At 42.9% G+C, this 243,793-nt stretch overlaps 5 protein-coding genes and 1 long non-coding RNA gene across 16 annotated transcripts; 4 read left to right on the top strand and 2 right to left on the bottom strand.

Moving 5' to 3' along the window:
* Positions 1 to 307: 307 nt before the first annotated feature.
* NAA15 (N-alpha-acetyltransferase 15, NatA auxiliary subunit) lies at positions 308 to 46,908 on the bottom strand. Its single transcript, XM_055794923.1, has 20 exons — positions 46,693 to 46,908; positions 33,181 to 33,265; positions 32,191 to 32,295; positions 31,321 to 31,478; positions 28,763 to 28,897; positions 28,439 to 28,592; positions 26,001 to 26,120; positions 25,277 to 25,372; positions 25,035 to 25,141; positions 24,564 to 24,636; positions 22,386 to 22,555; positions 19,853 to 20,005; positions 17,623 to 17,751; positions 15,039 to 15,252; positions 13,672 to 13,865; positions 11,410 to 11,518; positions 10,716 to 10,814; positions 9,815 to 9,958; positions 8,634 to 8,731; positions 308 to 5,728 (listed from the first exon to the last, which is right to left on the bottom strand). Exons 1-20 carry the CDS (start codon positions 46,744 to 46,746, stop codon positions 5,528 to 5,530), a joined length of 2,598 nt encoding a protein of 865 aa, XP_055650898.1. The 5' UTR covers positions 46,747 to 46,908; the 3' UTR covers positions 308 to 5,527.
* Positions 46,909 to 47,499: 591 nt separating this feature from the next.
* NDUFC1 (NADH:ubiquinone oxidoreductase subunit C1) lies at positions 47,500 to 50,272 on the top strand. Of its 2 annotated transcripts, XM_055794924.1 has the most exons (4): positions 47,500 to 47,657; positions 48,405 to 48,508; positions 49,297 to 49,379; positions 50,123 to 50,272. In XM_055794924.1, coding segments are annotated over exons 1-4 (249 nt in total). In that variant the 5' UTR covers positions 47,500 to 47,596; the 3' UTR covers positions 50,124 to 50,272. The 2 variants fall into 2 exon arrangements, with proteins under 2 accessions (XP_055650899.1, XP_055650900.1); XM_055794925.1 differs by lacking the exon at positions 50,123 to 50,272 and having other exon boundaries at positions 49,297 to 49,380.
* Positions 50,273 to 52,118: 1,846 nt separating this feature from the next.
* Positions 52,119 to 79,093, top strand: MGARP (mitochondria localized glutamic acid rich protein). Of its 3 annotated transcripts, none has more exons than XR_008745850.1 (7): positions 52,119 to 52,335; positions 54,021 to 54,124; positions 55,127 to 55,229; positions 59,806 to 60,066; positions 74,077 to 74,235; positions 74,946 to 75,069; positions 77,500 to 79,093. XR_008745850.1 is itself a non-coding variant. In XM_055796244.1 (7 exons), exons 1-6 carry the CDS (start codon positions 52,251 to 52,253, stop codon positions 74,990 to 74,992), a joined length of 744 nt encoding a protein of 247 aa, XP_055652219.1. In that variant the 5' UTR covers positions 52,120 to 52,250; the 3' UTR covers positions 74,993 to 74,994; positions 77,500 to 79,093. The 3 variants fall into 3 exon arrangements, 2 of the variants coding, with proteins under 2 accessions (XP_055652219.1, XP_055652218.1); XM_055796244.1 differs by having other exon boundaries at positions 52,120 to 52,335; positions 59,806 to 60,051; positions 74,946 to 74,994; XM_055796243.1 differs by having other exon boundaries at positions 52,120 to 52,335; positions 74,946 to 74,994.
* A 10,320-nt stretch (positions 79,094 to 89,413) lies between these two features.
* Positions 89,414 to 128,847, top strand: ELF2 (E74 like ETS transcription factor 2). Of its 8 annotated transcripts, none has more exons than XM_055795047.1 (9): positions 89,414 to 89,587; positions 97,317 to 97,512; positions 98,512 to 98,677; positions 118,218 to 118,331; positions 119,389 to 119,511; positions 121,505 to 121,591; positions 125,726 to 125,918; positions 126,296 to 126,649; positions 127,131 to 128,847. In XM_055795047.1, the coding sequence occupies exons 2-9, from the start codon at positions 97,441 to 97,443 to the stop codon at positions 127,756 to 127,758; spliced, it is 1,737 nt and encodes a 578-aa protein (XP_055651022.1). In that variant the 5' UTR covers positions 89,414 to 89,587; positions 97,317 to 97,440; the 3' UTR covers positions 127,759 to 128,847. The 8 variants fall into 8 exon arrangements, with proteins under 8 accessions (XP_055651022.1, XP_055651021.1, XP_055651025.1 ...); XM_055795046.1 differs by having other exon boundaries at positions 89,415 to 89,587; positions 119,338 to 119,511; XM_055795050.1 differs by lacking the exons at positions 97,317 to 97,512; positions 98,512 to 98,677 and having other exon boundaries at positions 89,416 to 89,587; positions 119,338 to 119,511.
* A 6,732-nt stretch (positions 128,848 to 135,579) lies between these two features.
* On the bottom strand, positions 135,580 to 143,938 carry NOCT (nocturnin). Its single transcript, XM_055795053.1, has 3 exons — positions 143,636 to 143,938; positions 137,934 to 138,203; positions 135,580 to 136,846 (listed from the first exon to the last, which is right to left on the bottom strand). The coding sequence occupies exons 1-3, from the start codon at positions 143,817 to 143,819 to the stop codon at positions 136,011 to 136,013; spliced, it is 1,290 nt and encodes a 429-aa protein (XP_055651028.1). The 5' UTR covers positions 143,820 to 143,938; the 3' UTR covers positions 135,580 to 136,010.
* Positions 143,939 to 144,240: 302 nt separating this feature from the next.
* Positions 144,241 to 150,982, top strand: LOC129783926 (uncharacterized). The gene is made up of 2 exons (XR_008746041.1): positions 144,241 to 144,425; positions 145,080 to 150,982. It is a non-coding gene; the product is annotated as an uncharacterized LOC129783926 (long non-coding RNA).
* The last annotated feature ends 92,811 nt before the right edge of the window (positions 150,983 to 243,793 follow it).

Below are 243,793 nucleotides of genomic sequence, written 5' to 3'. Positions count from 1 at the left end.
CCACGTTGGCTCTTTGGAGCCTGAAAAATCAAAGGTTCTTTTTACACGTACATACAATTCGCTTGAAGGGTAGGAAAGGCGGCTCTCTGCTGAGGTCCTTCTTTTCTAGCCCGACTCCAAAGAGAGCCACAGTCTTTCCCTACTGATCTTGCTCCCTTGGGCGAGACCCGCACCCCAATTTACAACCCGTCAGCATGCAAGGAGGTGATGGGGAAATTAAGGGAACTAGTCAAGGGGTGGTTTGTTACAAAGCTAGCGGGCATCTAAGGAGGACGCTGAACCCTACAAGGAAACACTAGTACTCATGTACAAACAGAACTCAGCATTTTTATTCTTTGATTGACTTCCTGCCAGTTTTGATATTTGCTACCACCAGAGAAGAGCGTAAAAACACAGTACAACATTGTTAACCAGTTAGGAAGGCTGGAAGGGAAAGCAAATCCCAGTACAATTGCAAGTAACTTTGTGGAGTTTATAATTAAGATTTTTTTGAACGGATCAGCAATGAAGCAATAAATATGCTGCTGCACTGAACCAACAACAGGACTTTCACTAAGTTCGTGGTTTATTGCATTACAGTTCAAAACTAAACATTATCCATCATCATACATTTGTTCACCAACCAGGTAAATGACACTTTTTCCTACGTTAGATGCTAAATGGCTAAAATTATGCTGTAGCTGAATTAGACTAGGACTAGTAGAGGTAGATATTGAATGGGCAGTGCCAGGCAGAAATATTTCGTAAAAGTACTTCTTGACTTCTGTTATAAACAGTTAGCAGATGTAACATTTTCAATTAAAACAACTAACATCTTAGGAAAGCTATTCTAAGATGCTTTGGATTTCATAGTAATATTTCTCTTGCAATATTCTTACAAACCCTTTGATATGGTCCCTTGTAAACTGGACAATCTTTGTCCTCTTGAGTTTTCTGCCACGATTTACTTGAAGACCAACATACAAAGCTAGAATCTTTGTGAACATACTACTATTTGCTTGTACCGTTGTAGAAGTAATACATATTTTACAGCTTCCTCAGCATGGGAAGACTGCATTTACAGTATTTACAGCTTCAGTAATCTTTCTAGTAATAAAACCCTGCTATTTTATACTTAATCTAAAAATGGAATTTCTACTATGCCACCTCCTTATAACTCACTTCAGCCTCCTTTTGCTGAGCTGGCTCTATCAGTTGCTCCTTGCCATTCTCACTGCTGGCCGTATGCTCCTGGGAAGAAGAGTCTCTGCCTGAAAGAGGCATTAAAACTGGTGTTTGTAGACTGCAGCTTTAATTTCCAGGAAATAACAATCATTACAACATGACCACCCTTTGCTCCTTACCACATCCAGGAACAGTTCACAACCTGAATACTCCTGGAAGCAAGAGCCTTTCCCCAAGCTCAGCAACTATCTTCCTCTGTCTGGAACGTTAACTTTCATTAATGAGCTTATAGACTGCTCAATGCCTTACTGATATTACTGTCTAATTGTAACTGTACTACATTTGCATGGTTTTCCTCCACAGGATCTCAAAGCAGTATGTTATCAGACAAGCGTAACTCTTATATCCACATAGTTCGAGCTATTTTACATTACCACTTAGATACCAACTGCATTTTTAGAGCAAACTTTTTTAGGGGGAAAGACAGGGGAAAGATTCAAAGCTAGCTAGCTACCCAGTACAGAACACTCAAACATTTAAAGCAATTTAAACACAAAAAACATTTAAAGCAATCATTAAAAGGGAAAAATAAAATCATTTTAATTCAGGTATAGAGCTGGATTATTGTATCAAGTGGTTTTTGTTAGAATTAGTGGCACACATTCAAAGCACAACTGCGGCGTATGGGACGCTAGCACTGCAGGAATGATGGCACCATCGCTCAAACTCTCAAAGGCATCATGTTAGACAAAGATCTTAAGTTTTCTTACTTTAACTTGCTCACGTGATACCGAAATTGTATTTGCACCTCTGGTTTCTCAGGCCTGATCTCACCCTACTCTCATTGGCGTTTCCTGTCTATGAGCTTTGACAATTCAATCTGGCTGAAGAGTAAGGTGCTACACCAACTTCCAGGGTCTACTGTAGAGCCGGAGCACCTCCAGACCTGGAAAAACAAACCAAAGCAAACACTACAGGAAGATTTAATAGGCTAACTGTATGTACCTCATCTAGCCCTAGATAGCTCCCTGGAAAACTGGAATTTTCTTCTTCCTCACTAGGAGGAAAATTGAGCGACAAATTTTCTTCTGTATTATGGCTGACACACCACACATCAGGATATGATTCCTCCCCTATGAACATGGAAGCATTAAGACCTCTACTGAAAAAAACCGTAACTGTAGAAGAATATAGGAGCTTTTAAGGCATTTAAGATGCAAAGAAAAAATGCGAGTTACTGACTAGATAGTTTTGAGACTATTTTACCTGTTTGTTCACACATACCACATATCTGAATGCTCTGGTCTCCAAATGGAAAAAGTGAGAACATCGCCTATCTCGGGGCAAACAACCACTTTCAGTTACTTACAATTTCAGTCCAGTTCTGACTCTGGCATTGCTTCATGCAACGTGCATTTGCACCATCTACAGTCTCCATCAGGGAAAAAAATCGGGTTTGACTTTTGTCCCCAGGAAAGATATCCATGGCGTATCTCATGACCAGTGGCTCCACTGATGGTGAAAACATTTCTCCAGCGAAAAACATGACGAATCAAAACACATCATGTCATTAGCAAGCCAACGTTCCGGGTCACTCTGGCCATGACCGCAATCCCTGCTCACCTGCTTCTGCAGCCAAGTACCCGTGATTACGATTTTGGATCTCAGCATGCAAAGCCAAGTTTTCACTGTAGCATGACACTCTGTAATACTACTACTACTACTGCTTCGCAAGACTCATTGCATTGGATTGACTTCATTTCCACCTCTTAAAAACTCTTCCTTGGAAGTTAGCATTGCATTTAACATGAGAGATTGAAAGATGAAGGAATAGCAATTCCTTTGCCAGTTAAAGAACCTTCTTCTGCAAGTAAACTCTTGACTTGAGTTTCATTTCCTGGGACTTGGTCTTCTGGAATGGGATGAGGAACCTCTTTAATCCAAAAGCATAATCTCTGAAGCACTACGGGCGCCCTTCAGCAAGGTTATGAAGAAATGCCTTTGGGGAAATCACAATGGATGCGTAGATGGAGGCTTCTGGAAGGCCCACAGAAATATCCTTTCCCACTTGCATAATGAAAGATAACAAGTAACCTCTTGCTCTTAGTTCATCTATTTCAACACAAACACAAACAGGCAGTGAAAAAGTAAAGGAAATAATCCTATTTATAGGCAGCACCCAAAAAACAAAATTTGGGAAAAAAAATTGCTTGATGCAATTCACAATCTGTTAAAAAGAGTGAGCACTCATCTGCCTCCAGCTAAGCATCAGAAGCCAAGAAAACGGCAGCAATACTCAGAGGCAAGGCCAAAAGCTCATAGCTTGTGTAGGCAAGATTGGACCATCTTCAGTAGTTGCAGCAGACATGCAGTCCAGGTATCTCAGGCTGCAGAAAAGACTGAGATCTAGACATAAATACCAGAGTCAATTAAAGGCTCTATAGGTATTCTAGTAGTCCCTAAAAGCCCAGCAGATTAAATATACAAATATTGCCATACAACCTACATTTCTGACATGAACTACACTGCAAACATACACAAGGATAGTCTAACCATGAAAAAAGTGGGGCTGAATATACAAGAAACAAAAATCCTGTCCTTCTGACAGTTAGAAAACTACAAACCCCAATAAGTCTTCCTGGATTTCTTAACTGTATGTGTCAATCACTGAATTCCATGACGTGGAAGAGGAAGGCTGGGTATCCACACGATGGATACTCTGTAACTGAACTTCTGCAGCAAAGAAGGCACTCACTTTAGAAGCTGTAGTTTATTTTCTCCTCTGTTTTATATGATGAGCCTATTAAAAAAAAATTTGAGCGCTTATCGATATTATTAACACAGTAGACTCGTAGACTGAAGCTTGACTTTGAAAATAAAATTCAACGTAACATTGGTGGAACTTAAAAGCCAAGTAGTAAAGCATTCTGTGTTATAGGACTTCCCAGACATTCAGTATTTACATATAATGCATTTGCACTTTATACTCAGCTACCACCCATCAGCAGTGACATTATTAGCGTAACTGGACAGCACAGTAAGCCAACCCTGAGCTGCACTGTAGTGAACCCATTCATTTTCAAAGTACAACAGAGATTGGTTTAAATATTCACACAATTGTTTTTCAAAACATTTTATTGCATTATATTTGGTACCTTATGTTTGACAAAGGAAATTACATCTGTAACTGCAGGAATAAGAAGCTGGTCTGTTATTGAAAAAAAATCTTGGGCCCCTTAAAAGTTACAAAGTCTTGGGCTTGCCTGAAACAACTGAGCAAGAAATATATTCTTAGAAATGTAGGGCTTCAAGTATTACAAACCTGTGACACTGTGGAAAAGTTCCAGAGGTATCTAAACTGCAGCACTTTTTTTTTTTTTCTGCATAACGTGAACAAGGCCTGCTGAGGTTTTAAACTATTAGTCTCTTGATCAGTCAAAATGGTAGTCAGGAGTTCTCCTCTTTGCAACTTCAAGCCATAGTATGTCCTCATTTTGTTTCATTCTATGTGAAAAATGCATGCTATCTTTCCTATTAGTTGGTGCCACATCACAGTGCATAATTTTATTTGGTTCTTGCATTACAGTTTTAAAAAGTTTGGCCAACCTACGCCGATAGGTTCATCTCAAGAACAGCAATGTTGATTCTCCCCCCCCACCCCCCGAGTTCAATTCAAAGAGAGAGAGTTTTAACTGGTTCCTTCAGTTAAAAACTGTGGTGCAAGAACACCAAACTGATCGTGTACAGTGAGTTTCAGAGACACAACAAGCTTATTGAACACACTATGTTTCTTAATTCTGCTTGATATCCGTATGTCCCAGCATCCACAACATAGCGCGTATGTTGCGGGCTTCTCTGTATATTCTGATTCACATTGCATACTTCCTATGGACAGAATCATCCCCGTATCAAAATCAGTCAGATGCTAAAGCCCCATCAACTCTTTGTGCTCAGTGAAAGAATCCAGTGCTAAAACAGCATTTTTGCTGTCTGAGATAACAGTAATCTCACAAGACAAATTTAAAGTAATATTTCTGCCACACACCTGCTCCGAGGGCTATACGCCTCCAGATTTTATATAAATTAGTTTAAAAACATGGGTAGGTAGGTAAGGAGAAGGGGGTTTTTTCTTCAATTTTAGCAGCTTTTAATTTTTAAGAAACCGAACAACCTATATCCAGTAATATGTTAGATATTTTATATATATACTTTGTCAGCAGGATAAAAAAAAAAGTAAAACTATTTGAAGGCAACATTTTTTTTCCTTCTGTTCTCTGTGTAAGTTAGAGCAATTCAGCAGGTGCGTGACAAAAATATTATACACCAGATATGGTCCAATGTCATTTTTTTCCAATAAAGTTGTTCATATTTCATTGGCCAGTTCTTCAGGCTCTGCAGAACTATCTCCATTAACTGTGATCTTCATATCCTCTTCATATCCAGGGGGCATGAAAGCCAAAGCATAAGGGAAAAGCTTATGACAATTTGCTCTGTAAGTTTCAGATGCTTCTTTACAGTCTCCAAGGCTACCGTCACATAAAGCTTCTAATACCTCCATACAAGTCTAATTAAAGAGAAAAATAAAGAAGTGTTATGCCTTCTTAAAAGTTGGTCTGAACACTCACAAACCAGAAATATAACACTACAAAGAAAACAAACTCCAAGTATTGTTTTCTATCAATACCAAATGATTTTTTTTTCCCTTTAAACTAGACACAGCATGAAATACCAGTGGAGTCTGAGTCAAAATAATGCAGTTTAAAAAGGGATTCCAAAACCAGCTAGAAATCTTGACTGAATATGAAAACACTAATTTGTCAGCTGTTCCTTATTTTCCTAAAAAAGAACTGAATCTTACTAGCTGGCAACCAAAAACTGGGCTTACTTGCATCTAAATGTGTTTTTCGGGTTTGTGGTTCCCCCTCCTCTCCCAGGACACACTGAACATTTCAGCAATACATACCATACATTTGTATTTTAGTGTTCGCAAATAAAACAACGGATCCAGAATATATACTATAATTTCCTAATCATCACTTTTGTGAACGTGCTTTCAGATAGAGTTGAAAGAACTATGAAATATTTAATCATTAATAATACATAACTAAAATGTAAAAATATCATCAGCTGAATAACCATAATTAGATGTGAAAACATTTCTGGTAGGGGAAAAAATTTTTCTTTACACTGAAGGATACGTGACTTACTGAAGTGTGTCTAACTAGTGAATTAAACAAAATTACCCGGATATTATCACATCCTTCAATGTATCTGCAGTTTCATATCCATTTTTGTTCATGAATTAGGAGAGAAAAATGAGATTGCCTGTGTTTTTTTCCAACTTGCATTCCAAACATGAGAAACTGACCTACTGAGCTTCACTAAAGCCCAGCAGCATTTAACATCCACCCATGTTGTGTATGCTAGCCTTAGCACAGCAAGCTAGTCTTTTTCCACTCCTCTGACATTTACTACAGCTTTTATTTGTTCTGTGTATTAACTGCTCTGTCCTCCTGCTATGGGGTTATGACGTTCTCTTCAACAACCCCTTTTTTCCTTACATTTGCTGTTCGTGACACTGGCATCCACAGAAGGCCAAATATATCTAGATTTATGCCTGCAACGTGCCCTGAGACAACTGGTCTTCACCAAAATTAAATGTAATATATTTGATCTCTTTGCGCATAAGAACGCCTTTCAACGAATGCCTAGACTCCTTCAGATACTCATTTTTTTAAGGGCACTTTCAACTTCCATATAGAAGTTCAGCAGAACTCCCGAGTCTTTCTTCATGCTGACACCAAGAATACCTAAAATTGAACCTTCTGAGTTTTATCACAACGCTGCGTCTATCATCTTTACATGCTGCTGAGTCAGCAGGACTACAAGAAGCATTTATCAAGTTAACACCTCTAAAACAACCAAGCATTTTTCGTTACATTTTAATCTTTCCCCAGCCCAAGTCCCAGAATCCCGCTCTCAGGCAAAAAGCAGCTATGAGGCAAAAAGAATGCTGTTCAAAGCAATTTAATTTTTTTGTTCTCTAAATCTATTGATAAATTATTTTAAGCCCTTTGAGAATGCTTAAACAATAACAAACAAAAAAGAACCCAAAGAAGAAAACAGTTTACGAAAACTGCTAAATATGTATTTAGGATATAAAAGACATGAGTGTCTCCCGTAACCAGATCAGCTAGAGAAAGGAGCTGAATCTTTTAACATCCTAAGCAAGGTCATAAATCAAGGCAAATTGTCTTCATTTGTCTCTCTTTTTCACCCCCTCTGTTTTGTCCAAAAATTCTATTTTGAACTTAAAATCCTTCACAATTATAAGTTCTGTTGGACCCACTGTATTTCCAAAGGGATGTGTTTCGTAAAATGCTGATTTTGGCCCATGAAAGAATAATTCTACTAGAAAGTTCACCTACTTTACTTGCAATAGGTCTAAAAAAAGTATCTCTTAAGCCCCCAGACATAAAGAGCACAATAAAGAAATAAAGTGCCAGGGGAACAGAGAGAAACTAACATCCTAAGGTTTGCACGGCCTGCCAAGGAATCTCTCTTAATACTTAATTAAATGCGCTGGACACTCACAGTAATGGCAAAGGAACTGCTTTGACTGGGATACAGAAACAGTTTAGAAAAAGACTAGAAAAAAGAAAGGCCATTGTATTCCTTCTCTGCTTTGTCCGGTAAGGCTCTGCCAGTGGATAGTCATAGCAGGGAAAAAAAGTGTTTATTATTCTTTGTAAGAAACATAGATACTAACAAAAATTACTTTTTAAACAAAATTTATTTTTTTAATTATAAATTTTTAAACAAAATTTATCAAAAATTGAATACTTTGAATCGCAAGTCAGAGCTAACAGCCTTCCCAAATGAAGGCGGGGGAGTGGGGAAGGGGGCACAGTGCCAGTGGCCCAGTGAGATCATTCCACGACCACCAGAATAGAGGAGAGTTTCAAAATTCGATAAGCTTTTTGCTAAACTATGTACCAAGGCCAAAATGTACACACGCACTTTTTGTTAAAGCAAAGATAACGCACACAGCCTGCAGAACAATGAATATAGGAAGTCTTCACAGAGTTCGAGCCACTCCTAACTCAATCGTTTTCTTGTGAACAGTGGCCTGTGTAGCAGCTAGAGCTTGGCCAGACTGCAATCCTTTTTTTGGGGAGGACTGTAGCATCTTTTGCCGTGTGAACCCTCCTGCGTTTATTAAGCTTTCCTGTTCCCTGTGGCGATAACATGGTTTCTGCTGCTAGCTAGCTCTCTTCATATTACAACAAAATTACAATAAATGTGTGAAAAGGACATTAAACGTTGCAGTCCAGATGAACCCAGTACCGCTTTCTCTCATGAGAACCCAACCTTATCACGAGGCACAGCAATCGTTTCGGCTTCCTCTTACCTCCATAGAGCTTCCATAGATATACCAGAAGTTGTTTACAATTTATAAAATGTGTTACCTGAAGATTTCTGTTCATGAGGGATTCATCCAGGGTCATCGCCAGCTCCACTGCCCTTTTCTGACTGGAAGGATCTAAATAGTACATCATTTTGGCAGCTACAGGAGGAAAAATATGTTTCATCACCCAGTGGATGACCAAAAACATCTTGTATACAAACATAAAATGGAGACAATATGACTAAGAAGGGACACTGGACTCTACAGTAGTAGCTCAACAGGGAACCACCTGGAGCACTGAAGCTTGACACCACAGCAAGCAGAAGGGTAGCTTTAAGTCTACTGTTCAGTGCTAGACAAAGCATTAAAACAGATCGGCGCTGTCTTTACTGCAGAGTCGGAGCATTTTGCAGCATGCTATGGAATCCCAGGCAGCGCCGGTAACAAATCAGACCTGCTGCAACACACCACAACTCCCTCCAGCACCACTGCTCCCGTGTTCCTCACACGGAAATTGGGGCACAGAAGAGGCGTGCACACAGAGCTCTTGTTGTAACACGGTGCTCAGGACACAACCGGGACACAGTTTAGTTGAAGGGACTTGATGCCAGAAAAGATGCAAGAGTAAACTCACTGCTTTTTGTGACCAGGCCTGAGCCCAGACTGAGCCACAACGGTAACGCTGCTCCCTGGGTGATTTAAATCCCCTTTCCTAAGTGGTGTACACACCGTAGTATGTGACCACTGTGGGCAGGCAGCCCTTCGTAACAGGTGACCAGCACCACCCAAGCTCCCCTTCCTGGTCAGGCACACCACTAGCGCTGGGTGCCACCTGGGCCTGCTGAGCTCTCAGCGCGTTTCTCTGGACAGTCAGCCTCTTCCAACACACTTCTCAAAATCCAAACCCCAACAACTTTGCAACTCAGAAATACTATTTCACATACCAACTATTTCACAAATGCATTAAATAGCTGCAGCCTTATGATACATTCCGCATGCATCAGAAATGAGGACAGGACAGAGAAGTCCAAAAATTGGTATTTTAGCAGCATATAGAAAAAATTAAGAGAAAACCACAGACAACCTGGTGGTCATGCTATTGCAAAAATGCAAGCTGAAAAAGAAAGCATTCCTCATGGAAAGAGTGATTTTTAACATCACTGGTGCTGATAATGAGATACCGCTGCTAAAGCAGCACAGAAAATGCAGAAGCAGGGCAGAAAAAGGATCAAGGCAGAATACCTGATAACCTATGTGGTAATGAGTCATAGTTCTTTTTAAGGAAAGCTTCATTGAAGTTCTTTGGATTAGTTGCTCCAAAAAGCCGATTCATTTCTTGGTTTAACACTGTTCTAACCGCATCAGGCAGATCCTTACTTTCAGATACTGTTGAATCGGGGGGGGGGGGGGGGGGGGGGGTTGGAAGTTAACAGAGGTAAGCACAGGTAATCACAATAAAATCTACTTAATGCATTTATTTTACTACCTGTCACACTTACATTATTATTATAAACGAAAAAAAAAAAATCTCAAAGATGCATGAAATTCAAAAGGGTAAATAAATGGATCTGGTTGGAAAAAGCTTAACTGTGACAGTTTTCTGATACTTAAAAAAGCCAAAGCCTTTGTTACTCCAGTCCTTTCTCCCTTACAGACTAAAATCCATTAGGAGTTTAGATAGAGGTCATACAAGCCTGTTCTTAAATGTATCTAGTCTGCAGCCACCAACAGGAAGGGTGACCTTTGGGGCAAAGGAAGGGAGAGAACCCTTCCAGACTTCTAACACAAAGGACAAAATCCAAAGCCTTTTTCTCGCACACTGACACAGGCTGCCAGCAGAAAAGTCAGATTTGTCACTGCAGTTTCCATTTCCTCACTCACTCTTTCACAACTTCACCGTACTACTCACAGGCTTTTCAAGACTTAACTGCACAAGTTGGAGTAACCACTACATCCAACTGCAGTCATAATCAACATAATTTAATTTTAGCTTTTAAAACAACTGATTCATGCTATCTAGTATGTGTCTCAAATATCTTGAATTAACTGTGCTAACAGTCCATAAACTAAAAATCAGTGACTATGAGGGTTAGGCATCATATGGAAGCGTGTACAGACGAAGTTGTACTGAACAGATACATACCACTGCTGAAGAGGTGAATCATACACTCATGAAGCCAAGGATGACTAGAATCAATAGCAAAGGCTCTCTTCACAGACTGAAGCATCAGAAGGAACTTCTCTGGAAAAGAAAGCGTTGCCAAATGTTCAAAAACCTGTGGCTGGAACTCGCTGCATTATCTTCCAGTATTCAGTGCTTGAAATTAGACTGATTCGAAGAAATTAAAGCTGAGCGTACCGCTACAGCCATTTTTTCTAACATGCGTTTATTTAACCATTGAATTAAGCCTGTTAAACTAGTATGTAAATTTGAACATAATAAGTTCTTAAAGCATAATATTTACCCGATAGAAGAATTCAAAAGTCAAGTGTTTCAAAAGACCAGTTCTCATTAGCAACTGTACACCACTTCTTTACAGTGTGTAGTTCTGCAAACTATAGATACAAACAAATAACTAGGGCAAATGCAAGTTGGGAAAATTAACTACAGTCTCATTGCTTATAGATTTAAACACAGCAAAAAAAAGTGGATAATCACCAAATGTTCAAACTTTGGTTTTTCACAGACTGCTCATGGCTGGGGTATCAGTCCAATGCAAAGTTGTGTGTCTCAACAGGGACCGACTCCTCATATCTCATTAATAATTTTTGCTTAAATTCAAATTTACGTCTTTATGTAATGCAAATTGCTTTCTTTCATTAGTTTTCTCACCTACCTTTTCGAAAATAAATCTCAAAGGCAAAAAGATGCGTCTCTATTTTATTTTTCACTAAATTCTTCAGGGGTGTTAAAAATTTAATGGCTTCTTCCAAAGGTGCTTCTACCTAAAGATTCAAGGAAGTGACACAGAACTAAGTCAAAGTTTAAACATAGTAATTCACAACAGAATTAGCTATTTCTGAGTCACAGCAGTAACTCTCATAAGGCAAATGCGTAAGATTACCTCTTCTGTTACAAATTTTGCATTTTTCGCTCAACATTAGTGTCTAAACGCAGACTGTTAGGTCTAAAAAAATTGCTTTGTGGTTACAAATCACATGTTCCTATAGTGATACAAGTCTTCACTGCTGACGTATGATAGAAGGCAAACAAAGCTGCAGCTGAACCTGCACTGTAATGGGCAGTGCAGCCCCCCACGCCAATCTACACACACGGGCCCGAGACGCTGGTGAACGACTGCTTTATGGCCACAACAGTCTGTTCATGTGAGCTTCAGACAGGTTCCTGAAAGCTGCCCGGTCACGGTGACATTCCCAGCCAAGATACTAACAGCAAGCTTGAAGGAACCAGATATTGATCATGGTCTTCTGGTCTTGGCTAGCGTAATCCAGTAAATGGCCAGCTTTAACACAAATTAAGTTTGTGCAAGGATTCTTTACAGACAGATCACTGGCATCTAGAGGTTAGGGATAATTTGAGCAAGAACTCTCTGTTGTCCCTCATATTTACATTTTATGAATATAAGCCACTCTCCAAGAATCGGACACAATTTAATTGTTGTCTGTCAATAACAATTTAGCAATGTTGAAGCAATACACTTCACTGCAAATAACGGAGTTGAAGACAATGATGGACAGCTTATGAGGTTCCTGCTAAGCATATACTACAGCAGTTTTCATTATAAAATCACGTAATTTATACGTGCTCTTATGAGTTTGCATACATCAGTCATAGCTGTACACTTAAACTATTCGGGACGTAAAATAAAAGAGATTTCAAGGCTATGCCTTTAATGCTGAAGCTACATACCCGAAGTAGTCTAGGGGCAACCGTTTCAGGAAAACTGTTTGCAAGTGACCACGTCAGAAATGTCTTCTGGCACTTGCAACCAACCGAATTTGGAAGTGTCTGTATCACGATTCTGGTATTACATGTAATATAACCAGGGGAGATTTACCAAAGGAATGCATTATACAGCTGCGACTATTCCCTATAATCTTGGGGGCTGCCTAGATTTTCCTGGGATATCCCATGACATCTCTCTCTCCTCTAGAACTCCATTTCAATACATGCCATAGTGACCATTTCAATCTTAACTAGCCCTGCAATTAGAATGCTCCTTCTTGCAACCAGTGAGCTAAACAATGGGAACACCAACAATATTCTTAAATGACTAGTCAAGTTTGTTGTTTTGTTTTTTTTTTTTTTTAAGTCGCTTGCTTCCTGGCTAGAGAGTGAAGTTTACCATTTCAATTTTCAATTATCACCCCAAGAGCCAATAACAGCCTTTATGCTTTGTAATGTGAAAATACCAAATACTGTATCTAGGATACTATACTGCTATTACCATAAACTAATTTTTCCAGTCTGTATCTATTTTGTAAACTACCTTTCCTCACATTTTCCAAGAGTTTTCCTGCTCCTTACAGGTAACAACTTTTAGTCCAAGAACAGTCCTCTGGGTCATGTCCCCTTTATATAACTCTACAGTTCTTAACCCAGATCTCAAAGTCCACCTCGGTCTAGTCTACCACTATTTCCAAACAGCTTCTTTATCCTTTTATCCCCGCCCCCATTCAAAACAAATGCAAACAAATGCTGTCAAAGCATTCAGTATTTCTGTGTCTCCTCTTTCACAGGTTGTCTATGCTTAATAAATTAAAAAATAGTATGGGACAAAGAGTGAATGATAATCACCTTACATACAGAATAGAAAGACTTCCATCCGATCAACTAGAAATAGGGTATAATCAACAAGTTAGTGCAACACACACATGAAGATAATTCCACCTGTAGCAAATGTCTACGACTTCAGTCGCTGCCTTTGAGAACTAGGCACAAAAACTGTGATTTCATCACATTACTGACAGTACATCCAACAAACTACTCCTAGAAAAGAATTCTTTTTAAAATGCCACCTGTGAAGAGAAGCCATACAAGAGATAAACAAGTTATCTGAATGGCTTTCAAATTGTACGTGTGCTCACTGTAACTTTTCTAGAAATTTCTATGAATTTCTTATTACATTAGTAAGCACCTTTGCCAACTTCTCAGGGATAAGTTCTTCTTTCGGTCCTCCGATTTCTTCATCATCATCATCTTTCTTCTTTTTCTGATTCCTCTGTTGCTTCTCTTTCTCAGCATTCTTCTTCTCCTCCTCCAGCTGTGCTTTCTTTTGCGCTCTTCTCTGCTTATTTCGTAGCTTCTTTAGCTCCTTGTCAGACATATTTGCTGTACACATGCAAAGGGCAAAACCAGACAATGTTGACATCTAATACAAACATTCTCAATCAGTTGTCAGACTGCATCATCATCTTTACACCATAAATACTAACTAGTGATGCTGCTATTACATTTGTAAAAGCTTATGTACTACCGACAGAGGATTTTACAGTCTATGCCGCTGCTTCACAATTCACAAATCCCTTTGTGAAATCACGGCAATAGGAATTCAACAGAAGCGTAACATGCTGAAAGGCAGAACAAAGTAACTACTGCATGACTCCATAAATCCAGTGCCAGGAGTAAGAGTGCACACCAATACACACTGATTTATTCCTCAGGCATTACACAACGTGAATTATATTTAACGTAGTAATTAAATGGTCTAACAAAAATAAGGTGGAACAGTTGCACCTTGGCACAGGCAGTTCCAGCTTTGTTTTTATTGCCCTACAGACATCTTACTTTTGACTCATATTCAGATCCTCTCCTCCCTCCAAATAAAAGCACGGAGAAATAATTTCAAACACATTGGAAAGCAGCTACCAGGAATTCTTTTTCACTTCTGCTTGTCTTAATTTGAACCTGTAGCCACACAAATGAACCGAGATGAGAAATACTAAAACTTGACAAATTCCTCTTGAAGGATTCAACAGCCCTTATCTCATAACATCTGAGGTGCTCCAAGCCATAATCACGTAAGTTGTTCTCAAATCAGAGATGAGAAAGAAAAAAAAGAAATTGATGGATTTGAACATCATTTTTTACATCAGAAGCAAGAGATTATAAAATTCAAGTTGCCATCTAGACAACTTTTTTGCATACTAATAAAATGTTTACGAAGAGCTACCAAACACACCTGCTTCAATCTGTTATTTCATGGACCAGCAACCATGAGAATTCCGTGTTTTCCCATCCATTTTATAACACAAACATGTTTTACAATTGTGACTACAAAAAACGTAATTGTTTTATCATAACCAAAATTAAAATGGGCATTATTTTAACTTTCAGTAAAACATCTACTTTTATATGGAGGCCAAGTTACAGTTCATCTACTTCAACTTGTGACAAAACTTATTTTTGGCTACTACAACTGACAACTATAAGAAAGGTGGATTTCCATAAAATATCCAGTAATTAGTGAAACTACATATTTAATGAATCCCGAGGATTGAATACCTGTATCAGCCTCGTGTTCCTTATTTTCATCTGTTAAGGGATTATCGTGAAGTTTCAAATATATCTCTATGGCAATTCGTGCTGCTTTGAAGTAGAACGGATGCTGTCGAAGTACATCTTCTAGTTTTAACAAGTCCACATAAGACCTAAGGGTAATCTTCCTCATACAGTAAGTGTGAAAGTCAAACTGGTCATCCGTGATTTCTACAAAATGCTAACACAATAGAACATAACATTATTTAGCAAGTATTAACAAATCAGATACTGACCTTGGCTTTTCTAATACACACACTCCCCAGAGGAATAATTTAGTAAAAGCCCGCTGTTTGACAAATATACGAGTTAACAAAACTCTCCAAAAATAAAGTCATGGTGAAAAGAACAGAAGGCAACATAGGTCAGAACCAAAATTCACCCGTTTCACAATCTCTTAACAGTAACTACCCTCTGACAATTTGCAGTTTAAGGGGCAAAGGTTCTACATTCATATTTAAAAAGTACTAGAAGAATTTTTCTTCTATGAACTGCTCTGGTTTTTTTCAGTCAAGAGTAGAATTTTTACTTCCATTAAATACTGTGGCAGGGAATTCCACACAAGGTGTAAGAAAGTACTTTCTTTTGTTCAAGATCTGCTTTCCCCACTGCAACCTCATTGTCCCCTTGTTTTTGTCTGAGAAGCAGTGAGGGTCATCCCCCTCTTCAACTTACTTCTCCATGTGCTTATGATCTCATATACCTTCATCCTAAACTCAGCTGTTGCTTGTCAAAGCTGAGGATAAAACAGTAAGCGTGACAAGCCAGCTGCAATCTCTCCATGTCAGAAGGTACTCCACAGCACATATTTTACTAGTATTTTTAAGGAGGTGTGATATTCAGATGTAAACAGTACAACGGATTTATGTAACGGAAGAAAAGTTTCCCTTAATTCCCAACACTGTCCTTTTGACTGCTGCTCCACACCAACACAGAAGTTTTTGCAGCGCTGTCTGTAACAGTTCCAGGATTTCTGAGCAGCAATAATTCATGTAAGACCTTTTACTACTTAAGCATAGGCATTCTTCTTGTCCCTCCTCCACCAAGTACACTGCTGAACGTGATGTCTCATGTGCCATTTTATTATTTAGTACTGAGACTGTAGGTGTTGTCCTTACACTGCTCCCTTTCTGTGATCATTTGCCGATACATCAAACAATGGAGACCCCAGAGACACGTCTTGGTAAGCTCCATGATAAATTATTTTTCTTGTATACGTTGATTATTTGCTCCTACTCTTGTTTTCCCAGCCGTGAACCAGCTATTAAATCCACGAGATCAACTTCCCTTCTTTTTCTGAGACAGTTCAGATACTTTATGGTGTGAAGGACGACTTCAAAAGTGTTTCTGCAATCCAGAATACATTTTATCAACTAGACTGCCTTAAGCATAACCGGTACCCCTAAGAGATTGAAGAGGCACTGCTTTTTCTTTCAAAAGCTTTGTTGATGGCTTCCAAATGCAACGTATTTGTCTATCTTACTTCTGATCTCTACCACACCTTCAATCAATTCATCTAATAAATAAATTATAAACACAGCGACTTAATTCCTTTGGAATGTTTTTTCAGGGTGACCTAAAATCAGCTCTTCATTTGCTGACCTCTTCTGGTACACGAGACAATTTACAAGACTAACAGTTTCTTACACAAATTCTTTCAAAAGGATTTACACAAATATATTTAAAGGATTTGTGTGAACAGAATATGGTCTTGGTGAATCACTTTGTTGGTATGTTCTAATCTAAGAATATTCCACAGGCTAGTCCCTTCTGCAGAAAAGCATGTGTTGAAATCTCCTTAAGCCTCTCTGTTGCAAAGAGGCGTAGCTTCCTACTATGTTCTCCTCTCTGAACATGTGATTTACACCCTCAGCTGTCTGGTCTTTTTTTCTAGATGCTAATGTGCTTAAAAAAACGAGACCAAGACTGATTTTTTTTTCAGAAGTTGTGCATCCCAATTTTTTTGCTAGCCTTACTACAGATCTGCAGTTAATGTGCAAGTATCCTCCCCTTTTTGGATACAATTTCTATTTTAAGAAGGCTTTATATTTCTAATAGCTTCTTTAAAAAAAAATAATATTAAGCTACAGTTTAAAGGAGAAGATATCTAATATTTTTGATAAGATTTTTACATTTATTCTCTCCCTCTAAAATACAGTGGCTTAACAATAACGAAGGCAGTATCTTCCCTTTACTTTAAGGCTGGGTCTGTCAGCTCAGCCATGTTCATTCTGGACTTACAGTACACATACTCTTGGTTTGTACCCAAACACCTATTTTTACACACCCTGCCAAAAATAAGATTATTTCTGAGTTTTCTGTTCTTTCCTGGATCTTCAAATGACTTTACAGAATCTCATTATAATAGATAGTTTACATTGCCATTTTGAGGAGGAAATGTAATTTAATCAACTCGCCAGTAGCCAACATGAAACAAAATCTCTCCTGAAGCTAAATGACACATACCTCGTACCGCTCAGAAAGGAAACATACCAGCACAGTAAACTTAAGCTAGTGTTTTCCAACCTAGGAAGTTTAACTAGATACATACTCTTTCAATTTCATGGCATTTCTTAAGTGCTTCTCCAAATTTGTTCATTGCTTTGTAAGCTTGCGCACATTCTGTCTGAAACCACATGCACTGCATTTCATTCAAGTTCTCTACTGCCGAGGTTCCTTCCTGAAAGGAAAAACACCATTATTTAAAAAAATAAGTCTTATTCAATTTAACTGCCATTTCTGTTACCTTGTTCTAATTAAAAGCACAAATAAAGAGGCTATCAAAAGAATGCTAAATTTCAAAATTGGAGCCCTGAAAGTCAGAAATGCCACAGTTAAGATGGACTTGCTTTCTTCATTAACTAAAAAAAAAAAAAAAAAAAAAATAAATTCCTCTATATTCCACTTATTGGAAGAGTCAGAAATACACAATGAATAGCCAGGTAGTGAGCATTTAACTGTAACAGTTCCTCATCTTTAGAATAAGCGAGATATTCAGTGTTTTTAATATAGGGTGCACAAATAACACATTGCAGCATGAAGAGAAATGGCTGAAAAGTTCTAGCATGTGGCATGACACGAACACCTTGAGAATTATTGTTTTTTGTACACTAAAACTGCCACCTGTATCTTCCAGATACCTGCTGATTGAGCTAAGCATAGTAACTGACAGTAGTAATAGGCTATTTCTTATATGATCAGTCCTAGAGAGCGGTGGCAAAGCAAAAGGAATATTGGTAGCTTTGACACCTCCCGATTTAAAGAAGGAGATGACAGTTGTCTTCCAAATCTGGTATTTATATATACTTGCATAGATCTGTAGAACTCATCATATGCCTTTCAAGCTTAATGCCAAAACCGGGCAAGAGCCAAAGCTTGGAAAATGACAGATAATAATCAAATGGAAGGGTAAGGAGAATGCCCCAAATGAGACAGAACGGCAGTCTTCAAACCAGTCCAATTTAGGCAGCTAAAAATCAGAAAAACTGTTCGCTCCATTTTCATTATGCTTACTTTAAGTCTTCTTCAATTATTGTTTTTTAATTAATAAGCTAGACATAGGGGCAAAAAAAGATTAGAAAAAAATTACACAGAACACCACCAGCAAATTCTATTTTTAAAGTTCAGTTTTGGGCAACTGGTATGCTTGCTTGTTTGACATCATCTGAAAGCTGCTTAAGGCATTGAAAGAGGTCAATTAAGACTCATAGCAGTTTTGCATCAAAAACTCTACATACAGCTAAGCTTATATAAAACAAACTGCCCTTTCTCCCATGTTTGCCTGCATACTGCCTCCATTTCCCCAAAATCCTGCAGCTTTCCCCTTATGAATATCCACATCCCACTCCCCCCTTCCTGTTCAACCTACCTTCCTCCAGGTTTCTCCTGCTCTTCAAGAGAGAAGGGAAAAATGGGACAACAAGCAAAAAATGCTTTACTTCTGCAGGTAGGTCCCAAGAGCTTGTTGCTCGCTTCCCACTGACAAAGCATAAAATGATATCACCCATATTCTAAAACTATCACTTGCCAAATATTCTGGAAAGACTACATTGAGCTGTTTTGACTTCCAGTTATGAAAGAACAACAGCAAGAAAAATCAATTTTTTTAAAAAAAAGTAACTAACCTGTGAGACCAGCAAACCTATTAGCATGGGTTACGGCAGGGACAAAAGCTGATGCATGAAATTAAGCAATCTGCATAACGCAAACTTCTTCTGCCAGCTAACTCATCATGGGTAGGCAATCAGGGCAAGGGGAAGACACAATAGCCCACTTCCCTTTATCACTGTTAGATATGGCCTTAGGGATGAGAGCTGGTTCACACAAGGAAGGCACCTTGGAAAGCCTCTCACCTAGCAGACACAGAAATTTTGTTCCAAGAGATGCCCGATTTCTAGCTTACTACCATTACAAAAGAAGTGACACATAGGCAGCTTTATCAGACCTTTCAAGGATCCTACAGAATCAACACCAAGCCCAAAAACTACTTTAAAAAATAATTTGAGAAGTTCTCTCTCAAACAGGCATGCTGTGTTTTCCCTACCTGGCAAAAATAATGAAATCCAAGCTTTAAGTTTTGACTTAATACTACGTAATTATGCTTAACTAAGTTAATTCAAACCCTAATACTGACTGCCATTAGTGAAGCAAGCAACCACAGTTGCTCTGAAACAGAACTTGAAAGATTATAGTAAAGGTAAGCAGAAAGTCAACGCAAAAAGTTATTCCACAAGGGATTACATCCACGATATTCAAAAGATCTACAGTTAAATGCAACAAACCCTCGTAAACTTAGAGCACATTTCTTCTGCTTCTTTAATGGAATTTGCTTTCAACATATATTTTGCACATTTGGAGTTGATAAATCTGTCTGCTGTGTCCAAAGCCTGAGCCTCATCCATCCACCTTGCAGCTTCTTTAATATTTCCAGCATGCTTAAAGAGATAGAAATTAAAATGAGATTCAATGATTAGAAAACATGCATGTTTTATCTACTTACTGTTTAATACAATTAGTTAATTTTTTTAGACATTAGCTTTCTTCAGGAAAGCTTTAAAGAAAAAAGAAAAATTACTTTCCCTTATTACGGAACTACCAGCCTTTTGGCATCAGACATTCCTCCTGAAAAATACATGAAGGTCACTTTGCATAACCCCATTCCGATATAACACTTCAGCACAATTGAGAAATTGCTTTTAAGTCGTTAAAAAAAGGGGGGTAAGAACAAATGAAAGACTAAAACATCAGTTAAATTTATTGGTATGATTTTTAATATTGAAAATATAATTGTAAACTGAGAATTCACATTTTGCAGTGTTTTTCCTTTATTTACTTAAAAACATTCATAGCTTTTCATGCACAGTAAAAACCCCAAGTAGCCAAATAATACCCTTATGTAGAAACTCACTAGAATTCAGTACGTAATTTTCCATGGATTCTCCATGTATTTTGCTTAATATGACCTTAACATTTTGATGTTCACATCAAAAACATTACAGGAAAGTATAAGCATACGTAACAGTCTTCCATCATAACAAACTGTGCTGGTTACAGCTGGGATAGAGTTAATTTTCTTCTTAGTGGCTGGTGTAAGTGCCCTGTTTTGTATTTGATGTAAAAGTAATACTGAAAACACACTGATGGTTTCAGCGGTTGCTAAGTAATGCTTATATTAAGTCAAGGACTTTTCAGTTTCTCAGAGGGCTGGAGGGGCACAAGGAATTGGGAGGGGGCACAGCCAGGACAGCTGACCCAAACTAGCCAAAGGGATGTTCCATACCATACGGCATCGTGCCGAGTATATAAATCTGGGGGAAGAAGGAAGGAGGGGACATTCGGAATGATGGCATTTGTCTTCCCGAATAACCGTGACGTGTGATGGAGCCCTGCTGGCCTGGGGACAGCTGAGCACCTGCCTGCCCACGGGCAGTGGTGAATGAATTCTCTCCTTTGCTTTGGTTGTGTGCGCAGCTTTGGCTTTACCTACTAAACTGTTTTTAGCTCAACCCATGAGCTTTCTCACTTTTACCTCTCTGATCCTCTCCCCCCTCCTACCAAGCAGGAGAGCGAGCAAGCGGCTGTGTGGGCCTTAGCTGCTGGCCAGGGTTAAGCCACAGCAGCGCTTTTTGGCACCCAACGAAGGGCTCCAAGGGTTCGAGATAACAACAGATATGAATGGAATGTGCTAGTTTGAATTTATTGTTGTTTAGCTATTAAAAGACAGGTTTCTGTACTTGCCATGGGGCTTGTTTGCCTTCCGGTGTATTAGTCTGGTGCTCGTTAGCGGCTGCTTTTTTGCTTTTGCTGCTCGCTGTGCTCCTGCACTGCTTATCACCTTGTTGTGCGGTGCCCGGGAGCATTTTGATAACAGCAGTGGAGATGTGCCTGGGCTGGCAGATGGCCAGGGCATGGCTGCTGTTTCTGTGCTGCTGTACTGGACAGGCTGGAACTCCAGCATGAATTGGAGTCAAAGGGACTGTGACCTGTGGATGAGTCTACCTGGGAACAGGACATCCTGAAGCATGTGTGGTCATGAATAAGCCCATGCCAGAGCAGGTGTATCCTGAAGCACCTATGGCCGTGGTTATGTCTGTGCCACAGCAGGTATACCCCTGAAGGGATTGTGGCCCAATGACAAGTCCATGTCGGAGAAGGTACACCTCGAAGCATCTGTGGCTATAGACAAGTCCATACTGCAGGAGGTACACCTTGAAGCATCAGTAGTTGTGCATGAGGTCTGGCTTGGAGCACCTCAAAGCATGTTGTCATGGATAAGCCCACAACAGAGCAGGTACACCCCTGGAGGGACCGCAGCCAGGGGTGCGGCCATGCTGGAGCAGGTTTGCTTCCGAAGGGACTGGGGCTGTGAGCGAGGCCATGCTGGAGCAGGTCTGTGGTCAAGGCCCACGGATAAGGCCACACCGGAACAGGTGTGCCTCGAAGTGACTGTGGCTGCAGCTAAGTCTATGCCACAGCAGATATACCCCTGGTTCAGAGTGGTTCAGCGATGAGGCTCCACTTGGAGCAGGTATAACCCTAAGGGACTGCAGTCTGTGGATAAATCCAAGCTGGAGCAGGGGCAAGGGGAGGAGTTCATTGCCATGTTAAGCCCTATGGGCTGATCCAAAGAGACCAGGTGTGGAGACTGTAATGCATGTACCCTTAAACTGCTGGAACCTGGGATGTGAGCTGCACCTTGTAAGGAATTACTATAGCAGGAATCACCTGAACCAATGGAGGACAAACCTTACAAGCAGTGCAAGTGCAGCAGTGACCTGACTTGAGTTAGCTTTAGTACTCAATAAGCAAACTTACCTTATAGATTTTTGCCTTCACAAGGAACAGTTCTATCAAAGTGGGAGTACTTTCTATAGCAGCATTTATATATTCTAGAGCCAGGGATGGCTGTCCAATTTTATCATAATGTTGAGCCAAGTAATACTGGACCCAGAGTAAAGTGGTTGGAGGTTCTTCTTTACCATCATCTGGAGGGGGAAAAATGAGGGTTCGTTTTGTCATTCAGTTTATTAAAACAACATGCCAGAAGCAGACTGCTATAAATACAGCCACTGAAGTTAATTCTGCCTCTGTCACACCAGACCTGGGCAGACCTGGGAGTGCTTCCAATCACCTGGGTCCCGGTAAGTCCATTAACTTCTATGTCTATGGCTTGACAAGACCTGAGCATATACCATTCCCTTCTTGTACTGTGGTTTTAAGGGAAAGGAAAAGTGAGTTGAGTCAGAAGGAAGTTGCATTTTGTTCCAACTGTTCACTTAATCAGGATAGTCAGATATGCAAGACTGCAGTGCATGATGCAGAGTTCTTACTTAAAACTGTTTTAGATGAAGGGTATAGCAGAGTCCTGCTGAAAACAAGCACTGCACAGCAACAATGTAAAGGATTTCAGTATATTCAGTATTTACAGGTTTTCAACCCATAGACTTGAGTATTTTTAAACAAAAGAGGTTGCCTGTTCCAAACCCTAGCTTTAAAAAGATTTCTCTACTTTTGACAAATTTACCATCACTGTTTGTCTAAACGTATCCTAGAAAACATTCCTATACACAAATCAGTTTTGAAAGTTAGGGAGCTCTGATCAAAATTCAAACTATTACTGAAGTCTTAAAAGTTACGTTCACTATGCAGTTTTGACTATGAAGCATAGCACCTTGCTGGGTTAAAAAAAGTGTGGGGGCTCTAGTCTTGTCAGAAGGTGCTGGTTCTTCAGTTTATGATATAACTTAACCATGCTGTTATATGCATTCGTATATTTTAAGGTAGCAAAAAATTGTTAATTTGAATGAAATTTAGTATCGAAGCAAACACTGAACTGAAACGACAGTAAGCCATTTCCTGAAACCGGAAAAGCACAATGTGTTTGAAAGGCCAGCACAAATTTAAACTGGTATTAAGTGGCTATATTGTAGCCTATAATATTAAATTCCAGGGAAAAGTACAAAAGGCAACTTAGGTGAGAACTTCGTAACAAAGTATTACATTAATGTTTCTGCAAAGCAAGGACATAACTAATAGCTTCAACAGAAATGTCTTTCATATTTAAGATTATCCTGTGAAGTTTTAACGCAGGGGCCCTCAAACTTTTTAGGCAGGGGGCCGGCGCGCAGATTAAGTGGCAGGCAGTCATCTGCGGCTGCTTGGTTTCCCTGCCCCCAACCCCCGGGGTGGGGGGGGTGTCTGTAAATACCGGGGGCCAGATTGAGGACCCTGGGGGGCTGTATCCAGCCCACGGGCTGTAGTTTGAGGACCCCTGTTTTAACGTATATGGTCATTCATGCTGTCTGGATTATTACACCATTAAAATCCATCTCCCAACATTTCAAGACTATCCTTTGTCGATATTCTATGCAGAGGTTTTTTTCCTGGAGATTTTCCGTTATAAAGTGGTTAGGCAAATGACTTTAAAAAAAAAATAGAAATCATAAAGCTACCAGAAAGGAAGCTATGACACTTGGATTCAGTATATGTATAACCATACCTCACAACAGAACAGTTGTCAGTGAAAACCTGGAAAACATTTTTACATCTCAAACAAGCCCCCCCGAGAACACAAAACCCAGCCTCCACCAAAAACTCCAAAACTCCCTCCTCCTGAAGACTGTGCTATCAGTACCTATACCTTTTTATTTCACATTTCTGTAACTAAAGTCTTAACATAGCTTTCAAATTTCAGCTTCTTGGACAATGATAAATTTGAGTCTTGAAAACTGAATACTTTAACTCAAAACTGCAAAGAGATGAATGAATTTGCAGGTCCAGGACGTATTTTTGAACAAGTGACTAGATTCTGAATACAGACTTTGCATCTGACAGCTTAAATCCATTCTAAGGATAGTTAGTTCAGTTCTGTGTTAGGGCAAAAACCCCATCATCTCAATTTCTTCACTCCTCACTGATTCCCTGCCTCTGAATGGTCACGTAATGCTTTCACCAGGCACTACTTCCATGAAGTACGACAGTCTCAGCACTCACCATTTGGGTTAAATAACCTGCAGCTTCTTAGAGAGGTTTCATAACCTATCACGAGCTCTTCTATGATTGCCACCTACAGATGCAAGACAAGACAAAAAAAAATAATCTGTGGGCAAGGCAGAATTTTATTTCTACTTGAGCTACTTGGTGTTACCCAAAATAGTTACTTTTGCTAAGAGAGTTCTGCTACATCCTGAATTACTATACATATGGGAACGCACCAGATCTTGCCTCTCTTTTTAACAAATTAAGAACAACCCTCCCTCAGTTAATACTCATGCAGCTTATAATTAGTAAATCTTAGCTTCCTACATTTACCAGCTTGCACTTTACTTTTTCTAGATATACTAGGCCATTATATACAACAGAGCTGATTGAGTGAGCACTGGGAAAAAGTTTCCTTCGTCTCTTTAATGCATCACAGCTACAAGATAGAACATGTAAAATGTTGGGGGGGGAGAGGAAACCTACCTTCTCCTTGTCTTTATATAAGGACCTCAAAGTATTGAAGACTGGTGGGCAACCTTTGCTGAAATTCATCCTTAGAAACTTGTCCAGACATTCCTTAAACTTTTCACCTTGAGAGGAAAAAGACCTGTTGATTTTGTTTTACCACACATTACTCATCAATTGCAGACTGTTTATGCTGTTAAAACATTACTATCTAACACACACAAGTGTTGGTCACTACCTGCTCAGAAAAATGCACTTACCCGACAAAAAGTTTAATGGTAATCTTCTTGGAACTAGTCCCCTTGGGTATTTAGTCCAGGCCTCTTCATAGATCTTTAGCCTTTCCATCATATTAGCTGCAACAGAATTTTACACTTTACTTTTTCCTTCCTTTTTGGCAAGGGAAAGGGAGATGGGGGGTTTCTATATGGTTAAAAAAAAGAATCAGAATATATAGCAACTATTGGCTATATACTTCCTAAAAAACATTAATTCCAGTATCTGTAAATTCCTCTTTGAGCTGTGGAAGGCTTAACTGCTTATCTCTCATCTTAAAAAGAATTCCTGCCCTATCACTGTGCAAAAAAACTTCAACAAAGAAAACTATTCAGGAGAATCATGCTGGCTTTTCCAAAACCTGTATTACCTACTATACAAGATTAAGGTAACGGAGACAGTAAAAGAAAAACTCTGAACTAAAACTGTCTTCTAAGAAGTAATCCTATTCTTTCAACCACATACAAACATTTTTTTGTTGTTTTGGTTTTAAATAAGACAGTGTAACAATACAAGAAATACTTCCAGCCTTTCTTAAAGAAGAATAAATTACGACAATATCTACACACTATGACTAAAAAGCAAAACTTAAATGGGGACATTTTTGAATAATAGTTTTATTATTTAGAGCAATACAAGATTTTGATACAGATAAAAATTCCGAATGTGCAGAAACAGCTTATCTACTACAACATATTGCATCGTTACCTGGTTTAAGTGCCTTTTCTAAGCCCTTGTAGTAGGCCCAGTTTTCAGGATTCCTTTCTTGCAGTCCTTTGTAGACTTCAACTGCTTCTTCAAGTCTGCCAAGCTGAAGCAGGAGTTCTCCTGTGTGAAATCCAGGAAGTTTTAAATTCAGGTAACGATATTGAAGCAGCATAACATTAATCACTCTACAGTAAAAGATTAGATAATCCTTAACCCAACGTAGATTCTAATTTCTTACAAAAAATGATCATAGTGGCATCACAGACTAGCTGACGTATATGCTTTTACAATTACGGTACAATTCTGCAACTCAGCCAGTAATTCTTGAAACTTACTTGAAAGTTTAATGTTAAAAGCCAGATGCACGTGGGTTTTTTTCTCACTTCCTGAAGTGATGGGTTACTTTTAAGTGCAGTTTTTACTACAGAAGGCAACTAAAAGCAGTACGTGGTATTTCATGTATATAGCATCTTGAAAACCAAACTGAAAATTGCAGAGAGGCCCATAAAAGAATGGCTCTTCGGTCTAGTATTTCATAAAACTTAACTTCAGTGTTTGAAATCAAGACATTGATCTGATTACTGAATTCTCAAGATTCTGCAAGCAAGTTTCCTTTTAATGATACCTCATTACAAGACACACGTTAAAATAAAGTCTAGATCTAACAACTGTATAGAGCATCTTTGCTGGTGCTGGAGTTGAAACAAAAGTCAATTTCCAATTTCACAACGGGAAACCGTATTTTACAAAGCTTTGCTATCAGCAAATACAAATAGGCACCTACAAGATTACACACCAGAGGTCACACAATGTCATTCCAGATTAAGGTAAGATTTTCTCATCCAATTTCAAGAGGAAAACGCTTGTCAGCATTACCTCTCTTCTTCCCTATGTCACATAATTCTGTCAAGCGATGCTGCTCCCCATAGATAGGGGGAACTTGAGGACTACATGCGGTATCTAGTGCTACGGAAAACATCAGTAGTTCACTCACTGAGAACAAGACCGAATTTGGAAAATAAACCTAAATTCTTTCTCCGAGGTGAAAGTTACAATTTTTATATAATGGTGGCAAATGCCAACACTATTATCAGTGTTTCGCAGTTGTACTTCATCCACAAAGGCTTCTGCACATGCACTTAAAATCTGTAGACAACACTCATTTATTAGCATGCTTTGCTGTAGTATGCACAGCAACAAAGCTAGACCAAACAACACAGAAGTAGCTGTGTCCCAAAAAATGAATCCATTACACCCCGTTGAAAGTGCAGACACTGCAAGGAGTATTTCCATCCCTTTTTTCTGGTAACTTGCTAGAAGGTTTTGTGTTGGTTTGGGGTTTTGTGGTGTGGCTTGTTTTGTTTTTTGTTTTTTTTTTTTTTATTTTTTTAAGTCCTGTTTCAAAATCCTATTTCAGTATGAGCCTCAGACTTTTATCAAGAACTTAAGAACAAATAGTATGTTCTTAACCAAAACTCCTGCTACTATTTCTAAAAAATGGTCTGTGATACTGTAATCTCTACATTCATTTCCATTTATATGCAAACCAAATAACATATTCAGCAACTGTAGAGAGGTGTCTGCAACAATCTTGAGGAAGTACCACACACCTTCCATAATACTGTCACTATTCAATTCCTAGGTTCTTTTTGCAAGACAGTGAGATTATCGTTAGCAGAAATAGGGAGCTAGCTACAACACCTACATGAATAATATTATAGAGTAAAAATGAACTTCTCTTTGCTTCAAGCAATCATCCAAATAGGTTCCAGTGTGGGCCGTGAACAAACAGTACCTTCAATAGATTGGAAGTTTCACAGAAGGACTGTACAAGCATGAAGCAGAGGAGGAAGAAAGCATACTTTTAAAAAAAGTGCACCTGTTAACAGAACCGTAAGAATGAACTTCCATCACCGTTCAATTCCAGCTATGGAATATAGAGTATTATATTGCTCTGCTACGATATCATACACCAGGATTACAATACAAAAGCCTGTGTTGGGTTACCCAGCTAAAAAGCCTATTTCCGTACACGGCAAGAGTGACCGAGTGCAATTACAAGCCTTATACTTTGCCAAAGATTATTCTGCCCCTTCAGGCAAGCGGTCTCCCTGTCAGGACCACTATTAAGGCTGTAATAGCACGGGTCCAGGTACATTACCCAAACAGAATTTCAGGACATCAATTCAGGATCATCTGTCTGAAATGCTCATCAGCTCAAAAGTTTCAGAACAGTACGTCTGTACTCTGCTGACGTCTTATCAGCCTGGAAGAAGAGTATGATGGGGACCAAAGAGCTGCAAGGCAAGCAGCCCTTTACCTCAGCAGAATTAAACAAAACCAAATCAAAGACAAAGTTCCAAAAGATGGGAAAAGCTGACAGTACAGGCATTCCATTGTATACTATACATTTAAATATATCTTCAAAAAGAAATGACCTTTAGTTTCTTCGACAGCCAGTTTATCACAGATCTGCTTTTCATAAGTACAAAGATGCTCCAAGGCTTCTTTATATAGTCCTGCCTCCCGGAGGACTTGATTTTGATACAGCAGCAGTTCACTGTACTCATAGTCCACTTTATCAGGTGATGTCTAGATAGGAAAACAAGACACATGGGAAAGTTCAGCCTTCTAGGACGCATTTGGGATTTAATTCATTTAGCTAAAGGAACAGCATAAAGTTTTCACAATATGAAAGGAAGCAAAGTTTTATTTTTAGCTTACGCAGCCATCCGCAGAGGAATTTCATGTTACCCTCTTACCTGCTGTGTCTTCCTAAATTCCTCTAAAATTTTTGCTGCCATTTCATAGTCTTCCAGCAGATGGTAAGCAATAGCATAACCAATCCATGATGCTCGCTGTGCAGGTCGAAGCTGAAGCAACTGGTATCTTGTTTCCTGCAAAAAAAGTAGCTACTAGTTTTCTTGACTTTATTCTAATGCTTTGTAGAATCCATTAGGCAACATTCTGTCTTCAGTACTCTTTAATATTTCAGGAATGTCACCAAAAGTAAGTTTTTTATGTGCAAATTGTTTTTTTGTGAACCACAAAAAAAAGAATAACCTTTAAAACACTATGATGGTCTCGACTGAATAAAAAACCATCACACAAAACACATCAGGTCCAATCGAATACTTGTAAGTCAGACTAACTTTGTTGATGTATGGCACGTGCTTTTCCTGTATTACTGCTTATGAACAGGATGCAATTAAGGATACTTTGGTTTGAGTTGCAGGAACATTAACTATACCCTGGTGTTTCAAATCCACCTTGAAAGTACATATGTATTAAATCATTACAAGAGTTGTTAGGTGAAGTAGGTCACGCAAGTGCATCCCTGTTCTTTGGCAAGATGATAATTACAGCTGGAAGATGAAACAGATTTGCTTGGTATCATGCTGGTTTAATCTGATGGAAAAGTTATTGCTTGTTTTGTTACAGGCTTCTGAAAGGCATCTTCAAGTAATTAAAAAAAAAAGGAAAAAAATCGTTACTGCCTACTAAAAAAGCCCAGTCAGAAGTAGGGGTTAACAAAAAACTAAAACTAGTTGCAGCAGTTTGACTAGAATGAAGATGACTAAAAATATTATAAATTAGGAGAGGGTGGAAGTTAAAGCAAAGGAAAACCACCCACTCACAACCTTATTCCCAGTTTTGAGAGTAAATTCACATTCTTCAGAAACTGCCATGTTAACATTCAATCCTTAATGCATTCTGTAACTACGTGTTCCTTGTGTGTTTAACAATTATGCATCTGTACTCACATTTATTCAGAGGCCAAAAGAAAGTACATTTGTAAATTAATTTTGGCACCTATGCTAAGTTTTGGTTGTCTTGTCTCAGCAAGAAGAGTCAAATTTCTAAATTACTAATATGAAAAAAACCTGTGATTAAGAAATGTCCTAACTCAGGAATAAGTTCACTGAGGACCTATGTTAGCAGATGGTTCCACACGGCTCTTGAGAACAAAACGTGTTCTTGGCACACTAATATTACCCTTATTTGAAAAGGAAATAATCAATGAAGACATCAACTAATGTGCTTTAATGACCACAACTTTAAAGGTGCAAGGAAAACCTGAAAAGATGAAAACCTGACTTAAATCATCATCCAAGGTCTCTGAAGTAAAAAAAATCAAACATTTATTTTTGCAGGGAAAAGGAGTATCTTACTACAGCAGACTACATCAGCTGAAAAACAAACAAGTTTGCAGGCACAAAAAATGTAATTTAGGATGATCTAAGGGGTTTTTTCCCCCCCGATTAATGTTTGAATTATAAATATTTAGGGTGAGCATTGTCATCTTTCTCTGGATGGCAAAGTAGGTAACAAACACGTCTTCTATAGTCATTGTTCTGTCTAATCCTGAGCCATACACGGATCACAGGCAGCAACTATGACTTAAGCCTGAACCACACGAGCATTTCTGCAACATGCAAACTAAACAGAAGCTGCTAGTTTAAGAAATAAAGGTATTGTCTAACTAGACATCAGCTCACAATTCAAGACAACAGAAAAAAAATAAAACTACATTAGGAGCAGCATTTGTAGAGAAGACAACAGAAAGTCTGTATTGTTCTTTACAATTGAGGCAAGGCAGCAAGTAACTGGGTGCTGCATTAACAGGCAGAAAGAGGGTTCCAATCTGAGTCACCAAACTGTGTTCAGCTTTACTAAAAAAATAAATAGAAAAAAACAATACAGTAACCTAAACATTCTGAGTATTAAATCAAGAAAAGAGGAATATTCAAGACTTCCGATCCACAATCTTACACTGGAAATGGCGGGAAATGCAGGGAAAGATTTGGATCCAAAGGAGCTGTCACTAATGCCCAGGTTGGCTGGGAAGCAAAATATGATGTTCCATGCAGCATACCATTTGTTTTGCATTGTTACCCACTGCCAAGAGAACACCGGTGGTCACCGATTTAAGGGAGGAAGGATATATTGTAAAAAGTTATTAAAAAAATAGAAACTCCTTTGCCTGAGTAACAGTCATCATCTGAACACATTGCCTTTTACCTGCAGGAATGCTTCCAAAAAAATAAAGACTGGGGAACATCTACAGCTGGATTATACAGCATAAAAAAAAAGCAAACAATTCTGCACTGAGCAGAAAAAGAATCATTTAATGTGCCATTAAATCAGTGTAATGTACAGAAATTGCTCAGTGGCACATCTGCTTTTACTGCCATAAAGTACTGGGTAGCAGTTTTAACACTGGATCTAACTGTATTGTTTTTGGAAGCATCACTGAACAATGTGTCACCTTTGCTGCAGTTCCCTAGAAGTTTATAATAAATGCAATATGTGTACTTACCCTGTAACCTTCAAGATCCCTCATTTGAATCTGCAGCAGAGAAAGATCTCTCAAGATTTGAAGATTGTCTTTGTCCCATTTCAGTGCATTCCTATAGCATTTGATAGCTTCGTCATACTTCTTGTCTGACCTCTGAAGAAGGCCATAGACATGCCAACCTGGAAAACTCTGTTAAAGATTCTATTGAATTTGAGCAGGGAGAAATTAAGACCCAACACAGCACAGAGAGCAATTGTTGAAAAGCTCTTAAGCCATTTTAGAAATGGACAGTAACATTATAACCATTACAATTTTCTTTAGCTGTGTAAAAACCAGCTGCAAACTGAAGACAGAGAACTGCTTGCCCATTGTATGTACAGGTTACATATAAGATGCTCTAAACTGTAGTTTCATGTACTAGGGGAAGAAATAAAGTAATAGGTTCTCTGAAAAGACTATCAGGCTTACTCAAACACATTTTTGAATAAGAGTTTATATTAGACAACTGAAGTGCTTGCACTTTCTGCATTCTAAGTATATGACAAGTCCTTATCAATGTAGTGGCAACTACTGATGTTTTTAAAGCAAATCACACACTTAAAATGCCTAGTTCAGCCCACCACCAGTTTAGAGTTGCAGCTTAATGATAAAAAAGTACTTGGAACATGACAGAGTAGTATTTGAACCAACTGTGACTGCAAGGGTAACTGCAAACCATCTGCCCTTTGGATAGGGTAGACAAAGTGCGATGTATTGGAAACAAAATTTGAAATTCTGAACTTACAGTTTGAAGCCTAATGGTACTAGCTTCTGTTGCTATTCTATAAATCAAGTAGTTGTAGAAATAAACCGTTTTCCATTCACAAAAGAAAGCTGTTTCAAAAAGGATACAGACATGGCTCTTCAAGTCATTCCTTAGGCCTCTACGCACAAGTTCATAAGCTTCCTCTTTCTTCCCTAGACAGTTCAATGTTAGTCCTTTCATTGCCAAGGTCTCTAACAAATAATAATAATAATAATAAGATTAAATAAGTATCAGTCATTTCCATAGGGTTTTAAGCTTAATATAGCAACTCTAAATACAGTAGAAATGCAAATTTAGACTCAGTTATCAGCACCAAGATTTTGCATTCTTTTTTCACATGGAAAACTATACTGGCAGATCATTCACTTAAGTACATCACCTACAACAATAAAATTTATGCATCACTTCCACCAAAATGTGAAGCAGCGTTTTACTTTAAAGGCACTTAAAAACTGTCTGGTCTACAAATATCTTGAAGAGTGTTTTCATTTTTCCTCCTCTGCAAAGAAGCATTATAACTAAAGTATTTACTCACAACACAGACTTCCACACATCCACCCATGCCAAATTAGTTGGCAAAGGAAAAAGAAAATTTCTGGACAGCAGAAAGAAACTCTCAACTCAGTATTAAGAACCAAACATCTTTTTCTTCTTTTATAGTAAGGCTATTCCTTCAGAAAAAGTAGCAGGCCACAGACCTGACTGGCATACAGTGCTGAACAATAACCAATCTCTTCCTTTTGTCTTTCACGTCTACATGAGTGAATAACAATTTCCCCTGAAAAGTCATTTAAGCAATACATACTTGTATTAAGAAACATGCACTGTGCTATGATGAATACTAGACTTGCAGCACAAAGATAAAGAATGGTAAGCTATGACTACTGGTAAGACCAGTCTTTAAAATTACAAATCTTAGCAACGATAACTGCTTAACATGGCGCATGCTCCTGGATGCCCTTACTGCTTTAAACGCAAAAGGTTAACTATAAAATGCTATAAATATAAGACTTCAAAATTATTACCCCACCCTAAAGCATAGGGGGAAAGAGCACATGCCATTTTTAAAAACTTACCTCCATGTTCCGCAAACTTTGGGTTAGAAAGGATCTGTTTACAGAACTTCAGACCATTTCTATACTGCTTATGTTCGTAACACCTCTGTTGAAGAAAAGCAGAATACATTTATTAAAACAATTTAAAGTGAAATTATTTCTGCACCCCCAAAATTAGGCATCAGTGCACCTAGGCCTTTCAGAAAATGTACTAATATTTTAGTTAACCCTGTTTAATGTGCTTCCTGACATTAAAAATACTTCACATGCCCTGAAAAAAAGAAGCATATGTTAGTAAGAACATGAACTTAAATGTATAACTGAAGATCATTATCATACAGCAATTCCTTGGCTAAGATGCCACAGGAAGTGTTAAGTGCCTACAAAGATTCAAGTTTCCAATAACATAAAAGCAAACCTCATGTCATAACATATTTTGGTGAGCATTCAACTCACTTTGGCTCAACTATCTCTCAGAGAAATACCACGAGATAACCTCCAACAACCATACAAGCGAGAAAAAAATTTGAAATCGGAACTTGGCTTAAACTATCTCTGAAAGCAACTTCTTACTATCAATTTGAATACCACATCTCTCATACACATCCAAACTTTCAAAACTGGGATATACTAACATTATCTTGCCATTCTGGAAATTAAAAACACTCCTCTACAGTTTTATTATATCCAGCTGTAATGATTGACCTGTGTTTGAGTCATTTCGTTACACAAGATGACAATGCAAAATGGCACACAGAACAAACTTTTAAAACCAGTTTTAGTATTTTACTTCTGTTAATCCACTCCCCGTGCTAATCTTTAAATTGAAGCCAAAGGAGGAAGAAGTAATGTTGTAAACACCAATTCATATGCTTTAAGTCACTTAAGCAAATCCTAGGAAATTCTTCGTTTTCATTTTACTGTGATACCAATGCCCCAACTTGAGTCTAAGAATCAAGAAACACACATTGCTTGAGCACAGACCCAAATCCTATGGTAACTGACTCCGTAACAGGTCCTCACTGGCTCCAGTTGAGCAGTTCTGGTGGCAGCACGGCTGACAGGAGTGTAAAACTAGGTACAGTGGACAAGTTTTCAAGTCCTCCTAAGTCAGTCATAGTTCAGGATTCCACCTTTCCTCACTGCTCCAAAGTAGCTACGCAAGAGCATTAATAAGCACGTATTGACACCATTTTTTCTCCAAGCATTTCCATCAAAAAAAAGTCCGGAGAGGCAGACCCAACAGGTCAGGTCATCAAGCAGAAAATCCTAAGAATAAAAATTTAAAAGGTTACATGGATATTATGGAAATGCTCAAAAAAGAAAATGGCTTATCTACCTCAACTTCTCTGCTTTACATTGCTTTTGCATCACAAAAGGTGCTGTTCAGCATCCGGTTTTCTCTTCCGAAGCACAGATGGAGACACCAACAATAAACTTCAAAGGTGTAAAAAACTGGTATACCACTATGTGGATGTATTATTTGCTAGGCACTGAAGTATCAACGCTAAAGACCAAGAGGCATCACAAACCAAGGATCTTGCTCCCCCTACCCTGCTGCCAACTTTTGGAGAAAGGAAATAATGGGAAAAGTAAAGAAGAGGAGAAAAAGGAAGATGCCCAGAGAGAGCATCCAAAGCAAGACTGACTCAAAGAGGAATGTATCAACAAAAGAGCGACAGAATGGTCTGGACTGGAAGGAAACTTCAAAGATCATCTAGTCCAATGTCCCCGCCACAGGCAGGGACATCTTTCACTACATCAGGTTGCTCAAAGCCCTATCCAACTCTGACTTTGAACACTTCCAAAAGACAACACCCTCTGTCAGCAAGGACAGGAAAAGTTGGCAGGGCAACCACCTAGCCAAAGGAAGATTAAGGGTTAGGTAAGAGGAAATCTGTGTAGGCTTTTTTTTTTTTTTGTATTTTTATTAAACTTCACTGGTTATTATTCACACCTTTTAGTCATTACCTGCTTTCAAGTAGCTGGCTGAGTCACTTTAATCAGCCACTGGCCACAGCTGACAGAGCTTACAGGTGACAACACAACAGGGTCAAGCTTTTTTTTAATTGAAATCATCAGTCATAAAAGTTACCACCCAGGCCTCCTCCCTGAAAGCAGAACCTCCATTTGCTCCCACCTAGGTAGTTGTGAAAGCAGCAAAACCTGTCACAAAAGTGGTGCAGCCGCAGGAACTTAAGAACACGTCTCGAGTCGAACCAAGGCACTGCCACAAGGAGAAGGGGTACTTAGGGGTTTTGCAATTTGCCTTTAAGTACAGCTGCTCTGATGCTGGCTATCTACGATTCTATGAAATCTTATCTCTAAACAGTTCCATTTTACATACTCTAACAACCAGCCTTTCACCTTGAAGTTTAAGGAAACTCAGCCAGGATGGTACATATATGCTAAGCACAGGAAAATTTGCACATAGATTTTTCACAGAGTAAAAGTACCTTGCATTATTAAACTCACCCAGAATTGTAACAAGTTCTCCCTTTAGGCTGCAGGGAGGAAAAGTTTATAAGTTTATACCCACTTATGTCTACAGAAAGGTTCTCATCAACCCAGACGACACTGGGTAGGACCAATAAATTATCAGGAACTGATCGTGTACGTGTATCGCCTGAAGTACCAAATAAAGAACCAGCCATAGCTGCACATAATCCCCAGCAAAGTATCAGCTCTCCATTTTCAGGCGTTTTCCCATCAAGACAAGTTGAAGAATTTCTCCAGCCTTTCAGATTAATACTTCAAGCCTACTTCATTCTATTAATGGAACCATTTCAAATTGTGTCATTTTATAAGTTTCTCTATTCTATGTATGTATTCTATGTACACTGTATTATTTTGACAGTGAAAGGAAGGGAACAAATGAAAATGAGGTCATGCTTCATCCTCTTTCAGAAAAGAGATTGTTTCATCAAAGCAGGTCCAACCACCTCGCTAAGATTTTACTACTTGAAGCCATGCATATATACTTATCCCCTTCTCCAAAGAGGTTACGGACTAACAACCTTAAATAAATGTGTGTACGACAGAGAAGGAAGTCAGGAATGCAGCATATGCCACCATGGGTGGTACAAACCTTGGTGAAACTGTGGCTTCAAGGAGCAGAAACACAAAAGAAAAAATTTTAAGAAAAAGGAGACAGTAGATACCAAAAAGGGGAAAGGAGGAACAGAAAGAATAACACAAGTAAAGATGAGCATGAATAATACACAGCCTGGGAGAAAAATTCCCTAAGGGAATCAGTAGTTTCTGAGTAAGAGGAGAAAAAAGAACCAGTAATTAAAAAAAATATTAACAAGTAGGAATGGTGACATCTCAAGTATTCTTGGGACGCTGCTGGAAGCAGAAATGGTCTTCATCTGGGTAGTTTGTTTCCTCCCAGATGAACAGCTTGTAGTAGTCATTCCCAGGCCTCCAACCCTTACTTTGGGACAGCTGTTCTGCAGAAGTAACATACTTCTCCGTTGCAGAGACCGCTACAAAAGTGTGGTTGCCTCCTCCAAGCTGAATTCTTGCATATATACACTTCCAAAGCCAGCAGTAAGAGCCTTCTTGTGACGCTTGACAGACAAGTGCTCCAGCTATGGTTTGTGACATCATGCAACGAAAAAACATAAAAGCTAAACTTCTAAAAAAGTAAGGTTAATGCTTTAAAACAAAAGAACGTAGCTCTCTATCAGCACTTAATATCTATTACACATTTGCTGCCCTTCAAAGCTTTTCCTTTAGTAAATTACCAGATTTTTAAAATATCTAACAAGCTTTTCTATACATGTCATGGCTAGACTTACAACCTACTCCAAACACACCAAAACTATTTTTATACTCTAACTCATTTTCCGTATTTATAGCAAGGAAATAGCACCTGCTCCAATGCAATTCTACAAAGAATTAATAAGATGAAGCAGACAGAGTCAGACTCCTTCAAAATCATGCAAGACTATAGCAGGTAGGAGAGAACTTGCATTTGCACAGCTCTCCTCGCCTCCAAAGTATTTATTCAATGGATTTGTATACATGGTGATTACTAGACTGCGATTGTAAGGAACACAGCTAGACCATATTCTCTAGAAACTGAAGTCTGAGGCGGAAAGAAGGCTCACGTGCTGGTGTTTGGATGCCTTCACTGTATTAGGGCATCTGCACAAAATCAGTCTTTGGCCAGCAGATGTCTTACACATGGCTCAGCATGCCAAGTGCGAGTGAATTCCGCTGCATTTCTTCCTTGATGGCTGCCATAAAGAAAGGTGAAAAGATTTCACTATTTATGGCTTACTTATGTCTAGACAGCTAACTGCTAGATGGAGTTTGTTCCCCCCTTGCCACAGATAATCCAGTTTTGAATCTTCCCCCTCTAGTGCACCTACTTTCTAAACCTCGTTACCAAACCTATGGCTAGCAAATAAGACTGACTTGATTCTTAAACAACTACTCTGGTTACCTGCAAGGTTATATGCAAGGGCCATGCTACTGATTATAGTTGCATTCCTAAGGGCTGCTGACAATAGCAGAGATGACTTTTCACCCAAACTTAATTCAGCATTGCTTTCTTTATATATTGCATAAGCAAATACATCTTCACAAATGCATTTTAGAAATTTGACGGTCGTAAGTTTGCAATGTAGAGAAGTAGGCTCTAATTCATTGCTACCTGTAAGCAAGCAGCACATTTTACCTCTGACATATTCCTCCTCTCTCAAAACACAGATTTTAATGGTCAAGTACATATGTTTTCAACTAAAAAGCAAGGATAATAGTCAAGTGCAGTATTTTGACATGCAGGTATGCATCTCAGCATCAAATACACAGCACACGGCAAACCAGATTCTGCCATTACACATGAAATATTTTGCACATATTCACTTCCAGAAGTGCAATTTCTTTTTATCACAAAGCAGTCTTCCTGTCCTGCAAGCATTTAGTAACTCAAGTAAATATTTAATAGCCATCCCAACTTAAATTTGCTATTTGTAAGACATTTTATCATCACTACAAGTACAGACTGAAGTGTTCTGGATGTTCAGTAACATCAACAGTTAACAACAGATCTAAGCACAATGCCAGGAGTTACCATCAGTCTTACCAGAAGCTTCATAGCCCAGTGAATCTACACTGCCACCAGGTATGACTTAACTTAACCTAAGCAAAGAATCACCTAGATCATGACACAGAAAGCAGAAAACTCCCTTTCTAGAAGGGCACTTGAGAAGATGCGTATATCCAATCTAACGTTCAAGAGCATTTCAAAACTGCTTTGCAGTAGTAAAAAAAAAAAAAAAGTCTCATGAAAGTCCATCCAGGATGGATTTTGCAGCTGATTAAACAGGTGAGAAGCAGACCCAAAAGCATCTCATGAGCAAGCTGAAGATAGTCATAGCAGAACATCATACAGGAGAACCTGCCTTTTGTCTTCTTAGCCGGACGCATGCAAAACTAGAAGTTTTTCCAAAGCAAAAAAGGTACCATTTGCTCCCCAAGCTCACAAATGGGAACACTGGGGTGTTAAGTGACTGCTTGCTTTTTATTCTTACTTGGAGGAGCACAGCTAGTTACAAGAATGGGGCGAGAGTAAAAAATCAGTCCCAGGCATGTGGGATGGGATCACATTCTCAATCATTATGCCCTTTGAACTGGAACAGTAACAGAACAATAGCATGCAAAGTTTATTAAAAGAGACAGAAATTTACAAAGCACAGTGTGAAAAACTTTTTAACTGTTTTCTCTTTGAAGATGACATATTTTCCCACGTCACACTTAACCCCCACAACACCAATTTTTTAGACTCCTGTATCTGCAAATTAATGGCATTAAAATGAATGCAAATTCAAGTTGTTTTAAAAAAACCCTCAAACAAAACCAACAAAAAACCCAAATGCCAAAACACCACCAAAAACCCCATCGGAAATCCATTCTCAGTGACTGTAACTCCTTTCATTAAAGCAAACATCCTAATTTAGTCAACGCTATGATGGCCTAGCCAAAGAATGCGATTTTCTTCACCAAACGAGTACCAAAATTGGATTCAGCCACAAGAGACAGTGAAGATGCAAACTTAAAACTTCTCATCACCAATCCAATGTGCTCAGCTCCTCTTCCTCAGCAGGAGACACGGCCCATGTTATCGTAAGAGGCAATACACTGCAGACTATTCCCCAGCATACACAAGAGTCACCAGACAGGACAACTGATAATATACATGGGCACAGGCAAATGTATTACTTGCACCTGGAAGTCCCCAGGAGAAAGGATGATGGGTTGCTCTACCAGAACAGTTCAGGGATTCCACGCTCTGCCATCCTCTCCCCTGAGAGTTTGTGAGGCTTGAGGAGAACCAAGGTGGACAAATCCTTTCAACTACAGTACAGGGATGTGCTCCTTAGCAGACTCCACAGTTTCTCCCAGTAGCAGCCATGAACACGTACGCTTGCAGCATCACATAGCAACGTTGGCAACTACAATGCCAAGACCTTTGGCAGCAGAAAGCATTAGTGTAGCTGGTCTTTGCATTAGCCAAGGTGTGCGCTTACAACGCACGATATGCATGTCCGCCACTCAGATGCTATCCATTTCTTCCAGCACAGTTCAGATGCAGCAACTCAAAAGATACTAAGTCCAAGCACTGCACAGCTCAAGGCTGCTTTCCAGCAGTTACTCTCTCTACAGCTAGACTAGATCAGGTCAAGTGTCTAAGGTGGCACTAATTCAAGCTAAATGTAGTAAAGAAGATTCTGAAAGCTGGAAGCATTAAGAGCAACTACTCATGAATTAGTGGGTCTTTTGAGCACTAGCCATATCAAACAACTACTCACCTTGAATTAGTGGGTCTTTTGAGCACTAACCATGTCAAACAGCTCAACAGCTCTAGGCAAAAGCTTCCACCACACTGATTCAGTTCCATGACAAATAGAAGATGTATAAACCCAAGGACTGAACACCACCACCACCTCCAGCCAAAACAAAACTTACAGATACATTAATGCTGAAAACTCGGGCAAACTTGCAGAAATTCTTTTGCTGTCAGATTGAAACCAATCCTCTTCCATTGCTCTGCAGTGTTAATGAACAGAACTGATCTTCATAAGAAACAGCTTTAGCAATTGCCTAATTTAAGGGACTAAGAAACCCTCCTCCTGGCACAGCCCATCTTACTTTTTCAGAAGTGACAGATACCTTCATAATTAGCATTGCTTGGTAGAATATAACCAGAGGAACAGAACAAGTTCAAACTGAAATTAGTTAGGAAGAAGGTAAGAAACATCTGTGTCTTTTCATTTAATACTGAGGCAGTAATAATAATTTTTTATTAATAATGTAATAATTCCTGTATTTGATGAAATCAGTATGGGAACGGCTGCTGACAAGTAAGTTACCGGTTTTACAGAAGTAAAACTAGAAATCTGCACTCACTGAAGCAAGGCTATTGCTGAAAAATTCATTATTCTACATCAGTTCTGTTGGCCACTAGTTGCTTACTTTAATCTCTCCTTCCTAGGGAGAATTACCATGAATCTGGCCACGTCAACTAAGATCAGCTGACTTCTGTGCCTTACCCTGGAACCCTATGTTCAGGCTTCACCTCTGAATTTAGCATGAAACTGACTGTACTTCACAAAAGATCAGTCTGACTGTACTTCACAAAAGATCAGTCTGTATAGGATGTATTTGGCTTTTCATGATCATCTGAAACAACTAAGTAAATCAATTCCAAGATATGGCATGAAAAGTGCTAAAGGAGCCTACACAATAGGTTCTTCTGGATTTACACGGACACTCCAACTCAGCTGTATCACACAACATAGCCCAAGACACGCAGTAAGGCTACTGACATTTTCTACCCATGTATTATATGACCAGAGTACTCTTCACCCTTAGCTCTGAGGTATGTGAGATGTTGTCTTGTAGCATTGAGCTGTTGCGAAATAGTTAAATGTTGCTAGTAAGATAAGAAAGGTTGTTCTTCAACATTACAAGGCTTGCTAACCTGATTGCGTAGTATCATAGAAGCAAACAAATCCTTGTAACAAGTCTCGCTGATCTCAGTTTTAACGGGTGGCAATGAATAATTGTTCATTTTCTCCAAATGCCTTATAAGAAAAATCAGAAAGGACGTAATTCCTTATCACCACTCTTGATGCATTGACCCAGTGCTGCTGTGGATGAAGAGATTTAAACCTGAGATGCCCAGCAATTGCAACCAGCAAACACTCATTAAAAAAAAAAAAAAAAAAAAACAAAAAAAAAAAAAACCTTTGAAAAACAGGAATAAACACAACTTGATCAAATTCTAACCAAAATAAAGGGTACTGGATGGATTAAGTCTATTTCCCCAAATAAGGTTAGTTTCAGATCATTACAAACCCCACTACCCCACTTCGGGTTTAGCTGAGAGTACCTATAGGTAAGACTGGCTATGATCTTCCAACTGAAGAAATTAGGATGCATTTCTGTTACGAAAATACTTTATTAACTGAAACAGCTAATGAACAAAATTATGTTGCTCCTCTGTAATTTACAACAGGGAATCCTCTTTCTACAATTTCTGACAGCCTCAACGACAACAAATGCCCTAATTTGGTGAAGAGGCTTTAGTAACAGCAAGTATTGCTCAAGCAATTCCTTCATAGTATCCTAGAGTCTCAAACAGTAATTTCTTTCTTTAACAAGTTTGAGAAGTATTTCTGAAAAACAAGAACGGTGACTCTGCTTAAAGCAGCAGGTCTGTTCTTTACTTCCATTCCAATGTTTAAACCAAGACATAATTTTTTTTCTACTACTTCTGGCAAAGCCAAGTGATGTATTCCTTTTGGCAAAGGAAGAAACAAATGACTGACATCTCAGCAGCAAAGATACTGGAAAAGCCTTCCTAGTAATTCCGTGTTTCAGATGAGATAGTATGTGGTGAAACTCCAGTGGTGAGCATACTTGATTACTGTACAGTCATGCAAATGCAACAATGATTGCATACAAAATGTGCTAATTTACTTGGTTACTGATAAAAGTGAAATTCTGGAAATCAGTCTTTAATCTTGAACCAAGATCAATTAAGAGATTTCAAAGTCTGTCACCTCAGCAAACTTAAAGTCAGCACCTGAACTTCTCCGAGACAGATCATTATTTTTAAAAGAACTGGTGCTGGCAAAAGTATTAGTGAAGGAGAAGCACAGGTCTGTCTAGTTTGGAAGTGGAGGGACAGGGAACAGATTCTGGAATGAAGAAACAGGAAGATGGCCCAGCAGGAGGGACTTGGCATATTTACAGCAAAGACATTGAAGAGACGCTGTTCAACAGGCTTTTTTATCATCAGGAAGTTCCTGTATCTTTTGGTAGAATGCTTGTCAAAGCCAGCATGGAAAGAAGACCGTTCAAAGACAAAAACCCTCAAGCACAGCAGCATTACTGTAGAAATGACCACCAAAAGGCTAAATTCAAAGCCCCCTCCTCCTGCAGCAGACACCTTGGTTACTGTAATGCCCCACTGGAGGACACTGGTTCTGGCCATACCCAATTAAGCCTGCCCAGCATATAAGGTAACTGATCCAGAGATATAAGATGTACGGCTCTCCAGACATCATGAAGACCACAGAATCACCAGTCCTGAGCAGAGAAACTCTGATGAGCATACAATGTAATATACACAAGCCCAGACCAGCATGGCACCTTGCTTCTCCAGGATGCTACTTCTACAGTATATACCAGTTATAAATCAGCAAAACTACCTCAACAAGGCCTGAACACACACAGTTCCTCACTTGAATTGTTTGTCTGCATCATAAAATATGCCTCGCTTCTTAAATACTTGGACTTCTTTCCTCCCTGCTTAAACCATATTCAGCTAGAGGCTAAGCCCACTAGCTATCGTGAGAACTATTTGCACCACTTACTCTGCCAGACCATCATGACGCCAAGAACTTTATTCTCTGCTGTTTAGAGGAACTGGAAAACTCTTCCACATGATGTACGGCACCTCTAGCAACTTTGTATTTTACATTTGTTCAATACATTTTCAATGTATTTAACTTGTACATCCAAACAAAAGTTAACTGAATATTGTCTTTTGGATTGGGGGGAGGAACCCAACCAAAAAAACACCCTGAACATATTTGACAAATTGTACCTGACTAGATAAGTGGCTGAATGATTTGGCAACGTGCCAGGAACATTCATCGGTTATATTTAATTTACAAACATAATCAGACAGTCCTACAACTACTAGTTTTATACTTGCTAGTAAGGGGGGTGGGGGGGATGGAGTAAACCGCTTTTTCCATTACTTCATACTGCATCCAGCCTCCTGGGTACCAAAGAGTCAACTTCTCAATCCCTTCAACTCCTGCGTTTGCTATTCTACCCTTTCCTCTGCCTCTGCCTGAATTCTTGAGTAATCTCAGGACTTCCTAGAGATGATGTGTGTCCAAAATAATGATACACACTCAATTAATTTTAAATGTTCAAATGGATCAAAAACCAAAAGAAAAAATGTAGAGATCTACTTTCCTCCTAAACTCCACAGAATGTTTGAGCAGAAGAACAGGAATATCTACCTGCAGACTTAACAGTAAATAGTTAAAACTTTAAGCAATATAAACTAGAAACTTTCTTTTTAACTGAAGTGCAAGTTTAAGCAGAACAACGATCAATAATCCTGTGGGTTGTTGTTGTTTTGTGGGGTTTCTTAATTCTAATTATGCAGATCCTGTTCCCTTTGTACTACAGGAACACTATACTGTCAAATGCCTTTCAACTGGAAAAACATTTCTATTGGAACCTCCACATACCTGCAAAGTGACTAGAGAGGTTAGTCAGTGTGTTGCAACATGCAAAGACAAAGTGCACACGCTTCTGAACTCAGAATTTGTCAGTTAAGTGGAAATGCTGGCTTGCACGCAAACCCATACACAAAAGAAATTTACTGATCATGTAAGATGCTTACTACACGACAAACAAACAAACTCTGTTAAGTTATTATTGCCTTTTGCTATGGAAAGCTAGGCAGCTTGGTGTAGACCTTAATGTTTGTGTTACAGGCATACTTCTTAAAAATGGCAAAGAATTGAGGCCTCAGGAACTTAAAACACACACAAAATCAACATTTTTTCTTTGTTTTCTGCTTCACCTACAAAAATACAAGGCTGCTGCCTACTTCACTCCTGTGTTTACTACCTCCACAAAAATCAGAATGATTTTCTATTTCTGTAAACAGCCTGTGTCACAGCAATTATCTATTTGAAGGGTAATGCATCCTTTTGATACCACTTGGGCTGGTTCTCAAAACATCTGCTGGGGGAAAAAAAAAAAAAAAAAAAAAATCTCATCCAGGCACACTCAACAGAACTCCTCCATGGTCCACCCCAGCCAGAAGACAGCATGTGCCAACCCAGGGCCAGACAATCAGACCACCTTGTTAGCTGGTCAGGGGCTCAGGGGTCCTGTCAGGGAGCCAGATGCCCAGGCAGACTCAAGCTCCTCTTGCTGCTGTTAAACCACTCATGGGCCAGAGGAAGACGCAGCAGGGGATATGGCATAACGAAGGGTTACACTCTCCTGAAAAGAAGGTGTAGACTGGCGAGGCTGCAGGAAGAGAGAGGTGGAGTAAAAGCATAGGAGTATGGAAGTAATGTACATCTCGCTAATTCAAGCCAAATACGTAATCAAAACTTCACAAAGTTGGGTCATTATCCATAACAAGGCTGAGAAGTGGTTCATTAGCCAAATTTCCAGTGTGATGAAAACCAGCTTTAAGGCTTTTCTAATCGCAGGGCAGTCTTAACACTAAACTACATATCACAGGCTCATCCCTGCAAGATAACAGGAAAACACCAAAATGCCACAGTAACTTTCAGCCTACCCAGTTTCTGAAACTCCTGTGTCTGTATTGAAGAATTTCAGTTTAAAAAACAAAAGGGACAAAATAAAAATTGCTTCAGTCTAAGAAATCTGCTTGGACTGGAGCACACCTTTCTCTTTTCTGACCTGAACCAAATCACAAAGCTTTACCCAACTTGCATGTGCTGAGCCAGCATTTTCTCCAAATAAACTCTTGTTCTTCCCTTTTTCCAGCCATCCATACAAGTACTCAGACAGCCATGCATCAAGCCCAGGAAAAAAAAAAAACCCAAATAAAAAACCACCCCAAAAAAACCCCACAACCCCCAAAAGTTTTAGACACAGACAGGCTCCTTGATTCAGTCTGTCTGGGAACTGCACAAGCCATCCTCAATGCAGGGGAAGGTGGGCGAGTGAGCAACAAGGCTACCGCTTTTGCAGCTCCCAACACATTAAAAATTACACACTTAGAACAAGGCCACACCAACTCCCAAGCAGGACCGAGTCTTTCCAAGGAAAATAAGCTTTACAGCTCCTCGTACCTACTTTTTAACCCTAAACGAGACTGCATGTGTCATGAGATGACTGGTCTGTGGATTTCTGGTTCTACAGATTTATTTCATTTTCACAAAATATTCTGAAAAAGCAAGTGACTGAAGATTGCACACACTCCCCCCGCCTTAAGTGGCGGCGGTTTACAGAGCAGTAAGCCTGCTCTTACTCCAAGAGGACTGCAGTACCCTTCTTGCTTCTGATCTTGGGAACAATCCAATATAGCAGCCTAAGCCTCTTTGGAAGAGGACATGGGATTTTTAGACAAAACTGACTTTTTTGAGAGAAAACAACATAGCGCTTGACCCAGATAACAGAATTTTCTAAATCAACCCGCTGAATTTATTCACTAATATAACTCTGTTGTTTTCCACTCGGCCCAGGACCTTGGTAAGACAAGGTTCCCACAACACCTGCACCAAAGCTGGAACAAGTTCCTTCAGACGTGCGCAGCTCTGTTACACTTCAGTGGTATTTGGACTGTACTCTTAACAATCGCATCCTAAAAACCAGGTTTAATGACCAAATCCCACCGCAGTTTCCCGCATCCACATGCCAGCTGCCGCCCAGAAAAATCGATTTGTCAAACTTTAACGGGAGTTAGCTACAAGTTAAAACTTCGGGAGGACTTCAAAACCTTCATCCTGCTCCGCTTCCTCCTTTGAAAGCCATCTTCCCCACCGACCAACAGATCTGGCCCCTATCTACACCAAAAAATCTGGATTACTAGAAAAAAATCAAATAAAAAATAAATAAAAAAAACAGAGGGCAGCTGCAGGCGGCATGCCCGTGAGTGGAGCACCGCGGGGGTATTCTCACGGAGCCGCTGGAGCGTCCCGCCGCCGCCAGCGCTGGGACACGGGTCACCTCCCGGGTCACCCCCCGGGTGGGCGAGCTCGGAGGGGCGGCCGCCCCCGCTGCTGCCCCGGCCCCGCGGGGCCGCGCCCGGGCGGGACAGGGCGCGGGTGACAGGCGCCCTTCGGCCCGGCAGGAAGGAGCCGGCGGCCGTCAGGGCCGGGGCGGTGGCGCCGGGGCTCCGCTCGCCGCCAGCCCAGGGGACGAGCCGGGCCACGGCCCGCCGCTCCCCCCCCCGCCCCGCCCGCGGCCCGCCGCGGCCGAGCCCGGGCCTGCCGCCCCGCCACTCACCAGGATGCGCTTGAAGAGCGCGTTCTCCTTGGGCGGCAGGCTCACCGACGGCATCCTCCCCGCCGCTCCCGCTCCCGCCGCTGGCTCCGGCGCCGCCGAGGGGCTCCGGGGAGGGGGGGGTGGGCGGGCGGACTGCGTCCCGTCCCCGCTGCTCGGGCGCCGCTGCCGGGAGGCTCCCCACCGGACTCTGGCCGCCGCTACCGCCGCCTCCCTCCCCACCCACCCCCCGCCCGCCCTCCCTCCTTCAAACCGCCGCGCTCTCGCCGGCTGCGGGCCCGGCCCCTCCCGGCCGCCGCCGTCTGCGCGCCGGGCTGCCCCGCGCCGAGCCCCGGGCGGCGGCTCACGTGGTAACTGAGCAGGCCGGAGCGAGGCGCCGCCAAAATGGCCACCGCCGCGGCTTCCCCAGCCGGGTCACGGCGGCCCGCGCGCATGCGCCGCGACCCCCGCGCCGGCACCGCCCGGGCCAGGTGCGCCGGGGCGGGGCCCGAGCCGGTCGGCGCGGGCCCGGGTCGGTGGGGCCCGAGTCAGCCCGTGGGGTCCCGGCTCAGCGCGGGCCGGGCGTGCCCCGGCGCGGGGCCAGCCGCTCGCGCCTCAGCCCGCCGCCCGCGCGGCGCGGGCATTGGTTCTCCCGGCGGGGCCCGCCGCCTCCCCCGCGCGCGGGCCCGAGGGAGCCCCCGACGAGCGGCGCGCGCCCCGCTCTGCCCGCGACGTTGCGGGCGCGGAAGGGACGGGCTGCGGGGGCCGGCGGGGCGGGGACCGGCTCTGGCTCTGTACCGACAGCGAGCGCCGTTAAGGGCGGGGGGGGCGGCAGCGCGGCAGGCGCCCGGCCTCGTGCGGGACAGCTCGTCCGCGGGGCGCCGGGGCGGCCCCGCCCGCGGGGGCGGGGCCAGGCCGGGCTGACAAGATGGCGGCGGCGCTGCGGGCGGCGGAGCGGTTGCGGTTGGCGGCGGGGCCGCCGAGGCTCGGTGAGCGGGGCCCAGCCCGCCGTGGCTCGGGGCGGCGGGGAGCCCGCTCTTGCTTTAGGCGAGGGGGTCTGCCCCGAGGGCTGGGCGCGTTACTGGGCCGTGTCGGTGCCCTGGGGCCTGCCCGTTGACCTGAGTGTCGGCCGGGGCCGGCCTCGTTCTCCTTGGGTCTAGCGCCCCTCTTCGTGGCTGTGCTTAAAGCAAGCCGCGGTGCAGTTTTCCTTTTTCTGTTTTTTTTCTTTTTAATTCCCAACCACTCTGTTTTAAATTAATCTATTTATTTCGGTTTGAAGTTAGTGCTGCTTCCAGGCTGAGAGCAGGCTCGCCCGTTCCCCGTCGCCCGTTCCCCGTCGCAGCTCTTTAGGGAGGCTGTGCCGGCGCCCTCCCGGTGGGGCAGGCCGCGGGAAGCGCCTGGGGATGAAGCTTTTGCCGGGGACACCCTAAAAAAGATGAAGCGCAAACAAAAGATGCAGTAGGGTATGACTCTTGTGGCCCAAGGGAAGGCGAAGGGCGCTGCTTTGAACTGCTCCCCATCCCCACTTGCCTCCTCTGATCAGGGAGTTCATGGTGCTCACAAATGGGTGAGCTATTAACAGTGTCGTAGGGACCACTTACACAAAATTAATTGGATGTGTTTGTATTTTTTTGTTGTGGTTTGCTTCTCTCCCCCCTTGATTGTATGAGTGTTAGTAATGGACTTGGTAGTCTAAACCTGAGAAACATTAACACATTTGTAATCTTCCTTTTTAGCTTTTACTCGTTCTGCGTTTGTTGCAAAAAGACGTAATTATGACCAACCAAACTGGTTTGGAGTTGGCTTGGCTTTTAGCACCAGTGCTGCCTTGTGGGCTCTTGTAAGTGTTTTCATTTGGGTTTGTTGACCTTAACTATTCCCAGACCATAGTGATCTGAAGGCAATGACTACAAGCTACTTAGCTGATTGGGATAACGGATTGTCACAGCAGGTATCAAGATTGAAGCACAATATATTGATTAATTATGTTTCCCCAAATCTCTGTTGCATTTTTCTTCATAAAAATGAACAACTTACCAAACTTCTCTGTGTTGCAAACTTAAAATGGCCACATCAGATGAATTAATTCCTCAAGCCTGTTGGTTTAAGGCTTTAATGTTATATTCCCCCATGGATCTTAAAAAAGACGTAGCAATATGCCTCAATAAAGTTGTGTTTGTCAGACTACTAATGCAATGTCTTCTCATCTTTCAGCTGTAGTCTATTAAGACCCCCTTTTCCAAAGCAAAATGCAGATGTAAGATGTTTCCTGTTTCAGAGAGCTAACAGGCTCAATGTTGATAAAGTAAGCAGGGTGTCGTAGCTCCCATGAAGATATGTGCAGGATAAGCAGCACTCCCATGATGACAGCACTTTTCAGGGTGGGGTGGATTGATTGACAGTAGGGACCTCCCCCCATTCAGTCACCCCGCAGAAAATGTTTGAGAAAGGTGTGGAAAAAATGCCTCACTGTGCAGTTAGTAATTTACAGATAATTTACTCTGTATTGTCCCCATTACAAACTGGTTTGCATTCTGGTAACAGGAATTTTATATGCTGTCGAGGTCTCTGTTCTCTGGTTCCAGTTGTGTGTTGTTTAGCTGTTTATCGTATACTGCTGTTTTATAGCTTTTCAAGCAGCATAATGAAGATGTAATGGAATATGAGAGAAGAAAAGCAGAGAGACAACACAAGTGTACAGGATGTTCGTAGTAAGTATGGTGCTTTTTACTTAGCTGAATACAAATTCTGCACATCTTTGATTTCTGTTAGCAATCAAGATACCGGACTGACTTACCTTCTTCCTGTATTATTTTCCTTTATACTTATTGGGTTTTGCTTTTCTTCTAACTTATTCCTAGTTTTAAAGTGATAAGGTGACTGATCTGTATTTTCATATATTCATTTGTGTGCATATTCACTGCCAGCTTTCTGTATTGGATATGCAAACTTTTGGAAAATAACCATATATCTTACAGTGCCTATAATAAATTTAGGTCGCAAAGAGAATACCTTACAAGTGCTTTAGTGGCAAGGATATCGAGCTCACTAAAAATAGCTTGTCTTTGCCTCTCTTTTATTTTAACAGGTCTACAGTGGGAAACGTTTTTTTCAGTTTCACTTGTACATTACACATAAGAATGATAGAAAGTCAAAGCCTGTAGACCTGCATTATGGTGCAGATTGTATGTGGTCATTGTCCTTTTCAATGTAAAAGACATAATTGTTTCTACCAGTTAAAAAGTCTATTGGGAATTAAAGTCTCGGAGCCGTTAATATGTCACATGGAAGAACTGCTTATACTAGGTATAGAAGAACTTGTAGTGCTGTGGTCATTTTTCCCATAAATACTCCTCTCCAGCTAAAAATACAGTATGTTGTGAGATGTTTCGAACGATATTCTTTGCTTCTATTTTTGTGTCGCTAAGATATTTCCCCTCCCCTTCTTTCTTAGGTTGACGGTATGCTCACTAAGAAGTAACGTGATCAGCAGTTGTCCTGCAAATAAATGAGCACAGCAGAAGTAAAAAGTATCTCAATACTTACGCTCATACATTTCATGTGCAGAATTAAGAAATAAATTATGGAGTATGGAAGAAACTTATGAAGACTTCCCTTGCCGTGTATATTTCATTCTGCTGGTCTTGAAATTGTTTTATGTGGCATTTCTGTTTCATAGTTTATCAATGTTATTTTCAAAACTCTCTTTGTTATTCTGGAAGGTATATTACAAAATTAGACATCAGTTCAGAGGAAGTTCAGCAAATGTTCCAGAAGTTAAGTGTACTTTTGCCCTGCCATAATTTTCATTGCTAAATTTATAACATAAGCAATAAGTGAATATATAAGAACGGGATTTATGGGAAACCTAATGAAACTAATCTGTACAAATGCCAAAATGTGTGTTTGCTACTTCACACATCAAAGCAGCGTCTTTCAGCTCAGTCTTGGCTGGGTAGATTTTCAAAGCTTGACCTAGTGACTTAGAGATGCCATAATGAAAGTTACACATCTGTTTGCAAGCTTGAGCTAGTTCCTTGAGTGCTGCTGTTCTTAAGTCCTCTGTAATCTGGATTGGCTTTTTCTTTCCCTAGAGCAGAAACGAAGCTTTTGTCAGAGACAACAAAAATCAGAGGTGGCTGACCTTTGAATACTGTGTGGGTTTTTATTATTTGTCCTTGCCAGGAAGTTTGCTTTGCTTTTGCTTCTGCATGCAAAGCGGAAACATACTCTGTATTGTCAAAAAGCAAGGATGAAAGCCCAGTCTTGGATCTGGGAGACTGTTTAACTCACCTGCAGCTTGTCAGTCTGTCCCTTCCTCAGTGGCTCTTAGCTAGGTCCTCTTGGGCACAGCTGCTTTTCTGTCTTGCAGCTCTCTGAGGCTTCTCATAGATCAGGGGTCCTCAAACTACAGCCCGCGGGCCCGATACAGCCCCCTTGGGTCCTTAGTCTGGCCCGCAGTATTTACAGACACCCCGCCAGGCCCTCCCCGCCAGGGGTTTGGGTGGGGGAACCACCTAATCCGCGCACCGGCCCCCTGTTTAAAAAGTTTGAGGACCCCTGTCATAGAGGAAGCCATGCACTGCTGTCCCCCAAGGATCTGTTCCATGGAGGTGCCGCAGCGGGCAGCTGAGGGGGCTGTGCTGGCTGTTTGGGGCGGTAGAGGAGGGTGTGCGGTGCTTTACCCGAGGCTCGGGGCTGTGTGGCAGAGGAAGGGCTGGCCTTACCCCGCCGGTGTTTCTGGAATCGCTCACTGCGATGCCTGAAAGGTACCTGCAGCCTCAGTGGTGGGACTGCACCGGCGGTGTCGCAGGTGTCAAGGTCAGTCAAGGACAAAGGGCGGAAGAATGGGATAAAGATAATCGGCAGAAAATGGCATTAAAGAATCATTGAGGGCACCAGGGCTATGCGTGGAGAAGGGATGAGTAACGGGGCAACAGTCCAAGGCCGCAGGGCAGCTGCCGAGCTCCGACCTCGAGGGGCCTGTGGCTTCAGCTAACGTGACCCCGCAGCGCTGAGTTACTTCCACAAGCGTGCTGCTGCCAGCGCCGAGCTCGCTTGCCCTACTGTTTAACCCCGCTGCCCTTTGCTGTGGACGTCAGTTATTTCTCCCGATTTTTTTTCCGCGGGCATTGTTAGCAAAGGAACTCTCTCAGAGGCTGTTTCAGTGAAACAGCAGTATGTTCCTCGCTACCTTCCCCCGCACCTTGGTGAATGCAACGACTTGTATCCTCCCTCTCACTCTGGCGCATGTGAGTGTTCAGCCGCTCCCGCTGGCGCGGGCTGTTCGAGTAGTTCATATCCCCGCCGGCGCGGCGCGGCAGCGCCCCGGGAAGGGGCTTCCCCGCCGCCGCCGCCGCCGCCTCGGCCGAGCCCGGCAGCGACGCCAGGTGCGGCGGGGCGGGGCTGGAGGCGGGGCGGAGCTGACGCTGGCCCCGCCCCGCCGCGCTGGCCCCGCCCCGCCGCGCAGCCCTCAGCGGGGACACGCCGGGTATCGGTGTCTTGTGCCGCGGCCGCAGCCCCGCGCGGTCAGGCAGCCCCCGGTGCCCGCTCCGGTGCCCGCTCCGCTCCCGGCCGCCGCCATGTATTTCTGCAGGGCCGCCTCGCAGGCGCTGGCCTCTCGCCTGAGCCGGGCTCCTTCTGCCGCGAGCCGCCTCAAGCAGCGGGGTACGCGGGGGCCGCCGGGGAGCGCGGCTCGGGTAGAGGTCAACGGGACGGCGGGGAGGACGCGCGAGGCGGGGCGGGAGGGGACGGGGGGGTGGCGCGAGGCGGCGGTGGGGGGGGGACGGGCGGACATACGCGTGAAGGTCGCGGGCCGGGGGGGCGCGCGCGCGGGGGCGGCCGTTGGCGCTGCCGGTTGCAGCGCGCGGCGGCGGGCGGGCGGGGGTCGGGCGCGGCTGCTCGGTCATCGCGGGGAGCCGGCTGCCTGGGGACCGGCGGGGAGCCCCTGCCCCCCCCCCCCGGGGCGGGATCGCCCTTGGGGGCAGCGGAGGGGCCGTCCCCGCCCGCCGCCCCGCTGCAGGGGTGCAGGCTCGGTGGCGGACGGGTGTCGCCCCCGCCCCCCGCAGCGAGGGGCCGCCGGCGAGTCGGCTCCAGCCCCCGCGGGAAACACTGCGGGTGCGGAGCGCCTTGGGGGGGCCGTCGGAGCGGCGGTGCCCGCGGGGGGCTGCTCGCCGCGGGGGGGCTGCTCGCCGCCGGGGGCTGCCCCCGGGGGGGCGGCGTGAGTCAGCCCGGTGTGGCAGCCATGGCTTCTGGCGCGTCCCGGGTTGTGTAACCGGGCTCAGCCCGCCTGGCCGCGCTGGGGGGCTGCGGGCGGCCTGGGCGCTCTCCCACCGGTGAGGTGCAGCCGCTGAGGGGAAGGTGTGCGTGGGAAACTACTGCCGAGCCTATACAGAAACGTACACGGATCCATCGGGGTGCCTGGCTGCTGAAGAGGATCCTGAAGTGCGTCATGAGACAGATGATGCTAAACGTAATCCAGCACACGATGGCAATGTTTTGAGGTTGAGCCTATTTTTGCAGCTACACACGGCGATGCTCGGAGCCATTTTATGTTATTAAACATAAGCACTCTTTCAGTAAGGCGCTTGTCATCTGTGCTGTTCGCCTGGGATGAAGTCATGAAATTCAGCTGAAAGCTTTGTTGGTGAACAGAATTACATCTGTTTTCCATGCGTCTCTTTCTGAGAGGTACAGAAGAATCCAAGGCTATAGCAAGCATCAAACTAGAGAAATGGTGAACAAAAAATAAATGGCTAACATTGCTATTATAGCGAATATGCATTCAATCAGGGATAAAATTGTGTCATCCTGCCTGCCTCTGTACCCTGTTGGCCAATACTTGAGGTTACGGGCATTATCTTAATGTCGGTCATCTCTTTTGGGATGAAGGAATGCAGATTTGAAGGAAAAGGCTTTTTCTTAACACGCTCTGTTATTAAACTGAAGAGGTTTTGTTACTTCTCCTGATCAAGACCGCAGCGAGATGGAATAAGGACAGATTAATTCTTCTACGTACCTTAGGCAGGAACTTTTTTACATTCCTTTTTCTTAACATTCCTTAGGTAGTTCCTTAGTCTATATAGACTGCACCCAGTACTTGGAAGCCAACAGGCAGACAGCATAGTTGAAGAAATTCATAGGCAGAAAATTTTACACTCTTAGGAAGAGCTCAACCAAGTACTTTGTTCAGTTAGGCACCACACCCTGTGTTACTCAGTTGTACTAAAGATTGCTAAGCTGTACCTCTGTTTTGTTACACCTTTTTAAATTACCCTTTCCCATACAGAGTTCAGATTTTGTGATCGTATTTTAGCAGCGCTTTACATCATTTTCAATGATGGTTTTTATAGCACCTCTTCGCCAGATGTCATCTGGGAGTGTTCCTGGCTCTTCCGGGGAGACCATGATTTACTATCTCCTTGCTGGTGTTGCTGCTTTTGGTGGTTTATACTATGTAAGTGTTTGGGAACAAACCTGTTTGTGCTTGCTCAGTTGGCATGGTGTACGGTGTGTTCTGGGTTACAGAATATGGTCAAGACGCAGTCAATAGAATGTGAATGTCGTAGCATATCATTAAATACAGTCTGAAAAATTAGTTGAAGAGAACTAGTGAAACTGCACGCCGATTGCTTGCCTGTTTTGCTGTCGCTGATATCAATGTGTCCAAAGATGGAGAAGGGCACTTACATCGAACCCCTCGTCTCTTCTTGTCAACCACAAACATTAGGAATATCTCAGCGGGCAAGGCAGATGTGAAGTAAGCTGTCTGGAGCTGCAAGGGGAAAATTATTGGGTTTACTTGGGGTACAAAGAAAGATAAGAATAGTAGTTAGTTAGAGAAAGCATGTTAAAAGTTTTGTAAACATCCGCTTTTGTCAAGCTTTTCAGTAATCATTTTCTTCCCTGCATCTAAGTGTACCAGACTTTATGCTTCATGTCCCTAAAGCCATTTCATAGCTTCCTTCCACCACCCCCCAAGATCTGAGATAGTGACTAGCACATCCCAGAGAGGTACATGTTTCCCTCTCCCACAAAATAATCCTCTTGAATGGTAAGTAGCTTCTGCTTGTTCAAAATATTAAAATTATGTGATTGCATATCTGGGGGAATAACAAAAGCTCTTGCTGTCAGCTTTTTACCAGAGTTTTTGTTTTTTGTTTTATATTCTGACTAATTGTCTTTTAAAATACTGTGTTCGGTTCCTGAAACACTTTGAAAGCTGCAGCGTATATTGTATTTGCTTTCTAACAATGGAGAAATACGAAATGTATAAATGTATTAGTGTAGCAAAACAGATTTAATTTATTATTTTTCTTAGCCTTGCTTAGCGTAATTTAGTATGCCTTTTAAGATGAGCGGTAGCACTTGCTTAAAAACTCTTCTCTCCCTCTCCCCTCTTTTTGTTTGCCAACTTTGTAGGGATATAGCACTAAGTTTAGGTATAATTTCTTTTCAGGCCTACAGAACAGTCAGTTCATCCCGCAGCAATTATATTGAACATATGAATATTCTTCATGAGAGAGCTGAGGGGCGGAAAACCAAAACTTGGTCAAGCAAGGGTGAGTTGAGCTGTTCTCGCTTGTTCCCTGGGTACATGAGGATCTGGAACGGATTCCTAGCTTGTCTAATCAGGCCATAACCCTGTCCAAGTCCTTTTCTGAGCTCGCTGAGTGGGACTAAGGCAGAGGTGGTTGTGCAGTGTTCTGTTACGAAGCTACTTCTGCACAAATTTTGGGAATGGTCTTAATGTTTAGGCCATGAATCTGGCCTGTGATCAACCTGCAGGAGTCTCTTTGGATGGAAAGAGTTGATGTGTGAACAATGGTTTAACAGTTGTATATTGGATATTTGCATTTGATTTACTGGTAGCTTGATGAAACTTGACTAAATACATAATGCTGTCAAAATCAGTTTTGTTCTTTTGTTTGTTGGGGGGAAAGAGATAACTACCTTTTCCTCAGTCAACAGTTTGGCTGCAGGCCACATGCCATCAGGGAACACAATAGGAAAAAAACAATGTTTTTAAAAAATATTGTAAATTGGACACATTTCTTGTCCCACAATTTTGATTTTTAATTCTTTTTAATTTAGGATTAAATCAAAATTGCCACCACCTAAATATATGGCAAATCCTTACTTAGCTCTTCATGCTTAAATAATTAGACCATGTTAGTTCAAATGCTTGTAATGGAATGTTGTCTCTGTCTACATCAATTAGTGTTACAGCAGCATTAATATAAAAGATAGAACTTTGGCAAGCATGGCCTTGCTAGGAAAAGCAATTAGAAAAAATGACTTCTTAAGGATGTTTTTATTTTTATTTAGTTGTTATTTAAAAAATAAATAATTTATGAAGCCATAGCACTTGAAGTTCTTTCTTATTTTTACTGATGCTGACATCTAGAGAATTGATTTAATATATTTGCATGCACACAAAACCCAGATTTGAATAAAGTATGCTGAGTTTAAATTTTCTTTTCAATGTGAGAACATGCTTTGAATTGTCTACCTCTAAAATTATTTCTTTTGAAGTTGTTAGTCTTGAAGTTCCACCACACGTGCTTTGGTTTTAGAACTTTAAGGTTACAGATTTTAAGATGTAAAATGGCAAAACACCTAATTTCCTTTCTCTTGAGCAGCTGGAAGCGATACAATTTTTAAACTTAATTCTTTAAATGCTGAGAATTTGGCCACAATTTTACTGCAGTCCTTCCTTGTCGCCAAAATAAAAAAAAAAAATCTAACCAGGACCAAGGCAGATATTTTCTCCCAGTGACCTAGTTGTCCGCTCTTCAGGGAAGAAATAAGGGTTACACTGGTTACATTCTGGCTGACAGTCAGAAGAACACGGTAGATGTGAAAGCATTAAGCAAACCTTCCAAGGCGCTCAAAATGATGTCAGTGTATTTTCTCTTTTCTCTTAAGGTTCACTTCTGCAAGGTACTGAGTTTTAACCCTAGTCTACCAAAATGTTTGAGTGGGATACCCGCAGAGTCAGTGGTGCTGTTGACCCACTGAAGGCTTTACCAGGGTAGCCTGAGACTGGGGTTAGAGCACTCAGTGCTCTGTAACTCAATTCTGAGTTAGGGTACTCTCCAGACATCCCATAATCTGATGCCTTGCATTGCTTAGTAATTTACATAAATGTCACAACCAATGGCAGATAATTGCTGCCTCCCTTGTTATTGATAGTAAGAAGTCCAAAACATTTCATTTCCTTTATTATTTTCGCTATTGGACTTCTGAATTAAGTGCTCAACCCAGAGTTTACAATTGGACTTCTGAGTAGCTAACTCCAATTCACAATACAATCTACTGTTGAATCAGCTCTTTTTTTAAATCCTTCTTTGCTCCCGACTGTATCCTCCAAAAAGAGGTTTCTGTTCTTACTTTTCCCATGGAATCCTCTGTGCTTTCTCCAAAGAATTAATATCTCTCTTCCTCCCCTTTTTTTCCTGTTCCCTGCACAGTCCCGTTTTTGTGTGTATCTTGTCACAGAGTGTTACCATAGTATTGCTTTTCCCAGAGGTGCCAGGGCAGCTTCTTTCCCCACACGTTCTTTAGATTCAGTTAGTCCTTATACTTTTTCACAGTAAGCCTTGCTGATAAGAGCAATCAAAAATTCTGTTCTCAAGGTAATCTCAATATTTTTTTAGGGTCACGTAAAATCAAGCTTCGAATAAGCTGTACGACAGTGCAGGTAACAATATGAAGTAGTAGATAGAAAAGCAGTGTGCCAAAGAGCACATTCATGGCATATTTGCTACATGCCCTATGGTAAGAGAAGAACTTTCTAGCTGGAAGAACTTAATAGCAGGGAGCAGCTGATCAGAGACAGACTGTCCGGATACAAATGATTTTTGTGATTTTTCAACCTGAGGAAAATTCTCCCCTTATGCCCAAACTCCAAGTGTCTGTTAGAAAGAACTGCATGTAGCAAACAAGGCTGTCAAAACATGAGAAATAATCACATGCTATTCTATGCTTATTTGTTTATTAGAGGGTTGAAATGATAGTTAATGGTATTTTAATTAATGATGTCACAAGTTTAAAAAGAGATCTAATAGCAAATTTTCTGTAGCTCTTCTGAAGTGAAAGCTACTCTCAAATTTAGGGAGGGGTTTAAAAAAGCCCCTGGCAGAAGCCTGAGTTGAAGTAGCAGTAGGAAATCTGGGACATCATTTGAACTGTAAAATGATGTTTGCCTTGCCGAACATTCTACTTGCTTATTTAGCAAATACTGAGTTTTGTCTTCCATTTGTGTGTCTCCTTTAAACTTGTTCCTGATTTCCTTCACTTTTATCAATGACTTTTCTTTTTAACTTGATGCAAGCTGATTCAATCTTTCTAATCTATACTCTGCTTTTACACTTTCCAGACTAAAATACAAGGGAAATCTCTTTCCAAACCCGAGGAAGTTAAATACAAACAAAGGACAGTCGTTCACCATTGCGTACCTTGCAGCCTACCTTGGGATGACTTTATACCTTCTATTGTAAAACTCTATTCTTGTGAGACTTTAAAAGAATTGCCTATGTTTGCAAGGCCAAACCATATTGAGCTTATTACTGAACCTGCTTTGTGGAAGGCAGTTCTGAGATTGAGGAGCTGGCTGTCCTGAATGAATGCACTCTATATTTGACTGTCCAATAAAGTGTACTGAATGCTGAGCTTGGCTGTTAGTCTGTTCTTTGTGTAATCAATTTTAGTTTCTTCTAAATATAGCATTCTCTTAAAGGGACATGATCAGGTTGCATAATACAAAGCTTTGATTTTTACTGAGCAATGAATAGATTTGCGTTTAAACCTGAACACAAAAAGATGGGCTTGCGCTAGCATAAGGCATCTAGGGATTAAAACTGATCTGTTTAGTTTTTAAACAGATACGAAAGAATAAAATTCTGACTATGTCTCTTTAAGCTCTTTCTTTTCTATTCTCACTTAGTTTACACTGTATTACAAACTTCGTTTACAGCTATGTTTTTTCACATGGTGATTTGGTTCTAGTGGTAAACTTGCAATGAACACTTGGAATATAACTTTCTTTTGTTAACTTGATCTTAGTGCATGTTTGCATGGTGATTGTGCATCTTTGTTGCTTTGTGCTGTTATTTTTTAATGACTTGTCTCAGCTGAGTTTGAAGTAATGCATGTTTGGGAAACACTGGATTTTCCAAATTCTAAATGAGTCCAACCCACAGCAGTGTAGGCAAGTCTTTGAAAAGCAACTGGGACTTGTAAAAAAGAAAATGGTCAGTCATAAGCGGTCGTATCTTTAGTAAAGTGAAGGCTGACCATCTGCAATGAGCAAGTTATTTTCTTACTTATATATGCCTAGTTTCAGTAAGGGTCCCCTGTTTTAATCTGCCCCACAGAACCTACCTGTCTTCCTTGAGCGCTATGGCTCTTGCAGGGGCCACGGTGCATTCAGTATAGCTTTCAAGAAAGTGGGGTGAATAGGGATGGTCGTGTACCTGTGGCAGCGTGGAGCTACGAGATGGCACAAAACCCTTCTGAAAATTAATCGCTTGTTGAGCTTGGCATTCCTGTAGCTGTTGCCGGCCAAGTTAGCCACCTCGAAAATAACTGCACAAACTGAAGGCGCATCTTGGCTTGCAGAGCTTCTAAGCTGTGAGCCTGATGGATAATAAACTCCAGAAGAGCTTCTAGGTATGGTAGCAAATGTCTTATTGCCAGTGTGGTAATTCCACTGCTGGGTGCGAACGGGGCAAGAATCCTCCTCCCTCTGACACCCGTGAGTGCATGATCACTGGCCCTTTCAGCAGAGGGGGTTTGCAGCAACACTTGGTGGGGTCCTCTTTTATCCTTCCCTGCACTCCCACCTCTTGCAGTCACTTGCTTTAAGCCACAGTTTCTCTTCTTTTTACACTGAACCAGTTATGAAACTCGGTAATTAAGAATATGGTTTCCTCATCTTGTAAACATCTTTCTGGTGCCACATTAGACAAAGGGGGGGTGGGGTGTGTTAATTATTGATTACTTTGTGCGTTCAGATCTCAAAGCTTAGTTTCCCATTTTAAATTTAGATGGTGATGATGGTAAAAGGTAGTTGGTGAATTTCTGTTGCATGCATGCACTTTACTCTCTTTATTGTATTAAATAAATCCTTAAAAGGTGATGAAGAAGAGACGGCTGAAGTCACTGAAGCAGAGATAGCCACAGAAGAGGCTGATGCAGTAGCTGCTGCTGGACCTGCAGCACAGGACGACAGTGCTGGACCTGCAGCACAGGATGAAAGTGCTGGGGTATCCCCAGAAACTGGAGGGGAGAATGACTTGCCGGCTCCAGATGCATCCCCTGCTGTAGAGGAAGCACAGCAGGAAGCTGCTGCTAATTTGGAAGTTGCTGCTGATTCAGAAGGTGCTACAGTGCAAGGTTAACTTATGAATGTGGTTTGTGCGCGTGTGTGTTGTGCGTTCTAAAACTCTGCCTCTTACTACAGAACATTAAGAACAAACATCAGTATTCCTAATGGAGTCTGTCCTGCAGTGAAAACTAATTCAGGTGTTGACATACCATGAGCATAACGTAATTAAGTTTATTAAATCAGTGTCTCTAAAAGCCTGTTGCCTGTGGCACCAGAGTTATTGTCTAGAACGAGTAGAATGAAAAGACTATTTTACTACTCCATTCTGGTTTTCTTCTTTAAGATCTTATATTAAGGAGAGCATGTAATATGATCAGTTAAACAGTTGCTTCAGTGACCTCGTTCTTAAGAGTTTGTTAAGGAATCTAAACACCGTATTTCACTGGCCATTCCTAAGATATTCACACTAAATAATTATAGCTGTTCTGTTAACGTAACTTCAACAGAATCTTGCATAGCAACCAAAGTGTTGTCATGATCTCAGTGTTAAGGATATGCTAGGCTAAAAATTTCAAAATTCAATAAGTCGTCCAATTGGTATTAAACACTTAAATCAATTAGTGGCTACACATTCAGTATTTTGAACTGTCAGGGCATTTGAAGTATTTTGGTTTACTGTGCTTTTTAAAAAATCAGAATAAAACAAGTGCAAACCTATCCATAAGTTGCACAAACTACAGGAGTATAATTTAACTTGATTATTTTTTAGCACTTTTTTTATTATTATTAACCTGTAAGGATAGAGCAATGGCTTATCCTCTTACCTCTTGATTTGTTCAGCTTAAGTTGGAAGTGACACACATAAAGCAATTGCAATTTCTCAGTCAATAGGAAAGCAGCAAACATTTGCATCTGGTGTCTTCCATTAAAAAACAAACAACGACAACAAAACTTGCCAACCTATTATGAAAGAGAAACTTCACTCTTGATTCCTGTTGTGAAAGGGGAGACTTCAGTGTGGCTGTAGCAAGTCTGAAAATCACTGAAGTGGTTTTCAGCTTGACTCAAACATGGAATCTATACTGCACACCTGTGTTTGATTTGCTTTGAGAAAACAAACATCTACTTGAGAGAATATATCTAAAACACAGGTCAAGCTGAGGTGAAAAGTATTTTTGCCTGCTAGTCCACAGGAGGTTATCGTAGGATCTTGAAAGGTTTGAGCAGATTTCAGAATTTTCACTTTTTTCCTTGGTGACTCCAGTGAAGAATGGGTGCATCTTAATTGCCTTGTTAAGAGATGAACTTCAGAAATGGTGCAGCGCTTCAAATGGCTGACTTTAGTGAAAGGTCTAGGTATGAATGGGATTTTAATTCATGTGTGAATAGCTCCTGTGCTTCTCTGCAAAACAATCCACTACAAATAAGATTTTAAAACAATACTTGGTCTAATGTGCTAAAAGTAATATACCTATTAAAAAGTACAAGTAAGTATATTTGTAGTCACTATTAGGGTTTATATATTTATATATATATATATATATATATATATAAATGCTTTAAGGTAGTAGTTTAAATACCTAAAGCCTTAAAAATTTCCATTTCTATGGAATGTTCAGACCATTTAATTTAGAAAGGAAGTATTCCGGTATACGTTACGGTTAGTGAATTATAGATGTTAAGAGATAAGTTTTACAATGTCTTACAGTAGTCACCTCTTGCTCTACAGAGCAATTGCAAACTTGCACATTAGGGAGTAAGCACTTGCTTGTATCTAGAAGTGGCTGAATATTCCATTCACAATGCTTATTTAAGAATATTTGATAACTGTCGGATAGGGTGTAGGATCTTCCATATCGTAAATATTCCTGCCACTCTATTGAAGAAGAAACAGCTATTCCTGAGAAATGTTGTGCATAAGTGGATAAAGTCCGAGGGTCTAATTAGACATGGTGACTTCATGTAGTTAGTGGTCATTATTTTATAAGAGGAAGCATGTATTTTAACTGTTAGTTGCTGCTGGTGTTGGCTGGAAGTGGATGTGCTATTTAAAAGTTACTGATTTCTTAGATCTGTTTTCTCTGGCAACATACTTGCTGAAAAAAAACAGCACTAGAACAACACTTCTGCTATACTGATATTTATAAGGGTATCTGAGGGTTGTTTCAGGTGTCCTGTGTCGAATCTTGCTGCGGTAGTTGTTCTTTGCTGTGTGGTAAAGCTGGCAGAAACAAAACTCTGGGATATAAAATTGTTGAGAAACTTCTGCATGTTGTTTCTTCCTTCCAGCCTCTTATCAGGATATCACATATTAGCTAAAGCATTTCATATCAAGCAAGAAAAGTTGTACTTCCTCTCAGTAATTACTGGTTTCTAAAGCAGGGGAGTGTTCTCCCCAGTATAGCTGTTGCCTGATCTCTTTGACGTTTCTGGGATGTTCAGACTTGCTTCTGAGAACAGTTCTCTCGTGCCACTGGTCACCGGTGAAGACTTGTAAATAACTGTTTGTAACAGGCGTGCCGAAGTCCAGGGCGAGCCCTGGGGATTTCATAAGCGGTTCCATGAGGTTCCCCACGGGGCCTGGGTCCCGTCCTGCCCTGGGAGGCTGCAGGGGCTCGGGCTGCCAGCTCACCTTTAACGCTGGCTGCTCCTCTCCTCCAGACCCCAGGAGAACAGCATGGCTGCTGCAGCGCTCCTTCCCTCGCGTCTCCAAGGAATTGACAGGGGCCTCTGGCTCTTGACCTCGTGAAGGGTTTAGGAAGCAGCACAGGGTCTTGCAGGCACAGGCTTAAACAGGTATCCCTTTAAGCTGTGTAAAAGTTAGTTTCCACTGGCATAATACTTAAAATACAAGATGATGGCATTTTGATTCAGAAGTTCTCTGCTCTCTATGTACCGCTTTGTTGAGTGTTTGCCTGCAGTCAACAGTTACTTGTGCTTTTAAAAAAAGTAATTTTATAATTGAAAACCTTCTGGAAATACCTTTCAGTTTTGTATTTAACCATCTTTATCCCTTGTATTCTCTCCATTTAGAGGAAGAAAAAAGTGTTATCTCCATTTTTACTGAGGTAGAGAAGGATTTTTTCTTTCACAACTGCCCAGGAAAATGTAGGCTTACTTAGAAAAAGTATACTTATTTGAATAATCTTTATTATTTTTTTGGTAGCTTGATGTTACTTCTACAGATGAAGGTGCAAGTATTTTTATTGTTACCAGTAAAACTCTGCTTTTTCAAATTGTTTCTTTTAATCTATAAGGCATTCTGTAATATGTTTGGAAGTGCAAGACCATGGATGTTTGTCTCTAGTTCCAGTATACACAGATGTGTATGTATACAGATAACATGAATGTGTGATTATACATGGATGTGCAAAAAAAATCCCCAAACCAAACAACAAAAAAACCCAAACCCTCAACCTTGGAGGTAGGTACTTAATACTTAATCAGGATAATTTCAATTTTAGGAAGTCTGACTTCTGTAGTGTGGGTTCTTTTCTAATTTTCGAAGTATTAAAGGGTGTGGTCTTCTCTGTTATTTCAAACACCGTTGGAACGAGTAATGAGGTTTGGGGAGGATTAGTGTGTGAATGTGCCAGTGTTTTCCATGTTAAGCATTGGATGGCATTACAATGCCAGTTGTCTGCAGCCTAGAGAAACAAATACAGGCTGCACTGGACAGGAGTTCCTGCTTTCTGGGCAGGACTTTTGCTGACCTGATCACGTAATGATGCCAAGCAGATAAAACCACCCGACATGACTGAGGTATATTGTTTTTGCCTGGTAAGTTACCAAAATCTGGGTGCTTGTTGAAATGCTCTGACACTGGGAGTATTTTGAAAATTGCTGAAAAGTCCTCAAAGTGATTTGCAATTGCTCATACTTCTTCAGAGGCTTTCAGAATGATGTTGCTCAGTAGGACAAATACATCCTTCCAGTCATCTGTTTGTATGAGATGGAAGGAGGAGGAAAAGCTGTGCAACCTGCAGCTCTTTACAGCTGTAGGTGCTGGGTAAGATGCAGTGTGGGTAGGGCTGGACAGACCTGATCCCTTATGGTTATACTACTTGCTCACAGTTGGACCTCGTGAAAACAACCACTTTTTTTTCTTCTTCTTCTCAGCCTTGCTTGTGTATGTCAGAAGCATCTCATAACAGGCCTATTAGTGGCCGTTTTCATACGTGTAATGTCATGGCATGAAATGTGTCTCTAGGTGTAGACTGGCGTAACAGAAGACAGAATCAGGGAAAGTATATCATCTGACAAGGTCTGTGCTTAATTACCAACTGTAATAAAGGTTTTCTATTCTGAATCTTTTAGAGGATTTTTTTTCTCTTCATTGATTGTGGTAGACTAAGATTAGGCTGTAGAAAATTGAATTACGTGAATATTATCCTACTGGGGAAGTATCCACATCTCTGGAACTTCTGTTGGATGTTTCTGCTTCACTTTTGCCACTTTCTTTATCTGTCCCTTGAGCTGCTGCGCTAATTTTTTTATCTCTCTGATTGCCACATACTGGACGCTGGTCTCTTCTCTCTTCCTCCTGTTTTTCCTTCCTGAAACTAAGCTTGTAGACGAGTCATCACAGCATAACAGGAAAATCTCTGTGGGAAGAATATGAACAATATTTAGAAAAGACTTCTGTAAAAGTTGTGAGCACCTGAAGGCACGAGTTGTAAATAGGGAGACTGGTTTTGGTGAGCTTAGTTGAACAGAGAATTTTACAGCGTGCACTGGGCTGGGGAGGAAGAGTCCAGTAAAATGGAAAAAAACGTAGAACTTCCCAGCTAAGAGTGCAAACAATTAAGTGAGGGACAGCTACGTTAATTAATTGTTGTCTTATTTGTCTATTGTAGAACGAGGGGACAAGTAGCTTCTCAAAAAAACATTAAAGCTGGTAAAAGGACATAAAGTGAATAATGCCTAAATGGCTGACACTATTAAGGAGAAAACAGATTTGCTGCTTTTTACTAATAAAACATTTATAACTCATTGAGACCTAAAAAAGATCCTAGAAAAACTTTTTATTTCTTTAAATTGGTAAGCAAGAACTCACTTTGGTGAACAAAAACTGTTGGCGTTTACCTTGAGTAGTATTACCTGTGTTATTTGAAAAAAATCTTTAAATACAGCATGCAGAGGAATACTATTGGTGTCCTGCTTCAGGGAAAATGGCAGCAGGGACTCTTTTCTGTTCTTGTGTGGTGGAAGTTCAAACCAGAATGGTAATGGTGGGGATTTTTATATTAATTTTTGGGCAGCGTTTGTCATTGTGGAGAGAAACATTCTTTTCAAAAAACAGCACGCCGAACTTAGGTTGCTTCTTTGAAAACAATGTAAGTGGGTAAAACTTGGTGCATTACTTTGTATGAAGAGTGTATAAAGTATTTTAATGAAAAGTGGTTTTTTTTTAGAACTTCTGGAGGATTTCATACATAAAATTATTAGTACATTTTCATATATGCTGTTTATGTCAACTTGCACTAGTTTTCCTTGTGATCCATTCCAATCAGTGGTTAGATGTTTAAACCAACCAACCAACCACAATGTGAATTGCTTCTCATTGCTACAAATTCTTGTTACAGAATATAAACTGATATACTTGAAAATATATGAGGTATTATAAACTATTCTGGATTAATGTGGTATGCACTGTTATGCTTTCATTCTTACGATTACCGGCATCTCCGAATCCTCTTTTAATCATCCATTGTGGAATAAGCTCTCTTGAAGTTAGTCTTCTGGTCATTAGTATGAACTGATGAGGCTTTTTTGAGGAACTAGTAACTTACATTAGGCACAACCAACCTGTAAAATGTTTAGTTGGTTGAATTCCTTTCTTTTCTTGCTGTATGCAGTGTAAAAAAATTTTTTTTTCTTAAAAACGTGCTTCATTACACCATGGTTTAGGCTCTCGGCTGGACCCCATGGATTTTTATCTGGATTACTTATGGATGGCTTGCAAAAAGAAAAAGCTGCCGTATTTTTACAGTGGCAGGATTATTAGAAATCCCAGCCTTCCTTTGTTCATCAGTTTCTCAAAGACCTTGGGCTCTGAGCCTCTGGTTCAGGTTTAATTTATGAAATAGCTGACATGCCAAAGGGAGAGAATTCCCGATGCCTGTGGGCGCAGGAGGCGAGGGTATTGCTAGGCAGGGAGGGCTGAGGCTGCTTTCAACAGAGTCGTTGGGCCAGGGCAGTTCTGCAAACAATTTCTTGAGGTCCGCCTGGGCTTTGGCAGTTGCCAGCCATGAGTTGCTGTCCTTTGCATTCAAGGAACTGATCAGACTGAAAAATAGTCGTTGTTTTTCTAAAGAATTGTTAGTTCCCTGATTTGGTTTAGCATGTAGAGCTGAGAGGTTTATTTTTTCGTATCTGAGCTCAAGTGCTGAATTCACAGTGTCAGGGAGAGGAGGTGGTCTGTGGTTAACCATCTGGTAGATTTTTTTCCTTTTTAAGCCCAATGTTTAAGTGTTAAGTGTTTTTCCTTTCTGAAGAGATGGATACCGTACTCTAGCTGGTTGTAATCTTAAATGGTAACTGAACTGCCAGTGAGCAGAGAGAGAGCATTTCAGGTAGTCCTGAGTGACATTCCTGGTGCTTGGGATGTCCCAGGTGGGTATGTCCAAGCCCTCCATGCCGAGATCGCTGCGTCTTCCTGGCCAAAGGAACCTGAAGCACTTGCTCACTTTACAGGGACTTATGCACAGACTTGCCTATTTTGTCCCCAAATGACTTGGTGGTTATTATTTCCCTCTCTTTGTATTGCTGATGTGGCTGAGGGTGGTTTGAACCCCTGTAAGTGGTGGGAGGAGGTGCTGAACCCAAGTCAGCCATATGTGGGGTGGCAGGTGGCTTCTGATGAAAGGAAGAAAGGGGACCTTGGCTGTCACCACCACCTCAGGAATGAAAACAGAAGCCATTGTTGAGTGAACTTCTTTTCCATTTTCTTTAAAGTTGATGATGGAACCAGAATATGTGAAGGTGGTCTTAAGGGGAGTCGCAGTTTCTTACTGCAGCTGCTGTGTTCTACCCTGGATTAGATCCGAGGGAGCCAGGTACCCCCGCCTCTTGTGCTCTGTTTTGCAGCCTCTCTCAAATACATTCTTGAGTTATTTTTCAAGGATGGCAGAATTTGACTTTTAAAAAGTGAATTCTATTCTACTATCAGTTTTCCATTAGCAGGTCTTTAAACTATGAAAAGGAATAGGGAATATTCTGTTCTGCCTATCCTCACGTTTAAGGGGACGTCCCGAGACCCTCAGGGGACCTTACTAAGGAGACGCTTTATGTAAACAAAAGCATCACATTCTGGGATGATTGTTCTCTAAAAGACTAAATGAAATATTGTTTCTGTTTTCACAATTAAATTGGACTTGGTTATGTTATAGGCAGCTTGAAATATCAAAGCTTTGTTTTGTACTCCAGCTTTGGTTTGTGTGCTCCAGGCAAATTCCATTTGTATTATGCTGGCTTACTTGTATTATTTTAGTTTTATAAAGCCAAATTCTTCTGCAAATAATATTTTTTAAAGTAATTGATCCTGAATTTCTGCATTACAAGATATCAGCCTCATCTTGACTGCATAAAAAGAAAATTCATGATATGAAGGATACTGCTTTACATGAAATACTTCACTCAGGAAAGTATATATTTAAATATCTTTTGAAAATTGCAGGTAACCAGTCAGTGCTTGTTCAGATTTTTTTCTTGTTGTTATTTCTAACTAGGAAATACCTATTTTAAAATGAATCAAAGAATTAGGATTAGAATAAAAATATGATAATTTTAAGTGTATTAGTAAGGAAATGCAAAACTGGAAAAAAAATATAGGCTGTACTCTTGAGAAGGCTGTGGTTATCGTGCATGATCTTGTTATGAAACTTCCATCCTGAGAGAGGGTGTAGAAATTCCCACCTCCCCCCAAGCAAGGGAAAAATTGAATATGGCTTTAATTTTAAAAATATCTGGAACAGCTGCCTTCTCATATGTATTGTAAATAAGGAAAACATACTTACAAAGCTACTTAAAAATACAAGGTAAAACCGTGAAGTCCAGTAAAATTTAAAAATATAACGTACAAGTTAGTTTAATTAGGCTATTTGTATTGATCATCTAGAAATTGGTATCAATAGATAATAAAAAGATTTCAACACAAAATCACCCTGAACAAGGAGAGCATTTGCAGCAGTGCTGAGTTGACTGGCCAAAGGTGGTAAAACTTGCTGTAGGAGTGAAATTCCGAATTCCAGGAGTGCCTCCACACTTTTTAAAAAAATTGGGACTTTTCCTTCTTTTAATGCTGTTCTATGAGAGACAGCTTCCTGTGTTTTAACATGTTAAGAGAAATATATATTTCTTTCACAAGGTAAAGTGCTTCACCTGCACGGGGAGAGAGGAAAGCAGTTCTTTCCTTCTTGGAATAATTTCTTTCTGTATGTAAAATGAGTTTTGTTTGTTTTCCTAACAATTAGTTGCTAACTCGCTGCTGCTTCAGTGGAAGTGTGGAGACCTAACCCTCACATTAACAAGACTGATTTTTCTGAAGGTCTGCTCTAAGCTTTAAAGCAGTAGTTTAAATTAGCACTAAAGAAACCTCAGTGTTCTAACAAAGGGAAAAGTTCCTTGCTCCCAGAGTAGCCCAAGCTTGCTTAGACAGGAGCAGAACTTACTCTTGACTTGTTGGCTTAACTCCTCTTAGCAATGCTGACGTGGCTGTAGACGTGTAAAGAAGTCAATTATTTGTTTCTTCTTCTTCTTCTTGATCTCATATATCCTGTTGCATTGTGGTCAATGAAAGCTGACATATGGAATAATACATATGCATTGGAGAATTGGCAGCTTACTTTGTTAGCTTTCACACATGGTAAGTGGTATGAAACACAGCTGGGGAAATCCAGCTTTGTGAACACTGAACACTGAAGCCTGACGAGATATGCCCTGTAGAAATGCTATCGGAAACAGTAGCTTCTACAAAAATTCTTGCAAGAACCAAGTTGTTGGCAGATTTCAGATTCCACTTAGCCATCATCCGCGCCAACTCAGTTCTCTCCATACCTCTTTTTCACCTGCCTGCTTCAAGATCATCCTATACTATCTTGTTTCCCCAGCGCTATGACATGACTGCCAATGTGAGCTGGTTTAATTTTGGACTAGATCTTTGCATTCCAAACAAAAATCCAAGCTGATTCTGCATTAAAAAATCCCCCAGGGAAGTTGGAAAGCTTGTTTTAAATGCTTGAAAGATTTGGGGGAAGCGGCTATGGAAGCAGTAGGGTCTGGGTTCTGAAGGTCAGTCTGTGCGCGTGGGGTTTTGTGTTGGGGGTTTTTTATTATCAGCAGGAGAAAGTCAATCTGTATGTGTGGGGTTATTTTTTATTATTGGCTGGAGCACAGATGAGTCAGTCAGGGCAAGCAAGTCCCTGCTTATTGTGATTCTCTGTTCTGCTGGGGGAATGCTGAGCTCACTAATATTCAGCCAATTCAATTGACCATCATGAGAATGCAGAAGTGCCCTGGATTTGGGCTGGTTTATGTTCTACTGTGAATGCACAGAAATGTAGAGTCCTGCACTCTCACAACTGTAGCACTTGTGAGAGTAGAAATTGGGTCTTTAAAGACTGCAGGAATAACTGCTTTGTACAGGAAGCAGCTTTTTTTTCCTCTGTATTTATTTTTTTCTTTTTTCTCTCCACTGACATGGTAAGGATAGTTTCCTAAAAGTTACGTTTCTAGGTGGAACTAGATGCTGGGTATTGTGCTAACAAGCTACTGGAGCTTCCTAATGCTGCTGCCTTATTTAAAAATAAAAGAAGTTTAAACCCACAAACCTAATTTCCTTTTGTCTGTAAAATAAATTTCCTTTTCTGTATTCACTCAACTCAAAACAGATGTGTTTTCATAACATAAATGGTTTGGTACTGCGTTTGGTGCGTATGTAATGTGCTGCAGGTGCTTGCCCCATCATGTTCTGTTCCTGCGTGTGCAGTTTGGAGGGATGTATTTCTCAGAATATCTTGTAAAGCAGGGGAGCTGAAGGCCACTGGAGAGTGCATATAGCTATTCTGGGCAGAAGCAGGCAATATTTTTGTTAGGGTTCAGTATTAAGAGATGGATATTACCCAGATGTTGAGTGATGTACTGGTGGTTGTGTAGTGGAAATTATGTCAGGGGTCTAACTAGCCTGAGGGTGTTTGTCCTCAAAATCCTTGGTGTGTTAAAATCCCTTTGAATGCTTTCAAAACAGCTGTTGATGCAGTATGCAAAGCCTAACCACTTTCCTAATGTTAGTACACATGATTAGTTTGATTTCTCTGAGGCCTGAAGTTCTATTGTATTACCTTTTGTTGAAATCACAAGGAAGTTAAGCTCCTAATTCGGATCTGTAGGTGTGACAGTATATACAAATGCCTAGCAAAATGAAAGAAAACTGTAGCCACTAATACTGGGATGCAGCTGCTTATCCCAGGGGAAAACTTAAAATTGACAAATGCCTGGTGAAGGAGCACAAGAAAAAAAAATACCAGTTTTTCAGGAAAAATAATATTATGCACAAAGGCTGAGATTTTGCTACCGTGTATGAAACTGTGAAGCATATAGCTTCTGTAGAGTAATATATCCTACTAAGATGGGGACAGGATGGGACCTGACACTTCACTCAATGAACAGTAAAATTATGAAACCATTTAATTCCAGTGCTATTGATGAATGATGTTGGGACTTGTGTCCCAGCTACAGAATTAAGAAAAAACCCCAACCAACCCACTTCTGTAAATCTAAGAAGAAACTAAATAATCAAGAACATTCCCATTTTTGGCAGATTTTAAATTGTATGGGTCAGGGTGAATCATTTGATTGAGACAAATTTGGCTGGAAAGCTGGGAGTGGGTGTTTTGTCAAAGATCTTAAGGAGCTGAAGTAACATTGTGTAATATCGATAATAAAGTAGCTGGGCATTCAGCAGAAAACATAATACCAACAGCACTTAAATACCATGTGTCTTCATTGCAGTTGAACAATGCAGGTTATTTTGTTCAGTCAAAGCCTGTAGAAATTGTAAGAAAGCTGGCATAAATAGACAAAGTGGGTTGTAGTCATTGCTGCAAAAGGAAATACGGGGACTTCACAATTCCAAACCAATCCTCATTCAGAAAACAACACAGAACCAATTAAGATGCTGTAACTCCTCTACAACTCTATTTTGAAAAAATAAGATTATTATTTTTTTTAGTATTTGAACTAACAAAAGTTGGAAGTCATTTCAGTTGCATCTATTAATTGCTGTAGAGTTTCACAACAGGCTTATCAACAACTTTGCAAGAATTGAACAGACAGGAAAGTCAAATCCTTCTTCCAAGGATTAAGGAAAATGAGTCATCATTGCACCACGCATAGATTAAAATCTCTTTTATGAAATAGGGTATTACTGCAGGATTTCACATGCAACAACTGCAAGAGATTAAGCTGGACTGAAAAAATATGAAATGCATGCAGATTAAAAAAAAGGGGTGAGGGGGAAGTAGCACTTAGATTAAATTTAACATCCAGGGAAACAAAAAGAAGTTCCTAAACTTTGTAATGCTTTGTGCTACCAGCTGATCAGTAGGAGAGGATGCAAGGTACTCGGGCAGTGTCTCTGGTATTCCCTGCAGAGAAGGGGCCATGTGGCAGTCCTGATTCTGAAAGAGGCAGGGGACTTCAGCTTGCCAGGTCATCATTCCTCTGGTGTTGCCCTGGGATCACAGCAGTTCCCTAGGGCAGAGAAAAACATGTTGACCTTGTGAATGGGATACAGAGCATTTGTTCCAAGACCAAGCTATATACGAACCACCAAAAAATACACGGAGATTTGTTTTGGTATCTCACATTAATGCTCAAAATGGCCTTAATGGTTATAGACTGGTTCTTATTTTCATGATGCTGCAAGCAGCAAAAGACACTTGGATAGCTTGTTGTAGTTGCAATAGGCCAAAAAACTGATGCCAAAATGATCTTCATGGACCAGTCTGAACCTTTGCTGGACCTTAAAGCATGGATAATGACTGGGTACAAGCTGCCGTGGCTGGTGCTGCCATGAGCAAGAGTGCTTGGGCTGCGTGCTACTGCCAGCTTTCTCTTCTTGAAAAGAGCACTTCGGCTGTGGCAGCAGGAGGATGGGTCCTACGAAACTCTAGCCACGTGTGCTCAAGGAATGAGGGTGAAAGCCACTTGCATGAAAGTACCAGCTGGAGTTTTCTGCAGTAACCAAGGACAGTCACTCGTATGTACAGACACAGGTTTTCAAAAACACGCCTGTTGCAACCAGGCCCTTTGTCTTTTAGGGAGTGACAGCTACTCTGCAGAGACCTGGATGGACATGTGGGAGGAATCCATGTTTTGTTGCAGTAGATTGCCTTTCTGATAGCTATAAAGAATAATTCAGACCAGAGAGAAATCATTTAGTACAAGTGGTATTAGTATTAGCATTTGTTTTCAAGGCAGATATTCCTGCAGGTGACAAATCAACACAATTCCCATTGAAAGGAAATGAGGTTTTATTAAAAAGCAGGGAAGTTGATGTCGGTCCCTCTAACTTGCTTACTGATCTACTCTTCTTAGTGCAAAAGAAATTAGAACACTGAAACATCACAAAAAAGAAACAAAAATTGGGAAGATGAAATACTATAAGCCAGGGAGAACCTTTTTGGTAATATAAATGGAATGTTTGATGTTGCAAACTCAAAACCAGCAGCTTGTTACTATAGCAAATATATTGCATGACATCAAGTGACGCTAGCTATAAAATGTCTAATGTTCGGAATTTCAAATGTACTGGTTTTATTGCATAGCTGTTCCCTATAAAGACAAAGGCAGCAATTCCCGATTTTTCTTTCCTGTTGCTTCTTCAAACTTCAGTTAATGTTCTGCAAAATAAAGTGGAATAGTTGATCTTCAGAATATGTTGTATTTAAGTAGCTGCAAGCTGATGCTTGGAGAAAGGCATTGGGATGTTAGCTCTATAAAACTCCTATTTTGAACTTCTGATGAAGCTGTTTAGTTAGCTGTATTTAGTATACATGTAGCTTAGTATAGGACACCATTTATAACAACAGTCCCTGCAAACCTTACTCTGCCGAGCAGTTAAGGTGTCTGATGATGGAGACCTCCAACAGGAAGGTTAGAAGAAGCTGGTAAGAGAGAATTTACTCAAGTACCATTTAATATGTAACCACTGGATGATGTGCTCAGTCTCCCTGCAGAGTGTTATCTGTATAGATACACATTACCTATCACAAAGTTTTTGTGAAGATAGATTGCTTTATCCTTAAGGAGTATTGAACAATGGCTAGTTGGCAATCCCGCTACACTGGAACCACAGCCTGAACCTTCCACCTGATGTTAGGATATTTCTATGTCAAAACTACCTGTGATGTCTTTGCAAGGTTACGTGGGGTCTACGTGTAGTGTCCTATGGTATGGATCAAACTAGGATTATTTCCATGGGAAGTTTACCATTACTATCTTGCACATTATTAATCATAGAATGGTTTGGGCTGGAAGGGACCTTAAAGACTATCTGGTTTCGCTCCCGCTGCCATGGGCAGGGACACCTTCCACCAGCCCAGGTTGTTCCCAGCCCTGTCCAGCCTGGCCTTGAGCACTGCCAGGGATGGGGCACCCACAGCTGCTCTGGGCAACCTGGGACAGTGCCTCACTGCCCTCACAGCAAAGAATTTCTCCCTAATATCTAATCCAAATTTACCATTTTAATAGTTGTACAGAAATAAGAAAATAAAATGAGGGTATCTGCGAGAGAATGTACATGTTAGAGAATACTTACCTTTGTCTAAAGACATAAAAATAGCTCATGTTTGTAGTTTTCTGCCCCAGGGATGGGAAAAGTCAGACCTTCCCCAGAATTCCACTCGCAAAATTTTGTTTGCATGATAAAATTAATAATCTGATAGATCCTGTTGTCTTCAGTTACTTCACACATGTATGTTAGGCAGGTACTTCGTGCTTTGTGAGCCTTCACTGCTTTCCCTAATTTCTGCTGGTGAATGGAAAGACAAGACGATTCTCTCCAATTTGATTCATAGAAACTGTGAGTGAAGTCTTGGATGTTGCAGCTTCTTCTACCCATGAGGAAAACTTAGACAGTGTCAAGGAAGGAGTAGCCTCAGCAGCTCAAGAAATTTCTGACACATCCTCAAGGAGTGAGGACATTGATGCTGAGGAGTCGGGGCAAACTTCAGAAGGTGCAGGAGTACAGCTGGGTCTGAAATGTTTTGTCTCTGAAAAGCACTAATGGCTGTTTGCGCTGAACTGGCTGCAAGAGCATGCAGAACTCAAGTGATGCAGTGTGGCTGCTCGTGATGACTGTGTTTGGCATCATAGTGTTAGCCGAAAAATTAATTTTGGAATGATAAGCCATGTAGTAGAAGTAGGTATCGCTAAATTGGATCGCAGCGGTGTCTTGAGCTCACTGCCCTGCTAAGTGGCTAGTTGCAAAGTTCATTAGAACAAGAAATTCTCCCTTGTACTGCGTGGGTTGTAACACACTTTTTTAATATCTGACCTAATTTGAAAGATAGAATTTTGTAAATTATATTGCTTTAAAGAGAAATATAGAGCATGTGATATTTATAAACCTTGCAGTGTTTCAATGCAGCTATGAACAATCTTATATTGCTATTGAAGTTGAACGATATAATTAAATGCAAATAAAAATGTGTGTTAAAATCGTCACTGGGGAGATTTTCAAAGGAGTTTAGAAGTTTGGCCTCTAAACTCTTTTACAATTAGAAAAGCTAAAAGGGAAAATGTCTGCATGCCTAATGTGACTTTGTAAATTGTATCCTTTTAGTCCAAAGGATCCTTTGGACTAAAGGAAAGAACTTATTGGATTGTTCGTCTTTGAGTAAGTTGTTTCCAATGTTTCTCATTGGTGTTTTATCTCCATTTTCAGTTTCTGTGGAGGAGAAGACACCTGAAGAAGTTGCTAAGGAGCACTAAAGGTACACAGACAATTGCAACATGCGGTTTCCCACTCTTCACCTTTCTTTTTTTCTCAGTGGCAGTTGCAGCATGTGGTAAGTCTGCACATGCATTCTGATGGTGTTCTGCTCCCAATAAGTACCATTGCTGGCATCTTTTAGAGGCTAGGGAGCAAAACGTTTCTATATCAGTTGTCACACTGGGTATTTATTTATGGCTTTATCTTAGTCTCATGCAAACTGGATAAAGACCCAACTGTTGTAGCTTTCTCCTAGGCAAAAAGCGTACTTTGGGCATTGGTTTAAATTACAGAGATGCTGGACTTCTGGATTATTGTCCTGTACAAGTGACCCTTCTCTTGTTATCCTCAGTGTAAACACGATGAGGTTGTAACCTTCTGGACTGTTTTTTTTAGACATGTTTTTTCATGACTAGTCTCTCTGCACTGAGTTAATGAAAAATATTAAATATAATATTCTTAATATTTTTCTAGTATCTTGCTTATTTATAGAATAAAATACTTTGTCCACAATGTTCTTACTATTTTGCTATTCCCTGTGACTCCCCTTTCCAAAATGGACTGTAAGATGGTGACAGAAACCTGAGGGAATAAAAAGTTTGGCTGAAATATGAACATGAATCTTGGTAGAAAAGATATTAACTGGAATAGAAACAACTGAAAGCTGAGCAAATCAACTTCCCTGGTCAGGAATTCTCAAAATTATTTTTGCTGCTGGTTAACAATTCATACGCTAAGTCCTGGCACACCAATGCAAGAGGAGAAGACAACGGAGCAAATAAAGTTATTTTTCATTGCATCCTCAAAACATATATTCTAAATGCAGTTATACAACCTCATCATTGTGTTCCAAGGCCTTCACAAATGTATGTTTGCTTATTCCATCATCCACTGCAAAATAAAATAAGGTAATGCCTCTTATCTTCTGGTGATAAGAGGTAAATATTGTTCTTAAACTGCATGGTCTTTTTCCAATGTTGTCTTAGCATTCAAAAGTAAAAAAAAAATGTATCAAAGCAAAGCTAACCCCACAATTATAAAATAATTTATAAATGCTGGAGTAAGATATGTTCCTCTACCAAACAGAAATAATGTGGTTTAGTGAGAATAATGGTGTAAAGGGGAACAGATATTTAATGAATGTGGGTGAGATGTACAGAAAAGTTGCAAGGGTTTGCCTCTCAAAACTTTTTGCTCAAAGTGAAAGCTAGGGGTACCTGAGAATAGCACATCAGAAAAAACATAAGTTACCAAGAAATTCTCCCCATTCTAGGGCACATAAATGCAGTGATATAGAGAAAGCAGTAGTTAGGAATCTCCTCCTGTAAACATCTGCAACCCTACAGATTGTTGCACTGTTATTGCAGAATTTGATTTGGGCAACAAACGCCCAATACAGCCAATCTAATTAATGAAGGCAGAGGCAGTAACTGAAAGCAGTGGGAGTGGGAGGGAGGGCAAGCTGGAGGAAGCCCTTTTGATGGAACAGTTTGAACGCAGGTGAAAAATAGATGAATCTGCTACCAGAATACAGGTCTACTGAATTCTGCTTAAACTGCTTGGCCTCTTTTTGACAAAAAAAATTACTTTTTATGACTGTAGCATTAAAAGCTTACAAAAAGGGTTTCTTACTGAGTTCCAATGTGATCTTGTTGGGAGGAAAACAGGTTTATAAAATATTTTACTACTTAGTGCTGGAAGATTGCTGGCTTACTTTCTCCAGTCAACAAGTTGAGCAACCATGCATTCCCAGTCAGGAGATATTTTTACTTTTTTTTAGTGTATGTTTTTATTGTAAACACTTCAGAGTACAGACCACAACTTTTAAGTTTGCATTAAAACACATACTTTTTAAGGAATTCAAAGCAAAAATCAAACAAACAAAACCAAAAGAATGTTGATGTGAGAATCAAATCAGTATCCAGTTAACCTTAAAACAAAATACTAATTATTTGGTGAAGGAATAGAAGTAGTAGTAATGGATGAATTCCTCAGATAAACCTTGAACTGATGCTGAAAGCAAGCCTGAGTAAGAAAATACAATTGTTCCCCTTTTTTTCAGAGTACAGCAGTTCTACTGTGTGTGACTGTTGGCCCCAAATTAACATTGCTATGAAGCTACTTATATCAGTAATCTCGGCAAACACAATTGGTTTACCTCATGCTTAAAGTTAAGCAAGTAACTATTTGTAGAAGTAAGGCTTAGTGGAATGTGTCCAGCGTGCAGGGGAACTCATTTATACCTGAACGACAGGGCTGAAGATGAGGGATTCCTTGAAATTGGGCTTTGTTGTTGGTAGCAGAGCAAGTTTTTACAAGCCATCAGATAAGTGTGATTTATGCGGCAGTTGTGTTTATATGCTGTAATTCACTGAAGTGATAACCTGCAGTCAAATTTACAGAGTGCTTTGAATGTTTGCAATGAAACAGACCTGATGAATCGTCTGATGCTAAACATCATTTATTGTTGCATCCTCTAAACCAGATTCTTTTTTCTTTTTCCCAGTAAGCAGTGCTGAAGCCTTTGAAAAGTTTAATGGAAATATTTGTGGCAATCAACCAGCTGATTCCCATGTGAAACCTTATACTCTTCCTTGGAGACATAAAAGAAATTGTGCAGTTTTTCATACCACACACTGCTCCTTAGGACCAGTATTCAATGCTGCAACAGACAACCTAATTCTGTTTAAGTTGGTTAAAGAGATGCTTCTATGATTAACATCCCTGCTTTAGAAAGTAGCATCCAGTAATAACTGTCAAAGCACCACCCAGCGTGTAATAAATCTATGTGCTAATAGAAACAGTAAACTTAACTGAAACCATGTCAGAACTCATTCTAGGTCTTAGTTGTCTTATTCTGTACATTGATTTCTTACTTTTTGTTCAGACTTTGCTGCATAATTATAACATTGTAACATTCCTGGCTAAAATTTAAGTAAAAGGTTTTAACTAAGTTAAAATCTTATGAAAATTACCTGCTAGTATTTTTACATCGGGTCACAGGGAAAATAACAACCTTGTTTGCTGCCAGGTTTGGATTTACAATTGTAAGCATAGGGCATTTGGCTGTACAAGATCTAATTTTCCCCCTGCATAAACATTTTAGATGCTACCCTTCCTTGCACGATAATATCCAAGAGTAAACATTTTTAAGGCTCCTGCTTTGAGAACAAAACCTATTTGCAAGTAGTAGCAATAGGTAATTTATAGCATGAAAATCAAAATAACACTGGTTGAAGTTACCATCATTGATCGAAGTGGTAGCTCCTGCTTTGGGGATGCTGGGCCCTGTTCCTACCAAACTTCATGCAGCTTGCTGTAGTCTTTCTGCGTTGTTCTGTCTGAGCAGGGGCATGTGGGAATGGCGTAACAACGCGCGTGGTGGTTTGAGAGAACACTCTTGTACAAGTCGTGAGCAATTCAGGCTATGGTAAAGCTGCTCTCTAAGCACTTGCAGGTGGCCGGCAAAGTCCCTGTGAAAGGCTATGCCACAGGTGTTCAAATGGACAAGGATTCTTAGGGACTAATAAAGAACAGAACAGCTAAATAATCTCATCTTGTTGGTATTATCTTAATGAAAAAACTTATAATGAATAATGGATTTGTATGACATTGTTCTCCTGACCCTCCACTGTGTTATATGCATGTGCATGAGTGTGCATCTACTAGAAAATTTTTCCTAAGAGCTGTTACAGCCATCACAGAATGGTGATAATTCTAAATTGGGGCCAAATAATGTATATTATACACAATTTGTACAGAAAGCGTGAATTATAAAGTGTATCTGACTGCCTTCTGTTCAAGCAGAACTTTGGAAAAATGTTGAAAGGGAAATCAACAGCATTACAACATTCCTACCCCATGGCACAAAGCAACATATGCTCCTTCCCCCAGTGTAAAGCAAATTATAATAGCGTTCCAACAAAAATGTAGCCTATTGCCCCTCTACTGGCTTAGGAATAACTGGAATAATGCAGAAGCAAAATGATGCTCCTGAGCTTCAAGAAGCCATACCACAGCCTTCTGCTTAAAGGATAAAGCCACTGTGATTAAATGCAATTTTTGTAGACAAAGCTACTGGAATAAAAGTCTTAGACTGATATTTTGTTGGATGAGAGTCTTTATTTATCTGGTAGATTAAACATCCTGTGATGGATGCATACTCTTACATGTTCTGTTTTTTAATTTTCTCTAATTCCTAGTGGAAGAAGTTGTTTCTAATTTCTGCAGCTGGCAGTAGGTTTTCTGAAATTGTAGGCTTTGCTGAATGTCCCTTTATCTCTGGAACTGCTCTGGTACATGGCAAAATACATTAGCTTTTGGGAATATGTGCCTGAAGAATTGTAGCATGATCTATGGTGTGCTTTCTAAAAATTTTAATCCTTTCCATTAAAAAAAATATGTAAATCCCGGGATAGCCTGTGCATATGCTTCATGTCAGAGATGTGGGGGGGGTTAAATTAAAGACAATACTCTTGAAAGCCAAAGGAACTAGGAATATATAATAAACTGTAGCTGTGATGGCATGTAGTACAGTGTGGTCTGCTTCAGTACTTGACTATTCTAGATAGACAACAAAGATATTTTGCACTTTGCGGAGGCCTGCACTTCAAAATAAATAGCCAATAACTGCATGCAGAATGCCATGTCACTTAATCAGAAAGTCTTTGTCTTACTGGTTTAGGTTGTCCCTAGCCATCATTGATTGCTTCTATCAGTCTATAGTATGGAATCTAACTACCACATAGATTAATATTTTTCTGTCCCTTACCTCCAGAAATGTGAATTTTTTAGTCGCTATACAAAGACTGTGATGAGCCATAGAGAATGGTGAAAGGGCATTGGCTTGTTAAGGAGAACAAGACCACAGCAGAGAGCAGGCGTAACGCAAGACTAAAGGAGATGGGGAAAAGGTTTGTTCTTGGCAATACACTTCTAAGTTCAGAGTAAAACTTGAGATTCTTGAATTTGTTCAAGCTGCAAACCACTCCTTTGCTGTCAGCAAGCATCTGTGAAATCCACTGGCAAAGCGTTTCACCTCCCTCTAGCGCTAGCTCACGTGAAGGATCACAGCCTGTTGCTGCTAGCAGCAATTCACCTAGCTGAAATGCTGGAGGCAAATGAAGTCCACCTAACAGCCTCAGTTTTACTCTTGCTCATGTTGGTGCCATTATAGAGTTTCAACTTTATTTCCATGCGCTTCTTAAAAACATAAGACAATTACTTTAACAGATCATTCAAACTGCAAGCTGGTACACAAAACCTGGAAAATCTGAAGGTGAAATACTTTAGCCAAGATTTCTTGTGCCTGTGTGGCAAGCTTTGATGATGTGATAAAATATTATTGTTTTTCTGGAAAAAAAACCACAAAGCCCCAACGAACCCAAACCAAGCCAAGAACTGAGGCTGTGCTTTTTTCCTACCTGTTGGTCTCTCTCCTTTCCTCTACCTCAAAAATTTTGAGCCAACTAGCCGACCCCAACTTCTGCTTTACCAGAGGGGTGGAGGGACACAGGGTTCCTATCAGCTGAGTGATGACAGAGGACATCAGTAGCTTATTTTGTCATGTTTGCCAGCAGATCAGCAAATGCACATATATGATGCAGCTGAGTAGTACTTCGGCAGGCATAATCAGCTACTGCAGATGCTGTTTCCTTTCTGCTGGGAGTTAGAGGGTAAAAGACTGAGCCAGCAGTGCCACAGGAGGAGAGCTCAGAGGGCACGGGCATGTACTGGGTGGGGGGAGATATGCAGGAACAGGAGGCATTTTGTGTGACAGGACATAGGAGCTAGTGCCGCTTGGTCTGCTGCCCATGGATTAACTCATTTCCACAGGGGGCTGTTCCTGTTGACACACAGACAGTTTTGCTCTCAGGAAAGGTATTTCGTGGTTGTACACTTTGCTCTTGCCCTGCTTGCCTGCTGCAGAAGATGGAAGGTGCACAGGATGATGGAAAGAAAGTCCACCCCAGAGCAATAGATACCAAACATCATTGTGGGTAACTGAATTCTCCTGCGTTCTGGTCTTTACTCCTTTGTGTGGGATGCTGCGGGAGATGTTGCTTCCTCCAGCTTTATTGGGATGGGAAGAAGGGTTAAAATGGGAGGTTTCTGTGCTGGAGTGCTTCCTGCCGTTTGCTTGAACTGCAGGTAGTTAAACAGGTTGTTGGAATGGCATGATTTGCTTCGTGGTTTAGCTATCTGCAAATATTCTCCAATTCCTCTTGAGGTTCTAGCAAACTCAAATGATGGCTTTAGCAAGCTCTGAAAGGCTGTTTGCAATTGATGTTCAACAGCTCCTGTACAACAAACAAATGGGAAGCTTCCATGGCACAGAAGACTCTTCTTCACGTGATCCGTTAGTTATTTGTATCAGCTTCATGTGTAGATTCAGCATCTCTTAATTACCTAAAAATCTTGCTCGTTTAGTGATAAATAGTTACCCTTATTTATACCTTCATGACTCAGTGATCTTTCAAAAGATGTATGTGCAAGCTCAGCTTATGCCCTAGGAAAAGTGTTATACATTGCTATAATTTCCTTGCTTCATCTCAGGAAGTATGGCTGCCTGTATTTTGTCTTCCCGGTTCAGCATTGACTGCAGTATGCAAACAAATTAAAGGGGAAAATACAGAGAATAAGTGGAAGAAGAGAGAGAGTAATATGAATCAAGATCGTATTTCTTTTTTTTTTCTTGCTGCAATTAAATTAAATTACTGAGGTCTGTGGATATTTGTTGATCACCTTCCCATAATGTGATGATTTTTTATTTTTTTTTCCTGGCTTCTTTCTTCCTGCATAAGGCTATCTTCTTTCTCAGTAGTTACTGGGAAATGCTATTTTCCAATGAGGGCTATTTGAGAATAATAGACTGGGCAACATGCACTCACATTACCAAGCAGAAGAGGGCACTAAATCAAAAGCTGTATGATTACTAAAACCCAGAACAGAGAAAGAATCCCCAATCTCCAAACCCTGGAGCTGTACAATACAGGAAGAAATGAATAATGTATGGTTTTTTTCACCAGAGAAAATCGCGTTGATTTTTTTATTATTATTTATTTAATTGTGATTTGGAGAAAATTAAAATCATACAGATTATTTTCATTCCACTGTTGTAGTAAGTGACTAGTTTCCAATGCAAAGTATTTGGTGCTGAGGCTGTTATAAATGAGAGGGGGCAAACCTGGAGGAACTGTTCAAGGCTTGACAGTTCTTGCCAATGGGAACATAATGAGGCTGGATGTGAATGTCTTTCTTTCCATTTAAATGATTAATGAAGTTCTATAAAATCGAAATCACTGCAGTCTTGTCCCTTTTCACTTACTACAAGTATCAGCAGTAGAAGGAGGTTACACGAAGTATTCGGTCCTGGTTATAAACAAAGAGAGAAGGGCTTTGAAGTGTTTCAAGTTGTTACTTTATGAGAAACACCTTAGCGGCTTAATTTCCACCTCCTGGCCAGTTTGCTTTCTGTGTGTCTCTTCTCAAACTCTTTGTCTTCTGTACCAGTACTGAGAGATCCTCACTCAGGCGCTGTCTGCCTGAAGGCATTTGATAATTGTGGAGCTTGGAAGTTCCTAAATGAAAAGTAGTTTCCAATGCTGAAATACTACACTATGAAAGATAAATTTGTCTTTAAGGACAATTATTTTAAAATTTTTCTTTAAAGCAAAACAGTTGAAAACAAACTAGATAGCCTCCAAAAGAAATTTCTTCTCACAAAACACCACAGTTTTCAAAGAGTTTTCCTGTATCAGAAGGGTCTTTCATAAGCATTCTGTTTTCTGCTACATCTAAATTAAGAAAATCAATGCCCCATGTACATCCCATGTATTTTTTGAGTAAAAATGAGGTGAAGTCCTCTTTCACGCTTATTCTAACTTACAATATTATAGAAAAGCGAATATGCTGTATTTTATGTTTCTATTTAAATATTTATTTTAAAAATATTTATTTAAAAATAACTGCTGTATTTTAAAGTACATCTAACATACAGCAACAGACTGATACAGACTTTCTTCCTTTATATCCGTGCAATTCCTTCTTTCTTAAAAGCAACACAAATTTATTAGAGGGTAAAATCCTGCTTGAAACAGGCTTGTTTCAGCATTGCATTGCTCTCCTGCTCTAATCACATAACTCCCACATAATTAGTGGCGTTGCAAACCCCGCAATGCTGAGGATCAGAAGCTTCCTGTGGTTACCTACTTTACAAGCAAAGTGGCATTGTAGTCTTAAGCAAAGGAGGGTGTGTATTTGTTTTTTGGTTTGAGGGGTTTTGTTTGTTTGTTTGTTTTCTTCTAACTTGTATGCCATTAAGGGGAAATTATCAAGGGGACAGAATGAATTCAGAAAAGATTAGGATTAGACATTCAATTTAAAGGACTTCACCCTAAAATATAAGCTGCTTAAGTAGCCTACAGCACGGATAAAATCAAGGGGTAGATAGGAAATTTGAGTTAAGCCAACACTAGCCATGTGTCTCCACAGCACAGAAACCTTGCATTCGGGGGCAACAAGAAGCCTGAAACTTTGCCTCAGCGCTGTCAGATCTGGAATTCTTCACAGCTGGAACATTTATTTGTCCTTGGCAATAGAAATATGTGAACTACCAGATCTATAGACCTCAAATTAGGTCCCATATCCCTGCAAAAATAACTCCAAAAGCTGGTGAGCATTTCTTGTGCATGCCAAGTTAACCTGACCACCAGTTTGGGGTCAGGAAGGTGTATTCCCCCCTGCCCTGTGTGCAGGAATGGCTGCGGGAGAAGGGATGCCTGCCCCTGTGAAGTGTGAATACCAGTTTGCTTTCTAGCATCGACTGGTTGTTTGACCAGGACCTTGCAGTGGCATGGATTTAAAGCACTGGTGCCACCTCCACTACTTCTCTGTCATATTTTTGTATCATCTGTACAAAGTATTATAGGACTTGGGGAAACACTGATCACTGTCACATATGAGACAGATATCCAGTGGCCCTTTCTGGACTCAGCATTTGTGATGTTGCTACCTGCACTTGCCTGGGACTGGTACTAAGATCTGTTTCAGTTATCAATAGTGTGTCAAAATAGCCTTCTCCATTCTGGATCCATCCAATTGGTCCACTGCAAAAAAAGCCCATTAGCAGGATAGAGGAAGAACTGGTCTCCTGACTTTCGTGTCTGCTCTGCACTGGGGGTGCAGCAACTGAAGGACAGGACACTGTCCAGACTGCTCCTGCTTCTTACGGTTCTGAGTGGTATTTTCCCACCAGTAATAATCTTTGAGCTCACAACTCACAATGCAATACTTTTTTTCCTGTGAGGGCTTGGTAGGGTCTCAGACATCATCTTACATAAAAGCAAGACCATTCAAATGTTTCAGAGTTGTGCTAGTAAAGTGATTGCTTTTGGGACAGATACATACAACAAAATATCCACCCCAAATAGCCCATCAGGAATTTCCTTCCTGCTGGCAGAGATGGCTTCAGCAATGTGTCAAGCAGCAGCCACTAACATCCTTTGTAACAGGCTGACAATGAATATCCTAGAATTGAACCGTTATGTTTAGCAAACATAGAGACTGGGGTTTGGATTTGATTTCTACATACTATCTTTATTTCGAATAATTTTATGCTTGGAAACTTCCTTGGAAACACTGAGTTCATAGGTTTACAATTAAATGGTAACGTGGTATGTATCTGAGGCCAAGCAGGGCTTCCATTAGGATGCCTTTTAAGCAATTTTAATGTGTGTCCTGCAGCATCATGTTTCCCGTTGCTATATACTAAGCAAGCTCTACTGTAATGCTTGGTTTACTATGGATTTGTGGTCTATATAGAAGTTCCTTTGTTGTCTTTATCTCTGTAATCCCAGCTGTATCCTCTGTGGTCCGTGTGATCCTTTTGCTGCTGCCCCATCAGGCCTTCCTCATGTCTTCTAATCCCATAGTGCCACTGGTTTGCCACTATATCTCAATATACTTCACATGCCTTCTTTTTTAGCAGGGGAGAAAGCAAATCCACTAAGAAAAGCATTGCTGTAGCATATCAATACATCAACTGGCTGCTGTGGGTCAGCATAAAAAATAGCTGCTTTCTGGTGGGAAAACGCACTGGTGTTGGTCTTGCCTCCTCTGATACTTTCATTCTTGAAACTTGTAGGAACTAGTCTTTAAGATCTCTACCTTTTTATAAAATTGAGCTGAAATTGGCAAATAATGTCAAAGGAAAAGGAATGACAGAGAGGTGGAGGGACACATAGGTAGCCAGGTCTCAGTAAAGCTTGTTTCCTTAGGCTAAAATGTAGGTTAATTTAGTGATGTTGAAACACTGCACAGCAAAAATGGGATGTTTGTCTATGACTCTATAAGCACAGTATGGAGTCTATTAAAAGTTCACATAAAAAAGAAAAAAACCCACCCACCCAATCAAAAGTAGTGACATTTTTATTCTAGAAATTATTGATAGCTTTTATTGTTTCTCTATCTCTAGAGGTTTCGCAAAAATAGTCCGTATGTTCTGCAAGTTTATCCTAGGAAGGAAAAAAACCTAATTACACCTGTAGAGTTAATGCTACTTCATTAATAATGATTTACAGAATGGACTGACTGACATAAGGGTCATGGGACCCTCACTCCCTTATTTCTTCTGGGTCATTTCTGCCAGGTCATACTTCTGAGTCTGAGCCAGTGTAACTTTCCCCTTTCATTTGAACAACCAAAGGCAGTAAGCTCAGCATATAGAATTAGATAGGCTACAGTATTTTGAGGACCAACATTTAAGAAGCAATGTGGACTGCAGCTTTCTATATGCAGAAGGGACATAGAAGCATCTGTTGAACTGCTGACCCCACGTTACCACACAGCAGTATCCCAGCAATAGCAGTTTTGAATTGACTGCAGGTCTACCTCATGAGTGGGTGAAAAGGGCCACCTTTTCCGTTTGCTACTTTTTTTCATATGTATAGCTGCATCACATAACTTCAAAAACCATCCAGCTGGACTGATCCAAATCCTGAAGTGGCTCTGCTTTTTTGATATTGAACTAATATTTTTCAGCAGAGCTTTCCAGCTAGCTTAAGGTAAACCAAAAAGAGCTGTTCCTAAGAGAAATAACAATTTTCCACATGAAATGTTAATCTAGTTTCATTAAAAAGACCCCAAACCAAACAAAAATAAGAAGCAGCAGAGAAAGAAATGAGGATGCCATTGTGATGCTCTCAAACCGGTGCTGTTTTTCTCTGCAGAGCAACACAGGTTTCTCAGAGCACACTCAGAGAGCACTTGCCATGACTCCCTCGCAGAGAGATGCTGCTGAACTTCCACAGAAATGTCAGCACAGAAGAAGTGAGAACTGGGAGCCGTGTAAATAAACTAGGTTAAGGGAGGCAGAAACTCTTGTCCTGTGGCATCAAAACAGACAGTGGAGAAAAACTGAATAAACTGAGGACTGCATAGGCCTGGTGGCAGGAAAACAAACATATGCATTATAGAAGGGGCTACTTAAAATCTATCTTCAGAACACCCCTAAGTGGTGGCCATGTCACCTCATGCCCAGTGACTCCATGAAGGAGTTACTGAGGTGTATAGAGTGGCTGTGGTTTATATGGCCTTTGTTCAGCTGACAGTGGGCCTATGTTTTGAAAGAAGCTGTCCGCTCTTCTCTGTAAAAAAGATTTTGGCAAGAGGTTTTCTTTTTCTGAATTTTCACTTGGACACATGGAAAGAAGAAGAAGAAAATAAACAAAACTAAAAGCCAAGTCAGGACTAGTGAAGCACTAAAGATCAAACTGACAGCACCTAGGTCTGCGGGGCTGCAAAATAGCTGGTACTGGGGGCTAAAACTCCCACCTAGCTAGACTTATTTCCAGTTTATAACAAGGTAATTTTTGCCAGGAACCCTGTAATCTTTTCCTCCCAGTATCTCACGCTGATCTTAGCTTAGTCTTTTTTTTCATTTATTTTATATTGTCAGCTGCTATTGCCAATCTAAGCTCAAGGCCTATAAAATATGAACTTCCATCATGCACTGCCCATGAGATTTTAACTTTACACCTTTGTTGATACAATTTTCATGCTAGAACATTAAAATAATTACATTTTCTACCCTGCAAACACTGAGCACTATAGTTCCTAGCAGCAACATGAATGTTAGCTATATTATTAATAAGTTGTATTTTATCCCCCATGTAGTTTGAAACTTCCTTTTAAAGACAAACAAAAGATCTAAAAGTGGTATCGCTCATCTTTTAAAGAGCAGACAGACAACTGAAATTTTATGTTGCTTAATGTAAACTAGTAGCAAATTCTGTCATTAACAACATCCAAGTGTATGCCCTATTAAATGTCTGGCAGGCTTAGTGCATAAACCTCGATTTTGCTATGATGTGTGCTTCATTACAAAGTGACAGCTAAGTTTAACTTAACACCTCAGTAGTGGCCACTTACGTAAGAGGCTGCTGGTAGCGCCATCTATTACTAATCTTGCCTGACACGTTTTTGAAAAGGAAAGAATCTCCAGTGTTTGCATGCTTCAGGGCACAGGCTTGATATTTTTAGGGCTACCTTTATTGTCGGGGAGATGTTTGTGCCATCCCTGGGGAAAATAATTGCCTGCGTTACATGCAATTTGTACATAACCTGTAAAAGCCACTCAGATTCTAAGGCCTAAAGACCCTTGGAAGATCTTATTTCCTTAAGAGAGGAAGGTGATGCCCTGAAGATGTAGGGAAAATAAATATCCAGTTCAAATGCTTAAGGAACAAGAACCAAACCTGTAGAGCATGGATGGTGATAAGCCTGAGGCAGAAACTGAGCGTTAGAAATCAGACTCTGTAGAGGAGATGGCATGCCAAGGGAACAGTCCATGCAGACGGTCAGATAGTAACCGAGATGTAGCAGAGAAATGCTTTCACACTGGTGAAGGTGAGGAGCATGTGTGTGCGATTGCGTACTGTCTGTGTACCATCTGCGCACCGCTGCTCAGTGCTGGGAGGGCTGCTGTTATAAAGGAGTATGTCAGACTTCTAGAGCGTACAGGCACAAGGGGGCCCAAATGGGTTTGAACAGAAAACCTTCAGTCTAGAGTTCATTTTGAGCAAATGGCTTTGCAATGTTGAAAGTCTCCTTGGCAATGTGGGGTTTTTAGTCTGTAAAGAAAATGGAATGCCTCCTATTCAGCTAAAGCTCTTCTGTTTATTTCTGTGAAAAGCAGAGAAGGGTATAATGGTTAAAGGCCAGTATTTGTAAAGGAGAAGACCAATTCTGTCCTCAACCTCTCAGACCAGGCCAGACCAAGACAGTCTTGACAGGTATTTAGTTTGCAAGTCGACTCTGACGACGATGTATCTCACGTCGACAAGGGAATAACAAATGCTGTATGATGAATTTGGCTATTTCCAAAAGCTATGCGCTGTAAAAGAGATAGCTGTGATTGAAGAAAACTTGAAACTGACATTTCAGCATTGCCCCTGCAAGTCACTGGCTGAAATCAGTTCTGTACGCCCGAGGCTCCACAGCTGCTCAAGCAGACGGGCAGCTCATTTTCTTACGTACCAAAATCAACTACAGGAAAAAAATGACGCCTCCTGGGGCTGTACGCAAACGCTGGAAGGGCTTTCCGAGAGAAAGCAGACAGCTGTTCACCCCTGCCTGACACAGGGCTGCGGCTGAGGGCCACCGACACCCCGTCTGCCAGAGCTCTCCCCTCAGCCTCACTCCCTGCCTCCCGCAGGCTGGCTCCCTTCAGCTCAGCGCACGACGACGCGAACCACCTTTCACCAGAAGGCGGGAGGGCAGATGGGCAGGGCGGGCAGGGCAGGGGGCAGGGGAGGCAGGGCGGGCAGGGCAGGAGGCAGGGCGGGCAGGGCAGGCAGGGCGGGCAGGGCGGGAGGCAGAGGAGGCAGAGGGGGCAGAGGGGGCAGAGGGGGCAGAGGGGGCAGGGCGGGCAGGGCGGGGGGCAGGGGAGGCAGAGGAGGCAGGGCGGGCAGGGCAGGAGGCAGAGGAGGCAGGGCAGGCAGGGCGGGCAGGGCAGGCAGGGCGGGCAGGGCAGGCAGAGGGGGCAGAGGGGGCAGGGCAGGCAGAGGGGCCAGAGGGGGCAGAGGGGGCAGAGGGGGCGGGGCAGGGCAGGCAGAGGGGGCAGGGCGGGCAGGGCAGGCAGGGCAGGCAGGGCGGGCAGGGCGGGAGGCAGAGGGGGCAGAGGGGGCAGGGCAGGCAGAGGGGCCAGAGGGGGCAGGGCGGGCAGAGGGGGCAGGGCAGGCAGAGGGGGCAGGGCGGGAGGGCACGCTGCCGCCACGGCGCTGCCGGCCGCTCCCCGAGGGGAGCCTCGCGCCCCAGGCAGAGCAGCGGCCGCGGCGCGTCCCTGCGCAGGCGCGAGGCGGGCGCGCATGCCCGCAGCGCCCCCGCGCGCCGGGCGGCGCGAGCATGTGCAGAGGCGGCGGCGCGGCGGGGGGGGCCGGGGCCGGGCAGGTTGCGCCCGCCCCTCCCGCCGCGGGGCGGCCCTGGCCCTGGCCCTGGCTCCGGCGCTGACGCTGCCCGGGCGGCGCCCACCGCCTCCCGCTCCTGCTGCCGGTCCGGGCGGGCGACGCTACGCGGCCTCCGGGCGTGCGGGCACGGTAAGGGCGCGGCGCCGGCGCCGGCTCCGGCTCCTGCCGCCGCGGCGGGCGGGACGGGCGCTGACAGGCGGCCCGCGGAGGGGGCGAGCGGGCGGCCGGCCCGCGAGGGGGCGGCGGGGCACGGGGCCGTCCCGTCCCGGGGGCGGCCGCCGGGGTGCACCGGGCGGCCTGGGGGTGGCGGGTCCGGGGGCTGCTCCGCCGCTCCCCTCCCACCCCCCGGCCGCACTTTCGGTTTCGCGCGGGGCCGGGTGCGGCGGAGCGGCCGTGGGGCCGGGGCCGCCCCGCTCCACCACCCCCACCCCCCCGCCGTGCTCCCCGCCCGGGCTGCCGCCCCGCCGGCGGAGGGGGCGTCGGGGGGCGCTGGGCGGCTCCCGGCGGCTGTCAGTGTAAACACAGCCCCGAGGCGGCCGCGGCCTGGCGGGCCGGGCCCCGCAGCCCCTCCCGGGCGGCGGCGGGAGCGGGGAGGCGGCCGGGGCAGCGCCGCGGGGGCAGCGCCTTGTTTACACAGGGCGGCGGGAGAACATGGCAGCCCGGCGCGCTGGCCACTCGCTGTCATGCGTGCTCGCCCCCCCGTGCGGGCGGGGGGATCGCCCCGCCGGGCCTGCCCAGCCCCCTGCGCTGCGCTCGGGCGTATTTTTAATTGTCCCTTACCCTGCCCGTAAAATGCCGTACTGGGCCAGCTTGGTGTGCTGTGCATCTGTCAGCTTTTTGGATGGGTTTCCTTCCCCCCCCCAGTTCAATTTCTCATTCTGCGTGCCCCTTCCCTGATGGCTAGTCTCTGTCGTGCTCCTAGTGACTTTTTTATTATTATTATTTTAACCATTTAACTTCTTCAGCAAAGGTGGCCAAACCTTACTGACTGTCAGCATAAAAGCAATCGGTTTGTGAGGCAGGTTCTCCGTCCGCTGAGCTCATCTCCTGTTGTGCTTTGAAGTTGTCCGTCTGCTGAGCGCTGATAATTATTCACCTGTGCTACAGTTTAATCATAAAGCTTTTCAGCGCTCATTAGTGTATATATATGCATCAGGCTTCGAGGGCTTCCTAGTTAGTCAAGACAAACAGGGTGAAACGAAGCTGAGCCAGGGATGGGGATACGAATGTTGGAGAATTCTTGAGATTCGTAAGACCAGTGCTTTAACAGTAAAATTTCAGAGCAGTTCAGGTATTTCTGTGGCCTCAAAAATGTAGAAATAGCAAGTTGGCATGTTTTGTGCTGTAACTTTGAAGTGAGGGAGAAGTGTGGGCACCGCTGATTTGGGGAAAGCTCGGAGAATATCAGAGTTTTGGTTCGCTTTACAGAAATGTCTGTTATCCGGGTATGTTGAAAACCCCGTATTGTTGAATGAGAAGGGGTGTCGTGGAGCCAGCTATGCTATTGAGTACTGCAGGGGAGATCTGAGTCAGTGCCTGTTAGCACAAAACTTTATTTCAAGGATCTGAAAGAAATTAAATGTAAGTGTACAAAACTGTGTGTAATGGGTCTGACCCGAGATCCTCTTCCCTTTCCCTTCACTCCGTCTCTGACAGTGGGAAAGGATCAGTTGCTTTAGGAAAAGTTCTGGGAACTGGATGGTTATGCTGTATGGTGCCTTCAGTGACATTACTCTTTCCATCCCTCAGGTTTCCGTAATACCTGGTTCGGAAGGTCCCTAAGCTTCAGGCTCTCTGTGCATCCTTGTGTTTAATAGTTGTATAAGCCATTCAGGGACTTTACCTCTATAAATTGTATAAGCTGTCTTAAATTGTATAACTTACTCTTTTGACCTTTAGAATATCCTATGAAAATGAATTGCATATTTTGTGTTGCACTACTTCCGTTTGTGTGTTGTGTTGGGTTTTTTTTTGTGTTGTTTTTTTTTTAAATCCGCATCCTCACCATTTAATTTCATGTGTCTGCTCTTTTATTATGTAAAATGATGAATAATTGCTTCCTACTCTGGCTTGTGGGGGTGTGGAAATGGATGTTAAGGACAAACAATTGACACACTGGAAAGAGAAGTACTGGTACAAAGTCAGGGTATGTGTATGAGGATTCGGGCAGAGGGAAGAGAAGGTTTCAGGAGATCTTTAAATAGAGAGCAGTGGGAAGAGAGCCTGCTAATAGGATGAAATACGGGAAGGTCCAGAAGAAGCCTGCTGAAGCCACACAGCTTTTTGCAGAACGTTAATAGTCTTTAAGTTATTATAAGCTTATATGTTTTGGGGCTCATCAGCTTTAGATATAGAGGTTTCAGAGCAAACTTTAGATGGTCAGATTATCAAATTAAACACGTATGGAAGGAATTCCTCTAGATTCTTTCTGAATTTGGCGCATCATTAATTTGATCCACGGTAATAATTTCTGTGTGTTCAACAATAAAATTATTACCTTGTTGTATGGAACCTTCTGAAGTATGATGATGGCCTGGACTACTTGCTTTGACAATTCTTCATTTTGATTTCCTTTTCTATAACTTTGTGATAGCTATAATGTATAAGGTATTGTAAATTGCAGGGACTGTGTGTGTTGTTCCCTCAACCTTGCGGATGTAAAGATTTATTTTATCATCTTTTTGAGTATACCCCACCCTCTTCAGCTGTTCACAAGTTTACTTTTTTTCATTCAGTCAGCTTTTTCAGTAACTTAATTTTTCAGTTTTTAGATTTGTTCTGAGGGTTTTTTAAAGAAACCAAAACCACGACCAGAGTTTGCAGTTTCTTCTGCACATGCCAGTGTGAATCAGTTAGGCAGAGCTGTTAAAATTATCTGGGAAAATATCTTTAAAAAGGCCTTTCAGTTGACATAAAATTGGTGTCCGGAGTGTGCTATGGTTTGTATGTATCAGAGCGATGGTGACATTTACTGGTATGTTTGAGGTGCTGCCTATGAAAGACCACCTTTGTACCCTTAGGGAGCCTTGTTACAGTTAATGGGATCCTGCAGTGATCTTGGCTGGTGTAATTCTGCACGTACAACTAATTTCATTTTCAAGCAGACTTCCTTAACTTTTTTTTTTTTTTTTTGATTAAACCAAAGGAGGGCCTTTTTGAAAAAAAAAAGTTGTGTGTGATGCTACTGCTGGCTGCAAGTCCTGCTCTTGTGGTTGCATCTGTGTAGGTATCTGCATAAATCTCTCCTCAGGATTTGGGATGCCAGCTGAATAAAAGGGGGACATTATTCCAAGTACTCTTACGTTTCTTCTGAATGCTGCGGGAGCAGCTGCCTCTGGTTGCTGCTGCCCAGTCTCCTGCATGTTTGTCTTGTTTTCATGTGTGGGTACCAGTGTGTGCATATTTTTTTTTTTTCCCAAGCATTGATTTTTTCATTTATTTGTTTTATAATTTAAATAAAAGGGTACTAAAACTATTTGCAGATTTATGTTTAGAGTTTTGGTTTGAAGCCAGTCCTAAATAAATTCACTTTGGGTCTGGCCTAGTAGAGGTGACACTGCCATCCTTTCCATGCTGTTTTTTCCATTGTTTTTTTTTAATTCTGTTGAGCTGCATGTTTGCTTCTCTATTAACTTGATAGGTGATTATGCACAGGGGGATTGATTAAAGATTTGGGTTTTGTGGGATGACTGCATGTTCATCACAGTTGTGATTTGCAGTGTTTTTAAGCTTCTCTGGTAGCTGCTGAAAACACAAGAGGGCTGTTTGGATTTCATGTAGGCAGGCACTTGGATACATAGTGTAGGCTGTATAAATGTACTGTTAAATATGTGAATAAATTTTGCAGCCTTTATGACAAGTGCCCTGTAGCCTCTGCAGACGCACGTGCTGTAACCGGTCTTCCTGACCAGTGAAAACTACCAAAAACTTGAGTCTTTGTTGTGTGTGTGGTGGGGTTTTTTTTAGTGTTTTTTTTTGTTTTTTTTTTTTTTTTTTTAGCGGTAAACGGTTAGAAACTTCTTGATGTTGAGGAAAAGAATATGGCTTCAAGATTCAGATTTTATATTTTTTTTTGTAGGATGAGAGCACTTAAACTTATTTTTGTTTTCCCATGAGATTTGTATAAAAATAACAGGTGATGCAGCAAAGTTGTTTTCCTTGTCATAAGGGATATTCCAAATGTTTCAGAACTAGTTTCTCCTGCATTTTCCACAACCAGGAAGAACAGGAGTGGATGTCAGATCTGTAACAAAATATTTGATCATCTCTTTTGGAAATGTTAGTTACATTATTTGCCTCCCCTCCCCTGATGTCATTCCATATTTTTCTTTGTTGTAAGCACTTGTCCAGAGAGGAATTAAATTTGTAGAGTGTGTGTGTGTGTTTTTTAAAATTCACTTTTTTTAAAAAAAAAAATAATCTTTCTGTAATTCGAAAATAATCATACTTTGAACCAGCTGTTATGCTGGTTAATTGTATCACTGGCGGTAACCTGGTCTTTTACAAATCTGAGTCATATCTTTCTTAAGAATGTGAGGCTAATTGTCTTTTGGCCTTTTTCTCTCAGACTTGGGAAATGTGAGTTTTGGAACTAATTTCTGAAAGTGGCTAGGCAATCTTTTACAGAAGTCAGATTTGTTGTGACTTGCTAGGGAGAGGATGTGGAATAGATCCAATATTCTGCCGAAGTTCAAGGGAGATGCGAAAAGGCTTCCACAAGGGCATACTACGTAGGGAGAGGGAAGAGGGCAGATGCTTAGCTGGTTCACTCAAAAAGGGGTGCGTCTGCAGGCTTCTAACATACACTTAGATGTGTGGGGGGTGTTTGTGCATTTAACTTTGAACATCTAAAGCAGACTGAACTGAAACTCTTTAACCTCCCGCTTGCTGGCCGGTGGGCTTGCTCTTTCCCCCACCCTGTCAGGTTTTGCAAAAGGTTGTTGGATAGCAAGTCTCATAGTATGAAGTTCAAATTCTATAATAGAAAGACTCCGTGGGTCTTTCAGTTATTCCTTGTCCGAACTGTGCTGTGCATTCAGTCTAGATAGCGTCCTTTTAGTGAATGCTAAAATTTAACATCTCGCTCATTTTTCTGTATATTTTCCCCTGCAAGGTTCTTACTCGCTATGAATTTCTGCTGGAACTGGAAAATGAGGATTATAATTTATGTTCCTGCATTGCCCTATCGTCACTTCTATAGGTAATTGGTAATTCATGTAGAGAGAAATCAGCGCAAAAGTAATCTAAACTTCTTGTAACCTAAAAGACAGAAATAGCAGGGTTTTGACATAACCTGATCTAGCACACAGTATTAAGTGTTTTCAGTTGCTGCAGTTTGGCAGCTGTTTGGCCACCTGTGTGGGATTATAGTACATAAAATATGAATATACACTACACGTCCAGTATATGATTGCTTATTTGCATTATATACTGCCTGAGAACCAAACTAGCTTTGTGACATGCTTAAGCTATGCAGAGGTACTACATGAAGTGCTGTATGTTCTTACATAAATACAAGTCTGAGTTGCAGGAATAATGCTGATGTTTGAAACTGGTTGGAGGCTGCACTTCCAAATTAAAATATAATTTCCATTCTTTGGACTTCTCTTTTGGGTTATGCTTGCTTGGCAGTATTTCTAGTGTGGATGTAGATGGAAAATGGTAGAGGAGGAAAAAGTCTTTTTGGAGTAAAAGTGATTTATATTTTTCATTTTTCCTCCTGATTGAGGAGGAATGCTATTAGTGTATTCATAAACAGCTGTTTTTCTACTTCACAAATTTCTGTATTTAAAGACTTTTGAAGTAATGTGGTAATTAATAGGCAGGTAGGGAGTGGGCTTTTTGTGCTAAAAACCTGGAAGGTGGCCGGTGTATATGGCTGCAAGGGTGCTTGGCCAAGACTTTCCAGCTTGAATCTTGTCTGAGGAGCAGAGGAGGTTTTGCTTTCTTTTTCATCAAGGAAAATATTGATAATCAAAAAGTGACGCTAGGTTTATAAATGAAGCAATGGAAAATAAAGTATTACTCTGTTTGGTTTTTTTTGTGCTATTACAAATAAAATATTTTTAGTTATGAATCATGCTTTCTCATGTCAAGTTGACTGCCTACGTAAGCAAAAAATGCCTTAGTTTTTCTTCTAATTTACATATATTTTTCCCTTTCTTTTGGAATATATCTTGTGCCTGTTCTGCTGCTGCTGTGACAGTGATTTAAGATGATCTCCTGTTCTTCAGTTTTATTTCATGAGGCTTAATTGCTGAGAAAGCTGTGATCAGAGCTTGTTCTCCTTTTTGTATGTAAGGGTGAAAACTCTGAATATGTTATTCTGTTGTGTCGGCATTTTTTTGTTTGGTGTGATGTCTTTCTTGAGGTTTTCTTTGGTCGATTGGTGTGGCTACTGTGGTTTTTTTTTGTGATAGGTTAGTATGGCAATGTAAAGGATGTCTTTCTGAGCACATTTTTCTGGCATGCTGGAGGATCCTTAATACCTTGATAAATGGAAGTTTTTAAACAGCTTTTGCATAAGATTTTTTTTGTTGACTTTCTTAGTTGGTTAACATACAGTTGGGGAGATCAGTAATTGTAGTTTTTAATAGTATATCTGAGATACTGTACCTGTAAAAGTTTCCACGCCCATAGGAAGACCGGTTACTCGGCATGAATCTGAGAGAGCTTTTCCCGATACCTGTGCAAAATCAATTTAATTTAAACTGGTGGCCTGCTATTGAAAAGCAACCTTATTGAGTTTATCCATTGGAGCATTAATTATAATTTTCTTTTCTTCAGTATATGTTGGGAGATCCTGTTTTCTTGCAGACCTTGGTGATTGTGCTAGCTTTCTAAATGGATGGAGTTTATTAAAAATGTTGGGCTAAATTCTGGCTTCTGTTATAAAGCATTGATCTCAGTGGAGTTACTCGCAAGGGTAATTGATAACAGATTTGGTTCTTACGTCTCACGTGGAATATGTGCTTTCTGTTGTACAAGAAGCCAAACTTCTTAGTTTGCATCTTGAAGTAGTAAACTGCTCCTCACGGCCAAAGGTTTATGAAGACAGATCATTTGTCTCTTCCAAAGACAGGATATGAGTAATAATATTTATTCAGAATAAATAAATAGCAGTTGTTTAGAAATGAAGCACTGCTGTTAATCTAGTTTTAAAGAAATTCAGAAAGATGGAGGTTATATATCTTTGTAAGTTCAAGGAGTCCATCGTATACCCAAATTGAAGCATTATGATGTGGAATTACTTTTTTTGGACTCCTAAGCATTTCTTCTATAGGAAACTGCTACAATCCTTTTTATTTCAAATAAAACTGTACATTAGAAAGAAGGTATGTATTTGTGAGATCTGTATTACATATGCATTGCTTTAGAAAAGCAGTATGTTTGAAAGTTTTATGAAAATACAGCTTTATGAAATGACTGAAACTAGTAGGACAAAGAAGAAAATGTAATTTTAATAGGAAAACGGTAACTTTAGTGAAGCCGCAGTAACTCAAATGTATGTATGTCTCAAAAACTTAGTTGGTATTTGACCTCAGTGAGAAAGTAATGGTTTGGGCTGATGGAAAACATGTAAGGATATTATTTATTTGTAAAGTTGTGTGAAATTTAACAAATTGCAAAGAACCAAACTGAAATTCTTTTATCTTAGTATTAAAAGTTAGCGTAAAACCTGTGTTGTATGGCAGTTTTCAGTGTCAATTTTACCAAGATCAGTACATTCTGTCGCATCTGTTGTGTTCACCGATGCCCTCTTTTAATGCAGAGATGTAGCATGCAATAGCTTTCATAAATGTTGGAAGACTTTTGAATATAAACTATGCAAATAACTTAAAATTATTTTGTGTTTCAGCCACCTCTGCCTAGCTGTTTAACAGAAGTGGATTGTGAATTTAAGCCTTTGATAACCTCAGGCTGTCAGCATTACTGTCTTCGAGATAGATAACAACTCTCAAAGCATCTTCTGGGGATGCACCATGACATCAGCAGTGATTGACACTGGAGGCCCTGGCCTGGAGTTTGACAGCAATGGAATAAAAAATCAAGAGGTTAGAAAAATAAATAGCATTTATTTACTAACAAACCTGACATCTTTTATCTTAATTTGAAAGAATTCACTGTAAACCTGCTGTGAAAGCAAGTGGAATGGATTGGAGACTGTTGTGTGGGGAGGAGGGAGTCAGCCTGTTTTTCAAATGTTTTTTTATTAGAAGATTTTTTTATCACAGAGAAATGGAAGCAGTAAGTTTTAAAGTCTGCAGTACAACTGTAGACTGGGTTTACAAAATTATATTTTATACTAAGCATCTCTTTCAAGTAAAGATCTCAGATGTGTCTTGAGGTGTAGAACAAGATGAGAACAGTAGAAGGACCTTTTTCAGAATTAGTCCATGTGATGTATTTGCTGGTATTTTGCATTCTTATCAACAAATAATAGGTATACTCTACTATCCTGTAGCTTGTAGTAAATTGAATCTGGCAGACTTCCACTTCTGCAACACTTTAACAGATTAAATATGCTGTTACAGACATTTTGATCGTTAAATAAGTTGGGATAGGCATATGGGCTTTGAAGTAGCCAGTTCTTTTGTGATAGCTTATGTACTTAATCCAAAACATGAGTGTTCATAAGATACAGGTCAGATGTAGGTATGTTGCAGTACACATGCAAAGCCTTGATTACATTTTTGAGAGCAGAGGGAGAAGAAACACTTCCCACAGCTGAATGTCTTAATTAGAAAGCTTTCTCTTTTCCATTATGTTAAAGCTGACTGATGCTTTAAATTTTGAGCGCTTAAAGCCAGGAAGATATCTTTGAGATTCAGGAAGGTCCCTTTGGTGGATGATAAGCTATTTTTAATTTTTTTAAAATCTCTTTTGCTTTAGAGGAAAATTTCCTTTAATAATCTTTAAAATTGTTATCATTATTTCTTAAAATATTTAAGAACATAAGAGGAAAATATTGATGTAGAGTTCAACAGTGCAGTATTTAGAGCGTGTTTTTTTGGTTTTTTTTGTTTTTGTTTATTTTTTTTTCTTTTCTGTAGGAAAATGAGCCAGTCTCTGAATTCCCAGCAGTGATTGTGGAGCCAGTTCCTAGTGCCAGACTAGAACAGGGTTACGCTGCTCAGGTCCTGGTTTATGATGACGAGACTTACCTGATGCAAGATGTAGCAGAGGAACAAGAAATTGAGACTGAAACTGTGGAAACAGGTAGACTGACTTTAATGTTGTTGTGTTGGGGTTTTTTTTCATGAGATTTTTGTCCTTTTAGAAGTCTCTGAGGAATGTGACTCTGTGTTTACCCACAGGGTGGAGATCCTGACTTGGGTTCATATCTCTTCCCTCTAAACTTAGTTTTACTTGGCTTCAGTGGTGACGGGATTGGGGCTTGACAGGTAAAAATGTCACCTTAGGTTCAGGACTCTGCATTGTAACACTATGTACCCTCGTGAGCGGGTGGATCTTCGTTTATCTATTTGTTACCTATTTATGCAGGGAGTTAACTGGATAACTAAACTTTTTTTAAAAAATCAGCTGAGCCACGAAGCTGGTTAGAATTTAGATTTACAATGTGTCTGAGCCATATAACTGCAGAGTAGCTGGCAATATGTGCTGTGCAGCTCTGTTTACACCTCATCTTGCAACACCTTCCCCCTTCCCATAAGCTCTATCCTTTGTCCCTTGCTATCCTGCCTTTTTGGTCCAAAAGCAGTTTTATTACTGCCTTAGTGGCAGGAGCGTGTGGCTGGAGGGGGGGGGGGGGGGATGGAGTTGGACTGTCTTTTTTATGGGCAAAAAGCCTAATAGATTGAAATTAACTCTATATGGTAAAATAACAAGTTACGAAGAGGTAGAACTTTGGTGTTAAGGCAGCTGACCTGTTCAGTGACAAGCGTGTATCTTTCCATACACCTCTCTCCGAAGAACGTGATCAGGAGCTTTGAACTTTCTGAGAGGGACCAAAGTTTAAGCTGTCTGAAGAGATGAAAGTTGTGCTCCTGTGGGAGCCTAATTACATCTGACTGCCAGGCTGCTGCTGGGCTGCAATTCCAGTTGTCCCTCCCGCTTGCTTATTTGCGCTACTTCTCGTCCTCATTAAACCTTTTTTAGCCATTTCAGTAAGCCAATTTTGCAAGAAAAAATAGCCAGGAAACACTCAACGCTTCTGTATTTTTGTTTAGCTAACTTTCTGCTGGATTAGCATGTTGACATAGCACTTAGGGACATGGTTTAGTGGTGGACTTGGCAGTGCTAGGTTAACGATTGGACTTGATCTTAAAGGTGTTTTCCAACCTAAACGATGCTGTGATATGGCTCAACCAAGGGCCTGATGAGTGCTGGAGTAGGGAGTACACAGATGTGTAACCAAAGGGAGGACAGGTCTTGGGCACTCCATACTGAACTGGTGAGACCACTGGACTAGACCATGGATGGCATACGTTCCTATCCTTGGGCTGCGTAATTTAGAGTTGTTTGTTTGAATTCATGATGTCAAGGAAGCAAAAGAAATCAGAAAGACTCTTCTTTTCTTGCAGCTGCTTAACTTTGCAGCCCAGTAAACACACTGCATTCCCATCAGATTAGGTGGCTTTCAGTTCAGATTTCTCTGTACAGTAGATGCTATTGCTCATACATCTTTCTGAAGCTGGATATTAATCTCCTGTAGCACTGCATCAAAAATGACGTGCATCAGCTTATAGGATGTGCATGAATGAGTGCATGGTTCGGGTTTTGGGACAATACTTAAAATTCCAGTTTTTTCAAATGTGTTTTGATTTAAATATGGTAATTATAAGTTCAACAAATTCAGGTAAAGAAAAGATATGAAATACATACTTTTTTATTTATTTTTGACGGTGGTAATACATTTTTTTAAGAGTAAGGTAAGTGAGAAGTGCAGGTGTTCTTCCCAAGAAGCTTGAGTTTTCTAAATTAAACTTGTATTTGAAAACCTTGAAGAGCTTATACTTTGAAGGCTTGTGCATCAGAAGTGTTGCTTTTAAACACTAAGTCTGCTGTTTCTTGTAAGATTTTGGTAGACTAATGACTAACAGAACAAACAATTATTTTAGAATAAAAAGCTACCGCAAATGAACTCTATGTTCTTAAGTATCATTTTCCGGCCACAATAAATCGGTGGAAATGACAGTTAAAAACTGGTAGATGTTCTGTATGAATTTTTAAATTATTATTATTATTAAGCTACTGTTCAAAGAAACAAATATGTGGCTGCTTCCAAGTTTTGATGTTTGAAAGTACAGTCTTAAAATATATAGGGCAGTTGATACAATGTTACGGTGAGTTTGTGGCTCGAAATGTTGAGGAATGTCTTGACTGCAGATAGTTTGGTTGTGTTATTTGCTGAGATTTTTTGTGGTTTTTTTTTAATTTCGCAATGACTTTGAAGTTAATTTGTCTTTCAAAATTTAGTTATAAAATATTAAAATAAGTTCAAATATTTAAAACTTTGTTTTAATAGTTTTTATATAGAAATTACAATGTGCACTAAAAAGCCAACTTACAGCAATGTAGAGGAGAAATGAATGAAGATTCTAAAAGCTGTTTGTGACTATTACCATTTGTGATTCTAAAAGGTCTTTGGAGAGAGAGGTAATCTCCCCTTGCACAGCCGTTCCAATGCTATTTTCGTTATTATTTGTATAGTATATATACCATTAGTCCAGTGCAGTTTTCATGGTGTAATTATACGTGACAGTGACTAATGGTTCTTGCACAGAGTTTTTATCTAGTGTTGATGAAAGAAGTGCTTAATTTAGAGTGTTCTGGGGGAGGCAGTATTGGGGGGCATGTGTTTTGACCAAGGTGTTTTGGTACCAAGAGTCTTTCTGAATTCATCGCAGATACAGAGAGGTAAATTGGGTGGAGAGAAAGTATAAAGGCCCCAAGAAACATTCATTTTGGTAGTGTGCCTTTAGTATTGAGTTGCAGGAGAGTGAATCTGGATGCGTTTTTTAATTTTTAATTTTTGTAGGGGAAGGGAAGAGGTACTGGGAGAGGTGGTAAAGGGTGCCATAGGAAATATTCATGAGAAAGCAGGCTAAGGCAGTAACAAGTAAACAAGGTATAATAGTGTTTATTGAAAGATGTTTTAAGATGCTAATTTTCTGAAGTGCATATCTTTATTATGCTAATGATCCTAATTTAGATAGGTGCAACAGTTTGATTTCTGTGCATCTTAGAAGAAAAATCAATTGTTGCTAAATAAGTCTCAACTGATTCTACTTCATAAATGTCAGAATTAATTGCTACAAAAAAATTCACATTATTTGATAATGTATAGTTGTTGCACCAAGAATGAGTAGACTTATCTTTTGTGGTTCTAGACTCTACAGACAGCATGGTAAATACTAAAAGCTCATCTTAAAGAAGTCTTGGCAGTATTTGAAATCATACATATCCACGTAACGTCATACACACCCAGCTGTCAGTATCTCTACTGTTGGCCATGGACCTGGTGTTTTTTTTTTTTTTTCTTCTTCCTGTGACAGTCCATTGGCAATTCCAATGACTACTGATTTACATGCTTTACAGTGTTACAGCATACATATTCCAAGAGCCTCCAGCTACTTTGCAGCTAATCAAAAGCTGCGTAATTTAGTAAAACATAGTATTATCCTAGCCTTCAGAGGTAGGGATCAGTACCCCTTGTGATAAATGTAATGGGCTAGCTGATGTGGTAAAAATTACTTGGGACACTGAAGAGATGATTTGTGCTGTGCAGTGAATGGTTCTGTTAGTGGTTTGCTGTTCTGTGGTTGGATTTGAGACACTGTGGACTGTAGGGACTGTCGGTGCTGATCTAAATGTAGAATCAGGACCTGTAATGTTGTTTTGTATTAAAAAACTTCCTGCACTTATGAAACCACAATTCAAATAATACAGGCTATATAATAATTACAAATAGCTGTGTCTGTAATTACTGATGAATTTTTAGTTAATTCTAGCAGAGTATGGGGGTTTTGCCTGTCAGACTCTTTCCAGCCTGTTTCCCAATAATCTATCTTGATTCATTAATCAGGGATCATTAATCCTTTAATTATAAAATTAATCCATTAACTATAAAAGTAAAACCGAAGAGTCTTTTAACCAGCAAGAAAGACTTAATGGTTCAAGTTAGATTTTTTTTTTTCTTTTTTTGTCCTGTTCCAGAAGAAAACTGCCTGTTTGCTTGGAATATAAAAAAATCTTGACAAAGGAGTTTTCTAGGGAAAACAAAATGTAGGAATTTTGATCTTCTCAGATGACCGAATGACATTCTGAGTGGAAGTAGTGAGTGCCTTTTATGATGTTTGAAAGGAAAAGTATAAGCTTTAGATTGACAGAGTGTTTAAATTTCTTTTCCTGTGTGTATGATATTCTTAGGAGTGGTACCTTTGGACTGTTGGTTCTGAGTGTTACAGTCTTAGAAGTTTGTTTCCTGCAACAGTGAAAGTGTTTGCATCATAAACAATACATCCTTCTTAACAATTCTTCAATAATATCCAGATTTTGTAGGCTTCCATTTCCCGAGTAGTTATTTGTCGTTAATTACCACTTCAATTCTAGGATTTATTCAGCAAAATCTTTGTAGTTTACCTAACAGCAGAAGCTGCTGACTTTAAAGAATCAGTCAGTCTGAAATCAACAGTTGCTATAGTTCTGTTTGTTGGTCATGACACAGAACCTGTGCGGTGGATGTGTAGGTGTGTTAATGGGGGTAATCTAATCTTTGGATTTACCATATGTGCAGTGTTGAAGGTACCACAGTCATGATCAGCAGATCTTGTACACGGGTGATGCCTAGCCTTCTAGTCAAGTAAGGCATTAGATGAGTATTTCAGTAGGATAATGCCGTTTTAAAAACGCCAAGTTATTGGGAACATTGTCATTAAAATTGGGTAGTACTTTCTGAACTCTCTTTGTGCTGATCTGATGTCTGCACAGGTCCTATTTTTCTTCTCTGTTACCCCACTTACGATGAATTTGCAAAACTAGCATTATTTGTTGTTTACAAATCTTGTTGAACAGTAGGCAGCTATGAAGCAGATGTTGCTGTAGGTACAGTAAAGCTTGATCACTATGAGAGGTATACCAAAGTCATATTGCTACTATACACTCTGATTTAATTGATTCAGTGAATCTAACTTCTTGTATCAATAGTATTTTTCCCCTTATTTTTTTTATTAATCATCAAAGTTACAAGTACAGTATTGGGTTTTTTTTCCCTCACAATTTGTAAGATTAAAGAGGAAACAAAACCACTGCATTCAAGAAGTTGAGAATACCGTTTGACCTGTGAACTGTCACCACATTTTTTCATTTGATGTTCCATCAGAAATCCTCCCTGTGGTGCAAGTTGAAAGTCTGTTTTAATTCTGAAAATGTTATTGCCACAGGGGGGTAGAAGATCTGCATGAAAAAATGGGGATCTGAAAATGAGCCCCTCCAGGATTACAATCTGATGGAAAAATACTGACCTACAAAGACAACAATGATGGTATGTTTGTCTATAATCTTCTAATACTTTTTCCCCCTTACCAGGAAGTTCAGTTAAAACTAACATGTAAATGATAACCATTCTTAAGGATGGAGGAGGTTGAATAAACAGTGAGATTTAGGCTTAACTCCTCCTCCAATTTAAACAAATGCATAAATAAAAAATATACTTCAAGGCAAATCTTTTTACAGAGGAAATTTCAGATTGCTACTTAGACTGTTGTCACCGTTGAAACCAGCTTTATATCTCTATATAAAGTCTTTAGTTACTAGTTCTTCCTTCTGCTTTTATATGTATTCTCTCATTATAATTAAAACTGCTTCCCTTGACTTCTTTTGTATGAGTTGAGCCTGTGAACTCTTTGGTTATCTCAGCTAAGTTTTCATCAGTTGTTTAATACCATATACTAAGAGCTCAGTATTAGGTCTGGTTAGCATCTTACCTTTGATTACGGCATGTGTGTGTAAGGGATCAACAAAACATTGTGATCATCCATTTTGTCCAGACATTATTTGATTAAACTGACTTAAAAAAAAATGAGTTAACACTAACATCTGGTATATGTTCAGGTAGTGTTGACATATCCTATTGGTTGAACTTAATTTCCTTACGCTGACAGCTTGATGAGATTTTTGAAAGTGGAGAGCAGTTTGCTTTAGAAGGCTCAACTGACTACAAACAAGAGTTTGGACGTTCTAACAACTTGATTAAGCTCTCAGTTTAAGTTGGTACTGCCTTCATCAAAGAGCTAAGATGAAGCCCGTTAGCTAGACAAAAGCAAGGTAAAACTTTGCGTGCAGTATTTGCTTTACTGCAGGAATTAGATGCCTCTAACACATTCATGGGTTAAGAATTTGTCCTTTGAATGTGAACTAATTTTATTTTTGACACCATGCTGCTGCTACATCCGTGTGATTTCCCACTCTGCCAAGAAATCAGTTGCGTTTTTCCTAGTTAAATGTTGATGACGGCGAAACAAAACGATCCCCCTCCCATTGCATGTGCTGTAGTATAGCACTTGGAGCAGTTACGCCCAGGGCATATACTGTTCTCAGTAACATTCTTAACTCAGAAATAAAATTCAGCTGCAACCTAAAATTTATGTCATCCTTGCTGGTGTTTCCTTTTCTGAGAAGTTAATGAAAAGAGCTATGCAGCTGCTCTATGGATGATACTATTTTAACATGACAGTAACAGTCAGGTTGCGGTGTCCAGTTCCTTCTAGATTTCAGGTTTCTGCCTTGGTGTGTTCAGTGCTCCATTCATACTGAAAGAACACTGCAAGGCTTGTGATAAAGCCTAATTTAACTACTCATTTCAGGCATAATTTTTATTTTATGAGGCTGGTGTGAGGCTAATTGAATGGCTTGCTAGTGTGGGGCATTATGGGTTGGACTTGAGATGTACAGATGCACGCTCCTCTCAACTCCCAATTCCAGTTGCAGCTGGGAGTGAGAAATTGCCGGATGTTACTGTGAAGACTCAGCCACAGCATTATACTAATGTGAGCTGAAAAATTTTGTGGTTTGTATCTTGAAATTAGAATGCAGTATGGCATGCCAAAACCATCGTGGTCCTTACTGATCAAAAATACAGTGACAAAGTTGAAAGTAACAATTTTAAAAGGTCATCTGTCTATTAAAAGGGAGGTTGTATTTGACAAATTCTAGGATCACAGTGAAGCCGTATGTGTTTGAGCAGGACATTTAGTCCTTATAAAGGTTCAGTGGGCTTATAGAACAGACATTTGTTGTTAATGGAGAAGTCTTAAGGAATTGTAAATGCTAGGGCTTGAACAGAGAAGTTGCTTAATGGTGGCATAATTCATATGCCAGCCTATTACCAGTCTCAAATACTGTCCATTTTGTAAAATCATGTAATGTGTGATGTAAATACCTGATTTAGCTAGACTGCCCTGAAGTTAAGGAATTTCATTATGAGGCAGGGAAGTGCATATATCAATTTTGGTTGGGGTTTTTTTTTTGTGACAGCCGATTTTTTTCTGGTTCCACATTCACAGGTAGTAATGCTGTAATGTAGACACTTGCTATTTTGAGTAACTCCTTTTCTGTTTGTCAAAGGTAGTACCAAATCCTGAGAACACACCTGTTTTTCTGTGTGGAATCACTAATTGCCATATGAATAGTGACACCAGGATCCTGATCAGAGGTGCAGATTGTGACAGACTCATGGCTTTGGTATAACTAGACTCCACGTGGTGTAGTCAGGAAGATAAATTTGGTGTGGTCACTGACCCTGTTGCTCAGTATTTCCCTGGTTCCTCCAGGGACACTTTTGAGTTTATTTTGCTATTACTGTTGAGTTTTTCTACCACGAATCCACAGTGGATAGTAATGGTTATGTTGATGTGCTGATAAAGGAGACTGCTGCGTCTTCTTGCATGTTTCTGGAATCTAACTTAAACATGTTTCCTTGTATTGTTATCCTTGTGATGCACTAATAATTATCAACAATTTGATAGCCTGCTGTTGAGGACAGCAACTACTTCTCTAAGTATTAGATGTGAATTTCTTCAGGGTGCTGGGAAAAACTGACCTTTCTGTAACTATTTAAAATTTGTAGGCAGTTTTGATGCTCAGGACAGGACATACTTGGACTTCTGAAGTTACTTGAAATGTCAACCAAGCTAAAAACCTTCAGTTTTGTTTTTCTTTTGTTGCTTGCAATTTCTCATGTAGACTGCAGATACTACCCTTGGACAGATTGCCATCTGCCCTTGACTACTTGCTTAAATGAAGTCAGACATATCACCTCTGTAACAATAAGTGACTGCTTTATGATAATTGCTTTTTCCCAGGGTAGCTTTGTCATACTAGAATACAACTGGAAACCTCTCTGGCTAAAAGTAGTTAAATGTGTGGAGTTTTTTCTTTCTTGGCTCATCATTTGCTGTTAGTGAAGTGCTGCTGGCAGGCTGTACTTGAAGCTTTTCAAGTCACAAAGCTTGTGAAATAGTTTTCTGAGAGGAACTACAGTCTGTTACCATGGAATGTTTTCAACCTATTTGTCAGAACTGTGGGTAGGGCAACTTTGCATGGGAGACAACAGGAGAGGAGACTGACAATTCCTCTGTAGCCACTGAATGCTGTATTAGTTTTGAGGGCTGTTCAAGGAAGTGCTTGAGATAATTGATCCCACACCCATTCACTTATGCTGAAACCTTTTAGTTTTTCGTATTTTGAATTTTTACATCCGTGGCCTTTCATACATTTAATCGCATCCAGCTTCTTCTCCTGAGTTGTCTTTCACTTTTTCAAAATAATCAGGATGAAGTTTAACTGGTGTATATTGCAAAGAAGTAGTGAAGCTTATTTCCTTTGATGTGAACAAAGTTGTCCGTATCCCTTGACAAGAAAGTGTGAGTTGATACGTGTTTTACTTGTGTGTTTGTACAAGTAGCGGGATACAATTCACTTGGGTGTTCCTGTTGTCCAAGTTCCTTATCTACCAAAGACTCTGAAGTGCACAGGCACGGAGGTGCTGTCAGCTAAAAATGTGCTAACTTGTTATTGTCTTGAAATTACTTACGACTGACTACATTCCTGTGTGTCATAAGCACAGTTTTGAATGGTAGCTTTCCTGCATATTAGAACATGTTGACTTTTTTTGTTGTTGTTGTTTCTGGCAGCTGGTAGATGTAGCATGGGATGAGCATGTAGGTCTACCTGGCTGTCTTGACAGCTGAGCTTGTGGTTTACAAAATTACGGTAAAGCTTAGTCTCTGTACATTTAACAGTTAAGAAAAGATAGTAGGCTAAGAAATATATTTCTGGCTGACAAAGAATGATGATGTTTGCTTCTGTTATTTTTTTCTACATTTTTCATGCCAGAGAAACATAAGTTAATCTGTAATGTTATGTTGTCTTGTTACATTACAGTAAATACTTCTTGCCTCGTTGGGCCACCAGCACTCTTTGAGTAGATTTTGTAGCGCTCTTTGTTAGCCTTCTGCCTAGAAAGGAGGCTTTAAAAGAAGTGAAAAAATTAAGAGCATGTTTACTTTTTTCTCTATTGACTGTCTCTCTTCCCCTGAAATGGTAAGATTTTATTAGTGTGACAAATCAATTAGTGTCCAGCATAAAATTATGGAAATCGTATAGTTTAAACAGAACTGCAGAACTTCTGGGAAAAATCACATTCCTCCTTAAAGACAGTGTTATGCTTTAATACTATACTTGTATAAATAGGTTGGGCACAGGTCAAAGTGATCATTTCATAGATTTGTGGTAGTTGTGTAGATTATAATCTTGGAAGTGCATGGGCTTGGACTTTTTTGAACTGACTGGAATCCCTTGGGCATCCAAAGATACTCTCTCCATGTACGATCAGGGAGAGCGAAGAATCAGAATAATGTGTGCAGCTGTTCGAGTCCATTTCATGTGAATTGGCAAACACTGTGCTAAGTCTGTGCTCGCAGTAGTAAATAAATGTTGCTTAGAAAACCGTTATTAGATCAAGAACTTGATGTTTTATACTGGGTTTTTTATTTGTTTTGGACACATGGTGTTTGTCAAAAATTACACGTGCCAGTTACTTGAATGCACTTATTCAAGGAGTCCACATATCTTACTCAGAACTTTGTTCCACCCATAGCGGGTTGAGGGAACAACTTGGACAGGAGTCAAATGCTTCCCGTTTGTGACTGTAAGTTGCAATCAGTAAACAATCCCCACTGAATTGCAGAGCGAACAGTAAAGCAGACAAGCTGTGAATGCATCTTTTCCAAAGTAAGTGTGAACACCTATTGACACAGGTCTGAATCTTCAAAGGTATTTAGTGTCTTAGTGCACCTTTTGATTTGGATCTAAACTGGAAAACTATTTTTAACTGTGTTTTGTTGTTGCGGACCTAACAGCTTGAAGAGAAGTGGAGGTAAATTATGGTTTTTAATAACAGTAGGTACACAAGACAAAGTGACATGAGTGCGCAGGTATTTCCATACTCTGTATGCAAGTTGAATCTACGGTGCTGCTAAACTATGCTGCAGGAGGTTTCCACGTCAATTTGAGGATGTTTTAATGAAGGGTTATGAAGTTTTATTGCACATTAAAGTGCACGCCTACTTAAAATGCCTTTACTTGTCCTTGGGCTTGTCTCCATGAGAAAAATTTCTGCTGGAGAATACAGCAGAGTCCCCTAGTGGAAATGCTGACAGAAGGAATTCTTGTTAACACTGCTGTTCCACCTCTCTGAATAACACAAGCTGACAGGAGCACTCTGCTGCTGGCAGAGCTGTATCTGCATGAGAGCTTGTTGCCGTCACAGCTGGCAGAGCATGCCTTTTTTGTCCATGCTTCTGGCTGGAAAGAGCTCGGCTGGCAAAACTTCCGCACAGACCTACCTTTAGATATCACGGCTCGAATGTGAGACTGAGTGATGTCGCTTGCAGGTCTCATTCGTTATCTGTTGAGGTGATGAAAAGATTTAATTCCTTACAGCCAGGAATAGATGAGTGAAGTCTACAAAATGCTTGAATTTTTATTTGTGTGTATAAACGTGATTGTCAAATTGTATTCCTAAGAAGCTGTGAGAGTTGCAGCAGGTGTATGACCTGTCAAAAGTTTGAGGTCCTGAATGTGCCAGTTGGAGGTGGTTTATGCTGAATGCTACTCTGCGATTTCTGTGCTGGGGAAAAATGCTTCGAAATGTTTGCATGTGGTCTAGGTCCTAGGACTACTAAAACTTGAGAGGACTAAAAAATTACTAAAACTACTAAAAAAGGGAGAGACACCTTCTTGTCAGATTGACGCAGCCGGTGCCCTTCACCTTTTTGTAGCGGAGCTGTGAAGCTGTTGTGTACAGGGGAGCCTCTTTGGGCAGTAAGCGGTTGCTCGATACTTTTGCTAATGGCTTAATAACACGGGCCTCGTCAGGTGTGCGTGGCGTGAAGGCAGGAGCTCCTATGCGTGAGCTCCATGCGTGTGCTCTGTGCAGGCTCCTGTGTGTGAGCTCCAAGTGTAGCTTCTTCATGCGTGCTCCTATGCATGATCTCCATGCGTAGCTCTGTGCAGGCTCCTATGTGTGATCTCTGTGCGGGACATACTTTGGTCTTCTTGGCACAGCTGCTGCTCTTGGCATGCAGCTCTGAAGTTTTACCCCGAGAGTAAGCAGCGAGCAGCACAGGGACTCAGCCGGGGAGCCTGCAGAGCATCTTCTCCCGCCGTGCCGCTGTGCAGCTGCAGCGCGGGCCGGGCAGGCTGCGGTGTTGCTGAAGCGGGTTGTTCTTCAGAGGGGAGAGGAGACATCCCTGCGCAGCGGTGGTGCTGGTTGTATTTTCAATTAAGCGAGCGATGCAGCTTTTGTCCCTGCGGATGTGCCCGGGGGGTGGGTTTGATGAGGATGGGGCCCCAGGCGGGCTGGAAAAGGCGCCTGAAGTTCCCCTGGGCTCGGCCCTGCTCCCGTCAGGGGGACGAGGGGGATAATCGCGTTCCATAAGCCCGGAGCCTTCTGGCAAAGCACGGCTGGAGTAGGTGGCCCGGCAATTAGCCTAGGGCCGGACTGATTAAGGTTGCCCGGGTGAGGACTAACGCGCTTATCCCGAGGGGAGCGCTGCCCCCGTGGAAAGGGGCTGTGTCGGTAGGCGGGGGCCGGGGCCAGCGCTCCGGGCGCGTCAGCGGGGCACGGAGCGGCGAGCCGCGGGGCGACGGCGGGGCCGGCGCTCGGGCCGCCGCCGGCCCCGGTCGCCTCTCGGGCCGCGCTCCCGCGGGGCGGCGGGGGAGGCACTCTCCGCGCCCCGGGCGGCCGGCGGGGCCCCGGCGGCTTCCCCCGCCCGCGGGCGGTCCCGCGCTGCGGCGGCGGCGAGTGCCGGCGCGGCACTTCCTGTCTGAGGCCGGCGGCGGAAGGATCGCGTGCGCCGCGCCGCCCCGCAGGAAGCGCTCCCGCCGCCGCCGCCGCCGCGCCGTGGCGGTGCCCGCGCCGCGCGCCCTATCCGCCGCCCGCGCCGCGCCGCCCCGCGGGAGCGCGCCCCGCCGCCGGGCCCCGCGCGCGTTCCCGGCGCGCGTCCGCCCGCCGGTCAATGTGAAGCCGCTCCGGCAGCGTAAACATGGCGACGTCCCTGCATGAGGGGCCCACGAACCAGCTCGACCTCCTCATCCGGGCCGGTAAGCTGCCCCGCGCGGCTGCACCGCGCCGCCGGCAGCGCCGGGGCGGGAAGGGATGGCGGCGGGGAGCGGGGAGGGGGGGGAAAGCTGCGGCGGCGGGAGGGGAAGCACCGGGGGGCAATCAGGAAGTGATCCCGTCCGTGCGGCCGGCCCGGCGTGCGGCCGCCGGCGCTCCGCGGCACCTGCCCCCGGCGCGGGCGTCCCCGCTGCCGCCGTCGCGGCGGAAGTTGTGGCGGGGCGGGCGGCGGAGTTTTGCGGGGTTTGCGCGGCCGGGGTCAGAACCAGGAAGTGTGCGAGGTTGTTGTCCTCCCGCCTCCCCCGGCCGGGCCGGGCCGGCCCTCCTCCCGCCGCCGCCACGCTGTCTGAGCGGGAAGGCCGAGCGCTCGCTGCCTCGCTCCGCTCCGTACGCAGGGCCGCGGCCCGGCCTCCCCGGGCGCTGCGCGTCCATGTGTCCACCCTCCCGTGTCCCCCCCCGACACCGTCCGCCATCTCCCCCCCCCTCCCCCCCGTGCCCTTTTAAACTCTGCGGCGGCGGAGCGGGAGGAGGCGCCCGCGGGCGGGGGCCGTGGCCCACGTGTGCGGAGAGGGGAGGGGGGGGAAGCGGGAGGGGGGGGAAGCGGGGGGGGGGGGGGGGGGGGGGCGCGCGTCCCCTCCCCCACGCGCGCTGCGTAGCGGAAGCAGCGCGCTCCCCCGGGGCCCCCCGAGCGGGAGGGGAGGGGCGGCCGCCGTTGGCGGGCGGCGGGGCGGGGCCGGCGGCCGCCAATGGGAGCGCGGCGAGCGGCGGAGTGGCGGCGCCCCGCGGGGCTGTTGGGGCGCGCACGGAATTGGAGGGAAGCGGAGTGTAAACACGGAAGCGGGGGCGCCGCCGCCGCCGGGCCGCACGTGGCCGCCCCTCCCGGCGGGCGGGCGCGCGCGCGTCCCGGCCCGGGGCCGGCAGCCGGGGAAGGCGCGGCGCAGCGGGGCTCTATGGGCGGCTCCGTGCTGGGAGTGGAAGAGAGGCCGCGGTAGTGCCGTTCCTTGCCGGCGGCCCAGGCAGGTGCTGCGCACCTCGGGGCCAGTCCCGCCGCACCGTCGCGTCTTCAAGCCCCCGCCTGAGCCGCTCTGCCGGGACGAGGCCGTTTACCCGAGCTCCGGCGTCTTGTCGGGGCCGCGTTCAGAACCGGGCATGGTTTGGCTTGGTTTGGTTCCGTTAAACCCCGCCGCTCCTGACGGTGGGACGCGGGGCGGCCCCCCGTGCGTCCCTGTGTGCGGTGCAGCCCTGGGGCCAGCACGGGCCGGGTCTCGCCGCTCCGAAAGGAATAACCGTTTCAGACCTGCCGTTCTCCACCGGGGCGGTGCCGGCTGCGGTTTTATTTTTGTCTTTCCAACGCGGAGCTGAACTTTTTTTAAAGCAGTCGGTGGGAATGGCGCGCAGCGTGCGGCGTTGTAGGTCTGTGCTAGCACGGAGGCGTGCGAAGGGTAAATGCTCCGTCACTTAACCAGTGTGTTAAGCTGTTCTTTTAAAAAAAGGGGAGCCAGTCGCATTTTTTGTAATGGTTTATTTTATTGAATGTGGAAAGACACTCAGGATTTTTCAGAGTGGGGGAGCAAATGCCAGCCACATGCAAAACAGCCCCCCCCCCCCCCCAGACAACAAAGCAACGAAGAACTGTTCTGCTGCAGAACAGAAAAAGTGGAGTGTTTAGACACCTTCCCGTATATGAAGAAGATTGCTTTGCTTCACCAGTAGAACACACACCTCTCGGATTTCTGCAGGGCTCACTGCTGCAGGAGATTTCAGTTAGTTGACTTTTGCTTTTTATTGTTGATAAAATAGAGAACGTTAAAGTAGTTGATTATTGTGTCAACGGTGTAACTAGACTGCTTGTGCGTCAACCCTTGGATAGATAACAAATGACCTTTGTGCTGCTCTTTCTGATGTCCTTAGCCCAGCCGACTTAATTTTTTATATGTATATATATTTGCATTGCAGTGAGGGATACAGATACCTATGCACGTCTAGTATTCCCATCTGTATATACTGTCAGGATGACATATCTGTTTACTTATTTACGTATGTAGATGCTATCACGTGGATTTAAGAGAGGAATGCTTTATCCTACGGGATTATATTAATTCTGCCTTGCCTTTTCCCGTGGCTGCTGGCCTCAGTGTTGGCAAAACTTCACAGTGCTTGGTAACTGGGAGAAGAACCTGAAGCAGTAACAATTTTAGTCCAGCCTTACCTCAATTGCTGGTTCTAAAAGCAACTCCTAAATGACTTTACAAAGATAGGTTTTGGCTTCGTAGCTGATGTTTCTCTCAGTATTGGGCTGATAACAGATAGGGCTCACAGGGAAACAAGCATTTCAGGTGTTTGCTCTTGTCTTCATCATTGATTGCTGCTATGCAGCGGGTTATGTATCATCCTTAAATTGTATGCAGCTGAAAGTCTTCTGAATGAACAGAGCCAGGCTTAGGGAAATACTAAAAAACCCAAGGAATTTGTTCTTCAGGTTCTCAACAAATGTCTGCCGTAAAACAAGCAGTAAACTGAAAATGCTTTCTTTTCCAGTCAAGTGTTGCATGCAGAAAGATTTCTGGGTGTTAGCTATATGGGCAATTCAGCTGTTTTTAATTAAAATGTGGTTTAAGCACTGTTACTGCCTTCTACTACTGTTTACTGTGGTCTTTTAAATGCTGAGATAAAACAAGCATGTGAACGCCAGTAAACTTAAATGAGGTCTGTTAGCTTATGTGTAGTCACTCTTGACTGAGTTCCATGCTTGGAATTGGGAATTCTTCATTAAAGTATTGCTCTGGTTGCCTGATAGTATTAAAGGATAAGCTATTGTAAATCAGGTGCTACAGTTAAGTGTTGACCTTGTAAATGCAGACATTGATAGGTCTTCAGATAAAGAGGGGGGAGCTGTATCATAGTTTCAAGAAGCACTGTTTTGAAAATTTCGGTTCCTTTTGGTTTTTTTTCTTCTCTTCTTTTGCTTTAATTCGTTTTGTTACTCTTGTTTTAGGTTAAAACTGGGGCATTGTTTCAAAATGGATATGTTGCCAATATGTTCTTCTGTAAAGCTAAAGTATGGCCCTGTTAGACTTAATTACCAAGTTTGGTATTTTGTAACAGCTGTTGAGAGCCTTGAATAATCTACTGTATGCGCTATTTATTTAGAAAGTGAAGCTAGAAGACATTCGGTCAACAGTGAAGATAGACCCAACCAGCCTAGTTAACTGTTAACGTTTTAAAAATTATTTTCTAAGAGGAATTTTTTTTTTCCTGAAAACAGATCAGAAGGGTTTTTTAAATTAAAATAAAATGCCAGAGAATCAGAGCTCTTCATAAGAGCAGTAGGATGAGATTTGGTTTAAAAGAATGAAAGGTAAGTGGTGGTATTAGCTCTGATGTGTTCTATCTAGATCTGTAAATGGCCGTTCTCCTGTTACTCAACTTACCAAAAGTCTGGGAAATTTACTTCCATCCATTAAACTCTTTTGCTTTGTTTGGGCAACTGATACTCTTCCTGAAGTGGATATATAAGGTAACAGGGATCCATACTAAGTTGTTTACTCAAGCAATACAGGCTATTGTAGTCTCGGAGTCTTATATATGTGTACAGTGGTAAGCTGATAGTATAATTATAATAAAAAATTTGTCAGTCTGGACGTTTTTAAAGAGAAGGCTCGTACACGTCATTATTTGGTTAGAAATTTTTCTGCCCACAGTGATACTGTGTTTGTGCATCACAACCTTGGATGTATTGAGAGATGATTAAGGTTGCTGGGATGATGTGTGTTTGTCTGGCACAAGCTATAGGAGCCTGATAGGTACTGCATGGTAAGTAGCTGCCAGCGATTTTCTGTGGTGATGGCTTTTGACTGAAGTAGGCTTTGTTTTTCTAATTGAGGAATCCTACTCCTTTCGTTTACTTTCCCCCCCACCCCCTGTCTTTATTGTGAGAAGTGCTACCAAGTGTTGATGACACTTGATCTAGCCATCTGCAAGAACAGCCGCCTGGTTTTTCCCTGTCCCATCCCCTCTGTGAGAGAACCTGTTCCCCCACTTAATCTTTTGGGATATCTTTTCTAGCTGTATTTTTCATCACGTCCCCTGACTGAACACTCTGACTTGCTGTCTTCTATTCAACATTTTCTAGAGCGGCAAAAAGATGTTTTAGGTAAAACTTACGTTGAGTTACAAATTCACACTTTTCTCTTCCAAATGTGTTTGGTGCAGTAGTGTTGCCTGAGCACTACTGCAGACTCCTAATGCTTGCTGGGTGGGCAGAAGCTCCTCAGGCTAAACCCAGGGACTGGCTGCAGGAGAATATAGGTAGCTGAGAAGACTTCAAACTTGGTTGTAGCACTTGTTTTGGTAACTACTTTAATAGATGTCTTTTTGGCAATGTTAGGCTAATTTGTTAACTGTCATGATAGACAGACAGCATGTGTGTTGTCCCAGCCAAAGCCAGAAGTGTTACTATTTTTTGCTTGGGTTTTTTTTTTAGGTGGCAATTTCAGTGGAGACCTAAGTAACTCATGCTGGAAAAACATTTGTGAAGCATGTATTTTCAAATGGCAGAAGCCTGTGAGGAGTAGATAGTGCTGGTTTTGTTGGAAACGGAAGGCTGGCTTTGGGCAGAGGTTGGGTGGCTCCTTTGCTCCTTGGCTCTTTTGTTAGGGGGTTGCAGCCTTAGTCCCTAATGCTAGGCGGGTTGTGTCTCCTTTCCCTCCGCTCTAGCCCCTCAGCAGAATGCCATAAAGCTGCAGAAGTACAAAGATGGCTTTCAGCTGTCTCTTTTGCCTTGTTCCTGTTCTCTGTTAAGTACATCTCTCTTGTGGTGCAGCATCTAAACTGCTTGCTATGGGAAATACTTTGGATATAAAAGTAGGAAAATTTTGTAGGCTTTTAAGCATTTAGGAGTAGGTGACTTCAGTAAGCTAAATCAGTACTCTTTTTACAATTGAAATTTTGCAACTGTTGTTTGAGTTTCTTTATAGAAGTCCTTTATATATCGAAGCTGATATCTGCATAGAAGCAAGATAACTAGTTGTCCCGAACACAGAAACCAGCAGAAACAAATGAAAATGATACAGTCCTTTGCTGCAGGGGTGGCAGAGGAGCTGGTGGAAAAGCTTTGCTTTAAATATTTTTTCATGCTTTAGGGTAATAATAAATGCTGATTTGGAGTTGTGGATTTCAGTATTGATGTAGAATCAATACATTTATAATGACTAGCTGAATATTAATTATTCCTGTGTTCTGATGATAAGTGGAAGGTTTCATCAGGTAGATGAGGGGAAACTCTAGTCATCAGTTCCCATGAAACTGAAGCTTCTCTTTAGAAAGAAAAAAAATCTTTAGGTAGAGCTTTTCCTGCAGGGCCACTCTGTTTCAGTGCAGGTGTTCAGCCTCTCACTCAGGACACCCCAAAATGCTGCTTGGGAAAGAACCAGCAGCTTGCCTGGGCATGGGAGCACCCAGGACTGCAGCTGGGGAAAGGGCTCACGGTGCAGAACTCTTGCCTACTGCCACTGATAATCCAAAGGGCAGAGCTGCAATAGAAACCCTTTAGTGTGATTTTCCTGTGCCCTTAGGTAGTAGGCTTTTATCGTTCCCAGCCTGGGGCGACATGGTGGTGGAATGTCAGCTTTACCAGGCATCTGCAATTCCAAAAGATAAAGCTCCCTAAATAGCATCCCAGGAGAGGAGAGGGCTAGGGGGAGTCCCAGCAGCCAGCCAGTGGGTGGGCAGCTGGGCTGGTCCAGCAAGACGTTTCAGTTGCCCAGAATTTTGCATTTGTGCATCTTCCTGATTTTGTTCACTTTCAGCTTCTGGTTTGTGTCTTTAGTCCGCTGGCTAGTAGGTTTTTCAAGTTTTTAATCCTTGCATTTAAATAAGCTGCATTTTGCTGAAAAGCTTTACTCCATACATGCCTGCACAAATCTGTTAGCGTGTTTTCCTAAGCCAAAAGCAACGCTATAGCAGTATTTTCCCTGCTTTTCACCAAATGAACCTCAGGTCATTTCTTAGATGTTTTCAGTAACGGGATAGATGCCTTGAAGTTCTCATAGAGAGTTATTATGGAATCCTGTTTAGTTCTCTGGCGCTGGAGATGGGTGACCCTGCTTACGCTAAAGATAGATTTCCTGGGCTGCGGGCTGCCTTGCTGGAGCGGTGCAGCTTTGAGCAGATGGCCATAAATGGGGACAGCAACTGGAGCGAGCCGCGTACCTTAGCCCCAGTGTGGATGGTGTGCAACAGGTGTTTCTGCAGTCGCTACTTGTAAAAACCTTTGCAAGGGTGAGGAATACTTGGCTGTGCATAGGATTGTAGTTTTAATTGATAAGTTGGGGAGGGGGGGTTTAGTGTTGCTGCTGCATTTGGGTTGCTGTGGGCTGTGCTGTATCAAGCTTTAGTGTGCTCTCTTGAAGTTACTTTAAACTATTTTTGATTGATTATTTTTTTATAAACTTGCAGAACTTGAAAAAAATAAAATTTTACCTTCTTCCCTTAGCTATCATTTAACACCCCGTGCCCCTGCATACTGTTTTGTTATGCTTTGTGTTTTGTTTTTTAACAACCAAGCCTGCTAAACCCAACTCACAGATGTTTTTAGTGTCAGAAAATGAAACCGGATATATCTGTTCTGCAAACTGATCTTGTATTTTTATATATATATATATATTTATATTTTTTATACATATATATTTATACAAATAGACTGAAAACCTGAAGAGAGGTGACATTTAGATTTTAATGGGGTAATAGTTGAAGACGGTTCTGCTTCCCTGCTCTGCTGTGTTTGTAACCATCCTCATTACAATCTGGCTTGTTCTGGTTAACTCGAAGGCAGAAGACAAATCCCAGAAGTCTGCTTGTGTAAGCTCTTGAGCACCTCATAGAAATGAGAAGCTTGGTTGTGAACCAGAAATCTAATCATAAGAAGTGACAGTGTTGGTTCTGCTTGTCTCATGTCTTCCCTAAAGATTTCTGTTACTGGAAGTTATAAAAGGTGTGAAGACACCTGACAATTTCAGGATTTTCATGCTTAAGATTGATTAGTGCAGTTGCACAGTGATACTTGTGGACTTTCACAAGTAATCTGTTCTCATTTATTTTTTTTTAATCCTTCTACAGTGGAAGCATCGGTTCATGGAAGTAATGTGCACTGCACGGATAAGACAATTGAAGCTGCAGAGGCCTTGCTTCATATGGAGTCTCCTACCTGCTTGAGAGATGCCAGGAGTCCTGGTATGTCAGCCACACTTTCTGCCCCGTGAGCCGTTTCTCCGTCCGCTGATTAGTAAAACAAGCGAATTGGGAAACCTGCTTCTGTGGAGAACTGTATGGTGTTTAAAATGTTTGCTTGCTTATTTCAAAACTAGTGATTCGTTTGAATTTTTACATGATTTCTCCACCCTATAACAAGCATACTTACAGATGAAATCATTGATCTGAGGAGAGGTGGTCGGGTGGAGATCTTTGAGTGGCTACACATTTAAAATTAACTTTTCTGTCTGTACATTAGGAAACACCTCTTCATTGTGTGTGGGGCTGAACGCTGGCACACGTTGCTCCAGAGAGGCCATGGGGTCTCCATCTTGGGGGGTATTCAAAAGCCGTGTGGACACGGTCCTGAGCAACTGGGTCTAGGTGGCTGGACGTGAGCAGGGGGTTGGACAAGGTGCCCTTCAAAGGTCACTTCTAACCAGCCATTTGTGAATTTGACATTTTAAATTGCTAAAATAAAAGAGTTATTTTAGGGGAAAAGTATTTTTGTCTGTCTTCCTGTTTTAGAAAGGATATCCAAACACACTATGTTGCAAAGCATTATCAGTTTAAAAATCCAAAACTTAGTGTTGATGATTACTTTAACTTGATGTTCCTTCTGAAGTTACTTAATATATGTTGGATGAAATAATGGTCAAACTGAACCCCAAAAGCTACAAAATAGGAAATGGAGATTGGAATAAGGATTGAAGATTAAGCTCTAATTAGTTTCCTTTAAAATTGAGTTTAGTTCCAAAGAATATTGGTGTGATACTTGTCTTCTGCCTAGCAATACTGGCAAGCGTGCCTATTTTTGGGGATTGGATTGTTTTTCTAGGTGACAGGTTGTTGGAGCAGAATCTTTATATACTATTGCATATGCTTTTGTTTCAAATAAGTTTTTGTAAGACATGTTAAAATAACCGTGTAGAAATTTCATCAGATTTTCCTTCCCCCCCCCCCCCCCCCCCCCCCACTTCCCTCATAGTGGAAGTTTTTGTCCCTCCTTGTGTGTCAACCCCAGAATTTATCCATGCAGCCATGAGACCCGATGTGATCACAGAAACTGTGGTGGAGGTATCAACGGAGGAGTCTGAACCGATGGATGCATCTCCTGTTCCAACTTCCCCCGATATCCATGAGCCAATGAAAAAGAAAAAAGGTGTGTATGGCTCTTCGTAGGAGTGGTCTCAGAATTGCCTTCTGATGTGCACTGCTGCAGGTGGTGCAGTTGATAGTGGTGAAGATAGGTTGGATGATCTGATTTCTATACTCACATGGACTCCTTGGAGGCTGAAATGTGAGCTCTTAGAAAACGAGTCTGCAACAAGGAAAGAGTAGCAAGAGAATGAGCTTCACCAAGCCATAAAGGAAAATGATGTCTTTGTTGTGGTTTATAAGCACAGTTCACGAAGGTGGAGGATGGGTAGAGAAGGATTCAAAGAGGACTTGTGTGGGTAACCGTTGGTGTCTGAAATACGAATGTATTTGGAGAGTGTGTACACTCAGGATTCTTCCAATGAAGTGGCAGGGTAAATAGTAACTTACAAACCCATAAATCGGTTTACAAGATCAGTACAAGATCTTCTTTGTGAGAGAAGTATCTTATTTGTCTGATGGGTGTGTCTTGGGGGAGAAACTGTTCAGAACGGTGTTTGAGTTCCAAGTGTTCAGCTACCAAATGGGAGGGTGGTACCTGGTAGGGTTTCTCTCTGGTCTAGCAGTTTTCTTACAGGCATCAATACAATTCACATTAACTAGGAATACTGTTTTCTCAGAGCTTCCAGACGTACTAAGATGGAATATTTACTTGTAATTTAGAGGGGGCAAAAATGCAGTGTAGCGATAAAGCAATGTGCATCTAAGATCTCTTAAGTTTTAGAGTTAACAGAAACAAACATAGCAAATTAACTGTAACTCTAAGGTAAATTGCATAAGCAAGAAAATTATGATTAAAGCTTTTCTGTAGCTGTAGTCGTACACTGGTTCGGAACTATTTCTTTACATTCCTCTGTGTGTTTGAATGGTCGTTACTGGGCAGATTGTGTTACAGGGCTGTGCTCAGGGAGTTCTGAAATTTTGTGAAGGTTATTTTGTAAATATTTTTTTCCTATTACAGACTCCAAATCCCTGTTCTTAAGTGTGTAGGGTCATTCAGCCATAGTTACAGAGCCGTAACTTTGGTCTTCAGAATTAGTGCGTTGTGAAATTCATCATTTAATGAAGAACGTTATTCATCAGCCAAAATTAATGCCTGAGGTAGGAGAGTGTACTGTCGCTGCTTGCCTGTAACTGCAGGCAGAAGCATGGGCTGTGTACAGCCGGCTGCCCTGGGGTGTGATCCTCCTCCCTGCTTGGGCCTGTTTACCTTGAGTAAAAAGGTCACTGAAGTGTGGAAGGATGAAGGAGCGGCAGGTCCTGCCGGGAGAGGATTCCCCTGGCACGGGAAGGCAGCAGCTTAAGCCTGCCGCCTGCCGAGGAGTCCCCTCCTGAGCCTTCTGGCAGGGGCAGGCGGAGGACGGGGGCGGCGTGTGGGAGCCCTGCCAGCCCGCAGCGAGCCGTGGCGGGGCAGCCCCGCGCGTGGGCAGCGGGGCAGGTAGGCTTCCTGGCATCCCTGAGGCTGCGGGTGCCGGTGGAGGCCGTCACAGTGCTCTGCCGTGTGTGCGTCTTGTGCGGCAGCCTTTGCACGCTGAGTGGGAGCTGTTACCTGTAGCTTTTGACAGGCACAAGGTAGAAATGAATGTTCACAATTTCAGTAGTAAAACTTCTTGGGAAACATGGTGCTTTGATCAACACCCATACTAGAATACAAAACCCAAAGCAGATCAAGAAATAATACATTTCAGAGTAAAACACTAAACTAAAAGAATGCAAATAAATAGAAGTTTTATTTTATACGTTTGGTGCTTACCTCACCTGCCATTAACTTGTCAGGAATGGAGTTAAATCTGCCTGTGAAATAAGCAACCACATGATGAATTAAGCTGTATCTGCAGTACTAGTAATCGAAGAATTTAAGTTTATCCGTACTCATGGTAAAGAAACAGCAGGGGAAAAAATGCATGAACTCTTTCTTTCAGCAAAGGCAATGAAATACTTTCATTCTGCATATGCTTAATATTTTTTTCCCACCCCCTCTCATATTTTATGTGCAGCTGGCCGTAAACCAAAGACCCAACAATCAGCTATATCTGATGGGTCTCCAGATCTGGGTATAAAGAAGAAGCCTAGAGAAGGCAAAGGTATGTTTTTTTTCATTTATCAAGTCTTCAAAATTATGCGGTGGATATGTATTGTATCTGTCACAGGAAATACACAGATCTTCAGAAAGTTGGTGGATGAGTTTGTACTGACTTCGTTAGAGTTTTAATTTTATTCGATGTCTTCAAATTTTTTTGTAGAAGGTTGAGCACAGGCCTGTGTGGAACTGCTCTAGAAATGTGCCCTGTAATACACTCTGCTGTTAAAAGGCTTTCTCCTTTTTCATTTGCTTTGTTTTGTGTTTATTGACTCGTGCTGCCTTTGGTGTTGCGTGTTAACTTACTGCTAGACGGTAATTTGTTAAGCTGCTGCTGAGAGGCTTGTTTTCAAGTAGAAACAGCTTATGGGTGTTTGTAATGGTGATGGTTGAAAATACGTTTTCTTAGTTGATTCACAAACTTCAGTGTGCTTATGTTGCTTGACTAATCGATTCAATTTGGCTTGAGGGGAAAAACATGGTATGTTTTTCGTATGTTTTTTTACTGGGGGAATGAGGGATTTTGTGCAGGAGAGTCATAGTTTCCTAGTGTTTCTTCTGATGAATAGCGTGTCTCCTGATAAATAGCAGGGACCAAATTCTTGGACTCCAAGCCCCTGCTATTCACTTAGCAGGGAGACAGACCAGGACATTTGCTTACAGGTTTGGCATGCAGTGGATCAGCGCTTCCCCTGGATATAGGTGAAAAATGTGGGTCTCTTCCCTGCTTACTGCACTGACAGTTGTTTGGAGAGGTTGCTATGGCTAGGAGAAACAAAGTTTAGTGGCTTTCAGTGGCAGCATACTAGCTGAAAAAGAGTGTGCAGTGGTCAGCTCCGCTATTATTTTGGGATTTGTTTGAAAGCAGGATCCCTGCTGTTTATGTAATTCCTTATCTGGGTATAGTTCCTGAGTCGTCACATTTGGAAGAATGGGACTGACGTCCATGCAGATGTTAGCTTACGAAAACCAGTGCAAACAGTAATTAAACTTCTCTGTAGTGGCCACTGTTGCTGTCTTCGGATTTGGGTACAGCAGTGGACCTCAACGAAGATCACAGATTTTGGCATCTGCTCTACTTAAAAGTACATCTTGCTTAATTTTTTTTTTTTTTCCTTTTAGTATTCTTAAAGCCTTCTTAGCTCTCTTTCTAATTCTGATTTCACTGTTACAGCTTTCCGTTATCTGAATAGTACTCGTAAAATGTCCCAGTTCCTAGTTTGTTCACAAATAACTTTGAGAAAGGAGGTCTGTATTTGTGTCTCTTCTAGTTTTCGTCTGTAGTGCTGATTTTACTCAATAGCTGTTGGTTCTATGAAGTGGGAAATGTGTTCTGTTTTGGTTTTGTTTCTGTGGACCCTCATAATCATCTACTTACGTCTCTTGTTCTCACAAGGTATCTCATTCCAGATTTTAACTACAATTGGCATAAAATACTTTTTTTTTTCTTGATGTCAGCTAACTTGATGTCCTGCAAAATAATTTGTTATTGGATTTATTTTTTGTTATCTATTTCAAAAAATTACTTGAAAATATAGGCTATTTTACATGCAGCGTGGCTTTGGAAAACCAGAGATTATTTCTAGAGCACAGTACTGTCAGCAGAGTTAAGTCATGAAGGAGGAGGACAGCTGGTTGTGCACATTTGGAAAGGGGATCTCTTGTGGTCCACGCAGGTACTCCTTCCTTTGTGCGTTCTGATACCTTCTGGTGCAAAGTGAAGCAGCTGTAAATCTGATTTAATGATGCTCTTCAGTTTAAGAAAAAAATATTAAGAAGTCTCTAGTTTCTCCTCTGTAATAAAGTGAGATAGTAGTATGTTTTTTGTCCTCCTTTAGTGGATTGGCAGTTTAGGCGTGGTTTCTCTTTCCATATTTTGTTTTTCATTTGCATAAATCGTAGGCAGTTGGAGGGAGCAAAACTGAGTTTGAGTCTCCACCTAGATGCTGGTACCAATGTGACAGTTCATTGTCACAATGCCTTGTGTCATGCACATGCTTTCTGGTCATTAATCCTTCAGCTTTGAGATGACGGCTAACATTAAGTAGCTGGCAGCTGTAATAATTAACTAGCCACAAAGATATCTTTCATTGTGCAAAATCTACTCTGTATTGAAGTTAAGACAGGTAATAACAACGTCTAGCTCAGCAGCCACTTACAGTACTGCTTAGCATGAGAGCTGTATGCTGTTAAATGAGGCTTCTGTCTTCCTAGCAAGGTTGTCCACCAGGCTGGACTTGGGATCCTTGAGTGGCACTAATGTAAGTGTTCAGATGATAAATTTTACAGCTATGTCTTCCTCAGGAGTCTGTAAGCTTGGATTGATAGCATTAGGAAAGGCTGGTTCTAAGGAGAAAGGGTTTAAAAATGGTTTAGAATTGTATTAAACGTTTCTAAACTAAGTTTTTTGTTAAATGCGTAGCAGCTATAGCTGACACAGCAGCCGTCCTGAAGTATCACTGGGCCTTTACCAGCAGTAGGTGGTTTCTGAATAGTATAGCTATTGCATAGCCTTCCTGTGGAAAAGAAGTTATTTAAGTCAGTATAGCGTATGAGGGAAAAGTGCTTAGCTGGGAGCACTGTTCCTTTAGGAAGGTTAGTCACTTTGAGGAATGATTCCTCTTGATGTTCCTGTTTACTTCCTAATACTGAAGCCCACTTAGATTTCTGCAAAGAATCTGTAGCATACCTGCAGCGTTTGGTGGTGGACCCAGAAATTCTGTTTCTGAGGAGCTAAGGAAAAACCAAAAACATTTCTAGGATGATTTCAGGATTCCTCAGTTCTCTTGTTGACTCTTTCCTCACGTAGGTCCTATTTGAATGTCTTTCAAATCCAGTGGAAGCTGGATTTTGGGAACTCTTGAGGCAGTACTTGCTGTTTATTGGAGCACATGGTAGAATAGGCTTATTCCCTCTCTATGGGGCGGTCTTCCAGAAGATGGAAACTGTAATATTTTTTTACGCTTCCAGATTTTTTTCCAAAGATAGCTAACTTCTTGGAGTCTGCAGCAGTGGTCTTTAACTTGCATTAACGTATTGTAATTGTCTTCAACATGGCATAACAAGTGCTATGCTGGACCACTACATCTCAGGAATTAATGACCTTTTTTTCACAAAAAATAAATTGAAATATATTTTTATTTGGCCCATGTCACCCCCTGGAAGCATGATCAAGTGAATAATTGGGGTTAACGTTCTAAGGTTATTATGCTCGTAGCTCTGTGTTAGTTCTCCCTTTTCAGAGAACTTGAGGAGTCTTTTCCAGCTGTACAAATTGGAATGTGATGGTTTTTTTTTCTTCTGCTTCTCTTCTCCTTTTCCTAGATGCCAATGGTATAGTCAGAGTGCAGACAAACCCCCATATGTTTTATGCCATGTTGATAGTCGCTGACATAAACCCTGTCTTGGGGTTCCTCCAGTGGAAATGGAGGAGTGGAAAATCCTCTTGAAGAGCTGAGAAGTACATTAAATTCTTGTTCTGTAGGCTGACTTCGTTTTTGTATCCCCCTAATTACAGAAGGGTACTAGGGGAATACTTGTCACAAGAAGTGGCTTTGCGCCTAGAAGGACGTTCGTCACTCTGCAGCGTGTATTTGGGAAGGGTCAGAACATGGAGCTGTCAGCAGTTGGTGTGAGCCCCCCAGATCCTGGACAGGAGGCTACGTTACAAACTTATCACAGCTGAGATAGCTTGCTATCGAAGGTTGTATGCCTTTTGAAAATTATTTATATCCTCCTTTCCTTCGGTGTCATAAAATGGACTGGCATTTCCATTCCCTGTTTAAGCAAGTATGAGGAGAAAATTCTGAGCTCTCGTCCTGCCTCTGCTGAACAGATGTAGGTTGTAGTGACTTGGAACGCCCTCCCACACTTGTGTTCAAGAGCTGAGAATGGGCGCTGGATTGAACAGGCTCCTGTGCTATATAGCAGGTCATGTGGATTAGCTGCTTTCAGAACATAAATATTTATGGAAGCTTTACCAAATTTAACAGAATGAATGAATATGTGCAGGTTACGTTACACCATCTGTAATATTTGCTTGTAATGCAGGTCGTTCATCAGCTACGTATATATGGGGAACAGAAAAGTGTTATCTTTAAAAGTGCATTTCTAATATTTAAATGCTTTCTGATTATAGGAAACACGACTTACTTATGGGAGTTTCTTCTGGACCTTCTCCAGGACAAAAATACTTGTCCTCGATACATTAAATGGACTCAGCGAGAGAAGGGAATCTTTAAACTTGTGGACTCAAAAGCTGTCTCCAAACTATGGGGAAAACACAAAAACAAACCTGACATGAACTATGAGACTATGGGAAGAGCTCTGAGGTAAAAACTCTTACATCCTTAAGTTATCTGCTATAATTTTAAGCCTGATTCTTAATTTTGGCTATAGAAATACAACGGTTGCCCCCTTGCTGACTTAGCTGCTTAAAAAGCATCAGAGACTTGCAGTTTCTATTGCTTTTTACGTTACCAGTTAATTTGCAGTTTAATTCCTGAAGTGTGTATATTTAAAAGGTCAGATTTTTTTTCAGCTAGATCCTTCATATACTTGCCAGTATGCTCTGCCAGCTACTTCCCCCTACCTTCTCACCTGGTAGGTTTTACTGTGGTTACTTCAGATTTTCTTGTTAGCATAGGATGAGGTTTTCTCTAAAATCTGTCACTATGTTGTTTACTATGTAATTGTAATTTTCTTGCAGATACTACTATCAAAGAGGAATCCTTGCAAAAGTTGAGGGACAGAGGCTTGTATATCAGTTCAAGGAGATGCCAAAAAATATAGTTGTCATAGACGATGACAAAAGCGAGTCCTGCAATGAAGACTTGTCAATGCCTACAGATGAAAAGTCATTGGAAAGGGTGTCGTTATCCGCAGAAAACCTTTTAAAAGCAGCAACCTCTGCACGTGGAGGAAAAAGTTCCTCTCAGTTAAGCTGTACCAGAACAGAAAAAGCAGTCACCAGAGTTGTGAATATTGCCTCGCCAGCGCATGATACATCGTCATCTCGTCCCTCAACTACCACTACTACTGTCCCAGCAACGACAGCTCCCAGGTTTGTGTTAACATGGCTTGGGCTTGTCATTTGCTGATGACAAGCAATGTTTTGGTTAGGAAGCTAACCTTTTAGTGTTTTGGTTTGTGTTTGAAATGTTGAAAATTATTTCTGATTTGCAAGCAGCAGTGTAACATGTTAGAATACTAGGAAAGTCTAGTTTATGAGACCAGAGCCACTGGTCAGTACGCTTGTCCTCGTGCATATTTTAAAATTATGTAGAGAGACGGAAGGGGAAAAAAGGAGATAGAAATGTTGCTAATTTTCCAAAGTTCTATTGCTAGATGTCCAAAGGGTTTGGCTTTTTTTTGTTAGGTGGTTTGTTTTGGGCTTTTTAAAAGTTTTTGTTTTGGTTTTAAATTTCTGATTTGGTTTTAAAGAACCAATTAAAAATCTGTAAATCCTAGATCTGGCTGTCCCTGTTGTCATCTCTAGTGGTGCCCTGTGTTCTGGCTTAAACGCACCTGTCTGTATTTTGCAGGACTGTACGTGTGGCAATGCAAGTGCCTGTTGTAATGACCTCTCTGGGACAGAAAATCTCAACTGTGGCAGTGCAGTCAGTAAACACAGGGTCACCATTAATAACCAACACAAGTCCAACAACAGCAACAACTCCAAAGGTAGTAATCCAGACAATCCCTACTGTGATGCCAACCTCTGCTGAAAACGGAGATAAAATCACAATGCAGCCTGCCAAAATCATTACAATCCCTGCCACGCAACTTACGCAGTGTCAGTTACAAACAAAAACGGGCCTGTCTGGGTCAGGAAGTATTAACATCGTGGGAACCCCGTTGGCTGTTAGAGCACTAACCCCAGTGTCTATAGCTCACGGGACACCGGTAATGAGACTATCAGTGCCTGCTCAGCAGGCGTCTGGCCAGACTCCTCCCAGGGTGATTAGTGCAGTTATAAAAAGTCCAGAAGTTAAATCAGACACAGCGGCTTTAAAACAGGAACATGAAGTGAAAACACTGCAGCTGGTAAAAGAAGAGAAGCCGGCAGATGGAAGCAAGACTGTGACCCACGTAGTGGTAGTTAGCACGCCCTCAGCTATTGCCCTTCCTGTAACAATGAAAACAGAAGGAATCCTAACGTGCGAGAAATGAAGAATAGGTTGCTTCCAGCATGGACTTCTAGACTGTTACGGTTTTGAATATACTGACATAACTGGGGGAGGGAAGTGGATGTGATCACCAAGTCGAAAAGGAGAGTTTTGAAATGTTAATAAACATGTTGAAGACTTACTGGAAAAAAAAATTATTTTCCCGTGTTTCAGTGGGAATTGAACCACATTGATATGCTGACAAAAACTGTCTCTTCCAGTTGGGAAACAGCTGAAACAATGGAGAAGGAAAGATAGAGGGACTGAAAAGGGACCAAACAGTTCACTACGTTACCTGTTACCAAGTTACACTAAGACCTGGAACACTAAACGAGAGTTGTGTGAGAGGTTTGCCTTGGTTTTTAGTTTTCAGGGGGAGGGGAAAGTCTCATTGTTACAAACAGCAAATTTGATGCATTTTATATGCATACCAGCAATTACTACTGTGTGCCCACAGTACTCAACTGGTGCTATGTGAAAAACTCTGCTACTTAGGTATTGTAGAATGTGAAATAAAGGAGGAGATTAAAGAGCTTCTAAAAGAAGACAGAGACCTAGAGGGATTTTTGTATCATACAGCTTAAGCAGATTCAAAATGAAAGCCTTAGACTGATTTTCAGTTACCTTTCTTGAAATAAGCTAATGGCTTGTTTGTGTAAAGCTTTTTTATTAAAACAAATTTTTTTAAAATCTTGTACCTAGCACAGTATTGTTATAGAATTACATGTAACATATTTTGTATGGTAGTTAAAAGCCTGTCTAAATTTCTTAATTGTGGACAAAATAGCAGCAGGCTTGCTGCCTTCTGCTGTAACATGCCTGTGTCTCTCACTTAGCCTTGACATCTGTGCATACATTACAGTTTCAGCTCTACCCTGTCACTTGAAAGGTCACGCCCAGCATGAGCTTTTGTCAGGTAGTTCTTAACCTGTAAAATTTTTTTAGTTGAAGTTAAGAGGGAAGTACCAGTGTTCAGAATGAACTATAATAGTTTGTATATTCAACATTTGAAGTATATTCTATTTTGTTGTACTCTTGTTTCAAAGTGTATTCAAGTAGGTTTTACTGAAATATAGAAACAAAATTTAATGGTGTTCAGTCTGCTTTGTATTTTTTGCTTTTTCTTCTTTTCAACCTATAAATGTTTTTTTCTGCTTATTTGAAACCTTCCAGGCATTCAGCCTAAGGTAGCTGATAGAGTGTGGAAATTGGGAACTCCTCTCTACTCTGGTACTCGGAACAGCTGACCAGCTCTCACGCTGAAATGTTTTTCATTGAAATGTCTTTCATTGAAATGTCTGTGAAACTTGCAGTAGTCGGTGAGGTAACTTCTGACAGGGTTCTACTTCTCTTAGTCTTTTTCAGGACGGTGAGCATACACAGTGTTCCTGCATTGTGGCTAATCACGTGCGTGCTTGTGGAATAACTTTGAGTAGCTTAAGAGGTTACTGCCCTCCAGCAGACAGGCGGGTGGTAACTGTGTGTGCTCCCAGCTGCTTTCATGCAAAGAAGGCTTTTATTTATTTTTTTTATTTGCTTAAATAACTCTGAACGTCAGTAACCTGTAGAGCTCTGTGAACTACCTAACTGTTCCTCCAGCTACACCTTAATTTCCTAAGGCTGCGCTGCAAGGCAAGGTAGGAATGAGCAGACTTGGCTACTCCAGCGTACTGATCTGACGATCTCACAGAAGCAAGCTGAAAGTACCAGTAAGTAGAAACTGTGAGAAGAGAGAAATACAGAGTTATACTGCTGGTCCTTTTGGTGGTGTTGCTGTTAATGTTTCCAACTGGTGGTATTTTGACTTCAGCAAAATTAAGTGACTCCCCCACCCCACCCCCACCCCCCGAATGAAGTAAGTATCTAAATAGATTTTCTATTTAGAACTGCACTGAAGTTACGGGTATCATGATACATTACTGTGGGGTAAAGCTCGGGTGAGAACACACTGTACGCAAATTGCTCCATAGTTGCAATCCGCGTGCAAGAGTTCGGCTTAAAATAGATGCCGGGTAGCTTACCCTGCTTTCATGGGGACCGTGCTGGTGCTGCAACAATGACTAGAGAAGCAGCACATCAGTTTGTGGGTAGCCAGGTGCCCAGTGGCACCCCCGGTTCCCAGTAAGGTGCCCTGGAAAGTCTTCAGAGCCAGGGGCTCGGGTAATCTTGAAATAATTTAAGTCTAAATGCCCATTTAAGTACTTCATGCCTGGAGGAGCAATTTTAACAGAAATCTGGAACTGGGGGTCTTCAATTACAATAAAGGAGGCCTGAATTAAAATACCGAAAAGCGAGTTACCTCTAGAGTCCTAGCAGTAATCCTTGTTCTTCCCTCCGACTGAGAAGTAAGAAATGTGGGAATAGCTCCATGCAGCCAGGCCAGCATATGGGGAACTTTGCAAGTCTTCTGAAAAAGGGATTCTTTTTCATACTCTTAAGCAGGGAAGCAAAGTTGAAGAGCAAATGAATGAACAAGGTGAAACAGGTAAGTGTGGTGTAGAAGGCAGCAAACCCTTCCGCCAGCAGTTAAAACCAAAGAAGCAAAGGTTCTTACAGATGAGCTGTGTTTCTGGCCTGGGAAAGAGGACAAAGACTCCTTGGCAGAAGGAGATGCAGGAGAAGAAAGAGGATTTATGTTGCCAGGAAAGATAGGACAGGAAGGGAGGTCCTGGGGAGCTTGGCGATGGCTTGACTAATTCAGTAGTCTGAGAGGCAGAAATCTTCTGGGTAATGGGAAACAGAGCAGTGTGAAGAGAAGAGGGGGGTAGAACAAATTGGAGCTAGAAGATGAGAGAAAAGTAATAGCATTTTAAAACCCACATTTATAAGTCTTCTGTAAGAAATCCTTCTCTAAATGGCTGTTACTTGGTCATGTATGAAAGAGCCGCTGTATCTCAGTGCGGAGTGTCTGTCTGGAGTATTTGTAGTCGAGACCTTTCCAACACCTAATTTAGATACACTGGAAGTCAAATGGGGACAGACTTTTCTTGGAAATAGATAAGGATCTCCAGCTGATGGTCTCCTTATCTTAAGTTAGAGCCAAGACTTCCATTGTGTAACAGCAAAACCGAAAGGATCGCAGGCCCCGTCTCGGCTACTGGTGGCAGGCTGCTCGCAGCAGCTCCCGGGCGCTGCTGTTGCTGTCGGTGCTGTGTCTTGCTACAGAACTGGCGATGGCCGCCTGGCTCTCGCCCCCGGCCACCCGGCGAGCGGCACTGGAGGACGTTAACCAAAAGTTTGTTAAGCGTTTTGAGAACCTCAATCTGTACGAGGATGCGCTGTAACTGAAATGGAAAGGGTTCTTAACCCGGCTTTGAGCAGTAAAAGAGTGTTTTTATTAACCTTCCCGTGTGTGCCTTTGTATTCTTCTCTTTTGTGTTTGTACTTCTAGCTAGCAGCTAAATTAAAAAAAAAAAGACAGGTTTTTTGTGAGTCGGGGATTCCAGCGGGTCTGTTTTAAGCACAGCTCTCCAGCGTTGCTTTGCGGGTGCGTGGCTCCTCTGAGCTGTTCCGAGGTCCCGTTGTTCGTCAGAGGTGGTATGTAATCCGGGTGACAAGCCGTGCTCCTTGCAAGAGGCAGACTCTCCCTGGGGGTTTCTGCAGCTAAATGTCGGGGCGAGATTCCCACCCGTAACTGAAAGTCTGGGATTGTTCTCTGGCTCTCTGCAAGCTCACTCTTTATCGTGGCTGCTTTAAGCAGATCTAAGCAATTACGATGGGGGCAAGAAATATTTTTACTGGTGGTGTTGGAGGATGTGACTTCAGGAGGAGGGAGCTTTGGTCAGGTTTGTAATATCTGAAATGGGCAAAGGGACAGTAAAACAGTGAAGTCCCCAGCTATACTCCTAGACTTCTGCAAACTGTTGAAAAACGCATTTTGTCCATGCGTCGAAGCAGCACTAGGTTTTACATGTGAAACGGGTGGCTCATATAGAAGAGTCCAGGCTTAATTTCTCCTCGGCAAGTGTAGTAACTTCTCTAGATGTGTGAGTGGAATGAAACTCTCATGTGAAGTGAGCAGGCTTTGTACAGAAGGCATTGAAATATAACACAGCCATGGTACCACGGATTCTATAGATGTAAATACCAACACTTATTTTTCAAATTACTATTGTAAGTTACAGGACAGGCTGGGTAATGCTGGGTAATCCACAGGGGAAAAGCTAACTGTTGCAACCCAGAATAAAGATCTGAATATCAAAATTTCTGGGTTGTGGCAAGGAAAGTTGAAAGGGGAATGCTATCCCGGAGACCGGTCTTTTTGTTACTGTCTCTTGGACAAAGCGCGTCTCGCTTAGCAAAGGGTTCTGTGCCTGGATGTAACCCAAGGGATCTGGGAGGAGGGTGCTGTGGGGAAGGCTGAGATCTTGGGAGCCTCTGCTAATTGATTTAATGAAATTTAGGACTTTGGAGAATTACATCTGAGCTGATCGAGGATCAGTGAGCCAGGGGCAGTCAGGAGTTGATAAGAAAGCAGAGAGGTGTTTGAAGCCTCGGTTCTTGTTCACCTGCCGTGTGCAGCAGGGGTCTCAGTGACGCGTGAAGGTTGGCGCAGCCAGAACAAGCTGAATTCCATTTCTGCCTGGTAGAGCCAGTTCAAGTAGCGGGTATTAAGCTCATTAAGTGAAGAAGGTCCAAGTGATGCTATCTACTGCTGATCTAATTGTTCTCTAGGAGAGATAGCGTTTTAATAAGCTTGCAACAGCTTCTGCCTTTCAGCAAATTAATTAAGTGGGTCATTTCTTCCTTTAGCTAGCTTGAGGGTGAGGGAAAACTGTCACTGCTAAAGCTAATGCAGCTTTTCTTCAAGATTAGAGCAAGGGATCTGTTGAGACTTTTTTTAGCCTTGGTGTGCTTGTAAGGCAGAAGGCCACAAGAAGAGCTTTGAAGACATTTTTTACTGTTAAGAGTCATACTGCTACATAGGAAGAAAAAAAAAAAAGAAACCCTTCCTGCTGCTTCCTATGAAAAATATTCAGTGTACTGGTATTTATAGCAGGCAAAAGCATTTCAGTGCTGCAGGCCTGCCTCTTGCTGCATAAAACAAAGCAAGAGCAATATTTCATTTAAGTTTTCCAAAAGAGCCTGTCTGCAAAATACATTTTTATAGCAAGTACTGGAATAAAAGGGCGAAGCCGATTGGGAAGTTACCAGATAATTTCTGTGCCGTGTCTACCTTTTATTAAAATACAGCAGAAAAGGGTTCACCGTTACGCTGTGGCAGGGGGGTGTGATTTTCTGAGTGATAACCTAAGAACTGCCTTGCGGTGGGGAGAGACCCCAGCCTGTTCGCAGTCATTCCACCCTCCCCTCCCCTCCCCTCCCAAATTACCCTTTAAGGACGTGAAGCGGTGGACATCCACTGTCACATGTCCAGGGTGAGATAAGAATCTCGGCCCTTTCCACTTTGGAAGAGCTCTGCAAGGATAGCAATAGCATACAAATCATGCTGCTCCCCACAGTCTGGTTTCTTTTTGTTGGAGAGTGAGCGTTGAAAGCAAGGGTCTGAGTAAAATGGCATAAGAACCTTCCAGATACTAAATATCGTCACCCTGGGAGAGTGATGGTGGGAGTTTCATAGCTGTGACACTTTAGCTCCTGCTGGTAAAGCAAAGTGTCCCGTAACGGGTGCTGTGGCTCTGTGCCCTGGCAGTGGCGGTGCAGTACCACGCTAACGGCCACCCTGGGCTGTCCTTAGGAAAACAGAGCTGCCTGTGCAAAAGTAAAATGGAAATTAAGGGCTTTTTGTTGTTGTTGTGGGTTTGTTTGGTTTGAGGTTTTTTTGGGTTCTGGGGTGGGTTTTTTTTTTGTTTTAAATACAGAGCTGAATGCAGTATTGTCCTTGCTCTCAAGGCAACGCACATTTTCTACCACAAGTGTAGTTTCTTCTAGAAACTGCCTACAGGGTCTGAATGGAAACTCCAGCTTCTGGTGTGACTTTCTGTGGTAGATAAGCAAGGATTTGATTTATTAAAGGTGCCACGTGTTGCTTTTAGAAGTGTTTAGCTACAGATGACTAGATATCTCCATTAACGGGCAAGTGGATTATTTCTCCTCCTCTCAAAGACCATTTGAGGACAGAGCCTAAGAGAAGATAACCCTCAAGGAGAAGCACTGCATCTCCCCTCAGAGAGCAATTGAGGGCAACCAGCACCATGAACAGAGGAAGCTGTCTCAGTCTAGCTGGTGTGAAATGCTTACAGCAGCTCAAAGGTCTGCCTTTCTGTGGGGCATCAGGAGCTCCTCATCCCTGGCCCAGAATCTCCCCGAAAGGAGCCACCCCTTCTGGCTTCCAGGGACACAATTTGCTCTTTCTGAAATGCCAGCTGAAGGAGGCCCTGGCTGGCAGTAGTTGATGCCACATCATCCTGGGAAGAGCATTCACCAAGGAAGCCAGGCTCCTTGGTTGTAAAATCCTTTCTGTCTGCAGAATTCCAAATCCACGCTTGCTAGAGGAATCTGTCATCCCAGGCTGGTTAGAGGGGCCTCAGCTCTTTGCTCAGAAGCAGATCATCGCTCTCATTCCGCAAGTGTCAGGAACACATGCAGAGCATGTTACAGCTGTGCACCACAGCACTTCACACATTTGCCTGAAAGGGAATGTTTGTGTGGGAATTCGGGACTTCTGGTGGCCAGACTCTGCTTTGCTACCAGCAACGCAAGTACAGTAACTTACGGGTTGTGTGAAACACCTACCTCGGCATTTCTTGCTCTTCAGATGATGTTTTAAAATACAAATACAGCTGTCTGTTGTGCCCTGTTTGGGCACTTCAAGTTTGAGAACGCACTTGCCATGAAAGCAAAGCAGCCGTGCCAACTTTTAAAATTAGGACTGCAGGGTCAGGGGAAAGAGGTCTGGAGCAGGTGGCGTCACCACTGCCTTGAAGCTTGAACAGTCAGTAGCTGAAAGAGATCAACTGCTACCGACAGGGAAATGAACCAGATGGCAGCAGAGAGACATAACTTTTTTTTTTTCCAGAGACTTTTATTAATAAACACTTTGAACACTTTACTATGGGCCTTACTCTACATGGAAGTACTGCTTTATTTCTTCTCCCTCATCTTTTCCAGCTATCTAAACGTCAGCCCAACTCCAACTGTTGTCTCTCTTCCCTCCTCTCTCCCCACCTCATTTTCCAGCATAGTGGCACATTTACAATCCATATATGCAATACCAATGAGCGCTACTCCATGCACCAGAGTTACTGTATAGCACAGCCCTGTTGTCGCTTGGGTGCTTCGCCAGAGTTGCCACGGAGAGAGGCTCCTGAACACTGCTGCTGTATGATTTCAAGTCAGATGCAGGATCACCAGTTTCTCTCAATAAATAGATTTTATCTTCTAACAGGTTCCAGTGTAGCTTTAGATTCTGAAGATAAATAAAATGAAGTCTTTCAACATAAAGATTGGCCCTTTACAGAAACAGCAAGATTGACAAGACTACAAATTTAAACCATTCAAGTAATACTTGAAGCAGAGGAGGAAATACTCCCTGGTTAGGTGTTGTCTGGAGAGGAGCACAAAATAAACAAAGGTAATGGTCACTGGGTATACATACCTACAGGCCATATGTGCAACTGACACATGCACATTCATCTGGAAAAAGGAGGATATTGCTGTACGATGTGGTTAGCCTGTATTTCCTCACTTGCTCTTACGGGAGGGGGTCCACCTCACGCTGCACTATTATCCATTCACTTTTAATGGAACAGTCATCTCAAGTCATGTAAGAGTGAAAAGACACGCATGAGCTTAGATTTGTTCATGTCTAAACTGCATTAAACTTCCTTCCTATTGCAACAGAAAAGACAGAACACAATCCCACCGGGTAGTCGAGCCTCGTTCCCTTCAGTACTTGCACAAGCTTAACATGAAATAAATTAAGTCAGCATGCTGTCAGGGCAGGTTGTTTTACAAACACAAGTGTTTTGATTTAAATACTAAGGCCTCCGCATTCATTAGAGGATTAAATCCTTACGCATGGGGGTTGGTGAAAGGACAAAGCTCATTTGCCTTCTGGTTGTCAAACCCTGACAGGGCAGGAACACCGCGACGAGAACACCCACTCCTTTCTTCCTCCCTCAGAGGCTCCAGATGAACAAGTGCTGAATGGCAAGTGCAACTGCAAACAAGTGCCCATAATAACGTTTAGTCAACAGTATTTCCTCATCCTTCAACAGCTTCCAGCTTCAAAAGTTTTCTCTAAAATAAAATAGTGAGTTAAGACACTGCAATACCAGGTGGCATTCCAACGCATTACAGCAGTCTGTCGGGGTCTTGATTAAAACTAAAGTCACACACCAGAGAGAGGTGATCGGAAGGGTAATTGAACGATGGCAGCCTGTTGGGCCCAATCTGCTCTTCAGTCAGCAAGCCCAGGGCTGAGTTCACATTCAAGGCGTGCTGGGAATACCAGATATAATCCAGCGTGTGCCGGCACTCTCCCGAGGGCCGGATCTTCCAGGTGGTGTATGGGGGCTCCGACTGCCCGTCAGGGCTCAGCAGCTTGTATGCGCTGTTCAAGTTGAGGCTGGAGTTGGAAAATTCTCTGTAGACCTCCTCAGTTGGCTCCGCATTGAAGTCTCCACAGATGATCAGAGGGATCTTTGCACCCTGGGTAATACTCTTCAGGTTCTGGAGGAGATCGCAGCCTTGTGCGGACCGAAACCTCTCCCAGCCGGTGCGGGCTTTCAGGTGAGTGACAGCAATGCAGAACAGTCTTCCAGTTTCATTGCACTTCAGCGTCTGAGCTATGGCCACTTGGTTGGTCTTCAGCTTCATGGCGGTGAGACGGATGTTGGCGCTGTTGATGAGCTCAAAGCGGTCTTTGAGGAAAAACAGGGCGCAGCCATCCGGCCCGTTGTTCTGCTCCACATCTAGGCACGGGGACCACGGCTTCGGGAAGAAAGTACACTGGTAGCCGAGTCGGCTGAGGAGCGGCTCAAAGGTATCAAAGTAGTGGTCGACTTCTTGCAGGCACAAGATGTCAGGCTTGTACGCAAGGATTTCCTCCAGGATGAGGCACTTCCTCTCTTCCCATTTCAGAGCTTCCATAGGGCACTGAACAAAGTTGTCTTTGCCTTCTCCGAGAGCTGAAATCGGCAGGAAGGGGGGGCAATAAAAAAAAATATTAGAAGTTACCAATAGCTAAACCAGGCTGTCTTCCTCCAGGTTTTGCAAAGGCTCTCGGGAGCCAGCTGCCACCGTGCAGCAGCCAGCGGCTGCTTGCATCCCCGCATGAGGGCAGGCAGCCTGTCACACTGCAAGGGGTTATAATGGGGGGCAGCACGAGGCTTTTGTAATGCTTTGCTTTCCCTGTACAACCCTGCACATCAGTTTACATGCAGGTGATGGGTATTCCAGGAGCAGCTGCTGACTTCAAGGGTGCCAGGCTTGCCAATGGGTGCGAGAACCCCTTCTCTAAACACTGAAGTCTCTCCAAAAAACTCAAGTTCCCTTTACAGATACAAGTTAAAGAGATTCCTTCCCCCTGTTCCCAGAAGTCACTACACTGTGGCAAGTGCTTCCACATGTGGCAGCCACAGCTTAAGCCTGAGGAAAAAAAAAATGCAGTGGTATAGGAGTGACTTAACTGCAGAATGTTAAGGCAGTCGGTCCCTACATGGGGGATTTCCCACCCCAAAAGACTTTAAGATGAGGCTGTTGCATAAGTCAATTTACAAACTTGATTTTAGGGGTCTGAGGAAAAAAAAAAAAAATCAGTTAAAATTACTTTGAAGAACTAAGAATTCCTGTAACACATCTGAATCCCTGAATAGTTCACTGATAAACTAATTCGAAAACTCTACAGAAGCTTTACGAAGAACAGAACTTAGTCAAGGATGAGTCTTTTTTGGGGGGGTTGACAGCTACCTGGAAGTGACAGGTCACAGTATTTTGAAAACACTGTGTTCGGACAGGCATTCAGCGCTATCCTTGGCATCACAGTTGCAAGGAGACACCTTTTTTCCTTTCCTATGGAACAGAAGGCAAGCCACTATTTCAAGCGCTGAAAATCTCCCCGCCCCTCGGTCAACTTGTGCCTCGTGTAGTTCACCTCTCCCCCTTTGCTCTGCCAGTCCCAGGCATGCCTAACTACACAGACACCGCTGCATTTAAAGGTTTTCATTGCTGCATTTGACCTCAAGGTCACACCTTGAGCTTAGAGGCAGCTCCTACCTTGGGCAAGGATGTTCCACTGCATGACCCGAATAGGGCGGTGGTTACTGGCAGTGTTTTTCTTCAGGTCCACAAAGTTCCTCTGAAACCGGGGTGGCCGTTTCTGCAGAACAATCTGACATTCCTCCAACAAATCCTTGGGGTCTATAGGATCCAGCCGTGCTGAGTCTGGCTGCTCCAGGCAGTCCTGGTGCTGGGACACGGCACTGCTGCTCAGCGTCTTGGCGAGCGCACTGTAGAGCCGACTGGTGCTGTTTCCCATGGAACACACTGGAAAGGAGAAAACGGTGTTAGAGACAACCACCATAACTCTTCCCACCACTTAGGTGCCTTACGGATAACCTCATTACAGTGCCAGCAGTTCATGGTTTGTGCGGGAGCCTGTTCCTGCACCCGAGGTAAAATAAGGATACAGAGACAGGGTTAGTTCTGCCCACAGTCTCCTCGTGTTTTGCCTCATCTCAGGGGCTGCTCACCCCCGCAGCACGCAAACGGGCCGGTTTAAGAGATCGTGCAGGTGTCTTCTAAGGGAAGAAAGGAGTCTTTCATCCAGAATAGCAGGGCTAAGATTAACTTCTGCATGTCTTGTGGGAAACAGAACAGAGTGTCCTTTTCCCCTCCTCACAGAGGAGAGAGCCCAGCAGGGAGACAGATACTGCCTGCTCCTTATTTCGTGTGCAGTTTGTCTCGGATGGAGATGGCACCTCACAGCTGGACACCCTCTGCCTGCCGGGGCTCCCTCCGGGCTGCAGCACAGCGAGCACGGTGACTCGTTCCCTCAGGCTGGTATTTCATAGGAACCTCGACCCACGGCTTCATTCACCCCAAAAGGAGCAACATTTTCACGAGCGCAGAGCGGCCAAATGCTTCTGCTGCCTTAGACCTGGGGATGTGGAGCAGAGCAGGGGGTCTCTCAGCTCCCCTTTGCGCCCCTCGCCCTCCTTTCTCCCTTCGGCTCCTTGCTCCTTCATGCTGTGCCCCCGCTCGGCAGCTTCCAGTGCACCCCATGGTCCTCCCCAGGCCCCCACAACCCCCTGCTCCCTCAGCCGTCTCAAGCACACCTCCCGCAAACCGCCAGCTGTGCCCCAGCCCCCCATTAACGCAGTCAGCCACCCTCCTGGCCCCGTGTCTCCTACAGGGAGGTCCGTCCCCCCCTCACTGGGCCACAGCTGCCACATGGGGAGTGTGCATGTGTCCCCCACTCTGTTTTGCCCTTTGGCTTACACGGAGTTAGGTGCAGCCCTCTTCCCTTAGCAGGGGTCAAGCAGCAGAGCTGTTCCCTTTCAGGTGGTGGCCCTCTAACTATTATGCTATAAAATACCTCCTCCTTCCCCTTCCCAAGGGCTCAACCAGTACCACCAGGCAGCTGCAAACGCCCCGAGGCTTGCTTACTGCAAACACACCCAAGATGTGAGGGCTAAGGGCCAGGCTTCTGGGTAGCCGTGGAGGAGTTTGCCCAGGGTTCATGATATCCCTCCACACCTCTGCAGCAAGTCTGGGCCACATGTGTCCCAAGGTCCCTTCCAACCCTTCCTCAGGGGGGGCGTTTTGCTCTGCAGTGCCACCCTTGCCACAACAAGTTGGCGAGAACTTGAAAAGAGGCTGTTTGTGCTTTTCCATGCTTGGCGTCTGCCCCAGTAGCACTCCTGGACACTTGATTTCCCTTCAAACACGGGCAGGAAGAGCAGTGCTTGCACCACAGCAGAGGCCACACTTCCAGAGTTTCATGGTTACCTCAACTTATTTCCCCCTGAGTGCATTTTGCAAAGGTAATCTTGAGCAAAAGAATTTCAGTGTTGCATTGCTGTTGGCCCACAGCAGGTTTTACCTAAGTTTATTTGTACCTTGGAGTTACTTAAAAACGGAAAAGACTTGTCATTGCACACTCGCATCTTGCAACAGGTTTGGGGTGCCACCCAACACATCTGCATGTTTGGCCTCGGGTAGCCCAAGCTACAGCATTATGAGTCATAAAAGCTGGTGACAGATGTACAATAGTGACAGACCTGGCTAGAGGGGAAGGCAGGAAGACGGAAGCCCTAATACTTTAATAAACATACTTAGAAGGAATAAAAGAGAAAAGACAGACTCTGCAGCAGAAGCCTCACACCCTTGCCTTTTGGAAAATGGGTGCTTTTAAAGACACTAAAAAAAATTGCTGCTCTAACATATGCTTTGTATGTGCAAGCCAGTGAAATAGTGCCTCTGAACAGTTTTAAAAAAAGTCATAAACTGGGAATTGGAATTAGACATCGGATGTCTCTCTCCACCCCCACCCTTTTAGTTAAAGTACCAGGAGTTCCTCAAACTGTGATGTGAGCTTGGGCTCACAAGCACGAATGTCCTTCTAGGAGAACAGTGTTTAAGGTGCTTCAGCTTTTGCAGTCTTTTAGTACACAATTCTTGTCAAGAAGCCAAGTACTGCTGAAGTAGAAGAAATGCCATTTAATAAGGAGGGAAGCTGGCCCAAACATGAAACCCCCTAAGCAGGACCCTGACACAGCTGCGTGGAGGAGCAGGGACGAAAGCACACTGGTTACAGAGGGTCCAGCTGACACACTACCAAAGCTGCCATGCAGAAATCCAAAGAAATCTATAGAGCTTTTAAGGAAAGCTCCACAGGGAGCTCCTCGCCTGTTTTTGGGGCAGGTACCAACCCATAGTTAAGTGCTGCAGCTGAAGAGAAGTACACAGTGCTTTCTGCTACCCGAGGGATAGTCAGCTGCTGAGTACAGCCACAAGCCCTGCACAGCTCTGCCCCAGAAGCACGCCCTGCCCTTCCCTCCCGGCACAGCACTAGCCAGGCAAGTGGGAAGCCCACATGAAGGCAGTGCCCTCTGCGCAGCCCCTGCTGCGCCATGGATGAACATGGCTCTTGTAGGGCTCTCCGAAGTAATACTAGGGAGTTGTTCTGCCCCAAGAAGCAGACAGCAAGAGCCTAGGCTGCTCACTGCTTGTGACCTGGATCAGAGGGAGGATGTTGAGACAAGCAAGGTGCAATGCATCTGGAGCCAAAAGTCTACGCTACAGCTCTGAGCAGCTTATGTCTGTTAGAGCAGGGTGAATTCTAAGTTCAGTCATGCACCTGCCAGCTGCAAATGAAGCCAGAGCATCATCTAAACCACATCATCCCTGGGGTTGTGGATATCCAGCTTTTTACGGGGAGTCAGGCATAGCCTAACCCGCACAGGATGTGGTACAGCACAGATCTGACAGCTTTAGATTAAGTAATACCTCAGGAAAGAAAAAGAGCTGCTGTTTTCTTTTGAAAGCCCAGGGAAGGTTGCTGGGCTTGGGCTGTAAATCAAATGCTTTCAGGCCTCCCGTAGGGGTCTTGGGAGTCTCTGGCTGAAGGGGCACTCCTGCAGGAAGACTCCAGCTTAGGATGAGTGATGAACTGCACAAGTTCTTTGTTGCCAAAGTGCCTGAAACCACCACAGCATTGACTGGACTGTTCTGCAGAACAGGGGCCAGACCAGCAACCTGAACATTGAAACTCCAAACAAAACCCATTTGTTATTTTTTCCAACGCTTAACAAGTTCGTGGCAGCGAGGCAAGTACAAGGTCACCGTTCTGAGATCCTTACAGTCCAAGTTAAATGACCTGTAACTTGCTGGGATAATGCTGCTGCCAGTGCTGTGACACCGTGGTGCTGGTGTACACAGAGGAACAAGTGGACTCCTGAGCTTGCACTTTAGCAGCGAGGGGTGAACACAGAAGCAATTCTCATGGTGCGATGTCGCAATAGGGAACACCAGCTCAGCAATTACTATACAAGGTGCTTAAAATAATAAAAAAAAAAGTCTTCCTCCCTGCAAGGGGGGTGTCTCCACGCAGTAAGGGCAGGGAACAATTTACACTGTTCATTAAACTTCAGAACAGGGTGCAAAGTTCAAGGTCTCTTATGTCATCCAGCAACAGCACAGAAGATAAACTTCTAGCATCTCAGGCAATGAGCAGTCACAGACTTTATTTTAAGGACTTTGCTTCAAAGATAAGGGCCACAGCATGCAGGCAGACCAGAGGACTGTAGGGAGTATCAGAGCCAGGGCCCTTAACTTTTGAGTAAGGCAAACAGCATTCTGGTTTCCCTTCCTTTCATCTCGTGCCTCCCAGCACCGCTTTTGGCTGAGAGCCCCCACTTGGTTCACCACAGGGATTTCACTGCCAGGTGAACGGCTCCACAGCACCTGCAGCCCAGTCAGTAGTTACACATCAGCCTCCACAGCAGAGGCAGCCAGCAGCAGCTGGAGATGCCCTCCCTGCAACCCTCATTCTAGAAGAAACTTGGCAGACACCATCCTCATGTGACAAGACCTGTGCTGCAGGGTATCATACTACATGTACAGCCTTGTTTGGGCCAGCAATGGGGCCGCAGCCCTGCAGCACCTGCATTCAAAGCAGCAGTTGTTGCTGTTGCTTTGAGTTAGAGTCCCGATTTTGGCGCTTACGCCAGTTTTACGTACAGGGAAGTCTGGATTCTCATGTGGGAGTTAGGAGAGCTTGGCACAGCAAGGAAAGTGCTGCTTAGTCAACAGGCAGCACCAGAAATAGGAGGGAACCTCAAATCCTGCCTTAAGTAATACACAAAATCAGTACTTGGCACAAGCTCTGGAGATCCTTTCCCCCCCACTCGTTAAAGTGCTCTGCTCATGGGCTTGACTCTGCCAGCTCGCAGGCACATACACATAAGCTCCTCTTCCCCGTAGCAGCATGAAGCTTCAATCCTCCTGTTTAGCATCCTGGCCTGGCTTCAAGAGGAGGAACGGCAGCACCCTGCCCCAGCTGGCTCGTCCAGCCCTCCTGCAACAGCACCAACAGGGAACCAACACACATCGCTCCAACCCCAGCAGAGGACGGCAAGGAAAAGTAGATCTCCTGCACGCCAGGCAAGTGAGACGGCCTCGGCTGCTGCATAAAGCGTGCTGGACACATCGCCTCTCCCGCCAGCAGCAGCCTGGAGGAAAAGCAGCTGCTTCCCTGGCGTTCACCGGGAGCCTGTGCTGCTGCTGCGCACATCTGCCCACCGGGAGAGGCGAGCCGCTGAGCAGGAGATGTGGCTCGAGGCTGGAGCGGGACTGGGGGGTCCCGGTGGGCGCATTACCCCACGGCGCGGCGGGAGCTGCGTGCCAAGGTGCCGGCGTGCCGTGACCTCCCGGCACAGCACACACCCAAGGACATGCGGTACCTTGAATGCTTTCCAGGTCTCGTTTTAGGAACGGGATAAAATCATTTAACGGGACAGACAAGCAGGAACGTGATGGCTTCGCACAGCCGCCTTCGCCTGCCCGAGGGTCACCCGCGCCTTTCCCACTCGCGGTCTCCAGTAGAAAAAACCCACCGCCAGTCCCGTTCCCCGCAGGGGGCAACACGCCGTAGGAGGGCTCGGCCAGCCGACGGGAGGCGCTTGGCGGCGCGACACCGACCCGCCGGGACACGGCAGGAGCCTGTGCCCGCCCCACGCGGCCGACCCCAGCCCGGGCACGCAGCGAGTCCCGCCGCTGCCGGGCCCCGACCCGTGGCGCGGGCCGCTTTGCTACCGGGCGCCGCTCGCCGTCGCCTCCCCAGGGAAGCCTGCGGGTACCGCCTGCACGGCCCCGGGGATGAGAGCCCCGGTGCTCGCTCCGACGGCAGCACCCGGCCCGCCTCCCGGCAGCGAGCGCTCCCAGCTGGGCTGCTTCCTTCCCCGCCCGGTACCCACCTGTGCGGGGCGAGGGCCCCGGGGCGGGCGGCCCACCCGCCGCTGCTGCTGCCCGCGGGGCGGCGGGGTCGAGAACCGGTGGGGAGGCGCGCGGCCGCGACGAGGGCAGGAGGGAGGCGGAGGCAGGGGCGCAGCAGAGGGCGGGCAGCGCCGAGCAGAGGCAGCGCGCAGGGCTCTGGTACATGCTCCCGGCGAGGCGGGCGGAGCGGGACGGGACCAGACGGGACACACAGCGGCTCCCACGCCCGCCCTGCGGAGCCGCTTATAGAGGCGGCGGAGCCCCGCGCGGCCGGTACATCCGGCACCTACCACCCGCACCCGTGGGGGGGGAGGCGCGGACACACCGCGGGCACCGCCGCCCTCCCCGAGCCCGCCTGCGGGGAGCGCCGTGTGCCGCGGCCGCTCCGCGCCTCCCGCTGCCGCGGGCCGGGGGAGCCGCGCCGGGAGGGCCGCGCCCCGCGGCCGCTCACCACCCTCCCGCTCCCCTCTCCTCCCCCGCCCCGCGCCGCGGGATGGTCTCGCCCGGTGGAGTTTTTCCGCTGGTGACGTCAGGGAGGGGCGCGTTGAGTTCCCACGGACGTCACGGCGCGGGGGTTGGCGGCCCCGTGACCGCGCTCCCCTCCCCCGCCCGGCGGGCTGGGGCCGGCGCTAGGGCCAGGGCCAGGGCCAGGACCGGGCCATCTGCGGCCGTGGGTCATGGGGCGCCGGGGCTCCCTACGCGTGGGGCGGGCGGCGAGGGGCCGCCCGGGTTCCCAGCCTGTCAGGCGGGAGCGGGGAGGCGCCGCGCCGCGTCAGGTGCGGAGGGGCGCCGGGCAGCCCCGTGTCTCCGGGCCCGCGGGAGGGGACGGGCAGGGCGCTCCGCCGGCGGGGCCGCGTCACGCGTGTCACCCCCATGGGAGCCCGCGAGGGGCTTGGTGCGGGGTGACGGTGGAGCGAGGCCTCGTAGCGGGGGGTCCCGGCCCGGGGGGGGCCTGGCGGGGGCGGGAGGGCCCGGGGCGGGCGCGCTCCCCTCAGGCAGAGCGGGCCGGGCCTGCGCTCTCCGGCTGAAGTCGCCGCCTTTTCGCTGGACTTGCTGCGCGATGGCGGGTCGGATAAATCGCGGAGGCCGCTGCGGGAGGAGGGGGCCTGCTGGGACGGCGCTGCCGCGGGAGCGGGCCCGGCGGGCGGCCTGCCCTTACACTCGCCGCGGCCTCAGGCCTCCCCTCACCCCCCCGGGCCTTCTCCCTCCCCAGGGGTCTGGGGGCCGAGCCCCGCTGCCGGTCCCTGTGCTTCGGTGCTTCTGTCAGGGTGTTCGTTCCAGCTCGCTGCCTGCGGGGCGCAGGGCGATTACAGCGGTCCTGCAGAGGCAGGAGCCGGGTCACCTCAGCTTGGGGGGAGGCTCGACCCAGCAGAGGTCGGGTTTTGGAGAGGAGCTTAACTTTGCTATTTTTCTTTGCACTGCCAGGATCAACGACTTGCAGGCAGCCCTCGCGGGGATGTGCGACCTATTTCTAAACTGCCGGTGAAGGAGATTTCGCAGCCCCTCAGAGGTCCCAGGAAGCTGCGGCTGCTTTTGTTGGGCATGTGTGCAGGCGTGCCGTGGGGTATGCAGAAAAGGGAGTTTTGCCCTTGCTGGGGACTAAGGCGGCCTTCTGGGTCTGGAAACAAATGCCAGGTGTTGTCAGAAAGGTGGGACTCTTTTTCCAGTGGGTTGTTGCTCTGATATGATGAGGGCTCTGACTTTCTAGGGCAGCGTAGGTGCTTATCTTTCCTAAGTGTAACAGCCTATCCTGCTTTCCCCAGTACAGGAAAGTGATTGCATTCTGTCTCTGGGAGACGTGAAGAGCAGTTGATTGTTGCCTTTGTTCTAACAGCCTTTTAATCTGCTTGAAGACTGTTTGTCATGGGCCTACTGGCCTGTTTTTTTTTTTCCCTCCTAGAAAAAAGAGTTTCTTCGGATCATGTCTTCTAAATCTTTTTTTCTTACTGCTTTCTCCTCAAGCTTCTCCTTGCCTGACCCAGCTCAGAAGTGAGGTGCTGCACTTCCCTGCTGCATCCCGTGCACAGCCTGCTGCAAATTTGCCCTTCTCTCTTCTGCAGCTGTGCTGTGTTAACTCTCCATGCCAGTAACAGACATTTGTATTTGTCATTTGGCATCTCTGCTGGGGCAGTTCAGATTTTTGTAGTACAAGGGTGCCCGCAGTAACTTTCCTCCCTTTCTGAAGGCAGGTGCATCGTTTATCTTTCTTCTGTCACCTGAGAGCACTCTTCTTGCCTGGATTTGGAAGGTACTTGCTAGGGGTTCAGAGATGCCTTGGGAGAATTTCTAGAGCTTTCTGGTATGATGGAGATACTCGTTAGCTTTTTCTTCTGCCTGTTCTCTGCTTGATTTGCTTCCCTACTTCAGACTTGTCTGTGTCTGTCTCTCATTTCTAGAGGTGGTTTTGATGCCTTGTACCATTCTGATGCTTTGAACCCTCTTGGCTCGGAGGGATTTCAGTTATGAGCCATGCTGATTTCATCCCTGAAGGCTTGTGCTAACCTATTATTCTCATCTGTAATTTCATCTATCTATCATTGTTCCTAATTTCCTCTCCAGTCTCACAAGCCCTCTACTGACAGTGTTTTTCTCTCTACACTGTTTTTCTATTAAATAAAGAGAGTAAGTTGGAACATGTGTAGAGGTACTGCAGTTTCAAAGGTGGGTCCTAGAACTAGGTGCATAAACTTAGATCTGGCCGTGGTAGGCTCACCTACTCCTCCCTAAGCAAAAAGTTTAATACTTTAATGATCTTAAATGAAGATAATTAAAGAATGAGATAATTAAATAACATTTTAAAGGTAGGTAATTAGTACCCTGCTAATTTCTTCAGTTTTGTTTCCTGTAAAGTGAAGCAGTCATGCTGCCTGCTCTCGACAGAGATCTGCTAGCACTGGGGGCATGGTGGAGAGGCGGTCAGAGAGCTGCAGAGGGACGGCTGGAGCTCACTTTCTTTGCTTTCAGACACACTGACCACTCCTTGCAGCAGACCTCTCAGCTCTGATTCATACCCTCTGTGGTTTCAATCTGCATGGTAGAGACGAAGGCTTGATTGCCATGCAAAACTCTGAGCCCTGGTTCCTTGCTGACCAGACTCTGTGCCTGACTGGACTGGGCTGGTCTCAAGTCTGGGAACACTTATCCAGAAGGGCAAACTCATGACTAAGAGTTTATTTCCATGCCTGTTGTGCATGATGATCTGTAACCAGCTTTTTTTTCCCCCCTTTCTAGAAGACCAGATGCTTCTGGAAGGATCGAGTGGTTGGTGATTAAAGTAATACATGAGCTAGCTTAATGCCCCTGCTGTTTCTGTTGGGATTTGGCTAGGAAAATACGTAACAGCAGTGGTCTTAGGGATAGGTAACACAGGTTTTGTTGTATTTTGTGCCACAACACTGCTGAGAGATTACAGACTTGGTGACGGGGGAGCTGGTGGTTGACTGTGTGGTTCCACTCAGGAGATGAGGCAGCTGGGCCTGTGTCTGAGCTCCGTGTCCTCAGCTCCTGTCAAGCAGTCACTGATATTCAGGTGCGTCCTAGCCTGGTGGCTCTTGGTTCTGCTTCTCCTGCTCCATGGGAGAACCCTTTGCCCTCCAGAGCTGGCCGCTTGTCCTCCCTGCCACCACTCCCAGCCTCCTGCTCCAGCAGGTTTCAGGGAGCTGCTCGCTGCCCAGAGAGCTCAGCGGTTAAATAACTAATGAATCAGAGGTATGATATGTTTATTACTCAGTTTATTATGCTGATGATTTGAGTAGCTGAGTTTAGGCCAAACCACCTCCTCATGACCTGCGAGAAGGAAGGAGAGAAGGTTTCCTGCTCCCTGCTGTACTGAATGTGCTTTTCTCTGCTGTTTTGGGTGCTGGCTTTCCTAAGCCGTGTGTGACCATGCCAGTGTGACAATAATGACGGTGGTTTTGAAAGAAACAGAAGTTACTGACGATGCACAAAGCTGTTTTGCACACTTACTGCTTTGTCCCTGGGATTTGGCAAGAACAGTGATTTAGCTCCAAAGTATGAATCAATGTTTGCTTGGCGTCCCTCGGGGTGATTCAAAAGTCCCAATAGCCTGCCGTAGAAAATAAAATCCTTCTGAAAATAGAAACGAAAGATGCAATTAATTTTAGGTACATGTGACTGAGAGAAAAGAGAAGTTTCTTCTGAAAGCAATCCCATGCACATCTGGCTGGTGTTTCCACTAGCTGGAAGCAGTGAGCAAGGGGAGAGAAGGGGTCCACACCAGAGGCTGCATAGACTGCAAGAAATGCTGTTTTAACTTTTTGACCTGGTCTTACCCTGGAGATGCTAATGTTTCAAACATCCTGGTCAGTGGACATTGTTCATCATTTTCCGATGCTGTGGAAATCCCAGGCCCAGCAGAACTGTGTTACTTATTAAAGAACATATACATATGACTCACGTTTTTCCAGTGTGTAGTAAAACCAGTGACTTCCACAAACTCCGCTTCCTTGTGATTAATAATGAGCTGAGGATGATCTTTCCACCGCCTTGGTCAGGCAGCTCCTCCCAGCTGGTCATCCTTAAGCCAGGAAAGTGCTTGTGCTGCCTTTGGTGCTGCTGCCCTAATGCTCCCAGCATTTTCAGCTTGAAAAAGCATGATCTGAAAGGAAACTATGATCCTGGGGGAGATGGACACTAATGACTGAAATACCGCAGTGGATTAACAGGAAAAAAAACGTGGCAGTTTGCCTCTGCACAGGGCGGATGGCTGTGAGCGCTGTGGTTTCTAACTTCACAGTGCACGCACATCCCAGCAGCTTCTGATTTCTCCCACTAGTGAAGCCATCGATAGGGGTGGTGGCTCCTGGCTACTTTTTCGTGGGATGCCCCTTTGCCCTGCCCACATCCCCAGGAGCCCTTCACCTCCCCACCGTTGCCCTGTTGTGGGTCATCCTCTCTCCCCAGGCAGCGGGGGGTGGAAGTGCTCGCTTGCTCTCACCTCAGTTTTGGGCACCTGGGAAGAAGCTGGGAGGCAGGACTCGGTGGCAAACATGGGATCTTGGTAGGCTTAAGGAGGCTGCCCCAAAACAGGTTCACCTGAGGTGACAGCAGGGCAGAGGATGGATGTTTGAAATGGGCAGTGTTGCTATAGGTAGCTGAGATGATGGCTTTCCAAGGCACTTGGCTCTGATTTCTTGAGAGTGTCTCAGAAAGCGGAGCTTTGCCACTTTAACCCCGTACCTGTCTCACTGAGAAATAAGTAGCAGTAAGTCTGGGCAGCAGCTGGTAAAGTCTTCCACACAGCTAAGAAGGAGAGGGGGCACGACAGCGGCACTTCTGACATCTCCTTAAGTAAACACGCATGTCGCTTTGTCTCGGATATGAATGTGCACTGCAGGTGATTAAACAGTGTACTTCATATTTAGAAGTGGTTGTCTGCCTGTTGAGTCAAAATTTCCAAGACTTCTATATGTGGCAGCCAGCTTTTGGCTTGGCTTGCTCAGTAACTCTCTGGATCTACTTTCTGACACCTCATAATTTTTGGAATAATTATTTATGCTCCAAAGACCTACTACCTAGCTTCTTGGGGCAAAGCCATTTTAATTTCCTTTATAATGCTAGCGACGCTGAAGGGAATTGGTGTGTAAATAGCTTTCCTTAGAGCCACTGCAGCTGCTGGTGCTCACCTGTGTCTGAGGAAGGGGAGGGTAATTCATTGCCGTTTAGCACACGGGGGGAAATAGTTCTATTCAACCCTTTGTCTGCTGAGAGACAGAAATGGGCACATTGTCCATTTAGGACGTGGGTGTGACCATCAGCGTTTTGGTGGTAGCTTCTGAACAGCTATCAGATGCTGACATGATTTTCAGAGGGCTCTGGAAAGGTCAGGCTCTGCAAGGCCTGGCAGGGCTGCCATGTCCCCCTGACCTGCTGGCAGGTACTGGAGCCCTTGGTGATGCAGGAGCCGCTCACCTGCCTCTGCCGCGAGCACGAGCCAGGCGGGAGGCAGGTAGGGTGAGCGCTGTGAAAAGCCTGGGGTTTGCACAGCAGCACCGAGTGATGCTTTTCCAGAGCCCAGGTCGGCGGAGGTGCTGACCCTGTGGAGCTCCTGGTAGCAATGTGCTTTCTGGCACATTTAGAGGCAGGGGGAGGGGGGCCAGGGCTGCCTGTTAGCCTGGTCACTGCACCTGATGCCCAGTCGGAGGTGGTCTGCAAACCCTGCTGGTTGCCATGAGCTCCAAGGGGCAGAAGATGCAGCCTCTTTCCCAGTGACTGTGTTGGGGGTGAGAATATCTTAGGCTAAGATAAGGAGAGTTTTCTTGGTGTAAGCATCATTTTTCCTTCCTTCTTTCCTTCCTCTTCAAGGTGCAAGCAGACCTCTTTTGGGAGGAGTGTGGCCTCAGATTGGTTTAGTGTCTTCCATTGTGTTGGAGGAAGCACAAGTTTTATGGACAGGTTGCGGAGGACTTTCTTCCTACCCTCCCCTTGTGTTCCCTGCCTTGGGGAGATCTGGCTGGGATCCACTTCTCTTCCCCCTTTCAGCAGGTTGCCAAATGATGTCTTTGATTCCTGCACCATGAAAACAACCTGCAAGCAGAGGCTGAAATTCTGGCTTGCCGGGGTGGTGAGCCTGAGCTGGGAGGAGAGGGGAAGAGCAAAAAGGTCCATGCCAAAGAGCTTTAACTCTAGTTTTTGTACAGTTTTGAATTATTTTGTTATAAAACCGCACTCTGGCATTGCTAAGGGGTGGCAAAGGAGCTTCCCTGCTCCTGCCCTCAGGCACTGGCCATACAGCTGTTGTCTGGGGTGGAGACTATCTGCCTGGCTTTAAAGGTCTCTGCCAGCCGACTGCGGCGTGGCCCCCAACAAACCCTGCCACTGGGTGTCTCGGCATGTGTTGCATGTGCAGATGGTGTTGCACATTAGCAGGCTTGAGACTGAGAAGTGAGGTGTGATAGGGACCACCTGGGGACCCAACCACCCCACCACCTGTCTGTTGAAGCCCTCCAGATCACCCGGGGTCCAGTTTCCAGTCCCATCTGAGCAGGCTCAGCTATTTTTCCCGTGGTGGGGGCACAATGCTTATACCCTGCCTGATCTAAACAGTTATACATCGGAGTCCCAGAGTTTTCCTGAGTAACTGGATTTCGGAAGCTGTTCTGCAGATCACACTTGGGGTATTTATGTACTGAGCTACATTGCAGCTGTTTGGGCTCCTCTTGAAAAGCAAGGTGATGGGTACTGATGGAGGGCTATTGTCTCTGACATGGAGGTGCTGAGGATCCTTGGCTGGGCACTATGCTTCTCACGTAAAATGATGTTAATGTTCATCTTGGGAAATAAATACAACTTCTGTTTGTCATGCTTTATTACCCTGGTTTCATGGTACCTTGGCATTGCGGCAAATGAATGTGCTGGTCATCAGTTTCCAGCCAGTAAATTTGTAATGGAAGAGGGGCTGGAGCGGTGGAGCCGGCAGCCAAGCCCGGGCTGGACTTTCTCCTCGGGGGTGTGCTCAGCCGCAGCACGGTGGTTGGGCTGCCCTGGAGGCAGGGCTGCAGGCAGCTCCCACCACCTGGCTGGCACCCAGCTCTGCCCCACGTCACTGGGCCTGCTGGTTGTGCAAGTGCCCCTGTACTGGCGTGCCCTCCCGATGGCTTTTGTAACATGGCTGGTGGGGCTCTGGGGGTGCTTCACCCTCTGCCCCACCAGGCGCCCTGGGTCTCCTCGGCATGAGGCTTTGCTCAGCAATGACTGGCCTCGGCAGGAGTGGGGAAGCCTGAAATTTGGGCTGGGAAGCTCTTGGCGCTGCCAGACCCACCAAATCGGAGACTCCCTTTTGGGCATCTAACAGGGTTTTAGGCTTTGTGCTCCTTCTGCAGTTGCACGTAGCTGAGCATCCCCTGGCCCACTGCCCTGGGCCGGGCCGGTGAGCTGCCAAAGCCAGAGGTTTTGCTGATCCCCAGCCGTGAGGGCAAGGTTTGGTAGCTGGCAGCCTCCCAGGTGGCTGGCTGGGCTCTCGTCTCTCACCAGCTGTGTGCCGGAGGGGTTGCTCTGCTGAGGTAATGCGAGCAAGTCATGGCAAGTGCCACCTGGGCTGTGCCTAGAATAAATTTTGCACCCTGCAAAGATCTTCTGTGTATTCAATAGAAAGTTCCTCTGTGAATTTCCTACTTGTAATGCATCAAACATAGATTTAATTATGAATAGATGTTGTCCTTCCAGGGCAGCTTTATGAGACGTAGAAATGCACTTTTCCCTCTGCAGGTATGTGCTGGACTTTGGGTGAAACTGCTGCTGTTTTCCTCGGAGAGCAGCTGGGCTTTTTGAATTCATTATATTCTAGTGTCTTTCATTGAAAGAAATTCTAATTTTACCTCTGCATCCCAGGGATATTAGGGGGTTGGTGTGGGCTCTCAGTAATGGAATTCCAGTAGCTCTCGTTCCAGAAGACAACTTATAGAGAAAGGCATGGTCAGATGCTGATCCCTGCAGCGTGAAAGCATCGCTCTGCCCGGCACGGCTGGCTTTGGGGGAAGTACAGGATCCCTCCATTGCCATATGTCAGTCTCCCCAACTTCTCTTCAGCCTGCTTCTTTCAGTGCTTTACCGTCCTGGGGCTTGGTGTCTCACCACAGCTCAGAGCTGATGCCACCTCCACCTCCTGCTTCTGGGGATAAGGCATGGAGCTGGCAGCTTGTGACTTACGGAGCTGTCTGAAGCCAGAGAGGTGCTCCAAAGTGGCAAATAGTCCGAAATGATACTGTTCTTATTATCTCTTGTCTACTTGGTGGAAGTGTTGGTGAGTTGCCCAGGACCCTCCTGAGCTCCTGCTGAAGGTGTGTGTTTATGTGACATTTCAGCCTTGGCTTCTCCATATGAAGCAGTGACACACTCGGTGGCTGATGAGGCAAGGGCAGGAGGAGAGTCATGCAATAGATCCAAGTATGTGGTATTTAAAAAAAAAAAAAAAAAAGACAAGACTTTGGAGTGACTTCAGGATTTCTGTATGTTGGACAGACAAGGTGCAGTTTTGAACAACTTGTCCTTTGCATGGGAGCAGACACTGCCCTGTGAAAGCCCCTTTGCCTCGAGAAAACAGGACCTTGTCTGAGGCTAAATCCATTTCCCCTCCATTGAGCTGGGTCCGGGAGAGCAGCAAATTCCCCCTGAGGTGGGCAACAAGCCCTGGGCACTGAAGCTCATGGCAGGGAGGATGGGAGGGTGACTCGGAGGCAGCCCGGTGACCTGGTCCCACAGCGGGGTGGCACAGAGCAGACCTGCAGACCGAGAAATGTTCTTGCAAGTGCAGCGAAGCTGCAGTGGTTGATCATTAGCGGCTCCAGCGAGGCTTGAACGTGTATCCTGGAGGGGAAAGGCCTGCTGCCCCGCTGTCCGTGACCAAGCTGAGCATCCTTTCCGTGATGCCATGCAAGATCCAAAGTCTAGCAAAGCAAAGGGCTGATTTTTTGTTCCAGCTCGGGGGTTTTAGGGCACTGTCAAGGGGCAGCATCCTGGCCTGAGGCCAGGAGTTAACACTCTTGGCAGCACTTCTTCTTTGTACAGTATGGGGCAGACATGCAGGAAGGAAAACCCACTCACCACTGCCGACCAAAACCCCACCGGCGGCTGATGGTAGGCACAACCGACTTCGTGTCGTCCCCAAACTTTCAGCAACCACGATACTGGCTTTTCTGGGAAATGTAGGACATTACTGTTTGACGGTGCTCATGAAACAGCGTGGGTGTACCACCCTAAGTTGCAGTGGCCTCTCTCCTCCTGAAGAAAACCTTACCACCTCTGCTATCATCTTAATTTAAATGTCTGAGGGTGAACGTGAAGGCCAGCTCCATTTCTAGTTTCTGAGACAAGCAGGATAGATGAAATACCATTGCATCTCCAGGTGAGGTGTCAGGTAAAGAGCAGAGCTGGCCCTGCTTGTGAAAACTCAGGCAGGCTCTGCACGTATTTCCTCGCCTGGAAAACAGTGGGGTTTGACTGAAAAATAAACATAGCCCAAGGCTGTTTTAAAGGGGAAAAAACACAAGCTCATGTGCTTGACAGCTTCAGGTCATGGGATGAGTTTTGTATTTGGTTTTTGTAGCCTGAAGCATGTGAGCATGAGCCTTGTGTCGCTTTAATTGTGTGGCGTTGGGGCCTGAGCTGGCTTGGGGAGCTCAGCATAGCTGGGCTGATTCCACAGCTGCATATTGTAGGCATATGGCAGAGCGGGGGCTTTACCAAAACACCTTGGTTAATAAGCACTGTGCTTTTTCCAGCTAAGTGTGTCCAAGTCCTTCAGTGCCTTCCACTGAGATAGACGGTGAGCTCTGCAGCAGATTATTTTTAGTTGTGGGTTTTTTTGTGTGGTTTTTTTTTTTTTTTTTTCAAAAAGCTATATTTAATAATCAAATATGAGATGGTGATTTTGGGTGATGGCACTTTTTATTTGCAACATCACTTGCTCGCTGTCTGCAGCATCAGTGCTATATGCTGCATGCCTTTCCTCTGATGATGTGGCGATGCCCCGCTGAGGCCTCTTGCAGGGAGAGGTGACATTGCCTTAACTGCAGGTGGGGGGTGCTGGGATCCCAGGGCTGTTTGTTTTTCAAATAGTGTTTGCTGCAGTTTCTATTTTATGCATTTTCCAACTACTGTCCAGCTGTCAGGTTGCTTTGAGATGAGTGCAGTGCTGCCCACACATCTGCTCCTCCTGAGCGTGCTTGGGGCTGCCTTCATCTAGTGCAGGGATCCCGGGCTCGCCCTGGAAAGTGGATGGGCTTCTCCTTGAATTGGAGAGACATGTGCCAGCAGCATCTCCTGGCACCTGTGACCCCCGACAATGCTCACTGGGCTGTTTGCACAGATGTCAGAGACAGTGAGGTACATTGTGCTAATCCCCCTCACAATCGCTGTTGTATCTTCTGGTTTTTGCACTGCCACAAGAGCAGACATGCCTGTGCTCAGAAGTGCTGCTGTTTCTGTCCCTTAGCTTGTTTCTCTTTTGACTCATCTCCCTCTTTTTATTCTCTCCTTGCAGTAACCCCCCTGATACTGGTGTCTTTCTTCCATGGCTGCAAACTTATTCCTTTTCATTCCTCCCAATGCTAAGGTGTTATAGGATGGGTAAGAGCACCTCCTCGCATCGGTGACAAAGTGGGCATCCACTGCAAGTGAATTTGCCAACTGTTTTGTTTCTTTTTCTTTCGGTGTCCACCAGCTTGGCCATGGTTTGAAGGCAGTGGGGTCCCAGACAGTCAGCGGGCATGTCATGTGCAGCCCAGCCCTCCCTCCGGCTTTGGGAGCCTGCTCTCTCCTCTCCTGGACCTTCACTGCTGCGTGAGGGGGACCTACGGCAGAAATGGGAACTGTTTGTTTCTATCACTTACTCATCAGGCTCAGGGGGGAAAATCCTGGTGGAGAGGGTGGGGCAGAGCTGTTCTCAATGTTCAGGCTAATGGCAATGCCGAGTGCTTGAACTCCCCCTCCAAGTCCCTCCGAGCACCGCATCCTGTTACCCGTCTGCTTAGTCCCAAATGCACGCACCTCTGCTGTTGGAGAAATACTTCTTCCGATGTGAGAAAAGGCGTGGGGCTCGTTAAGAGCTGTTTGCACACCAGGGTTCAAGGCGGGTGCTCAGGAAGACTCATGTGGCTGTGGGATGGAGAGGGAGGCGGCTTTTTAATAGCAGCAATGAGAAACACTCGGGTTCTCGTCGCTCCACAGGAGCCGATCAAATTACTCCAGGTTTCACACACCCCCTTCAAATTAGCTCCAATAACTGCCATCACGGGGACAGAGGTTTCGTTGCACCGTGCAGGGTGTGAAGCCCAGGGCTGCCACCGTGCATTCTGGCACTGCAGCGGCTGCAGATGTACCTGTTGCAGGTATGATCATAAGGACAGGATCTACCATCACTGAGTGCCGCGCGTTGGTGGGCTTCAGCCAGCGCTTGGCAGCCCTCCGACAGTCAGAAACGTCCTGTGAACCCAGCTTTGCTTCGGTTTCCACCCCCACCCCCCCCAGGCAAGTGAAATGCAGTGCCTTGCGAGCGCTCGCGTGGTGTTGCTAGGGGAATAAACGAGTTTCTGCTGGGCTGTAATTCAGCCTTGTTCGCGGTGACCCTTGGCCATCTCCCTGCCAGCATTTCCAAATCCCCATCTCCGCTCCCGCAGGTGCGGCCCTGTGTGGGCGCAGGTGCGGCTTTCCGTCACTAGATGTCACTGTCTATACAGAGAATTTCAGAAGCTGGTGGAACGGATGATTAAATTAGGAAAAAAGAAGAAAAAAACCCCACAACCCCAAACCCAAGCTATTTGGAGAGGGTGTGTAAGTGACTGGAAAACGTACATTCAACGATGACCAAAATAAGAAGGTCTTCCTCTTCTTTATCCCCCTGCACTTTGGCAGAGACATTAAGTGCTGCTCGGGAAAATGAAGTCCCCGCAAGCCCTTTTTTAAGGAAGGCGCGGGAGGCTGGTGGCCATCTCGCCTTGTCTGTCCCCTCCTTTGCAAAGTGCTGGTGGTAGGATGGAGCCTGCTTTAATCTCCCTCTTGTGGCGCAGACTGAAGAGAATAGTAAATAAGAAAAAGCATGCTGACTGCAATGCAGGGACAATTTTCATCTAGTTTCTGGAGTTTCTTTTAAAAAAAATCTTTCTGGGTTGTGGAGAGTTTAAATTAACCCTTTAATTAAGCTGACAGGATAAATAGACTGCAAAGAAATGAGAGTGCATGCGATGAGCAGTTTTTGCTGGCTACGTTTGCTTCTGTGTTTGTGTTGTCTTAGCTAAAAAGACTAAGTATTTCTTGTGTGCTGTACTGCTATTCTTCCTTTTCCTCCAGGTTTTTAGTCAGTTCTAAGGATGCTTCAGGCAGCTAGCTATGGCACTAATAAATAGTGCTTTAGGCAAATCTGGCTTTTGTTACTTTTTATTTACATTCTGGTGTGGGTTTAGTATCACAGATGTCCTCAAAATTACCGAATTTGTTTCCTCAAAGATTTTAACTTGGAAGAGAGTGTTGAGAGCTGGGCTTTGCTGCACTGGGAATATTGCTTCTTTTTGGTTTGGCAGGCAATGGAGCGTATGAACACACTGCCGTGCCAGATCTGCCTTTATTTTACCGTGTGGCCTTTTTTTTTTTGCCCCTAAGGAATGAAAGGCGCGCATCTTTGTGCATTATACTGATATCCTTGTGCAAAGGTAAGATAAAAACCCAGTGAGGGTGAGGGGGCTGGAGGGGTGACCTTCTTGGGATGCAGGGTGGCCTGCAACAGGGAGAGATGCTCCTGAGAGAGGTGAGGGGGCTACTGGGACCCTACTTTCGAGCCTCACCTGGCTGTTGCATTTCTCCTTGCCTGGCCATGGACTGTGTCTGCCACCCTTTCTCTGTGCCTTACATCAACCCTGGGCGCAGAGCAGAGAGCGTTTGCAGCGTGTTGCTCACTATTTTCTTGTGTCTCGGCTAATATACGTATGAAGAGGGGTGAGCTGGTCTCATCGAGCTCCCTTGGATCTCGTGGTGCTTGAATACTGTGAAATTTGGAAATAGTCGACACTGCCAGCGAGATGCAAATCTAACAAGTGGTCTTGCTGATTCAGTAGGGCCTTGGATGGGACTTGTGTGCTTGAATGACATCCCCTTGCATATCTGATGTTGCTGATTTCTTCAGTGGCTCTGCTCTCCCCTTGGTGGAGTGGGGGACAGGTACTGAATCTCTCAGTAGACCTAGCGGTGAAGTTTGGTGGCTGTCTTGGATTTTTTTGTTTACCAGAGTGCAAGCAAAATTCTTGATCTAATGCAAACTTGGCAGTTGTTTCTGAGGTGCAAGTAGGAATACAAAGGTCTCATGTTTTACTACAATTTGTCTCTGTTGTCATATTAGCTACTTCGCAAAATTTTCCTATTTGGCTTTCATTAGCAAAAAAAAAAAAGCAGCAGAGGGACTTTCTGCAGTAGTGCAATGAGCCGTGACTTCTGAATTTGCCTCTTCTTTCCTCCTTAATCTTGGTAAGAGCACAGCGGAGCCTCAGATCCTGCCTGTGGGCTGGAAGGACGTGCCCTGTGTGAAAGGGGACCTGAAGGGTACTTGCCAGTGCTGGGTTTTATGCCTTGGTCTTTCCATAAAAAAAGAGACCGAGGGTATAAAAAACAGCAAGGTGAGAACAATTTTGGGCCATTGTGGTCTGTAGGGTTCTGTTAAACTGAAAGAGAAATGGAAAAAGCAGCTCCATGTCTGATGGGTATCAGTTAATGCTTTTATAAAACATGTCTGGAAAGGCCCAGAGTGAAAATGATGTGTAGGGAGGAAACCAGCAGACGACACTGAAAAACAGCAATTGCTTTTTGTAAAACATTCAAAGGAAACGGAACAATATTCATTTTATTGGGAATTTATAATCAAAGGGAAAGTTATCATTTTGACTGGAGATGGAAAATTGCCTGATTATCTTCACTTTTTCTGTGCCTGCACAGGGAAGCGTTTCTCTGCTGGTGAAGTGAAGGAAAATATAAAAAGCAGAAGATGGAGAGGGGAAGAAAAATACTGCTTTTGTTTCCACTTCGTATTCTGCTACCAATATTAGCAAACAATACTGTTGCTTTTCGAAGCTGTTCTCCCGCATGTGTTAGGCCTCCCTGGGGAATGACAGCAAGGGACAGGCTCTGGCGGCTGTAAATCTGGATGATTTCTTTGCTTTTCCACAAATTCTTTGGTTCTATCAGGCTCCAATCTGTTGGCTGTTTTATCAGCCTCCTTATCTGGTAGATGGGATGATTCTTATTTGTTTCGTAGAAGGTGTGGGAAGGTTGAGGGTTTTTCTCTTTTTGATGTACCCAAACCCAAAAACATCTTGAAGGTTTTTACCTGTTTAGTTTGGAGAAGGAGGGGTGAAAGGTGTGAGCATCAGAGGTAGTGCAAAATGCCAGATCTGGGTGAGGATCTTTTCTGAACTGGCTTCTGTAGATCTGTCTGGCAACTCGGTCAATGAAAAGAAAAATGAGGGGAAAATCCCAACCCCACAGCCATTTGTGGCACATATATTTTATTTATTGCAGCCTTCTAATGGCAATATTCCTCCACCTCTGGTGCCAGCACCTTAAGGCCTTTTGGAAGGAGCCGGTAGATGTCATGCTGTGAGCAAGAGGAGAGTGGAGAGGTGCAGAGGGACAAATGGCATCAGTTGGCGAGTGCCAGCATGCCCTGGCCGGGCACCACGTGGGGCTGCCTGCTGCTCTCTGCTGAGCAGGGGTGTGAGACCCCACCAGCACCTTGCTCCTGCTCCAGCACTCCTGTCGTGGCTTTTAATCCATTTCTTTATACTCCTAAAGCCCATCCACAGGCTTAGCTGGGCTTTGGTGGCCAAAATGTGAGCAAACATCGAGCTCCCTAGTCACTCGAAGGCAGAATAAACGCCTGTGAAGTGAGAAGCTTTAATTTTTTCAGAGGAGTCTCCCCCTCGCCCACCAAACTCCCTGGCACCGGGTCGCCTGGATGGTGAAGGGGTGCAGTCACCGTTCTTGCATGCAACACATCCAGTATTGCCAATCACCTTGCAAATTGTGGAGGTGTCATTTCCCCCCAGCCCACATCTGCGAGTAAGTATAGCCCAGCATGGGTGTCACCTCTTTCCTCACGTGTGGAAGACTGATAAAAGCCATTTTTATAATTATCATTTATTTTTTCCCCCTCGTCACTGGACTTTCAGGGGCTGCCACAATCCATGTGGGGCTGGCAGAGTGTTGCACAAGTAAGCTTCAGTCCTCAAAACCCACCGGAGGCCGGCAGAGTAGCATGGGGGAGGAAGGAAGGTATTTCTTTTTGCAGCAGAAGTATGTGAGCAGAGAACCGCTGCGGCTGCGGGGCTGCAGGGGTAGCCTTGCTCTGACCCAAGCACAGGCACTGAGGGTGGAGCTGAGGGCAGTGCTTTTGCTGTTGGCTTAAAGTACTGTCTCCCGTGTGCAGAGCGCTTAAAACCCCTAGGGTAAATAAGAGAAATGGTCAATAAATAATGCATATTTGGCACGACATTCCTTTAAACAGCTCTTCTTGTGCTTGCCAAGCCGTGGCCTGATATTTGAGCATCCGTGTCTCGCTGGGGCAGTGGCTGGGGGGAACAGGAGGTGCCTGGGTTGTGCTGGGCAGGGAGTGCTCTGGCAGCACCTGGAGATCACAGCTCAGCAGGCAGAGTGGGTAAGGAGATAAAGACAAGCCAGATTTGTCCCAGGCTGTTCACTTTTCAGTACGCAGCCTTTTAAACTGCTCTTATTTTATTTTTCTGAATGCTGCGGCATGCCTGATTAGAGCTGGTTAGCGCGAGCTGCTAGATGTTTGAAACCAGAAGGGTTTGCTTTTGTCTCAGTGATGTCTGGAGGACTGGGGAAGCTTTTTAGGGCTTGCTCTCTTTCAGGAGCAAGGATGAGCCTTCTGCAACTGCCTCCCCCCTTGACTCCCCTCTAACCACAAGTCGCTGAATTTTTAGCATGTCCTTCATGGAAATAGCTCCTTAATATCAGTTGAGCTTTTTGCCGATCTCTCCGTCTCTTGGTGTTTCTCCGTTCCCTTATCTTGTTTACGAAACTGTATTATGTGAGACAAAACTCATTTGTTGGTGAGGAAGGGACATTGTGCTCAATGGGATATTTGCTGTGTACCTGAGGTATAATCTATCCTCTGCAGTAATACAGACTGCAAAATGAATGGGTATTTATTTATAATAATATAGCAGACAGTCCATAGGGAGGTGTCATCTTGTTTGTAATCAATCCCAGTGCGATGCTGTGCTTGCAGCACAATAACGCTTTGCATTAAGTGATGAATTGGTTTAGTCTTCTTATTCTGACTGTCATTTTTCTTCACTGAAGATGCATTGCCTCCATTATGCGACCCTTGTAGCTGAGCATCAAATATCCACGGGTGCTTAAAAGGAAGCGGGTGAGATCATGCATATTCCCATGTAGAAAGGGAAGGGAGCAGCCCCCCAAACAGCCACGCTGTTGATTATAGGGAGTAATGGGTTCCAAATAGGTGACTGGGTGCAGCACGAGCTGTGCTTGCGGTGAGGTAAGCAATGATTTATTCTGCTGAAGTGGGTCATTATTGAACTAACATTGTATTTCTGGATTGATTTCAACTCAGAACCTGATGACAGAGTAGATATTTTACTGCCGGAGAAATAGACCATCCATGATAGCAAACAAGCTAGATATATTTTAAAAGAGACATTCTTGGTATGCTGGGGAAAACAACAACAACAAAACCTCTATTAGAAGAACTGAATTTGGGTGCTACGGAGATGCAATCGATATGCCGGTGTTGTAAATGTATGGCTGTTACCATCAAAGAGGAAAATCTGCCCGTTGCTCAGTAGCTTGTGAATGAGTTGCCAGAAAAATAATAACCTGCTTTATGAAAGATACTGTAGAAAATGTAGTCACATAGTCACATTTGAAGGCTGCCTTGGCCGGGCTCTGGATGTTTTGCAAGGCGATGCTGCTCGGAGAGGGAGGACTGGGCTCTGTACGCCAGCAGGGCTGCGGGATGGGGAGAGAAAGTGGGGCTGGCTGGTTTTTTTGGTCCTGTGTCCTTCCCTCCCACACTCGTCCAAAACTTGGGACCACCCCCTGTGCTGTGGCTGTTAGGTTGTTTGCCCAGACCACTCGTTCAGTGGGCCTGTACCTCCAAGATGTCCTTTAATTCATGGCAGGTTGGGCTACCCACGTGTGCCTTGGGTTGTCCTGCACGTAAATAGGTTTGAGGGCTGAGACTCTTAAAAGTAACAGCAGGAGAAAACAGGTCCATGTTTTTAATCCTTTCTGCTCCCATGTGATACATGAGACAAGCTTGCAAATGTCCTTCTGTCTTTGTAAAACCAGAAATACCAGGGGTACGAAGTCTACTTTTCACTGTATTTCCCTGGAGGTAACAGAAATGTCTGAGCTCCCAAAGGAGCAGCCAGGGTGTGCAGGGACAGCTCTTCTCCTTGTCGCTGGCAGTTAGGGAGGGGGTGAGGAAAATACACAAAACGCCCCGATATACGCTACATGTTCTTAGTAACAACCATTCAGTTTTCAGTAGGAGTAGCTAAAATAATAATGCTTCCCCTCTGCCACTTTTGCATAAAGCCTTGTAAGAAAAATGGGGTAGGTAAAAATACATCGGAGCGCTGGGGAGAAATTGGTAGTTTTGAAAGAGGCTCGAGAGCATCCTTGGCACCCTTTTATGCAGCACAAAGAAACACAACCAGAAAATTGCTTTTCCTCCCTAGGCTTAAAGTCGGAAAAGCCACTTAACTCTCACAGGCTGCGCTGTTTTGCTGCTGCCCTCCCTCCTGCCGTCACTCGTGTGATGCCTGGTCCCTGCCGTGGGCGCCCCAGCTCCCCGCGGTGGCACCCCGGTACCGGTGGAGGAGGCAGGCACCGGGCAGCCTGCTTTTCTCGCCATCCCCTCCCTGGCTGCGGGGGCCGGTCACTGAGCTAACATGAGAAAAGGCCTCAAAATCAGTTATTCTTCTGAAGTGGGAGCTCCCACTGGGACCTGAGCTCGCAGCCAGCAGGGGTGGGGATCAGTGGGCTGGCAGTGCCAGTCAGCTGTGGAACTGCCTGGCAGACCTCAGGCTCAGCCGCTGCTTCCCAGGCTTTGGGATGAAATACAGGCAGGTGGGTATCTGGTGCCGCAGGTACGGTGCCCGCTGCAGCCTTCCTCTTTGTCCTCAGGCTGCTCCTAGCCGTAGGTGCCCACCACTTCAGTCTGGCAGGAGGCTTTTGTGGCCCCTCCAAGTTCAGCAGCTTGGGCACTGGGCAGTGCAGGTGCGGTGATGCTGAGCTGTCAAGAGTGGTCCCAAAGAATATTTATCAATATGGTCATAGGTGCTATATATATATATATATATATATATATATATTTATATATGAGGGCTTGCCTGCTCCTTGGACACACTGCAGCAACGCGCTCGGCCTGCTGCTTGCCTGCCTGCTTCGCCTGTGGCTGGCTTGACTGACAGCTTCCTGAGGGTGAAGAGGGATGGCGATGGCTGGAGTGGTGGATACCCAGGCAGAGATCTCTGTTGGCAGCATCGTCCTGTGGTCTTGACAAAGGCACATTTTCCTCCGGCTCTTGAGGAGTCTTGGAGAGAAGACAGAGTCCTTTGCGAGGCACTCGAACTTTAGACAAGTAGAAAAACACCATAAAATCAATATGTAGGGAAATTGCAGGTGCTCTGCGGCCAAGTGCTCAATGTAACATCAAACTACCCGTCATGAGTGTCAGCCTCCACTTCTACTGACACCATTAAGGTCACTTTCCAAATTGTCAGTTTGGAGCATCCTGCAGATGTATGGACTGTAACTCATTTGATCGTTTTCAGAACACATTCAGCTTTCACTGTAATGCCCTGTTTCATACAGCCACCTCGGATATAGGCTGTTAAATCTTTGCTCCCAACCATAGTACGCAAGACTCCATTACATGCAGCCTTGACATAAAGGTCTTGCTATGGCATGCCAAATTCTCCTCTCTCAAATTCAGTCTCTTGAAGAGAGAGAGCTTGCAGCTGTCTGGCCATCTTGAACCTTCCCTCCCCTTTTTGGAAAGGGAAATACTAAAGCTCAGTGTGGATTTGCGAGGTTAATTATCTACTGCAGAGCATCTCTCAGCATCTGGGAGGCAGTGTGGCTCCCAGCTGACGTGCTGCTGACTGAGATCACTTGGGTCCAGTTTCGGCTTGGTTACTGACCTGGGACAGGTGGCAGAGGACAAATCACTCCTTGCCTTAAATTTCCCATTTATAGATTGGAATAAATACTGTTGCTTCTGTTGTCTGGTACTGTGACAGTGTCATCGTGAGAGACTGTATGAGACCAGTATTATTTATTAATTTTCATTATGAATCCATTTGGTTTTGAACTGAACCGTTGCCTTTATATTGGGTTTTACTTTAGATCTGTGGTCGTGTGTGAGCTTTTCTCTGGAGCTCTCTTTACTGTGTTAGATGTCTAACGTAAACTAGTTGTCTGGGCTTCCATTACAGTTGGTGTAGGAAGTATCCTCTACAAAGACAGGTGATAAATTCCAAATCAGCTGTGGTGGATCCTGCCCGAACCTTCCTGTGTGTAATAAAAGATCCAAGTTTTGTTGCATAGCTCTGTTCTCTTGTGAATCCTGTGCACTTGCACGTGATGATGGCACTTCCGAATGAGCCTCTTTCCATGGGTAGTGGTGATGCTTTTGAAGGTGTCTCCTGTATTTTATTTGGAAATCTTATTTGGAAAATTTTTGCAAGACACGTGGAATTGCCATTGCCAGCAGTTTACAAAATCATCCTTCTTTAAGGGAAAACCCTCTGCTGTAAGGTGAAGTAGTAACGTGGAGGACTTAAGAATTGTTCCTGTCTCTTGCTTGCCGATTGATGTAGCAGTTCTGCTTTTCCCAAGATGAGCTTTGCTTTGATGAGCCTTGATGCTGCTGTATCACATATATATCACGTGCTTAGTCTTGGGCTCACCCTTACAATGTCTTCTACTTTGGTCTGTGAAAGAGTCCTTCTGCACACGGTTGGCATTTTGCTTCCACCTCTCTCTGAGCCCTGCCTGAGTCCTAACTGGGTGGCTGGACAGCTGCTCACCTCGGTGAGATAAATTGAGTCACTTAGCTCCCTTCTGTCTCTTCTCCCTTTTGATCTTGAAGCAGGTTTAGTTCTGATGCCTGATTTTCCTTTGTGCCTAGCTCTCTCAGTCTATTAAAACTTCTTAATATGGTTGCAATCTTGTATCTTGTCTTTGCTGGCCCTTTGCTCAATACAGCTGCTTACAAGCTTAACTTCACTCTAATGTGTTTTCCAGCTCTGTCACTCAGCTGCCCTGCCTCCTGTACTAGCAATTTCATGGAGTCAGCAAAATCACCCAAATTCACAACTTTTAATCAGTCATTCATGTCTAAATTCAATCTGTGTCTACAGAAACAGTAGCAAGTCACTATTCTTGCTGCTTCTATTTTGAGAAAGGAGAAAAATGTGGAAAAGGAGATGCCGCTTGTGTGCAGAACTAGAAGCTAAGGTCCTATCTCGCTCTTGCATGATGTAAGTTCCTAATAAAGTAAATGGGATTTATATCCTGCAGTAAAAAAAAAGATATTGGGAGCTTTTCCTTGTCCTTCTGATTACTGTAGCCCTAAAGAGGTCATTAAGGCCTCTGTTTCATTTCTAACCCAGCACCTTTGACGTCCTCAGAGGTGCTGAGGACTTCTACCACCTGCTGATCTTACTAGAAACTAGGAGTGTCTGGCAGGTCCTGATGTGCAGGTGTGAATATGGGTGTTAGCTGTCTTTCTCCCCAGAATAACTCTCCTTTAGCTTATTTGTCTGCAAAACTGAGATAGCAGTAATTGCCTGCTGGCCAGGGGTGTTGTGAGGGTTAATGGCCATGCTACAAAGTGCTTTGATGGTCGTGAGCACTGTAAGACCTTGGTAGGTCTTCAAATGATGCTGAGCTCATGGCCCTGTTGAAAACCGCCTTGCCTTGGACTGAGCTCTGGCTGTGCCTCCAGCCACTGGAGGAGCCCAGTGCAGGTGCAAGAAGAGGGGTTGTGTGCATCCTTTTTGTGGCGCCTTCAGCATCTGTTGAGTTCATAGTGGTGGGACACAACCCTGCGGACACAGAGATCCTCTCTGCTTCCTTGTCAGGAAAAATGCTGTCGTGCTAGTGTATCCGTAAAGATACATGCACAAGGCATTTTTTTCCTGGCATAACTCTCGCCCCATGAGGGTTAATGTGGGGAACAGATGAGGACTCCTTCTCTTCCCAGGCATCTGCAAATGGCCGCTGTGCATATGGAATTTGACTGTATAGCATACGCGTTGTGTTAGATGTGTTTTCCATGCAGCAGGCTTGCAGAGCACAGAACAATGTGTCCCCTGTTTTTGTTTAGGAAACCCGAGCCAGAGACGTGAGAGTCCTTGCACAGGCTGTATCTGTGTCCGCCACGGATCAAACCTTCCACCCTTACCAAATCACTGTCCTATCAGAAGTTTGTGGTGTGTATACAGTCATCTCTTTTGTCCCTCTGTGGCTGGACTGTCAGTTCAGGGTCAAAAAATGTGTACTTAAGCAGTGGCAAAATAACTCCTTTCCACATGTCATAGCGACACAGGACGGCTAGCAGGCATCTTTTGATGGCTGAGGGAAGAGGCATTTGTGAGCTCTTTTGAAGACCAAAAGTTTGGGCTAACGCAGGGCAGGTTTTAAAAAAGAATTAGGCACTTGAAAGCCATTGCAATTCAATACCGTGAGTGCAGTCACCTTGCAGAGTTTTATTTGCAACCACCAGAACTCCAGAACAGCTGAATATCAGTCAGATTGAAAGTAACCTGACCTAAAAGTGAACATGCGGAATATGTGAGAGACAAGCGTGTACGTAATGGAAGCCAGCACCAGAGAAGCAAGGATGTGATTATGTTTAAAGTGGAAGCTAAACACCCAGTATTAGAGCTAAATGTAAGAGCAGAGAAAGGCAAGCAAGAAATGGAATAAACAATCTTTAAGGATGCTGTGGACAGTATATACATGAATATATTGGTCACAGGAGTCACTGGTTCTTATTCATAGCTATCAGCACTGGAGAAAAAGCCTACCTGCAGGACTGGCTTTTGCTGCTGGGATTTTCCCTTCTGAATGTTTGTTTTATGGTCTAGAAGCAGCCTTACCTGCAGAACAGGCAAGTCCTTCTCCATGACATGGTGTTGGGCCATTCTGGGAATTGCTAATGGCCAAGCTGCAGTTTGAACAGAGATTTATGATCAACTTCCCAGTCAATTAAAATTCTAGATATTGCTAAGGCAGAATTCAATTAAGGTTAATTGGAGCTTCTGAAAACTGCTTTTCCAAAGGGAAACAACGGTGGGATTGAAGATCCTAGAGGGTTTCTATCACTTTTAAATAACTTTCAGTTCTGGTCTTGTCTGACGCTGCTCTAATCTTCCCTCAAGCTTCATGCTCTCTCTATTATCAAGCAATTCAAATGTTGATTTTTTTTTTTCTGTCATAATTTATCATTTTGACTTATTTGTTCTTTTTACGTCTTCTAAAGGCAAGAAAAAAACCCCAACACCCAAACCCTGCAGAAGCCTGGAAATGTTTTTGTATCAGTCCCAGTGGCCTGACATGAAAGATATATAGCCACTTCTAAGAACTTGACAACACTTCAGTAACAATTATCCAGACAGGTACAATAACAACTCCCTTTTCTTTTGCTGTTGAGAGGGATGATAAGGCTTTAATGAGTTGTCAATAAAGATTAAAAAAAAATAAAATAAACAAAGAGTAGAGAAAACAGGTGCAACCAAAATGCCATTAAAATGCAACTCAGGTTTCCCACTCTACCCTAAATTTTATTTTCTTGGCATCAAGGACTATTGTGACAGTTCTTTGCACACTTGATTGAACTGGGAAAACACATGGGACTGTATCTTAGTCACAGAATGCAGAACGTGTAGCTCTCAGCTCACACAGCAATCTCGCGGAGGGATGAATAATCCTTTCAGCAGTTCATTTTGTCAGAATTTGCAACCCGTTGTTTACTGTGTGGGGACTAATAACAAAATGCCAACGAGGAATTAAAAAAGCGAGAGAAGGAGCGATACAGAGAGACAGAACAGCGACAGCTTGAGGGTCCTGCTCCTTCTCGCCCCTGTAGCGTGTGGTTGTCACTTGCTGACTGGAAGGTTTTTTTTTTTTTTTGGTTGAGTTTTACTTTCTGTGGTTTCGGGAGTAGATTAACATTTCTCTCTGCACATGCCCTGTGTTTTGCTGTTTAAAGGAAACCAGAGCAACCCTCGGCACAAGTGTTTTTAGCGTTTCCTTCTCTTCATGGGAGATAAAGGGAAGCAAAGCCATGGGCAATTATTGTGTAGAAGTTAAAGGGAAAAGTTTCTTTGATAAGAGATGATTGTGTAATTATTCAGTCGCCAAAGGAGAAGAACATGTAGGTGGATGCACTCTCTGATGTGTGATTACTAATGAATTCTCTGTATTCCTTGTGGAAAAGAGCCACAACTGTAAAATTAAATAGTCAATGCCTCTTTGATGAAAGGGTTTGCAGCCACTGATGTCCTTTATGAAAATACAGCGAGCTTTGAAGAAACAGCAAGAATAGCAAACCTCAGCTTCAAGTAAAGATATCGGAGTGGAGAAACTCCACAGAAGTCTTTTCTCTAGGAAATTTGTTTACAGCATTTTCTAGTAACAGAATCCTTTTTTCCTGGGGAAATGGCAGGTAGGCTGTTACCAGGGAGCACGCAGCTGCTGGAGGTATGGCCAGCACCATGCAGCAGATGAGCAGAAGATGCTAGATTCAGTGTCACGTTTGGGTGTGTGAGTTAGCAAGGACTGACAGATAGAGAGGCTTTAAAAGCATCCTTGCTTAGAAAGGTGAAAAGTGCCATATGACTACTTAGTGAAGCATGCATCCTACTTGACAGTCCAGGGAGCGCTTGCATGCATCTGTCTCCCCTTCCCCTTCTTTCCTCCCCTTCTTTCCTCCCTCCACGTAAACTCATGCATTTATCTTTTGAAAGAAAGCTTCATGAAGCTTCCTTTTTTTTTGGTCTTGCAATTCATGCTGTATTCCTAGGATAAGAATGTGCTTGTTAAAGCATAGCACCCACCAGGAAAAGAAACATTTGTCTTTGGGATAAAATGTAACAAAATCAACTTTGACCTGGGATTTTGGATGTGGAGCCAGGCGGGATGATGACACGTGACAACTAGATGCTGGCTGCTGCAGCTAAGGGGAAGGAATACTGTAAACACCGAGTTACTCCTTGGAAAACAGAAAGAGGAAGACAGCATTAGGGCAGCGGGTACCAATCCCCGGACTGCCCAGTGGCAGAGGATGTTTCGAGCCATAGCCAGAATGAGGGTGGACAGGAATCTGTGCGTGTCCTCCCGCGCTGGTGTGGTCAGGTGGACTTTCTCAGCCAGCGTCACTGATGATATTAGCGCTGGCAGTTATGTAAATGGTTGTTTATAACATCCCTCGCACGTTCCTCAGCTGGAACCAGTGCGGAGGACTCTGAGATTCCCTGGAGGAGGAAAGTGGTGAGTAGCTGAATATTTTTATTTGCTAAAAAATAGCTGAGAAGACCTCTTAATACAGCACTCCAGCCATAAAATCAGAAATTATTCTCCCTGCTCTTATCTTCTTAGGAAACAAATTTCGCTGCAAAGTGTTTCCTAGGCCATTTTAAAGCAGTATTGTTAAATACATTAAAGACCACTTATTTTGAATTCAGATACAGCCGAGAGACATGCTATGACTCTGTAACTAAATGGAAGACCTAGTGAAAAAAACCAAACACATTTTTTGCTCAGACTGAATACAGCTATTGCTGCCTAGGTAGATTATTCTGAAGAAAGGATCCATGAACTGAAAATACTCCATTGCTGTCCACTGGGACATTGTGAAGAAGATTTAAGAGGATCTAGATGATCCCAGCATCCCTGGAAAAATAATGACAGCAAGGTTATCTGGCTCAAGGCTATCTATAGCAATCTCCTCAAACATTAAAAAAAGTGCAAAAGACTATACAACAACCTTTGTAGCTGATATTGTGAAATGAGAGGGAAAGAAATCTTGAAATAATACTTGAATAAACAAATGGAATAGATATATGACTAAGTGGATGTATTTCCCTGTAGAGACAATATAGGGAGTACGCAGAGCTGAAGGAAAATATTATACTGCAGACTTTGAAGAGGAGAGAGCACAGGCTGGAGCCTGAGATTAGCTACGGCAAGAACTGGGATCAGGAATCTTAAACTTTTCCTCTTTCTCTGCCTTTTGTCTTTCAGACTGGAAATGCTTTTTCATGGGGACTTGTACTAGAGAGGCTCAGCAATGCTTCTGCCATTACAGCACATTTGTCTTGGATCACTCAGGATATATTCGTGTGTAGCTCAAATTCCTGCTAGGTACCGAAAATGCAGAGAGATTATTTTATTATCCCTTTACTGCATGGTATATTAAAGGTTTCAAGAAAATCCAGCCAATTGATCACAGAGCATGCTGTCCTTGAAAGGTATGCTAGTATTTCCAGTACATCTATCAACGAGGCAACTCAAGGCAATTCCACATTGCATCAGTTTTCACATCTGCAGGTTCATAACCAATGTTTGTATCCATGCTTATTTATGTTCATCTTGGCTCCTGTGCTGAGAATTTAGGATATGTGTGTGTGCATGCATGCGTGGTTGTGTATATGTGTTTACATTCAGAAATGACTGAATCATTATAGGTAGCTGAAGTAACACACTCTGTGTTTGTTGTGCTGACCTGGTCCCTCCAAAAAATAGGGCAACTCTTTCTTGAAAACTGAGAAAGTAGTATCAGCATTAACAATGTGGTTCAGTTTATAGAGTATGTGGCGGTATCATAAAGGTTCCATATTCTTCCTCATCCTAAGCCTTTATTTTTGTTTCCTTGCTTTGATTTTGTTTCTTTGAAGAGGACGTAATATATTTTTCCTATAGCTGCCTATGGCTATCAGTAAGGGAGGCACCCAGAAGAACCTGGGCAAACGTGTGAGTAAGTTTGAAATTTAAACAAATTAACTTTTATTTGTGCAGCTTAACTGCAGGCTTCCTTTTCTAATAATTAGGCTTGAAAAATATGGGTATTTGGGGCTTTATTGGTAGTTATCTCTATAATACTACAAGATACCCTAACAAGAGCTGCTGCACCTTTTGTCTGATAGGCCTTAAGGATTCATCTGGTTATTGAACACAAATTGCCCTGGAAGTATTTTAATTGGGAGACAAAACATATTCCAGTGATAAACACAAAGTTAAATTTCCATGAAAATTTGTTCAAACACAACTTGTCTTGCAGAACTCTTTGTGAGGGCTGAGTTGTCAGAGAGGTGTAAATACGTAAAAAAGAGATTCTCTTAATTCACCAGCACAAGCAGTGGTAATATAGGTCACCGATAACTTCTGGACTGAGAAAACGACCATAAAAAGTTGTAATGCAAATGGAAATGTGGGTTCTTTGCTGTGATATGTCAAGGTGCCTGCTGTCCAAGAGTAACAGAAGGTCTTAAAAATGCTTTGAGATGCTTAGGAGATGCCATGGATGTGCACCTTACAGAAACATCTTAATTACATGCTAATGAACACCACAGTAGCAGACAGACAAGGGAAGGACAAAGTATTGTACTCATATCTGTCTTAGAAACAGATACAAGCTCTGGGAGCTGATGTTCACATACCTTCCTTCCAATAATGATCTTTGTTTTCAGAGCGAAATAGTTTAAAGTTATCTGTTTCTTTCTTGTTGATGTTAATGTATTTATGTGCTTATACCATTCTAGGCTACGTCCTTTTCTTCCTTGTATCTATGAATCTCCAAATGGATGGGATTTTATCTGAGAAAATAATTCAATGCTACCTGGACATTTCAAGATGATACCAATGAAGCAGCGATGGTGGGTTCCCTCCTGGGTTTGGTTAGGTCATTCATTTCAAATCTTGAAAATGGAAAGAAAACAGTTGTAAGTGCAACATAATTTCATGTTCTGTACACCTTCTTCTTCTTTTTTTGAGCATTTGCTTGCTCATTCAGGGCCCTTAGGTTCAGCTGTGCTCCCCATCATCTTGCCGGCATCGCAGATCTTTCCTAGCTAATTTAAGCTAGCTAAATTAAATTTAAGTAGCTAAAATAAGTTTTCAGTAAGCACTCTACAGCTGTTTGCATTTTGAGCTTTTATGCAGCTTACTGGAGAAACTTCTTGTTACCAATTTTTTTTTCTTGGAAACATGTATTTAGAATACAGGTACTTCAATACTTCCTGCTATACCATTTTTTTCAGTATAGCTATCCTGAAATTACACTTAGTGCAGCTGAGGTTAAATAAAGGATGGAGAAGAGTGATTATCCAGAAAAATAGAAAACAGGAGGCTGTTGCAGAGTTGTGGGGACAGCCAAGCAAGAATGAAGGGGATGTAGTTGCCTAGAGCTGGGTTTAGTGCAGAGGCCTTCCTTCCCTGGGCAGGGATGAGCCATCAAGCTAGCACAGGCTGAGCAGCATCCCTTGGTGCAGCCTGCTTCTCACCCCACCCTGCCTTTGGGCAGCACTCCTGGGACACGGTCCTGATCTGTGTTCCTTCATAGCTCAGTCCATCTTCACAGCCACTTTTTTTCTGCATCATTTGCTAGATGCTTAACCAGAGCTGGTCCCTTGCTTCTTGGCACTACAGGGGTGGGTGCCCCATCCCGCTTAGGAGGTGCTGCTCCGTGCCAGCGTGGCCCAGCACTGCTGGGTGCTCAGGTGGGCAGCCAGTGAGTTTAGCAAGAGGCATAGCTCTCTGCTGCTCATGGGGGTTTGTTCTCAGGACAAAGCACTTTCAAGTATAAATCTATGGTTTCTGCTTTTTTTGAACCGTTGCAAAGCCGGGATTAATGCACAGAGTGTATTAAGGAGCAAGTATGAAGGTAGTTAATCACCTTGCAGCAGCTGTGGTTGGAGTGTGTCCCCGGCTCTGCTTCTGAAGGACACTGGGGCAGTGTGTTAGAAAGGTGCTGTGAATGCCTGATGAGGCTGTGGCACTTCCCAAACCTTGCTCAAAACCAGAGCTGTGCTGGCTCTCTCGAAACGTGCCATTAGATGGCACTAAAGGCTTTTGCAAAGGGCATTGCCAGAGGATTTCTTTCACACAAATTGTTTGTCGCTTAGGGATCCTTGCGAGAGACCTTGATCATAAATCCCGCATGCAGTAAGGGGTTCATAATACATCCTGCAGAGTACATGTTGTATTGTTCCCCGAGATACAAAGTTTCATTTTCAATAGAGAAGGCCCTTTTCTTTCCCCCTTTCTATTTCTTTTTCTTTTCACATCTAGCATATTCCCACTGTTTAATTTTCTTTGAAAGAAAGGGGCAGGCTAAGCCTTTAATGTGCACTGACCAAGACATCTATGTAATGGTTGCAGGGAAATGCAGGGATGGTAGTACAAGAGAGTGAAAATGGATAAGCCACCACTTTGGCAAACTAGATATCATAAAATCATAGGGTGATTTGGGTTGGAAGAGACCCTAAGGACCACCCAGTTGCAGCCCCCTGCCACGGGCAGGGACACCCCCCATCAGCCCAGGTTGCTCCCAGCCCCGTCCAGCCTGGCCGTGAGCACTGCCAGGGATGGGGCAGCCACAGCTGCTCTGGGCAGCCTGGGACAGTGCCTCACCACCCTCACCGTAAAGAATTTCTTCCTAATATCTAATCTAGATCTACCCTCTTTCAGTTTAAAGCCATTCCCCCTTGTCCTATCCCTACATGCCTTTGTAAAAAGCCCCTCTCCAGCTTTCTTGTAGGCCCCTTTAGGTACTGGAAGGCTGTTATGAGGTCTCCATGAAGCCATCTCTTCTCCAGGCTGAACAACCCCAACTCTCCCAGCCTGTCTTCATGGGAGAGGTGCTCCAGCCCTCTGATCATCTTTGTGGGCCTCCTCTGGACTCACTCCCCCAGGTCCATGTCCTTATGTTGGAGGCTGCAGAGCAGAACACAGGACTGCAGGTCTCGTGAGATTGGAGTAGAGGGGGAGAATCACCTCCCTTGACGTGCTGGCCATGCTTCTTTTGATGCAGCCCAGGATTTGGTTGGCTTTCTTGGTTATAAACCCACATTGCTGGGTCGTGCCGAGCTTTTCATCCACCAACACCCACATGTCCTTGTCCTCAAGGCTGCTCTCAATCCATTCTCCGCTCAGCCTGTATTTATGCTTGGGATTTCCCTGACCCACATGCAGGACCTTGCACTTGGCCTTGGTGAATTTCATGAGGCTTGCAGGGGCTCACCTCTGAATCCTGCAAGGTCCCTCTGGACGGCAGCCCTTCCCTCCAGTGTGTCAACTGCGCCACTCAGCTCAGTGTCGGCAGCAAACCCGCTGTGGGTGCCCTCAATCCAAATGTCCGTGTCACTGACAAAGATGGTAAATAGTGCCGGTATAGAGTGTCATTCCTTGCCTAAAAATGAGCATTACCCTTGTCAAAAATGTATTCATGCTGATCCAGTGGCCAGATGCAGAAAAGCATTTGGCAGAGATCTACTTTGTTATGGGAAAATTGTTAAGAAGGAAACTGAAACTTGATTTTGCCTTGTTTTGTCATCATCAGTAGCTATCGGGTAGGAATTCAGATGTGAAAAACAGGTGGGAAGAGAAACAGAAATTCTTTTCTGCCACATGGTGACATTGTATGTTCCCTTGATAATAATGTGATATGGAGAGAATTACTGATGTTCATGCAGGTGAAGAAAAGCAGACTTATACCTGCCACACACCCACACTTCAACCTGTTCTTATCACTGGTATTACTTTTAGCACATTCTTCTCAGCAACAGTAATGAAAAGTAGGTGAAAAGCCATTAGCGAGATTTCCTCCTTTCATCTTACAGGGGAATGGTGCTAAAGAGAATGTTCTACCTGATTTGCTTGAAAACAGCCTTTCTAAAAGCATCGGTTATAATTTGAAATTTGGGAGCTGCAGTGCAGGAGGCAATTTTGGATTCTTTAAGCTGGTTCTGTGAGATGCTGTTGATGAAGTTTGTAAGGGCATATATGCAAAAGCAGTCACTGTTTGAATCATATTAATGGACAACCAGGATGACAGAAAGCTGAAAAAGCCTTGGCTTGCACAGCCAGGCAGGAGCATTCCTTGTTATCAGCGTGTGCTGCCATAGATCTGAAATGCAAAGATGAGGATCTCATCAGAACAGGCTGTTTCATGGTGTTCCTCGGCACCTTCTGCTTTTAATCGTCCCAGAAATGTCAGGTGGCTGGCATCGTAGGGTCTGTTGGTGGCTATGCTGTCCTCCCATGCAAGCCAGCAATGCTTTTCTTGTAGAATTTGGGTAAGAAGATGGGGGTTATTGGAGAAAATGGATTTGTGATGTGAGAGTATTCTTCTTCCCGACACCGGGAGCTTGGGAGATGCTGTGGGGCTTACTGGTCTGCTGTCTTTTAGAACTGCGTGAAAGCTGAGTGCCTGCAGAAGGCTCCAGGAGTGACTGGTCCTCCTCTAACATGTCATTCTTGTGACTCTTCAGGTTCTGCCTGAGATGAGGTTCTGAAAAGCTTTGGCTGTGGTTGGTTGGTTGCTGGGTTTTTTTCAGTTATAAACCAACTGTATTCAAAACCTCACTACCTAGAGGTGTTCGGTGTTTTTTTTTCCTATGAAGGGGTCTAATTGTCTCCTCATTTGGGCTGCTCTGAATTAATGTAAATCTCTTGATTTCAGCTAGGTTGAAAGTATAATGGATTTTGGAGTGTTTTGAAGGCTGGAGTTTATAAGTAGGAATATTGAGACTGGGATGATTTTAATTTTATTTCCTTTTCTCCGTTTTGTGTGAGTACTTGATTTTCCCTACCTTACAGTTGTATATGTATTCTGAGTTTCTGCAGTTTTCTGTAACCCTTGGTGGTTTCTTTTCTGTGAAAGAGTCACGTGGTTAAGAGATGTATGGAGTGAGACCCCTTCATCTTCATTTTTACCAAGAATTTACCAGGGCTTGCTTAAAATGCAGATGTTTTAGGATTAAGTATTGCTAGGAAAAGGTTCAAGGGAGATTTATGTGTGAGCAGTTCTTATTTTATTGATGTACCTTTCCTGAATGTCTTCTCAAGATCCAATGCCAGTTTTTAAGATGCCTTTGGCTAATGATAAGTTCTGGGGTAGAAGCTCTTTTATGGCCCAGAGAGGTTTTAGTTACCTGGTTTTGAAATTCTGTGTCTATCTTATTAGGGTTTCTGTACTGTAACAGCTACATGTGCAGAATCTAGGGCAGAGTCCTACCCCTGGTTGCTTCCAAACAATGCTGTATCTTGAAGATACGGATATAACTTAATTTGCCTTTAGAATGGTAATCTTGGAAGTCTTAGCCTTGACTTTGTACTGACATATTGACAGATAGAAAGGGAGAGAAATTAAACTTCATATCCTCTTTTCTTTTTTCTTCTCCCATCCTGCCCCTCTTTAAGCCTTTCTATGATGCTAATGCAGGGCCAAGTTGGTCTCTCAAGGCCATCCTTTTTTTATACATTGACCCAACAGCAGATTCCCCTTGAAGACTTCTCCACAGGAAATTTTGGAGGTTTCTTTTGTCATCCTGGCTCAGTCCCTGGCCTGGGCTGAAGCAGCACCTCCCTCCTGAGGGCCAGCAAAAGCCACGTGTTTGGGTGGAGGGGTAGGACCAGGGCTGGCAGCCGGGGTGCATGGGGGTGGTGGTGCTGCTGGAGGTGGTCTCACACAGTAGCCTGGGCATTGGGCTCCCAGCTCCCCGGGAGCCTGGAGCTGGCTCAGCCTTTCCTGTAGCTTCACGTAAGTACCTAAGCCTGAAGTAATGTGTCAACCTCAAGGAGTCCTTCAGATTTCACCTTCCTTTCCCTCTTCCTAGCATGTCTTTTACCCCTTCCTGTAATTGGAGATACTGTACTCTGCAGATAACGCCTACCCACTCTGCTTGGAGGCCAATAGGTATTGTATAACGTTACTTTCCCACTACCTCACTTTATGATTGACAGAAGCTTTCATGATTTCTTTTTTGTTGAGCTTGACATGCAGTTTGTCCCCAAACCATTTTTGATGTTGTGGAAAATAATTTCCCTTCTCTTTAGACACTTTCAAAATCCTTCAATGTGCTGGAATTGCGAGGGAAGCAAGGACTGTGGGAATGCTCTTTTTCAGAAGCCTGCGGTCAGGTCTTTGACCTTGTAGCAGAAGGTGGTTGGGAAGGGATATGTTATGAAAAAATCATTCGGTAATATTTCAGGGTGCTCTTCAGACGAGTGCAAGTGAGATGGGCACAGCTTCTATGAATAGCTAGTGCTCCCCAAGGTATATGCCATAAAGCATTATCGGTTGCCCAAGATTTGCATCATTCTTGCATGTTGGTGTCTTTGTCAATCCCTGTTTCACTGATTTCATACTTAGGTATGCAATTCCAGTACTGTTATTCAGTAAACTGTACAGAGAACACAAAGCACTTCACAGCCTTCTGACTGCCAAAGAAAAAACCTTCACAGTTCCATTTGACTCAGATACGTTTTAGTTTTCACAATACTTTATACTGTTGGAGGGTTTTTTTTGTATCCAGGTAGGCTGAAGTACTTAGAAAATACGGGTTTCATGGGATGGCAGGTTTCACCACAAACTTACAGGTGGCCCAAATGTATGTTCGAAGTCAAATATCTGAGATAGATTAGAAATGTATTTTGTAATTTGAAATTTAATTGGATTTGTGCTCAGAAGAGGAATCCAAGTGAATGAAAGGGATCTCAGGATGTTCTTTTTCTAGCTCAAAAAATAATTGTTTTGATGAAATGCAAATCCTTGAATATTAGCATTTTTTTCTTGGTGAATATTTGCCATAGCCTTGCTCAGAACTGAAGCAAATCCTGTCAACCCTTTCAGTTCTTGCAGCATTTACAGTTACCTTTAATCCCACTTAGGGATCTCAGCCTCATTAGTGCATAGTGAAATTTAGTGAATTTGACTGTATTCACTAAATGCATTTGCAACTGCTGAGGAATGGCAGTGCATCAGTATTTGTATTTCTATCTACCTACCCTTGTGCACGGAGCTGCGTTTTCTCAGTGGTGCTACGTGGTACTGACCTGTCAAAATGGGGCTGGAGGAAGTCATTCATTGTGTCTGTGGTGATAAATGAGTCATTTGGTTCCCACCTTGGACAGCTGTTTCATCTTTGGTTATGCAAAACAGAGGGAGAATACTGAAGTTACTTTGAAAGGGAGCTGGCATTTTTTTTCTGCTACTAGTGGGTAATCTAATCTCTGGGAGTTTGAGTCCTGCAAATTCACACTGAGGCTGCTTGGACCATAATTTTGGGGCAGCATCAGCATACGAAATCCCTGTTTCTGCTTTGCCCCTTCTGTGGTGTGGCAGAGCTGCTTGTGCAGCTGCACAGTGAACTGGATTCAGAAAGCTGAAAACCCGGTGGTGTTGTGTCCCCCCACCTCCCCAGTAAAGACTGTGACTTCTGAGTGTCTAAGGCCAGACAGATGTAGACTACTCTTCTAGTTTCTACCTGCCAGAGGCTCTCTCCTACAGACTGTCCAGTTTTCTGTCCTGCAAAGTTTGCAGGCATTCGCTTGACATCTCAGTAATCCCGATGATAAGAACTCCCTGCACTGTGCAGAATCAAGCACTGCACCTCTGGGTACAGGCTTGTAGTGTGTCCTCAGGCAAAGCTAAAGCATACAGCTGTGGTGCAGAGATATGCACAAGAAACAACATAATTATTTACACTGTAAATGCTTGGTTCCCTTTGTGTTATTTCCAATATTCCCAACATACTTGGCTGGTTCCCCTTGTAATACAAAAAAATAACATGGCAGTTATAGCGAGCTCCTACCATGAATGGCACATAGTTTCACTGAAGTATTTCTTTTTCTTGCCTTCATCTAAAACCTAAAACCAAGCAAACAATGTTTCTGTGACACAGTAAGAGAGCTGGTAGGAGAGAATTTGTCTCTAGAGACTGCAGTGCATTCTCAGCTATCAACCTGAGGCATTTTGTGCTCTGTGAAAGCTGTTTTTGCAATTCATCTCCTGTCCATTCCTTGGCTTTTATGTTGTTGTAGGGCCTGATTCTGCAAACAGTGATGTGGGAGGTGGATTAGCTCATGAACAGACTCATGGTTGAGCTTGGAGTGGAAATTATACACCTAATCAGACAGGCATCTATAGCTGCTGGATTGGGTCTCTCCCCCTTCTCCCTCCTGAATAAAATATTCAGCCTTCATAAACTGACACAGTGAGGTAAACCTCTTGACTTGCACATTTGTAACACAGACCTGTAACAAAACCTGTGTTTTTCCCCCTAAAGGTTTGCATTGGCTCGGATGGAAACCCCCTCACAGCTAAAGCAATCTGTATTTTAAACATTTCCTCTTCATGTGCCTCCCAGTTAAAATGTCATCTAAAGTACAGCTGGAAAATCTCTTATAGAAAGAATAATTCCTCTTCCTTTCTACTTTCCGGCTATTACTGTATGTTTTACCTCAGATCTACCTGTCCTCAGGCCTAGACAATGCACCTGTAATTTATGGATGCCCTTTGCCTGTGTCAGCTGCACTGGAGTCTGCGGAGCCTCTCCTGCCTCCAGAAATGTCCAGAAACATTTGATGGTGTCCTCATACGTGGACAGCGCTGTGATTCCTGCCTGCAGAGGGAAAGGGATGAGAGCAGTGATGGGGCTCCACAGACAGGGTGATTAAAAGCAGGCTGGGATGGGAAGAGGGGATTGACAGGGAGATAATGAGAAACAAGCTTACACCCTTAGAGTTCTTCATTTTACACTTGATTTCTTCTCTTAATATCTATGTCATGTCTTATTTTTGCCATAGCCATTTCACACACTTGAAAACAGAGGCATGAATAAAATGCCCAGGAAGTTTCTCTGTGCTTGGGCTGGACATAGGAACCCCCAGGCCTGTCTCCTGTCCTTCCCTCAAAGCCTGCGGCCCCGGAAGTGGAAGGGAATGGCAGCTGAACAGCAGAGTGAATGCCACTCAGTTGTCCGGCCCTGTTTCTCCAGGGCTGCTTGCCACACTGCCATAACCACCCCACGTCACGCTGGGCTTGCAGGTTGTGTTCCTATTTTATTACTAAAGAACTGACAGGAACTTGCAGGCTTTGCCTGGGACTGTACTTCTGTCCCACCCCGCAGTTTCCTTCTGTGAGTGTGATCACAGCTCTACTACCCAGCAAAACCTTGCATCAGGTGAGTGCCTGTTGGTGACACGCTGGCTGCAAACCAGCCAGAAGGCTATTTTTTACACAAGAAGGTCAGGATGTGATCTAAGGAGAAGAAGGAGGTGTGATGGGACTCGTGAATTTACCTTCTCCCAGGAGCACATAAAACTACGGTTGATCTTAGCAGGCACTGCAGGGAATGAAGTAATCAAAAGTATGACTGCTAGGTAGTGTAGACAGTCTCTGGGCTGTTTGTAAGCTGAATGCTATCCTGCACGCTGCTAGCTATGCGGCCATGGCATGCAGAGCTTAGCTTGCATGGCTGAAGTGTTTACCCAGCTTGTCGCAAGTGTTTTTTTGGCAGCTGTGCTAAGCTCGGTGGTGCTGCAGCAGCACAGGAGGCTCTTCACCCCCAAACAGGTCTGTCCCCTCGATGCCCTTCCAGCCCCAAGCGTCACTGTGACATACCCACCGCAGGTAAGGTGTGGGATGCACTACCCGTTGATATTGCTGGTGTATCTTCAGCATCTCTAAAATGAAATTTAAAGTGCAAGCGTTTTTATTACTGCCCCATCAGTAACTTGACCTAGTAGGCAGCTAACGCAGAGGCTGGTGTTTGGGACCACCTCTGCCAGCCCTCGGGACAGTTTTGCTGCATGCTATCGGAGCAGGAGCTTGGGAGTCTGGTGAGGAGGGTCCACTTCCAGTACAATAGGAAGATAATCAATCATGCTTCTAGCTTTTGTCTTGGCAAAGGTTTTTAGCTATCAGCCAGCTGGTTAGCTGCCTCAAGGCCACCTGCTTGACTGAAAAATAAGAGAATCAGTTTCTTTCCCTTGCAAAGGGAAGTAGGGGATATTGACTTGTGTGATAATTTTAGGTGGTTGATTAAATTTGGCCTCTTAGGCCCCAGTTGAAAATTCAATTCAGATGACTAGTTTTCTTTTCATACACTGCTGAGCAATCTTGTGTTCTGCCACCACTAATGTTCCTGATGTTGATTGTCCTTTCACTTTAACAAAGCGCAGAAAGGCCCAGCCTGTTCTCTATTTCCTGTGGCTTTGGGCTATCAAAACATAATGAGAAGACTGCTTTTGGCTTAAGTTAAGGATACAGAATCTACCCTGAGACAGACAGACTGTCTACCCCCATAAAGTCACATATTGATGTAATGGGTGCCATGAATAGTCACATCAGAAGGATCATAACTTTTCTACTGACTTAGGTCGTTTTCAAATATGCCAGTTAAAGCTGCCCCAGTCTTAGACACGTATTTCCTGGAGAAAAAAAACCCAACCAAACCAAACTGGCATGAATGTAGTGCTGGAACAATCTACATGAATGGTAGGGCTGTAGGATAAAACCCTCTGCAAACGTGTGTGAGTGAGGTAGGAAAGACAAGGGTGAGAAAGGGGAAAAAGGAGAAGAGTATTCTATTTTGTAGGATGATCCCATGGATATACATATGCTGAGGAATCCAAATATCAATGCTTCTGAAATACAGCGGAACTGAATGCTGATGGAGGCAACTGATTGCCTTAGAGCTAGTTTTGCCATGTGACATGCAGCTTGATGCTGCTGCATAGACTAGTAATACATGTGTTTGATACCCAGAGGAAAATCAAATTGCAACTTTAACGGGTAGTGCTATTATGCATATTATTTATAGCACGACCCTGTTTTCACCAGGATCACCAGACTGCTGCCTTAACTAATGTTAAGTCAGTCATTAGTGGAGAGTGTATGGATTTGCTGCACCAGATCTTATCTTTTTAAGAAGTCTGTTCTTTCAAAAAACCATAGGGATTCACTTAAGAAGGCTCCACTGTTGCAAGCACAAGTTATTTCCCTCAGTTAATGAATGCAGGCACTCAGAAAGTGCTTTTGGGTGACAGATTCAAAGAAGAGTGCTCATATCATAAAGGGATCCTGAACAGTAGTAAAGGCTTCTGAAGAAAAGAGTACATAAAGGGCAGTTTGGAGTGCGTTACCCAAGAAGTAGCATTAGGAAGTGGGCTTCTGATTACTGAAGATACACTGCTGGATGGTTTTAATGGAGCTAGAATACAGCTGAGTTTGGGTTTAACAGATAAAGCGGATATAGATAATAGGATTAGGAAATAAGAGAAAGATAAATTCATATGCTGTAAAGCAAAGGCCTTTGCCCTTAGCAGTGCTTTCTTGTTCTGAAAGCAAGAAGTGGATGACATTTCAAATATTGTCTCAAAAGGAGGCAAGGGCTGCGCAGTATCTTTAAGCTAAGCAAGGGTGGGGAGGAGGCAATCTGCATTGCCTTGCAAAAGTAATTTTTGCCTTTAAATAGGCACATTTGAAAGGTATATTTATGCAGCAGGCAAAGGTGTGATTACAGTACAGGTAGGTATAACGCAGACTTAATTCTGCCAGCCATAGCCTCTCTAATGAAATCGTACGGATCAGGCTTTAGTATGCAGTGTGCAACTGGAGGATAAGCCCTGCAGCAGCCCTGCTCCAGTTGCTAGGTGGTGCCACTGCATCTTCATTAATATTCTTATCTAATGATGGCCAATACCTGTAGCAATCTCTTTGCTTGTATCAAACCAGTATTTTGCTTTGCTCTGGTGTAAACCATAGAAGGAATGGGAAGATACGGACTGCATCGCTGTATCTGTGATGAAAGATGAAAACACCTAATTTCCCTCTTCCAGCCTTTGAACCTAGCTGAAAATAAATCTATGTCTGAAAGAAAAAACGCACAAGTGAATAAAATTAATTGTGGGTTATAGTGAACAGAACAGATTATAATAATACATTACACCAGATGCCTTTTATGTTACTGGTGGTGCCAGAAAGTTGCATTTAGTATTTTGCCTGATGCATCACATGATAGAGCACAATCATCTGACATACAATATAAGACTTTAGTCATTAGGAGTGAAAACTAATGGGTAACAACATACAAGAGGAGACGGTTAGCTGAGTTGTTACCAATTTGTGTAGAAGATTTTGCAGCTGCAATAAATACTCTGATAGGAGTATTTATGACTACTTGTTACAGAATGTGAGCTTACTGTAAGTGTAAGTGCAGTTTGTAAGATTTGTAGCTGGTCAGCCAGCCCTCTTCCATGTAATGCTGGAGAACAGTCGTCAGGGGGAGGCTATGATTATCATGTTTTTGTAGTGCACAAGCACCTAACAGAAATGAGCAGAAGTCTGGTCATATAATCTGACAGACCACTCTTATTTCCCAGGGAAATAACTAAGCCATTGTTACAGGAACAAATAATAAAACACAAACAGACAAAGCAATTCAGTGGTAGGACTGTACAGTGGAGCTGAAAATACAAGCCTGGCCTGCTCAATACTGGCACACAAACGTTTACCGCTTCTAGTCTACATTATCAGCCATTATGGATGATGACTGTACATGAGATTATCTCTGAGTCAGGAATACCTTTCTGACAGCCTTGGTCTGAGCCTCCCCTTTGGTGCTGTTACTGTGCTTTTCCCCCTGTCAGCGTGTAAAACCATTGAGCAGCCCTGTGCCACCAGCTGATGGTGGAGAATGACAGCAGCTCCTCACATCCCTTCAGGAAGGCACCATATATTTTACATTTGGGTAGAATGGGGAGATTTGGTAATAACTTTTTCCAGAATTTCCCGAATCATATTTAGGATTTTCAGCTCTGCCTGAAAGATCTAGGTGTCCTAATGAAAGTGATGAGATGATAGGGATGGGGACGATGCTTTTGATTTGGGAGATTAATTGGTTAGTTGAATGTAAGTGGACAGGCTGTGACAGGAGGGCCTGCTTCAAAGCTAAGGGCATAACAATGTGTTTGCAGTTGCTAAAGTTGTCAGGTTATGATTTCTACATGTAGTTTTTCCCTGGCTGCCACTTTACCTTTTGTTTCTTAACAGTCGTCAGTTTTTGTGTAAGGTCCAGTTGATTTACTCTCATTTTTTCCCTCCTGTTTTTTCAGGTGTGTAAACAAACAATATACATTTGCATCATTTACTTGTGGTGAGTGTTTCCCCCCAGCTCAGAATGTAACCAAGCCTGGCACTGGGGCTTACCAGGACTGCAAGAGAAAAGTCAAAGTGTGTCGAATAACCATGAGGATGGGCAGCCCCCAGTCGACACCCACTTTCTAGCAGTGGGCACAGGAGAAGGCAAGGCAGAGCCCTTTCTGCCATGGCTGAGACAGTTGCACATTGAGCTACGGAGATGGGAGACAACCCTCACTGAAGACACAGCACAGCTTAGAAACTGAAGATCAGGAAAACCAAAATCTGTTAGGGATACTTACTGTTTCCTAATTGGAGTTCCGCCAAAAGAAATTTAAGCAGATAAACAAGCCAAGAACTCGGCAGACAAGAAAAATATACTCATGCGTACTCACTTCACATATGTCATTAACCACTTGAAAGAAAAATCTACTGAGTTTCCTTACGGCAAAAGAGTGTATGTCTGGGGCTCAGCAGACTGAAGCCACAGCTAATGTAACAGGATTGGACAGTAACAAATTTTGGTCAGCAGGGCATTCTTTCTTTCTGAGATAGTTTTTAAAACAAATGGGTTTTGCTTAATATTTTAGGTAGGAAAGTAATATTTTGGGATTTGTAACCAGAAGCCAGTTGTATTTTATTTTTACTGTCATATGTGCTGGGAGCACAGTGCAAGCGTTTTCTCTCTGCTGCCCCATAGGTGTTGCTGGGGTGAGAATGATGGATGCTGCAGCGTCCAGGTCTGAGGAAGACTGTGTGATTCCAATCTCGAGATTGTCATGACGAGACAGGATTAATTCCCTGCCGTCTTCTCATTACAATTTGCGGCACTAGAACGAATCTGTTTCATACGATGAGGTGCTCCCGTTGCAATCTTCATCGCAAGCTCCGAAACAAGCAAGGAGAGCAAGAGGAAGACAAAATAGTGACAAATGTTGCAAGGACTCAGCCGGTCCTTATGACCACTATAATAATATGAGGAAAAAAAAGGCCTGCTTCCATGTGGGAAGTTCACGTAGAGCATGCAAATGCCACATTAACCTAATTGGTATTGTAAGAGACATGTCCAAGGTGGTAGATTGCAAATGTAATAACCCTGATGAGGTTGACTGCTGGGGCATCCTCTGGGAATGTCATGTATTTTTTCTCTTATCCGAGAGAAACCCAAAATAATTGGTTTAACAAAGAGCAGGATAAAGACCAGGATCTTGGTGTGTAGAAAAGGAACTTTTGGGAACAGGAGAGAAACACTTGTCCTCCTTCCTCTGAGTATTCTTAGTGTGTCTCCTGTCTCAGCCCAGCTCAGTAGCCTGGTGTGGAAACAACGATAAGAGATCCAGACAAGACTCGGGGTGAAACTCTGAGGGTAGAAGAGGAGGAGATGAGAACCGTGTGGATGGAAATTGAGGGAAAATCTTTGCACAGCATCCTCTGAAGCAGCAGCACGGCATTTGCACAACTCTGGTTGGAGTCTTCACCGAATCACTTAGGTACGACATTTGGGAAGCTGCTTGTGCCAATCCTAGATACAGACTGAGACAGTGAAGCAAGGTAAGACAGCTTAGTCTAGGTGGAGGATAATCCTTTTTCTTTTTCTATTTATGCTGACCTGCAGCTGAGTAATTGCCCATCGATACGGAGTTTGATTGAGTTGGCATTCTGAACCCCCTTTGTATGCTTTTTTGCTTCAAGAAATATTAAAGTCTAGATAAAATTGGAATAGCTGCCTGGTAATGAGATCATTATATATAAATACTGAATTGCTCACAGGGGGTATAACGATTCCTCAGCCCAGGTATGCAGCACATAACTATTAACTACTAAGCACAGCCTGCCTTAGAGAGATGTTTCCAATGCTAACACACATAAACCCCTTCAGCATAAAGTTCAAGTCACAGAATACGAATGATTGGGAATATGTTATTTACAGCTTATGTTAGGAGGTGGAATGAGCTGGGGCCGGTTATTTACTTTTCATGTGGAGTTTTAAAGAATTCTGATTGACTGAAAAGACAAAGAAGCGAGAGAGGGAGATGGTAAAGGACGAAAACCGTATCAACTCACTGTGTGAAGTTAGCTTCCTTTCAACAGCCACCCCCTTCGCACAGCATCAGACACGCTGTAGGGAATTAACAGTTAATAACAGTACTACCCGAGATGGATCTGTGCTGAAATGTGCTGCGAAGCTGGAGTCCCTCCTGCCTCCGAGCAGCAGAAATACTTGGTGCTCAGTGCTTGTGCCTGGCCACGGGCGGGGGCAGAAGCTGCCCCTCCTGCAACAGGGTTTGCACATGGGGCGGGGGCACAACCCTGGCTACTGTGCTAGGCTGGAAAGTGTGTTTAATTCCCTGATCTGGTACAGGTTTCTGAAGCTATTTTGTCTCTACCTTACAAACGGGGAACTTGAAGAAGGGGTGGGTGGGGGGTGGGGGGCGGAGGTGGCAAGAGACCAAGCCTGTGTGCATCCCTCTCCTTGAGTTCTCACCTCTGAGATAAAATCACCAAAACTGTCTCAGATAGCGTGAGGGCAAGTGCATTAAAGATTATGAGGTGTTGAGGTATGAGGATGAGGGGGGATGAGTAAGTACTGATGACAGATTCATTGCTTCTTATGTTTGTATGGAGAGGATAGGGCCAGTGAAAGTAACAGGCAGCTCTGGACTTGTTACCGTGGCTTATATGCTCTGTCTCCATTGAAATCATGATTTACAGCTTCTATACAAGTCACAGATAAGCCCTGGTGCTGTTCATAATAATGAGAGAAAACATGCCCTACCAAAAACCCACATGTTGTCAACTGCATGCAGAAAAGCTGTAGGAGAGGCATTTTCTGTTGAGGTGCTTGCTTTAGTGACCTTATGTAGATCCATATGTTGAAGCTGAAATCCAAATATACCTTTGAGCTTCCGAATTTCTGGTTATCATTTTGCTGTGCCAAAAGACAAATTTGGGATGTAGCATTTGCTTTCTGCCACACAAGCTCTGTAGGATGTCCTGTGTGCATTTTCCTTATGTCTAAGATTATTTTTTTTCCTGATTTGATAAAACAGTCTTTGTATGTGTTAGAACAAAACCAATGTGCATCTGAGTTGCTTGACTTATTCAAGCCTTGTCATACCAGTAAAACAGACAGCTGCCTAGAATAACAAACTAGCAGAGGTACTTCAGTGACTAAAGGCAGGGAAGGGGAAGATATCTGTCTGACTGTCTTGAGCTGCCAAACTCCTACACCCAGCCCCAGGGACTAAGATCCTGCTGTCAATATCAATGCAAAACTCTTTACCCTGGCATTTAATGTGCCTTAACCTGGAAAGCTATATTTAAGCTAATAATCCAAATTTTTTTGTATGTGTGAATTAAGTGGATTTTAGGATTGCTTGCAGCTGCCTGACATTATGGATGCAGAATGAATTTGTGTCAGCAAACTCAAAGGGCTTGTAGGACTCTGCTCCTCGAAGGGAGCTGCTGTCAGTTCACAGAAAAAAAAATGCTAAAAAAAAGAACTGTAGTGGCCTGTTTCAGGTGGTGTGTCCCACTACAGTGGTGACACAGGTATTGCCCCCCTGAGCTGCATGAAGGGAGGGACTGAAGAACATTAAGGGATGCTTTGTAACTTCAAAGAAGTCAAAAAGGCCATGGCTTTTTCTTCACAGAGTCTTGAATGGTTTTCTTCTCTTTTAATTTCCTATTTATTCCTTTTTATGCTATCTCAGACCTTCTCAGTGGACCCACTTCAAAGTCTGAAAAAAGAACTTGACCCCTTCTGGCAAAGGTTAGGCTGGGCCAACAGCAAAGCTTCTTGTCTGGTTCAGTCTGCATGTCTAAAGCTCTGTTAAAATATAAACCTGCACCAATGGGTTAATGGCCCACTAAAGCATTCTGCTTTTCTTCTGTCTATTCTGGAAAGCTTTGCAGAGTTAGTTAGGCTACTGTAAGGATTAGAGAAGGACATTTTGTAGCGTTCCCCTGGCAAAGTGGTGTCTAAGGCCACTACAGCACATCCTATAACCCTCCCTGCCAAACCATTACACCCCATATCTCTTCCTCAGCTGCCAGACTGTTCACCGGTCTTGGAGTAGGGGAGAACTGCCCCGTTCTGAACAGCTAACACCCTGTTATGCTTGTGCACCGGTGCTCGAGTCTTGGTTTTACAATGCAAGAAACTCTGCATTGTGCCCTCTGTTACGGTTTCTCCTTCTTTCCTTCTTGTGGCTTTATATAAACTTAATAGTTAATTTACCAAAAGATTGGGGTTGCTTACTTTGTTAATCTTTTAATAGCCCTTCCCTCTTGTTCTCTTTTTTGAGAGACGTTTTCGCTGCCTGCTTTGGTTTTGTTTATATGTTTGTTTGCCTGACATTGTCCCCAAATTAATTGTAAGGGAGATAAATGGTGTGAGGGAAGTTCACTGGGATTAAACTGTGAAGAGATTTCATAGTCATGTGTTTAGCTTCCCTTGCCTGGTGGAGGAACCGAGGTCTTAATACGCAAACAACTGTGTTCCAAGTAAATTAAAAGCCATGATCTGACCTATGCTCATTATAGAGTTTAAATGTGGCTTATCATCACCACAGCACTTTCTGGTCTTCTCTGCAGCCACAGTGTTTTAATGTGTCTATTTGGCTATATAATTTATTATCCTCAGGGCTTCTCAAAAACAATCCATTTGGCTGAGACAGGGTCATGAGACCTAAAACAGTTTTGTGCTATTGCTCTCCTAGTTGGTCAATAACTTTTGAACTGCTGACCATCTTGCAATTGGCAAAGAAAGGTCTCCTGACCCTGTGAACTAAAAATAGATCAAGCTCTCCAGAAGGTAAATCTAAAGCTTGAAGGACATTTAGAGGAAAAGTGCTTCTGAAGTTGAGATATTTAGATATTATTCCACACTTTGTAGCTTCTAGGGCTTGCTTCTTTGCTCTTTGCTTGCTTTATGGGATTGCCAGCCAGATTACAGAAAGGAGAAATTGTAAAAAAAAAAAAAAAAAAAAAAAAAAAAATCATACGAAATCATCATGGAAATAAGAATAAATAAAAATACTTGCAAATACTTCCAGGGAAATCCAGTAGCATTTTCAAGGCTGTCCTGCCTAAAATGAGATTTTTAAAGCTGATATGACTGACAGTAGCTATATAAAAATAGTTGAGGAGAAATGTCATTTGTATTAATCCAGGATGGAGGCAGGGGCTCTTTCTATTGGTGTTGCAATTGTACATGACAGGGAGAGAGCAGAAAATACTGACATACAGTATAAAAGTATTTTTTTAAAGTGGCAGATGAAAATGTCTACAGCCCGGACTTTAAACTTCCCAGAGAAAGGTTGTCTCCTTTATCACAGTGGGGATACTAGATGCTAGTGCTGATTCCTGCTATTAAAATTGCTCTCCCTTTTCTGATTTTGCTGTCTTCTGCTGTCTTTTTTTTCTTGAAGTGAGGCAAAGTTCTTCTGCCCCAGATGTTCTTGTGTGGCTTGTGCTTGGGTACCAATAGGACTGTCTGTCACAGCTGCCATTCCCCCCTTTCCCCCTCATTTATTATTTCTTTAGGAGGGACAAGACCCGGCCAGTAAGATAAAAACCTTATTGCTGAATATATCTGGCTAAAATGACATTGCCTCACCTCCTGATGGGAAGGGAGCTCGTCCTACGTGTGCTACCCCTGTCTGGCCTGGTGGGAAGCGTACCAGCTGTTTTGGGACTTATTTCTGTTCTCCATTTGGGTCATATTCCCTCTTCACCAAATTCTGAGTGTGGCTAGCTTCAGGTTAAGAACCTGTTTTTTTTCTTATCAGCAGGACTGCTAGTGAGGGATTGGGATTCTGCTACAAAAAATACATGCTTGGAGAGTAAGAGTTCCCCATGCTATTTCCAGCAAGATTTTTCTTCAATTAAGGTTTTCAGAAATGCGTTGTTTAGATGGAATACTGCTTGGACTGTCAGGAAGCTTCTTGGCAGAAAATCCAATGAAGCCCCTGCCAGTCATAACCTAAAATGCATGGGGGTTTTCTGTCCAGCAAGCACGGCTCACCAGTCGCAACAGCAACACCCTGAATATTCATTCACCTGTTGCATCAGTGTAAGACTCATTGGGATGAGTAGAAGCTCTCTTCTCCCCAGTTCCGGAATGAAAACCTTTGCTGCCTTTGTGGGGAGGAAGAAATCTGAGCAGGATTCACTCCCCTGCAGCCATGCCAGCGGCAGCAGCAGTGGCTGAGGGCCCCTTTGAACAGGATGGGACTCTGGTGAGACAGGTGCCCATTTGAATCTGCAGCTTGCTCTTTCCTCTCCCCGTGGGCTGCTGTGGGACGAATGCTGCATTGTAGGCAGCTGGCTGCACACGAGGACTTCTTGATTTTTATTTCCCGCCTTTGAAATGCCTTTTGCTTGAGATGCACTATGTAGCAGCGCTCCCGTGCCTGCTGTAGGAGTGAGCGGAGCTGGCTGCTCTGTGTGCTCAGTACAATTCCCTCCTCCCTTGCCCCCCCCCAGACCTGTTTAGTCTGTTTTGTATTAGGATCTGAATGTCCTTGTTTTTTAAGTGTCCTAGCAGAGTCGCAGGATGTGTTTTGGCAAATGCAAAAACCAATAGTCATTGAGCCCCTGATAATCTCCTCTGCTCTGCAGAAGCAGGCTTTCACTCATCTGCTTTTCTGTGAGGTAAGAAATAAAGCTATTACTTTCTAGGCATAAATTAGCATTTGTAAGAATGCACTACAAAAGATGTAATGGAAGTGGCACCAATTATAATGCTGCCAGGGCATCCAAGAACCCCCAGACCATTGCTGATCGGGTAATGAGCTGGACAAACCATTTATTTTAGTGGTTCGGGCACCTCTTCCATCTTCTGCTCACAGATTTCCAAAGGTACACGGTGACTGTTTCTTAATTATGCACTTCTCACTTGGTAATTATCCAATTTAACTACCCATCACCAGTTTCCGTGTGAGGGCAGAGCAGACAGCATTTTCAGTTGTGTTCAGGAGCGGAGGCAGCCAGGGTAGGTCTCTGCCAGTAGGCCCGTGAGGCGCCATTCCATGAGGCGCCATTCCATGAGGCGCCGTTCCATGAGACGCCGTTCCATGAGACGCCATTTCATGTACCTGCACCCGCATTGCTGGAGCCGGGCTGCAGCACTCCACAGCCTGCCCCAGCCCGCCAGCCCCACCTGGGGACCCCCGCCCTGCCCAGGGCCCCCCTCAGCCCGGCTGGGGACCCTGAGGCCCTGGGCATTCCGGCTCTGGCCTGGCAGGGACAGGGATGGGTTGAGGAAAGGTGGGTTTCCCCCCTGAGAAGATGGGGTCTGGGGGCAGGGGCCTTGCAGCAGGGCTGGGGGAGCGCCCGGCCTGGCCTTCCTCCTCTGGCAGCACGCGGAGGGACGCCTCTTTCTGGCAAAGAAAATACAAGGCTGGGATACACTGAGGATGTTTCCAGGCATTTTTCTGTTGAAATGAATTTCAGACAATGAACTGCCACTAAAATACTCCTAGCTGCAGCCATCCTTGAGCAGGCAAGGCTGCGGTGGGAGCTGGGGTGTTTGCCTGGTGGAAGGTGGCAGGGCTCAGGTCAGCGCTGCCGGCAGATGCCCTCACACTTGGCTTGGCTTGGGAACAGGGCAGGAAAGGCCATGTCACCGTAAGAGACTAAGTATGAGTGACTTATAATTATAAACATCTGAATACTAGACCTGAGCAACACAAGTTGCCCCCTGAATTTCAGATGCCAGCTTAGCTCTTCGTTTGACCATCTATAACTGAAAAACATCCTGCAAGTTATTAATGTTGAATAACATGAAGTTATTCATACTGATTTCCGCACCCCCCCCCCCCCCCCAAGTTTCTCTGCAAGATTGATTCCCTTGTATTGTGTTGGGTTTGTGCCTCCATTTCCTGATGGTTTCAAAGGATGTGCTTGTTGCTGCAGAGTGCCAGCAGGGCAGTAATCACAGGGGCAAGCCTTGCTGAAGACAGATGCTTATGTGTGAGCTTGCTAAGATACAGAAAAGTCAGTCTTATTCCACTGTGCAGGGCAATGGCTTTTGAATACATCCCGATGGATGCATGGAAGACCGTACAGTCCCTCTCCACTCGAGGCAATAGTAATGCACTGGACTTGGGGCATTTTAGAGAGGAAAATATCCACTAATACTGTTACGTAGTATTAGGGCAAAGGAATACTAAACTAAGAGGTGCTATAAGCCTCGCAATTTTGGAGCCATGAGTATATATAGACTAACTGGTAGGAATGCATATGAAGTGTAACTTACAGGTGTTGTTCTGTCTGTGATACTCTGTACAGGCCGGTACTCAGCTCTGCTCTTACTGAGCTGGAAAAAGATGTGCAACAGCAGTGGGTAACTCCAGTCTGCAGGAACCTCTGGTCCTGAAACACTCCATGAGTACCTGGGTTTCTTCAGGCATCATCTGTGATACCCAGATACATGTCTTCAAAAAGCAGGTAGGTTGTATGATTAATACCTGCTATTGATGTCCTGGGTATTAATGCACGTAAAGTAGTCTGTATACTTTGGGTAATGTTCAAAAATTTAATGCATTAAACCAAAGCTTAACAGAGGCACAGCCTGTACATCCCTACAGCAATCTATAGTATTGGTTTCTTTTTACAACTAGTCTTTATATTAAGAAAGATAATTCATTATTCCAAAGTGTGAGTTTTCTGTCACAAAAAGGCAAGAAATAGAGAAACACAGTACTCCCCCACACCCCCATATAGTCAGAGCTTTATTTTAGGAATGAAGAGCTGCAAGTTTGTGAATGAAGAAGATCAAGGATACTTACATATTCGAACGGCTCAGTTGGCCAAACACTTATCTTTTGTCTCTGGAGTAGGAAGAACATCGCTGAACAGAGAACTTTAAGTAATAATGAACTCTATCAGTTAAGTTGAGTGTCATAAACAAGGTGATGAGGTACTTTAATATTAAATGATGCCGATTTTCTCTAACATATATGCCTACTAGGTACATGTGTAATATTGAAACCATTGATCCCAGACCATGTCTGGCATTCCTTGATGTGGCACATTAAATGTCATGACTTTTGGGTGGAAAGGGGTCTTTCTATTAAATAAAAGGAAAACTTACAATGTACAGTAACTGGCACATGTACCATTTGCATTAAGTGCAACTGACAGCAACTAGCGTAAGCAGCACAAAATGCGGCATTCCAGTTTTACAGCAGTGTGAGGAGGCTGGCTGTTCACACAGCTCTTCAATCAAAGCAGCGAGGACTTGACTCCTCAGCATTAATGGTGCAGCTAGTATGTTTTTCTGCAAGGAAAGGTCATTTTCCCTCTCAGGAGAAAACCATTAAAAGTGTTTTTTTTGTTTTGTGGGTTTTTTTTTTTTTTCTTAAAGAAAGTGAACAGGATGGGCATAACCTTTAAGGATGACATTATGCCTTGGATCACATACCTGCAGTAGGAAGCAGTTGCTATGGGGAATTGATTCAAATATGCTAGATGTCTTTCTTCTCCAGAGTGGATGGGTGAGAAATGTGAGAGGACACTGGAGTAAAGAGAAGAGTAAAGACTCCTTTCCTTACTGGCCATAGAAGATAGGGTGAGGCAGCAATAAACTACTATCCCTTACTACAAAGTTGAAGTCAAAGAGAAACTGCATGAGGGCACATCAGAGGGCAAGGTTACTTCTTCATGCGGTATAAACACATCACACATGGGTAGCTTAGATGCTGGAAACAGGCTCGCTGCAGCAATGTGGAACTCTGAGCTGACTAATTTGCTTGCAGACCTCTGTGCTGCTGTAGCTAGGGGGGCTTTCAGTTGAATCATTTTTGGCAAGGTAGATGATTGCATCTGTTGATTCAGTTTGCTAGCGGGGCTTTCAAATCCTGGTGTTAGGCTGTGGCTGGTACAGTTGTAGTTCCCCTGTATACTGGTAAGACAGAGGTGGCTGGTTAAAAGATCACATTGGTTAAAAGATCACGTTGCTTATGGTGAGAGTTATGAGTACTTTCCTCTGTTTTTCTTTCTTTCTTTCTTTTTTTTTTGGTAGGCATAAAATTACTTTTTCCATTTTTCTTATACTTGACATTCCAGGGTCTTGGAAACACATATGGCCAAGTCCTCAAAACTGATCTCTAAGCGTAGGGGAACAATGGCGGTTGTTCACACAGCTATGCATATTCTTCGGGATGTAACACGTATATCTTATCATACATCACTTTCTTGAGTGAAAACTAATCCTAATTAAAACTAACTCTATAGCCTATTCATCTGAATGAAGAATTACAGCTTGTACAAGTATATGAATCTAAGAATGAGATTATCAGTTTGTGTAAACCAGTATGGCTACACTGAATTCAACCTGTGTTCATCAGTTGACACTAGCTGAGGAACTAGCCCTAGATTTTTGCAATGATGGGGGTGTGAAACCTTTGGCACATCAGTCTGGGGCATGTGACTTTAAAGTGGTTGAAGTCTTTGAAATGTCTGATCTTGAAGTTCATCACTGATCTCTAGTTTTGAATGATCAGTCCTTTTGTTTCTTCAGTTCCTCTTAAAGCCCCTTTTGTGATTGCCATATATTCTAAACCAAAACGATTTTCTGCTCTTAATTATTTTGAATAGTTTTTAGTCTTTGTTTTGTTTCTTAATTTCCTAAAAACCACAACAGTACCAACAAAGAAGAACATTACATGAATCCAGAGAAAGGCACTAAATCAAAAGACAGACATTTGCGGTACAGTACATTGAACCCCACGTGAGAGGTTTCCCACAGTGTGTGATCCTGCAGCTGCTCTGTGTAGGCAGAGCTTGTTTTCAATAACAAGCATGTACAGAGCAGCACGTTTTAAAAAATAAAACCAACAAACCAATAATGAATCAATAATTAAAATCCCATGCATCAGCTTCCAGCTGGAATGAAAATGAGATTACTTTGTTGCATCATTTAATATACTTCTGGAAGGCAGTAGATACTTACAGTGATGAGGGTGTTATTCAAAATGGGGGGAGAATAGAGTATGGACTCTGAGGTTTCCAGTGATGGTAGTATTGGGCCTATAATTGTAAGTCGGATGTAAGCTGGTAATGGTGCAGGCACAAACAGTTATTTTTGTCTGTAAAGACTTTACAGAAAGTAGCAGTTAGGGCCAATACAACATTGCTTTTGATAGAGGACCAAATAGTTATGAAATGCACCTCTTGAGGCCAAAGAATGGAAGATAAGTGTGCTGGTGCAAGAGTTTTTTGCTTGTTAATCACAGACTCTTATCTGCATTGTTTGCTTACCCCAGATGCATAAGCGTGAGGTACAGGTGAAGAGAAGGGCCTCTGGCACCTCCTTGCTCTTGCAGAGCTGTATTCCTTTTGTAAAGCAGAAGGCAGCAGTGCAGTCTTTGCATGCCTGGGATTAATTTTTCTTTGGTGCATGGGTATTGTTTACATTGAAATGAGAACAAGTCACGGCAGGGTATGGGTGTGTGTGCATGCAGCTGCATTAGGCCCCATGCTTATCTCTTTACTTTTAACTTCCAGGGAGGTGGTGTGGTGTGCGGACCCTGCTGCCTGATGGAAAACTTCTGGCTTCTTCTTAACCTGTGCGTGCTCTCAACCTTTGAATTTTGTTTGACACAAGTCTCTGGCAGAATTGGTACAGTGCATTAGCTGTCTCCACGATATCAGAGGGGTCTTTGAGAGAGCTCATTTTCCTAATTCTCTAGTGACAACACAAATGCCAGATCATGCTCAGAGGAGCCCCTTCTTAATCTGCAGCCCCAGTGACCTCCAGTGCAGTCACGCTGTGCAGAGCCACAAGGCATGGCGGGGCAGCTGTGCTCCTAGCATGGCCCCAGGCACCTGGCAGTCCTGCGCAGGCAGGCACAAGGTGGACTGTGATGGGACAAGGGGCAGAGCTGGAGCTGCCCTGCTCCCTCAGTCACTTTGCAGATCTGTTAAGCTGTCACAGAAAAACAGCCGTGTATAACCTCAAGGCTGCAGCAGCAATGTGAGAGCTGCTCAGAGTGACTGAGTTTTATGAACAACGGTCCACAAATACACTGTGTCTCACACTTGACATCTATTCTGTTTGGTCTTAAGTATTGGTTAAAGTAATACAGAGATTTATGAAATGTTTGCAAGTTTCACATATCCCCATGCACCTCCCCCCCCCAGCCCCCTGCCTTTTTTTTTGAAAGCTGACATGCTTGGGCAGCTGCTTTTCAGACTTCGTAGGCTGAACCACTCCTGTTTCAAATGTTGTGCTAAAAGCAGAGCAAGTTGGCTGACAGGCAGTTTAAAAGATGCTAGAAAACTAAAAGGCAGAGAGGCCAAAAGAGCAGCGGGCTTCAGAGTTCTCACCTGTAGTGCTTCTAGAGCCAAAAAAACACTTAGAGTCACTGTGTACCAAGACTGTCTACTCACAGGCTACTACAGATTCTGGCTGCTGCTCTTTCTGATTACAGCTCCCGTGGCCTATGTGGGTACTAAATTTTTCTAGGCAGGCAGAGGCGACAGCAGGCTGCTCTGCTGTTATTTACTAGCTTTGCAATTAATGGCTTGGTAAGTATAATAATGTGGTACCACACAATGCAAATGAATAACATTTAATGAAATGCAAGCTGATGAAAATGAGCATCAGCAAAAGGATCCTTTCAGGTTTAATTTCTTGTCAATCAGCTTAAGCCTGTGAGTATGAGTGTGCTAGTGACAACAATTCAAACCCTGATGCTAGAAGATCGGCAGAACTGCTCAGATGCTGGAGAAGCCACAGTTACCCTAGGCCAGGGATCCTCAAAGTTTTTAAACAGGGGGCCGGCACGTGGATGAAGTGGCAGGCAGTCATCTGCTCTGCTTGGTTTCCCCCCTCCAACCCCCGGCAGGGGGAGGCGGGGGGGTGTCTGTAAATACCGGGGGCCGGACTGAGGACCTTGGGGGGCCGTCTCCGGCCCATGGGCCGTAGTTTGACACCCCTGACCTAGTCCATGCCTGTGCTCTTGCACAGCCTGTTGCAAAGGTCTGGGTAAGCCAGCTTGTTCCTCTCCTGTTCCTGTGTTGCCAAGGTAGCTCTTTCTGCTCTCCTAAATGATATCCCACTTGATATGGGTGGCACAGAACCAGAGCTGGGGTGCAGCCAGGGCACCAGGCTACCTATAGCTGCATCTCCTTCTCATCCTGGCATATTCCTGATTCCTGTTCTTGATCTGGCACCAACTCTTAGGTTTACTGCCAGAAGTCCTTTTTGCAAAGCCCATAATCCAGACCTTACAGATACTTTGCAGTCGTTTAGTACTGGCCAAGCCAATATAAAAGAACTATAATGAATTCTGCCTAAAGCTACTGGAAGAGCTTGTGCTGATGGTGTTGCTGAGCAGATGATGTCAGGAGCGCCAGGTTGATGTTGACATGTCAGACAAAATCCTGTTTTGTTACTTCAGTGGTTGTAGTCTGGAGGGTCACATCCAGCTGAGCTACGGACTATCTATGGTTCCCCAGCCTGTGACTTCTGAACCCTTGACAATCTGAACATATTTTCCCCAGCACAAATATTATGAAATTATGTCTCCCATTTTTTAAGTCCAGGCTGCAGCAGACAGGTGCTGAAACTCCTGGTCTTATGAAAATGGTTGAAATTTTAGCTTTTGTTCTAATTCTCAGTCCATCATAAGGCAGGATAAAATGCAGTCTAATCTAACCTATAGATTTTAGATTTAAAAAATGCAAATATTTTTTGTTTTTGTTATGTAGTTAGTATTTTAATTGCAATTAAACTTCAAATTAACACCAGAATATCTGGGGGTGACGTATGCTTCTTTGCTCCCTCTGCTGGCTCAGCAGCTCATTGCATTGCCAGCTGTCCTGCATAATTTCTTTTCAAGAGCATAAAAATGGAAGTATTGTGGCATGCCCAACATTGAGAATCAAAATTGAATGTGTTCAAATGGCTTGTTAAATATAGGCATAAAGACAAGGCGGTGGAGGGCTATAATTTTTGCTCTTAGTGTTTAATAAATATTCTCTACCTTAATGAATTTTAATGTAATTTATGAATTTAATAATGAATTTAATTTAATGAATATAATTTTAGTAATTCAACTGATGTAATCACAATGGCAAGGGAACAATGTCTGGGCACTAGTACTTTCTCCCACCCACTACTACCGAACATTTCCCACATTTTTTTGCCGTCCAGGTTGTTAGGTCTGTTTTCTCCTAGCATACTTCAAAGTCTCTGCAGTTGCACATCTGTCGATGACTGGAATGTGAGTTTCTAATTTCTGGTCTTTTCAGTTGTTGGGTTTTCCTTCCTAAAGATGGGCAGTTCATTTCCTTCACTGCAGCCCTTTGAGACTGGGCCTGTTCTCAAAGATTTTTAGGAAGTCATTGGCACTAGCTATTCGTTCTACTAGACCTTTAAAACTGTGGGATCCTTCTAGCACCTGCTTCCTGATTTTGTACACTTTTTTTTTTTTTCCTTTCAATCATCTTATCAGTTCTTTGTTATATGTAAGTAATCTTTAGCCTTTAATTTGCAGTGTTGTCATGATTTGGATTGTTTTGGTGTGTGTGTACATATGCATGTGATTGAAAATACTAGTTTTTCACACTTTTTGTTACTTTACTTTTCAGCTTGACTAGTTGGGTGCTGGAAATTTCTTGAGAGATGCTGTGCAACTATAAGATCCCATGAGCCCAGCTGCAGCTGAACCCCATTAATGAAAGTCAGAGCTGTGATTCATAGCACTTCCCTGAGGATACAGAGTGCCCTAAGTAAGAGCTGCTCAGTTTTCAGTGCTCTACCAGATCATATTTTCTTAGTAAACTTTCCTTTCCTGCCCGCACCCCCCGCCTTTGCCTTTTAGCAATGCCTGCTTCATTCTGCTTCAGTATTTTCCCCTGCTGGATTTTAATGTGAGAATAATAGCACTGCAAGCAAGGAGCAACAGGAGAAATGCCTTTCTCAGCCAGGGCCTACTCATCTACTTTGGCAGTGCTGTCTGCCTTCATATTCTTGATTATCTTCCTTCATTACTCAATACATGGACAAAATAGCCTCATCTCTACCTGTTCTTTCTACTCAAAGATGAGATAGTATTCTCAGTCTGACCCAGCATTTGAATCCTGTTTTATTGTGGGAAATAGAACAGAAAACAGAATTACCCCAGCAATCTTAGGCATAGTGGTCTGTTGGCTTTATGTGTCATCACAGGGTTATATGCTAGTGCCTTGGTCATGGTTTGGTAGTTAAATACATCCGCCATGCAGCTGTGCTCTCTGAAGCCTTCCCTGCAAAGGAGAAGGTCTGGTGCACAAAATGTGGAGGAGGCTGAGTGCAATAATAAGAATACAGTAAATTTGCATGTATTTTAAGGACAATCAGATTCAGGTATCTCCACAGAAATTTCCAATTGTTGCTAGATTTCTATTTTCAACCTTTAACATTGATGATACATCAGTAAAAAAAAAAAAAAAAAAAAGAAGCATTTTCCTTGAGTGGCTGAATAAACTTTTCTCAAATACTCAAAGCCAGAAATATCATAGTCAGGCACAGGGTAGTCCTAGAAAAATTCATTATCTGAAACTCCAGGAGTGCTGAACACAGAAACATGCATATGGACATAAAAGCAGGTACTTAAAGGGGAAAAGTATTTACTTTTAAGTGGCCATCTTGGACTTATTGCTAAGGTTATCTCTCTCAAAATGTGTTTACCCATTTGGTGTAACTGTAACTGGTGTATAAAAAATGTGGCAAGAATAGTCTATAAAGATGTCATTTTTTCAGTAAATTGGATCTTTAGGAAACTTGATTAATGATTAATAAAGCTCATTAATAAAAACTCCACCTGAGCCAGATTATTGGTGAAAAATCTTTAATAGCAAACTAATCCTCAAAAAATTGATTTCTAAGAAGCTAGGAGCTCAATAAAGGAGTAAAAGGTCCAAAAATTTAATGTTCATCTTTAAGATTATGTATGTTTGGCCATGAAACCTTCCAGATTTGGACAATTGAGAAGGCACAGCTGGACAACGGCAGGAAAATTGGCAGTGTCATTGTAAAGCATTTGATATTTTTTGAACTACATTTTCAGAAATAAAAATGAAGCTTATTTTTTTGGAGAGGTGGGGGGGAATCCCTAATTAATCAGAAAGCCCCAATTTGCAGGTTAACTGCTGTGAGGGCTTTTTGTGTCTAAATCATGGAAGAGTAAAATTTAAGGTAAAATTTCCCTTAAGACTCTTCTGCTAGTAGCTTCTTTTTTTCTATCCTTTCCTCTGGTAGCCTGCTGCCTTTTCCTCAGTGTTCCCCTTCTTTCTCTGATTCCCTTCTGCCTCTGATATTGTGTAAGTTACCTGAAAGTGCATGTTTCCTGAAAGCCTATATTCAAATATCCTTTTAAAGAAATATTGCTGAGTTCTGGGTTAGACTTGAAAATACGGTACTTGAAACAGCCCAATAGTTCTGTGTTTTGGAATGGAAAACAATTTTTCTCTCCATTAGCTTGACTACTTAGGGCTTTATTGTTTATGGTGTGGAGGTAAAGCATGTTTTTAGGAGGATCGGGGCACACAGGAGGAAATGTGAAGATGGAAAGGAAATGCTATGAAATGTGTGAAGAAAATACTGAAAAAATTAGAAACAGCTGTCTGCAAGACTTTTAAATACCTGAGCAAGTATGCACAGCTCTTAAATATCAGCTTTCCAATCTAGAACTATAATGAGAACCAGGGTTGAAGGATATAAAAGCAGAAATAAATTTAAAGAAAAGAAATTATTAATAATAACAAAAAAAAACAAACCCAAAAAACCAAACAAAAAATGCTTTAAAATGGCATTGAATCAATAAATTAAAATATCCTGGGAAAAAGGTAGTGAATTTTCAAGATGTCCAGGTCAGTGGCTAGAATGCATTTTTGCTTGTTGGAATTGCTGTAATGAAAGCGTGTAGCAGGATAGTTTTGTCTTTCCTTCCTCCATTAGAGTGTATTTAATGGATTATGTACAGGCTCAGCATTTGCTGAGTACTAATGAGTAAACCCATGTTCAGTCGGTATTGTTTTTTACTAGAGAATGGTATTATTTAGCTGGTGAGTTCTCACTCTGGGCTTAATCTCCAGACATTGACCTCATTCAGGCAGAAGGACCTCCGCATGCCAGACAACTGTAGCAGGGACAGGAGTGTACAATCTGGTTTTGTGCTGGTCTTGGTACTGATTTCTTCTGTGATTTTAGTCAAACCACTTCCACTAAGGTTGGGTGTCTAATAGGAATGGTGATACTCAACTCAAAAGTCCGAATATTTTATGTAGGGGTCCATCTAGGATGCTGGAAAGCAGAGCGCTTCATTCACAAATGTGTACAGAATAAAATCAGACAGAAACAGAGATTATCTTTAATAGCTCAGTGCCTCTGATCCCTGCAGCAATTACAACTCAACTGATTGTGGGGCAGCAGCTGATGTACTCTATGGAAAATGGATATCAGTGCTGATTTCATTAATACCTGTTAGTGTGTGATATTATATACTGATCTGTCCTGGTGGAAAGGATGAGAACCCACGAGCTGGGGAGCATCCCTGGAGAAATCCCAGGGCAGGCTGCCCTGCTCGCAAGTCCAGGTCCTGCTATTTGGGTACTGCATTTGGAAAAAAAATTGGTCTGTCTGTCTTGTATCTTAGTGCACTTACCCATGAAAAAAGGAGAATAATCTCTGTAATGTGTGAAGTGCTTTGAAGTCTTTTCTGAGCTAGAGGGTCAGAGTGTTTAGTACCTTTTCCTGTGATGGGTCTCTGGTACTTAAACATACAGCAGTGAGTCTGAAGAATCAATTTGTTGCTTCTATGAGGGCCATAATTCATCCTCCCTGATTGAAATGATCAAGGATGCAGAGGCGGCTGTCTGCTTTTGAGTAAACACTCCTTTTATGTTCCTTTAGCACAAATACCTGACACTAAGTGGGATGCATAAAAGGAAGTCAGGCTGCAGGCTTTTTCCTGAAGTAGGTGTTTTGTGATGGATTAATGGCAAATCATGATACATTATTTATCAGATAATAAGTGTGATAATTGTTCTTATTTATCATGAGTCTAGCTCAGCTCATTCTCCTGTCACTCCTTCAGTCAAGCTGCCCATGGGGATTCACCAGATAAAAAACAGTCCAAAGGTCATTCCAACAATTTTTACTCATAATGACATGCTGATTACCTCCTAATTGAAAAGTGTAAACTACAGACGCTGTGAGTAATGCAAGTGACCCCTGTCCTCATAGCATAATGTGGAGAGTCCCTGTGTGTCTCACAGCCAGCCACAGAGAACAACATCCCCTTCCTGTAATACTCAAATCTCCAGAACAAATTAGGAAGAAAGTTTTGTTATCATTACAGGGGAGAAAGCAAATACTTTCCCCATAGAGAGAACATGACGTTGATGCATACATATAGCATCACGGAAGCAATGCAGATGTGGTCTGGGCTCAATTCTGGGGGGTGTGGTAGCAAAGCTTTTTGGATATCAGTAAAATATATCTATCTTCTTGTTGAGAAGGTGTGAAGGTAGTCCTTCTATTTTTGCTACCTCTGTATTTATACTTCTTGCTGTAAGGTATTGCAAAAAGAGCCCATGTGCAGAATAAGCTCATAGTTGTAGGAGTGGAAGAAAAAAGTGTGATCTATGTAAAATAACTTCAAAAATTAATTTGCCAAAAAGCATAGACGTTACAATGCAGGAAACTCACTGGTTTTATTCTCTTGTATCTCTAAGGTAATCTGGCAGTATCATGTTGATACAAAACTAAAATACTGTGGATGAATAAATGTGATGTGAACATTACTCAGCTCCACATTTTTTCCTTAAAGCCCATACTAACTGTGCAGCATGGTTTTCTACTAAATCTACTGCCCCCAAATCCTTAGCCCATGTTCTAATTCTCACATTTTCCTCTTGTTGTCAGTCCCACAATTCTTTACTTGGGATTCTTTTGACTGGAGTCTGAAAACTTCAAGTTTTCAGGTTGCAGGTGCATAATCTTTGGCATACAGCTCACATTGTTTCCTCTCTCAATCTCCCAAATAAAATTCTTATAAAAGGAGTATGTAATACTTGTCTCAGTCTATAGTTTCTATTAGTACAAAAGGAATGCCATGCTGAGGAAAGCTTTCCTGAGCAGCAGATATAGCAGCACATCTGTGATTCACCTTCTGCAGTGTTCCCTTTGGAAGTACCATCCAGCTGTCGGCTGGTGGTAACGTGGTAACCTCACTGAGCTAATAATTTCACATCCTCACAACAAAATTATTTCCTATGGATTTACTCTTGGAAGGCTGGGAAATGTATGCTGAGACTTGGAAGTACCAGAAGCCACCCAGTCCCAGAGCATGACCATCCACAGGGCACTAATCACATGCTTGTTTTTCTTGAAACGAAGTTCCTGAGATCAGCTATTAGGACACTGTATGCCTGTTGTCTTCTCCTTGGGTTATTCATCTAGGCATCTCCCTTCTTCTAAAACATAAGAAGAACTTCAAGTTACCCAGAGTAGGGAGAACAAACAATTTAATGCATAAAGCAATGACTCCAATTTCTATGTAGAACAGGCCTGAATAACTGTTAGGGATAAACAGCATCAAACAGATGTAGGCTGTTTTATTAGTTTGTAAGCAATGCTTCATACCACACCACCACCACAGATCATATCTGTGTGGAATTAATTTTATTAGCTTTATGCATGTACAAGGCAATTGTCTGCATTTGAATTAGCTTGCCTTTCTGAAGAGAAATAGGTGTTATTCACCTAACTTACTTCAGATACCTGCTTTGGTATGCTTTAGTATGAAATTATTTGTGCCCTAGAAGTGCCACGTTAATTTTAATTTATTATTACAGGAGCCTTGACAACCAAGTCAGATACAGATGTTTAAATCTGATCAGATGAGTCCCAGTTTCTAGTCCAGAGTAAGCACATTCCATAAGAAAATGAGAATCAAATTTAGTCTACTATACAATTCATACTTTCCCATTTAAAAGAAAAAAAAGTTCTTTGAATACAAAGGAATATTATTTTCAAATATATAGGTTGTTCAAGGCAAGATACACTTCTGCAGTAATAATGTGGTTTAATCCTTTTAAACCAACAGTTTAATTTTTTTCCCAAAGCTTTATATAGGTGATAAGTTAAAAAAAAAAAAAAAAAAAAAGACTTACTACAAGGAAAAAAAGTGTTGATGAGAGCCCAATCTGGCTAACAGCTTCCAAATGTGTTCACAACCATAAATGATCAGGTCAAGCCTAGCAACCGTTTATTCCTGAGAAGCAGTACATGACCTTATGTGCTCTTAGTTCGTTGTGAAGAAGAAATAAAACAGGTAGGCCTAAAGGTAGATTCCTAGCATGATTAAAAAGAATAATCTTGGGATTAATTTAAACATGATTCACTGTATACAAACATGTTGAAATGTGCCTGTTATAAATTGCTGCCTTTTAGCTGAGACTCGTAGCTTCCAGGGAAAGCACAGTAGTTTACTTGAGGTGCGTTAATTTAGGTCTTTACAATGGCGTGCTCTGCCCTCAGATTCCTGGGAGTCTAATGGGATGCTTTTTTGGTAGGGGGGTGCAAACTTGCACCACTTTGAATTTGCATATTAGAAGAAGGATAGATGACATAAACTGAGTCTAAGAATACTTTTTTTAAGAACCAACAAGTTGCAGAGGATTTTATCAGTAGGTAGGCTGTGAAGCAGAAAAGAGGACTTTTGACAAAGTGAGTACAAATTCATATATTTTCTGAGCATCTTTCCACCCTGACTAGTAAAGAAAAGAGATCCTACAGGTATTTGAGTTAATGTCTAATTTGTTGTAGCAACAAATCTCCTGTTTACAACTAAATCCTTCTGAGATGATGTGGATCTGTTTTGTTGACTCTTAGTTTAGATTAGGACTAGTAAACATAACACTTGTTAACCTTAATGTGCTTTTTCCTGATCAGTGGAAATGAAATTACTCAAGAATCTTGCAGGCTTCAGCAGAAATCAAGCTACAAGATCAATCCTTTTCACTTCAGAAAAACAAAGTACCTATTTACATTGTTTATCTTACAATGCATAGTTGAAGCAGTTATCTAGAAACTTCATACTTGGGGAAGCTTTAAGGAATTGCAGCTGCTGATATGTCTTTGAAAACTTAATCTATTTCACACTTCAGTATTTTTTTAAGCATTTCTTAAGTATTCTGATCAATAGATACAGTAAGACTTCATTTGCTGTACACATGACTATAATTCAAATTGATACTTGTTATTATGCATGTGTTATCACTTTAACGTTTTTATATTTATACACTTTATTTACCCTTGCTCTTCATTATTAAGCAGTAACGGACCTGAAAAAAAAGAGGTCTGGGACGTAACCCTGCAAGAAGCTCCAGGCCTGTGGGCAGAGCTCTGTAAATTGTTATAGCTCCATTGCCTTCAATGGCTAGATGTTAATGCCTCCCACAGCTGAAGGCTATCTGCCTGCTGTGAGATAGACCAAGAGCTTTTTTTCCAGTGGCTTATCCTCTGCAAAAAATGTAGTAGCAGCCTTAAGGACCACATCCAGCTGACCTAAATTTGCTCTTGCCTATTCAGTCCGTTGCCTGCCTGAGCTTGAGTGACCCATCAGCCCTTTATGGTGAAGGCAAGTTAGTGGTTTGCATCAGAAAGCAGGGAATCTTTTTTCTGGGTATCTGCTTGTGGCTGGGTTCAGTGGCAGCAGCTGGTAGTGTGAATCCGGGGCGCGACTTGGAATCCTGCTTCAGGAGCTCTTGTAAGGTGCCTTTGCTAGTCTGTCTCTGTTTTCCTTGGTAGGTATTACTTTGGTGGTGTTGGCTGCTGTAATCAAAATTTTTCTGTAACTGGAAAGCTGCAATTGTTAAAAAAGAATGTGACCCAATGGAGAATCATACAGAATATGGAAAATGCATGTAATAATTTCTTAAGGTGTAAATGTTGCTTGGTATTCTCTGCTCAGCAACTGTATTTAATAGCAGTTGCTGGATCCTTTGAGGTTTCAGAAAAACCTGGATTATTACTGGATAATGCTTTATATCACTGAACTGATTCAAGTTCAAAGGCGTGCCCTTCTATTTTGTGTCTCTTGAAGAGCTATTGAGATGTCTCTGTGAAAGAACCAAGTGAACTGAGCAAAAGAGGTGTATTAATGCAAGCTGGAAATACAAGGAACAATGCCCTCTCAAAGGCAGATGTGTTGCTAATGCATTTCTTACCTTGCCTCACTCACACATGGTAGCTCATCTCTAGTCTCACAGAGAGAGAGAGCACAAATGTTACACATTACAGACCACAGACAGTTGTAGGCACTCAGAACCTCTGAAACCTTTCTTTTTTTGTCTTGCAAGCATTAAAGGTAATATAAAGGTGACCTTCAAACTTGAATCTAACATTGAAATAATTTCCAAGCTGTTGGTTTTAAAATTGTCTCTCAGGTTGATTTGCCCTTTCTGTTGTTTGTCTTTGGGGGAATAGGGTAGAGGAATTATGTGGTCGTGGAGAAAAGACTCCAGATTGTGTGCCCAGTGAAGGGGGTTGGCTTCTGCTATGTATGGAAGGTCTCAGAGAAGAAGGCAAGAGTGAGCTGGAAAAAGGACTTGCAATGAGCTGATGCAGGTATGGGCACAGTTATACAGAGGGTGTATGGGGATGCACGGAATAGCATAAATACACAATGTGAATGCAAGTTACTACATTTTATCTTGACATGCCTGCAACTTCTAGAAAACCCAGGGACTGGTGAGCATCAGGCAGATCATTTGGCACTGTAAGCTCTTGTTTTGGATGACAGAGATTTTTGAGGATCAGGAGGATTTTCTAAACAAAGTTTGTTTTTGATCACATGCAGCTCTGTGTCTTCAGAGCATCCTTTTAAGCTTCTCTCATCTCCAAACCCTGCTTGAAGTCCTTAGAGCCCCCACCAAAGGATGGCTGGGATTTTGAGTTGATGCTAATCAGTCTCACCTCCTCCCAGTGAGTTAGGCAGGGACACATCTTTGTGAAAAATGAGTGTTGTTTGATAACTCTGACTTGCAAACAAAAATGAAAGCTCTCTAAGGCACAGCTTTTATTTTACGTATAAGTATCTGTTGTCAAACTATCCTTTGGTGTCTCTTTGCATAATACTGTCAGGGCTGGATTGTTGTCATTTGGCCATTCTCTTTGGTAGGATTGTTGCAAGACACAGATTCCTATGTGGGAGCTGTGGTTGATTTACACCTGTTGGAGATGGTTGTCCCTTCCCTAGTGCAGCTTGCAATTTTTCTTTTTTTTTTTTTTTTTTCTTCTTGTTTGCTGAGAAAGCAGGTGATGTGGGCTGGTTCTTCTCCGGGCATTGGTAGGCAGTGCTGCTGACTTGTGCAGAGGTGTGCAGGAGCAGCAGCATGGCTAATGTTACTTAACCCCTTACTGGCCTTTCCTTATCTGCCTGAGACGGGGCAAAAAGCCTCCCAGAAATCATGTACTAAAAGATAGCAATGTAGTCAGCTGAATGAATGAAGACTTTGCTGTGAGAGAGATATTCATGTGATTACCATGTGGGCTCTGCTTTTTGCCGTGAATCCCTTTTGACGTGCTTCAAAAGTACAGTATGGTAGTTCACAGAGATACCTGTGCTGACAAGCAGCATCTTTCTATCGGGGAGTAATTCTCCTTAACAAGTGGGGTAAATCATGCTGACTTGTTTACTGTATTGCCTGGTGCTCTCTGAGCTGTACCATGGGTTCTTGCTGTCCTGGATGGGTACTGGTGGCCATGCTTCTCACAGAACCCAGTTCTCCTCATAGCAGCTATATGCCAGCTCTGTCGAGGTGAAAAGATTTGACTAGACTTGCTGCTACTGAATTCAGCAGTCCCAGGATTACATCCATGATTGGTACTTGCTTTAAGGTGCTGTTACATCGTGCTCGACATTGTTATAGGTGTATCAGACAAACTGTGAAGAACAGGAAGTTTCTCATATTGGTTTTAATAGTGCAGTAAGTCAGAAGAAAATGTAAATTTGCTGTATGTAATGAGATGTCTGGCAGTGATGGAGAACCTTCTGAGACTTCCTTTTGTGCTATATAGTCTGCTGGTAAATTGGGACTACAGTTGTTAGACATAGTTGATGGAGACACTGATAGCAAACAGGGGGAAGGTATCCTGATTTGTCAGTAGAGATAGATATTGCCAAATAAAGAGAAGCTAAACCATACTTCCTATCAGCACTTTTCTGCCAGTGTTGGTGAGGAAGATTTGCTTTCTTTTTAAACATAACATCACATGCATACAGGCCAAATAATGAAGACAATCAGCAGTCCTCAGCTGTACGGGGGGAAAAATTATCTCATGCTGAGTTGTATGCAAGTGGATTTGTGCTTTTTGCTGCCACACTCTACCAACTTAACTGTTAAAGTAGTAAAACCTAAATCCAGATGAAGGTCATATCCCTACAGCCATCCTCATGGAAGCTGGGTCTTCTTGCTTTGTCATAAGGATCAATTGTTGTACTTGCATTTTTCTTGATAGAATGGTTGTGTTTGGTGGAAAGACTGCTGATTTCTCAGTGGGATCTGCAGAAGTCAGTGTACATCTCTGCGTATAACCTGTTTGAAGGAACGTGGATTCCCATGTTTATCACAGAATGACACGACTTCAACCTCAAGCTATGCTCTCTTTTGCAATATATCTATGTTGAAAATCACCTCTGCAAATCTAGTGAGAGATTCAGTGAAGTAGGCAGGATGGAAACTTAATTGATTTTTTTTTTTTATGAGCTTTGTCATGACTAGTTGTGCAGCAAATGGATCAAATTACTTTCAAGTGCCAGAGAGCTTTGCATTTTGATAGTAGTGTAAAGGTTTTCTAGATTCTACATTGTTTGATATGAGATGCTTTCTTCCTGTCCCTGGAAGTTTGTGTGTGTGGCAGAAAAGCCTCAAAATTGCTGAAAGCCAGTGTCACAGGCTACTGTGTCTCTGAGCACAAACCTCCAACAGCTACTAGCATGAAGGGAAGAGAACCAGGGCGAAGAGGTGTACCTGCCTGTCACGAGCAGTACACTGATCTGCAGTAAGAAAATCTAAGAAACACTAAATTCTTTGTGCTTCTGCTTGAACTGTACACCTAAGAGGACAAGAATTAAAGTTTTGGGGTATGTATGTGTTGAATATCCAAATTCAGACCTGTCTGGCTTACAGTATCAAAGTTCCATTATAGTTTTTGTAGCAGATGGTGCATGTTTCCTGGCTTTTCTGTATTTTTAAAGCTTTCTAACAGTTTGTCGCATGTTCTTAAAGCCATAATTGCCTATATTAGAGGAAATTTTCTTAATTTTTCGTGCAAAACCAAAAGGGACTAGCTTATCGAAGGTAATGCTGAGGACTTACATTAACGTAGTGTGTCATTTCTTCTAAAAGATGCTGGTCACTTGGATTGGATTATGGCTATCTGTTGGCCATAATGGGAACGAATGGCACATAGCAGCTGGTCAGCCACGCTCACTGGCAGGCCGTTCTAGTCAGAACTCGGTTCTGTATTTTCTAGTTCAGAATGGAAAAGCTTGCTACTGTACCCAAAACAGGATGCAGTCTGGGGAAAAAAACCCCATCGATATTGAGTTCATGGAAGGAATATATAGGTAGGTAGCATACAGCTGCTTAGCCAGTAATGGGCTGAGCCTCAGCTCTGTACCAGCATCCCATTGACAGCACAGGCTTTTGTTGCGAGGCACGTTTGTGTGTATACTCCCTGTAAAAGCTAAGCCTCTTCTGTGCGGTGGTCTTCCCCCCCCTGCCCCCCACCCTGGCCTCTCCCCTCCCATCTTCCCATACATGAACTGCCTCGGGCTTTGACACTAACAGCAGCTCAAATTAATCAAATTCCAAAAAGTTTCCCCTTCTGTGTGATGTTTCACTTCAGAGCAAGATTTGGGGTATGAGACTCATATGGCATGTGCACAGTTTCAGGGAAAGAACAGGGAAAATCAGGACAGACTGGTATGTGACACAGCTAACCCCTCTCCCAGTACACAACACTCACTTTTTTTCTTCAATAAAGTCTCTTTCAAAGCAGTCTCAATCTTTCATCAAAGAGATTTCCAGTGTACTCCCAATGGGTTTACATAAATCTCACTGTTCTTGCTCTTTTTTTTTTTTTTCTTTCACAACACACCCCAAGTCCTTGTATTTCCATTTCTGTAAATCTTTTATCCTCAGGTTGGTACCAATGGCAACACAGATTACCTATCAGCACCTCCAAATATTCCACAAAGTCCTTGCCTGTTCTCACCCTGCAGTGCTTATAGTCACAGATGTGATGAAAGAAATTTGAAAGACACAGCTAGGCAATCCTGAATCAGGCTCAGTGCATTCCCCTTTTTACAGCTTATTGCTTTCTGGATGTTTCTTTTGACCGGCCATCAATCATTGTGGTGGTAACTGTGAAGTGATTCCTGAAATATCTGTTCCTCTGATAAAAGTTAACAATAGCACATACAGTATGAGAAAAGAAAGGCACTTTGGTCTTCAAGTTAAACAAGTCCTTTGTTCTGACTGGTTTTCTCTTTTTTTTTTCTTTTTTTTTTTTTTTAAGTGAAAGATTTTCCTCAGCAGGACCCCACTAGTTAGTCTAAGAAAGACCTCTGTGTGCATAAGTGGCTATCAGAAGCAGCAGAGAAACAGGACTGAAGACAAATGGAGACACATACAGTCTGTGACAGAAGAGCTCCAGGGAATGGGAGGAGAGAAAAGCAGGACGCCAGCTTAGTTTCCTTTTAGTCCCCAAATCTTACCTTTGTGAGAAGTTTTTTAAAGAATGCTCAACTTTGAAAACCTAGCGAGCTCTGCAACAAAGGCAGATCATTGCTGGGCTGATGAAACAGGCCCTCAAACCCTGTATGTAGTCTTTAAAAAGTCAAAGAAGTGTAAGAAGCTCCACACAGCCCAGGCAGCCAGGCTGTGCTTTCTTGGGGCTCAAGCTGCACAGTGCAAAACTGCCGGTGCCTCTGCATTACTGTCTGCTCTTGCATAGAAGGATGGTGGGATGGCTGGTGCTGCAGGACACCGCAGTAATTTGAGTTACTTTATATTTCTGTTAGGAGGTGCTATGAGCCTAAGTCTTCATTTAAACACTTCTCCCTCTATTTGAGTTGCATTCAATTTTTATGGGATGGGAGTTAGAAGTGAGTAAAAATAACTCCTGTCTTTACCCTGCTTCTGCACTGGTAGGGTTCTTCCAAAAGCTTTGATTTGCTCCTTTCCTTTGCTTGGGTTATTTCCATTTTAAGGCCTTGTACTCTTGGAAGTGAATCACCCTTGTAATTGAGTGGCAAGCTGTGAATCTTTCTCCGTTCTTTGATTAATCTGGTCCATTGATCAGAATCATTTTTGGGAAGCTCTGGAAGCTTCTGAGTCAGACTCTTGGAGCTTAAGATGTTACCATGCTTTTGATTAACTCGAATAAGAGAGTCCTAGCAGGATTGATAGATTCTTTTGCTCCAGTAGTGACACTGACAGTTCATTCTTGTCCATCAGCTCTACGCTTTACAGAGAACTTGCAAATGAAGAAGTTTATTTGTTCACTAGTGGATAGAAAGGCAGTGGAAATGGGTCCAGATTAGTCAGACTTCAGTGGCTATTTTCAGCAAAAGGCAGGAGGTTCAGCAACTAGCTCTGAGCTGTGAAGTGAGAAATCTGCTTTTTTTTTTGGGGATGCTGAAGGAACCATCCATCCATCCATCCTTAACTTCTAGAGTAAAGTTAATCTCTGGTGTAAATCCAGGAATGACACCAGGGATTGAGTTAGCATCAAGTTTAGGAGAGGCAGATCTCAGTGGATTGGCATTGCACAAAAATTTCCTGTAGAGCCCAAAATAACCTATCTGTGAAGAAGTTGTCAGGTTTTGTAGTTGTTTAAAAGTTCAGACTACCTCATGTTTTGTTGGAAACTGTTTATTTGGCTTCCTCCATTCTGCTTGTCAGAGTGGTCCTTCAAACCACATAGATTCTGTTGTGGCAGTATAAAAATACATGGGTAGAAAGGCTTACTCTGCCAGTATTTCAATGTAAAAGTGCTTAAGCTTATAACAGATCTGACATCAAAATGAGCAGAAGTGCAGGCTTGATGCTGGTTTTGGCTCAAACCTGGAAGTCAGAATCAACACTCACAGTTACTTGAACTGTCACTGTGCCTTCAGAAAGAGGTCAACCAAGAAAAGCAAGTGTGGTGTGCATGGAGCCTTCATGGTGCAGGGAGAAGGCCTGAGGATAGGCCGACAGGGCTTGATTGGTCTAGAGCTGAGAAGACTGAGGGTACATAGTGTAATAGCTTCCAAGTAGGCAGAGAGGAAGAAAATTGTTTGCTCATCAAAACAAACAATAGGACAAGAATGGGCTTAAATTGCAGTGGGCCAAATTTAGGTAAAATATTCAGAAAGCTTTCCAAAAGGCAATGATGGTAAACCACTAGAGGAATGAAGGCAGTGGGATGATTAGCATTGATAACATGCAGCTGTGGCCTTGCCTCGAAGGCAGTGGGTGGATTGACATGGACAATGTGCAGCTGTAGCTCATTCTGCTAAGTGGTTAAATAGCCCTGAGGATCGTGGGAGAGGGGGTTGGACAGTGGAGGAGCAGTGTGGTCTGACTTCTGGAGGAAGGAGAAACAGCATGGACAGTAGAATCTGACTGATGTAAAAGCCTTGTTGCGGCCTGATAGTTTGGTTGTGCTGCAACAATTTGTGCCCTGTGTGAGGCCAACTGAGTTGGACTCCAGCTACAACAAACCACTGAAGATATTGTTTGGGTGTTGTATGCTCTTCCTTGCTGGAGGCTTCTAGGAAGAGTTTTGAGATGGATCTGTGGGAAGTAACACAAGTACAGCAGAGCCCTCCTTGTGGCAGGAGGCTGGAATTGGTGACTGTCTGTGGTCCCTGCCAGCCCTGTGACTCTGTGACCAACAATAACTCCTGCAATGTGAAAGCAGTGAGCCTGCTGCAGGCTTCCTTTGCTGAAGTGGGATAAAGGAGAAAAGATGCTGGGACTTGATTGTGCTCCTTGTTGTCCACCTCAAGGTGCTGACACTGTATATTTCCTGCATTAAGTAGGATGAAGAGGAAGGGACTGATACAAGAGTCTTTATTCTGAGTTCTTCGCTTTAGTTACCTGCAAAAAAAGGTCATTTGAGCTTAATACATGTGCACTGCACACACTACATTTTAGTAGCTTTAGCTAAATGTAATGCTCTAGGCTGTGTTATGAAAAGATCATGTAGGATAAACTTTAAGGTCATGTATATTTTTGTTTATTTGCAAAATCCCAGACACCAACAATTGGACAAGTGTGACTTCTTGCTCAAAAATGATAAACGGGGGAAGATAACTGCAGGCATTTCTGGGAACTCTTGAATGGCAGTGCCATATGCTGTGCTTATATTGGAACAGAAAATAACTATGTTTCCTTGCCACATTTTTCAGATTATTTTGGCTGGTAAACCATGGGAGATCAGTAAATGAGTCTTGCTGGTTATGTCTACTGAAAGTGGTACAGGATCTATGCTTGCTGCCCTGGGGAGGGAGTGCTCTGGGTACACTTACCAGTACTGGTTTTTGTGTTTATCTGTTGGTACTAGGTTGTGGTGCAGGTCCAGGATTATCACTACATCCACCCATTGGAGATGGGTTTATGGGGGAGGGTTGGACAAGCTTATGGGCAGGGTAAAGGCTTTAGTGTCTTCCTCTGCTGCCTTGTGCCACTTGTCTGAGAGGTGTGTAATTTTATGTCCCCTGATGCATTTGCAGCTGTCTCACTGTGTGTACATGCATCAGCATCTGCTAAATGATAGTTTTTTTGTTTAGGACGTGGGCAGAGGAGATTGTGAGATGTGTGTGCATTTGGTTCCACAGGGAGACTTCCAAAGAACCATTACTCATTTTCAAGATGTCCAGTGTCAGGATTGCTTATGACTTTTGAGGTTGCTAGCACCTAACATGATGTATTTATGGTTGTGGCATTTAAAAAGCCCTGTATTAGTTAGTTCTCCTGTTTTCCTGCATTTCTGCTGTTTGTGTATTGCTGACCAGGCAAGTTCAGCAACTGCTTACGGCATACTTTCAGCAGTGAAAGATTTAGTTGTTTTAAAAACGACTCTTTTTACAATATTCCTCTTCTTCAGTAGCACATCCAGGTAATACAGATATAAATATTAATTGATTGATTGTATCTTTAAAGCTGAGAGAACAGAATTACGCTGGATTAATCTGGCTCTCTAAATTGTACCGTGGACCTTATACAGTATCTCATCAGCAGGCAAAGCCATTTCTCTTGTGTCTTCCAACTTGAGATAAGAGTCAGGCTTTCTACTATTTATGCTCCATTCACTTATAGTCTGAGCACCAAATTTACCACTGCCATAAACAGGGCTTACTTGGTGTCTGCAGTGGAGCAATGTCTGCTAGAGGTTAATCCAGTGGCAAACATCCTCTGTACTATGTCCTCAGCAGCACACATCTTGTGGATTTCTGCTTTCTTCCTTGTTCCACGCTTTACATAAGAGAGGATTTTAAATCTGTGCAGAAAATGGAGTCCTTGCTGTGGGCACAGGAGTGAATCATGCAATTTGTAGGACAAATCTGTCCCAGGCCTGTACAGCTTGGGAGCTGCCTACTGGGAAGACAGCCCTTCTGGGGTGTTGCAACAGTTGTCAGCATGGAGGGCTGAACCTGTAGGTCCCCAGGATTTATGAAAGCTTGTTTTTTCATAATAATTTAAACACCAATCTATTTGAATAGAAGCTGAGTTTTTTATTAGATTAGGTTATACGAAGGTCATCAGCTTTTACTGAGTTGTTTGTGGAAGCCCAGCAGCGGGGTTATTGAGACGTACATGAGTAACCACTAATTTATATGCTCAGCTTTCTGTGGGTTAGTTTTATATTTGTGAGATTATTGGAGCCAAAGTATACGTTGATGTATTAAATAGGTAAAATAATTAAAAGAGATGAAACTAAAACTACAGCTCTACAGGTTATCTTATCACTGGTCTTTTGCATTGCCTCTGCAAAAATTTGTCAACCGTACTTTCTGTATTGTGTTTCTTCCACTACATATGCCTGAAGGGCTGTTCTATAACAACAGGAGAAGCAGAGTGATTGCTTTCTATCCAAGAAACACTCTGTTTTTAAATAAATTTTCAAGAACTCTAATATCTTTTGTAAATGAAGGAGCAGTTGCTTCCTGAAATAAAACATTACTACCTTTTTTTTTTTTTTTTTTAAATCAGCTCTAGTTTTAGTACTTAAATGTGAGAAAACAAAGGCAAGGTCTCTGCAGTATGTTACTCATTACTTTGACAGCTCGCTTATCATTAACTAAACTTAGATGTCTAGTCTACAATAGATATTGTCACTCCCTCAGTAGTAAATGACGGGAGAGAAGCACCTGAAGGGATCGGTCCATCTAAAGACAGGTTTCAAAGATAAAATGGTTTCTAAGATGCAATTTGCTTTTAGAGATATTTGTTTCCAGTGACTGTAGACAGAGCGCAGGTAGCTGATTAAAAGTAAATACCTACATTTAAATGGTTAGTATCAGTTGGATAAATCCAACATTATGAAAGTTCTTCCTGCTGGGAAAATGAAAATAAACAAAACCATTTCATTTAAACTTCCTATGAACATTGTGAGCTCTGAACAAAATCAAAGTGGAGGTATTTGTTTGAAATGATATTTGTTCTGGAATTATTTCACAATGCCTCTTTTTCTGTGTAATATAAGTTTTCTGTGGTACACTATGTGAGAGAGTGAGCTTGGGAAATCTGAGTCCTAATGAGGACAAGAAATAACCAGGTTGGTCTTTTTTTTTAATACAATATTGAAGTGGCATATGGGGCAGGGGGGATGACACACTTGTATGTTTTGGGTTTTATGCGTGTAAGTGGTGGAAAATTAAAGATGCCATGGAAAAAGACTTTTGGTTTAAAAGCAAAAAACCCCTAGCTTGCTTTTATAGGGTTTAGACAGAGATTTTTCAGTCTGCCTTATGGGTGAGACTCTTGTGTTTCTAGAATGAGTGCTGTGGTGCAATTTTGGATTAAGGTATAAATTCAAGCATGTACAACTGGCTTAATTCAAGGAGTAAACAAGTGAAGAGTGAGGTGAGGTAGCATCCACCTGGGTGAAAGATCACAAGCTCTGTGTGTTGAAGGTCTGAATGTTTTGTGGTGTCTTTTGCTTGGTCTGTAGGTTTGGAAGAGCATGAGGGTTTTATAAGTTGATATACATTGCCTTGCCAGCCTCCATTAATGATGAAACTTGTTTGTGAGTCATATGGGTCAGTCCTGATGACACAAGCCAACAAGCAGGGCACTGAGTGGTTCAGACGACCTGCTGGAGGCAAAAAGAGAGATAATACCCAGAAGAGGAATTCACATGCAGGAACCTTTGCTCCCATGTTAGGATTATGGAGAAAATAAGGCTGCTCTGTAATCTGCCATAATTGCAGCATACCAGGCTAGCAGTTCTTCCCAGTTTTCATCCTTTTATGAGATACTTCTTTGGTTAGCAAAGACAGCATATCTGTGACACATGAAAATAGAAGTGTCATCAGGCTGCTCTGTGGCCATTGTGCATGTGACAGATCCATCAGAATGCATGTCTGCAATAGATGTGAACTGCAGACAACTTAATTAAAGAAATAGAAGAAAAAGAAATGCCAGTATCTGGGCAGCTTGATGCTTAGCCTTAGTGGATGGAGTTGAGGGATGTTGAATCTCCTGTTCCACAGAATTGTATAAACAGACTTTATCATCTCCTTCCCAAGCAGGTCCTCTGAAGGTAGTGTAGATGAGTGAAGCATTGAAGGGTGGCAAAAATACTTCTTTTCATCTATCTCTTTTTTTTTTTCCTTTTTCTTTTTTTTTTTTTTTTCTTTTTGTAATGAATAGGGGTGTTGTCAGCTGCCTGCATTGTGTTCATCACTGTCGGGGCTGGCAGTGTAACAGATAACTGGATGGATTCAAGGCCACCCAGGGAATGGAGCCTGACAGGACCTCATTCATCACTTCCATTTCAGAGGTCTCTATGGAAGAGCTGGCATCAAAGAAATAATCAAGGTTCACAGGGCCATGTGGGGGTTTGGGAGGAGTGCTCTGCATTGCAAACAAACCGAGCTGTCAAATCTGTTTTGTAAATGAAGTGTTTTTCTGGAGACAGTGTGTTTATAACTGTCACCCTAAGCATACTCCCCATAATATACATCTACTGTGGCTGCCTAGGGCCACAGCCTGGTCTTTTCCCAGCTTCAAATAAAAAATTGCAGTTGCAGAGAGAAGTTAAAAAGGTGCATGTGTGTGGCATTTTAAAACGTGGTTCATCCTTAAAGGTTTGTTTAATCAGATAGCCTCTCTGTCTTCAGTCCTTTTCTGGGCGCTCAGGCTCCATTCATCTCACGTAATTGGCCCAGCAAGGATAGTATGATGACTTGCCTTTTGCGGTCTAGATCCACGGTGCAATTTGCCACTGGCTGTGTTGACTTCATGACAGTAAATGAGTCTGCCCTGAAGATAAAAATATCCTGTTAATATGGCACCAAGGGGACAAATGAGAAGGCATTTGTCAGCGGTGGGAGCCTGGTATTGATAGCCCTCATACATGAGATCGTATCAAGAGCTTTAGGTTTTTAGAATAAGAAAAGGTGAGTGGTCTGTGCAGGTGGGTGCCTGCTCATCTGTCAATCTCTTGTGACAGGGAAAATCTCTGACTATCTATACATAAAGAATGCAAGAAAGGAGGAGCTGATGAAAGGAAGTCAGTCTGTACTAAACTTTTAAGGTAACGTTTGCCTTGGTAGTTCTTGATATTTTCTTCAGTTCTGTTCCTAAAGCCTCACATGCAATGAATACCTGGCCAGGTATGCTTTGTCCTCTGGCAGCTGAAGCTGTGGAGGGGCACTGCTGTCCTCTGACCTGTTTGTCCTACCACTTTACCTGTATGGGCTGTTCCCTGGAGATGTCTACCATGCTGCTGACCCAGTGATGATAACCACTTTGTTCAGGAGACCAGATGTACTTAGGCATGACAGTCTGAGCATATCCCTGTTGTATGATTTTTGTAAACAAGATGTCTACTTGTCCTTGATCCCTCAGGACACCAGATTCTATTGAGAATGTGCACAGTTTAACGTGAACTTGCGTGCTTTAGACTGGCAGGGTAGAAACTTCCTATTGGATTATGATTTTTCTGAAGTACTTTAAAACACTTACTGTGATTTATGCTTCTTAGAAATTAGATGTTGGTGCTAAGAATAGCTTTACATAATACGCTGAATATTTTCTTCTAAATTGCCAAGTTTTGTTCTGAGTCCTAAGCTCTCTTGAGGCAGAGAAAGCTTAGCAAATCCTGGAAATAATACTGATTAAATACAGCTTTAGGTGACAGAATAAAACAGCCAGAGCTTGTGTAAGGCCTTTTCCTGTTTTGGTAGCCTGGGTTATAATCAGTGTTGGCTTCCCAGTTTTTAAAGGCTAACCTATGGCAAAATGTTTGCCACAGCCTGGGAAGAGTTTCCTAAGATGACAGTGATTTTTATTTGTACAGCACCATGCCACAGAAACCACCCCTCCAGGATGAGCCACAAGCTGCTTAATAGAGCACTACTCTGTGTGAATAAAATAATAAAGCCATTTGCAGAGAAGTTAATGGCTGCCATTGAAAGGGTCTTTGATCAACAGGCAGCTGCAGGTTTTGCTGAAGGTGATGGGATTCCTGAACCCCTTTGTTTCTAAGACAGTGGAAGAAGCAGTGCAACATTTTTTTTCACAGGGAGCACCGGAGGGAGCAACAAGCTCTCCCTTGGCAATAGGCCAGGGAGCAAGGGGTGCCTCAAACGCTGAGGGTGCAGGTTGATGGACAGGTTAAAGAAAGGGAAAAAGAAAGAGGTGGATGGAAAGGTCAGTCTGTGTGTGTGTGTGCTCGTGTGGTCCTGTCCCCCGCTGTTTTCCACTTCTGTGCAGCCCCAGGGGTGAGCTGACATGGCTGAAAGCTAGTCGTCTGGGGGAAGGTTTTGCTTTCAGATGGGAAATTGATTGGGACCGCTAAAAACCCAGGGGAGTAACAGTATGCTTTCTAGCAGCAGGGAGGTTATAAAACCTCACCATAACATATGCCAGATGACAGATTTCTCTGGGACTAGTTGCAAACTCAGACCAGGGGTGGGAGAAGGAACCGGTCCTTTTTAGCTGTGTCTACATGCCCCAGTCTATTCCTACTCAGAGCTTTGTCGTAGACTTCTACTGTGTGAGATTGTGTTAATGCCCTTTGCAGACAAACAAGGTTGCAGCAAAGAGTACTTGAGTGCATAGCGTTCCACCTTGCAGGTTCAGAAACAACCTGACAAGTCTTGCAATGTGAGCTAGATTCTCAGGCCAAAGGCTTAACGGTGATCTAGCCCAGTAAAGCAGCACAAAGACCATTGGAGCCATGGAGTCTGAGCAGGCTAAATTAATGTGAAAAGTGTTATGTGGTTATACTTGTCACCGCTATCTGCAACTTCTTCGTGTTTCTTTTAAGAGCGGCACCTGTTGGGACAAGTCATAAGCCATTCCCAAGTGGTGGAAGGATGCTTTGGTTCAGGGAAGGATGCGTTGCTGTCCAGACTTCCTCCAGAACCTGACCTGTTTCCTAGAGGTAAAATAATTCATCATTTAATTTTACTAACTCTGTTTGTACATAAACTTCAGTAATCAGCTTGTGAGAATATAAGAAGACTTAACAACATGTAGAATGGGAATTTTGATCAACCAAAGAACCACTTGCAAAATTCAGGAACTTTTGGGCTTGGCTTTAAAAGTAGAGATTTACATGCAGACCTAATGCAATTTAGGACCATCTGGTATATTTATTACTGGCATGATAACTTCTTCAGGAATTTTTTATGGCCCAGTGGAAGTCTGTCAGTGAGAATCACTGGGTAAAAGTAATTAATTAAAAAAAGGAAAAATGAACATCTGAGAACTTTTGGGACAAATGAGGGTCTGAGAGGGGAAAAAAGATAAATCATGAGTAGATTGAGAAAGAATGTTGGAGAGCAATGAAGTGAAGGACTCGGGTTCCTAGTTAGTAGCTTCTGTGATCACTTTGTTAAATGAACAGTTCTGTTTGGACCAGCTGTTATACAGAGATGGAGCTTTAGACAAGGACACTGAAGCTGTTAAGAAAAATGATACAGTCATAATAGACTGCTATAATAGATATCCCATTCAATTAACTGATCAGAAGCAGAGGAAAAAATACTAATTTGCAGTTATGATGCTATAAAAATCTTGTAATCCATGGGAACAACATTCTAACTGCAAGTGGAACTGAGGGTATGTATTGCCACATTAACATGTCTTTTTAGTACGAATTATTGAATTAATTGCTACAGAACTATTAAGAAATACATGTATTTCATTTTATTTACCATGCTTGGCCCTGGAGATGTTCATAGAATGTGTCAAGCCATGCAAAAAAAAAGTTAAAATGAATATAGTAGGTATCAGATGTCAGAAAAGTTCTTACAGAGGGAGATCTGGATGTGCATGTGGCCTTGTCTTGTGACTTGAAGGTGGGTCTGGCTCTGGCTGTATCCTATTGCCTGGAAACGAAGCCTGGAATTAATGTGCTTCATGGAAAACAGCTATCCCAACCATGCATCTCCATGAGGAACGTGGAAGCAACATCTTCAATATATAGCAAGAGGCAATCTTTGAAGGACACAGGAGCCCCACAGCTGATAAGTGCCTTAGCCTTACAGAGTTCAAAACCAGTTTGTGTTATTGGTCAGCTAGTATACTTATCCCTCAAGTTACATACCTGAAAAAAATAAAACTTTCAGTTACTTCCTGAGCAATTGGAAATTTTACTCCATAAAAAGACTGTATGACATTTTTAGAATCCTTATTTCCTCAGACATGCTCTCTAATGCTGAGGTCAGCGGCACTTAGATAGAATTTAAACCAAGAGAAAGGTGAGGACAAGAATTGTGAACCAGTGATGAACTGCTCTGAGGTTACAGAGGAGAGGGAGGGAACTGGAATCTTCTCTCCTCTTTATTGTAATAGAGCCTACAAAACTATCTCATTAAGAAAACAAAGTGCAATTTAATTGTCTATACAATGTTTTTAATTGGTATGTAAGATTGGCTATGGCAGTGAAAGGGAAGTGAGAAGTCTGGATAAAAGTTTACTGGGATTCGACTATGAAAAAATAATTATGATGGAGCAGCCCTTAAAGCATAAGTAACTAGAAGCAATTTCTTTTGATAAACAGTATACTAAAGATCTGCAAAATAGGAGTAAATGGTAACAGCTGAAGTACACATCATCAAAGGAGTCATAGATTCATTTACATTTCCTGGGATCTGTAACTTCTGTTTATCTGAAGCTGAAGAAACAGCTGTAGATCATAAATGGTAGCTGCAAAGATTATATTTCTGCTAAAATTAATTTTTCTGATTACGTGGCGGAAACTTGCTACTCCTCAGAACTATGTCTGCTGAAAGAGGCAGCTCTTGTAGGTGGTGACTGTCTTTGTGGCCTTCATAAGAAATCTCTCCTCTTACCCTGGTGGTGTTGTGCTTGTGCTTCCCATAGGCACCGTTGTGCAGCAGGAGAACAGTAATTTTGGTTATTATGGCTTTAAAGCCAGATGAGAAAAGGGCCAGAGAAGGTGATGTTAAACCCCTGCCACTCTCATTGTTAGTGGTACCCTGGCATTGTGTTGAGGGAGAACTGGGCTCCATGATAAAACATTGCCAGGAGTGCTGAGAAGGGGTCTGCAAATCAACACTTTTGATGCCTGTAATCAGACGTTACACCAATGTGCAAAGGATTTCAGGTGGCCAAAAACGTACCCTGTTATAGTCTTTGACCTTTAGGGCATGGTAAAGCTCCGCTGACAACAAACCCCCTTGTGACTGTACAAGCTCTTGTCAATGCATGTGGACCAGCAAAACCTTGTTGTGTAGAGTAGCCATGCCACTGTGCGTCAAACCTTTTCCTCATTGTCTTACTGTTTTCCTTTTCAATGTTTTGGTATGCATTGATCTTCCCTCCTCATATTAGTTTTCACCAGAGGCAGAGAAGGTGGGTTGACTTAATCTGTATTTACGTGATAGCCCAGTAGAGGGAACAAGCTGGACTCTTAAATGTGGCAGTGGCAGCTAAATAATGAAAGGTGTCGGCTTAAGCATGTGTGACTGAGGACTAAACACAAAACCAATATGTAAGTCAGCAGCAGGATTTGTACTAGCTCTCTACTCTGCTGCAAACCAGGGCTTTTGGACCTTCCATGCAGTGAGTTTGCAGTAGTATCTCTAGCTAGCTTGGTTCAGGTTTTTTGAACAGTTTAATAAGAGAAAGCAAAGTATTGCTTGTGGAAAGTATGGAGACAGAAGAGAGAACAGTTATAAAAATACTGATTTTATTTTTTTTTTTTTAAATCATCCTCATGGCAGTGGGAGCTGTTCAGTAGAAGAGGAGAGATGGGAAAAGGCTGAGACAAAGCACGTTTCAGTGCAATGACCTTAGGGTCCTCCATGTGTACAAGATGATAGCCGTATCCTGTTAAGCACCACACCTCTGAGTTTTTGCCCCCAGGGCTGATCATTGCATTATAAAGATGGAGTCCTCCTAAATTATTGCCTAAATAAAGGCAGTGCAGCTCTCCTGTTTCCTGATACTGTATTTTAAAGTGCCCTTAGCTAGTGATCTGGGGTGCTGCAAACATGATAGAAATAAAACTGGATTCGGTGGCCCAGAACATCAACCACTAATAACAATCACAAGAAAAAGGAAAATGGGCAAAACAAAGAGTCTGGAGGACTATGAACAATTGAAGAGAGGCAAAGCATGTTAAGGAGGTGCTGTTCTGTTGCAGCAGACTGTAATGACATGGACTGAGGGGTATGGATAGGTCCTGCTCTTTGCAAATTTCAGAGGGAAATTTAGGACAGAAAAGAAGAATAAATGAAGGCACTCAGCCACATTGGCCCAGGAGCCTTGTCACTTAGGTGCTCCAGGACTAACTATCAAGGTCTTCATATGCTGTCAACGAGGCCTTGTATCAATACGTGTTGTATCGGTGTATTGCTAATTCTTTCTGGACAATATGGAAGTTGAGGTACACAATTTGTAAGTGCCATGAGAGAGACTCTGAATTCCAAGTTACGTTTCTCTGCTAAGAAAAACCATTTTTTTCATTAAAATTTGTGGTTGCAACCATGTATTATAGAAATGTAAATACAGGAACATGGTGGACCGGAGTATCGATACATATCAGGGCAACAGTGACATCATATCCCACATGAATTTTACTCTTGTGGTTTATTATGATAGTCCCAGAACCCTGGCAAGTATTTATGGTCTTCACAAATCACTGATTATTTATAATCACTTGAAAGAGTCGTTTGTATTTGGTAAGAAGATGCTTTTTTTAAGATTTATTGTTTTTATTTCTCCACACTATGCTTCGAGTTTAAAGTTAAAGTTCAGCAATTACTTTATAACTGTTTTTCTGTCATGCACCCAAATAGGATTCACCTTCCACAGCAGTGAGCTATTTGTTAGTATCCTGAACAGGTCTGAATGCTCTGGCAGTGGCTGCGCTGCGGGGAGGAGGAGGGTTGGTTTATTGGTTTGATGCAATCAACAGTGTGTGAAAGAAATATTGCATGCTCAAGGTCACACTTGCATCTCTACATCATGTAGCATGAGCAGTGTAATTTGAAATCTTACGACAGTTGAAGATGCCAGAGCTAAAAGGAGAACAGGCTTCGGAATAGCATTGGTTCAATTTTATTCCTCAGCTATAAAAGACTTCTGCACTTAAAGAATCATGGAATTGGGCCTCCTTCTCCATGGCTGGCTCTTTGTTGGTCCCCCAGCAGGCATGTTGGGGTGGTGATAAGCAGCTTGCCTTGGAACACTCACTGAGGCATCTTGCAATTGTAATGCAACTTCAAATAATTACAAAAGTGCTTGTTTTCACATGTAGCCATTCAGAGCTGGGGCCCAGGGCCTTATGAGGTCTGTGGGACACACTCCATCTGCTTCAGTGGGTTTTGCACAAAACCCGCGCTCGTGTAGGTCCACTTCTCTCTATTTGAATGATTTTCTTTATTCAGGTTCCATTTGACTAATTTACCCTATGTTTTTCTAGGGGATCATTGTCAAGGTTGGCCAATACTGAACTGCATGTGTTAATTTGTTACTGTAGTACATGATATAGGAGGAAGTGTAGTAAGTGAGGGGAAATGTGTTTGTTCTTGGAGAGAAGTCTTCTCACTTGATGCTAGAGTTGACATTGCTCTGCTTACATTCAGTATGAGTTCCAGGAAGGAAATGAAGCCCCTGAAGGAGGCTTCCCCCATGAAGCCATCAATGAAGAGTTCCTACATTTGAAGAATAGGCTACAGGAAAGGGGCATAAATCAGGCATAAATGGGGTGTGGGCTCAACCCCTTCGTTAGAAACCCAGATTAGCAATTCATTCCTTACCAGACAGGAGATTCCTGGTGATGAATGGGTGGAATCTCCATAAATAATTTTCTCTCTTTCTAGATTTACTTTCTTTTTTTATATATATGTATATCTTTACCATGCCCTGTTTTCCAGTTGCCCTAGTGCCACTGTCTCTGAAAGGACAGGGTTTTTGATTCAGCAGGTGTCCAGGGAAGGGGGTCATGCTTTGTTTCTTCTTATACAGACTTTGTTCTTTCTTTCTCATGCTTTGAGTTTCATGACTGGTTTGGTTGCACTTTGATTTAAAAAAAAATATAAAATATATATTTGTGTAGGTACAAAAGATCTTGGCAATGACTAGGTGTGTGTGAAGAAAAGCATCAGATGTTTTTTCCTGCTTTTCAAACTCATTTGTTCCTTTGAGCTGGCAGGCAAGAAGGAAGGCTGCTCATCAGAAGCCTGCTTTTCCTAAGCAATAATTAAAAATTATTTTTTTGCACTGTATTTGCCTAGTAATTTTGCCTTTCTTAATTCTAAGAGCAAACCTTCTGCTGGCATTAGTGATCCTGAACATAAGAAGGATTTATACCAAAATCCCACTTCTTAATCTTGTGCAGTCTGAAGTGTTTAACATTTGATGAGGTTTGTTTTCTGAGGTTTGATATCTGTGCCTCTGGGATTTTAAACAGTGCTGTAGTCCCTTCAAAATCAGGAATTTGGAGAATTAGGTCAAAATGCAGTCAGCAAGTTTTGCACAACTCTTTTCTTCACCTTGCGCGCTCCTATTTAAATCCCTGTAAAGTAGTCATGAAGAGCCTTGTCTTCACTGCTAAAGAAAGGATTGAGTTTTTTCACTTGGAATACATAATGTGTGCAAAGAATCCCAAAGTGAAAACAGAAGGAAGATGAGGCTTGTTTTATCACAAACTAAGCAGAGAAAATTGACCCATTGCTGGATGGATGGTGCTGATCTCTATTTTTAATGCTTTCAACTTCCTTCTGAGGTAAACTCAATTTACTTTTGTTCTGTTTTTCTACGTGTTTAGTTCTTCAGAAATACCACTTTTATAATAGCAAAGAGAAAGCCTTGCATATGGCTGTGACCTCAATTCCCAAAAGACAAAGTTTTCAGTGAGAACTTTGTCATAATAAAGATGACTACTGAATTAAAAAAAATCTTTCTGACATGGGGGACCTGAAACATTGCGGACTAGTGCTGGGAATGGGTCTCCAGGAGGTAGTGTAACAGGTGGGTTAATAACTCCGCTGAAGGGATTCAGCTTCTTTTGGCAGTTCCCTAATGGAAAGCACGATTAGGGAAGTCTAAGCCAGCCAATTGACTTGTAGTGAGTGCATAGTGCCCGCTAACTACTGTTAAATAGCATTACAGATGCAATCTATGTAGCAAAATTTTTGAAACTTCTGTGTGAATCTCCTTTGCACCCTTCATTCTGTATAATAATCTGCATAAATTTGGTACAAAGATTACTGGTGTCATGCTGATCGCTGGTGTGCATGTGCCCCAGGGGAGCAGAGAATGGATTCCTTTATTTCTTTTTGCCTATTCAGGTCTCTCATTCACTAATTACCTGAGCATTCCCTTCACCTTTTGCACTTACACTCTCCATGACTCTTCTGCAGCCCTCCAGCCTGAGCCTAGACATTTTTGCCCAATGTTTTTCTTATAGCTCAGGCTGACTGCTGTTCCTGGCTGACAGGGCTATTTAGTATGTGCACGCTTGGGGTTGCCTAGAAGGCATTACATTTTGGATCAGAAAAAGTCCCAGAGGGTGCGTAATGAAACTTTAAGCTAGATGAAGCAAACTATTTCCCTTTAGATAGGGAAGAAAGTTTTTGTTAGGAAGAGGGTTTTGGCTGCAACAAACAGATTGGTATAAGCCACCAATGGAAATAAGCCAAAAAGATCTGAAATGTTACATTACCAATATGTGACTATACAGCTGATTATCTGAGAGGAGGCATCTGTTTTTATGCTTTAGTTAATTTTTTTCAGTTACCACAACTTCAACGTATCCAGATTGCTGCTATTGAGGCTCTGATTGAGGCTTTTGGTTTAGCAAATACATTCAGGTTAAAGAGCCTCATAGAGTTGTACAAAAGAAAAGGGCTATCTTCTTTGAGGGGTGCAGACCTGTGGCTGCTCTGCTCTGAGTCGTGATATGAACTTTGTTAGTGCATCTGTACACTCTATACAGTGGTGTTTGTGACTGCTTCTCAAGCTTGACTCTCCTGGTCTTTAGGTGGTGTAGTTATTACAACAACGTCTGGGTTGTGAGGTATAAAGATTGCAAAGAGGTATTTAAAATGTATTGAATAATATTTTTTTTAATAATAAAATTATATTGTCTGTAGAAACACAAGAAAATACCAGCCCAATCTTGTTTCTATGATATCTGTTGAGAGACAAGATACCAGTTGCCTGGGTTTCTTGCCATATCTTGTGAAAGAAAAAAATGAAAGTGTTACAATTTAAGTAAAAACCATAAACCCAAACCCAGTAATGGCTAGTATGTGGGCTTCAAAGGTGGCAGTTTTGAGTATGAATTTGCTATCAAAGGGGACAAAATACTCCTGCAACTGATTGGGAACTCTTTCTCTTACTCTGCTTAACTAAACTGTTTCTAAATGGGCAAAATAATTTTGCAAATAAAGACATTCATTGTGTCACATGTATTGTGCTAACTCCAGTCGATAAAAGGGACTGATCTTACCCAAGTTGTATGAAACCAAAGAGTTGGTTACTCCACCGAAGTTACTCCATTCTAAGACCAGTTTTAAGACTAGTAAACAAACTACTACTAAACAGCTTAAATGTTCTTTAAATTTGTCTGTTCATCATATGGGTTTTTTCTTATTTCCAGGAATATGTAGTGTAAGCTTTATGGTGCTTAGCAGGAGAAGGTGGTGTTATCTTAAACTGCAAGGGTGATGATTTAATATCTGACTGAATGTAATTTTTTTCATAAAGAGTATAATTACTTGCCTCTTCTTAAGCTAACTTCATTTTGCTGGCAATGATGAAAGCACTGCTGAATTGGAAAACAGCTGCTTCTCAGCTCAGGTTTGTGGTTCTTTGTTCTCTCTCTGAGTGTGGTAATTGGTAGTTTGCTTGCAGAAAGACCAGAAAAAACAGTGATAAGGTGAGGGATGTGCAAAGAGTTCACTTGCTTGCTTAGTCTAGAAAAAATTTGTGTTTTTTTTCCTTCTGGATATTTAACTAAGGAGAAAGCTATACCTTTGTTAGAGTTTAACAATATTCAAAATGTGCGGCTCTGATCTTTCCTTTCTTGAGCGTCTTTGTGCATTTGCCTTGTTAACAGTCTTGTCTTATGAATAGAAAACAGAAAAAATATTCGCAAATTGGTCTTCAAGAAATTAAGCCATCTTTAAATGTCTGAGAAGCAAATGAAAGTTTTCATGTTTAAACAGAAAAAACCAATGTAGAGATAATAGAGAACTTCTACAAGTAATTTCTCTGTAAATGTTGTTCTTTGATATCAGAAGAAGGAAACATTTAGAATGAATATAAAAAAATATTTTTGTGCAAATTTTATGGGGAATTAAATAAGGCTTTACTGTGAAAAAGGGAGTCACTTTAGCTTAATATTTGAATATCAACTCTGAAGTATGGATTTCAACCCAAACACCTCCTTGAAGCATTCTGAACACAATGCAATTTATTTTAAAGACACAAAAGGGCTTTTCTAAAATGTCTTACTAAATTTGTTTTTCAGAAATAAAGTTCTATTTATACCAAACTTATTTCAAAATGATCTCTCATCATGTCCTGGTTGTGTGTAAGATGATTTTGTTTTTCCTTTGTGTTTTGTCCAAAACAGAATTCTTAGATAATTTATTTGTCATTTGTGGTAAGAGACTTACATGAAATAGACTTTATGTAATAAACGTTAACATCATCTTTCAGAATACACTAGAACAATAGGTAATATGAAAGTCTGACATAAAACAGAAGTTATCTGTCTTAAGAGTTTGTCTCTACACTGTTGGTTATGCCTGCTAAGCCTCACCCTCTGATGTGTGATGTGATCTTTAAGAGATAAAGGAGAAATCTCCAGGAGCGCCCTTAATTTGCCTGAGCATTTTGTTAAGCAAAATATATAACCACCAGCATCAGCAGAAGATTGCACCATCTCTCACCATCTGTGTATAATTGTAGATAACCTATTAAGAGTGCAGTGGTGGTGATTACAGGTGGGACTGGAAGCTCCACTTTTTACTAGGGTTGCCTGACACTTCCCATTATAAGACTATTTTCTGTTCCGTTTGATAACTTTCCAGGATTTGAGCTCATTTTCCATGCTGGGTGACTGCCTCCAGCTCTTGTGTTTTTTCATTTGTTTAGAGGAACTTTCAGTGTTGTGGGGGGTTTTGTTTGTTGTTTTTCGAGGAGAAAAAGCAGAGAGAAAGTTTTTTCATAGGGAAATAATTCTAGTGACCTTTTCTCTTTAGAGGCCTGGCCTTTCCTCTTTCCCCCCCAGCCTTTCAGGGCAGGTCTGATGTAGTTTTTTGCAGGGGGTCTACCCTCATATGTGTGAGTGGTGGTTTTTTGGTGAGGGTGGGGGGGGTTTGGGTGTTTTTGTTTGTGTGGGTGGTGGTTTGTTGTTTTTTTTTTTTTCAACCCCACATCCTGCTTGTTTGTGCCATGCTGCAAGCATTAAAAATCTGGAAAGCTCATCCTGGGTTTACAGCCCAGACCTCAGAACACCTGTGGGGTGGTAGTGGCTGGTGGACCCTGAATGAGCGTGTCTGCCCTGTGTAGGGGTGATGGAACTGCAGAGGCAGCTTCTGCATGTGGACGCCTGGGGATGCTTCCTGGGTCCCTGGGTGCAGGGATGGGGTCCCACTGCTGCTGGCTGAGTGACCAGGCTACATGCTACAGCTGCCCATGGGAATCTCTTTTCTTGGGTACCTGGCAGAGGCTCTGGGAGGTGAGCAGAGGAAAGGGTTATCAAGGCGGTCACCTCTCCCTTGGCTACTGGAGCATGTGACATCCCTGTCCCTGTTGGGATCTGTTGCCTCCCCCGCAGGTGCTAGGAAGTGGGGGACAAGCCATTGAGTTGGATGCAAAGGGCACAAGTGGCAGTGGTACAGGAGTAGCTGTGAAATGCCTGGATGAATGCTCCCCTTCTCATTTCTTATGACAAGGAAACTGTTTTCTTCCTGAAATCCTCTCTGACATTCATGACATGCTTGCCACCTCCTCAGCAAATGCAGCAGGCATTTTACAGATGACAATCTTTTTGACTCTCCAGCTTGGCTTTCCTGAAGTGAACACCCAACCTATGCAAGGAATGATGCACAGTGCACATGGTGGTTGAACTAGTTTTGCAGCAATAGTCCGAATTTGACACTGACTCTTTTTATTTCCCGGGCCGTTACAGAGGATTGTTTCATTTACTTCAGTTGCTAGCCTTGGCCCCTAAAGAAGCGGCACTCAGCTGCAAAGATGAGAAAAGAGAGAATAAAGAGCACCATAAGGCTACTTGCTGTCTCACTACAGTAGTCTTCCAGTGAAGCAAAGGGTGTACTTAAATTTTGTTTTCTTTGCATTTTGTGCGTGTTGATTGCCTGCAATACGGTGAAATGTCTGACTATTTGTGAACGATTCACCTGTCAGTAAAATTCAGTAGCATTGCCAATAACTGTTAACCTTTTACACCTGAAGTTACAGCACCAAGAAAATGAAAGCCTAGTTAATACTCTTACTGTACCCATGACTTAATATTCCTCAGTGTGAAACAAAATATGCACTTACTAAATCCTACAATTTTATGTTGCTTACTTCCATTGGTAATGGGGAAAACAAATAGTTTATGTGTGATTGCAGAACTGAGTATGCAGCGTATATTATTCATGCCTCGCCAGCACTCTCCTCTCCTTCCTTGCTGTGCTAATGCAGCCAGTCCACAAGGCGCGATATTTGGCGAACAACCTGTGTGCAGTCTGCCTGGAGCTTTGTCGTCTATATTATACACTGTTTAGCATTTGTAATGCAGCCAGAAGAAACCACAAAACACAACAGTTTATCCCTATGTAAAGGAGAATTATAGAAACAACTTGTTTCTCCCCGTCAGCTGTACCCCAGGAGTATGTCCAGCTCAGTTTCTAAGGAGGAAGCCTGGGTCTGGTGCTGCACCCAGCCCAGTATCCCGCTTTGTCTGCTGCTCTGCCACTTGCAGCGTGTAACCGCAGAGACCTCTGATGGGTCTCTTCCTTGAGTGACTTCAGTGAGAGCTGCAGCTTAGTACCCTGCAGGATCAGTCCCAGCAAGACTGGTTCTGCCCTGAGTTACGTTTACTCCTTGGAGCTCATGTTTTTCTAGAGGTGAGAAGGGATTACTGAGGGAAGGACTCAACTGGGGAGTAAATAAAGGCAACTACTTGCAGGCCTTGTGTACTGCAACGTACGGTTTACCTTGCATACTGAACCTGTGTTGGTCTAACTAGGTTCTTGCTGAAAGTGATTTAGTTAGCTGGTAGCTCAAGTGTGGGCATTCTCCAAGAGAATAAAGAGCAGTTAACACCTTAAATGAATTAAGTTTGCTGGGAGCCAGGGCCATAAGATTAGACCCAAATATGGTTCTCTTCTAGGATGCCAATCTAAGGAAATACAGGGAAGCTTATTCCTTATTAACACACTTTAAGGCTTTCTTGCTGCTGGAGCAAATGGTACACAAGGTTTCGAAGTAAAGAAAACAAGTAACAACTGGTGGAGGTGATTACTAGCTTTTGGTTTTCTAAGGCTAGTCTCTGACGATTTGATTAAAGACATAGAACTTTAAATATTTATTTGTAATATCTGCCTGATATCTAGAGATAACTCAATTCAAAAGGAGAGAATTTCTTTGTCTTTTTCCAGCTGTGCTATAACATAGTGTGGCAATGTGGGTATGCTGGACTGTGGGGAAATATGCTTTTTCAGGTTTCTTGCTGGTGTGCTGGACTATGGGGAAAACACTTTTCCCCCCTGACTTCTGGTACAGCTCAGAGCCAGCGAGGCTGCATAAGCCACGTATCTGGGGATTGTTCTGAATGAGAATAGACTGGACATTAGCTTTGAGATGAAGTACTTTAGGTATCTGAATAGACATATATTTAAATAGTCACGAGTGTGACTGTTTAACAGCTATTTTTGTACCTGTGAAAGGAAGGGACTGAAATGCTGGCACACCGTAGGCAGGTGGTATGCCATCTTTCCTGCCTAGCCCTGAATTTTGTTAAATGGGCAGAAAAGACGATCAGAGGTAACACTTCTTGTCGAGCAGCAGCACGGGGTGGCCCTGCCTGCCTCTGCCCTTCCTCCCAGGCCCCTTTGCCAGTGCCGGCTCTCTGCAAGAGCTCACCCTCCTGCTCAGTGCTCTAAAGAGAGTCGCCTCCGCCTGCACTAGAAGCTGCATTTCCAGCTGTGCTTTTTCACACTGCAGCCTCCATGGACCGGATTTCAGCCCTTAGCTTCTTGTCTTCAATTTGCATGAAAATGCCATGATTTCTGCTTTATCACTTCATTTGCTCATAAGTGAAATAAACTGTGCTTTGTTGGCAGGCAGTTCATCTGTGTACCCTGTGTTTAGATCCTTCACAGACCTTTTACACTGGTGAACTTTCCTGGTGATTGTTTTTTAAAGGGTGTTGAATCTCAGTTGCTTAGTCCTAGCCTGTATATCAGTCAGATGTGGCAGTTTTAGAGAAAGTCACAGAAGCGTTACTGCAAGTAGTGGGAGGCAGGGGCAATCGCAGTCTTGCGAGCCGTTTCAGTTACTTGGAGCACTACATTTCTTCCTCTTTCTTTGGCTTTCTTCCCTAACAGTAGCTAAGACTAATTGCTATCTCAGTTAACTGTGCTAACAGCAATTCTCGCTACATATTAAATTTGGATTGCCCAATTCCTTTAAAGTACTATTAAGGTAATAAGTGAATATGTAAATAGACTCCTTGCTCAGTGCAGCTGCTTCCTCACAGAATACTGACTGTCATAGGTGCTTTACTGAAGGAATAATAAAAAAGTTTGTCTCCCCCCCGCCTCCCCCCTCCTTTTTTTTTTTTTTTTTTTTAAGAAGTATTTTGATACTCTATGAAGCCAGCACAGCTAAGAATGTACTAGGCTGTCTTTTCTGATTTTCTGAAACCTCAGCCAAGTTGCTACCAAGGTTCCACTAAGAGAACTTTTCTTTCTGCTAAGGTCAGAAACAGAAAGAAGTGAATTTGACTTGTGATACCAGTTCTTGATTGAAAAGAACAGCTCACACCCCAGATTTGTAATCTGTTCCCTTTCTGTCTGCCCCTTCCATTAATTTTAACTCAGTTGTGGCTTGTCTCATATATAAAACCAATTTTGGGGTATGCTGTTTGCACGTGGGGTTCAGACCTCACTGAACTGTAGGCAGGAAAAGTGCTAAAGAAGCAACAATGAATCCTGTGTACTGGTTTCAGAACTGGCATTTTTTGTTTTAAAACCACTTTCTGCCATTGCCCACTTTGATCTCCTTAGATGTTTGCTCCTAACAAAATCTCTACTCATCCAAAATGTATTTCAGGAGTCATTGAATGACAATGAAGGAAGGGTTAAGTTTTTTGATGTTTTTGAAAGTCATTTTTCAGATGGCAGACACCTTAAAATCAGAGTAGATTCATCATTATGCATCACAACCATTGCTTCCCTAAAATAAAAATGATTAAGTCACCAAAATTAATCACTATTAGACTGACTTGCCTGGTAATTTAACTAGAGTACAGTCATGGACTTATGGGTTAAGTGAGGGGGTTTACAGAATAATGTTTTTTATTATGTCTTTGCCAGTCAGGGCAATTTATTCTGGAATTGTTGTCAGAGGAGAGAGTGTGAATAGGGTCACCCTAGAGTATGAGGCAGTCACTCATATCTATCAATCACAGATCTAAGCACATTTAAACTTGCTTGAGAAGTTCATTCTCCTGCTCAGGATTTATCAGATTCTTAATGCAGAATCACTTTAAATACCAAATTGTATGTAGAGTTCCATCCTGTACCTGATTAATCTTTTATGCTTTCCTGTAGCTGCTGTGCAGCTATTTCCAAGAGATTGCTCTGCAGATGGCTTGGGCTGCGTGGAAGAACCCAGGAAGGGGGTCTGTGCTTCCCTCAAAGGAAACAGGAGTAGTTTGCCACTACTGGTTTTAGGTAAAAAAATGGAGGAGAAATTTGGGTGCATAGGGAAAACAGGGGGAAACATGTCAGAGAAACAAATGCTGCTTTTGTATCGCGTCCCAAAACCTAAATATGAAGACTTGGGGAATTGCGGTGTTGGAAATGAGTTGTTGCTCTCCCTTGCAGCTGACTTGACATTGTCCAGCCTCCTTTGCTTCGCTTTATGAGGCTGCTGGTGCTGAATGATAGTTTTATTAATGCCGACTGGAATGTCACCTTGGGTTTCAGCAGTGGTCAGCTATGCACAGTAGGCATAGCCAGCACCTGTGATGGTAACAGTCTCCCTCCAGGTATAAAAGGGGGTTTAAATCCCCTTAGGAGCTTCTGCAGTGGACGAAGCTAATTGCGTTTCTACTTTCTTAACAGTTGCAGTTGTGTCCTGCAGTGATTCCTGTCCTCAGAGAGACTGAGCTGCATTGTTTACTGCTACTGATTGTCGTCTTCCCTTCTGCTCCTCTGCTGAGCATCATTTGAGATATTGGCTGCCCTGTATGGGAAGTGAAGCTGGGTTAAAAGAGGCCGCACTGATTGCAGGGGACTGGAGATGGAGCCATCTTTTTCTCTTTGAACTTTTTATTCTCCATTCCTTTTACAGAAAACTGTCCTTCATTGTTGCTGCCTCCTGATGGCCTCCTGTTGCTGCTTCAGGAATGTGGCAGAGATGTATAAACCGTGGTATGGTGCATGATGCCATGGCAGTTGTAAGCTATAGATTGTTAGGCAGAAGGGTTTGGAACTGTGATGGCCCTTATGTCAGGACAGAGTGTGACATTTTCCATTCATGAGCCAGCACTCCCTTCTGAAGCAAATGCTGTTTCAAGCTGAAGACAAAGTGTAATAATTTTGTTTATAACTACACTGAACTGTGGCTGGCTGCATGATTACCAGCACTATAACCATTTAGTGGGGGAGAAGGCAAGCAGGGGACCAAACGAAATAACAGCTTGCTTTTAATGTATTTGGACTATTTGGGTATCCTTGTGCTATTAATATTTTTATCATTTATTAGGTAGATTATTTCAAAGGGAATTTATTTGTCTTGTCCCACTGGTCCCAGGAGTGTGTGGTCCTGGTTTCCAAGGTGAGGAAGGTCAGCAGCACTGCTGAGTGTTGTGGTAATAAATGAGAGACGGGAAGATGAACTGCCCGGTCCTGCCCACTCACCTCCATCCTTTAGCCGCAGATTGACTCTAGGACATGCAAGGGCTGCCAAGTAGTTAACCTGCTGAAAAAAAGAGTGCAGCTGCAACGAATGAACTGTCCTTTGGTGAAAACATCTTAATGCTTCCTTAATTACACCCCTGTAGGGTATGCACATCTTAATAGCCAGCAGTGTCCACATGGAGATGGCAATTCAAACTTAACTCTTGCAAAGTTGCAGAGAGAACAGCTAAATAACCCTTTTACCGTAGTTCTTGAAAAGTGGTAAGGGAGAAGAAATTGAAGTGAATTGGAGAACTGGGGACTAAAGTGTCTGATGTTATTCTATTACACTTCCTTTCTGCCTCCGTTGAAATAGTGATGTGCAGTGTAAAATTATCTCCTTACTGAACAGATTCTCACAGATTGTCTATTTGAATGGGAAAGTTTTACAAGTTATTCCATCATAGTGGTACTAGAAAACTGCCTTTTGTGAACAATACTATCCCAGCATAAGCACATCTGCATGAGGAGGCAAATACAACTGGATTATTAAAACTGTTGATTTTCGCTATGCTAATATCTGTTCCCCCTTCAGGCAAGACTGAATCTAGCTGACCAGAATTTCAGCTGAAATGGACATTGTAAGGAGAGGGTGATCACTGAAGATATGTATACTGATTTTTTGCTTTCATATCTCATTGTAATTAATAATCAATGTAATCTCCTGTCATTTATTCAAATATGGGAAAAGTGAATATTTTTTGTCTGTGTTTAAGCCCTCAAACTACGTTGTTTGAAAGCATTTCAGGTTGCACGTTATTTTTTAAAAAAATGTTATTGCATAAAACTGTCAAGATTTTGCCTTCAAGCCGGTGGGACGCACCAATCTGAGGTACTGACATATATTGCCTTCTGACAGCTGGCTAAGTGGCTTTTGAACAGAGAACTGTCTTTTTTCTTGCATCTCTGCCAGTTGCATGTTAGGCCTAATATTTAGGGGTGTCTGAGTCTATAATTAGGTGATGTGTTGAGGGTCTCTGCTTTTGGAATGCTTATTTGAGAGTAAGAGTGATTTAATCTATAAGCAAGAGGATGTGAAATTACTGGAACCTAACAGAGAAGCAGATTTTCTGTTTGGACACTTGGTGGGCTGTTTATTTGGGTCCTGTGCTTTGGGGCCCATGTACTCTTCAATTTCTCTTGCTTGAGGTGCTACAATGCTGGCTAGCTCTTTATTTGGTCTTTTGCACGCTGCCTTCAATGACTTGGGACCTAGCAGTCTGGATGTCCTGGGGCCCGAGGGTTTTTCGCTGTCTCTCCTCTCTCATTTTTCCTAATTCTCCCTCAGAATCCCAGGTGGACCAGTGAAAAACTGACTTTTTGCTGAAGGAACTGAAAAGCCAAAGGGGGAAAGATTTTTTTGGATCAAATGTTGTTTTTGGGAACTCTTCCATTTCAGAACTGTTGTTTTTAAGTATTTACACTTTAGTGCATTTTGAAATGAAACGTTTCCAAGTATTTGGATGATGTCAAAATGAAAAGTTTTAAACGTAAAACACATTTTCAGGCAAAATGACTTGCCAAATTTGGTGTTAAAATAATCAGTAGTCTCAGTTGCCTCAAGCCTGCACTTTTCAGGAGCACAATACATGTGATTGAAATGTTGCCCAGCAATGTGCCCTAATGCCTTCTGCACAGCCTTCTTTGAGGATCCAGCCTAGGAGAATGTGTGGCCTTCCAGGAACCTTGCCAGACAAGTAAATCTGCAGTCTGCGGAGCTTCAGGCAAGATCCTTTTCCTTTGAACAACTCTATTATAGGTAGATGTCATAGTTTGAACCCTCTTTTTGACCAAATCATGAATTCCTCTCCTTTCTTAAAAACGATCTAGGCATGTCTCCTGCCCAGGTCAACAGTCTTGACCTCAAAAGGCAAATAAACCCAGGAACTACATGAATATTTCTGGGGGCTGCTGGAAAATACAAGCTTAATAGGGGGGACTATAAAACCTGAACATAAGTAGTGTGTATGGCGCAGCAGTCAGCATCTCTGCTAATACGCTTTGTGAATGAAGAAAAAAAGTTCCTCAGGAAGTAGCGAAGATCAGTTGAGAAGAGCAAAGAAATTTACAGTTCAGACTCTCCTGAATTTTTGGGGACTGGAATATGGGTCATGACTTGTCTCATTTCTGTTAAAGACAATGAAAATAGGTAGGAACAAAGCTTTCATCAAGCTGCAAGTGGCATGCAAGCCTACCTGCTGGTAACACTGTCTCGAAGCGTTTCCCAGAGGAAAGCTGTTGGTGTCAGAAGTTTACATTTTTTTCTGATCTTCAGAGGAAAACTTCAGGTAGGTGCAGTCAGCAAAGGATAATAACTGCTGAACTGCAAATTAGATTGGAGCGACTCCGAGTGGGCTCTGTAAATTATATAGCTAAAACGGTGAGCTGCAGTAAACCCTTTGAATTTAATTTGTATGTTGACAGTCATCAGTGGATGAAAGATTTCAGGACCTCTGAGCTTTAATTTTTTCAGGACTTTTTGTTTGGTTGGTTGGTTTTGTTTGTTGTTGTTGGGGTTTTTTTTGTTTTTAGAGAAATAAGACAGAGGGAAGGAGAGGCTTCCATCACAATGTTAAAACATTGGCCTTTGGTAGGCTATTCAGAACAGCTGACACATTAAAATGAATGTAGTATCAATATTATAATCAAGGCACATAAGCCTCAGAACAGCACCAGCTCACTTTTTTCCTTTTGACTCATTATTTATACAAATCTGCGCTGCTATTCTGTGGTGCTTACTACAGAAATACTGGTTTCCCCTGTAGTGCTGGCATGCATCCTTTTGCATGCTAATGCAATATTCTATTTCTAACTTGACGGTAATAGATTAGTGAATACACAAGGCTATCGTTCCTCTGCTAATGTGATTCCAGCCATGCAGAAAACTCGAGGTTTGTCTTAAACAGGCCAGCTTCTGAGCATTCTTCAGATAAAATTCAATTTAAATAATTTCTAATTTAAGTGTCTACTTTGTTTTCTGCCTTTCAGCTTTGATGCGTTTATTTTTCTTTTTCAGAAAAACTTTGTTTACTGTTAGTGGGGAGGATGGAAGTTAGTGCTGTTTGCCTTCATCAGCTAATTGTTTCAACCTTTGTCATTCTGTCCTTGAATAGGAGGTGTATTTTAATTATTGTGTGAAGGATTCGCCTTGATTAGAAGAGGAAAGTTTCAGTGCCTTTTCCAGAGAGGGAATGGAGACTTCTACATTAGGTTTTGGCTTCAGTTCTTTCTGGCACGTCTGCAGAGATGGTAGTGCAATCCAAAAACCTGACAAAGAAATACATGCACCACACCCCAATTATACTGTAACCCCTCTTGGTTCCAAAGCCTGAGTTGTGGGTGGCATTGTGAAACTCTTAATGTACAGCCTGCTGGGCTCACTGAGAGCATCATAAGGAAATTGAGGTGATTTTATTCTTGCTTTCAAAGAGAAAGAAGGGGAAAGAAGGCTATTGTAAGGTCTTTTAAGAGATAAAGTAGGCCGTTTTGATGCTGTAATCAAACCAGGTCTACATGATAGCTCTTTAACTGCCACAGTGTGGGATGTGATAGAATCTTAATAGTGCCTCCCTCTGGTCCTTATGCCCTGGATGTGAAAAGCCTGTGTACCTGACTTTCCTCGCCTGGTTACCAGGTGCCAAAGGACTCATGTCAGTGAGTGTTACCTGGTGTTTCCTGCAGGGATGAGACTGGAGAAGGGGGAGATTTGGAAGATTCCTATGAGTGGGAGACTAGCCACAGCACAGCGGGTGCCCCACTGATGGGGTGGGGTGGGGGTGGGCTGGGTTGGGTGCGTAGGACATCCCTAGCACTGGGTGATGCTAGCCCGAGTGACCCCTGCTGTCCTGCTTCCGCCCGTGGTTGGGGATCTGGATGATCTGGCAGCCCCGTGGCAGTGCAGTGCTGCCAGTGGTCAGGGAGGTAGTCTTAGCACAAGAGCCTTGTCTACAGTGGTTATTAGCTGTTCTACGCTGCCTGGTCCAGAGATGCTATGTCATAAGGTCTAATGCCTTTGGTTCATTTTAGCAGAATAGCAGGGTAATTGGGTACTTCTGAAATTTGGGATAGGCTGGGGTTGTCAAGGAGAGAACAGCCCTTCTGAAAAATCTGAATTTTTCAGGCAGACCAGGCACTGTGGTTGCAAGTCAGTCATTTAGGGTCCAGCCCTCTCCCCACTTTACTCCTTACAATTTTTAAACTTTACATTTTTATGGTTAATTTTTTTTCCTTCAAGGATTGCTTATGTTGAGGAAAAAAATAATTTTTTAAAGTGTGTATCTGTTTGCTTTGGGCTAATCTCAGGATGAGACAAAATAGCTTAGGCATCTGGGAAAGAAGTTATTAGTCAATACTATCTTTCAGTTCCTTTATATATTATAAGCAGATTCACTTCACTCATAAAATCTCGTACACTGGTATTTTAAAGATGATTCTCTCTTTGTCTATTTCTATTATTCACAGTACTTTGATATTTACGTGTCAAAGAATTCCAGAAAACAAAATCACCTTACAGCTGAAAGCGAGTGTGGAACATTTTAGCTCAAAAAGAGAATTTTTCATTAAGATATAAATAAATAAAAGTATGGATTATATTTGAAGCTAGTTCTTATTTATTCAGCGTCTACAGCTATGGCTGTGTTTTACAGAATAATGTAAAACTTATCCCTTTGTTTTATAGAATAGCTTCTCTTTGCCTCTATAGACATCAGTGGTTGAAGTGAATAACATTAATCCTGTCCCTTTTCACATTCATGGGAGCTTTTCCACTGACTACGGTGAAGCCAGAATCTGTCTAATATGTTTTAACTTGGGTGTCAGACAGAGTTTAAATCCGGGTAAAGCTGTTTCCTGCCAGCACTGTATCATTTTATTTTTACTTATGTGTGCTTCTCCAGTGTGTAATGGGATGTTTATCCAGACTTCCAGGTGCCAGCAGCAGTGTTACAGAAACAAGAGCTGTTTGATCTTACCTTTCCCCTCTTAAGAGGTTTCCTGCCCTATGCAAACTGTGGTGAGAAAGTTTTCCCTCCTTATGTCAAACTCTAGTCCTAGGAGGACTCCATAAAACCACTCTGGGCAAAGCTGCTGGTCATGATCCAGTTTCCAAGTCAGACTGGCATTTTGGACACTATAGGAGGGGGCAGTCATGCTGTCACTGGAATAAATCCAAGAAGACATTGGGTATAGGGATACATATGCACACTTTTAGCAGGTGAGCAGAAATCGAATCATACAAGACCCAGCCAGATGACTTATTGCTATATACTTTTTTAAAAATAGTTGAGGTAGAAAGTATTGCAAGATTAGGAATTATGTTACATAATATTTTATTTTCTCAGATCTAGTAGTCCCTTCAATAAGTTTCTTTAATAGCATGGATTTTCAGCATTAGACTTCTAACTGGGGACTTATTTCCTATACTGCCAAACTGTGATTGTAAAATGGCATTTGAATGCTGTAGTTTTAAAGGGTTGTAACAATAAGATTACTTATTGTAATCTGAATTTCAGTACTAGAATTTTTCAGAATGAGTTTGTTAGGCAGTTCCTCTTCCAGGTCACCCATAGTACTGCAATGTCACTGCCAGTTCAATGTTAACTACTGCCTTTTTTTTTTCCTTCTTTCCTTCTCTTCTAAAGCTATCTCTGAGTATGGTCGAGTTGTCTTTCTGGTCCAAAGGACACTATAAAGAACTACAGCTAAACAGCTGATGAACCATGTGGCTCTGTCAACTGTTTAAGTTGTCTCTCTTTCACATGATTTAAAATAGAAAAACACTGTTGTGTTGGGTTTTTTTTTTTGCACCTGTCCAATACTGTGTGAAGTAGTGGGGTTTTTTGTTGGTTTTTGTGCTTTATCTTCCAGAATTTTTCAATTTGAGTTTTTTATCTTCAGAACATTAGTTTTACAGCTTTGCCCCTTAACCACTTGAAAATCTGGGAAGTTAAAAGTGTAATTAGTAGAGAAGAAATGGGAGAGAAATTAAACATTATTCTTTCTCTTTTCTAAAGGAAATAAACTAAATGCCAAGGGTTCTTGGATTTTGTTTCTTCCATTTCCAACCACCTTTAACTTTGTGCAGATCCTTCAACTTGGTAGAAATTACACAGTGGAAAAGTTAATTGGATTTTTCTTCTGGATAGCTGGATATCGCCTTCAATATTGAAAGGATTTTGAAAAGCTAGAGTGAAAGCTGAACAAGCATAAGATGTATCTGTGTTTGTGAAAACAGAAGGCATCTTTCGGTTGCATTCAATATCCTGAGAAAATGGAAGCAGTATAAAGATGGTGGATCTATTTCTAGAACATGCTGGTCTTTGGGAATCAGTTCAAGGTGAAAATTTCTTCCTGAAATAACGTAAGTGAAGCCTATTTAAAACAACCACGCCAAAAAATAGATCTGAATGACCCATGGAAAAATAGCAGTATAAAATTTGCCTATTTTTGTTGTGATTTTTTCTGTGGTAAAATTCTGACCCGCTCAAGTGAGCAACTTCTTACTTGCAGCTGCTGCCATTGGCTAGAAGAGTTACCAGGGCATCTGGCTCTGAATTGAAGACAAACCCAAACCCCTGTTATTTTGATTCAGCTGCTCAGTAAAAGAGCTAAAAGGAAGCTACCAGTCCTGAGGTGTATATCCCCAGGCTTTAGCCAGTCAACATGCAGCCTAATCGGTCTGTGAGGAATGTGCTTTGCTGTGCGAGCGGCTGGGTAGGCAGGCAGCCTTAGCTGTGGTGTGCACAAAGTGGATTTTTGTTGGTCAGGTTTGGTGTAGTACCGTGTGCCATCTGAACATGCTTGCTAGGGTTCTTCCAAAAGCTAGCTGGCTTTCAGTATCCTACCAAAACCAGAATAGCCATGTTAATTAGAAATCTCAACAGTGTATTTCTGTGTTCTAGGGGAGGCATTTAAACTTGAGGCATCTTTGTTACTAGAAGACTTCAAATCTCTAAAACACTAGAGATTTTGAGAATCAAAATAAACTTCCCCGGAGGGCTTACAGGCCTAAGGTCTTGTATCTTGTCTCTCAGATGGAGAAGTGGATTGAGGCTTGACTTGAAATGTTAATATCACAACTGAGAAAGCTGCTATATCATTCAGCCTGACTCCAGAGGGAAAAGACCAATCACTTTAGAGTTGAGATGCATGAGTGAGAAAGTGCACATGAGCCAAGAATGATTGACATTGAGAGTTATTTTTTTTGCTCCATTGGATGATACCTGAGAAGCTCCCTGGGCTTAGAATAAGTAAGGGTCACTGAAGAACACTTCTCAAGGCTGCTGCTGCCATGTAATCTATAGGTATGATAATGAATGTCTGTACTCTGGAGAATGGGATGCTGTATTTAAACTGTTCAAACCATGAACTGGTTTATACAACAGTGGCTTCCTTTTAGCTAGCGGCAGTGTAGAATGTCTTTCGTGAGACTTGCCGGAAAGAGTAGGCTAAACATTTAGTAGTTTTACAAAAAATGAGACCAGCGCTCCCCTTATCTCCATAAGCAGCCACCACATAATTTAGGCAATTGAATCTGTCGTTCCAGATCCTAATCTGATAGCACAGTGGGAATCCTGCACCAATACAGCTGTGCATCCGGAGTACGGTCTGGGAGGTCTGGTTTTATTATTGGGTTATATTCAATAAAGCACGCCAGAATGGATTTCTTTTCAGGAGATGATATACAAGCACTAAGTCGGGGGTTTTGTAGCTATTCGATGAAATACAGTTGTTTGAAAGTATCTTGAAAAGTTAATGCAGTTAAGATTTTGCTCAGCCAGTTTATGGCACCTCAAAAAATAAATGCGGTTTCAATAGAATGACATCTCTCATAAAAGCTGAAGCTGTCTTTCTTGAAATTCAGTTTTTGAAATGAGAGCTGACAATTGCTTGGACTGTCAAAAGTATCTGCTTATTTAGTCTGAGGACAGTCACTGTGTGACTTCCTTTTTTTTTTAGGCTGCAAAAGGTCGCAGGGAGGACAGTATTTCTCTCCCGTATCAGAGCTTGCATTAGCTCTCATTAGGAAATTCTCTTTGTATTCACATCTTGGCTTTGTCAATGCCAGCTGTAGGCTCTGTAATGAATCTGTACAGGGGCTACAGGGAGGGGAAGTAGTGTGGAGGCTAAAGGAAAGATAATAGAGTTGAAGCTCAGAAGAATCACCCAGTACATGAGTATTATCTGTCTGAATGAAATTTCTTTATCTGGTAATGCTGTATCTGAATGGTATTTTGGGCTTCCGTTGTATTGCCAAACATATAGCAGGCTGCTATTCAGACATTGAGTGAAAATCGGAACTTTTACCTAGCTTTGTTTCTTTGACTTGAATCTCTGTCTTAGATGAATGCTTACTACTTCTTTACATGTTTCTTCTAAGAATTTCTCTACTTCTTTTTTTTTTTTTTTTTGAATAATTGGAAATAGTCCTATTGACAGGTGTTAATGATCACATTGAAGACATTCACTTGAGCTTCTGTGCTAATGTGTTTTTTGAAAAATCTGTTCTCCCAAAGCCTAATTTTTCCAGTGCATTATTACAGTAATTTGAATCTCAGAAGTTTGAAACTCTGAGGCAACTTCTTGCTTGTAAGAAAAGACAGTTTTAAAGTTAAAAGTTGGATCTGTACTTGTTTCTCAAGTTCTTCAGTGGCAGTTCCAGAAGAATCCCCTATGAATTCCTATAAAGAGTAAGTTTTGGAAGGTTTTAATGTTAAGCTCTACAAAGTATACAACTTACAGAATAGTTTCTATAATAATTTGGTTTCTACATTGGTATTTAAGAATTTATTTTCAAAATTATGTGCTTTTAAAGGACTAAATAAAAAAAGCAAAAGCAGGAGAAGATTTTTCACTTTTGTTTTAGCATATATGAAAGTATGAATTAAGGAATTCCTTTAATATTCATGATGTTTGCTTCTTCACCACCAATGCATAAGTATCAAAATACATAGATTCTCTTTCATGCCTGGATTTCTGATCCTGCTGAGAAACTATTGTACTGCTTGTGCATCAGATACAAACATGCACATGTACATCCCATGAGACTAGGAAGAAAGGGTTTGTGGATTTTCTTAGCACTCCTAATGCTGTTAAACCCCCACACATCACCACCCTGTAGATATCATCAGCAGAGGAAGTGGCCAGGTTTTCAGCAGCTGTTGATGGGAGGACTTTGTAGTTGTATTTTGAAATAACCCCAAATTGCATTTGAACTATTTGAAATAGTATTTCTTAGTGATCTTACATATATTGAACTCTTCAGAAAGAATCTCACTGAGCAAGCATGTAAAAGCATTTCTGAGATGAACACTGTTGGTTTTCATCTTACTAGGGCAATGCAGTAATTGCCTTATAGAGGGCATCTGAAGTGCTAGCACAATGTTGTGATAAATATTAGCATTGCTTATACATTTTAATTTTGATAAATTTCTGAAGATCAATCATTTTATGAGGAGGAGGCAAAATTCCACACCCAAAATCTGCAGTAAATTTCTGGGGTTTTTTTATTCTGTTTTGGCATG

This window comes from Falco peregrinus, chromosome 2 (assembly GCF_023634155.1).
Source record: "Falco peregrinus isolate bFalPer1 chromosome 2, bFalPer1.pri, whole genome shotgun sequence".
NCBI lineage: Eukaryota > Metazoa > Chordata > Aves > Falconiformes > Falconidae > Falco > Falco peregrinus.
Note: the sequence above shows the minus strand (reverse complement) of the source record. Positions and strands in the feature narration are given on the sequence as shown.

Coding starts and splice junctions, on each gene's coding strand:
- NAA15 (XM_055794923.1), bottom strand. CDS start 46,746: ATGCCGTCGGTGAGCCTGCCGCCCAAGGAGAACGCGCTCTTCAAGCGC. Junction 31,479..32,190: donor TGACTTGAAGAGCCATGTCT/GTATCCTTTTTG, acceptor AGAGTTTTCCAG/GTTGGCATGTCTATGGCCTT. Junction 26,121..28,438: donor GGCTGTCGAAGAAACTAAAG/GTCATTTCTTTT, acceptor GATTTCACACAG/GAGAACTCCTGCTTCAGCTT.
- NDUFC1 (XM_055794924.1), top strand. CDS start 47,597: ATGGCGGCGGCGCTGCGGGCGGCGGAGCGGTTGCGGTTGGCGGCGGGG. Junction 47,658..48,404: donor GGCGGGGCCGCCGAGGCTCG/GTGAGCGGGGCC, acceptor CTTCCTTTTTAG/CTTTTACTCGTTCTGCGTTT. Junction 48,509..49,296: donor GTGCTGCCTTGTGGGCTCTT/GTAAGTGTTTTC, acceptor GCTGTTTTATAG/CTTTTCAAGCAGCATAATGA.
- MGARP (XM_055796243.1), top strand. CDS start 52,251: ATGTATTTCTGCAGGGCCGCCTCGCAGGCGCTGGCCTCTCGCCTGAGC. Junction 54,125..55,126: donor CTTTTGGTGGTTTATACTAT/GTAAGTGTTTGG, acceptor ATTTCTTTTCAG/GCCTACAGAACAGTCAGTTC. Junction 74,236..74,945: donor GTCGGGGCAAACTTCAGAAG/GTGCAGGAGTAC, acceptor CTCCATTTTCAG/TTTCTGTGGAGGAGAAGACA.
- ELF2 (XM_055795046.1), top strand. CDS start 97,441: ATGACATCAGCAGTGATTGACACTGGAGGCCCTGGCCTGGAGTTTGAC. Junction 97,513..98,511: donor ATGGAATAAAAAATCAAGAG/GTTAGAAAAATA, acceptor TCTTTTCTGTAG/GAAAATGAGCCAGTCTCTGA. Junction 98,678..118,217: donor GACTGAAACTGTGGAAACAG/GTAGACTGACTT, acceptor ATCCTTCTACAG/TGGAAGCATCGGTTCATGGA.
- NOCT (XM_055795053.1), bottom strand. CDS start 143,819: ATGTACCAGAGCCCTGCGCGCTGCCTCTGCTCGGCGCTGCCCGCCCTC. Junction 138,204..143,635: donor GGGGCCCTCGCCCCGCACAG/GTGGGTACCGGG, acceptor TCTCCTTTCCAG/TGTGTTCCATGGGAAACAGC. Junction 136,847..137,933: donor GTGGAACATCCTTGCCCAAG/GTAGGAGCTGCC, acceptor TGCCGATTTCAG/CTCTCGGAGAAGGCAAAGAC.